We start from the raw sequence: 288,358 nt of genomic DNA, 5'->3' as shown, positions 1-288,358 counted from the left end.
CTCTTTTTTAGGGCACAATTTGGCCACCAACTAAGCCTCATATATGACCAGCTGTAACCCATATTTCTGCTCTCAGAATCTATTATTCACAATCTGCTGAAATGTGCTAGATTCGCATCATTTTCTGGCCACGGGAAGGGTTGAGGTTAGACATGCAGCCTCAAAAACATGTCATCCGGTCTGAGCACCATGGACAGCGGCTCGCACCTTTCATTCCAGCACCTGGACAGCGACTCATGCCCACAGCACAACTGTAACATCATAATGGTGTGGAAACAAAAGCCTGTTGTACTCCAGCGGGCACCACTTTGTACAAGACTGTATGGGACCTGTGTTTCACTCAGGCTGTCAAAAAATGGACGGTTGCAGGTCGAGGGAATCGATTGATACTTTTGGTTAAGCCTGAGCCCCGGTGTGTGCGTGCGCGTGTGTTTATATGCGCGTGCGCGCGCGGTCCGGCTTGCCCGTGTCTCTATAAGTGACACAAACCTGGCAAACCTGTCTGTCAGACTCACGCGCTCTGACAGGGGCGCGCGTCTCTGAAAGCCGCGGGTTCACATCATATTAATTCCCCTAAAAATGTTTTGATTCAAAGTAGTTTGTATTTTATGTTGCCAAGGGCAATCGAAAAGAGCTATTGCCGGTAGTGCAGTCAGTGGAGCGCGCGGGCCCAGAGGCGATAACGGTATTTAAGCAACGGAGAGTAGCCTCGGGCTGCGGCGCGAGCGGCGGGCGGGATCACACGCGGAATCAAGCGCCTTTTACGAGTTTGCCACGAAAATTAAAGAAAAAGAGACAAGGGCCAAATGCCATTCTCCTCATATTTTAACAACAATGTTTATAGCTCCCCCCAAAAAAGCCCGCCAATGTCTTGACAGAAGAGAGGGTTGTGCGTGCACGGGTTGTGGTAGCGGGGGCGCGCGTCTGACAGATCGGCTTGATCTGTGAAGCTGCTGTTAGAACTGAACTGGAAAAGGGATAGCAGGGTGATTAAAAACACAGACGACTCCTCCTAAGTAGGATCCGCATTTCTTGAGTGATTTTCTTTTGAAAAAGGTTATGTGAATATTCATGCCGCCAAAGCCGCAGTCAGAAAGAACAACATTAATATGATCTCGGCTGAATCCGGGGCCCCGCTCGGCATTAGCATATCAAAGCGTCCGCCCGAGGCGAGAGAAGCTATCGATACGGGAGCGGGAGGTAAAGCAAAGATTATTGGTTGTGATGGTTGCAGCGGCTGAGCTCAGGGCCAAATACGGCGCACCATTAACCGAAAGTGATAGCGAAGGGATTCCCGCGTCAATCCGAGAGAAAAGCCCCAACACCTATGCAGAGCTGATGAAAAATTAAACCCGAGACACAGCCTTTCCTCTCAGTGTGGAAAATTGCACACAGTCCCCTCTAAAAAAATTTAAGAAAAATAAAATTAAAAAATGTATTTTCATGGAGCAAAAGATCCACAGCGTGTTTAAACCCACTCGTGAGGAAATTGGCTGGCCTGCTTTGGGTGGATGCAGGCCGGGGAACACATCCACAGCTTCCCCTTGGAAAAGCTAACCTTAGCCGCCACATCTTTGGTTGCTGTGCCAGATTAAACACACAGCTGCTAACACACAAAAACAGCAGCTGCATTACAGACACACAAACCTGACTGCTCTTCTTTGTATCACACAAAAACATTTACTTGTAAATTTAAAAAAAAAAGTCCACAAATGCAGCTGCGAAATTATTAAATACTCGGTTACTTTCTGGCCATTTCAAAAATATTTTTAAATTATTATAAACGTACACATTTGTAAACATTAAGAGGATACAGAATTGTGTTGTTAAATCAAACCCAACTCTTACTCATTTGTAACAATATTTCTCTATTGTAATAATATTGATTATTTAAATCTGCTTTCATATAGACGTCTGCGCCATTTTTCTTTAAAAAAAAAAATCGACACTGAATTTATGATAACTCAACCATGAATATTAAATTAATAGCATATAATATTATTATTACATGAAAACAAACGCAAGCCGTCAGTCTTATAAAATATTACCCACACGTCTGACTTCAAAATAAAAGCTTCTGGCGTAACTTTAGTGTGAGAGGGCATGTGTCAAATGCGCGTTTCAGTACAAGGCTTATAGGTAACTGTATCAGTACACTAGAAATATAAGTCATCACATTAATTCGTGGCATTTTAATCATGTCAGCAACACTCAAAGCCAGGGTTTGGTATGACTGGTGTTTAAAAAAACGTGGGTGTTGAGTGACATGCTGGAAGTGGGGAGCACTGCCTCTGCGCCTGTACAGCGCTGCTGTTTAAATAGGTGACAAATCGGGGCCGTTCCTGCTGCAGCGTGTTGACAGCAGACAAGAGAGGAGTGTTCCGCCTGTTTGTCTGTCTGCTCGCTGTCTTGTCGTGTCGAGCCCGTGAGTGTTCACGGCCTCCGGTACAGCAGCAGCAGCAACAATAACAACAACCGCAGCAGAAAATAAACGGGGGCCTTACCTCTCCGGATGACGCCCCCTTGGCCGTTCAGCACGAGCCCACACTGCGCTTCCACGGAGCCCTGCGGAGACACGCACTCATTAGGACGAGCGGGGAGGTGAAATCACTTTAACCAGATTCTTTTTGTACACCGCTGGAGCTTCCCAGCTGCCAGGCTTCAGATGCAGCAACAATTAGTGCGGTTTGTTTCTTTTTTCTCCGTATGCGGTGAAGTCATTCTTTAGGACATCCAGGACGTGAATCCCCATTTTCCCCTTCTTTTCACTTGCAGCCACACACTAAAAGCCAAACTCATGCAGTCACAGGAGTATATCAGAATAAATAAAACTGTGACAACAAACACTGGGCATGTGTTGCTCGGTTTTATGTATATTCAAGATCCATATACGATGCAAACAAAGAATACAAATCTAAGTGAAATGTCAGGTTTGAAAGTAACACCATAAAGCTTCTCTGTGCCCGTGCAGACATAGATCAGTGCCTCAATCCTATAATGGATAAAAATGATGCATTCTTGTAGTTTTAAATGACTCGCCCCTTTTAAATGAATTTTGAAGGCTTCCAGGTGTCTTTAATTCTTCCATATTAGGGCCCTGCAGATTTATCCTCTGACCTCTTTGGAATGCCGCGACCCACAGGTTGAAAACCACCACATCTATACAATTAAAACTCCTTCAAAGCACCGCAAAGTTCACAGCAGAAAGAGCTTGGGAGGGGAAAAAAGCACCTTACTGAGTCCAAACACTGGCCCCTGTTGCACGCCCTTTGAGCAGTTTTCTAGTGTTGGAAGCCTTTTTGTTAGAAAGTGTACATCACTTAGCAGGCTTTGAGTAAAATTGAGGGCACAGCGAAATAAAGCATGCAGCTCACGGCTCACCCAGAAACGAGCTTAATTTGAAAGGCTTCAGGCTATAACCGAGGACAGCACAACTCACGCAGACTCAAAATGAGCAAAAGGTTTGCAGAATTTACTGCAGCCACCACCAACCTGTTGGGGCATCAGTGTCTGTGTACACATAAGCAACCAGGCTTCAACATATATGTAGGCCTACGTGCACGAAAACCTGTTACCTCCGCCATTTTTTAAGATGCAGATCAGACTCGCGTGCTATCAACAATGTCATCAAGAAAGGAGAACACGCGCTTTTTTATTCAGAAAATGCTTAATCCCCCCGCGTGAGCCTCTAGGCCTGGCCCACGCAGAAGCCCCCGATTAAAATTAACTGGGAAAGAGAGCTTGTTGTTGCTCCTTCTTAACCAGCTCCTGCTCTGTTTCTTTTCTTCTATTCCGAAGCTAAAGTGATTATAAAATCAATATACAAAACGCAGAGGTCTTGCATGAATTAGCTTAGTGACGGTAGAAAGGTGTGGCAGCTGCTTTTGTTGAGCATGAAAATCTCTTTAACCCGCTCAAAGATGCGACCGGGCTGCACGAGACCATAGGCGCATCTGTTCCGTCCATACATCCGCCTCGTGTAAGCTCAGGTTCACGAGCCGTTTCTTTCTTAGCGTAAAAAAATGGTCAAACCTGTTAAGCTTTTAAAAAAAATCTCGAAATAAATCTAATATTTGCATTAACGAGCGTGCATAAAATGAAATAAAATAAATAAAATTAAATATGAAAAATGTTACGCAAAAATATGTTGCAATTATCAGTAAATTAAAATGTATTAAATCATATGTAGAAGTTTTTATTTAAAAAATATTTTTTTAAAAACAGGTTGCACTATAAATTTATATCTATAAGCTCCTAAATGTATTTGAAGACTTAGAATAATCCCTGGGTTATATTGCCACACCCCATATTATTTATTAACAAATATACATTTATACATCTATAAATATATAAAAAAATATATAACATTATATATTTTTATTCCTTAAAATTACATGCTTTATAAATATTGTAGCACTAAAAAAAAAAAACACTGTATGCCTAAATATACCTCGTAATGAAAATGCGTCGATAAAAGCTCGAGTAGAGGTGGTAAATAGTTAACGCGACTGAAATTATGTGCCACTGTGTTAAATTGTGTTTAACTAGAGCCGCGTTTGAAGCAGCTCAGATGTCGCTGCATAAGTAACAAAGTTGATTGACGTTAAGTCGGTAATTGGATAAACTACGGTGCTTTATGGTGCTCGAGCAGGCCATTGTGCCCTGAATCCCGATCCGTTAATCCGCCCTTTACCGGAGAATAGAGCAACCAGCGGCTTTTCTTTGCCTCAACAGACAGCCGGACACACACACACACACACTCGACCTCTCTCTCTCTCTCTCTCTCTCTCTCTCTCACACACACACACACACACACACACACGCTCAAGAACCGTGCGAATCCATTTTCATCTCGACCATTTCTTTACATCGAAAAGAATTATGTAAAATATGGGTCACGTGTGTTTGTGGAAAAATAAAGGGCGGATTTCACAATGGGATTGTATAGACTGCCAGTCAATTAACCTTTAGAAACAGGCTTGCTTTTCAGAGGCACTGTGCCGTGTGGACTTGACATTTACTTAGCCTGTTATAGTCACGTTTGCTTTGGCACCAAAATTATCTCAAGATGATATCCATTATGACTTACAAAAAAAAAAAAAAAAAAAAAACTAGGCCAGAGTCGTTGGATGGGGATAACTACAGACCAGTGCAGCTTTGTGAGTGTCATAGACAACAGACAGATGAGGCAGACAGGCAGACAGACAGACATCTGGCGCTGTCTTTCTGTTCAATATTTTGGGATTGCTGTGCTACAAAAGGGGGGTAAAGTTTTTCAATAGTAGGCCAGTGGGGCAGAGATATGGGGCACTGGGTCTTGTGACAGCTAAGAGGGGCTGTTGCCCTTCTGTATCCTATTGTCGGCTATCCTATATGGAGCAGACTTAATAAACCGGAGAAGAGAAGCCGAAGGAAGGGGGCACAATGACGTGTTCGAGCCGAGTGGAGAAGAGAGTGTAGAAAGAGAGGTGTGGAGGCCACCAGTACCTGCAGGTCGTCCGCCGCAGGCGGAGGGAGGCCCAGGCCGGCGGCGGGCAGCAGCCTCTGGTCCGGGTGGTGCATACCGACGCCGTAGGCCTGTGAGCCGTGTGACGTCATCAGCGACAGGTCATGGCGCCGGTAAGCGTCGAGGCAGCCCAGCTCGCGCCGCTGCTGCTCGTCCAGGCACGAGGACTTGAGGGCCGAGCGCGCGTTGTGCAGATTGATGAAGTCGGCGGGCTCTCCGTGGTGGATCTGCTGGTAGTACTGGCCCGAGTGCAGCGAGTTCAGGCCGTAGGCCTCCGGGGCCACGGCCGGGTGGGAATGCTGGAACTCGTAGTGGAAGGACTGGTGGTGGAGGGGCGTGTACTGGTGGTTGGCCGAGAAATAGGGTGAGGCGAACTCCGTCCCCGCCGGTGCCGGGTAGGTGAGCGGGGAGGAGGAGGAGTAGGCGACCGAGGAGTTGGCCACGGACTCCAGGCAGCCGAGCTGCATGAGCCGGTAGCTGTTTGATCCGTCGTGACGTATCTACAAGATAATAAAGAGACGGGGAAATATATGAGCCGTGTCATTTAGCATCAGCCGGTGTCTCCTCTCTCTGCCTCCCAAACACACTCAAAAACACAACTCACACACTCAAAGCGCTTTTTCCCCCCCACTTTAAACCACCTGAAGGAGATGTCATTTCCACACGCCCGGGAGGGGAACGAACGCGCGGCAACAGGAGCCATCGGTATTTTTTTCTTCCTCCCTTTGGCATGCCTGTCACTCTCCTCGCAGCGTTTTAAAAGGCGTGCTGTTATATATTATTATTATTACCGAGCTGCTGGCAAATTTACTGTCCCAGCTCTCTCGCTCATTGTGGATGGGAGGTAAGCAGAGTGAGACACAGCGGAGTGTTCCGCCCTAAAATGTCCTAATCACACCGTTACCGGCTCACACACACGAGCCCCCTTTGCTTCCACACACTAGTAATAAAAAGCCTCGTTTTTACCGGGAGCTGCACCGATTCATTTCTCCTTCCATGCATACTTTTATCTCTTTAATATCCTTGCGATAAATTATATTCCACTTAGAGACTCCCTGCGAGCAGACGCTATCTCGAAATGCTTCTGTAACTCCCTTCAAACCAAACAGTACTTATTCCACCACACACCTGCTGTAATTTCACAAATTAAAATCTGTAAAGTAAATAAATGAGCCTTACCTCTGCGTCGTGGACAAGTCCGGGGAAGGTCGCTGACATTGTGCTTTCTCCAAAGTAACCCGTATTTTTTTCCTCTCCTTTCTGGCCGGATCGAATAATAATAAAAATGCCTTAAAATCCCCAAAAAGCGAGAGAAATGGAAAAGTCCCCCCTCGCGTGCTCTCGGTAACGGTAGAAAGCTGGCGGAACGCGAGCGTCTCCCCTCTGCACGGACGGGGCTGGCTCACGGATTTTGTACTTGCAGGGTATTTCTCGGCTGATGTCGTAGGTCCCTTGGTAATATAGAAGTTTTGAAAATTAAGCATCAGCACTGAGGAATGGGAGGACAATAGACGGAGCGGAGCATCCCAGGAGACACGGAATAAATATTGTATCTTCGCCTTAATAAGGAACCAAGTGCTTCTTTCAACATTTTCTACGCTTTTTGTGGACATTTTCCTTTTTGACCCGTTTGTGTTTTCACGAGGTCTTCTGCTCGGTTTCGTCGGGTTATTATTATTATTATTATTATTATTATTATTATTATTTTAATATTATTTTTTTTATCCACATCGGCTAAGTCATTTTACAAACAAAAATGTGCGGATTTTTCAACAGAAATGTAAGTTTGCTTTGACATATTTTAAAGCTAATTTTGATTTAAGAACGGAATGGACGTAGAAAAATATATATGAGATTTTCTTCTGTTCCTGCAGCAAACTTGTAATGAATTTAGCGAGCTTTAACAGGGGGGTTAATTATGAAACGGCAGGTTTTCGGCGCTTTCTGCATGCATCAAATGTTTTTAGATGGATTACCATCGTTTGCTGCTCTCATGCTGTTTTTATGGCACAATTTAAATGCGGGTTTCAGTGCAAATTTATTTCATGCACACAGAGAGAAATAAGCTCTCACAGACTTTATGAATGTATACACCAATTTAAAATATTTTCCACTATTGCTAATTATCGCTTTAGTTATTTACTTTCACGTGCTTAAGGACTGGATTAAATTGAATGAGGAGGTCTAGTTATTATTATTATGATTATGATTATTTACATTTATTTTTTTTATGTTTTGTTTTTGCTTTTGCATGAAAAACTGCCTTTGAAGGGTCTCATTCCCATTCCATATCTTTTCTTTTCTTTCTTTAGGGGGAGGGGGGCGTCTGCTTTGTGATAACAAACCAACGTTTTTCATATCTGATATTAGCACTGTATAAATGTTAGGTGTGTGCATGTACATTATTATTATTATTATTATTATTATTATTATTATTATTATTATTATTATTACTATTATTATTATGTCTTTTTCGGTCAGTCGGTCAGCCTCGTGACCCCTCTCTCTCCCCTTCCCCCACCCCCTTTCTCTCTCTCTTTCTGCCTTTCTCCTCGTGCTGTAACTCACCTGAGCAGGCGCCCTCGGGGTGGTCCTGCCCAGCTGCACGGAGCCGTGATGGTGTTGTAAAGTAAGATGGCAGAAGATGTTTTTTTTTTTTTTTTTGAAACAATTATATGAAAAGCTTATTGGGGGGGGGGGGGTTCGACGCTGTAATCAGGTGAAAGCTCTTCTTTGCCTTCTCTAATTTTAAAGCAGGTTGCACCTTTTATAGGATAACAAAGCATAAAACAGTAACAGGTGTACAGAGCCGCATGAATCAAAATCCAAGCTATAATGACTTTAAATATACAGAAAGACGCAATCTATAGCTGTCTTGCCCTTAGGCCAACCGGGAAGTAATAGACGTATAAGACTTTAAAAAAAGGAGAGAGAGAGAGGGAGAGAGAGCAGAAGCCAAAGCTTGTGGCCACTGCCTGAAGAGGAGCAAAGAAGGAAATAAAGGAGAGAGGAGGGGAAAACTAAAGAAGGAGAGGAGAATTATTCTGTCTGTCAGATTTCCTGCCATTCAAAACAAACCAGCCAACACACAGGAAGAGGGGGGCTGCAACCCACAGCAGACATAAGCCCTAATCAGTCTTGTTTTGGATGGGTTTTTTCTACTCAGCTGTAACTGTAACCAAAGCGACTCCCTGATATTATTAAAGTGCAGACAGTGACCGTGCAGACGCTGGGACGCCGAGATTGACTCTGCAGTTTAATTAAGCAACTATTTTCCCTCCCATCTGTTACTACATGCGTCTCCTTCTCTGTCGTAATCGGTAACAGCAGCAGCAGCAGCAACAACAACAACACCAATAATAATAATAATAATAATAATAATAATAATAATAATAATAATAATAATAATAATAATAATAATAATTTTACATTAGTTCTTACAGATTTTTCTTCAAATTGTGTCTTTTCTCATATTGAAAATAGTCATCATATATGGTCACATGGCTAAAAAAAAAGAGGAAAGAAAAGTAAGAAAGGAAAACCTACACACTGACAGAAAAACTAAAATATTCTACAAGAGCTTCCCTTTTTCCTTGATCAAGACTATTCAGCTTATACTCTTGTAGTCAAGTCTGAAAAAGTCCTCATAAGAAACACAAACGGCCCGGGCGCAGAGACGGGCGGTGCAGTGGCCGCCTTAAATAGCTCCTTTAAAAAGTTCTCAAGGCCTTTTATATTTTAATTAACCGATAGCGATTGTTTTGCCTCGAGGCTCGACGTGAAACCTCTGCATGACGAGATCGGTGAAGGCCGGTTGTCGCACGCCAGGTATTAAAAAACGAAAGAGACGGAGAGAGAAAGGGGTGGGGGGGCCGAGGGTGGGAGAGGAGGAGGAGGAGGGGGGATGAATGGGAAGGCCACCGGGCAAAAAGAGATGGAGGGAGCAAGAGAGAGCCGTGGTGTCAATTAAAGTACCTTAAACGATGCTAAATTTGATCATATGATCAGGATTTTCTGACGTTATCTTGTTACGGCCAGAACACAGCAACAAAAACTGACCCGAATTCAGTGACCAAATGCCCCCACGAGGGTACACACTTTTGATTTCATTTTTTTTTAAAGAAAGTGTGGAGGGGCAAGCTTGATCAAACTATGGGAAGCAAATCGTGCTGACACATAGACCTTTACTAGAATGGCAACTTAACCTGTTTCCTCTTACATAGTTAGAAAAACTTGGATGACAAGACATAAATTTACCTGAAGGTGTAGGTCTGTGAATTTCAGTCAGCTGGCCTGATTTGTTTTAGAAATGGCTTTAAGGCCAAACACATTCTTTACATTCAAATGGGAATCAGCTGAAGCGCTTGGCCCTAAATCTCCACACTCCATTGACCAGTATCCTAACAGATGACTGAGCCCATGGATCTGGTTTATTTTTTATTCCTGTCATGGTGAACGCCGTTGCCTGAACAGATATATGTGTATGCAGGTTGTGCAGCCACCGTCGTCTCCAACCCGAGGCACCAGTTGCACGGTAGACGGTCCTAATAGGACTTAATGCCGACGACTGGCCCCGCTTTACCGGGGGCTGGGAGCGCCCCACCAGATGCGCACTGATCTCCGGACAGGAGCCAGTCCATCTGCCGCCTGACGAGGCAGGGAAAGGCCCGAAACCCCGCACAGTACAGCCCAGAGGCGAGAATTTAGATCAGCCCCAAGGTTCCTGGATGGACCGCTGAGAGCAGAGGGCCATGTTGCCATATAAGACAGCATGGAGAGGCAGAAGATTAGGATTGAGCTCACAGGGCCGCTGTGGAAATTTACATTTTTCTAAAAGCAAAAGTCTCATGGCTATTTTTATGTCACTAACTGTTCGGGTGCAGTTTTAGATTTAAAACTAAACAAAAAAAAAATCGAATCAAATAGCTATATCATATTGTATTTAACCTAAAATATAAATGTCATTATCTGCTCGTCCTTTTTTGATTTAGTATCAGATCTGATCGGTTTAAATGGGTTAATAGTAGGCCAACACTTATTCATAATAGATCACTATATAGCCTGCAGTCATTTAGTCCATTGCTGTCAGTGTAAGCAGTAATCCCTTTATAGGCTTTAACACTACTTTAAGTATATTGTGTCAGATTCTAACACTTGCAGCAAGCGATGATACATTTCATGGGGATCCATGCTGACTTTTAAAGGACCTACAGACCACACAAGCTAATGTTTGCACCACTTTTTACAAGCCACGCGTGACAAAAAATAAGTAGTATTTAAACATCTCATGACGGGACACTCGCAAACTCGTGTAAACAGTCTGCTCTTAATTGAAAGACGGACTTTCAAAATTCACAATGCTGTCTGCTTGCAGTCTATGCGCACATGTGCTGGCCCTGTTTGTGAGTCTGCTTGGTTTTTAATCAGCACCGGTTTGACACCGGCTTCATCTGGCTGTGAGCGTCCGTTAACTCGGTCCCTTTAGCTGTGTACATATGTGTGTGTGCGCGCCTGCTTGCACCTTTCCAGCTTAAGATAACCACTAATATAATGAACGCAACAATAACAAACGGCCCAGAAGATGTTTGTCCTCCGTCAACAGCAAAAGCAATTAAGAAAATTGTGTCTGACCTACATAAAGGATGCGCCTCGGAAGGAAGCACAGGTTAATATGCTAATATGGATCTGCTAATTGTGGGGATTTACTTGTCAGTTTGCGGAGGGGAGGGGCCGGGGCGTCACTGCCTTGTTTAAGCTTTTGAGATCTGCAGCAAATTAATTTCTCCCCATGCAGTGCGTGAGGTGAGCAGAGCAGAGGAGGCGAGACGCAGGTGGTCGCTGTCAAAAGGACAGTCCAGGAGAAACAGACCAGTATATAGTCTTGTCCAGCCTGGACGAAATTTACTCTAGATTGCATGTATCTGTCTTAACAGCGATTTAAACAAATGTAATAGATAATAAAATACATCCACACCCTGTCAAGTGCATATATCATAATTATTATCGCCCCAGGGTGACACCCTCAAACTTACCCCACCCACTCACACACATAGAGCCGCAGGACATTTGGGCTACTTTAAGGACACTACAGTTCTTCGGAAAATCCTAAACGCAGGAATTACGTGAGTTCTTCTGCCTACCTGTCATATAGCGATGTAAGCACGGTTTGTGTTGCCAGTTTGCGTGTTTAATTATTGTACTTTGTGACCGTAATTACTCCTGAAGTCAAATTAGAAGTTCAATTCAGGTCAGACACGTGTCAGCTGCTGCGAACAACTAAAGAAAAGGACAATCTGCTGCCAACGGACAGTCACTCACCAACATATTGGATAAATATAATCCTCAGACTTCTCTATTGCAATAATGATTATAAGGGATCACGGGCCGTTTTGTCTGCTGTGGCTAAAATCGAAAAGTGTCGATTTTTCTTTTGATTTGTGGATTCTTTTATGACTTTTTGTTTTTTCAAAGTTACACACACACACACACGCACACACACACACACACGCGCGCGCGCGCGCGCACACACAAAAGCAACTTAACTAGCAAGCGGTTAATGTTGGTCTGTTAAAGCGTCGGTTGAAGGGTTCTTTTTTCCGGCCATCAATTAATGGTCTTATACGGTGAATGATTAACTGTACTTTTAATAAACGATCACAGCTATCACCCGTGTATAACCGAAGCTGTAAAATTGATCTCTCAAACTTAACTTCACCAGCTGTTGGATTAGTAAGCTTGGTGTATATGTGTGTGTGTGTGTTTCTCTGTGTGTTTCAGTGCGCGTCGATCGATGTTCATTAACTTCTCTTTTCAAGAGTTTTCTGAAGTGCTCCTGAAGATCACACGAAAGCTAAAAGTCTTTTCCCATCCGTTTTTTTTTTTGTAATTCACGGATGGGAGGAAGGAGCAAAATGTACTTTCAGATTTTCATCATCTCTTCTTCCCCCGTTCCTCTGTTTTTTCTTTTCTTTTAAGATCCTGCAGCGTTTGAGATGCAACAGGCAAAGAAAAAAAAATCAGACTTTTATGACTTTAAATTAGTAAATGAATCAATTTGTTTTGATAGATGATGCATCTCAATTGTGTCTGCTGGGTTTCAGATTTACTCAACTACACGCCAGTGTTAAAAAGTAGAAGAATGGTAATAAGCATGCGCGGTTATTACTTTAGATATGGCTCGAGGCTCCAACAGAAGCTTTCTTCTGCATGGTGAGTTCAATGCCAAGAGTCAAGTGGGTCTTTGACCTTTTAACTTTATTTCACTGCAATCATTTTCAGTTGATGTCAAACTGAGCAACCATCAGCTGCTACAGTTTGTTGAATTTGGCAGTGGATGCAGCTTCTTGCTTGTTGTGGATCCAAAGTGTTGTTTCAAAAATGATTTGAGGAAAATCTCAGCTGGCAGATGAGATACAAATGCCACATAAATGCACCAAACACAAATCATAGGTCTGCCTTTTTATTCCTATATCTTGCATGCAGATGCAGGTTTTCAGTCCTTTTGATTATGGTATTTATGTTGAGCTTTCTGCAGTTGTTTCCCTTTATACTACCTACTGACTTCATATTATATCAAGAAATTCCTTTTGTTGTTCTCTAAGGCATAAATGACTGACCTTTCTGTCCATTCAGCACTTAAAACAATGTGATGTTTACACCTGGTTAAGTGTACTGGTTGTGAATAGATTTAATAAATCCTCATTTCTTTATTTTATTTGGTGATTTTTAAGCCTGAAGAACAAAAATCACTAAAATTAACACGTTTTCCTGTTACTGCAATTACCCTAACCCCTTTTATCCTTAACCAAAGTAGTATGGTGTGCATTTACTTTTTAAAATATATATCTATACTGCCTTGCCTTTTTCCTTTCCCAGCTTCTGTTCTAGTATTGTTCAATCTTTAGTTATTTCCAATACTTTATTTCTCAGTCCCCATAACCTTTAAACTCAATGTGCTTTTCCGACTCACAAGAACTGACTGTAAGCCAAGTTCCTGTTCTTGTTGGTAGCTCTTACCAGAAACCGTGCTGAAAACAGCACAACATTGGTGCTTTTGGGCAGCTAGGTAACAAAATATTCACTAAGAGTGAATCAGCTCACCAGAATGTATTTACAGCCAGTCTGTGGCATGCATTTTAACAATAATCCCAGGCGTGATGTCAAAGCACGCGTTTTCACAAAGTGTTTTTGTTTTTGTTATTGTGCAACAAGAAGCATGGACGTGTTCCCCTTTTGGCTGTTCATGTCCCAGCCAGCAGAGTGCGCTGCTTTGGCAGTGCAGCCTGAGGGGAGATTAACCTGCAGGACTCTGAGAAAAGAGAGGGCACACACACTGGCTCACTCTTACACACTTATTCATACCCTCACGCATTTTCAAAGCTACTATAAGTGTACACATGCAAGGAGGGGGGGCGATGCAGGTTCAATTACTTTGATCGTGTAATTCCTGTGTAATCTCTGTAATCTTTTTAAAGCAGAGCTGTTTGAATATATGCTGTGTGTGCGTGCGTGTTTGTGTGAGAGACGACATGCTCGATGTACATTGAATTAACAGGATGAAGTGGAGGCCGAGGCTACTTCTAAAAGAAAATCTTTTACGAATCAAATGATCTGGCCACTCACCCTTTCAGTTTTTCCAATCCAGTGCAGTTTGACAGACAAATACAGACAAATATATTTAGTTTTATTCCGTATGTGAATCTGTGAGAAATGAGCAACAGGGCAGCTATTTCATGAGCAGATACATGAATTCGGAAGAGGTCCGCTCAAGGTATTTAAAAGTTCACGGTCAACTGGAGGACAGTGTTTACTGTAAAGTACTGTAAAGGCTTTTGGGCAGCATACTTTGATCGTTGATGTGTTGTATTGTTTATTATTTGACTCATGTTTCACAGCTGGTCACTGTTCCTTGTAATTACTGCAAATTAAAACCAATATATTCTGTATAGGATACACCCAAATAAAGTCTAATCATAAGAACTTCTGCTCTTATTTCATGTGTTGTCTTTCTCTTTGTTATGGGGGAATTTGCATACATCGGGAGCTCAAGAAAGCCCGAACCTGTTGATTCAGGTCATCGTTTAATTGTTTGAGTAAAGGTAATGCTATAGCTAAACCTCTAAGATCTGAACCCTTTTCCAGACCAAGAAGTGGCAGCTACAACTTATTTAGGTGTAAACAAGGTATAGATTGTATAGATTTTTGTGTATGTGACATTTGTTGTTGTTGAGAGATTTGGTCCTGTATGAGACATGGTTGCACTGGTAAACCTATGAGATTTGATTAAAAAAACACTACTTGAAATCTGACTCCTTTGCCTCCTTTGAAGTGTAGAGTAAAAGCAAGAGGAACACAAGGGCAAAGGGAAAGGGGCTCTTGATTTATTTGGTCACTTTTTACAACTTGTGATTGTAACAATGGGATACAAGACTCCAGAAAAGTTGGACTGCAGATAATTCAGAGGGTTTTTTTTGTTCATGTTTATTTCAACAAATAAATCTATCACAGGAGAAAAAAACAAAAAGGTGGTCAGGCACGCAAGAAAATGGGCAGAGAAACGCAATAAGGATGCAATCTTCACAAGCTAACACATGAACAAAAATAATATTAGAAAAATATGACATTAAATAAGTATATTTGGGAACTGAGAAGTTTTAAGTTGACATCTTGATAAGTAGACAAAAATTACATTAGTTAAAGATGACAAACTACAACTGGTAGTGGGCAGCAGTGTTTACAGTCACAGGATGGATAATTATTGTAAGCATTAACATTCTCAGTTATCTACTGCTCCACTGTAAGAAATAGTCCTGCACATACTTCTCTTTTAATGCGCAGATGAACATTTTTACAGTTCAGCCTTGATTCAGATTAAAAACGTGTCATTTATACCAGTTTTCACCAAAATCTGTGCATATACATTATTTTCAGAGGGACGTTTTGTTTGTTTGTTTGTTTGTTTGTTAAGCCACTTAAGACTGGCCTATGAAGCAATCAAGCATAAAAGACACCAAACTCAAATGATGAACTGGTGTTTTCTGCACATAACCGACAACTTAGCAAAGAATCAATTTTAAATTGTATCATTACAAGCAGCCTGTCACAAAACATGGACTTTTCTTCCATTTCTTTAGTTGAATATTTTAAAAATGGCAAATGCAACACATGCACTGTATCCTTAAAAAATGATCAAACTAGACAACTTGCAGACCTGAAAACTATCTACAGCAGATTAGCAGTATCTGAAAGTCATGTCCTTAAGAAATAGGGGGGAAAAAAATCAAGTAAAGACCCCACACAGGACCTGAGAAATGCAGCTGGCGAAAGCCTTATTGGAAATGGTGAAATATTTGTTTTAATTCATCATCAATATGTACAGAGAAGGTTACAACAGTAAGTGTATACAGCTCTGTCATGATTTGTGGCTGCATTTCAGTCAGTGGTGTCTGAGATCTTGTCAACACTGATGGAATTATAAATGCAGAAAAATAGATTGAAAGTGTCTGATTGGAGCTGCCTTCTTTTTCAGCCTAAGAATGATCCCAAACATGCTGCTAATGCACTAAATAAACACCTGGATAGGAAAACACACAGTAGAGCACTCTCAGTCATGGATTGTCTTCCCCAGAGCCCAGACCTCAACATTATTGAAGCAATGTGGGATCATCCTGACAAAGAACATGACACAAGACAGTCAACATCCAATGAAGAACTTTGAATACCCTCCAAGAAGTCTGCAGAACTTTTCCTGAAGAATACTTAAATTACCAGAAAGTTGACTAAGAGAGTTCAGGCTAAAGGTAGTTGTACCAAATATACTTTCAACCTTGTTAGAATTGTTACTTAGAATTGTCATTATCAAACACATGTTTAATAGATAACAAAGATAATCTGAGTAAATAGAAAGTTCAGGTTTAAAATGATTTCATTTATTAAAGGAAAAAAGCAATCCAAACCTACCTGGACCTTTGTGAAAAAGTAATTGCACCTAAACCTACTAACTGGTTGCACCACCTTGGGCACCGCAGAATCTTCTTTTTTATTAGCCATTCAGAGGTGGACTTGCTGGTGTGTTTTGGGTCATTGCCCTGTTGCATGACCTTGAGCTTCATGGCACAAACCGATGGATGGAAATTCTCCTTCAAGAGTTTTTGCTATAGAGCAGAAATCATGCTTCCATCCATTATGGCAAGTCACCTTGGTCCTAAAACAGAAAATCAGCCCCAGATAATGACACTACCATATTATGCAAAGCTATGTTAGTTTTAAACCATATGTAACAGCATTCAAACCTTCCAAAAAGTTCAACTTTTGTCTCATCGGTCCACAAAATATTTTCCCAACAGTCTTGGGGATTGCTAACAAGTTTTTCATCCAAGTCTTTGTGTGGTTTTTGGTCATCAGTCGTTTCACCTTGGAACTCTCCAAAGAGACTTTTTGCCCACTTTCTTTCTTATTGTTGAATCATGAACCCCAACCTTAACTGAGGCAAATGGGGCCTGCACTTCTTTAAATATTATTCTGGGTTCTTTTTATGACCTCCTGGAAGAGTCATCAGTGCAGTCTGGGTAGGCTGGCAACTCCATTTATGAATAATAACTCTCACTGTGGTTCACTGGAGTCCCAAAGCCTGGTTTGCTAACCCATTCAATACTGACAATTATTGTAGGGTTACAACAAAAGCACTTTGAGGCAACTGTTGTTGTGATTTGGTGCTGTGTAAATGCAACTGAATTGATACATTTCAGTGACTCTGGTGTTTCTTCATATCATGGCATGATCTGCTTTTGAGATCTTTCAGCCTACTTCACTTTGTCAAACAGGTGCTATTTGAGTGATTTCTTGATTCAACAGGTGTAATAGTAATCAGGCCTGGCTGTAGTTGGTGAAATTGAACTCTGCTTTCCAAAAATGTATAAAAATCACACTGAGATTACCATAAATACATCATTCATGCTCAAAACAAATAAAACCCTCAAATGTGGTCAAATTAAATTTAGATGCAATTGCCCTTTCACATAGGGCCAGGAAGGTTTGGAAAGCTTTTTTCCCCTAATAAATGAAACCATCACTTAAAAACTATATTTCTTGCATCCTAGTCTAATATAAAAATTCTTTGATTATGTGAAACATGTACACTTAACCGATGTGCAAAAAATACTTTTTCATAGCAGGTATCTACCATTTTCCAAACAAAATACAGTATGCTAGCTTTTTCCAGTAGCAATAATTTCCATAAGTAAGTGGGGTTTTTTGTCCAGTGCAAAGTGAGTTGCATGTAGGCTCCCATCTCCAGTTATTCTTGTTGCTATTATTATTACCCTTTTTTTTATCCAGGTGAAAAGTCTCATTGAGATTTGAGATTTATAACTCTTGGTGTGTTAAGTGTGTTAAGCGTTTCCAACTTTCCCTCATGGTGACCAAATCTGGAAAAAAACATATTATAATTTCAAGTTTTCACTCTTTCATTGCAATCACATTCTACACATCCTAGTGTAAAAAACAAACAAACTTTACACTAAATAGTACAGCAACAAGATTAGTCAATTTTGTGACAAAAATAAACACAATTTAGAGTTTTATGTCTAATAAGAACCTCCTTTCTTGCAACATGACCAACCGCCCTTAGTGATATTGATTCCTTCCCCCCAGTGTCAAATTCAGCTGCTTCTCAGTGTTGTATTTTTTGGCCTGTGATGTTTTTGTTTATCCTTAAATGTAACAGAGGCCGATTTGGAACAAAAAAAAAAAATGGAATAGACAAAACCATACCAGAAGTAAGCAGAGAGGACTGAGAGAGATGGTGGAAAACTTGAAAGCAGAGGTGGTCAATTATAAGACTCTGCCGGCTTTGAGCCTTTTGTCAGCCATAAGCTTTTACGCTGTTTTCTTAAGTCATCGGCTGCCAGGGAAATCCTGTTTACTGTGTAACAACCAGCGTGGATGTCAACCGCAGCATATACAAATGCACCTGAGATCACAGACAAACACCCACATTACACACTCACATGCCGCAATACACAAGAAACACGCCACAACAACTCTGATAGGAGCCTATAAGGGGGAACGAATGCGTGTGCATTTTACTTGACTGCTTCTGTATAATTATCAGGGAAGTCTCCTGATGTGGAACCTTTGCTGTTCTCACAATGAACCCATTTACTGCTGCAAACCATCAAACACCTGCCACACACACACACACAGAGGCTGATGGTTTACATATACCAGCACACGTACACATACACAAAGAGCTAGAGAAACTTATATACACACACACACACAAACCATTTCAAACGAATGCAGGGAAATAAACAGAGACGAGAGCACACAACCCCTTCACCCCTCTGGGAATTTTACTATTCCGCACTTCTCTGTTTCTCTCATCCCTCTCTCTCTTTCTCTCACACACCATCTCTCTCTCTCTCTATTTCTCTCTCTCTCTCTCTCTTCGTCTCTTCCTCTGCTCCTTTGTCTCCCTGATTATGCAGTCGATCCCAGGGTGCTCTACTCACTGAGATCATCCACCTGTCAATCTGGAGCACACACACTTTTGCACACACCATTCCACCAGTGATATTGATACAGAGGAAATATTAATGACTTCACTCACCTGCAATACACTGTTGTATCTTGCACTTCCAACACCGGGCCATGCAATTCATCAAGACGTAGTTCTGGAAACTTCCACTCAAAAAAAGGAAGACTCAGAGAGAGAGAGATGTGGTGAAATAACACTGAATGCTTTGTCCCCGAACACACACACACACACACACACACACACACACACACACACACACACACACACACACACACACACAAACGTACCTACTCATGTCAAAAAGTGTCACATCAAGTGGTAAAAAATGCAAGATGGCGTGTAATTTTAGCATATCTTTAACACATGTCATACTGATTTTGAGCACTTTGACAAATATATATATTTTTATTCGATTTTAGGATTGTGAAATCTCAAATGTGCTGTATGCTTGTGCTCAGGAGGAGGAATTACAGTAAAGTCTACACATGCAATGAAATACAAAGGTGAAGTGTAGCTGAATGGGGATATGGTTAAACATAATGTATAAATATGCGATGGAAATGTGTTTTTAGTCACTGCAATTGATGATCCCATGCATATTTAAACACATTGTTTATTGTAGCATGTCTACACTTAACATGTTGCTTCCTGCCCCACATATAAATTCCTGTGCACTGTCAGTACAAGAGGTATCAGTAATACACTGAGTCCTTACTGAATAAAATGTGTAATAAATGGTGATGGTAGAACAACATGTTTTTTGTTTCATCAATATTTAAACAATGTTTAAAATTAAATATTTTTAAAATACTGGGTTTAGCAGATTAATGGTGTAACTATGCAACTGTCAGCAAATCCCATCATGGCTCTTATGTGTGTTTGTTCCAACTAAAGGTGAATAAACAGGTGCTTAATATTTAACACTTTTTATGGATAAATCTTTTATTTTAAGGGGACCTGTGACGGTTTTCTTTGTTTTATTTTATACACATTCTGTTACAATGGTGGATGCGCATACACAGTATGGCTAAAATGTCAAATATGTAGGTCAGTTTATATGAATGAGCCAAAAGCTCAGCCTTACCATTGCTCTGAACTCTCAGTTCACACAGTTTTTTTCTGTTCTTGGGTCTTTATGATGTCAGCTAAAACAGCCATATTTAAAATACTCATCGTAGACACACAACTCTGGCTGTTAGAACAGAAACTAAACCGCTCTTTGAATATTTTATTTCCAAAGGGCAGTCGGTGAGAAGAAAGTTGGCTTTAAAGCTGCATGGACTCAAAAAAAAGAGGAGCTGAAAAGGTTTGTTTTAGGTAGATGGGGACACCTAGACCCTAAGATGGCTAAGAGTGGTCTTAAATTGTGAATAATCTAAATCTACTTAAGTAAAATCCAAGAAGAAGGAAGGAGATCTGGAAATGAGTGTAATATGTCTCCTTTAAGGCCCACTCTGTGTCTCAGTACAGATCCTTGTATTTCAGTGCAGCAGACTGTGTATATTGTGTATACTTTGGCCAAGTGTGCAAATTTCAATGGGGAAGTTAAAGCAAGTTGTGGCCTTGTTAGAAATGATGACTTCAAAAATTTATGCAAGCTGTAACAATTTGCAAACATTACAACTTGTCAAGCTTCTGACGACTCATCCATAATAAATCCTTTACTCAAGATTAAAAAAAAACCCCAAAACGCATTAACACCAGCTAGCAACAATATTCAATTCAGTTTAGTTTTATTTATATTGCACCAAATCACAACAACAGTTGCCTCAAGGCAGTTTTTACTGTAAGGTAAATATGCTACTATAATAGAGAGAAAACCCCAACAATTATATGGCCCACTAGCAGCAAGCAGTTAGTGACAGTTGGAAGGAAAAACTCCCTTTTAACAGAAAGAAACCTTCGGCACAAACAGGCTCACAGAAGAACAGCCATCTACCACAGTGTGTTGGGGGGAGGGGCTAAAAAAAGAATAAATAAAACGTATAAGTCCTGCAATAACAGCTGCGGGGAAAACTATGAAGTGTTTGTTGTAATGTCGTAAGTCTTTACTAAATAAACTCTGTTTAACCTTGAGAACAAAACGTTAAATCTGTTGGAGGATAGAGTGAAAAACTAAGGGGGAACATGTGACTAAGTCTAAAATATCTTCTATTTTATTGTATGATGATAGTTTACCACATATTCTTCAGTTTCAGCTCCAACATGATTCTGTATTATGTACACTTTCTGCTGTGGCCCTAAAACAACCAGTATTTCAGCAAATATTGCTCAAACTGGAGTAAATTCTCCACTTTCAAAGTTTTGGGCCAACAGCAGAAACACATGACATTAAAAAAAGAAGCTCTGTGAACTGGGAACATGGAACCTACAGATCTGAAGGATAGCACGTCCTTCATATCTGTAGATATTTATTATTATATGCTTTATTTTGCTCAAGAGGTAACCTCATGCCCTCCAGAGTTAAAAAAAAAAATATTGTAGGTCCTCAAAAAGCCACCTGAGACTGGCTCCAAAAGTAAGTCAGTCCCAACAGGCTTCTAGCTAAAATGCCCAACTTTAAAGCAGAAAGAAATGCGTTTAAGGCCCTGAACCAAATATATATATATATATATATATATATATATATATATATATATATATATATATATATATATATATATCTTGGTCTCTGTGGCCAATTTCTCACTGAATGGCAACTGAACAGATGATTAACTTTTTAAACCCATCCATTTAAGTTTTATTAAGCCTTAAAATGAGCCATTAGGTGTTTGGTTGTTGTGAATGACAGGTGAATGCCAACTAGGCTGGTAGCTATCTGTTAGGTTTCACCTCAGCTAATCTGAGTTACCAATTCAGTCTATAGATACCATCTGCCAGAAAGGCTTGCTGTTATACACTCATAATTGTCCATTCCACTCCCCTTCTCATTCAAATATGGTCACTTCTGTCTCCAGAAACATGGATAAGATGCCACGCTGCTAAAACTTGATCAAAACGCTAGTCTATAACTTAAGCGGTAAAGTCACAGTCCATCATTTGGATACAGTCTCTGGTTTTAACATGACCTCAAACGCCAGCATCAACATATATAGATCACCAGAGTACCGATGATCTCCAGTGAATGTTGGAGAAATGAAGCTGTTGGCAGCTTCATAACACAGTCTGTGGTGGGAAGCAGTAAAGGCTCTTTCTTCACCCTCACGCTGGGCTGTTTTCTTCATTAAAGGCAAAGGGCTGCATTGACTGCCTGAAAAAGGCAAATCATGTTTGTGTATACATGATAAAACAGGTATGCATCCTTCCTCATCCTCTCCACGTACAGTCTGTCTCTAATTTAGAGCAACACAGTACACCATGAGACAGGCAGACAGATGCACAGACAGACACATAGCTCATTTCATTTCTCAGTCTCACTCCATCACTCTCTCTGAGATCCCAGGCCTTAGCCTCCTGTGTTCTGATGGTAGAGGTTACCATGGCAACGGAGTGGTCTTGTGGCCCTGGATGTACACACACACACTCATTCACACACAGGCAGACATTCGCTCTTTCTCCCGCCGTCCCTTCATGCATACATATTTGGAGCTACAGGTGCCCCCAAAGTATCACCCTTCCTGATTTTGATTGACACGCTTGAGGGGCGGTGGATCACAATTAGTGATGCGGCTAATTTCCCACAATGCCCTGCAGCCACTGGGCACCCACTGCGCCCGCAGTCAGGCCATCAATATTCATGAGCCATCTGATGAATATGTAAATAGTAAAAGCGACAGTGTCCAGGTGAACAACCAGAGCTCACCAGTCGGAGATGCGTGCACTTGATGTCCAGGGGTGGCAGACTGGCATCTCATGGCATCAAAGGGAACTCGTCATGATTATGAATGCAATTAATGCGTACAATCATAAAGACTGAGATCTAGATTAAGACTAATCTTTACATCACAATTTACACCACTTCCTTGCCTTGACCTTAAAGATTTAAACTATCTGGCAAACCTCATATCAGCATTCTCCATATTTAAGTCTGCTATTTAGTTTAGTTAATCTAATCCCATCAACAGGTGAAAAACAGACATCAAACCATGGATTATAAATAAAAGTTTGACATTAAAACTTCCTACAGGCTTATAAAACTACATTTAAACTTAATCACAGACTGATGAATCATACAATTATGATTACAATAACAATTATAACAACAAACAAACAATGTGCTTTTTTTTTTTTTTACCTTTGACTAAGACAACCAATGCATAAAGTAAAAGCTTGAAAACATGCATGTCTATTAACAAATCTACCTTCAAAACACTGCTATCCTTTATTTACAGATTTTGAACTTTGTTTCAAGACATTAAACTTTAGATGGCCACCTGTCAGTCAGTAAGAGGCTTGGCCTGGTTAAAGATAGATCAGCACTGGTTTAGATTCCACCGTTTGGGTGTCTGATTGATGAAAAGCTATATTACACTGCAGCACAATAAGAAATCCCAACATCCACTGTTAAAGAGTCTTACAGTATTTAGAAGCATGAAGAACAAGGAGTCCTCCATCAGACGCTATAGCCCTAAGAAAGCCCTGATCTCAAACTCACCGAGTCCATGTGGGATTATATTAAGAGACAGAAGACACTTTGCATTCGTTTGAAGTTAAACGATAAGTAAAAAGGTATTTGTGCCATTATTTTGTTAAGAATTCTCATTTAAATATTAAAACATTTGAACACTAAAGCGTTTCCCTTGATAAGCAACCTAAAAATCTCCCCCAAAAACCTCTGTGAGGCATTAGCGACACTTTAAACATGCCTTTCAAATACTGGGCCTTCAGTTTGACTGTTAGCAAATTGGACCTTGCTAAGAAGACTATTTGCAACCAGGATTATAAAAATAATTTTGGATCAAATAAATTGTTATCCATGGCACAGTGAACTAAATTTGATGGTCTGTGTTGTAGGGTTTCCACTCTTAGACAATAAACTATGAAACTAACAGAGATTTTAAGTCCTAAGGGTTTGTTTACAGAGTGAAGAAATCAAACTGACTCTAATGAACTGCAGTGCCAAAGATGACAGCTGTGGGCGTAATATTTATACAGCATTAACTTCAGCCTCTTGTTGGTTTTAACCCTCCTTACATTAATGGAGGATGCGTTAACAGATATTTATGAGTGGATGTCTAAACCTGCAATATCTCGCCTTGCTATTACACTATGATATAAAAGTGTTTTTAGTGTTTTGAATAGTTCAAACACATAATCACACGCACACAGAGCAACACTGGGAGATGCTCATGCTGCAGATGTGGGAGAAAAACCAAAGCGGGCAGATCAGAGCGATGATATATTGAATCCTGAGTTCTGAGGAAAAAGCCTTCCTTCCGTCCTTCCTTTACCTCCTCTCATCTCCATACTATCTTTTACCACCACTGTGCTCTCTTCCATCTGCTCTGTGGAGCTTCACACAGCGGCTGGTGAGGCTGGCACAAACAGACCCGGTTCAAGGTTTGAATAGACAAGCCGGCAGCGGGTGGTGCTCAGGACCCACAGCACAAACTTGGAGATGGGGCTCACGTTGAGGCAGCGCTCCAGTGCAGAGTTCAGCTAAACCAGAAGGTTTATTGCTACGTGAGTGAGTGTGTGTGTGTGTGTGTGTGTGTGTGTGTGTGTGTGTGTGTGTGTGTGTGTGTGTGTGTGTGTGTGTGGAGGTGTTATTGAGAAGCATGGCTTTCCCTTGAGAGATCCTCCATTAATTGTGAAGTGAAGGAGCCTGAGGGCGACACCAGGGACCTCCATTAAACACAGACAGGCAACTGACAACCTCTCTCTTTCTCCCTCTCTCTCCCCACTTTCTTTTTCTCTCACCCCTCATCCCCTCCCTCATTTATCCTCTAAAATTCAAATTCACATTCAAATTTAAACAAGGTTCATTGCCATGAAAGGAGCAACCTAATGTCGGCAAAGCAATAACAACACACAAAAGAAAATAGTTTTGTTGATTCTGGGAAGTTGCAAACAAGGAATACAACACCTAAATGTAGCTTGCATGCATAAAATATTTGATTTTTGCAAATTTCAAGCAGCAATTACCCTTGTTAAACAGCTTTTGTTGTGGAGGAATCTTTCTCTGTTTTTGTCTGATTCAATCAGTTGAGGTCGACTCAGGTTTTTAATTTCCTCTGCCATGCACGCCTCAGACACTTATAATTCCAAATGACCCAATTATACTTTTAAAACATCTCACCATTCTTTAACTGACTTTTTATTTCTCATATTTGACTCATTCCAGATTCCAACACTGCAGTCAGAGGAGACAAACTTCGTCTCCTCAGAAGTGAGTTGAAACTTGCTAATGGGGTTGGTTCTGTCCTTGGAGCCTCCCCTTACTATGGGTGCCTTTTGTAGCTGGGCTGCAAGTCCCTTATGAACTTATTTCCAGGGCAGGGTAATTATGGAAGGTACAGTGCCTCAGGACGAGGACCTGATTCCCAACAGGATCTGTCTGGACTCCTGAATAAGCCCATCCCGAGATCTTCTCCAAACTGGCAGTCAGTGACTATCTCTCCTTTATCTATCATCATCACTACTCTAAGTATGTGTTTGTGTGCGTTTTAAATCGTCACCAATTACCCATCACTATTTTCATTTTTGTCCTCTTTTAGCTCTTTTTTTGCCTTTGTGTGTCAGTTCCCATGTATGTGTATTTTGTGTGTGTGTGCGTGTGTGAGCAGTAAGGGTCACAGTCCACTAGAGGGAGCAGCAGTAGTGTGAAAAACACTCACACATGTCAGGCCTCACTTACTCACTCCTTGACTTTGTCCATTTCACCCACAGCCGCATGCATAGTGTACAGTATATGTGCATACAGCTGTAGGAAAACAACACTGAACTTAATGGAGTCCACCTTAACTCTGATTATCAATTAATTTTTCAAGTGAAATACTGATGTGCATTTATGTGCACAAACACACATATGCACAGACAGACATACACACACACACATACAAATACGCTATAGCAGATGTTAAGGATTAGTGTGTGTGTATGGGTGTGTGCGTGGATAGCCTCAGGCACTGTTCAACAATGCATTATTCCTGAGTGCACCAGTTAAGAGGGGCACTCCGTCTCCATGGTAACCGCTCCGGCTCTCATGTAAACATGGGGGTAGTTGAATGCCAGCCCCAATAAAGTGGAAGATTTGCCCCCCAGATAACAGACAACAAAAAATAAAAAATAACACGTGGAAGTGTAAAAAATCTCACAGTGTCTTTTTGAGAAGTGTGAGAATCCTTCATGTGGCAGTTTGGGTAAAATGCAGGTCAAGTGGGTGTTTTTGTTGTTGTTTTGAGACATTTCTGTATTGATCCCATCACAAGTAAATATGTCTCCTCATTTTCATTCTAACACAAAGCTCTCTGGACACAGATGCCTCAAAATAAATGAGAGGACAATTTCAGGCCAGATAAACTTCTGCTGAAAGATAAACAGAAAAAATATTCCCTCTCTTTTCAATTTGAACTTGGTTAATTGGTGAGTTTGCAAATATCATCCTGTCAGTCCTAATCTTTAATCTCAGATGCAAAAACCCCAACAAAGCCACTTACTTCCTGGTTAACATCTGAGGGAAACCCTGCTTTGTTATACTATATAGAAGCCTGCCAACTTTTGGCAGCCTGTGGAGAGAATGATGGATTTCTGGAGAGATTAGTATAATTACTGAGGTCCCAGTGGGGCTAAATATAGGTCGACCAGAAGTAGAAAATTTAAGCTAAAAGAGCAGTAGGTCCTGGTGGCAGGAACAACATTAGTACCCACCTTGCAAATGTGCAAATGTGAATAATATGTTGCTTTTCATAATACAGTAGTTCTCTTCGTTAGCCGCCACTGCTCAACACTAACCGTATTTGTCCCATATTGTTGCAGTGGTTTACTGCTCTTTGAACAAAGCAAATAAGAAATTTTATCTTCTGGAGAAATAAGATGAAAAACTAGCATATGCTACTTTGCAGTCTATTCCTATTTGATTACTATGAATGGGCAGGTACATATAGAAAGGTTTTCTACACGGTTTTAGCACTCAAAGCGCTTTCTTTCTACAAGCCACTCCACCTCAACATAGTTTTCCTGCACAGTGATAACACACACACACACACACACACACACACACACACACACACACACACACACACACACACACACACACACACACATATAAGCCACATTGCATTGCATTCTATCATCATACTGTATCAAAGCCAGAGCCGGGTAGTAATTAACTACTGAACTCTGTGAAAGGTAATTGCTTTATTAATTAACATAATCAAAATCCTAAAAATAATAAAAAACAAATAGATAAGACTAATTTGTCCAGCATTCATCATATTGTAACACAATGGCATTGCACAGAAATACCTTGCATTTAGTTTGATTATCAGTTGATGTTCAGTGACGACTTGTCCCACATTAAACATAGTACAACAGGAATTCATAACAGGTTATGATGAGATTATTTCAAATAAAAAAACTTGGTCAGTGGTTCCCAAGGAAACAAATAGAAGAATGTAGAATGAAACCAACCAAACCCAGGAAGTCATGTCCACCACCTCATCCAGGCAGACCCTTTATTGTCGGAAAGCCACACAAGCAGAAAAGTAGGGTTGACGGGGCTTATAATGCTCATGAGTGTGTTTATAAGTGTATGTGGATCTTAAACTCTGTCTCCATTGGAATGGGTTCTAGTGTGTACATGTGTATTTCCATGTGTGTGTGTGTGCGTATGTATGTGTGTATCTGACAGCTCAGATGAGGACTGGCTGCAGGCAGCTGCTTTGCTCGAGGCCACATTCATTTCCGTCGCGCTGCATTAGTCCCCAACCAACCTGTCACCCCTAGCAAGAGAGTGATAGCACGCAGCACACACACATACGCCTAAACACAACTACACACATTCATCAGCAGTTTCCCATGTGTTTGTAGGTGCAGAGTGGTACATAACACACTGACACATGCAAAGCAAATGCATTGCAAAGCTCTTGGCTATTTTATTTTGCACTCAATGTACACAGTAGTATAGTCTTCTCTCTGCACACAGATCTGTTTATCAGTTAGGAGACAAGTGTTAATCAGAGCAACTATAGCTAAAATGCTGTGTGTGTGTATTTATGTGTGTGCAGTCCGTCAGTGCTGATATGCTAGTGAGGGGGACTAACCGGAGTTGAGTGGAGTCTTTTGTAGCGCAGGCGAGGCCCTCAGGCACAGCCCCAGACCTAGACCCCCCCACCACCACCACTGTTCACCCACATCTCACACACACACACCACATGCATATGCCCACGGCCGTCGTGCTGTAGATCTGATGTGACAACTACAGTGGGGCAGACTTTCCCACCAACACCCTGCATTTCGACGGGATGTGACCGCGAATACTTGTGCGTTATGAGAGTGAGTGTGTGTGTCAGTGTGTCTGTGTGTGTGTCTGCACAGAAACGCTGGGGTGGGGTTAGTTGAGGGGTGTTCTAATGAGGCTTGGTTTGGTGGGACAGATGTTGGGATTCGGAGGGCATCGGCTGAGACATGGAAGTGATGGTTCATTAGAAAGAGAATCTCTCCCTCTCTCTTTCAGCCTGTCTGCTTCATTGTGTTTTTCTATCTATATCACTGCCTTTCTCTCTCTCTCTCTCTTTCTCTGGTATGATTTCCTGTGCCTGAAGCCACTGACAGAGGCAATTCTTCCCCACTCTGCAATGGTGCATCTCTGATTAACTTTTAATGACTTCACTACAGCAGCCAGACACACATGGAGGCCAACACTGGCTGGAGATGTAGGCTAGTGATGACATGAATCGACCAAGAAGTTTGCACTTTGGTTCAGCTGGGCTAATAGCCTGTAATGGAAGTGATACACTGGAGCAATCAGACAGGATGGAGACTTACAGCCTGGTGAACTGCCTTCAGTTGAGTGGAGGGTTGTTTGGCAACAGTGCTCTCTGAGTTGCCTCAATATAAATGCTGCATTCACAAATAGACATTGGTAAATGTCTAATCTCTAAAAGACTGTTAAGCCTCAATTTATTGCCCATTTCTTGTATTACACACCAAAACGTTACAGTTTAGCACAGCAAAAGACTTCAAACACGACACACTGACTCAAATAAGAAAGGAGTGCATTGTTCTTGATATGTTCAAGTACTGCTCCCCATGCTGTGTAAGAAAGCAAATTATTTGTTATCTTTTGTGAACGCAGCGTTATAAAGCCAGAAAAAGGTCATTTCATCTGCATGAAGTGTCTGGGATGCAGTTTAGAGGTAGCACATATTCAACAAAAATCCAAACTGGCAATATATAGAGTTTGACAGAGATGGATGTTTAAAACAGACTGTATATAGAAGATCACCATTGTGTTGTCACCCATTACTTTGTTAACTATGAAGTCTGAAACCTCCAGTTTAGGTTACATGGATTCAGTATTTTGATTGCTAGACGAAAGGATGAAATATTAAGATGTCAGGTAATATTAACGAGCCCACTTAGCAAGCTGTATCCAGAAACTGTAGGAGCAATAACAAATAAATAGAATTAAAATGCAAACAAAACAAGCCGTTAGAATTTCAACAAAATTAGAGCAAATAACTCTTGGTACTCTTGTGGTACTCTCTGTAGCACACAACAAGCTATATTACTACCCATATAGTTCAGTTAAAATACTCCAAAAAGGCATCAGGTACAGTCAAATAAAGGAATTACAAAAAGCCTTCTAAATTACAATCTGTGCTTTTTCTCTTTGTTGTTGATCGTTTCCTTTTTTTATTTTGAAATTCCTGCTCTGATCTCAGAGCTTCTTTATTTCACCTGCTTGTCTACTCTTTCTGCCTAATATTCAGAAACACATCTGTAAAAAACAAATTAATATGTAAAATTCCTCTATCTTAAAACGATACAGCCTTCCGTATTTTTAATGGAATATCTACACAGTCTTACTGCTGCCTTTGTTTCATTGTAATTACATGATTAGTTTTCAAGTCTTTGCTTTTTGTGTGTAATTTGGTCTGATCAACCAGTATTTAAATCCTTTTTGTTAGTTGGTTAGTTGTGTTTGAGCAGTTACTTCTGTATTGACTTGCCTATTTTAGGTTTACATCACTGTTTGAGTTTTGTTCTGTTCTCTTTGAAGGACCCAGAACTATATATTTTTTTAATTTTGTAAACTAAGACTCATTTGGCTGGAAAACCGATTCCCAACCAGCTTGGTCCTTCAGACATGACAGAAAAATGACTCAGACTTGAATTAGACTTGCAGTCATCACGTTAAGTTTTGCTGCAGCTTGTTTTTGACAGAATATTTCTGACATGGGCTCAGACTTGAATGTGTTTTGAATTTGTAAATTCCTTTGACAAGTGATCACAGTGAACATTTTATAATAACAGTAACTTTGATTAGTCCTAACATTCCTATAACGGAAAGTTTAAAAGAAATACCTTTAAGAAAGGCCATAATATACAAAACAACATCTGAATGAATTGAAGGGAAGAAGTTTCCCTTCCACAAAGTGGAAAAAAAGACATCTGTCTATCAAAATCTCACTGCTGAATTTTACGTTTCATTCAAAATGTTAATCAATAGAGAACTTTGTCTAAAATATAAATACTTAATCGTCTCAAAGAATAAAACACTGAAAATTTTGCTCATCCATAGTAATCATATGAGCTTGCTTTGTATCTGCTCTGGTCTGTTAGTACTTTCTCAGGCTTTCACATGTAGAGAATTCACATCTGTGAAAAGCTTTTTCATTTGTTGTGTTTTCTCCTTAGGGCAGAACATAAAAATATCGTAATGATAAATCCCACATAAAAGAATAAAACAATACAAATAAAACAAATACAACAATATTGCATGGACTGCCATTAAAATAGATGTCCTTATGAAGTTTGGCATTTCTGCCTCCTTTCCCTGAGTATACCTGCTGAATAGGCAGGCGAGTGTTGTCAGTGTATTGATGAGTTCAGCCATTTTGTTTTTTCTCCAGGCAAAACTCTCTCTTTCATGTTTCTGATCAGAAAGAAGGAAAACAGCTATGAATTAAACATGCAGGCATAATACCTCTGCCAGATCCATACCTTGCTGCAAGAATCTGCGGGTGTGTACACTGATCGTTTCCAACAATGCTTTTTGAAGTCAGAGTTTTTATGATTCGCCCATCCGCCTCATTTGGATACGCTTTAGACCGCTACGTCTGCCTCAATAACTTCCCTTTTCTTTTCTACAATTCATCAACCGCTACGACTAACAGGTTGTATAAATATATTAGGCTTGTTTCATGTAACAGGTTGTTTTTTAATCCGCTCTGCTGTGGGACCTGCCTTTTGAAAACATAGCTGGACTCAGGTTATTTGCATTTTTTGGCCATGAATGACAATTTCAGAAATACTGTTTGAAACATCAAGACCCCTGAAAAGTTTCATAATCAAGTTGTTTGATGAAGTTTTCTATGTTTGGCCAAATCCTACTTGCTTGATTATTAACCCTGTTTTCTTTGCAGTGATGTGATTTGTCAGGGTCTGTAGTTTTAAACTAAAACATTTCGTCAGGATGATAGGAAGAATGAGGCATGACTACTAAAGGATGATGTAAGAATGGGGAGAAGAAAGAGGAAAAGATGATTGTAGTAGTTGTGGCGTTGTGCTACTCATCATCCACTGTTGCCTTCTTGAATGATGTCTGGGATTAGCAGATTAACATTTTCTTAAAAAAAAAAGTTATACTATGTTTGACTGTAAAGAAAAGCACCCTATAGGAAAATATCTGAATCTTTTATGCATGCTTCTTTGTCTACATACATGCATGTAGGGAGCAAAGGCTGACCTGAGTGGTCCAATCCAATAGATGAGGTACTCTAGTTCGAATTGCTGAAAATGCTGGTTCTGATAGAACGGTTTCAGAATATACAGCGCATTGCATTTTGTTGTGTATGGGGCTGAACAGCCACAGACCAGTCAGGGTGCCCATGCTGTCCACTGCAGAAAGGGGGTGTTCATAATATCATGCCAGATCAGTTCAAGTCAAGCCAAAAACAAGGCAGATTATTTATCTTTTCACAAGTGGATATGTAATGGTGATTTGGCATTATTAGCAAGAGAGACAAAGACACACCGAGCAGGGAAATGCATGTAAGACAGTATGACATGCAAGCTGAGAACTATTTTCTTTATTTTTCCACTCAGTCTGGTCTTCTGCTGCTGTAGTCCATCTGCTTCAAAGTTCAGTGAGTTTTGCATTCACAGATGCTCTTCTGCAAATCTTGGTTGTAAACAGTAGTTAACTGACTTATTGTTGCCTTCTTATAACCTCGAAGCAGTCTACCCATTCCCCTCTGGTATCAGACAAGACATTTTCATTCAGAGGACTGCCACCCGTTTTCTTTAAACCCTAGAGATGTTTGTGTGAGAAAATCCCAGCAAACCAGCAGATTCTGAAATGTTCATACCAGCAACCTTGGCACTTTTAAAGTCACTTAAATTACAGTTTTTTCCCCATTCCGATGCTTGGTTTGAACTTCATCAGGTCATCTTGAGCATGCCTAAATGCATCGTGTTGCTGCCATGTGATTGGCTGATTAGATACTGGATTATTGGCATGGTGAGATGAGCTATGCTATGAAATGATGCTTTAAAAATAAGTAAACGAACATATATAGGCAGTGAGCTGCATAGCACAAGAGAATCCTCAATCTTTTGTTCTTTTTTTGGATTATGTGCTGTTAGTGGATCCCATCAGTGAATTCTGTATCCAGTGAGTCTGTATCCAGTGCAGCTGTGGCTGAAGTGACACAGAAACTTTACTGAGTAAGACTGCCCCCTTGACTTTTAGGAAAAAGTGACTGACATGTTCAATTAGGATCAGACTAATGGAAAGGAGTGCATGCAAATTTTATTTTGTGCATTTTACAAACTTATTAAAACTGACAATTTCTGAAACATATTCACAACTTGTCAGAGCATGTTTCAACATTCATAACACATGCTGCGGATCTTCATTGTTATAAAAGGACATTATATTCAATAGGTCTCTAGTGTAAAGTGTCGTACTGCATATATTGCTTTTCCTTGTCAGATAAGTCAATCCGTCATTAGTCTGTTTTTTGCCATCACCGCTTTACTTATAAGGATCTCATATACACACACTTGCTATCCTCCAAGGCCATATTGGGTTAAGAGTGTGTTTGTCAGTGTTGAAGGATACTAAAAACCAACAGAGAAACAAGCCTCGCCCTGCTGAGAAAGTGCATGCTTTCAGTGAAGATGTTTATTGTTAAATGATGGCTTGACAGCCGCTTCACAATATATTTTTCCTTATTCTTTATGGGGGGAAAGAATTAGAGTTCAACACGAAATTCTGCAAATTTATTAAAGACACATTAAAGATTTGACTTTATTCTTTTCATAAAGCCAACCTCAGCATATAGAAGTATGTGTATGACCCCTAAAGCACACATTACCAGTGTTGGCACTTAATAATTCAACATTACATGATAGCACTATGGAAACAATGTTGAAGTAAATTCGGCCAAGTTCAAATTTTTTAAGTAGGTCTGTTGGTAATGGTGATGCCTCAAGTTGAAGACAAAATTCAAAGTTTGAATCCACTGCTGGAATATTATTTTTAGATTATTTTTGTAGCGGTTGGTTAGGTTTGGGCCCCAAAAGTATTTTGTTGGGAAAGTAAAGTTGATGAGTGCTTGTAAAATATCAGACCTGAGGTTACAGTAAGAAACTATGTGCTTTAACCACAGAACGCAGTGCTGAGAAGTTATGGTCATTTCACAAATTCCTTCTTGTGAGACCAGGCCAGATTAAACAGAGAAATGAAAAAGTTTTTATAATGTTGAAAAAGCTTCATCAAGTGCTTCATTTCTGTGCATGTGTTTTGTCCGTACTTCAGTGTCGTGTCCAAGTGTTTTTTTGTGTGTGTGTTTGAGTGCTATGCTGTGTTGCATCTCCCCGTGGTGGAGATGGAAGGCGACATGGCGGGCTGCTCTCTGTCAAAGGAAGGCGAGTGTTAATATTTAACCGAGGGAGGCTCTATTTAGAGCCCGCTGCCTCTCCTTCTCCCTGGTGGACAGCACAACGCAGATGACGACCGGTGCCGTTATGGAGGAAAGCTGTAGGAGGCAGCCGCATGTCACTAAGTCTCCCTGACAGAATCAGTTTGCAGATGAGCTTTAAAACGCGTTGCACTGTTTTCCATGCCTACATGTTTGTGTGTGCCAGTTTGTGTCTCCACAATCTCTAATTTAAGAGTTTCTCCTGAGAGAGACTAGCGTAGCATCCCAGCATGCTTTGCACCTGAACTTCCAGGCCCATTGAAGGGCATTCAGGTGCAGCAGTGCCCCCCAAAAGTGAAAAACACCACAGGTTCTGTTTTTTTATTCCTCCACACATTTGATGTTTCATTCTCACTTACTGGGAATTTATGCTTCAGCAGGAAGTGTACACAATGTCTGCTTTTAACCACGAACCCCTACAAAACCCAGTGTAGTCTATGGCATAAACTGGCGTGCACCTTCCTGGAAGTGTAACTACACGTGGCATCGACATCGATTATCAAAATATACATCCTACAAAACATGAGTAAAGTATAAGAAATGTAACGACTACTTCTATAGTCTCCTATAGCTGTGGTGTTTAAATGACGCACAATTAGTACTAAGCCACCCAAGGTGTTCCAAAAAATATCCCCACAGCATTACAGCACCACCAGTGGTGGTGTATAAATGTGACTGAATAAATAACAACATTTTAACTTTATAATGACTCCCAGTTTGTGTAATGATGTTCCAGTCCTAATCTGTCATGTCAGGTCGACAATGTTTATGTTGTCATTGCACAAATCAATTAACCCATAATATAAAAAGGGGGGGGGGGGGGGGGTAGCATAATTAACCATTTTATAGAAATGATATGAAATAAAATGTAACCACAGAACAAAATGAGCTACGATATCCTATAAAGACAAATCTTGAACTGCCTAATGTATATTTGTTATTATGCAAATGTGTAACTCGTGCATGCAAAGTCTCAATGAAGGAAAACAGATTTGGCTGCTTGTATTTGTTATTTTAGTACTTTGGCATTCATGTAGCTTGTGCAAGCTGAAATTGATTGCCTTAACTTGGTATTTTGTGCAGCTAAGGTTTATTTCACTGGGTGATTTTCCACCAAAGGTTTTAGAAAATTAAATTTGTCAAGAACCCCAAGCAGCTTGTAATGAGCAACAGTTTTGCAACAAAGCCCATCCTTATTGTTAGTCCGGTGGTTGTTGTGCTGCTGATTATTGTTAACTAAAAATGTCAAGCAGAATAGCCAACTGTGCCTGATTTTAAAACTGTTGGGTGTAAAGTGGAACATGCTAGCATGCCCTGAAAGCTACACTGTAACAGATCTTTCTAAAGTACGCCCCCATGATCCTTTCTGGTGCATAACCCATTGAAACAGTCATAGCAAAGACCATATGTTTTACAGCAACAGTTACTGTTTATTACTTCGTCTGATATGAGGCCTGCTCAAGCACGTTAAAATGGTTGTCCTAGATAATTTATGTACTTTCATCGTATTGGTTCATTGAACTTTTAATGTGCATAGAAGAGGCATAGACATCAAAGGTATTAATTGATTAACATATATCTACACACTGCATAAATATGAATTGCTGTTTTCTATATTTTTTTTTATAACACAACAAGGCACATTGGATCCATTACAATTTATATAATTAAACAGTTTTTTTTTTTGTTTTTTTTTTAGTATTCTTGCACACATATTTTAAAGTTTTTGTTTGTTTATTTCATCGTTCCCATTATAAGTTTTGTAAGTATCAGTGTTGGGAAGGTTACTTTTAAAATGTATTCCACTACAGATTACAGAATACATGCCCCAAAATGTATTTTGTAACGTATTCCGTTACGTTACTCAATGAGTGTAACGTATTCTGAATACTTTGGATTACTTAATATATTGTAGTGGGTCAGGGCTGTTCGGGGTTCTGTTTGTACAGTTATGTTTTGTTTATGTTGCCATAGTGACAGGTGACGCCCTCTCGCTGCGACGGTGTGTCCTTCCGGGGTCAGAGGGCACCCTGTGTTGTTGTTGTTGTTGCCGCGCTGAGCAGTTAGCTAGCGGCAGTGTTCTTCTGCAAATGTAAATAAACGGCTGTGCTCCCTGGCTAGCTCACGGGAAGCAAGACCAAACGATACCTCCGTCTCCTCCTTGTCTGAGCTCGCCACATTGGTGTCAGAAGTGGGATAGCTCACCCTCGCCGTAATGGAGAGAGACATTCAGAGGCTGGAGCAAGCCGTCGAGGAGAACATTCCCCGCTTGGGAAACTGGCGATGGAAGAGAGAGGATGTGAGCGGCCATGTAAATCCCCCGACGGGTCCCGATGGTGCGAGCGCACCGCGGCGGCGGCCCGTCGCGACAGATGCTAGGGCAATGCTTCATGGGCTACCTCTGTCGACCCACATGCCGAGCCCCCAACCGCGAGCAGTTATGCCTACCACGCCAGTTAAGGTACCGAAATACAACGGGCTAACCCCGTTAGAGCCCTACCTCTCACAAGTGCGGCTAGCCGCCAGACATAGTGGCTGGAGCGAAGAGGAGACTGCTACACACCTAGCACTAGCATTAGAGGGAGATGCACTGCAGATACTCCTTGAGCTAGCCCCGGCAGAGCAGCATGAGCTCCAGGCCCTCACCGCGGCACTCGAGAGGCGATTCGGGCAGCGGCACTCCACTGATCAGAGCAGAGAGCAGCTAACCAACCGGAGCCGTCGACCAGGGGAGAGCCTGGGCACCTTTGCAGCAGAAGTGTTGCTGTATGCTCGTCGTGGCTACCCGGAGTTTCCAGCAGCGGCCCGTGAGGAGCTTAGCCTGCATGCTTTTCTGCGAGGACTTTTCCCAGAGCGACTACGCCAACACGTCCGCCTGGCCATGCCTCAGACCCTCCGTGAGGCGCTCCTCGAGGCTGAAAGGGCCGAGCCGGTGCTCACCTCACGACCTAACCAGCAGGTGCCCCCCCCAAACTACCCCCAAATCAGAGCCGCAGACTGCGACGGGGAGGGGGAGGTCGCCGAGATGTCCCAGCTGCAACCCTCGGTGCCCCGGAGGCGTCCTCGTCGACCAACCGACCGCTGCTACCGGTGCGATGAGCCTGGCCACGTGGCGCGCGACTGCCCAGCACCAGCCCCGAAGACCGGAACTATGCAGCCTCAGGGAAACGAGGAGGGAGCGGTGTAGCGAGGGGACCACCGCTCCAGCTTCCTGCCCCCCTCCAAGGACGATGCACAGTGGTGGGCCGAGTTGGGCACCTCAAGGGACTCCACCTGAGCTGCTGTGTTGAGGACCAGCCATGCCAGGCCCTGGTGGACACGGGGTCTACCATTTCCCTGATATGACCTGGCTTGCTCCCTGAAACATCCGGGCCACTGGTGAAGGGTTGGTTGCCCACAGACACCCAGCTGATGACAGTGACGGGGGAGAAAACTGTTATGCGGGGGAAGAAACCGTTGCGGATCCGAGTGAAGGATCTAGAGCTGGTGCACGACTTCTGGCTCGCCGACATTCAAGACCAGTGCATCATTGGCCTGGATCTGCTGAGCCGCTGGGGGGCCTGCGTCGACACCGCAAAGCTGGCTATCACTCTTGGCGCAGAGACTTTTGCTCTCCAGCGCGGCCAAAAGCAGGGAGCGGGGACCAGACGAGACAGGCGTCGGGCAGCTGCCGCTCAGCAGATTTCGGATGCCGGTGGCTCCGGGTCATCTCCACTCGCCTCAGCCTCAGCCTCTCAGCCTGACAAACCTCCTTCGACCGAGACCATCGAGGCTGTTGATGACCTTTGGCAGCGCAGCAGCGTAGGCCTCAACGTCGACCAGCGCCAGCGGTTGAGGTGCCTCCTGGACGAGAATGTGGACATCTTTGCCGCCAGTGACAAAGACTGCAGGCAGACACCATCGACACCGGCTCTGCTCAGCCCATCCGTCTGCACCCACACCGGCTGCCCCTCTCGAAACGGCAGGTAGCGGAAGAGAAGATCCGTGAGATGGCTGCGGCTGGGGTGATCGAGCCGTCCAATAGCCCATGGGCGGCACCCGTGGTTCTGGTGGGGAAGAAGGATGGCAGCCCGAGGTTCTGCGTGGACTTTCGCCGTCTCAATGCAGTCACCAAGAAGGACTCGTACCCGCTGCCGCGGATCGACGAGGCCCTAGATTACGTTACCGGCTCCAGTTGGTTCAGCTCCCTCGACCTACGCAGCGGTTACTGGCAGGTGGAGCTAGCCCCCGACGCAAGGCCTAAGACTGCATTCACCATTGGACAGGGGCTGTGGCAGTTCAGGGTCATGCCATTTGGGCTCTGCAATGCGCCAGCGACGTTTGAGAGGCTGATGGAGAGGGTGCTCATGGATATCCCTCGTAGCCGCTGCGTTGTGTACCTGGATGACCTGTTGGTGCACGGTGGCGACTTCGACAGTGCACTGTCTCACCTGAGTGAGGTCTTGAGTGCCATCCGACGAGCTGGGCTGCGGCTCAACCCCGCGAAATGCCGCCTGTTGGCGAGAGAGACCACGTTCTTGGGCCATGTGATCAGCGCTCGAGGTGTCGCCACTGACCCCGCAAAAGTGGCTGCGGTCCGGGACTGGCCGACTCCCTCGAACGTCCAAGAACTGCGGAGCTTCCTGGGCCTAGCCTCCTACTACCGTCGGTTCATCAAAGGGTTCGCGACAATGGCCAGCCCCCTCCACCGCCTGACTGACAAGGGACAGCTGTTTGGCTGGGGGGATGCCTGTGCTGCGGCTTTTGAACAGCTGAAGGAGGCCCTCACCAGAGCCCCAGTCCTGGCCTACCCCGATGCCCGGCAACCTTTCATTGTGGACACTGATGCTAGCAATGTAGGGGTCGGGGCGGTCCTTTCCCAGCAGGACGAGGCTGGAGAACGGGTGGTGGCGTACTTCAGTCGTACCTTGGGGCGAGCCGAGAGGAACTACTACGTGACGCAGCGGGAGCTGCTGGCCGTAGTGCTAGCGGTGCGGCACTTCCAGCCATATCTGCACGGCTGCCGGTTCCTCCTGCGCACTGACCATGCATCTCTGACTTGGCTCCTGAACTTCAAACACCCAGAAGGGCAGGTGGCCCGCTGGCTGGAGGTCCTTCAGGGCTATGACTTCGAGATCCAGCATCGGCCAGGTCGACAGCATGGCAACGCTGATGCCCTCTCCAGACGGCCCTGCGTAGCCGTCGAGTGCCGCTACTGCCTGCGACAGGAAGAGCGGGCCCAGGAGGTGCTGGGGGTGGCTACTGCTCAGGCCACAGCTGGCGGAGGGGGGTGGCTCCCATTGACAACGCAGCAGCTGAAGCGGGAGCAGGAGGCCGACGCGACATTGGTTCAGGTGGGGGCCTGGCTGGAGGCGGCGCAACGCCCCGCCTGGACGGGGGTGTCGGGACAGGAGCCCGAGGTGAAGGCCTACTACTCCCAGCACAACAATCTGGAGACCCACGACGGCCTCCTGTACCGGAGATGGCGGGCCCCCGGTCAGGGCAGAGATCTCCTGCAGCTGTTGGTGCCTCGGTCGCTGCGGTCGCAGGTGCTTGAGCTGGTCCATGGCTCGGTGGGGGCAGGACACTATGGGAACGCCAAAACTCTCCGCCGCCTCAGGGGACGGTTCTACTGGCCTGGCTGTCGACGGGATGTGGAACTCCATGTGCACTGCTGTGACACCTGCACGGCACAGAAAGGCCCAACTCAACGCTCCACTGCCCCCCTTCAGCAGTACCTGGTGGGGGCCCCAATGGAAAGAGTGGGAGTGGACGTCCTAGGGCCTTTCCCCGTCACAGAGTCAGGGAACCGGTATGTGTTGGTGGCTATGGACTATTTCACGAAGTGGCCAGAGGCCTACGCGGTGCCGGACCAGAGCGCAACGACGACAGCCGAGAAGCTGGTGGAGGAGATGTTCACCCGTTTTGGGGTCCCGGCTGAGCTCCACAGTGACCAGGGGCGTAACTTTGAATCGAAGGTCTTCGGGGAGATCTGCCGGCGACTGGGGGTGGAGAAGACGAGAACCACACCGCTCCACCCACAAAGCGATGGCTTGGTTGAGTGCTTCAACCGCACGCTGGCCACCCAGCTCGCCATTCTCACCAGCCGCCACCAGCGAGATTGGGACCGACATCTGCCCCTGGTCCTTTGGTCGTATCGGACTGCGGTGCAGGAGTCCAGCCAGTGCACACCTGCCGCTCTGATGTTTGGACGGGAACTCCGGACGCCTGTGGATCTGGTGTTTGGGTCCCCCCCCGAGCCGGAGATTGATGGTGGGCCAGAGATGGACTACTACAGGAGGCTCAGGGAGCGGCTGCAGGTGGTTCATGTCTACACCCGCCAGGCCCAGGCCAGCGCCGGAGTACGACAGAAAAGAGCCTACGACACCAAGTGCCGAGGGGGGGTTTTCATGCCTGGCGACAAGGTTTGGGTGTACTGCCCGGTTCGCAAGAGAGGAGTGTCCCCCAAACTCTGCAGTCACTGGCAAGGGCCGGCAGAGGTCGTGGAGCGGCTAACAGACGTGGTGTACCGTATCCGCATGCCGGGCCCGGGGCGCATGGTGGTGTTGCACCGGGACAGGCTCTCACCGTACCGACCGCTCGCTCCAGCAGACGCCGGAGCAGGGGATGATGGTGGCACCCCATGTTCTGACCCAAGTGACTTTTCCCCCGCCGGTCGTGACCGGCCGGTGCGCCAAAAGAAGGCACCTGGACATTTGCAGGACTTTGTGTGGGGTAATGGGGTCGCCGGGGACGACTGACCCCTTAGGTGGGGGCTATGTAGTGGGTCAGGGCTGTTCGGGGTTCTGTTTGTACAGTTATGTTTTGTTTATGTTGCCATAGTGACAGGTGACGCCCTCTCGCTGCGACGGTGTGTCCTTCCGGGGTCAGAGGGCGCCCTGTGTTGTTGTTGTTGTTGCCGCGCTGAGCAGTTAGCTAGCGGCAGTGTTCTTCTGCAAATGTAAATAAACGGCTGTGCTCCCTGGCTAGCTCACGGGAAGCAAGACCAAACGATACCTCCGTCTCCTCCTTGTCTGAGCTCGCCACAATATTATCATGCTTTTTACAACTACATGAAGGTACTATTGCTGTGTGATTTATTACTATTACTGAAGGTCCACGGCTCCGAACCGTAGTAAAGGGACCTCTGGCTAATACGTCGGGTTCCATGTCGGGCCCAAAAACTAGCTTTACTTTGTTGTCTGAGTCAACTTTGCTAGCGAGAGACAGAGAGAGGCTTTGAAAGGCTGCTCCAACGGAACTTATTGTTTCGGAGGAAAACACGAACACGGTGTACAGTCGAGTCTTAATAGCTTACTTACAACTGGGCTCGTCAGGCACTCTTCTTGGCTGCAGTGGTTATTATTATATTTACATGCTTCCAGCTCCCGTTTCTGCTCGATGACAGCTCGTACTTTTCCACTCTTCTTTTCCTCCCTCCTCGCGCTCACAGACACATAACGGGTATGGCAGTCCATTCTCCCTGCAGCACGGACTACACTGCCCATGAGGCTACATTCTTTAGGGCTATGCCTGTAGCATTCTGCCTATTAGCTTAGCACAACAACAACAAAAAGGCGCTCTCTCACCCAGGAAACAGACAGTCGCAGAGAGCGGCAACCGTAACGCTGCCACCTGGAACAACAGAACATAGCTGTCAAACAAAACCCAAACAGTCCTGACCTGCGACAATATGAAACAGGAAAATACCGCCATGTAATCCATTTATTTCAACAAAGTAACTGTATTCTAAATACCACCTTTTTAAATGGTAACTGTAACAGAATACAGTTACTCATATTTTGTATTTTAAATACATAACAGCGGTACTCTCCAACACTGGTAAGTATTATATCAAGTTGCTATTACTAGTAGTAGTAGTGGCCTTGGCTCAAATGTTTGGATTATATGGTTCGTAAATTAGAGAACAACAGCCAGTTTTAAATTGTTTTGTCACAGAAGGGATGAGATAAAACTCTTCACTGCCAAATCAAGTGTGAAACGCATGAATTTTGTTATGTTTTGGGCAGTTTCCATTCTTTCATTGACCAAAATTCCATTAACTATACAAAGAACATTTTTATTCACATTAATCCAGGTACTGCATATCTTTCACATTTTGGGGTGTAATGGGCGTAAATTGTCTGTGGTAAAACTCCTCTACATTTAGTAATCACATTACAATCGCTAATCAAGTTCTTCCCTTGTCTGAATGATGGCCAGATAGGGTATAAAAGACCCAACGTGCCTTTTGATGTGCAAGTGAGCAAGTTAATAGTATTGCTTTAATCATAAAATGTTATACATTCATCTGAAGTTTGTTGGAAAAACTTTTTTTTAAAACCCAGAAACCTTCTAAGCATATAAGTCTTCAGCTAAAGTTCCATAATGAAAATCACCAGGTTTGGTAATCAGGAGGTTCTTAACAGATCAGCATGTTTTGATATTTTCTTCTTCACATTAATTAATGTCAGGGATTTTTTATATTTATCTATTTATTTTACTTTAAGCAATTTTTATTCGCAGAAAAATAAAATTACAGTTTCCCTACGTGTTAATGGAAATAGACATGGGAAGGATGAATCCTTTATTGCTTGAACTGATCTTCCTGGAGCAATGTCTAAAAATTTATGAAAAAACAAGGAAGCTGGAGGCGGGTTGGACATGGCACCCCTTAACCTTTGACCTGAAATTGAGACTCTTTTCAAGTGCTCAATAAAGTCTGACCCAGTGAGACTCTTTGTTAAAAGCACTTGTGTATGCATGAATGCATGGCTCTAAGATGTCAGCATATGTGCACTTTTTAAACATTTAATTTAAAGTTTCTTTGAGAAAATATCTTTAGACTCCATAACTGCCCAGTTTTTACAGAGGACTTGTGTAAAGGGTCAAATATATCTCAGATAATAGACAGTAATAGCCCACATGTCTGAACAAAGCAGCCGGTGAAAATTAGAGTGGATTTAAAAACAAATCCTCAGCAGGTAACATGTATTTTTAAATTTTCATTTCATAATAACTCCTTGAAGGATTTTTTTCAAAATTTACGTTATTAGGAATCAATAGTTATTAAACAGAGTTTAATAACTATTGATTAGATTTTAGAAAGGGTTCTTGAAACAAAAACCTTAATCAAAGTAAGTATTTATTCACAATTCAAGTCAATTCCAATTTATGGTTCTGAATTTGTTGTTTTGTTATTGTGTTTTATTCAGCCCGTTGTACCACTGCATCCTATTTGCATCCAGATTGTCTAAAGCCTCAAAGCACAGCCCAAAGAATGAGCCGGAGTCTAATTTCCTCTTAGACCACTTGAATTTCAATACATCTATTGGGCACTCAGAGTCTTTTGAAGGATGTGATGCAACTTTTGTTTTTAACTTTTGCACTTTTTCATTGTTATAATACAAATCAGTTTCCCTTACATGGTTACTTACCTTATAAATAGTTAAAGGTTTAGCTATAGATCTGTAGCCATTAACTGCACTTACTTGTATATTACATACAAGTAAGAGCAAGAAAATGATTAGCAGTTTATCCAGTCTTAAAGTCTGACTGTTTCTGGGTCCAAACTCTGCAAAGCACTCTGACTGAGGGATTTCTTGAATATTAAAACGTACAGCTCTGCTTTCACTTCCGACATAAACGAAGACAGAAAACTAAACAGTAGTGACGTCTGAAGTTGGAATAGCTGGTGTATAATGATGTGCTATGTGGTGGCTAGCGACACAGCTATGTTAGCATAACATAAACACAGTGAAGCTGGAGGAATGAACGCTAACTTTTTCCCACTATATAAAAGTTCATGTGAGGGTTCCCGACGGTTAAGGACAAATGCTATTGCATGGCAGGATGCTGTAAACGGACCAAACTTCGGTCAGGAGAACAACTGAGATAATCCAGCCAAAATATGAGGTTAGTCATTAATATACTGCTGCATGGGCTGGGCCATAGTTACAGCATAAGGGTTTAAAAACTGAGCTTTAATACGTGCTGCCGATGAATAGTGGTAATAAAAACTGAGAGAGGTTGACAGTGATCACTGACTTTTTTTAGTGGCTTGTTCAGATTAAATAGACCAAGATACAAAGCATTAAAACACGCTAAAAACACAAAACCGTAATTAACACAGTAGTTTGGACCCGGAAGCAGAGTTCATACATCATCACTTAACAACCGGATAGAGGCATACAGTAAAATAGAAACATTACCTTAAAACCTTACTTTCATAGACTGTTTATAAAAACATGATCCTATCCAATGATTTCTACATTCTGCACCTCAACCTCTTCATCCATAAACATTATGACTGCAATGTAAAGACATGCATAACTGTTAGTAGTGTTAAGTAATGTACTAGTAAACTGTTTCAATCACCAAAACTGGAGTGTGAAACGTTCTTGGACGGTCCTCACTACAGAATAAAAAGGTACCAAGAGCACAAACACCATGTGAGGTCCACGTGTGGCTATAAAGTTAAGCATTTTAAAACATTGAGCCTGTGATGATTTTAGCCAGCCTCAAGTGGCCAATATGGGAACTGCAGACACTGGTTCTGCATGGCTTTGTGTTTCTGCCCCTGAGATTGGGTTTTCTTTTTTTGTATGTATCTTATTTGCTTGTTTGTTTTGGCTGATGCTTATAGTAAGAGCCGGTTGTTCTAGTGAAGGACATGGATATGCTCACAACACCTTAAATTCTTATATTGTAAAATAGATAAAGGAAGATGAAAGAAGAGACACCGCTATTAAAAATATGAACCAATCGCATGGGTTGTACTGTTACCCAAAGATTTTAGTTGCAAATGTGTGATCCATGTTTAGGTGAAGCTGAGGATGTTTATACTATAAAACAACAAATAGAAAAGACAATATTGAAAATAACATCTAAAAGAAAGTGGAGATGATTACATAACTAAATGGAGGAAGTCAAAAATACAGACCTCTCCATAGTTTATTCTTTCTTTGGTTGATGTGTGACAATTTATGGTATACAGGAAAAAATATATATGTTAATAAAACACATAAAAGAGCCTTGCAACTACAAATATGTACATTTTGAAGTTATTAAAAAAACATTAATATTCTCTATACTGAAAGTAACTTCTACATTATGTTTGTGCTAATGTTTACTCTGGTGTGACGTCAGGTTGACCTATAAGTTCTCCTGTAGTCTTGTGGATGCTGAGGAAAACCTGCCAGATACTGGAAAAAGCAAATTAAGAATAAACCTTGCTGAACTTCTGTAATATTCAAGGCTAGCTCTGGCAAATTTAATTAGCAGATACAAATAAAGCATTTCAAGTGTGTGTGTCTGTGTCTGTGGGTGTGCGCGCAAGCGAGTGCGTGCGTGATCTGATGGGATCAATAGTCGTTTGGGAGGCCCAGTTGGCAGCTGCTGAGAGCAGGAAACAGGTGCAGACATGGCTGCTTGATGTACAAGGTGACTGAAATGAGATGAAACCACTTGACCCCCAGAAGAACCAATTAATTACACAAAATCTCCCACAACAGTGAAACTAACAGCTCGACTGTGGCAAATCAGCAAGGAATGCCTGGATCCAGCACAACCCTGCCCCCCCCAAAGTGTTTCCATGTATCTGACTGAATAAAGAGAAAGATGATAAAGTTTACTGAGAAGCACCAGAAGAGTTGAAATGTTTGCTGCCTGGCAATTAGGCGCATTTTCCAACGATGCATGAAATGTTGCACAAGCAGGCAGAGCAAATGAGAGTGAGGAGAAGGGAGGTAGTGGGAGAATGTGTGTGAGACAGAGAGAGTGGGATTGACAGTTACTGGGAGGATTTTCAACAGGGCTCTTCCTGAGAGTATTGTGGAGCAGCAGCTGAGATATTAGGCATGCTAATGCTATTGCTAATTATGCAACTGTGAAACCAGCCAGCAACACACAAACACACACAGCGGCACCTCAGAGACAACAGACTGGCCAAAGCAAACACAGACCATTTCTGCATCATTACCATCTCAAACTCATGTTGGTATATCTTCAGTCGTTTTCTGATACAACACCATGAAAGGTACAGTGGAGATACCATTTTCTGTTGTATGGTAAACAGTGGTTTGCAGTGTTTTAAATTATTCTCACTTAGCTTTTTGCTTTTAGTTTTCTAAATTGCAACCTGTTCAATTAACTTGCTATTTTTGTTTAACTTTAAAGCCTGAACTGGGAAATAATTGCCAGAAAATTAAAATTTTTTGAAAATGGAGTGTTTATCGAACCTTCTGTTAAATGAAAAACAATAATAATGCATAATAATAATGATTAAATATTAACACACTGATGATAATGGAAGAAAACCCTTTTCCAAGCACAAATCGCAGTATGGGCAAGCAAAACATTTTACGTATATCTTACACTGCACTGGAAGCATGCAGCCTTTTCATATATGATTTTAAGGCTTTTAGAGATAGCTGTGGCTCACACGATAGAGACGGTTGTCTATTAAACCAAGTGTTGGCAGTGTCCTCAGGCAAGACACTGAACCCCTACCCTCTGACAGTGTGCAAGTGTGTGTGTGAATGAAAAAGCCACAAAAAGCAGATAAAAAAAGATGGACATTGTCACTGTATAGTTTGTATAGTCCCGTTTAAAGCAGCAGGTTTAGGATTTTGTCCAAAACGGTGTAGTTGCATTATTTAATTTCAAACATTTTGTGTATTTTATTTTACTTAGATTTTGCTTAGTTTTCAATAATGCTGCTTTTAGTAGTAAATTGACTGTTTTCTTTTTCTTTTGTTCCCTCCACCATAGAAAAATCTGATCAGCCATGATGGTTCCTCTTTAATTACATAATTTTGAATATTTTCATAGCCTGATTTGATTTCTTTTAATTTTACGTGACTTGATCGTCTTACTTTATGGAAAAATAAACCATATACTTTCAAAACTGACCCGTCACTCCTCACTGCTTTCCAGCTCGGTTCCAAATAGTGAATTTTTGTTGTTTTTTCAGTAGAAGTGGATTATAAGGTAAGTATGTTGACCTTTATATTATGAATGTAAATTTGTATGTCATCTTAATATTGGGTCTCCTGTTGGTTACATCCTACTGCATGGCTCCCATGGAAAAATACTGAAGGCTGCTGTGTCATGGTGTCAGCTGTATGATATAAAGTCATAAAAAAATATATATATTTCAATACGCTGGGAATGATATCAAATACCAGTCCAGATCCACGAGGAACCTGCTATGTGGCCTTTTTAAAGCTGCTGTATAGATAAACAAATTACATGTCTTACAAGTAAAAATCCCCTCTTTTTCTTGTTTGATCCTTTAATTTCAGCTCTACATCAGCATTTATAAAAATGGAAAAGCGGTTTGCGTACATGAGATGCAGTGTTTGATTTAGTATAAGGTTTAGGTCAGACAGTGATCAGTGCTGAAATATTCCTGGCTGGCAAACATGTTACAGTGTGATCACAAGCAACATTTTCTTCCAGAACAATTACATGCAAAGTCTTATGAAGTCAAAAGAGACAAATGTGTGTGGGGTCAAAATTAAAATATTGCAACTTAATATTGCAAAAAATTTGCTTTTTGCTGTGTTTGGAAATATATAGAATCGCTATAGATTCTCCAGACACCATCAGAAATGGTTGAAGAGCTAATAGTGAGTGACTTGAGTTTATCACTTGAGCAGTGATGAAACACTGCTTTTACATAGAGAAAGAAAAAAGGAGAGGGCTAAGAAAAGTATTCCACTCTCACTTTATTACAAATTTGATTACACTTTGGAGGGAAGTAGTTCTCAGAGTTGACTGTTAGATGGAAATTTGGGGAAAATGGTCCAAATGCACCCCGATGAATATATTCTTATGGATGATATTTGGTCTGAACACATCTTTACAGCTAAACCTCTTCAAATTTATTCTCTTCCTGTTTAGGTAGCTTTCAAATTAGCCCTTTTCATGAGTCTAGTTGACCTTATATCCCATTTAACCATATGCCCAGCCATCAGTGCTGGTGGATAATTATACCGGATGTAGAAGATTTCTTGTTTTATTTTTTCTATACATTTTGTTCTGTGCAGTCACACAACTGAGTGGATTGGTGATATACTGGACTCATGTGACTGATTGTTTAAAGTGTTTCCCTTTATTTTGTTTTCTCTCCAGTCAAACATGTGTGATATTTTAGGTGCTTTCTGGAATGTAGTTCTTGATGACCCTGATGAATGCCACAGGCCGAAACACGATCAAGTAAGAAAGCTGTTCTTTATATTCCAAGTGTTGCCGGAGCTTTGACCTCGAAGCTACAGCTTGTTAGCCAACAGACCTGTGAGAATTTATTACTTCATTGAGTCTTTTTTTTTTGAAAAAAAGACTTTCTGTTGTGACCTTTGCTTTAACCAACACCTTTTTTTCAGTTAGCACATATTGTTACACATTGTTATTACACCATATTTGATTTCATTAAATAAACACTGATATAAACCACTTTCTGGTATTGCATCGCAACTCTTTTTTGTCAAAAATGTCAATTATTCACTAATCATCAGTCGTGATCAAACCTTAATATTTATACACATTTTTTTAAACGATCTTTGAGCGAATAACTTTGTCCATGTATTTTGAACAAAACACTTTGCCATTTAGAATCTAAAGACCGAGTCGATCTAAAGACAAAGTTTTGAATTTGATTCAGGTGACAGTGTTAAATAAAATGTAAGCACCTCTTTTGTGCTTCCAAATAGTTCAAACACTCCAGCATCAATCAGCAGTAGGTGCATTCGGTGGGGTTAAGGGGGTGTAGGAGGATGTTTGAGGTGTATAGGTATCAGGTGGCCTTCTCTTCTGAAGCACAGGGCTAAAATTTTGAATGCTGCCCTAATTGAGTGCCCCTCCCTTGGCCAGCATGGTCCTGGTGTCCCCCTCTCGGGGCCCAAGGGGGCTGGTGTGGCAGTCTGGGGGGGCCTGACCCCAAAACCCTGCCTGAGGCACTGACTGCCACCAGCCTGAACCCTCCCTAACCCCCAACTATCTCACTCCTCTCTCTAGCTTTCTGTCTCTGATGCTCTGCTCCTCTCTGTCCAATTGGCTCTGAGCTACAGACTTCTTTTGTCTGTCCTCATTAGAATACTGATACTACACACACACACGCACACACACACGCGCGCACACACACACACACACACACACACTAATTGCATCGTTAGTTCATCTTTTGGGAGACAGATGTTAAAAAATGAATCTCAACATTAAACTGAAAAAGTGTGAATAATTTCACGTGCTTTTGTTTTTTTAAAAGGGTTCTGTAATTTTGTGTTAACGCACACTTTGTCAGGTTTTTGCCTCCTGTTTGGCAATTCAGTAGTTATTTGTGCTCATTTTACAGTGATTTAAATGCTCCTTTTAAAGCAGAGACAGCCTATTCAGTCTGTCGTGCAAGCCAACCCTTTCATGTTTCATTTGTAACGGGTTTTGGTGTTTGGTGAGTTTTGGCACACAGGAAGAAATTCATTTTGCTTCGCCAGCTTCTCCAGAATAAATAAAAGAAAAACGAGAACACAGAGAGCACTGATGATTACCACGAAAGAACATGTAATTGTACTGGAAGTGTTCTGCAAACAAAGACAATATAAAACTAATAATTTTGGATATTAGGTTTTTATTGTATCTTTTTTCAGTTTGTCATGATCAGGTATTCTGTATCTGAAGCCTCTTTTAATGCCGTTTACCACCTTTATGTGTGTCTAAGTGTGGTCAGTAGAGAATTATAAACACATTTATTCTTTAACGTCCTGTCTTTCTGCTCTCCAGTCCACCTCCTGATTATCATAATCTCACTCAGTACCTGGTCAAAAATCATCATCTTCTCCCAAACACTGTATATAAAAGATAAGTGATTCTTCTTGGTATTAAAAGTGAAGCCAATGCACTCCAAGTGCTTTAAACTTATTTCTAATGACCAGTAGGGGCCAATCATCAGTCTTCAAAAAAGTCAGAGTGTCTGAAAGATTATCAGCAAACACATGTTCGGCTTTGGCCTCAGTAAACACGTTCATGTTGATTTAATGACCTTAGTCGCTAGTTTCAAGTCTAATTTTAATACAATGGAGATTATTTGGGTGCCAATATAGTCAAAAGGGTCAATAAAGCTAGATGCATTTATAAAGTTGCTAGTATATTAATGTGCCCCTTGGTTCCTTAACCCTTTCACATATAGTCGTCACTACAGTGGACAGCTATTCAAAGGCTGTTTTCTTGTATTTGTGCCAGTGTTGATGGTATACTTGCACATAAACCACTACACTGGACACTGATGTGTCACTGCATACCCTGCCACCCCACTGGTCGTTTAATGTTATTATAGATGTATGACTTGTTTCATTGTAATTATTGTTATTTAACCCTGTCGTGCATGCATTATGACAACCTCAATCAGGATTTCTATCTTAAGTATTTTCATTCATCTTTTCATGCCTAAAGAAGAATAAATGTACTTAAGACCAAAATCCTGATTGAGGTTGTCATAATTCATGCATGAAAGGGTTAAACGCATCACACAACCAGTTTGTGATTTCGCACACAAACGGTATAACGTCAGTGTCACGCTACAACAACATCAGGATCATCAGGACTGCCTGATGCATTTGTAGAATTTTTGCAATACTGGTAAAACAACTAGGTAAACAGTTTCCATCTTAGGCTAATTGCTATTCCTTAATTGCATGTAAGTGTAGGTCTTTGCGTTAGACCTGTGATGAAGCTTTCCTCTGGCACAATGTCAAAGTGGATAGGCTCCTGCCCAACCTTAACCTTGATTTGATAAGAAGTTAAGAAAAGGATTCATCGATCTATCTAGAAGAGAATAACTCTACTAGAAGAGCAATTAGTGAATGGGGGTCATGAAAAAGTATATGGCATAAGATTTATAAACAGGCAGACAATAATGGGTGGTTTACTGAATATATTTAATATGATTAAAACATCTTTATGTGTTTTTAAGTAGTTTGATGACGAAAAACACAATAATGATGCAATCATGGTTTATCATGACACCTGTTAAATATGTGATTGCAGAAGTCATGGTTTCAGAGATCATTGTCTCTTTCAGACAAAAACTCAGAGACAACACTGTGCAATCGAGCCAGTTTCAAACCTCTCTCCTCCATCAACTAACAGCTGTCCATCATTTTGACTGGCAGCTCAGAGGAGGGCTCTGACGGGCAGATGAGAGCAAGAAGCCGATCTCTGCCTCAGAGGCAACAGCGGCAGTCCTGTGTTCTCCTGCCCACCTCCCACCACCTGCTCCTGCTCTCCTGCCCGCCTCCCACTGCCGTCTGCAGGCCCTCTTCACTCTTCTGCCTGCAGCCAATAAAACATGGACATCATCTTATAGAGGAACAGTATTGTTTACAGGCCCCAGAATGCTCTGTCTCTGTCTGCGCATTGTAAACAGAAGAAGGGAAGAAAGTGCAACATATACTTGTGATAGGAGCAACAGATGTATTTTAAAATGCCATAAATCTGTGTAACTAAAAAACTGCAGACTTCATGACACCTCCAACTCGACTCTTACTTTCCTCCCATCTACCCGTCAGCTCTTTTTTTCCACTTGCATCATGCTCTCCAGAACTGACCTCCACCTCCAGGACCACCTTCATCATCCTTTTATGGTTCCTCACATCTCTCCTCAGGCTCACTGTACTCTCCAGGACCACCTTCGGTCTCCTTTTATGGACCTGTACCCATCTCCACAGTATGCCATGCTCTGCTCCCCAGGCTCACCTTGTTCTCCAAGCCCACCTTGTTCTCCAGGCCCACCTCGTCCTCTAGACCCAGGCACGTTCTCCTGGCTCCCTGTGGCCACTTGGCTTTCCAGCTGCCTCTGCAGACCCAAGTTAGTCTCCAGGCTCCTCATGCCCACAGCTAGAGTCTCTTTGATGTTGCCCTCCTGGCTGACAACATAGGGGTTGGTGGACGGATTGTTGTGTGAATGTGTATAAGTGTATGTGTAGAGTGCACTCTTGTGCACACGTGCACACGCCAACACCAAAAAGAAAAAGAACATTTCACGTGCACAGCAGCTTTAAGAAGAACATGCCTCATTGGTGTGTGTGTGCGTGAGTGTTCCTGAGTGAGTGTCAGAATACACTTTTTTCTTGTTCCCACACAAACACAGAAAAAAGGGAAACATGAAAAGGACTGAGTGATGAGCAGCTGACAGCAGCTCACCTGGCTCTTCTTGGTCTGGCCAAGGTGGGCGGAGCTTTGAGTGAAGAATGACACATGTCAAAACCAATAAGAGTCCAGCACCATAGCTGTCAAACCGCACCAGACTGCTAACCTCTGGGAACATTACAATGACAAAATTTTAAAGAGAGTCAAACGGTTTCAAGTGGATTGTGCACACAGCAATTGGACAGACTTCAGTGCGAATATTTGAAAATCTCACTGAAACTGAAAAAAAATGAAAAAGTTGATTTCAGTCAAATCCAAAGTATGTTTCTGAAACATGATTCCATCAACTAGATCAGTAAGTAAAAGTTCCGGGCCATCCAGGGTATAAAAATTGTACATTTGAGCCCAAAAACTTTAAAATACAAAACCAGAGTTCATGTGTTGTCTTCATGTTTTATTTTCTAGCTTTATTCAGTCAGATTTAGGCAACAGCACGCTTTGGTAACGTTTAGAAAAGCTGATTTTATACAGACATTAAAACAGCTAATGCCAATAGGATCTAGACCACCTCTTGCCAATGTGTGTACACTGAGCATCGTGTTTCCTGTGAGTAAGTCTCGCTACGTTGCTATAGGTGTCTGTAACAGTTTTATGCCAATTAATAAATACATTATGGTAACAAAATTAATTAATTAATTTCAAAAATACATTGAAATCTGACCTCCAGCTACAATGTCACAAAAGAACAAATACAGCAGGGAAATCTTTTCAGGAAACTTTGTAATCCCTGATTGCTAAATTAAAGAAGTTTTAGCCTTTCAATTAAATTTACAAACGATCTACCTTCTGCATCAACAACACTACTCATTAGAAAAGGGTAACAAAGGTTATCACAGTAAATAAAATAAAGATGTAACAAATAAACTGAACAAATCACCAGTCCAGACGATGATATGTTTTTTCAGCTTTTCTTTTCCATAGATTTAGAAATGTGAATCTGTTCAATTAACTTCCTTTCAAGGTATAATGGGGATTTTCTTAGAATTTCATTAACCTCTGCAAATATTTCTGGAGCACAGATTGCGGTCAAACAGTCATTTTATCGCTCACCTGAACTCCCCAAGTGGATTAGGCTGATAGTGTAAGAACCCGCTGAAACTTTGTAGAACAGTCCTCCTGTGGTGAGATTTCTCTGAGCTAATCTTCTGTACTTCACTGAGAAAATTAGCATTGCAAATGATATTCTGCCCATTATCAGTGGGGAAACTATGGTAGCGGTAAGGTTGCTGGCCATATTTCCTCCCTCTGCTTTTCTCTGTGGTCTCAGCCACCAAATTCGATGATGACTCTCGATGTGATCTCTATGTAAATTACAGCCAAAGTCAGAGCAATTATGCGGCAGTATTCCTCCAGTGTCTTGTGAGACACACATCAGCTCTTAAAAGGAACATTTTGCTCCAGTTATTACTTTTCAAGTGGATTATGCTTTTTGTTGAGCTATAGGAATCCACTTACTTCTCCCTCTAGGGGTATACTTAAGTGTCATTTTTGTCAAGCAGATTATGACAAACTTTAGACTTCTTATTAAATACCACATGTCACAGCCCATCAACTTTGATGCTGAGAGCAACATTAGATGCTCTATAATGATCAAATGTGGTTTTGATTTTAAATGAGACAACAATGAGGCGCCGTCTGAGGAGGATTCACATCCTTTAGCTTGCTGTTGTAGCTGGATGTACGGCCTATGGCTGGCAGGCTGCTGCTAGCGCTCCGCCAGGCAGATGAGAGCCGGGTTAATGTTGGGATTTGTTCCCTAAAGCTCTGACACAGAGGAAATACTGATCAGCTCTGCCGTCAGCCTCAAGACCTGCTAATCGCTAATCAGCACTTACACAGCCTCTGTCTGACTCACATACAGTCTCATAGACATGTACGTAAAGAACTGAATAGTGGCGCAATTCACATAATGATATTATCCATGACTGAGTACACTGGGATGAAAAACATACGTTTATTTTGTATTTAAAATTAAATCAAATAAATAGCTTCAATAACTGGTAAAGTGATCTTAAGTAAAACTTAAATTCTTTTGGACCCAACAGCCGAAAACAAAATAAATCCAGATTTACAGTTCCACCTGCTAATGCTGAAACTTCAAATTATGTAAGTGGAATATATATGTCCAGTATAGATGGTGTAATCATTTTCTCTCACTGTTCAATCTTTATCTCCATGGTGCCAAATCATAGCAGCACTCTTCTCAAGGCATGTTATAGTGTAAGATAAAGATCCTGCAACATTAAAGATAAAACCACAATGTTCCAACAATCCCTTAAGAACAGATACGAGGCTCAGGGAGGTTGTTTCATGTACATTTCTGTGTATTTGCAAAGTTTGGGTTTGTTTTTTTTACAGATGTTTCTTCTTTTAAATTAATTATTTATAAGTAGCATTGTCTTATCAAGTTGTGTTGATATGAAGTGCTTTATTTCAGCTGATTAGATGAAAACATCACCATTGTCTGTCCAACTTTTTTTTGTAAAGGTGCAATAAATGTTTTTTTTTTCTTTTTAATTGTCCCAATTCTGATATTTGTAAAATGATCCTGCAAAATTTTACACTTTTTGTAAACACACTTTGTTTTTTTTTACATATTAAAACAACAGATAAAGAATCCAATAATTAAAATAAATAAATAAATAAATAAAACAGAAAATGTTCTGATATACTAACATGTTTTCATTATTCAAACTAATTATTTAATGTTTAAGAAAAAGCATTACCTCAAAACTGAAAAAAAAAAAAACTGCCACAGAAACTGCCTTCATTCAAAAGACAGTATGTGTAAAAGATATATATTTAAGCATGCATAGGCGGAATTTGATTTAAGCTTTAATTCAGACTGACGTCTTTCCATTGACAACCAGCCAAAAGTAGTACTCATCAGCTGAACAGCTCATATAATGATAATCCAAACTGCATGATATCCATTACCATAGAGACCGGACCACATCCAGGCTCAGTATCAGTCTGTCCATCTGGCAGTTCTCTGTGATTAATTCAACATCTCCATCACATCCAATATCCACAGCTGCTTTCACTTTCCAGCACTCCTCTCCAAATCATTATGATCAAAATCCCACCTCAGCCATCTTAACCTCCTCGACCACGTGCAGGCACTTCCTGTGCCTGTCCCACCAACACCACCACCACCCCCTCCGCTTAGATTGGACCAGTCATATGGAGGGGTAATATGGGTATTGTTCTGGGCTGGGCCGGCCTCTCCACAGGAACATTGGATTCTGTTTGAAGTCGTGATCCGGCACAGCCGACTCACCTGCAAGATCAATACGCTGGGTTCAAAGCTGCCGGCTTCACAGAGAACACACTCTTATTAATTTATAGAAACTTCTAGAAACTTTGTCTGAAGGGAAAAACCTCCAACTCTGTGTGGTGGATAGACAGGGGGAATTATTAATATACCTGGAGAGAGAAACAGGGAGAAAGGGAGAGCTGGAGAGACCGACCAACCGTCTTCTAACACCTTATATGAATATTTAAATGAGGCACTGTTTGATGTAGATTGATCATACAAAAAGTGTGTGTGTGAGTGTGTTTTGTGTGTCGGGAAGAGACAGATGGATAAGGAAGATGGTTAAAAGACTCATTAGATCAAGAACACGTGTGTGTGTGTCTGTAGGCGTGTGTGTGTGTGTGTGCATGTGTGTTTAACTCATTAAGGCAGTCTATTTGAGTTTTCCTTTGTTGTCAGATTTGATGATTTGGGGGAAATTTCCAGCCTTGGATTCAAAGCATTCCTGTTCGACGCTCCGAGCCCGCGGCGTCAGGAATGAAACACTCTGCATTTATATTTAATGATATCAATTTATCAACAGGAACAATCTCAGGATGTTGGCTCAGATTTGATTCCATGTTCCCCTGTTTTTACCTGAGGGACACATGCACACATTTTCTCATCGCTGTGCCATTACCATACTCCTCTCTCTTTTTTCTCACATCTCTGCACTGATAATAACCAACAAGTTCCTGACGGTGCAGTTCAATTTTTGCCAAACGAACTCATTGCGCAAACAGAGAGACTGCAGAAAACACAGCAAGTCGAGTGGAGATTTCACAAACTGCAGTCAAGCCATGATAAAACCGAAAACACACGACACCTTAAGACCAAAAAAGCCTGTTTAAACAAAAAGATGCAAATATGAAGCTTATTACAGGAGAACTCATGTTGATATCAACAAAAGGGAGAAAATAAAGTTGCATTCAAAGAAATGTACAAAATACACCTAAGAACAGAAACAAAGGAGTAATTTAAAAGAAAAAAAAGGGTTAAAGAAACAGAGCAGAGATCATTAACCAATGAGTAATTTGTGATGAAACATGAAGTTAAAACTGCCAAAGATATCAGATTCCTCGATTTATATTACATTTGCAGACTGTCTCAAGTGGCTGGAGCAGGAAACATGAAAGCTTTCTTTTATCTTTGTCCGTAAAGGGCATTAGGGACAGACAGCTGATATGTTTTGTGAACTGATTTTAGTTGTCTTCCAAACTCACTGTACGTACTCTTCTACGTCGGCTTTAAAAGCATCTTTGCAGAAACGTGAAAGAAGTTTGCCATGAATGGCCTTATGAGTAAAAATTAAATGAGGTGAAAGAGGGTCCCATCTAGATGTTGTGTTTGCTGGTTTGAAAGTTGTTGTTTTTTTTAACCGCACAGCAATATACATAAAATAATAAAGTGCAGAAATATCAGAATTAAACTCTTTGATGCCAGAAAAATCTGAAATTCGTTGCAGGTCAAACAGTGGCAGGTATAGTGAGGCATAACATATAGTCAGTTGTTTCTGAATCAAAATCATTCTAAATGATCTGTTTGCTAAGGGTTTGTTGATTTTGCAGCTGATTCCAAACTGAGGGACCATCAAACTTCAGCCTTTTTCCTGAATCAGAACAGGCTGCAGGGAGCGAGAGTGTGAGGACAGTAGCTACGCGCACTTGGTCTGAACGGTGCTGAGCTGTAAGTAGAAAAGAAAAGGTGAAAAGGAACAAAAATCATAATTTTGTCAGCTGTCTGGATGCAGGAGCTTCTAATTTGCATATTAGCTTTACATTTCATTCCAATAGTGTTATTATTATGAGAATATAAAGTATAAACTTGATTTACTTGTACATCACATTTGAAGTAAGTCTCTAGAAGACTTAGCTGCCACGTTATTGGGCGTTTTTGGACTGATCCACGACACACAATGCTGTAAGTCCAGCATTCAGGTTGTGAGTGTTTATATGACACTCGCTTTACTGTGAACTCCTTAACATAAAGAAACATTTTGATTGTACTTCTCATCTAAAAAGAGAAAAATGTGGAGTCAAAGTGATGCTCTATTAATCACTGAGAGTCTGAGATCTCCTCTACATCCTCCTCCTTCTGCCGCTTTAATTTTCTGGTCTGTGTTGGCCGAGAACTTCTAGAAGTTATGTGTGCGTGTGTGTCTAAGCTGCATATAAAGGCTCCTCCATCCTTGCAACCAACTGAACTCACAGAAGCTCAAAGTAACAAAGTTCAAGAGTGCATGGTTCAACTCAAAAGTTGAAAGTGTGTGAGGGAGGCGCTTAAGAGGTAGATATTACATGTGTGTGTGTGTGTGTGTGTGTGTGTGTGTGTGTGTGTGTGTGTGTGTGTGCGCATGTCTGTGTGTGTGTGTGTGTAAAGTCCAGTCTACAGGCCACTGCAGTGAACTGAACTCTGGGGAAGGCAGAGAGAATCCTAAGTCAGTCTGTAGAGAGGGAGAGGGTTTTCCCTTTCAACTAGAGCTCCCCTGGACACGGCACACAAAAACACACTTAGACACACAGGCAAGTACGTAGATTCAAGCACAAATTGGCTATACATGAAAAAGTACACACAGTCGACAAAAAAATCATTGATGGTTGTATTTATACAAAAGCATGAGCACATATGGGATATTGCTAAACTCATGCATGTGCACACACACACACACACACACACACACTTTCTGTCTTTTTGTGTCTCTCAGTAGTTCCTCGGTGTTTCATCTGACAGCTTATTCCCAGTGAGGTTCCACTCTGTATTCACCCCAGATCCCCTCAGCACAGACACCCTGTGAACGCACACTCCCAGGGTGAGGCGGGGGGAAGGTGACCTCAGCGCACACACGCACACACATACACACACACACACACACACACACACACACACACACACTGACTTTTCAATCCAAACAAAAACTCACTCACCAAAATCAAATCGCAAAATTCACCACCATGTGGGAGAAAAAAAAAGCTGAATTTATGGTACTGTTTTATAATTTGCATATACTTAAAATGTTTGACATGTCTACAGTGACGGCGAGACGTCTCCAGCGTATTCAGGATATCTGCAGCTGAAACTCGGTTTCTACTGTAAGATGAGGAATCGGAATGGCTGACTTTGCATGTCAGCGAAACAAACGGTAGAAAATCTGACCTGCAGTCAGTACTGAGAAGGTGAATCAGTGACTCTGCTATATTCTCCTTCTAGTTTATAAACTATACTAAGTTATAGCTTCATAATAATTGATAATGTATAACATGGGAAAAAAAACCTGTTACTTGAAAAGAAATTCCACCTGCTATTTGCTCTACATGGAGATAGATTAAGTAGATCGTCTGTGGATCTGTGAATAGTACATTGCTTCAGAAGTTTGTTTATGCACAGATCTTAGTCACACCACAGCATTTTCATTGGTTTGAGGTCTGGAATCTGGCTGGGTCTTTGCATCAACTTCTTTTCTTTCTCAGTAGATTTTCTGGTGTACGTGGGATCATTGTCACTGTTGCATGGCCCATTTTTGATCAAGCTTTATCTGTCAGCTAGACGGCCTCGTGTTCGACTACAATACTTTGGTATAGAGAGGAGTTTATAGTTGACTCCATGACTGCAAGGTGCCCCGTTGTGTGAGTGCAAAACAAGTCCAAATCATCACAGTTCCACCACCATGCTTGACAGCTGGTATGAGGTGTTTCGCCAAACATCGTGTTATGCATTACGACCAAATACGAAGGATACAAATAATAATACAAAGGATATTTGTTCAGATGCAGCTTTGCAAACTTAAGCCAAGCCAACTCTCCTGGCAACCCTTCCAAACGGGCCATACTTGTTCAGTCTTTTTATAATTGTGCTGTAATTAACTTTAATATTGAACATACTAACTGAGGCCTGTAGAAGCTGAGATGATTTCTTCTGCAGTTTTTCTGAGCATTGCACGGTCTGACCCTCGGGTAAACTTGACTATTTCACTGCTTGACTATTTGACTGCTTTCACATGTTGTTGATCACATTTACTTGCACTTTGTTCCCTTCCTGTATCTTGCAGTATCGTCATAATAAGAGGTATATAGCTGCAAAACTCTTTTTTGAGTTGACTGTTTGCTTTTCCTTTTGTTTCTTTTTTCTTTTCCTGTTGGTCTTTGGCTTCTTGTGTTCATACTTTAGACTTTGCACTTCTAAAAACCAGCTATTAAAGCTTGTTTGAGTTGCAGTACATTTGTGTACTGCATTTGATTTAGTTAACCTGTAAAATGCCGCAACTCAACTAGAACCTTTAATTCATATGTCAAAATGAAATCTATGCTGTAGCCACGTCATGACAGCAAACCCCTCTGAAATTGTATGCTGTAACCTGCTTCCCTACACGCCAGCTCAGCGCAACAACTACTGCGACTGGCCCAACAACCATCCTCACCTTCACACCTTTGCTCCCCACTACACCACTATATATTCACATTGGACCTTCATGTCACACTTCAGGAAAAGAGCTAACATCTCTACTTTTACCAGAACTGTTAACATTTATACTTTATATTGTGGAGATGATCAAATCTCAACCAAACCATTCCTCTCTCTCTCTCTCTCTCTCTCCCTCTCTCTCTCTCTCTCTCTCTCTCTCTCTCTCTCTCTCTCCTTAGGTTTCCCCTGCAGCACTTTGGGAAGAAACCCAACGTCAGGCAAACCACCTTCGTCCCCCGAGAGTGGGTGACATTCACAACCTGTGTGTGTGTGTGTGTGTGTGTGTGTGTGTGTGTGTGTGTGTGTGTGTGCGGTGCATGTTTGAGGAGTATATCTATATAGAGAGGGAGAGAGCTGTGGCTAGCCCTAAACCATCAGCCTAGCGGCACTACAGTAATAACCACAGGACTCAGTCACTACCACAGGCTATATGAGTGTGTGTGTGCGTGTGTGTGTGCGTGTGTTTGAAAGTGTGTTCACGAGTGTATTGATCTTAGTGAATATGCAAATCCCTGCTTCCCGTATGTCATATAGTTTCCACAAAAAGAATGCACATTTTTACCCCGCACACACAAAAGTGCATGCATACTGTGTTTAGATAGGTAGATAGATATGCATGTATGTACAGCATGTATCCAGATTTGTGTGTGTGTGAGTGTACAGTATCTCATTTAGAGACCTGTAGTCCAATCACGACTCAGTGTTTTAGCCTTGTCTGTCAATCCAACCTTGACAGCGATTGGTCGAAAAGCCCAAAGCCACAGGACAAGGATGGATGGATGGAAAGACAGATACATAGATAGATACATAGATACATAGATACATAGATACATAGATAGATAGATAGATAGATACATAGATACATAGATAGATACATAGATACATAGATAGATAGATAGAGTATAAATATGCAGTTCTTCACACATTTCTATACAAAATTATTTGCTGCTAAATATATGCAGAGAATTTGAATTATATCATTTTGAAAACAGAGGAATGCTTAAACGAAGCTGCCCTCTTTTGCCTGTCTTTCTCCCTCTCTGCCCCTCTCTCTTTCTCCCTCTTTCTCTCTCTCTCTTTATCATGATCTCCCTCTCTCTCTTTCTCTCTCTGGTTGCTGCAGGGTTGATTGGAGGTTTTGTCACGCCTGCTTTGACAGGCCGGGCAGAGCTCAGGTCCCAACGGTTTGGCAATTATCCTCTAACCCAGCAGCCTACTACTGCACAAATGTACTCACACACTCTCTCCCCCTCGTTCTCTCTCTCTAACACACAGACACACACACACACACATACATACATGGCCTGCATGTCAATACGTCAGAGATGGGGAGACAGGCTGTCTGTGTTTTCCATCTCGTTCTCTTTCGCCCCCCTCACATCTCTCTCCCTCTCTCATTAGCTGGGTGCGTTTTAGAGGGGAGGAAGGTGTGAAACTCCGGAGACTCTTAACATTCCACTCTAATATACAGTCCATCTTAAGCCATCCAGGGCCTGAACTCGCACACCCTTGCACATGTACACACACCCACACACACAAACACACACACACGAATGGATCGTAATCCTGGGAGATCAGAAGGGCTCCTCTTCCTCTACTCTAAGTAGCATTGGACCCATCCATAGACTCACTGACAGTCTCTCCAGCTTAGCAAATGTACAGCAGCTTGTCAAGCACAGGAAGTAGCTTAGACTCTGGAATTAACTTAAACATGGAGTTTAGAAACATGCTGGAATCTGTAGTGTCCAGCCTCAACACAGTTTGCAACCTTGTAGATCAAAAGAATGGACCATATTTTATATTTTATACTACTTTGTTCCCAGTTAAATATACAGTAACACAGTAAAACTATAGAATAAATATATTTTTCTGACATCTGCTTATTATTCTTATCATTATTATTATTAATAATAATATTAGTTATTAATTTAAAAAACCCTCTTAGGCTTAATTAATAATAAAGATATCCAATGTAAACCTAATAAGGACACAACAGTGGTGCTCAGCTTGTCTGATATTGCATGTTTACGTACACTCCCATTAGGACCTACATAGCAGAAGTAAATAAAGATCCATAATGCACAAACATAAACAAATGTATATAAAATAGCAACAGATGCAATTCTTTGGACCAGACTGAATCTGTGCTCTAACATGAATTTATTATTAAACATAAAAAATGCACTAAATCCCTAACACACCAAAGGATGCTTGTTGATAACGGTGGCCAATCATGTTCCCGATGTGGCTATCTAGGTAAGGCTAGCAGCTGTAAAGTCACAATGAAGGTATGACCAATGTTCCCTCTAAGCTGCGCGCGTGCGCAATTGCGCACTGCTGGCACGGTCTCTGCGCACAGAAAACCTGCGTTGCGCACAAAAAAGAACTAACCTGAATTGAAATTAAAATTAATACTTTGACAATTCTGTTTTGCAGTGTTAGTCAGTAAGTGACTGGCTGCTCCCGTATGGGATTAGAACGATGCCGCCTTATCCCATAGTCCAGCCAATAATGCGATTCACATTCATATATATGCAGCTAATCAACGTCGTTGACAGGCTATGACAGCGTCCTTATGTGCGGCGTGGCTGATGTGGAGTGAAGCCATGTTAATGACGTGTACAACCATTGGAGATGTGAGCAGGACAGACGGAACAATTGACGGAAAAAGTGTGGACTTTATACCAGTTTTTAAATTGTGTTGATAGGCCACGTAAAACCAGAGTTATGATAAAAATATATGCAATGTTTGTTTTTCCTGAATACTATCATTGTTTATATTTACTGCGGTAAGAAATGGTAAAAACGGCGTTTTATAAGGAAAACCCTCGAAAGCGGTCTCGCCTGTGAGCAAAAACAAAACCAAAAAAAACCCACCCTTTCCTATTCGTCGAAAAAAATACCATGTCGACCAATCAAAAAAATTATATGGTAACATGGCATTTAGTTGTTTAGGAAGGGGGGAAGTTTTAGGAGTGACAGCGGTGTGAGAGACTTGCAACGTTTAGCGCATATCTTGTGTAGTTAGTGTGTAGTGTAGTCAGTAGTTTTGTTGTGTGTGTCAGAACAATGAGGCGACTGCTGAATGTTACAGGTGTTACAGCAGTGATACATCTCCTGTTGTCAGGCCTGCAGGTATCAGGCTGTTGTTCTTCTTTATCTCATAGTGGACAGAAATTATTTTTTGGAGTGGCACAAATAATTTGTGTGGCACCAAATTTGATGCAGAACAGCTGATTGTTCTGTAAATAGTGTGAAATATTTATTTTAAAAAAACGCCTTGGCTGCATTTTTCGGTAAACAGCTGCAAAAAACTGTTTGCATAACTCAGTTACTTTATTGAAGAATTAACTATATAATTAATTGTCCAGAATTGGTCATTATATTCTGTATTTTGCAGACAGAGAGTTACAGGATTCTCTCCCAGACCACAGACTCATAATACAAGTCAGAGCTTTATTTTATTTTATTTTTTTAAAAAAAGAAAAAAGTTGTGTTTTCAAAATTGGAGTTCAAGTTATTTTTACTTCCAATAGTGTAACATCCTACACAGGTCATGAACAAGATTTTTTAAAATTGTAATTGTAAGTGGGCTAAAGCAGTTAATTAAAAGTAGTCTAACATAAATGTAAATGCTGTAATTTGATTATTTTAATAAACCATGTAACTTGGATGGATTCGATGCTGGCGTGACCACAGTGCACACTTCTGCTGTTGCTCACAGTGGTCCAAGGGGCCGCTCAGGGAGTTTGTGTGTTCGCTCAGACACATGAAAAATTAGAGGGAACATTTTGTACAACAACAGAGGAAAGCTGCGACAAATGACACAAAGGGCTGAGCAGCACGGCAGAGCTACTGTAGCTTCAGGTCACATGCCAGATGCTTGCCAGGTTGCTGGATTTTCCTCATAGCAAGCTTTTGGTGCTAGTTTATCCCACAGAGTTCATCAGACAGTCCATCAAAATGAGTGACAGCTATAGTGGCGGTGACTGAGGGGATGGATTTACAGCTGGGACAGCAGGCAAATGTTATTAGTTGGCTGATAGGACAGAGCAGTAGCAGAAGTGTCAAACCGAGAGGCCAGGACTGATTTACAGAAAAATACAGAGTATGGCTGAATTCCTGCGTAGTTTCATCCTCTATTTTAAAATGTTATGTGTATGTCATGTGTAGCTATATATTTTGGTTTTTGGTTGTTTCTTATACTATGTAGCTTGTCTTAGCTTGCTTTAATGGCATTTAGGTATTAAGTACACTACTTTAAAAAGCTATAGATATAAGTTATAACTGATAGAAGAGGTTACACAGTTATTTAAAGTCATAAGAGGATTTGCATTTTTAAATTGTTCTTTGGGGAATACTTTTCTCACCTCTTGTGTTCATGTCAAGTTTTAACCTATGCCAACTTGAAACATTTCAAATAGAAATTTTTATTTATAGGGAGAGGACTTCAAAAGAGTCATGAAACAACAAACAAATCAGTGCTTATCAATTAACCCATTTAACTACTGAACAGTAAACATAAACTAAAGTTTCCAGCCATTTCAACTTCCCTCAAGTGTACGGATATTATAATGAGCTGTGGTAGGGAACAGAAAATCCCTTTGAAGAGGTCCCACAACAGCCCATGTCATATTAAGTGAGTACAGAGCTGGGGATGTGTTTTTCAAATTCCCAATATATTATTTGTCATATAGAGCTGGGGAACATAAGACTCTAGAAACATACACATACACTATATGGATAAAAATACTAGGCTACCTCCACATAACACTTACAGGATAGAAACATATGCCAGGAAGCTCCCCAAGCACATTTTTATTTACCTGGTCTGAGACCTCCTGGTTGAGTTGCTCCTAAATGCTTCCAGTTTGATGGTTGATAAAACATGGTTGAGATTCTAGGAGAGAAGACATTTCACAAAGAGATATGCTGCAGCGGTGGCACGCTATTACAGATTCAGTGAGCTGTTTAGAATAACCCCCTCTTTCACAAATCATGGTAAAGGCAGACTTTTTAGATCTGTGGCAATGGGATAGAAAACAACTGAATTCAAAGAATAAGAGAAATTACCCAAAAAGAACATGTGATACATACAATAAGCCAGGCGTATTACATCAAGATGTTTGGCTTGTAAGCTTTCAGTGACCTTTAACCCTTTTAAAACTGTGTTCCGGTTACTGTCATCTCTTCAAGTGGAGAATTCAACTCAGCAGGTGAAGATTTCCTTGATAGGTCACTCCACACCTTTTAGCTTCTTTAATCAGGTTATTCATGTTCCTCTCCCTTTCCTGGTTTACAGCATGACACTATCGGTGTTTCTTGCTCAGCGCCTTGGGCTGCATGATCGTCAAATCCATCAACACACTCAGCTCACATCAGATCAGCACGGCGCTCTTTGAAGGAGATGGACGTTGTAGCTTTATCAAACAGACAAAGCAGTGATCTTCCCTTCCGGCGTAAAACAACTACATACACCTTACAGCAACAAACGCCTGCGTGTGTGCGTGTGTGGTTATGGAAGCAGAACAAGTAGATGGGTGTAATTTCATAGGTGTGTGTGCTTTTGTACGTGTGTGTGTGTGTAGGCGGACCTTGCCTCAAGCTAAAGTCATTGAACAGTTAAGGAGTTCCTGCTACACTCCAGGCTAAAGCTGAAATGCAAACGTCTGACCACGCGTGAAATTACCACCCTTTCATGAGTGCAAAGAGCACACACACTCACGCATAAACATAATTGTACCTGGACATTTCCACATTCACAGTTGTACTGTACTCTGCAGTATAAACACACCAGTAGTAGACAAGAATACACACGTGCACACACACTTGATAAAAGCATGTGCAGAAAGCATGTCATGGCTGTTAGCAGCAACATGGCATGGTGACATGGAAGTGCCTTAGAAGTGCTAATAGCCCTGCCAGTGACTTTCTGTATGTGTGTGTGTGTGTGTCTGTGTTTGAGTGTGTAGTCACTTCAGCTGTATTAACCACTCGTATATCTTTATTGACAGTGTGGGAAATTGTTCAAAAGGAACATGAACAAACTGCTTCTTAGCGGGCACCGAAAAAAGAGAAAAATTTAAAGTAGATAATAAAAGAATATGAAGACAGTTTCAAAGCATCCAAATTTATCAGGCAATAACCTAAAAGGTTCCCGTAATAATTATCACCCGGATGAAATGAAAGAATTAAAGATCGGCGATTTTCACAGCAGCAGCCTACAAAACTGTAACTGTGCCAGTGCTCACAGGGAAACTGGCAGTATGGTGCTGCATCAAACATATTATCATATTATACATGTGTGTGAATGAGAGACAGAGATGGGTGGAAAGGTGAAGATGCAAAGAATAGAGATAGAGGAGTTTAAATACCTGCAGTCAACCATCTGAAGCAACAGTGCACAAGAGATATGAACAAGAGAGAGCACCCAGGGTGGAGTGGGTGGAGACGAGCTTCAGGGCTGATGTGTGACAGAAGGACAGCAGCAAGAGAGAGGGGGAAGGTTTAAAAGGTGGTAGTCACACCTGCTATGATATGTGTTTGTTTTTATAAAAGATTTTCATTGATTAGGATGCTGAATATGGAGACGCCAGGCAGGAGGGAAACAAGTAGACAACAGGGGAGCTTCATGGATGAATTGAAGGACATTCAGAGGGTTGGAGTAACAGAAGAGAATGCTAAGACTGCTGACCGTTTGGGGGTGATGGGAGGAAGACAGGACAAAAAGCACACTGTGGAAGAGAACCAGCAATTAGTAATAACTAATTATTAAATGTGGTGTATAAGCACATAGTGGGTAAAAAAAATAAAGTTCAGTGAAGAAGAAACACTCATCATGGAAAACCCCCAGCAGCCTTTGACCTATCGCAAGGGATTCAGCCCTAACTATATCTAAAAGGAAAAAGAAGAAACACTATTTTTTGATAAACTTAAGTAAAACTCATCAGAGATTTTCTCCCTAAGTTCACTATTTACAGTTTGTTGTTGGCTGAGATCATTTTTTATTTAACATGTGCACACTGAATATAATCGAAGTCACTGCATTACCCCAACTGTACAAATCTCCAGCCAGTAAACTGGGGCTCGGTCTGACTATAGGTTTTCCATTAGTTGAGCTGCTAACTGATTTTGAACGTTCAATAACACTCGTGCTGTCAATTGACACTAAAAACTGCTCAGCTTACTTAGACTGAAAACTCGATACGGAAGCCACTCACAGTTTCTGTACACAACCTGTTTATCTGCCAATCAATCTATCAATCTGTGTGTGACCTTTAACACACACACATACAGTGCACAGCCCTGGGTGCTGGAGAGTAATACTGTCTCAAGTCTTCCACTAGGCAGCGTGTCACAGTGCATTATCCCAATTTCAGATCACAGCCAGCGTCATTTAGACACACACATACAGTTTGTACACTAACACGCACACACTCACACACATATACGCACACACTGAGCCATCACAGCAGTCGTCAGTTAGATTTGGTTCTTTTGAAGCGAAGCAGAAGTGCGGTAATGTCACAGCCTTGGGCGACAGATTGCTAGCACCCTGACACCCATATTACCCCCCCCCCCCTCCTCCTCCTCCTCCTCCTCCACTCTACCAGTTCACTCCACCCTCCCCTCGCCAGCCCGCCCGCCCACTACCGCCATCCTCTTTCTCTTGGTGAACACACTGAAACACACACACTAGTGCAGTCTGTCACAGCATATCTAGCTCCAAACTCCTACTCAGACTCAGTGTTTTTAATATATCCATCTGAAATAATGTGTGCTGTTTCTAGAAGAGCCCGTCCTCTCCCGGTCTAAGAGAAAGAAGAGAGAAAGGAAGATAGATTCAGGAGACTCAGATACAGTTTCCATCTACAAAAAAGTAAAATATCCACAATAAATACAGTTTGGAGCTATTATCCACATATATTTGACCTGATGCATCAGTTTTAATATCTTCACTGTGATGTATTACATTACTCCGGCAAAATAACATGTTTATTGCACAGTATAAACTCCCTGTGTTTATTTACATGTGCATATGATGACAAAATGTCAATGTGAAGCCAGTAAAGTTGTCGGCAAACTATGGATTTATAAATTTCCCTGGCTCAACTTTGTCCAAAAACATAAGGTAGAATCACAAATTCCTATCACTCTACTCTTAATAACCTTTAAAAAAAATAAAAAAAATAATAAAATAAATTTGATTGATCATTTGTTACATTTTTCTTTTTTTTCTTTAATTAACTTTTTAAAGTTAAGTTTGCCACAGACAGTCTGACCTAGGAGAATGAAATTACGGTGCACCGACTTCGCGCTTCGGTACTTCCGACTCTTCGCCTACAAACTGGAATTTGATCTCTGGGTTGCATCTGGGGACACAGATCTCATCTTAACTCCTGATGTTCAACACTAAAGTTAGATCAGTTTAATGCAGAAGTTTATGTTTGGGAAATGACTTTAATAAAGAAAGTGGCCAAATTTAAATTAAGTCTGTTTTTTCTTTTTTTTATGTATAACTTTATGTAACTTATTTTATATTTTCTGTACAGTTACCCAGTTTTACTGAGCAATAATGGATCGCTACAGATATTTAAGGTATTCTCACATTTAATTTTAACTCCCTGTTTCTAATCAGTCTAAATTGTTGGCTTGTTTATGGTTTGTCCGACCGTATGACGTTCATGTTTCTTTCCAAGTTGAAACTCGCTGTTGCAATATTGCAGTCCCAAATCTTAGATGATAGTTGATCAATTTAAGACTCTCAAAGTCATTGGCCCCATTACATGGTAAAGTCACAGCAATCAAGTTTTTGAAGAAGAACGCAAAAAAACCCTCTTCTTTTGCAAGCACTTCACAATAAATAAATAAATAATATAATAAATAAAATAAACCTTCCTTTTTGGGTGGAAAAACCAGAAGCAGACTCGCGGTGGGTGGCTGTCTGCCTCGACCGGTTGGGGTGAGAGAAGAGCAGAGAGAGAAAAGATTAATACCGAGGAAGCAACAAACAATGAACTCTGGGCAGCCCGGTGTAGCCAGTAACTGCAGATCAGAAGGTAGCAAAAGATACCTGCAGAAATGTACACAGAGAGAGAATAAAGCACAAGCTACATGAGCTACAGTTAATCAGATCCAACAGAGGTATTTAAATGCATATAGTGATAGACAGAAGTGTATCACGGGGGGTCTCCCAGCAGTTAGTCCCCAGTGGAAGACTCGTTTCATGTTCTCTAGGGCAGCGGTCCCCAACCCCCGGGCCTCGGACCGGTACCGGTCCGTGAGTCGTTTGGTACCGGGCCGCGAGAGTTGAGGCTCAGGTGTGAAATGTATAGTTTTCAGGGTTTTTATCGGTTTTCAGCGTTATTTTGTTATCGTTTTTATCGTTTACTCGGTTTTCCTGGGTCTTTTCACGTGTGTTATGAATAAATTTTCTTTTTTTCAGTACCGGTACTAGTTTTATTTTGTTGTATTTATCCGCGACACCTTAAAGGCCGGTCCATGAAAATACTGTCGGGCATAAACCGGTCCGTGGCACAAAAAAGGTTGGAGACCGCTGCTCTAGGGTTCCTGATGATTAAAGTCTTGAAATTTAACAGTGAATAAACTTTGTTTTTGTTGTTGTTGTTTTCCTTTTAGCGTTGTGTATCAGAGCTTTTGTATTGAAAGTTGGCTCAATTTGTGGTTATTATGTAATGTTAGCATAGCATAGTGAGAGATGTGTGTTAACAGAAATACAATGAAGCTTAAGTGAGCTCCAGCATAAGCCAAGTATGGAACGCTAAGCTGCTTTTCACTCGTCTCTTTTCACCTCTGCCTCCACAAACGAGGCAATTTGGGAAATGTGATTTTAGCTCTCCAAGAGCCGTCAGAGCAGCAGGAACTGTTGTTGCTCCAAATCTGTGGATGTGACATATCGACTGAGAGATTTATTCACTTCAAACAACCTTGGTGTTTCCAGTGGATTCTCCTCAGGTCTCTGCTCTGTCTAGTCATCGGTCACACTCCAGCTCAAGGACGATGTGCGAAAACATTTGGGAGGAAAAGAAGAAAATAGTTTTTGAAAAATGTGTGTTCCTGCGTGTAAGACGTTGTTTTTATTTAATTTTTTTGTGGGCCAGCACATCTGTGGTTGTGTTTTGTGGGACTTGGTATGCGTGTGCAGGTGTAAAGACAAACAAGAGGATCAGGAGTTCCTATGGAAGGTTGCTTGGTAAGATTTTTGTGTTCATGTGTGTAACATGGGATAGTATATATACTCATTGGCTAACAAGTGCAGCTATGTGTGTGCATGTGTGCGAATGTGTGAGATAGACCATGGCCTGGGGTCATATCTGCGTCAGACGGCTGCTAGAGCTCAGTGCCAGAGCATGATCCCCTACGCCTTTAATTAGACACATTAACATACACACACACATAGAGTACGCACCAAATGAAACACACACACACTTCTTCACTCTCTCGCCTCTGCCTCCCACAATAGGCCTGTTGCATGACCCGAGGCTATGCCGACCACACCACATTAAAACCTGGACTAATCAACCTCATACTCTCATGGACACTTACCCACACACACACACACTCACACAAGCCCACCCGCATGTGAGTTGCACTTTAGCTCTCGCACACGCTCTCAGCTTGTTAATTCTCCAAACAGCGCATGAACCCAGAGTCACGGCGGTTACAGTCTGATTAAATGTGGTGACTGCGGTGAAGAGCAAATTAAACCTTGAATTCGACCAAATAAACAACAGGACCGACTCGATTTGGGAATAAAGAGGAATGCAGAGATGATTTTTATGTGTCCCCTTAAGCTTTTCAGCTGTGAATCATGCATTTGTCAAGAAAAATAATCTATGGCAGTCACCCACTGCTCTTGATCAAATAGTTAAAATGATCAATAGTTAAAATACTACAGGGATGTCAGGCAAGAAACCACTTGTATGTATGCAAATCTTGGAAGGAAGTTAAGTTTAAAGAGGTATTAAAGATCTATTGAATAATGAGCCAAAAGAAAGAACTAAGCCCAAGTTTTTCTACATACAAACAACACAAAGAGTTGTGGTAACTTCAAGTAATTAATTAAGTTAATGGTTCAAGTCATTGATTTGGTAGAAATGTGTATTTGAGGGTAGCACAATCTGAAGTTTGCATTTTCTCCAATGTCCGGATGGGTTTACTTCAGGTAGCCCGACTTCCTCCCACAGTCCAAATACGTTTGTGATTCTAAACCGACTGTAGATGTGAATGGTCGTCTGTCTCTCTGTGTTATCCCTGGTGACCTGTCCTGGTGTTCTATCTTGTACACGTCCCTCACCCTGTGACAGCTGTGCCTGCCCCGCCACGACCCTGAACTGGAAAGGATGAAAATCTGCAATGCAGCTGCACAAAGCTGACAGTTACTCTGACTATTTAATTTCAGCGTGCTCAAACAAACTATTTTATTATTCTTTCCATGTCTATTTGAATTAAAATAAATGACTTAACAACATCAGCAGCTAGCTTCAGATATGTGACTACAGACAACCAGTAGCCAATTATTATGTGGTTGATGGAGTACAGTGTGACCTCTGAAATTCACCTCAGAAACACACAAATGAAAAAACAATCAGTAACCCAAAAAAACCTTATTTCAAATCAACAGAGTTGCCTCAGTTCTTTGAAAATCAGTAGATTTCCACCAGAAAGTTGCTTGAGGTATGGACGTAACAGTAGCCTCGGGGTGCATAGCCAGAAATCCTTGAAGCTGCCATAAGGAAGCATTGTGAGTAATAGAGGCATATACTGGCAACTAACGTGCAGCTAAATACACTGGGAGGTGCACACACACACACACATGCACACACTGTATGGTGTTATAGGATCTTTGATCCATAAACGCAGGCATCCACAGACTCCTGGTAAATCTAGAAATCGACTAAACAATTAAAGAATATCACACTGCACATCACATGCATCTATGATATTTCTTAGAAACAAGTAAGAATACAAACACCTGCTCCACATATATCATCTGTCTTTCACTGTCAGATTTTTGACCTTGAACTCTTTTCTCAAACTCTTAGAAAGTAAGACTTTATTTCCTCCACATGACGCTCTGCAACACTGACACTCTTTTTCATAGCAGCAAAATCGCTGCTTAAACTATTTGAAAATCCTGTAGGGGCTTTAATCCTTGTTGAACCTATTCTAAGCATACATATAGACGCTCAACAGCTTAAAAGAAAGATTCAGATTTTATTTTTTCCTAAAGGGGCAACCACACAGGAAGTGACTGGCAGTGACACAGTGACCAGAGACCATAGAAAGTCAGTTACATTCAGCATCTTCATGTGATGACAGGAGAAATAGCCACTGGTGAGGTGAAGAGGGCAGGTCCAAAGTTAAATTAAAAGCAAAAAGTTAAAAGTGATTAAATCAACTGGCAACAAGGGTGAAAGACGCCGCCGACTGAGAAATGGCAGGGTGGTAAATTCATTGGAGGGTTACCTTGGAAACTGAAGTATCTGCACAACAAGCAAAAGGCCCTCTGCCACTTGAGAGTATCTTTATACAATACCTGAGTGATAATTTTATCCTGGTGATGGCATGCAGTTTTTTATGCAATGGTTCAGCAAAAAAAAAAAAACAGGGAACACCCAAATTTGCTACAATTAAATAAAAATTCAAATAAACAATAATGCAGAATATAAAGGAATTAACATTGTCGTAAAAAGAGAATACCTGTTGAGCAAATTAAACCTTAGCATACCACAGACTGGGAATTCTTGCCATCAGAGGCCTCAAACATTACAGTAGATGTAGGCGCTGACAGTCTCATCACAAGGTTGAATTTACAGTCCAACAACAGGAAGGAGGGAAAAAAACTGTAAAAAAAACACAAGCTGGCTCCTCAACTGCAAATTTGCCTTTGATCTGAGAGTAGAAGCAGGAGACCAGGGTGGAAATCTTCATCATAAATGTTGGGTCAGTTTGACACTGAAGTTGATGTTTGCTCTCTCAAGTAGGTTTGAGGTCCATAGTCAAATTATAGAGAGCAAAGCAGAGAACACGCGTAAGAGATCAGAAGAGTACTTCCTTTTGCAGGCGAGAAAAATCGTCACGCATAAACCAATCAGGGTCAATTTGAGCGAGTTTAACAGGGGCCAAGCCGATGGAGGCAATGTGTTGCTTTGGGCAATGTTCTGCTGGGAAACCATTCATGCCTTCAATGCAGATATTACTTTGACACGTACTGCCTACCTGAGCATTATTGCAGACCACATACACCCTTTCATGGAAACAGTATTCCCTGATGGCCGTGGCTTCTTTTCAGCAGGATAATGTGCACCTGCCACAAAGCAAAAATGGTTCAGGAATGGTTTGAGAAGCACAACAACAAGTTTGAGGTGTTGCCTTGGCTTCCAAATTCTCCAAATCTCAATCGAGTATCTGTGGGATGTTATGGATAAACTAGTCCAATCCATGGAGGCCCCACCTCACAACTTACAGGACTTAAAGGATCTATTGCTAACATCTTGGCCCTAAATACCGCAGCACACCATGCCTCCATAGGGCAGGGTTGTTTGGCAGCAAAAAGGGGGCTAACACAATAATAGCCAGGTTATCATAATGTATACTCCATAGGGCACCCTCTCTCGCTCCTAAAATTTCATACAGACATGTGGTAATCACTCCTTGGCTTCAAACGTTCTTCATGATCTGCTCCTCCTGATAGAAGCAAGGGCCATTCTATCAGTCCGCTTTGTATGGAAAAAAAAAAAAAAATCAAAGTCGACCTATAAAATCAAATTTTACAGGAGTGGTCACAGAGCCTGATGAAGAAAATCTGTGTTATACCCACAGAAGACGGTGATACCCACTATTGGAATACTCATAATCTCTGGTTAGTTTTAAAGTTATGTTAAAAAGGCAAATAAAAAATAAAGCATAGGAATATTAGACATGGCTAATATTTGACGTTGTTTTGCAACTGTCACTATGATGATCTTATATGTCGTTGCAAAGGCATCCACTGTTTTTCTGTGCTGTAGCAATGTTGCACAGATAAAGAAAACAAAAAATATAAATAAATAAGGTGTTGCAAAGGATTTTCGCAGATGCCTTATGTGTGTGTCCTACACATACACATACATGATGAAGCAGTAGGCAATCTGACATGAAGGCACGAAAAAGCTTGATGGTTCACGCTCTCTGGAGCACCTCTCACCTGGAAAACTAATGATTATCGACTTCCCTCCAGCAAGCGCTGGGGACGTTCGCCTCAGGCCCTTGACCAGCTCCCCCAGCCTGCCCGACAGACACACACACATAAGCTACAGAACTGCAGTTGACACCAGACACATGCAGCCTTAGAGGCACAAGTCATCAGCCATTTAGCATCATTCTAACAGAATCTACACACACAAATACTGAGCATAGATGGACAGAGGTTAGCAAGGAGCGGGAGGGTCAGAGGATAGGTAGAGGGAGGTTTGTAGATGTGGGTGTTGTTGTGTGCATCTTTTTCTTCTCTCAAGCAGCAGCAGCAGCTTTGCCTTAGGGACTTCAGCCCTGCCGCTCCCTGCTAGAGGAGAGAGGCTGTCACTATGAGTCTGTGTCACTCTGTGTGTCTCCCAGTGTGTTTATGTGAAAGTGCACTGCATGTGTGTACATGTGTGTGTGTTTTCACTCTTCCATTCATGCGTGTTTGTGTGTGTGTGTCACTCCAGCTCTGTGTCAGTTGCTAAAAGCTGCCAAGCTACATTGTGTCCTCCCGCTCATTCTCTCTCTCTGCTAGTATGCTGTGCCTCACTCGCAGTCCAGGAGCCATGTTATCATCTATGCTCTACAGTGATACACAGAAAAAGATCTGTGGAAGTGTCCAAACCCCGCAATCATCTAGAAAACAGATCATTCTTACATGCGGTGAATGATGTAAAAAACCTAAACCATGATCCTTAACAAACCGTAAGCACTAAACCTGCTTGGTTTCAACACTAACCAAGCAGGTTTAGTGAAGAAACCTCACTAAGCAATCAAAGAAAAATAAATTAAACACTGAGCTAAAATAGAACATCATAGAAGTCTGATTCATACATCCTAATGTCAGATTATGTGTTCTTTTACGACACAAACCCTCTGCACATTATTTTTGTCCAGCAACGTATAAAAGCATCATTAGATGAGTCAATCATAATGTCATTCGGCATCTTCAAGTGACTACAGCGAAATAACACTGGTGATCCAAAGTAGGCGGGCCTCAAGATCAACTTTTCTCTACTTCCAGGCAAGCAACGGAAGCAACTACCAATGAGAGTTTAGAATTCCAGTGATATGACCTGGAATGCCAGTTTGTCAGTCATCAGCTTCAAAGCGATGGAGGCAACTAAACTAGTGATATTCAGAACAGGTGTCAATTTATGTCATCACTGAAGGAGTAGAAAATCTGTTATGGACCATTTGCCCTGATGAAACTGCTCTTGGTACCACTATCAGGAACCTGTTCAAGCAGTTGTCTCAATGCAAGTGCATGTAAAAAAAGAAAGAAAGAAACAAGAAAAAACAGACTAAGCACACTCTTAAAAAAATATTGTCAAATAATACTTCCAGTGGAAACCAAATGGTACCTTTTATCACATATATGTGCTAACCATGGTTTCACCCCAACACATCAGCTGACACTTCTTATTTATAAAGATTTGTGCTGCATCCCCACTGGGTTTAATGCACTGTGATGAGGAAATACATCCTTTTTTTTTTAAAACTGCATGAAAGTTGTACCTCTTTACCTTATTGACAGGATTAAAAAGCTTTAGTAGATCTGCAGAGTAATTGAGAGGAACAAATCTAAGCTATGTTTACACATATTGCCTGTCTGCCTCGAGCTACTGCTTTCTTCCCAAGGTCTACAAATGCAAACTTGGTTCATATATTTCAGAAAACTCAGATGCATGATATCAGCTTTTCCTCCATTTTCCCTGTTGTGCTTGCTATTTCCTGGTTCTACTGGTCATGCAGGCATTCCACATCAGAAAGCACAACTGCGTCCTGTCTAGGAGGCCCGATCCAAATTTTTGGACCTAATGAGTGTTCTGTGGTTGTCCTTGAAGGTTTTGCTGCCTTATGCCACCGTTTGATGATCTTTATTTAAAATGTTTTTGTAACTCCCCACACGAGGTGTCTTTTTCTGACAAAATAATTTTAAATGGGTGTGGTCTGAGTATTTATTCTCATTTACCTGGTGTGATCCAACTGCTGGATGTCTCTAATGTTTATCTATTCTTTAAATAATTGCCTTTTTATAAACTCAGACCATCTTGGTGTAAACAGATTTTTTTTTTCAGCTCAAAAGGCACTGCAGAAAGTTTCAGATTTTAAAAAACATAGGATAATACGACTAATACCAAACCATGTACAGCACTGCCACTTAAATATATCATAAATAATAAATGGCATATAAATGGATCTTTGGGACACAATAAAATCGCAAATTCAGACTCTTTGGACTCATATGTGTTTATTTGTTTATTTGAGAATTTGTGACTGGAAAACATAAGAGAGCTGCTCCTCCGTTTGGACAGCTTGAATTAAAAATATCACCAGACTGACAGACAATGGCCTGTTTTTATTGTCAGTAAAAGTATCAGATGACTGATGTGAGGTTGCTGTTCTGTGTCTGCTGCCGTCTGTCTGGGATGTCTGGCTGGATTCAGCACGTCAAAGCAGCGCGAGGAGGTTTCCCACAACTGACAGATGTGTTAAAGCCGAAACGGCCCTCGAAACCCAGCCTTGTCACCTCCGACACGCCGCTGTCAGTTTCCCCCTGACAAGCTCTGGAAGTGAAATGTCTCCAAAGGAAGCTTCAGTGTCTTAAGCATTTTTAAATGTTTTTGTTGTTAAAGTAATTAAGAATTTTTGTACTGAAATTTCAAGAGCTCATTTGGTTTTCAGCCAGAAGAATAATATTGGATATGTTGTGTTATCAAAGTGCAAAATCATTTGAGTGATTTAACGATAATGTTAATTACCTCAGATATCCATGATATAATTTTAGATACTTGCAGATTTGACTTGAAGCCTTCATGGATACTTGCAAGTGCAAACAAACAAACAAAAAAATGTCTTCAAGCTTTAAATTCATACATACCACACATCAGGCTGTAAATCATATAGATTATTTAGTGCATACAGTCCAATAAATCAAATTAAATTTTAATGGACTATTACTTTAATGATAAAAGTGACAGGGGAGATACATCATACGTTTCAGACAGGAAAGGCAACTATGTGATGCTTTAAAGAATACTAATGTTGTCTGTCAGTATTGTACATCACCTGCTGTGCATTTATAATCATGTGCAAACTGTTTCAGCGTTTCCCAGATCTTCACTGCATGTATATATGTATATATATATGTATATAAACATGTATATATGATGATTTTATTCTTGCCTAAAAGATATTAGATGTTGTACTGGATCGCTGTTACTCTAAATCACTCTTACGTCTGTTTATCTTGCCACATATTTCTTTAGTGTTTACTTTGAAGTCTTGTGTATTTTTTTGAAGCAGTACAAGCATGTATGCTACACAACCTAAATTACACTCACCCTATGCAGCAGCTTTTCTTTAGGATGTACAGTGGGTTGTCTACTAATCAGAGGTCGATAGTTCGATCCCCAGCTTGTGAAAGTTTTCTCAGGGAATGCAAGTTGCATTTTTTGGAATGTGGGTGTGTGCATGGAATACAAGGTACTTAAATGGGTGAAAGAGGCCTGTACTAAAAACTGCTTTGAGTGCCTGATTTAGAGTACGTAAGTGTTAGATCATTTACATTTCTTTTTTTATTCAAATGTTAATAATTAATCAAAATGCTAATACTGATATTTGTCATTGCAAATCTCCGAGGGATTTTATTTTCACCAAAATTACCAATCCCACAGGACAAGATCCACTCATGGAGGCAAGTGAAGTATTGAGCTTTTCTTACATTTAGTCACTAGCAGGAGACTTTTTCAGACTTGCTGCACTTGAGAAGCAGAGAAAAGTTCACACCCCACACCATGCAATTTTTATCAATTATTAACTATAAAAAGGCATCCGTGGTGAATGTTAGTGAAGTAATGGTCAGAATGATGCTATCATCCTGACCGTTCTTACAAAAATCCTAGTAATTTAACTAAGGGTTACAATAATTTTCACCTGGTGCCCCCGGTGCAGTGATGCTATGACCCACCCCACAGTTTGAGATCCACTGGTTTAAGGAAAGATCGTGATTTTGATTTAACACAGAAAGAGTCCACAGCAACCTGAATCATAAAACACATTTATCAAATGTAGCTACAGTAAAACCACAATCTGTCTCTAAACCTGGAAGCAGTCTCACCTAAATCACCTCAGTGACTTCCAGGGCACAGGGTCAACACAAAATCAAAATGTAAAATACATTTCCTGCTAAAATCTAGATGGCCTGCAAAAGATAATAATGGAAGACAAATATTTTACATCATCATATGTATTCTGCTCTTGACTTTGCATCGCGGTTACCCTCATCACTGATTTACAATCAAACCTTATAGCCTGAGAGAGGAAAGGGGGTAAGAATAAAGGGATGTGTGGAAAGACAGGGCAGACTTTTAACTCTTTTAATTCTGCTGGAGGAAGCTGGTTAACCCTAAAGTGTTTTGCCCTGAGGACATCAATGAAAACTTAATCATCCCCACCTGGGACAGGCAACTCCATAACAATGACTGCTCATGTGTGTGTATGTGTGTGAAATGTGCATGCATGGAGAGGCTATGAACTGTGGTCAGTGAGGTATGCAGGTCTATGTCTTATTGATGAGCGGCTGGCAGCGGATGGGTGGAGTCTGTGGTTTGGTGGCAGCACCACAGACGGAGAAGAAGAAGAACAGAGCGGTATAGGAGATGAAGGCATCCTGAGGACCATATGCACTTGTTCAGATCGGTTAGCATGCCCAAAGGCATGAGAGCTTTCATCTGAATATGCCAACTTTGTACTTCATGCAAACCCCCACAGTAGCTGCAGGTCAGTGCGGTCTGTTCTGTCTGTGTGTGTGTATGTTTGTGTGTGTGAGTCCTTAGACAATAATAATCTGAGTACCTGCAGAAATCGATAAATTCTGTGTCTGATGGTCTGCTGCTCATCAATAGCATTGATCACATGGTACCGTATCGATTCTGTATGGTAATGTATTGAAGCTAATTAGATTTCACACACACACCACACAACCCAGCTCATCCCACCTGAGAGGTAATTTCTTTCTCTTGCTGAGAGGCACCAGAACAAAACATTCATTTATTATTCAAAAATATATTATTCATCTATTCAATTAGCTACTATTCTCCTCATCGAACCTAAAGAATCAATGTGGGCAATGGATATGATATGCACAGTCCGTCGTCTGACACACACACGGGGAGAGGTCAGTTAGACTGTGATCAGAATTCATAATGGAAACTCCAGCCTGGAGAAAAGTAACAGGCAAGCAGCAACAACACAGATGTTTAGGCACATACACTTACACTCCAGACAAAATGCATACCAGACACATGGGGGGGAGAAGGTCTGGCCAAAAACAGATAATACAATATAACAATAATGATATTTCAGGGACTTATAGAAGGTGCAATGGTATCTTATGTAGTCCTGCAATTCCAGGAGATTTACACATTGCTAATATTTAACAAATACTTGTAATTTATTTCCCTTTGGGCCTCTAACATGCATGTACACCCCTGAGTGCATCACCTGTTTTCTGATAGAATACATATAGATATCCTAATCTTAGCCAGTTTGCGTGGTTTGAAATGACTTAAAAATAGAAGAAAAGTAGGAAATGTTTAGACATACAAAATGTGACTGATGCGGTCTCCAATTTTGAACTATGTTATTACACATAAATAAGTGCATGACCATAATGTCGGAATGATGATGAGTTAGATTAGGTTTAGCAAACATATACATTTGTGTACATTTTTCTTAACTTTTTCTTAACATGTTCTGGATTTGTGACATTGCTGAAATTTCTCTGTTTCAACCCATAATATTTCCTTCTTGTTTTACTTCTTGGTCAGAAAATTCTTAAAGCCACCCTTTCAGTGAAGTTGTTTGTTAAATTGCAGAGCATTACACTGGCAAGGTTTGGGTCCACTTGTCCACTTAGAATGGGGCTGGGCAATTCATTTTTACACATGAGAAATTAGGACTTTTGTGGAGGGCTTCACAACAATTCCGGTTCTTCATATGACCCCTTTGGAAAATTAATTGCCCACCCCTGACTTAGAGGAATTGATCAGTGCAAACGAATTGATGCGAGGGGTCCCTTACAAGACAACGATGACCCTGTCCATGGGCCAGGAGGTCATGGAATCTTTTGATGAGGATAAACAGGATTGAAATCACTTGCTATGATTTTTATAATCACCAGATTTCAACCCAACTAAACACCTGTGGGAATAAATTTCAGAATATTGGAATTAAACCCTCATTGTGAAGTTTCACTGACTTGACATTGACATTGTTCTGGCACAATGTGTTGAACCAGCACCTAAGTAAGATATGATTTGGCCTTTACTTGTTCAGCTGTCTGTATGGCTGATCAATAAATTGCTCCAAAAAACGATCAAATATTAACTTATAACATTTTTGTATGTCAGAGAACAAACCTAACAACAGAGCAACTGTTTTAAAACTTGCTGTTTTCAATAAAATTCCAAAGTTTATTTTTTAAAATCTCACGTGGCTTTTTAACCAACAACTTTAGAGCAAAAACTGTTTATCAAAGACACGCAAAACACTGTGACACTGACCTGTGTGTCAGTGTGTAACAGATGTCAGCCTCCGCATCACTTTCGGGATGAAGTCTTGACAAAACAGAGCCGTTTCCAATAGGAATTAGCCAGAGGTTATATCCTCATTCGTCACATTCACAAAAAGTAAAAGACTCATCTATTTAATATTGTGCATTGCTTAGAGCCACCCACCATCAGACTCCATCATGTAGAGAAGATAAAGAAAAAGAGATAGAGAGTGACAGACAGAAAGAAAGCAAATAGAGCTGGTAAGGGAGTAAAGAGACAAAGTAGTGTGTGTGTGAATGCATGTTGGTAAGAGAGCTTCAGATAGAGACATTGGGCCATTTTTTTGTCCCTCCTCGGAGGGGATAATTATCTTTTGCATATTCATATATGCAAACGCGACATGAATAATTTCCCTCTCCACCTTCCTCTCCCACTCTCCAAAGGTTAGCTCATTAATTACAGCCCAACAATTAGCAGGAAGTATTTTTATAATTAATTATTTGCTGTTTCTTTGGTGCCAGTGTTCGTGCATAACTTACAGCAGGGTCAGAGCCCAGTACAGCTGTTAGGAGTGTTTTCAGCAAACACCGTGCCGATGCTAATGCAACGCTATACGTTTGTGCCGTGCATGTCCGTGTGAGGATATGGAGTAAAAAGATTTCAAAATAAAAGGGCATCAGGATATGCACCTTCTAGGCAAAACCACACACGCTCACAGAAATACAAGCAAATCAAACACACATGTCAGGACAAAAACATGCACACAGACTAAACACACTCTCTATCCATTACACACACGCGTGCGCACACACAGACATGCACGCAGTGGTCTCAGTGTTGGTTGTTGCCTGTGGGCCTGTGGTCTTTGAACTGCCTCTCAGACTCCAGTCTGTCCAAATTCACTATGAGAGATCCAGCTCTCTGCCTGCCTAAACTACTGCAACTCAAACACACACACATGCGCGCACAAAAAAGAAACACATGCACACACATAGACGGACAGAAAACCACGTGGACGTGTAACACGCACACACAGACACTCAGATGGAAACACTTCAAATCACTGCATCTTAGCTTCTTAGTAGAAGTTCTTGGAAAGTAAGTCTCGGTTTCTACCTGGAGTCAAACTAAAACTTTGGACAGGAAATGATTATGTTGATCATTTATGAGGCAAAAATGTATTCAGGTTAAAAACAGATTCCACTGTACATCTTGAGAAAGATTTATCTGCAGAATACAGAAATTCTATTCTAAAACAAAAATAACGACACCAGTACTAATCTGTTTAAAACCATGCAGCCCTAAACATACAGGCAAAGATATTAAAGCCATAATAATTCCAGCTCTGCATTGTACTCTTTGTTATTTTTGATACCAAGCGTCTATATTTACAGGATCAACCGCAGTATCATTTTTTCCTAAACAGTTTTGGACAGATGCAGGCAGCTTTTGATCTGTCAAACTGGATAGAAGCAGCACTTTCTTTTTGAAGTCTTTAAAACAAATTTAATTGGAAATTGTGTATGATCGCTTCATAACTTGCAGACCTGTGGGATACTTTGAGGTTGTGCAATGGCTGCAACTGGCAGTAGCTACTTTTCTTTGTGGTAAAATAAGATGCTGAGAAGGAGAGAGTTTGATTTTTCAGAGCAGGGTTATATAAACCAGATGGTGCAACATAGTGAATATGTTTATTGCGTCCATTTATTTTGTTTGGGGCTCTAATACTCAAGGTTAAAGCAACTTTATTAAGTGAATCTACTCCAGTTTCAATAAATTTGGATTCTTTTTTCTGAGCATTTGAACTGTTAAAATGTTTACAGTGATAAAGTCCCTTGATTTGATTTGTTCCTAACGTCTGACATGAACTTGAACCTGATGTGAAACAGCACAGGGGAGCATTTAAAGGACTACAAGTCTCATGCAGGAGGCAGGCGGATGTTGTAAAGTCCATGCAAATATTTCTTGCATTAAAAATAATTTTCGGACTCCCCTCCTTGTAATGCAGCTGTTCACCAGTCACGTAATTTTGCTGGATGAATTTGTGCCATTTATTTTTGCAAACTAGGGCGGTTTAAGTGGCCGCTGCCAACCTAAGCCAGTTAGTGAGTTGTTGCTAGAGATTGTTTGCTGTTGGTGAAACTGGTTGCGACTGCTTTGGTTGCAAGCAGATTGCCACAGATGCCTGTTGTTTGTGACTGAGGCCTAAACATAAGTAGTTCCCAGTAGACAGTAAAGATTAATACAGGGAACATATTAGTCATTCAAAATTCTTTAATCCTCAATCCAACCACGCAAACTACATGCAGACATCTCACAGGTTTACTGTAGGTGAGTCAACAGGCACTTAGGATTACAAAAAAACTGCTCCAAGCATGTAATGCAAAGTGAATGATACAAGAAGATTGAAACAGATTCCTTTGGTCAATATACCAAAGGCTTTACTGTCACTGCGTTGTGCTGTAGATAATTTCCCTCCCCTTGCATGAAGGCCTGGCATCTTCTCACTTTGATCCAGACTCTTCCCTCACGCTGTGAAATGAGAGGTGATGTGACTGCATCAGCGCACAGAGCGTGTGTAGTTTGTCTCTGAGCTTTAAAGAAGTGTTGCGCATAGCAACCTGCCCCGTTCACTTTCTCCTGAAAGCTAATTTACCCATGCTGCCTCTCATGTCAGTGCCACTCTAACACCACAGCAAAGGAGCTGTTGACTTCGACACAGACAGAAAGGTGTGCATATGCACTCATCAGTGAGCGTGTGTATTTGCGCGTGTGTGTTTGAGAGGGAGAGAGAAATGACGCGTGGGCGTTTGAAGAGTGAAAGGAAACATTCACCCGCTCTCTCCTCCCATTAAACATATTTGTACATTTCATCGCCAATAAAAACAGCAAATCAATCTCATCCAGCACTCTTCCAAGGGCTCTTTGAAGTCTTCTTAGTAAATGACCTCCCACTTTCCCTATCAACTGCAACCCCCCACGCCCTGTGAAAAAAAAAAAGACTAGTGCAATATTTATCTCACTTCACAAAATTTTTAAGTTTTTCCTTTTTTTCTTTTTCCTTTTTTTGGGGGGGAAAATCCTTGAAATTTTTATCAAAAGCATTCTAATCAGGCACTCCTCAGGTCAGCTAATGAGTTGGCAGGAGTGGAGCCCTCGCCGGGCGGTTCTCTTCAAAGAGCTAGCTCATTAGCGTTAGCGGTTCTGATTATGATACTTTCACATGCTCCCCTCACACACACATCTTGCTTGCTCACTGGCGCTGTCTCTCTTTTGCTTTCACACAGAGACACGTACATTGAGCTGTCATTAGCCCAGTTAGCATCATTAGCATCATTAGTAGCCAAGGTCAGTGTTTGAAGCTAGAGAGACAGACAAGCGACCTCCATCTTCCTTCAACCAGCTTTTTAACATGTCTCTTGGCTACTTTAACAGCTCCAAAGTTACAGCACCACAATTAGACCCGAGGAAAGAGAGACAAGAGGAAAGAAGGAATGAAAACAGATATGAAGGTGAAGACAAAAAAGAAAGGGGTAAAAAAAAAAAGGGGGGGGGGGGGGGGATAAGAAAAGTGTAAACCAAAAAAAGCTCAGTGAAATTACAAAAAAAGAATAGACTTTGCCCTTTTTGCCCTTTAGCTTTCCAGGTTTTAAGAAGCCAGCATTTCCCACCATCTTTTTTGGCTGATAAAGAGAGATAAGAGTTCACATGTGATTTGCCACCACTCCGCTGAGAATTAATTAAAAAAGATGAAAAAAAAGATGTCACCCCTTCATGGATTATTCAGCCTCCCGTTTACCTCCTGATAACATCACGTCCTCGGTGACTCTTTGTGGGAGTTTTTCATGTTTGCTGACATTCACTGGACCATCATAGTGAAACCAGGGTTAATTATTATTACCATACCATATTTATGAAATAATTTCTTTTTTTTTTATTAATTAAACACACTCATAATATGGGGTAAATCATTAAAAGCCCCAAATTATCATGGCATTCATCATGGGCATGTGTAAACTTTTGGCCACATCAGTGCTGCTGAGTTGTGAATCAATTTCCATAAAAATAGCAAAATATCTTCAGTATGTTTTCGGCTCTCTATCAACCGTCAGTCTGTCAGCTGTCTCACATTACAGAAATCTCCAATTTAGACCATTTATTGGTAGAAGTTGACACTGTTCTGTAGGTAGTAATCAGATTTGGACCAACAGAAGAGATATCTAAAATGTTTCCACAATAATAGGTGCTGCTAAAGGCTCAGTAAAGAAAAAAACATAGTAGCAATAATGGGAAGCCTTGTTAAGTGAACGCATCTTTGTAGCTATAATGGTTTAGTTACAGATGTTGGAGAGTTGTCTGATGTTTTCTGTGGGTGAAAGAGAACTCCAGGTAGTTCAGAGGAATGAAGAACAAATCTATGCTATGCAATAGCTTTTCAGCCTTAAGAGAAGCTATTATTTTAATCAGGGTTTCTGGTTTTTATAGTGTTACATCAGAAGGACTCTTTTTTTTTAAACAATTTTTTCTGTGTGCATCACCGACGCAAGGGCAGATTTAAATCTAAGTGATAATGCGTTGCCCTTAATTTTAATGACAGCGTTAAACAGTAACAGAAAATATCTTTACCAGATTTTACAAATAATGTTATATTAGCAATTATGTACAAAGGAATGTTTCTATTTCTTTTTTACACATCAGCAATTCATTTATAGAAAAGAGATAATAAAAAGGGGGGCTTTCTTATTAAACTTTGCTGGATAACAATCTGCTCTGGATAATCTATTGCTCTGAATGGTTCTGGGAGGGGAGAGGGGTTCCTCTGTGTGCTTTAACTGGGCATCTCCTTCCCTCCTTTTGTCAGTTACTACTGTTTTTCCAGTCTTTGTTATTTTTTCAAAATGAGATTCAAGCATGCTATGTACTTATATAGTTTTGCAACAGAACCCATGAATATCAAATAAGGAGATTATCAGTGGTGTGTCTCGAACTGCTACTGAGTCTTAAACTTGTGTATGAGGTGAGGAGCGTGACCGGGAGCAACATTTTTTGTTTTGTTTTGATTTTTGTTACCCTCACACAGTTATGTAGTGAGAATCCTGCAAAAATGCTTTCTGCTTCATCCTCTACATCTTGCTACTCCAGCTGTAAAATTAATGTGTTGGTGGGGGCAGAGGTTATAATATGTTGAAGACCTTGGTAAACTTGGTGTAACCACAGAAAGAATTAAATACTTGCGTTCATCCAACACACGTGCTTGCATTCAATTCAATTCAATTTTATTTATATAGCGCCAAATCACAACAACAGTCGCCTCAAGGCGCATCATCAGTCGTGTACTTCCAGCATCGTAACACAAACACCTTAATATGTGATGTTCTACATGAAGAACCAACATTTTCTCACTCATGATATAAACTAACCTGCTGAAGCAGGCCCGAGTGTAGCACAGCAAGACCGTAAAGCATCTAATTCCAATTTATTCCAACGTTAACAATGCCTAAAAGCACCTGACCAGTCATGTGACCTTCCATGTGTCTACATGGACACTATCCAGATAAGCTGCTTCAGCTGCTGCCTTTATGAGTTGACACAGTGTCTCATGTTCCTTCATTTCACCCAATACCTAGCGTCCTTCACTGTCACACCAACCTTCAGCATGTCCTCCTTCACTACATCCATGAGTCATTTCTGTAATTTTCATCATTTGCCTTTGATATATTCATTTCTAATCTTGGTCATCCTATTCGCTCCCCTATGAAAATCTTAGCATCTTCTACTCTTCTTATTAAATCATTTCTGATTCACGCACAGAATCTTCTTTGGGTGCAATTGAACAACCCATTCTTTAGCAAATTTTTGTAAAGGCAGACTGTATAACTAGGTGTTTGATTTTATACACTTGTGTCCTTAAAGTACAGGGGTGGATAATTCATTTTTTGAAGAGGCCACATAAAGAACTGGGACTGTTGTGGAGTGCCTCAACCATTAATGTCCACAATAGTCCCAGTTTCCTATGTGACATCTTGGGAAAAATTAATTGCCCAACCAGATATAGAGGAATTAATTGTAGAATGCTCCACAGACGCTTGAGAAAATTGGAGAGATTAAGGACAGAGAAAGATATAAAGATATAAAAGATATTTTTAATGAAAAAAATACAATCCACATATTTACGCAAGGTCTAGACAAAGACTATTCTGTGCATGTTCACATGGTGATGATGAGACTTGGAATGTAAACAATGTTTTAAATTGGAAATGGAGTACACTTAGATTTTCCAGGTGTTAGTCATCACTCAGAGTGCTTCGTCAGCCACATCCAGCTGCACTTTTCTATTTTTCCCCACAGAACTTTCAATATCGCTCAAACAAAGTACAGTTATTTGCATTTGTACATGTGTACTTTTAGCCAAGCATGTTTGTACTACAGGAATACATTTTGTTATGTTGTTATTATGCTGCCAATGTGTAAAAAGCAGAATTTAACCAATCTGTTTTCACCTGAAAAAAGAAGAAAAAGAAGAACAGAAAGACAAAGTGACACCTGTCATTACTAACTTTCAAAAGCCCAAAGAGGGCGCCACAATTGCAGGTCAAAAACAGTGATGTGGGTAGTGATTTGCCCAGAGGGGGAAGGGCATCCCTCAAGGGAAACCCCTTGATTATTCTTTTCTGTTATCCAATTTTCTAAAAAATTAATTGAAAAGTAGAAATGTAGATGTATTTTTCCAGTGCACATCTCAAAATGAAATGAAACAGCACTTTAGAGTGCTTTCAGTCACAGCATCAGCAGTGTTAAACCCGTCTCAGCTGCACTAAAACACGGTATCCCCTGGCTTAGTAACATTAAAGATATCACAATGAGGTGATGGCTTGTGTCTAAATAACCTAAAACCAAGTCAAATTACAGTGACTTGAGGCTTTTCTTTCTCTCCAGCAGCATCCCCTCTGACTAATGGCTGTGGGTGAGATGTCTGTGAGATGGATCTGCCCCTCTAATTCACTGGCAGTGGACACACTGGATTTAACCTAGACCGACTGTGACTGTGTTTGAAACGGCTGCTTGTGTGTAAATGTGTTTGAAAGCTGAAGAGAGAGAATCTGTGTCGCTGTGTGCACGCATACGTGTGTGTGTGTGTTCCCAGAGAAAGCCCACTGAAAAGCCTCTCTACACTCTATCAGATTAGCTCCATTAGTGGATTAGCCGGATTAGCCGGATTAGCGGGTTAATTGCAGTCTGCTGCTGCGTTGGTGCGCAGAGGCTAATGACGGCTAACGCTGGTTAATCGCACACACAGCCGTGTTAGCCAGCTACTGCTACGTCTGGCAACATGGCACACACATCAGGGAAACCAGCGTGCACCAGCTTCCCATGAGGATTAGGGGCAAGACATGTTTGGACCACACATCTCTGCCAGCTAAGAACATATTTCTATTTGTCATGCACTCTTGTCTTTTCCTGGAATAAGAAATAATTTAAAGCATTTTGGATTAAATCCTCATAACAATGTTTCCACAAGTATGGTTATAAGGTGAGTTTAAGACATTAAATCAGTGCCAACAGGTGAGTGTTTACATATTAAAGAAACGGCTGAACAGAATCCAGGGTGAGGATAATTTACTGCACAAATACACACAAAGAAGATTCTTCCTCTCTCCAGCAGCTATGATATGTCATTCTTTGTACCCAGAACACATACACTAAGAATCAAATCTTATAATAAGTTTATGTGACTATTTCAGTTCTGTGTGTGTCAGCATAATCTAAGTCTTCATGTTCTCTTAATCCACTTTCACCGAAGCACACTCCAGTTCCATGGCCTAAACAGTAGGGACTGCATGAGTATACAGCAATATTTCAGGAGCATATGCTGAAGCATGCTATTATTATTAAAGCCACAGGCACATTTTTAAATTATTTCCTTAACAAGACAAACACAGGCCCCCATCATCCTGCTGCACACGACCACCTGCTCCTTGTTTATTTTATAATGGAAGACAAATCGAAAGCAAATATGAATGCATGAACAGTATGATTCTAAGGGAAGAGGAAAATTGTATTAAAACCTATTCTCATTCATTAGGAAATATTTTGTTACATTATTATCATTTTAATGTGCATGAAGAATGACAAAAAAATAAAGCTGGTTTCATTCACTGTTGACACGACCGACAATGTTTTCACCACAGATGGTCTTCCTCAGGTGTTCTTTAAAACATATTTCCATAAGTACTGGCTAATCCAAGACAATGAGTAACATTTTAATCGTAATTCATTGGAAAAGTTCTCCACATGTGCACTACAGTGCAGCGCTGTGCCCTCGTGAATCAAGACCTGGGGCAGATGTGTAAACAAAACCCGAATCAACCCCAATCACCTCGGCTGCAGAAATGAAAAGAAAGAGACGAGCGGTCAAATTGGTGGTACGTGATGTGATGCCAGTAGGACGTGGTGTTGGGAGCTGAGTGAGTGCAGTGTTATTGATGCGGTAGCCAATGAGGTCTGACACATGGCTTCAGGACAGGAAATGCCAGGGGTTACGGGTAAAATGGGTGTTAGCGAGAGTGTGCAGAAAACTAGAAGCGCACCCACACCTATGCGCATTGCTTGCATGCAAAGAAATAAGGAGAAGCAAGGATGCGAGCGGGCATGAATACACACATACTGTACACGCACACCTTCCATATATTCTGTGGGCACCTCGGCCTCATTAAAGGGAAGTGAAGGGCTCCCTGCTCATCTTTTAAAGATAAAACAAAGTGCTGTGATGTCATACCTCATCAGCCTTCGCCAAGGAGACGAGAAGCACTTTAGCAGAAAGAGCAGAGTGTGTGATCGCCTGAACGCACAGACCTCCCTCTGACATTCTCTTTCTCTTGCTTTCTTTCTCACACACACACACACACACAAACTCTCAATTGTGGCGGCAGTAGATGGTGGATGAGGGATGCATGTTGGTTTGGGGCTAAACATGATATCTCCCTTCCCCAGGGCCAGCCAATCAGAACAGCCTGCCAGGGAAAAATAGCAAAAGCACTCAAGACCGGCCAGAGGAAAACACACACACACACACATACACATAAACATAGACAAACACTAACAGGCACGTAGAGCTACAAAACACACACTCAGTGTACTTCTGCATGCATTAAAACTCCCTCCAAGCTAGCATCCACTCAGATAAAGAATTGCTTTGGCAGGAGCACACACGAGGAGCTGGTGGAATTCTACAATATAAAGTCACCATAATTATGACATTCATCAATAGCCAAAATATTAGCACCTATTAGCTGTGCAGACACTAGACCAGCTACAAGCAGTGACTACAAAGCCAAAACTCGTCTTTGCCACTGATCTTCTTAGAATTGCACCAGTGCCTGCAGGGGGTGGGACCTTAGGGTGGGAGCTACAGGGTATAGGGCACAGGAAGTAAGCACCTTGGGGGTAGCAGTCAGGGGAAATGCCTAGAGGTCCAGCGCAAAACACATTCACTGCTATCGGCTCCGTTAAAGGGTAAGAATCGGGGCTAAGTGTTTCCAGAGGAAGTGTAAGAGCAGAAGAAATGTTGTTAGGAGGATGAAACCATGGAAATTAGACAGTGAACACAAATCAGTGTAAGAATTACACATTTTTCAAGCCTTTTCTTGTCACCTTGATTTGATGTTTAGGAGCCTTTTTGTTGCCAGGTTAACTAAAACATATCAAATGGGATGTATGTCTGTTATGGAGTTATGGAGCCTTACAAGAGACCATGGTAAAAAGAAAAAATAGGTTAGCTAAATTTTTGATTATTTTTTTTAAAATTTTATTTCAAATTTTGCATTGGAAAGAACTTTAAGACAACTTTAAGACATCCACAGTCTAAAACCTAAACGTTCAATAGTTACAACAACAGAGCAGACCTCGATACTTCAGAGGTAAGGAGAACTGAACATTTTTTGTTTTTGCTTTGATAAATCACAGTAATACATAATTCATCTATAAAGTTATCACCAAACACTCACTCATTTTTTTGCAGGTTTTTAAAGAAAAGCTTAATTCTTTGTCAATAAATCTAATGATTAGTCATTTTCTGTCAGTCAGCTGAACTGATTAAAATGCTAATAATTTCCTCACTTCAGCATATTTCTGTAACCGTTCCACTCTCGTTATGCCAAAAGTACCAACTGTAGGTACTTGAGAAAAATGGCATGTCTTCCATCTTCATACTTCTTCAATTCGATGTAAACATTGTGCATGAAATGAATGTTAAGCTGCACAACATTTTTTTAAATTGATTTCTGTATGACACTTCGAGGCTTACAATGATTTTATGTCCATTAATGAAAACAATTCTGGTTGTCTAGTCAAACAGATATAAAGATACTTCAGCATCAGGTTAGTGATGTAATCAATGCATTGGTGTCGGCTCCTTGTTTGGTTACGAGAAAAAACTGCTACATATCATGTTGTAAGCTGTACTTATTTCGATCCTACATGCTGATGATGTACATCCACCCACCTGGTCAGTGTGATATGATAAATTACTGTTAATTCTATCCCCATTAAAGCAAAGCGTAAAAGCAATAATCAGCATTAGAGCAGACTAAGCTTTGCCCTGTTTTTGTTGTGTTGTTTGTTGTCCATGCTGGAACAGCATGAGAAATGGGAATATTTCATTTGACAATATGAGTTTTGTTGTTTTACATAATAAAGACACTAGGGGAAAAAATGATGCAGTAATAAAGTACGTGATCATAAAACACTAACCAGGGGGAATTCTGCTACATTTCGACACCACATTTACCTGATGCACATGTGTACACCATCTGTTTTCATACTTTGCGCAATGCGTCCACAGAAGAAGGCAAGTTATTACAATGGAAGCCCAGCATAAAAAGGTTTAAAGCATATAAAGTTTGATGGTAACAAGTCAAAGCACAAACTTCTGCTTTTTTTTGTGACTTTTATTTGAACCCTGCTGCCTGTAAACTCAAAGACGCCCTCAAAACTGCCCTGTGATGAAACGCCGCCTGTCACACACAGCAGTGAGGAGGCTCTTTCTTTCCTATACAGCCTAATTATGCAATGCCGGGGCCAAAACTACAGTATGGAGCTCAAGCTGCTTGCTGGGAAAATTATCAAATTGTAACCGCATCAGTCTGGGAAACTGCAGATTTGTGAATCTATGAGTGCTATCCGAGTCAAATCATCAAACTGCCGCTCAGGTGTATCTCACTGACAGAGGATTAGAGAGAAGAGACTCTCGGGCTTGTTTGAAAAGTCGACTCCATCGCTTTTCGATTTGCCTGTGGGTCTCACTTGGTTGTTGACCCCTTGTAGATCCTGACAAGAGTTTTCTCTCACTTTCTATTACATCATGTCAGCGTACGAAGACGGCAACAAGTAAATAAATAAATTGAAGTTTCAGAGCAGCTCAGAGAAAAAATGTTGGAAGGATTTTTCTGTCTATCTATGATATATATATATATATATATATATATATATATATATATATATATATATAGATAGATAGATAGATAGATAGATAGATAGATAGATAGATAGATATTCTTTTTTTCCTGCATAGGATATTTTCATGACAATTAATGATAATTAGCTCCCACATCAAAAATAAAATTAATGAAATATGCAGTAACCCGGGAGAACACAGGGATGGGGTGAGGAATAGGGGAGGGAGGGGAGGTGAGCCGGGGTATTTGGTGATAGCGGGGTCATTATAGGGTGTAGAATAGTGTGGAAGAGGGGGCGTCAGGCCGGTGGGAGGGGGGGGTGGCGGGGGTGACGGTTGAGGGGATTTGCGTGGGGTGAAGGCTGGGTGTGATGCAAGGGGGGAGGGGGAGGGGAGTGCAGCTTGGAGGCTGGTGTGCGGTGGGGTGGGGAGGGGGGGTATCAGTGGGGAATGGTGTCAGCTGCAGAGGCAGCAGGGAAAGCCGACATCTTAATAAAACAGCCTCAGGCTAAATCCCATTAAAGGCCTCAGAGCCTGTTACCACTGCTGGCCAGGTATCGTGCACACATGTAACACACATAACACACCCCACTCACACACACACACACACATCATATATTTGTGCCTGCACGCACGCACACACACACACGAATATATTATATATGGATCCATGTGTCCGTCTCTCTGTCTGTTCCTGTCTGTCCATGTGTGGGGGCCTTTCTTTGTGTTCGTTTTTGTGTGTGGTTTTGCCATCTGACCGTCGTGCACTCATACACTCTGAATTGCACAGAGCTCCACATACAAACCAACAAACACACCTTCTACCTCCTATTGTTGTGGAAGATGCACGGTTTGGCCCACAAAACAGCCGAATGCCATCGTCAGCTTCGATTTAACCCATCAGTCCACCTCCATTTTTGGCCTCCAAATATCTCCTTTGATTCGAAAGAGCTAGGAAGAGGTGGAACTGTCAGCCCTGAACGTTTCGAGTAATAGACATCCTTATCACGGCTGCCGTTAGCTGAGGTTTCTAGGCTGCGTTCCTGTATAGGTGAAGTCGATATACGTGTTCTGAGAGAGACTGGAAAATGAGAAATGTGGAATTTAACATGACAGGTACTGGCCTTGGATTTGAGGGACACAAGCTGATATGTTAACACTGTAACATAGTCAGATACATCTGGTCCTAAGCAGCAGTAGTAGCAGCGGGGAAAGGACCTAGCAAGTATAACACCAGAAAACCTTTTCTTTGAAACTATAGGCTGAAATATAGAATAAATAAAGGCTTTTTTATTACCCCTAATTAACATCTAAATGTACTTTTGGCTGTGGACCATCAAGGGGTCATTCTCTTTTTGTCCTATTTTCCTGTCTCAAAAAGGCTGAGGTCTGTTTACCAGAGTGCTTCCGCTCATCTGCACCCCGTTCTACAGCAGCCCCTAGTGGCTACAACCAGATCTGTCTGGATTTATGGGACACACAGGCAACTTTCTGAAAAGTTTCACAGGGGAAGGCTGCAGATGACCTATCAGTGAAAGAAATAAACTTAGGAACTCCATCCTGTAAAAAGTTGCTTCAAGGCATTTATATCACGTCTTTTAATCTTTCCTTAATGGAAGATATTATTAGGTAAAATCAGTGAGTTAAAAATGATTGTCAGAAGAAAGGAAAGAAAGAGAAGATCGGTTGTTTGTGGAGATAATGTGACTTTACTCTAGTCGAGGCACTTCCAACCTGAGGGCTGGTATCTGCCATGAGTTCACAAGATAAACCTGAAGGGCTGCAAGATGATTAACATGCAGGAATAAAGACAAACTTTTTCAAACTGCTGCGCATTACTACAAACAAAGAATGCTATGAGGTGGTAAAAAAAAATAAAAAAATCTTCAGTTTTATTATCTAAGCGTTTGGTCACAAAGGCCCTCATTAGAGCAAAAAAGAAGAGAGACAAAACATATTTGGTTTACAAAACAAAATGCATTTGTTCCACACATTACTTTTACAGTGTTTATTTGCCCAATTTTGTTTTTTTTTCTTTGCTGTGAGATGTTGAATACTTTTGGATCACTAATCTCATATTTGACAAGAGGTTAAGAAGTTAGATAAGCTGAAAAGGGTTTGGGAACCACTACTCTTTTCCACTCCCCTGCATACAGCTACACTACTGGGTATAATACAGGAATGGAAAGTCATATTTTTAAAAGTGAGACAGGAAATAGCAGAGAAATCTTCGCCAGTGCAGTTGAGCTCTGGAGGAGATTTGTCAACGATGGCAATTCCTCCCCGGAGCACTACAGACGCTTGTATGATGAACAGTATCTAAACTGTCCTCTGAGTTTTTATCTACACATACACTCTCTGATTCTGGGCTGGGATCCAAAGAGACTGGCCCAAATGGAACACACGTTCACAAACACACATACAAATACTCAAACACATGTGCGCACACCCAAAGTGGGGGGAGATCAATATGAAAGAGGAATCTATATGTCCCAAAGTTGAAGTTCAGCCTGTGTCTGACAGAACACACAAGTTCCTGTTGTAGTAAACTATTGTTTTGACAGGATGTCACTTCAGTTCTGCCGAGTGTGTGTGAAAGCGCCGAGTGCCGCGCCTCCTCTTTATCTCAGGCCTAAGGCTACTGTCACTGAGCCGGGGGGAGAGTGGGAGACCGAGGCAGACAGACAGAGGGAGAGAGAGAGAGAGAGAGGTAGCGAGGGAGAGAGAAAAAGGCAGGGAAATAGGGAGGAAAAAGGGAGGGATAATTCACTTGTCAGCTGCCTGATGAAATGCCATTTTAACTGAAGCTGCTAATAGGTAGCTTTACGGGGGTTCAGCAAGCCAGAGACAAGTTGCTGGTAGTGAAGTCTGTGCCAGTGTGTGTGTGTGTGTGTGCGTCTAGGTAATGCCAATACCAGCATGATTTTCTTGCCTTTATATAAGATCTCTTGCTGTGAAACAGCCAACAGATCCTATCTGACTCCATGCTGACTGGGTCAATGTAGATTCTGGTTTTCCTCCTACACACAAACCTGCAGCATCAATCAGTGTTATTAATCACTCCACAAGATCCTGACTAGTCTCAGTTCACATGAAATGAAAGGACAAAGAAACTTTGTAATCCTCGTTAAACTACTAAATGTCGGCATTCGAAATAATGTTGGTAATATTTTACATTCTTAAAGTTTAATGCTGTTTTTTAAGCAGGATAACTTTTTTTTAAAACTCATAAAAGTACATTTAACTTCATAGTCATCGCAAACAAATATTGCAACAAACCACAGGAGCAAAGTTCACAAATATAAAGTCACATCAAAATAAGATACTGTACTTTATAGAATGTAAAAAAAAAAGTTTAAAAAATCGAAATAAAGTTGTACAAATGATGGGGAAAATGATGATAAAGCCAGCGAGAATCTGAACTGCATGCTGTCAAAATGAGCCAGTTTCTAAAGACAAAGACAGAAGTAAATGAGAATTTTTTTCTGTATAAAAAAGTAAGTTAAAGGTAATTTTATAAGTCACAAAGAGCAATTACAATACCGTTAGAGTGTTTCCCAAAGAGCTGCTTTGCACTAAAGAATGGCACGAATGGAATTGCTGTCAAACACAGCAGAGTGAAGGAAGTCCAACAAACTAATTTCAATTCATGTGAAAGGAGGATTGATATAGGAAAATTTCTCTAACATTAAACGCAATCGTGAAAACCGAAATGCAGAACGCCGTTACAGGTGAATGTTTTCAAGAAGAGTTGCGGCAGATAATAGAATGTGTATCAGACAGCTGTTAAATACAACCAAACCTAAAATAAAAAAACAAATAAAAAACACTCTGACATTTATCAGGAAAGCGTATGGGGATATTTAAAGAATGTGTATTTCATAAAGGTTTGCAGTAGTTCAGAGGAAAACAGTAACACGAGGGTGAGACTTGCACGCTGTCACCTAAAAAATATTCCTTATTTATCTATATATTTAACATCAGTGAGATTAAACTTTTTATTCTTAAAACTTTACAAAGTTTGCTTTTAGCTGTTAGCCGATTTTATAAATCCAACTCCTTTTGACGCTTTGTTCTGGATCCTTTGAGTTTGTAATTTGCTTCAGAAAAAGCGTCTGTCAAGCCGAGAAGAAAAGAGAATAAAGTTGATGAGTTTAAGTTGAAAGCATCTCGGTGTACTTATAGTTGTAGTTTAATATAAAAAATGTTTTAGCATAAGTACAAAATGAACATTTATTAACCTTTCTTCTGAGATGAATTTTAATATTATTTTAAATTAGAATATATTTTTCTTTTCTTGGCTAAATACGTATGAACTGTCAAAACCTTTACAAAAATATTAGATCTTCAGTGTTATCATGGTGCACCAAGTTTCCTCTGATCTTTTGCCTTAATAGTTCTAATGGTGCATTAGAATTTAATGCACATTCAGTAGATGCTCACATTCAGCATCATCACAGCAGAGAGTAAGACTGTCCACCGGCATTACTCTTTTCAAAGGGACATCTAAGTCACACCCGCACACCGCCACACAACCACACACTCACTCACACAGAGAAAGGGTTAAGAGAGCCCTGAGGCCAAGTGATTTACGCAAGAATGGGCTGAATAGTTTCTGTCTCTTTCTGCATGAGTGTGTGCAAATGCATGCGCATGTATGTGTGTGTGTGTGTGGGCACTCCATTTAAATAGCATACTCCAATACAGCGGCAGTGTCCTCTCCCAGCCATAGACAATAACAGATAGATTGATGTCTTCTTGTCCTTTCTTTTTTTATTAATTTAGTCTTTATAATACACAAATGACAAAAGCCGCACACATTAAAACCAACTGAACACTGGCAGCGTCCTCCTTTAACCCGTCCTTTGATGCTTATAAATAACAAAATCCATTTTACTGTCTGCAGTCTACCAGTGTATTTAGGTGTTTTAAAGAAATGTACCGTTGTTAGTGTTTCTTTATCATATGTAGTGTGACTGCATGTGTGTATTTTTGTGTGTTTTTAAATTTTCTATTGCTGTTTTTTTTTTCATTCTGTCATTTTATTTTTATTCTTCATTATTGACCTTTGTCTTCTTTTAAACTGTAGTCCAAGTTCCTTTCAATTCCATTGCTTGAAATTCTAGTTGATGATGCTGTGTACTTGATATTTGTAATGCTATTAGTGACTGTAAGTTAAAATAGCTTTTGCGACTTCTTGCTTATATAGCAGGCACATTCTTTGCTCTGTGTTGTTTTGATTGTAGGGCATTACAAACACAATCGTGCACAAAACCTCAAATATTCTTCACACTACTTATTTTAATTTTGTCCTAATTAGACCTTCCTTTCTGCAACCCACAGCTGAGTGTATCAGACCACGACTTGCAATGCTGAACAATCAAAATTTACTTCCCGAGACTGAAACCTTAAGGTGGACCCGTCTGAGGTTTGTATAAACTGAGGCCACAGCTACATCTGACAAATTTAACCCAGAATCCAAAGGAGACAGACAGAGAAGCTGCTTCAGTCTGTGAAGAGCCTGAATGCCATCTAGTGGATGAAGCTGGAGGCCATGCTGAAATACTGCTTCAGCAACAGTATCAGAGGTCACAAATGCAGCGACTTTCATGTCAACAGCACCCCCTGCAGGGGGAAGCTAAAAGTCCTTGAAACATAGAGATTGGATCAGAGCATTATCTTTAAAACTGTGTTGGCTACGTCTTGGCAGTGATGACTGACATTTAAACTCATGCACTCTTGTGAGAGGCATACGAGGCTCCACTCAGCTTTACCTCGGTTTAATTTATACCCTTTGTGCGTCAAATGCGAGATGAGATATACAACAGCTGAAATGACGCACTGAAGGTCATCGACTAAAATAAGTTCTGTTGCTTAACTTGTTTGATTTAAATATATTTGCTGTTCAACTTCTAACTATTTTAATAGCATGTACATTAAAAGAGTTCAGGAAGCAAGTGACCTGCATTATTGCATAGATGTTAGGCAAACACAACTTTAAACACAGAACAAAAACACACCTATTTCTATATTCACAGTGTGAATATAGAAATAAGATGAGAAAAGTTTCAAACATACTGTTAGAAAAAATATAGATTTTTAAAGGAAATTTGTACAGCAAAACGGTCGTGTGGTTTGCGGTTTCTTCTTTCTGCCTGATCAGCACTTGTTTACTGTTTGTATGGAAAAATACGCCTGTCTGCAATCCAGTAAAGAGGAGAAAATCTCCATGGTTTAAAGGGCTTGGGAAAGATACAGCAAAGTGGCTACCTGTGTATTCTTGTTTGTGCCACTTGTTTGTCTCCACCTTTAATTCCTGACGTTTTTATGTTCCTGTCGCATGAGTTTGGGGATTTTTATTTGCGTGTTCACGTTCTCAAAGCATTTGCTTCTGCAGACAGGAATCCATTTTTTCCTGTTTGCATTCAGACATAAACAGGAAGCATGAAAGCTGTGAAACTAGTGTGTGAACATAGACATTTTTGCACATTTTCCCAAGAAAGGTGCAAATATTTGAATGCAATACCAAAATACAACAAGCCCAAATATATATTGTGATGTGTAGCTCAGCTCACTGTGCAATATAGTTTATTTATAGGTCATGCATTGTGATTATAATGGTAGATCCCTTAAATATACAGTATAACAGAGTAATAGATAAGAAAACGGCACATAGTGCTGTGTATGCCATGTGCCGCATCTCCCACCATTTTAATGTCCCAGTGGCCATCAGCATTCAGCTGGTGAGAGCAAAACATGGACATTGGATAGGCCCATGGAGACTGACGTGACAGGGACACTCACACAAAACATACACACAACTGCATGCACCTCGCAAAACTATGAGTTTGTGTGAATGTACATTCACTCAAGGTGTGCTTGTCTGTCAGTGGGTGCACGCAGATGTGTGTGTATGTGTGTGTGGAGATGTGGATCTCCTAATTTAGCCTCTAGAGAGCTGAGACGTCGGGGTGTCAATCTCACAGCGCCGCTTTTTTCCCCACTTAACTTTTTAACCGAGTTTCCTCCTCTTTGCAATCCTCTGTATTTATAGCTGCCAAGCCTGGAGCAGCCACGTATGTCTCAGTGTGTGTGCATGCGCGTGCGTGCACGTGCGTGCGTGTGTGTCTGCGGTATTTACCAACATTAAGCTCTTTGTGTTGCATGTGTGTGTAGATGCACAGCTGTTGATATTGTGGGGTTAGGGGTTTGGTATTTCAGTCAATTTCCACAGAGATAAAGATGAAGCACAACGCACGAGAGACAGAGGAAGTGTGGAAATCGCTGGAGGAAATAGAGAGAGCATAGGAAGAAAGACATGGAGGTGAAAGGGATGAGGCGGGAGGAGGGATGGTGGCGCAGGGTTTTAAAGGGGGTAGAGGGATGGATGGAGTGATGAGGCAGAGTTCTGGCCAGGCGAGCTGCTCTGAGACTAATTAAGGTGAGGGCACTGGCAGAGACGAGGTAATGATGAAGAAAAGGATTTACTCCCTCCATCCCTTCGTATAAGACACACACCACCGCCTCTCTACTCAGCTCACCCTCACCTCCTCCTCTTCTCCACCTTCATCACTTTCCATCGCTCACTCGTTCCTCCCGATGTCTTCCAGTCCTCGTCATACTTCTCTGAACCAGTTGAACGCTCCTCGTCTGCACAGAAGCAGAGTACACATAATTGTGACAAAAGGAAATGTTGGTCAGTGGTTTGATGTATAAAACCTGCAATGTGGGAGTTATTGTCATTGTAGGATCGGCGCAAAAAGATTTGTGTGTGATTTTGTTTTTACTTCCCATTAGTATTATTTTGTTTTTTCAACTTCCCTGAAAGTATTGAAAAATATAGAACATTTCAGTAGTTTCTACCTTTTGTTCAAATGGCTGGTTCCACTAAATATTTTAATTACCTTTTAGGTTGTGAAAATAAGTAGTAAGGAGTATCTACATTAAGATTACACAATCTTCTGGTCACCTGTAACAATTAGGACGCATAGTGTGTACTGTAAGTACAAGATCCTGTAAATTAAATGCAGAAGAGCCAAAAAGGGGGAAAACAAATTTTGGGAAAACACAAACATAAGAAAATAAGAAATCAGTAAATGTATTTGAACCTAATGACTGGTGAGTTTTGTTAAACAAAGAACTATTTAAATGATGTCTTAGAAGTATTGAGTTTGAAGTGCTTCAAAATAATTTTTTAACATTGGGGAAAAAGCTAATAAAAACTAATAAAAAGAGTGACAGACAACACCAATCAGTTTTTAGGGTTAATTTAAGGATTTAGTGGGAAAATACCTAAACGCCAAACAACACTAAAATGCATGAACACTAAAGCGCTTGTGTTACATTTGTTTCTGTATTTTAGAAAAAGAAAAAAAGTCACCACCGCTGTAGGTTTTATTTACAGTATGTCTTTCTTTTGCACCTTTAGGCCTTTCAAGAATTATAATAAAGAGACACCTTCTTGGCATTTGCACGTCACAACAGGATTCTTAAGAGATCATTTCCACTGTAGCACAGTCACTTTTCAAAGTTTCAATTTCTTTGCTTTGGACAGTTTCTCATTTTTGTCAAAAATGAATGCAGCAGATAATTGGTGGGCACTCTGAGTGACCTTGCTTATCTGCACTTCTCTTTAAAACAGTGCAAGACTTTATTGAATCACATGTGCATATAGTACACTGAATAATACAAATGAGCAAAAAATTTCAGCTTGTTATTTTGTTATTATTTTGTAGTGTCTTTACTTTACGATATAAATTGCCTTGAGGTGAATGTCGCTGTGATTATATGACCTCATAATAACATAGTTAATGTTTTATTACTTCATCACCTTATTGTTTAATAGAAATTGTTCCTGTTTAAAATATATCTTTTAATCAAATATGTTGGTTCTTTTTATATAAAATATTATAAGCTCATGCCAGCTTTTAAATATCCCTGTCACACCACAGCACTCCTTAAATCAATATTCAGACTTTCTGTGCAGATTACCTCTTCATAGCTGAAGAAGTCTATGTATTAATTAGGATTAATTTACTTTTCATTTCCTTTTCCAACACTAATTTTCCTCTCTTGCTCTCTCTTCTATTCACTGTCAAGCATGTGTCTGCTCGCTTGCTCCAGCTGTGACTCTTCCACCAGTTTTCTCCACCCTCCGTCTTCCCCCTCTTGCTCCTCGGGCATCTTTCCGTGGGCCAACAGGAAGCAACAGCAGCTTGTCATGAGGCCTCCTGTTCCAGCCCCGCCAACTGCGTTCCTGTCAACCACCGGCGATACATCCCTTTTCCAAATGTTCACTTCCACCCACACGTATCCTACATCTGCTACTCACTGTGTTTTGGTGTCTTCTGGTTACAAATTTGCATACAGTTTACAGAAACAGACTCATATCCTCTCCTGTTGTCTGCGCCTGTCACTGCTTGACTGGAATTGTAACGCTGAGGTGAAACGTCTCCTCACTTTAGTTTGAGCAAATGTTCAGCAAAATGCCTCTCATCAGACATTCAAACACAACATTTGGCCCCATGTGTGCAATTTGTGCAATGAGCTGTATTTAAAATGACAAGAAGATAAAATCAAAGGAAGTCTCCTACCACTTTTACACTTTAAGGTCAGTTTTTGTGTGATGATCAACAGGTGTTTAATGCCATCTGTGGCTCATTTTGACATGATCAAGTCATTTTCTCATTCCTAAATTTGGCTTTTATAATAGAACAGTTTCATTGTTTACAGTAACTCGGTGTATATTTGGGGGTTTGCCTTAGACCACCACGCTGGATTTTAAATCCAGAAGTTCAAAATGCATTGGAAAAGTAACTGACAAGGTCACATGATGCCTGTTCCTCTGTTATTTCATGAGAAATAACACAGACGTGATATCTGAAGTAGATTCAACTAAAGTCAATGATGACAGAATTATTTCCATGGATAAGAAAAGCGACCTTTAAACACCTAACAAAGTGAGGAACACTCTCGAGAAGGCAGGTGTATCATTTTTTGCCTTAATGAAAGCAAATGTGGAGGGTTTAAAGCAAGTTTAAAACCACTGGTTACACTCATGAACTAGAAGACAAGAAGAGGTGTTTCTACAAAAAATGCAGACAGATCAAATCAAGAGTAACTTGTTCTAGAATCATGGGATGATAAAGGAATGGAAACAAAGAGAAACAACTCATCTGAAGCACACGCATCTTCTTTCCCCATCACAAAACCAAAGGAAGAAAGACCCAAAAACAAGCAGCAACTGAAGGCAGCTGCAGTAAAGCCTTCGCAGAACATCTCAAGTGCACAAACAGCCTTTGGTGATGTGGCTTCGAGACTTCAGGTAGTCACGGACTGTAAAGTATTTTCATGCAAGTATCAAAAACAATCCTTATTTTTAAAATTATGTTAGTTTTACCAGTCAGTTGTCAGCCTGTGAAAATCCGAGAATCACATTTGTGCACTGTGTGAGTAAGACATGTTTCTCACTACAGAAAACACTTTGTTTATCTTAGGCGAGAGTTTTTTCTGAGTAAGGAGTCAGGACACATGAAGCTCACTTTGCGCTATTTTTGACAAGGGACAGTTGGGCATTATATAGAACTTGTACTGAAGAGCTGAGAGGGTAAAGTCAGGGAGTGTTGGACATTTTTATTCTCCCAGAAAACTCCACTGGATAATGTAAAGAATAGTCCAGTGCTGCTGTGAACTACAGGACCTAAAAAGTTATATTGACTAAGTATAAAAAAGCAGCTCACAGATCTTGATTAAGGAAGAAGTGCAGAAAGTAAATAGTTGGAGCAAATATAACAGTGCCAAGCATCATTATCAAACTTTCATAAACTTTTCAATAACTTTTTAGTCTTAGGAGCTTAAGAAGAACTGAAGGACACCCGAGTGTGATTACTGTGTTCAAACCTGCATAAAAAAAAACACACTAATGGGATACGCAGGTGCTTTGAGTCAGGTAATAAACCATCTTCGGTTTTTAAAAACCAGACTTTTCACAAACAAGGGGTGAATCTGACTGAACAGCCATATCCTGGTTTATTATCTATTTCACTCCAAATGGTACCCTAATTTACAAAATGACCATTATGATTGGTAGTAAACTGAAAAAATAAAATGAAATGTTCTAGAGTAACATAATAATCCAGTCAGTCCTTGAGTAAAAACATATAAAACCACGCTACTGTACATTTTTACAGTATAATACAATAATACCATGTTGCATGAGGTAATGAATCAAGTGACCTCTTGTGCAACCAGTGCAGTCACCCTAAGTTTTAGGTTTACAAATCATAAAGGAGATTATGACAGTTACATTTCTTCTCCATTCACTTTTACTGTTATGATATACCCAGGAAATTCATGACTGGCTTCATTTGCAGCCACAGCATTTTCACATCAGTTTGCAATGCCTAAGGTATCTGACACTCCTTCATTCCTTCAGATAGTCTTTGAATTTATTCCTTTATCTCTTCATTGATTTTCACTTGTAGACTCTTGTGACCGGCAAAAGCGGACAGATGGTGAAACTGTATCTCAGAGTTTGTATTCCTAAAAAAGGAAAGGAAAAGCAAATGTTTCTCCCTTTATATTTGGATCAGAATAAACAGACCTCTGCCTGAGGTCTTAGAGCAGGTCTTAATTATTAAATTACAAATAAGTGTCTTTCTTTGCATGCGTGTTTAGTGATGCTGTATTTCTATTTTTGGAAATTTGACTTTGATCTGGTTCCTGTTTTTACCATTCGTTTGATTTAAGGTGTCACTTTTACTCATTTCTTATCAGCCTTTTCCTTTATGCATGATGACTTAAAGAGCACCAGAACAGGTGTCATGTTGGCTATCAGTGTAGCAGAACAAGAGCGAGGAGCCAGCTGTTGTGCAATAGCTTTAATTCCACCGTTAATTATTAAGATATGTTGTCACACTGTCATTATGACACTGTTAAGAGTTCAGATTTATGTTAGAGCGTCTCTTAGAGTTAGTCACTGTGTAAATATCCTAACCTTAGAGAAAATCAGGAGTGGCAACTTCAGTTTTTAATGAAGCCAGAAGGAGAACATATAGAGTAAGAACAGTACATTCGAAAAACAGCTTACCCTTTATTTGCATTTGTGCCCCTATACAAATTCTGATAGATCAATTTTCAAATCTGACGTATCTTTCTGTAATATTACAGCTGAGTACAGTGCTCTGCAATTTTGTGGGGGAACACATTATTGCAGAGCACTGTGTGGAATTCATGCATCACTAATGGTTAGCTTTTAATTCCTCTGGTTTCAATGGAAACACAAGTTCTCTGCTTTGCTGCACGTCATTGTACACTGCCAGCGCTTCTTTAGTTTTTTTTTTTTCCAAAGAAAGTCAGTAAAATGACTAGAGAGGGGAGAAATCCTTCTAGAAGTGCACACTGTGTACTTTCACATGCAATGATGGGAGGAAGCAGCATGAAGATAGCATGTTTGATCACAGCACACATCAGAAAAAAGAAGAAAACCACTTTGCTGGTGGAACTTTGGTGTCAGGTTTTCTAACAGACTCCCTCTGAGAAATGACTACACTGCACCACCAAAGCCAGTGTAAATACGTGAAAGAATGCAGAAAATAATTCACTGTGCTTAGACATAAAACAAGACAGTGATACTAGGAAACGGTGGCAAGCTTCAATTTCCAGTATATATAGCCCAACTATGTCTTACTTTAACATAAAGCCGTGCGCTGATGACACAAAAGCATTTAAAAAAATAAATATAGCATGTAATTCCCTTGTGTTGAATGTCGTACCCTTGTTTAGATCGTATCAGATGTACAAATAATAGAAACCATAAAAAGTAGCACTGTTCAATGTTTCAAAGAAGAAATTATTTACAGTAGGATTCTTCCTCTTTTTCACTCTTTTTCATTTTTTTAGCATCTGGACCAGCAGGACAGGCCTTACAAACCAATTTTCAGACTCTTAGGGCTATGTTTAAAAGCCCATTTGATAGCGCAAGTTCTGAAAGAGTTCAGATCTGGCAGGATAATAATAATAATAATAATAATAAAGAAATATTTCCATCTGCATCCTTAAAAACATTGTCTTTAGTCTAAATATCAATTTGCGTTAACAAAGGAGTTGATACAGGCCCAAACAGAAAATTGTTTATAATAATAATAATAATAATAATAATAATAATAATAATAATAATGGTTAAATATTGGATCGAATTTTTCTAGGTGGTGTGGGGAGATTCTTGTGAACTTCTCTAGTGAGGAACAAGTCCACTTTTGATACAAGTCCCTGTTAATGTGTGGATGTACCAGCTTTTTTCACCGCTTGTATTCTGTGCTATGGATGGTATGTACAGGTTTATAGTTGGTTCTAACAGGCTTTATCATATTTAACCAAATTTCAACATGAGGTGGCATACATAGGTGGATGCCTGGTTTAATAGATTTTCGTGGTGTAAATTAATAAGTTAATCTGTTAAAGACCTTAAACAGAACTGATTTAATTCACCTAAACTGACACTGACTAACAGTTGTTTTATATTAACTGACCTTACAAACTGCTTCTATATGCCTAGTTTTTAACAAAACGTAATCAAAATGGTCCAAAATGGGAATAAGCTGAACCCAACTGGATTCAAAGACTGAACTGGAGAATAACTAGAGCGTTGTTTTCATTTTTTTTACAAAGTTTTACATTCAGCATATATAGAGCGACAAATTACATAGTCAGTGAAGCCTCAAAGGGAAGTGCCACTGAAGGGTTCAGCAAAGGGATATGTAATTTTAACTTCTCACAGATGATACAGCCTAAAGTTCACGGTAATAGTTTGTTTAGTGCCCAATGAGGTCTAACGCTAAGCCATAAACTGTACATAAAAGATGGAGGTATATTACAGTCTGGATTCACCCTAAACATGAGGGTTTTTTCGGTGCCGGTTTAGTTCAATGCTTTGAGTGGGTGACCACATGCTGAGCTGCGGCGCTTTGCCACATCTTCCCCTTTGTCTCTCTGCCCCCACTTTCCTGTCCTCTCTTCACTGTGTCTATCAAATAAAGCAGAAAAAAATATATATATGAGGTTTTCTCATGGCGACTCCCCTATTTACAAATTTAAGTCTGATTGCATGAAAGTATGCACATCTTTTATCCTGTCTTCCTTCTCTCTCCCCAACAGGTGGCTGCCCCTCCCTGAGCCTGGTTCTCCTGGAGGTTTCTTCCTGTTCAAAGGGAGTTTTTCCTTCCCACTGTCGCCAAAGTGCTTGCTTACAGGGGGTCATATGATTGTGGGGTTTTTCTCTGTATGTATTATTGTAGGGTCTACCTTACAATATAAAGCGCCTAAAGGCAACTGTTGTTGAGATTTGGCGCTGTATAAATACTTTGAAAAGTAGAGACAGTGCTACAACCCAGAGGATCTATGGGCCGAGGGGTTAACATATGTATATATTAGTGCTGTCAGCGTTAATCTCATTAAAATGATGTTAATGCCATAACCACATTAACATGGCAAATCTCCATTAGCGAGTTAGCGCGGATCGCCCCGTGCGTGGGGATGCAAGGTGTCAACACTTTAGCGCGGTTAGCTCATTAACGCGTTAGCGCTGGACACAATGACAAGTGGTCCTGCTCTTGCATCCACACACAGTCAGTGTTGGGGAGTAACGGAATACATGTACCGCCGTTACGTATTTGAAATACAAAATATGAGTAACTGTAGAATACAGTTACTTTGCTGAAAATAAATGGATTACACAGCAGTATTTTCAGAGTTCAAGTTAGAAAATAATTTTCTGCATAGATTTCTATTACACAGGACCTTTTTGCAACCATAGCTATCGCCATCTGGTGGCCTTCCTTAACAGGTACATTTTTCTGACCTGGAAGCTGATCATGTTTTACACTGTCTATTAAAAAAATTACTCAAGTTTTCAATCACCTAACATTTTCTTAATAGTAGGAAGCCTTCATACTCAAGCAAGCAACTCAAGCTGCACCATGTCATACACACTTCACTCCTCTCATTATATGCAAAATACACCCTCTCAATGTAATGCTTTATTTAAGCTGTTGAATTTCCCCATCACTCTCATGTCAGCGCTGCTGCCAAACAGAATCGCTGCCTGCTGTTTCAATCCCTTCACCTCCCCAGAATCCACCTGTAACCTCCAGAGGGATGATTACTCACCACTTCTTAAATTTCTGTGTATCATATTTCATCACAGTCTCATGCCAATTTGTGCAAAAATCACAGTCTTTAATCTACAGATTTAGATTTGTGGACACAACTTTTCAGCATTGTTGTCATGTGTACAGATTCTTCCATGTACACAAAATGAATGTTCCACTTTAAAAAGCAATTGAAAGGAAGTCATAGGGACCGGTGGTGGAGTGAATCATTTCACTTACTGCGGGCGTCACAGACTTCTGACTTCATTTGTATATTTTTTAACCCTCTCAAGGCAGGCGTTGCCGATTTGCAACAGTTAAAAACTAACAACCTGATTACCCCACATACATATTTAGACGGACTTTTGCGAGGTCTTGCAAAAGTCCGTCTTTTGCGAGATCTTTTGCGAGATCTCGCAAAACAAACTCGGGATCTCGCAAAAGTTTTAGCCGCATTCTTCAGAGGCCGCCAGCTCGAAGCCGACCGGGAGGTCGAGGCACGATGTGCCGGGAAAGCGGTGTTCCTCCCGGCTGTAGTAGGTCTCGACCTCCCGTTAGCTTCGAGATGGTGGGTGTCAGATCTCCGAAAACGTCGGAGCACTTTTGCAAATATGTGATGTCTTGTAAACCGAGCAGATATCTGACGTTAACACAACTACATTCATGCCTCAAAATATCTTAAAAGTTTATTTTGTGACCCAGAAAGAGTAATATTACAACTAAGTAGCTGCCGCCATTGTTGGAATTCAACTTTTGCGAGATCCCGAGTTAGTTTTGCGAGATCTCGCAAAAGTCCGTCTTAATTTTTTTTTCTCCCATGTCCCCTGCGGGGCTCCGTAGATTTTTCCTGTAACTAAAACTTAATTTGAGCCTGAGAGGGTTAAATATTCTATTAGTTAACTATATGTGGCTTGGTGAAAAACAACTGGGATGGGTTAAGGGACTAAAATGGGCTTGAGTAGATTTTGAAAATGATCTTGGTTTGGCTTGAAGTACAACAGATGCCCACTTCCTCTGCACCATAATAGATGAGTGCCCATCAACATGATTGCTTTCATGTTTTGCTACGAGACTGGCCTGCATATTTGCAGGGAGTTATATGGGCTTGAAGCCCAGATGCCAAACACAACCCATATTCTGTAATAAACCAATCATTTCCGACCTCAGCTGTGAGGTTAAACTGAGTTCATGTACTTAATTGCTAAATTCAAAGAGTAATTAGTGTAGTTATTATTATTATTATTATTATTGATGATACTGATAGAGTAATAATAGATAATAATGACTGGCATTCTTTAGGGTCTCACTGCCATATGCGTCATTCGTGTCTGTCCAGTTGGATCGACTCCTTGCACATGATGGTGATGGCCAGACTCAAGGATATAAAATTGTACTCCATAAACCAGTGGTGATGTCACTACGTCTATGGCTATCTTATCTACCAGATTTCTGGTAATTTTGGTAAATTGCATTATTTCTACCAGTTTGTGTTCTGGTACGGTAGTTTTGTATTACAGTTTGCACAAACTCAAAATGGGATTCTTCATAAAACTGCAAAAACTTTCTCAGAGAACTTTGATTAGTGCATGGTCAGCAATCTGTCACGTCAACACCTTCCTGCCACCATTTTCTGCAGTACTGACTGGAAATGAGTTTTTGAGCAATACAGAGATTTTATTAATTATATTTCCGTATGTTCAGTCTAGTTATAGTGTTTAAATTTCTGCCTAATCAAATTAGCCTAAACCACCCATCCCATTCATTCAAGATTTAAAGGAGGATGAGTAGTAATCTACACATCCCGTGATGACTGGAAACATCTTGAACAACACATTGCACTGATGGCATGAAAAAACTTAAACTGAACCTACAATGAGGTTCATACAGCAGCTCCAAAAAGGTGTGAGGTAGAGTCCAAAATAGCTCAACTGGCAAAAAAACTCAAAGAAGAAAATCAGCAGCGTCATCGCTATTTCTGTAATGTCAAAATCGATTTAACGCAAGGTGAGGCAAGAATATCCATTACATATCAGTGTTTATTCAGTTATTGTTGTTGTTGTTGTTGTTTTTTCATTTTTTTTACGCCACTTTCATTAAATCCCACAAACAAGCTAAACAGACTCAAAAGAAAAGTCCACGAGTGAGTCGAGGGGTTGCGTGCAGTTCATGTATGTCTGTAGGACAAGGAGGAATAGTCTGTGGAAGTTGTCAGACATCAAAAAGAAAATCAGAAGAAAGCTTTGTCATGTTCTATTGACATGTGTGAAGCCACATTGGGATTTTCTAAGTAGCTGGGTTGTTGTGTTTGTAGATTCTTGTTGTAAGCTGTAGATTTTTGTTTCCAGATGAATTAATCATTATTTATCCTTGTTAAAATGACTAGGATTAATTTTGTTATGATAACTTTTACAGTAGAGGGTAATTTGTTGCAGACTATAGAACATAATCCCCAAGAACATATTTCATTTGATCATAAAGATCTACAAAGATTTATTTAAAAATAAATAAATTAGAGATTGCACTGAGATGCAATGTCACAACTTCAGCTCTCAGTTTATGTCTGCAGAACGGTGGGAGTGATGGCCTTTGACCCTCTTTAGAGTTCAACACCTAAGAGGCGGGACCCGCAGCACTGTGGGTGCGCTCATTGGGCAAGGTCATTGGACATCGGAGCGCGGCAGGGGGACGTGATTGGACCGTGAGCTCTGTGCAGAGCACAGGATGCAGGTAAAAACAAGAGACACCCACACAGCATGAACAGATATAGAGAGAGGAGCAGGCTGAGACGAGAGACATGGATGGATGGAAAGAAGGAAGGAGAGACGGGGAGAAAGGTGTTTGCGTGCGTGTGTGTCTGTGTGTGTGCGCAACAGAAAAGCCCAGATAGCAGTGTGTCAAGAGCGCTGTCAGTCACTCATCCATCCAGCTGGCTAATTGGCTCCTTACCCTGGTTCTCCCTCTTGCTCTCACCCCCTCTTTCCCTCACTCTCTCCCTCTACCTGCCTCCCACCATCCTTCTCTCCTTCCCTCGGTTGCCCTCTCTCTCTCCCTCCATCAGGCGTTGCTCCTAACTGCGTGCCGGAGGCCAAAATGCAGATGAGCTCTGCCTCGCGTCAGGGGGAGCTTCTGCTCTGCTTAATTATCCGTGTGTGTGTGTGTGTGTGTGTGTGTGTGTGTGTGTGTGTGTGTGAGAGAGAGAGAGAGAGAGAGAGAGATAGCTTATCAGCTTACCGGCCCACACACACAATGTTCATGCTGCTGCTGCTGTTACTGCTATGCTAAACAGCAAGGCATCCTGGGAATTGCAGTGACAGCTCATTTTGGTTTTTTTCATGGTCTATGTATGAAAGCTGCTGAGAGACAGCCCTTCCCTCCCTCCTGCCTCCCAACTTTCCCTCCTCCCTTTACACAAACACATACGCACACTCTCACAGTCATATACACACACATACACATTCGCACACAGACACACAAAACCTTCTCTCTTTCCCCGGTGCTCATGGGAACGGGTCCGGGGCCTGTCACTAACCCTCCCCCACTCCCTCTACCCCGTTTCTCCCCACCACCTCACCCTCCCCTCATCGCGGCGGTGACAGGGCTTGTTGACAAACGCCAGCAGTCATCAGGGCACCATGGGAAATCTTCTGCCACCATTTTGTCAGCAGAATGACAGAAGTTGTTAATGTCTTGCCTCTCGCCCTGACACGAGATGCTGGGGCTGACAGACTCCGACATGCACCCCACACACACACACACACACACACACACACACACTCAGACACACACACATTCGGAAGCACACTGCTGCGCATAGCCATAGACTAACACAAATGTCATGCTCACGATACAGACACACATGACCATGCACACTCACACAGGCTGACATGCTGCACACACACCATTCATGTCCACATTTTGTGCCCCCATCCATAACTCTTCCTCATCTCACTGAACAAAACCAGTCTGTGTGTGCACGAGTGTGTGTGTGCTGTCTGACAACTAGATGTGTATGGATGTTTAGTGTGTGTGACTAGGGAGTGTTAATGAGGATTTGTCTATGAGTGTGTACGGCTTCTAATGAGTTGTACGCCTGTGTGTGTGTGTGTGTGTGTGTGTGTGTGTGTGTGTGTGTGTGTGTGTGTGTGAGAGAGAGAGAGAGAGAGAGAGACAGCGAAAACAGTGTCTCAGCTCTTGTTATGGATGCGGTGTATGCGTCTGATCAATAACATTTACAATCCCAACAGGAGATCGAGCCTGGCGGACAACCCTAACTGACCGTTATGAGAACATGATGAACTCCAGACAGAGCACACGCACACACACACACAAACACATACAGATGCGTATGGGCAGCTTCTCTGGACAGCCAATTACCGTTCCTCATAATCCACTTGCTCCACACACAGCCTCTACCATCCACCTGTGTACAGCTGGTGTACAACCGACAGACGTCGAGATGTATTTGAGTGTGAGATTGTGTATATGAGGGTGCGGGTTGCTGAAGATGGAAGTTCCCACCAGAATCCGCAAAGATACAATGTTTTTAAGCACAACAGGCCCCTGATCAGATCAGCATCACTGGTTTACCTCAGTTCAGTGGGTTTGGCTGCAACTGTACTCTGTTTAATGTCTCAGGGTGTTATTAAATCAAACACTGCAGAATCCGTTGAAGATGGAGAGAAAGGTGCCAGGCTTACATTTTCCATCAAAGTGAGAATTAGGATCCGCTTGGTTGGTGTGACTTGTGAGATTTTGTGTCTTGGCACGTGAACGTGTCAGGAGGTTTTTGATCAATGTGGTGAATAAAATGAAACATTGCAGAACTAAGGGTTGAATTCTCACACATTACTGCAAACAGTCATTGTCTTGTCCGTGTGCAGTAATGCTCAGCACTTCATAATTCTTTGAAACAGCAAACAAAGATTCCGTATGGAGGAAACGCTACTCACTACACATAACACTACAACTTTGAATTACATTAATAAAGGTTACATGCTAATTGTGTAGTTATGCAGTGGGGTTAGCAATTTCAGAAACTTTTTCCAAAGATCGTTTTGTCAATTTATTATTGTGCTAGTCTGGCTTAATGTCACAATTGTTCTCCTCTTGCGTTCACAGGGGCAACTAAATAGTGCAACATACAAACAAAGTCTTTCTCTTTAAATGTTTCATGACTGCAATACAGAGTCAACAATAATGAGTTTATGGACAGCTGCAAATCTTGTATTATTATTATTATTATTATTATTATTATTATTATTATTATTATTATTATTATTATTATTATTATGACTTGTCTACAGGGTTTCTAACTAACAGACTAACCAACTGGGCTTCATTTCATCCACCTGCTCAGAACATTTCTATCACTGGAGAGGATATTGCATTGACATACATTTATTTCTTGGAGAATTACAGCGCAACACAGTCTCACAGCAGTCTGTGAAATACTCTTGTTCATATAAAAACATATGTACATGAACATGTTGTGCTTCAAAGTCTTTGTTTAGAGTTAGAAGGCTGGAGGGCTTACAAATCTGCAAGAGAGGAGAATTCTAATATAAAATATTTTTTCTGTTTTCTTTTTGTCCTTAGTTTTAGATTTTTAATGTCATTTTCAGTTTTGTGTTGTAGTTTGATGTTTGGTCAGGTTTTTTGAAATAAAACTATTCAATTGGGTTTAGTAAAACATCATGCTTTAGGTTAAAATACAATGTTTACCACTTGCTTCACATCTCTTTTCAATAAGTTGAATGGGTGAAACGTCCCTCCAGAGTCGCTCTGACTTCTGTGATGAAATATTTTTTGTGTCCATGTACACAAATAAAGAGGTGGTATTTCTTTCATGCTTCGTAATTTGCCATGAGACTTGGCTCTACTGTAATTTTAAACCATGACTTCACGCTAAAACTCATGCATTACTGATCAAGATGTTGCTGATCATAATTATGGTCAAACCAACATACTATGAGGACACAGATGCAATTTAATCATTAGTCATAAAAGAAACTCATTTTTGTTCTTGTCTTCAAATATATTGTGCATTAGGAAATATATTCTGGCTAGTAGTGAAATAGAGGCAAGAGATCACTGAAGAGATTGTAAAATAATGTACATCTTATGAAAGGTCAGATATTATTACACCCCAAATCTTGGCGAGGCGAAGGAGAGGTAGATCCTGATTTAATGGCACTCAGAGCCAGACAGGGGCCCTGGAGCATGTTTACACTCTGAGAGTTGTTGTTAAGATGTAGCCAGGAGGCCCAAAGTTTTCTGCCCCACTCTGTGTTTAAGTCATTCTGACATTACACCATGTAATCATTATAAATATCACCTTAACTCTATTATGTGCAGTGGTTAGCACTGTTGCCTCACAGCGAGAAGATCTGAGGTTCAAGTCACCTTCAGGTTGGGGACTCTCTGTGGGTTTTTTCTGGGTACACCAGTTCCTCCCACAGTCCAAAGACACACATGGGCTTCGATTATCTAAAAATTTTAAACTTGGCAAAGATCTGAATGGGAATATTATCATTATCAAAATCAGCTCACATTCATAAAATAACTGACGGATCTTTTAACACATCAGGCAAAAAAAACTAGAAACACGAGCTGACCAAATAAATAAATAAATAAATGAAATAAAATAATGGTAATAATAATTTGAAGCTATGGCTTTATGCTTAAAACGCCCAGTCAAATAATTTTCTTATGCTCACTGTACGTTTGGATCACTCCATGACTATTTTAACTTCTTATTAGATGATTGTGAACAAGGACAGATTAATCTGAAGAGGTCAACTATGAGTTGTTATGCTTACTATTTACCAGCAGTTGGTGTCCTGCTTTCATCATGAATAAGGTTGTTGTTTAGCTCATCTGCTAGCTGAGCAAAAAAAATGACAATGGTGGTTTCAGTCTAATTAGTGGATAACACGTGTTTTTAATAATAGTTGTTTGCTACTCATGGGCCAATTGTTTCATATTTAATTGTTTTATGCTTGATGTGTATCTTGTAACACATTTGTACAAAAAAAAAAAACACACACACAAAAAACAAATCCACACTTTAATTTCTGAGGTTTCGAGGCATTGATTTGAATGCTCTGTTAAATCTGTCTTTGGACAGGTTACTTAATGCAAATGATTTCACATTAGTTGTATGAGAGTGGTAATAATTTTCTCATATAAATCTTGACATTACATTTTAATGTTTTTTAATTGGCAGTGCGTGCGGGATTGTGATACCCTCCTGTTTTGCTTGTTTGGGTTTGTGGGGGGATGTCAAGGCCTTTCTGCTATGAGTGGATATAACACTTCCCCAAACACGAGCCCACTGTAGCTGCAAATGATCATCAATTACAAGTACCAAACAAATTAAGGAAGCACTTATAAATCAGACATCATTTCTGGAAAAAAAAAAAAAACACTTATCAATGGTGGATCTGAACCAGGGGCAGTAAGACTTGTTTGTTGGAATGACTTCTTATAAAGTGGTGGGGGCAAACTACTACATAACACTTATATAAATAAATAAAAATTATAATAAAAGTATGTTTTAGAATCTTGGCTTTTCTTTAAGATTTGTCTTGGAAACAAAATGTCTGATATATCCACATGTCTTTTTGCATCCAGAGGAGTCGCCCCCTGCTGCCCATTACACTCAGCGCAGGTTTAAAGCACCTCCCACTGGCGAAGCTGCGTTTAACGTTTATATACAGAATATGTTTAAGTACACACGTTCACCAATATTTAATACTTTTTTAAGATACTGGCTGACAGGCAGCAATATTTTTTTATTTCCAAAAAGAAAAGAAAAAATATTTTAAAAAGGGCTACATACTGAACTTTGAAGCTGGAAACAAAGTATCGATCTTAAGCGTTAGTGTTGATGAATTTGCGATAAGATCGATATTTGGATCAATCCGTCTATCTGTAGTAGGTAGTGTCATAACAGCAGTGGCTGCGGTGAGTAGTTTTGCTTTTTGTAAATGTATAACTTTAAATTCAACCATGTATTTTAAAATTAACCGCAAGCTTCTATGCCCATGACTTACAAAAAAAAGCATTATATATTGAGCATTAAACACAAATACATATATTATATTAATATTTAGTGGCTTCGGTCGTCTTCTGTGCCACAATCACTGCTTTCTTCCCCGGTGCAGTGCTACAGTACAGCGCACTGACACTTGTTTCACGACACACGCGTGCACGCGCACACACTGAGCGCACGGGAGCAGGTGAGTCAAGCGCAGCTTTCAGCAGGTGCCGCCCCGCGTGTGAGCCGGCTAGGACGAGATGAAAGACACCGCTGCAACTCCCGATCTCTCCCCGGCTCCCTCCCCTCCCTGCACCGCGCGAACACGCCGACTCCCCCCTTTCTCCCCGCACCCTCCATCCATCCATCCCCACACACACCCTCCCCGCTTCCCCGCGCGCTCCGTGAGGTAGATTTGTAGTGACAGCAGCGGGTGCATTCGCCAGTCATTCTCCATAAAAGGTTCCGTCTGATCAAAGCCCCGCTGTGGCAGGGAGGCGGCCCGCTATATCGGTGAGTGTCTGCGTGTCTCCGGTGTCTCGCAGGGTTGAGGCGGTTTTGAAGCTCTATAAACACAAAACCCCTCTCTGTCTATCTCCCTGCTATTTACATTTGAGCTCCGTTTTGCCTTGGCAATAAAACATTGGTTTTATTCCCTCTGCCTGTAGCCCGTGTGACAGGCTCGGCTGCATTAATCAGCTCCTCCCGCTCAGAGTCAAGGATTCCTTAAACTGGAAGAATTAAATCTTTAAATACATTTTAAACGGAAATGTCTGACTGAAGTTATGTTAACAAGCCCCCAACCTGAGAGGTGTGTGTATTGAGCACAGTGAGCGCTGAGGGGATCGCACACATACACACACAAAAGGCAGAAACGAGGCAATGTGTTGTTATACCTTTACCCATCCCGCTGTCAATTAGACAAACACTAAAAGTTCAGCTTTTCCCCACAATTTGAACATCCGAATATCAGGATGATACCACTGCAACCTGAACTTTTTAAGTCACCTGCCAGTCATATTCCCAATTTTCCATATTCATGTTGTTTTAAATCACCAGGAAGCCTGAGCAATCCCTCTTTAGCTCCTCATTAACATCAGTCGTCTCGTCAGAAGCAGACAGCATTATTCACCATCAATTAAGTGCAGCTGCATCCGAAGACAGTCTACTGCTGACACATCTTGGAACAAGGCCGGGATGCAAATGCAAATAAAAAAAAAAAGAAAAGAAAAGAAAGAAATTTGGCAATGCAAATTTAGGAAGCTGTTAAGACTTTAAGAGTAGACTCTGCACCCCCTGTACCAAAATTCTGTTATCTGCAGCACAAAGCTTTCTATACATTGATCTTTTTTCCCTCCTCACAACAGTTTCAGTCCCTGCTGAATAAAACATAGATCATCAACACATTGCTTGAAGTTGTTGTCCGTGCATCGAGGCCTTCTATCAGCAGAAAAAATGCAAATCTCACCAAGAAGGGAGACAAAATGTTAGGAACAAAGACCAATGTTGTTAATATATGAAATTCTACACGATTAAAAGATAGACTGTTTCATTTTCTGTTTGCATCTGTACCTATATTGCAGAGTTCAACTCAACTGTTTCTTCAAAATTGATACATACATTCTTGTTACAAAATATTAAATGGTTATACAATGAAAACAACATTTTTCAGTCACTTTCCCATCCTGAGTATTGGGCTCCCAGCCGTAATGCTCAGAACACATAAACTATATTTGTGTTTAAACAAAAATGCACTTTTAGCATCATCCTTTCTCACCACATACATTATAAAAATGCCAGTATCTCTGGACAATCATCCTCTCTGACCTTTAATGGACTTCCTGTTTGATTAAATTCAACCTGAAACTATGAAAGTTGTCAGCATTCTACCAATCAGAGGATTTGCCAGCTGCTGGCCATTAGAAATTGATCAGATCCACAGTTTTCTATTCTTTTACTAGTTACAACTTGTTTCTTACCGCTAGCCAAAATCAGATGCATTTAATACAAAAGTTAAGCAGGAACAACTGAAACAGAAATGAGTCCCAGTGTAATTAACACACCGTTTAATTCCAACAGTCAGTAAGAAAAAAAAAATTATTACAGCGTATTAGAAACATTACATTAGGATCACTGTTGCTCTTCTTAGAGCTAAACCTTTGCTATGTTATGTTGGACTCGCTGATAATGCTCTCGAGACACTGCTCGAGTCCACAAAACAAAAAAAACATTCCTCATCGACAATCTGCTTAAATTCAAAAGCCCCTAAGCAAAGTTACATTTACAAGAGATCCTTCAGAGACACTCATACTGTATCTGACTGTTCTCCCATACAGGCAAAGTGGTGGCCATATGTACACTCTATTTTATCGATGTGTGTGTGTGTGTGTGTGTGTGTGTGTGTGTGTGTGTGTGTGTGTGTGTGTGTGTGTGTGTGTGTGAGAGAGTGTGAGTGTGAGTGAGAGAGAGAGAGAGAATGTATGTGTAGTTGTCTGTCCCAATGGTTTTTAACTGTGTTACTGGGGGTAAGCCTCGATCACCATGGCATGACCCTGGAATAGACAAGAAAAGAAGAAATTATACTACAAAATAGCGACTATGTTAGTTTTAATACAAATATATTACTCTGAGGTCTATAAATGTTAATCTCTCAGTCACAACAAATCTTATCACCTTGGGAGTTTTGAATTTCAAAATGTCAAATCAGAGTGTGTTACCTGTCCTCCAGCAGCACAGGCTGCTATGAGTCCATACTGTCCTCCCTCCTTCTTCAGTCTGTTTGCTACTGTGGTTGCCAGTCTGCAGCCAGTGGCACCGAATGGGTGACCCAAAGACAGAGAACCGCCCCACAGATTGAACTTCTCCATGGCAGGAGTCCCAACCTGCACACATAGCAACCATCAGGTCATGAGTGATGTAAACACCAGTGAAAACTCAACAGGACATCAGCTCAGGTGAATGGATTTCAGCTGAGGATGTCCACTTGACCTCAACAAAAAAAAAAAAATTGTTGATGCTGTTAACAAAAAATGAAGGCCCAGACATTATCCACATATCCACCAATCTGCAATCTTTGGGGCTATAAAATAAAGGAAGGGCCACAGTGCCAAAAACTCCAGCTCCTTCAGTGGTCGTTTCAGCTCCCCTTTTAAAATGTTTCAAGGCTGTATTAAGATTGCCATCTTTGGATGCAGTGCGCTAACCAAGCTAGGTAAGAGTAGCCCATAACTTAATAATCGGTCTATGACAGCTTGATCAGAAGCCTTATAACACTGGCAGTTTTCCCAAGAAGCTAAATCATCAGGCAGCTACCTGCTTTCAGATGAACTTTTATATGACCCCAGTGCAGTTAAAGTGAGAAAGGCATTACAATACTTGATGCGATTGTGTAAAAATAATTGTTATCCAAGCATATTCAATTCTTTGTGGCTGTTCATGTTTTGTAGTGTGCTACAAGCATCAAGGTGAGCTGCATGGATCTAGTTTTTGAGAAAAAGCAAACAGATGACCAACGGCCATCTTTACCTTCGATTTCCTGCCCATGTACGTCTGAGCAAACCAATCCGAGTCCATAGCCTTCAAATTTGCCATGATCTGACCCTGAAAAACACACACAAATATATATCCACCGAGTTACCATGGAAACCAGCCTGGAAATTGATCTGTATTGATCCAACTGTGTTGAGTGTGAAGCAGACACGTCAAATTTTACTCCAGCACGTGGACAACATTTATACTGTACATGACAACATGCTGAAACTCGATTAGAGGCAAACACAGAAATGTTGGTGGAGACAGACAGAATATTGATGGATCACATAGACTCACATACTTTTTCCCCCCCTGAAATATATTGTAATAACTTACTGCGAATGCCTCGTGAAACTCAAAGACGTCAATATCACTCATGGACAAGCCGGCACGTTCCAGGACTTTAGGTGAAGCGTACGTTGGCCTGAAATAATCAAACAGAGAAAGCGTGGAGGTAGAATAAGTCTTCTTTTTTTTTTAAAATAGTCCTCAAGACAATTAAGAAACCACCATCTAATCAAATCTACTGAGTAAGAAGTAGTAACTCACCCCAAAAGCAGCTGATCTTTGGGGTCCTGAGACACATAGACAAAGTCTCTGCAGGATAAAATATTTAAATAAGCATATTGTGCAATCTAGCATTATTATAGAAGTTATTGTTAATCTACCAAGAAGACAGGGTTTAGATACCTGAGGTAGGCTTTAGGCTTGTAACCCATAGCCAAAGCTTTCTCTTCAGACATGACGAGCACAGCAGAGGCACCATCGGTCTGAGGACACACAAACAAGAATCTCAACTTCATGATCCAAGAACAGTTTCCAAAGCTGAAAATTTGGAAGAACTAGTTTGAGCATGGTGACACAAGTGAACAAGAGGGTTTAGGATAAAAGTGTTTCCCATATATATATATAATATTGACTTTGGGCCACCTAAGTCAAGTATAGGAAACTTAAAAAAATCTATTTTGTTCCCCATTTTTTATCAGACAAAATGACAGAGTTGGACAATCCCTTCGCTTTTATTTTGAAGTTTGATCACTGCTAACCAATGAGAGCTGTGCCTGCTCATCATCATCATCTGTGCAGTTAGGTCTTTTGTGGCAGTCTCCAGAGTTTCTCCACCACGATGGACTGCAGCTGGTGATGTTAGTCCCCTTTATGATCTGAGGGTCCAATGTGAGCTGGCGGACCACTCTAATCAGAACTTGCACCAAGTGGAGAACTGGTTCAGGTGTTTGCTCAACTGAGATGAAAGAGTCTGCAGAGCATAAGGACTACTATCGCCAGCTGCTAGGATGGTGGAATTGGTGTTCAACCACAGGATGAGGAACTTGCAGAAGAAGCTGCTTTATTCACACAAAGTATATGTAATGATTGTTTTTTAATGAATTTCCTGAATAAAGTGTGGGTGCACCTGATTAAAGATTTTTAAGTTATTTCCTAATAAAGAATAAGATTTTGTCAAAACCAAACATATCTTTAACCCAGATACACAAAAGAAACCATTAGCACCGTTTCTGTGTCTTTACCAGGAAAGAAGAGTTCGCAGCAGTGACTGTTCCATGAGGTTTAACGAAGGCAGGCTTTAGTTTGGCCATTTGCTCCATGGATGATGGCCGTATGCCGTTGTCCTTTGACACAATATCACGACCTGAGGAGACATGAATGCCACTCTATTGTAAACATTTTTTTTTTAAAAGAGGAAAGCCTAAAGTCTAGCCCATTCCTGTCATATTTTGTTCGATAATAACTAATATTTTCAATTTGAACCCTAACTCTACTTTCTAAATTGACTGAAAGCGATTTTTTTCAAAAGTGATAGATGTCCAAGCGCAGTCAGATTATTTTTAGCTTCTGCTAATTAATTATATTTATTTCAGATAGAATTAGTCCATATCATGCAAAAAATATAACAAAAAATCAAAATGTATAATTCAAAATTTCTCAAAGCCAATATGAAGTCTTTATATATTCTAAATGAGTCAATGTATAACATAATCTACAGTAAAGCTGGGTTTACCTGGCACTTTAAAGGAGATGACATCCTGCAGCAGCCCTTCGTCCTGGGCTTTTTTAGCCAGTGTGTGTGATCGCAGTGCAAACTCATCCTGCTCCACTCTGGAGACCCCAAATGCAGCAGCCAGACGATCAGCACTGTGGCCCATTGTTTCTGCTGTGGAGAACTCCGCAACAGCAGGAAGCTAGTACGGCACAACGGACAATTTGAGGGTTAAATACTATATGGTGTGAACAGAAGTAAGCAACTCTGAAATCAACTAAAACTGAAAGTTGTTAAATTATATATACCTCCGGGGAGAGGTGTGCAAGCCGGATGCTGCCAATCAGACTGAGCCTCTGGCCGAGTGTCTTTGCCTTGTTTAGGGACAACATGGTTTTCCTCATCTTACGGCTGTGACGAATGGGAACGTCTGACATGAATTCCACTCCGCCTGCTACAACAGCATCACACTGACCGGCAGCAATCAGACCAACACCTGGAGAGATGGATAAAGAAGATGAAGATTAAAGATTAAAACAACCATTAAAAACCGAAAGTAAAATCTAAGAATTGCATGAAAATAGGTCAAGATCCATAGGCTTTACCTACTTTTCCTAATATAATGAATGTGATTTGGTTTAACACAAGAGGACACATCTGATCAGTATACTACTCCCCCTGTCATTTTTACAGACTTCACCTCCAACCTGCCAAATGTTGGTGTATGACAGTTTATTTTGATGCTTAAATATTAAGACCGGATGCCTTTTTTCATTTAGGATTAAATTTTATTCATCTTGCTCCTTGCCCATAGGAGCTGTAAACAACTAAAAAGCGCATATAGCACTTTATCACTGTTGCAGTGTACACCACTGTTTTGCAACTGCAATGCAGGACTACACTGAATACCAATAATAATAATAATAATAATGATATTTAGAACAAATTATACAGAGTCTCAGTGAAGAGGCTTCTTTTCCGGACATACTTGAGGTCATTGCCTGGTTGGAGGAGATGCAGGCCATGGTGACTGTGTGAGCTGGGATTTTGTCAGAGAAGCCTGCACCCAGTGCTGCCTGAAATCAAAGTAAACACAGAGCCGCATTATACACAAATGTAATTGTATTATGCATTTACAGACAATAAATGCACCACAATTATATTTTAGAACGCAATAACAAAGTTAAAGTTAACATTTACAATATGTGATATGTGTGTGGGAGAGTGCTTATGTCTGCATACCTCTCTTGCTACGTTGCTGGTTTTAACCTCTTGAATGACTGTTCCATATATGATGTAGTCTACAGCATCTTTTGGTATACCTGTCCGTTTTAGCAGGCCCCTATATAAAAGAAAAAAAGAAAAAAAAAGAAGATATAAACAAACACACAGAATGAGTAATTTTATTTTTTTAATTTTTTTTGCTAACGAGGGACAAACATAAATATTTGTTCATAAAGACCTTGTACAATGATCTGTCAGATCATTGTTCTGGCCTTCCTCCATCTCTTTCTTGTGTAAACTGATATACTTCATTTATCTCCATTGCACTTTGCCCTCACATTACTTTTAAAGCTTACAATGTTTACTGCTTCATAATGACTAGAAGAGTCTAAGAGATATTTTAACAGATCAGCAGCAGTGCAGAGTGACACAGTACAACATATAAATGAAAAGTTGTTTTTAAAAATCATTCATTCAAATCATGGTAGCCTTGTCTAAAAAGTGTCCAAATATACAATTATTTTTGCAGGGTTTCTTTGTGGAGCAAAAAACACTGCAAGCATTTACCCATTTAAACCTCGGATTCAGTTAGAACAAGTTCAAAACCAGATCTGCAAACTATTATTTAATTTGCAGATAAACATTTGACATTGACTTTGCTGGTCTCAACAGACAGTCATCAGAAAAACAATGCAACCATAGACTTACTGCAGAGCTGCTCTGGCCAGGTCATGTGGCATTAGGTCAGCATACCTGTAGAGACCAACCAAAAAGTTTTTTTCTTTTGTTTAAATCACATAAATTATTTTCCACTACAAAATGTTCTTGACTGTTTTTTAAGTGTTCAGTACTCCGTGTAGCACAATACAATAAACGTAAAGTGAGAACACAAAGAAAAGAGCCGAGACATACGTGGTTCCAGACAACAGGAAAGGGGTTCGAACTCCTTCCACCAGCACTATGTTCTTTACACCAGGACGAGCCAGCGTCTTCTTGCTCTTTGTCTGAACTGAAAGAAAATAATTAAAAATAAGACTTACAGCAAGGGCATCTCAGGGCAGGGGTGGGCAATTCCAGGCCCCGAGGGCCAGTGTCCTGCAGGTTTTAGATCTCACCTTGGGTCAACACACCCGAATCACATGATTAGTTCGTTACCAGGCCTCTGGAGAACTTCAGGACATGTTGAGGAGCTAATTTAGCCATTTAAATCAGCTGTGTTGGTTCAAGGACACATCTAAAACCTGCAGGGACACCGGCCCTCAAGGCCTGGAGTTGCCCACCCCTGTGCTAGGGGAAGTAGGTTTATACACATTATGTCCAGGCAAATAAATAAGTGATTAAAGGCTTTGGTTACCATTCTACTTTCAAAAAAAAAACAAAACTATAATACACATAGCCATAATCTGGATAAAAATTATCATTATAGTAAAAACTTACCTTGAGCCTGAAGTTGGGCTGTTGTACTGAGAGATCGTGCACCTTAGACAAAGAAAAATAAAGAAATTATCATTAGAACCCTAAAAGTACCAGATTTTAAATGCCAATATTGAACTGGAAGCAGCTGTACTGCATCTTTAATTTCTGACTCTTAGTCATGTATTTCCTTAATTACTTATGGATATTTGAAATATATTAAACTGTTATGGGAACAAATGACAACTTACCAAATCGCACTGCCCAGGAAGAGCTGACTGAGCAGCTCCGAATTGGGTTCATCAACATGGAAGCCATTCTGTTCTATGTGGCAAGAAATGTTACTGCAAAGTTTATGGAAATGTTTAACATTTCAGATTCAAAACATTTTAAATTAACTTGGATATTTTAGGACTTCTTTGTGTTTTTCTTAGAATTCCTTACTTTTTTTGTGTGAATTCACAACGACTTAAAAAAAAATATTCCTGAAACCACACAATCCATGGAGGATATATTTATTACTATTATATTGTAGCCTTATTGCATGGGCAGGAGTGTTAAACAACCACAACCTCTCAGATCATACTCAGCTCTACTTTCATGTCTGAGTCCTGGTTGTGTTTGACTAAAATCACTTTGCCATATATCTTAAACAACACCTCTTTAGAATTTGCTCCTATCAATTCTTATTTTTATCTTTTTTAGTATACAGGGATTTTTATATTTTATTATGTGGTTCCATGAATAAAACTGAAAAATTACTTAATCACCAAGCATCACCAAAACCGTTTCAATGTGCCTAGACTTTGAGTCTGCTAATCTGTGGAAGGCTATAGGAAAGGATGCACACATTCTTCCAAAATATATTTGGCAGAGAGCACTGCTGATCATTTTCACAATTATGAAAACATTCAGTTACCCCTGGAAACTCTATGGATAGGGGCACTGTCATCCTGAAAAGGTAGGTGAATAAAGGTGATCAGTCAGCACTCATGACCTCTTGATTTCTGTCACTGTTCCTTCTCAGAGCATAAGTCGATCCAAACTACGCCAAAAATAAAAAATAAAAAAAAAATACTAATAAATGCCCCTTATAGCACATAAGAACCACCACTTCCACTAATTTCGGGGCTCAGGAGTTTACTACTTTCCTTTAATTTGTCATACAACAACGGTCACCCTGCCCAACCCCCTCTACCCTAGCTTTGACCCTTCCCCTAGATTCCTCTCCTGGAGAATGACAGAGCCCTATGTGCAGAATCACAAGACTAATACTGACTGCGTATCGGCAAATTATATAAGTCCAAATAAAGCAACAAAATATAACCTTATAGTATCGACGAAATCTAAAATAAAAACAGCGATTTAGCTGGAAGCTGCATGCAAGACTAGCTCAACTAGCTAGCTACTTGTGAGCTAAAATTTAATCAGCAAAAATTCCTGCCGCTGTGTTTGAGATGAAAAAATCAGTTTGCAGAACCCGTATAACAGCTTTTAACTTTCTAACCTCACCAGATACGTTTAAGCTCACCTGTTTTTATGGTTTATATCCCAGCACACTGCTTCCCTGTCTAATGACCGGCCAGACCTAGCAGGACTACAAAAACTGCTTTAAAGGACCCACCCAGTGACTAAGCCGGCCAACGGTGTGCCTGAAGCAAAACAATAAAGCACACATTAATATTACTAAATTACACTGCTGTTCACATTCATTATAACCTGCATCACAACTAGGTCCTTCTCTAAAACTAAAAAATAATGACTTGAAATATTAATCTTTTAAACTAAGACACCTTTCAAGCCCCACTGGCGGCCTATATTAAACGGTACTCTTGCGCCCTCACCGGTCAGTCATCGTAATAGATTTTGTTGATTGCACTTGTATGTATGTTGCGGTTGACGCTTTATTAAAGCTTCAGGTGGAAATGGCAGTCACTCGTGCAGCAGGTGTTTTCTCCAAGTTTGCAACAGGCAAATACCCTTTATTGTCAGGTATATTTAAAATCACTCATCTTTTGTTGTTTTTGTTGAAGGTAATTTAATTAAAATTTTGTCGTTTTAATTTACTGTTTGTCGAATTTGTACTCGATGGTAGCATTTGACTTCAAGCTGTTAGTGGATAACTGAAAATATAATAACTCAGAATTTGCTTTTTTTTTCTTGAAAAATTACTCAAGTGGTTAAAAAAAACGTTGTAAAGGGAGATATTTTTCACATGGAACTGTGGGTAAAACATTTTTAATTACATTAATTATTAATTATTGGCATATAATTAGATAATCTGCACTGACGTTAGTAACGCCTGTGTTTACTGTCTGTTGCAGTAAAAGGTTTAATGTTAGAGTTTTTAGTTTTTTGGTGATAACAGCATACAGGGCTGCAATGCTAAGTTACTGTCTTAATTTCTGTTTTTCTGCTCAGTCACGACTAACTTTAGCAGAATTGTATTAACTTGTTCTTTTCCTTATGTTAGGGGAAACTTGTCCTAGAGGAAAGTCAAGGGCCTCTCCTTTTTATGCAGGAGCACTCAAAATTCTTATTGCCTCTTTCTGCTCTTAGGTCATGCCAGACGGGTTTTCTCTGTATCATCACATTTGGCAGGTAAAGAAGGTTTTGATAATGATCGGTGCACCAAATACCCAAGAGTACACTCACATCACAAATCGGTGGTTTACTAAAGAACCATCAATTCTTTAGTAAAGGTTCAGCTGTATTAATTTAGTGTGGTCTGTGTTCCCCCAACATCCAGGTGCTATCTTAAACAAAAGTAATATTCATATAGTGTTGACTCATTTAGATGAACTGTTTGCATACTTTAGTTCTTGTTAAAGATTAGCAAAACAGGTTTTTGCACAGCTGTTCTGCATACATTTATCTTTAAAATCTGCATTGTACTTTCTTTCCTATCTTATTATAGCTTGACTTGTTACTGCTCGTTATAGTTTAAGAGAATAATGTGAAACCATTGGTAACAATGTTGCTCCATTATGTTTCATTAGCATATGCATGCACAGTACAAGCAAAACAAGGCTGGAGTGTTAAACCAAAGTCTTTCTACAAGCAAGTCCCATTCCTAAGAGGTCATATCAAAGTGTCTCTCAGTAATTATTTGGGCAGTTAATTTAGATAATACTTCAAAATAAACTTTAAATTCAGTGCTTAAGAACATGAAACTGTATGCATGGAATTGCCTGAATCTAATAAAACTGATTAAAAGTTTAATGACTTGCCGGGAAGTAAAGTTTTATAAAAAGAAACTTAAGCGTTACAAAATTCTCACTTTTTTTGAGTAAAATATCTGCTTATACAAGAAAATATTACTGTAATCTCATTCTTTAATTGCTGTTTTCTCTATTTTAGCTCATAAACATATCAGCTTCGAGTACAAGGACGATGTGGCTGTTATACGATTCAATGATCCAACATCGAAGGTGTGTGCGTCTGTTTGTGGATATGAAACAGTACACGTCTTAGAGAGAGATTAAGTTTGTAACAGTCCCGACTACATGTTTCACTCTTGAAATGACATAATTTTGTTGTTTTGTGTGTGTAGGTGAACAAACAGTCTCTGCAGTTGCATGAGTTGGCTGACGTGTTGGGAGACATCTGGCTTTATAGATCTTCAAAAAGTGTTGTCCTCATTTCAGGCAAACCCGGCTGTTTCCTTGCTGGAGCAGATAGCAAGTAGGCTTTTGAGGGCTTTCACAGTCTCTGATGTGTGTGGTGTATTCTGTGTTGCTTTTTGTTTTGTTTGTTTGTTTTGTAAGTGTAAAAGTGCAAGTAAACCAGGACGTATTTCACGAAAAAAGTCAATAAATGGATCAAATTTAATATGCTTAATTGAAAAGTGAGTAATTTATCTTGATTTTTTTTTCTTTGCTCTCAGTGTGCTCCAGTCCTGTGCATCTAGTGAGGAGGTCACCAGTCTCTGTGAGGAAGCTCAGAAGTTGTTTAGGAGAATTGAGCAGTCTCGTGTCCCCATTGTCGCCGCTATCCATGGCTCATGCCTGAGTCGAGGCCTTGAGGTACAACAGTTTGTGTCAAAATGCCAATTTGGCTTAAAATATGGGCAGTAACTCTCAGTTTTGTAACTTTTCTGTAGCTTGCAACAGCCTGCCACTACAGAATTGCCACGAAGAGTAAAGAAACAGTCCTGGGGACTCCGGAGGTCATGTTGGGACTGCTGCCGGGAGCAGGTGGCACTCAGAGACTACCTAAAATGGTATAAATGCACACACTCATATTAATCAGTTCCTCAGTGAAAGTCTTGAAAGCATTGCTGCAGTCTTGTGCTAGTGGCTACTGCAGTACACAGGAGTATATAATAAGGTCAAGACTCTCACTTGGGCCAATACCAGCTCACTGTCTTCAATTCTGCTTGTTGCACATGTTTAGGTGGGTCTCCTGGGAGCTTTTGATATGCTGCTGTCAGGCAAGAACATCACAGCAGACGAAGCCAAGAAGATGGGTCTAGTGGACCAGCTTGTGGACCCTCTGGGTATGTTATACATGTGGCATTTCTTCAATGAATGTACTGTTTTTCTGTTGTAATCTTAAGGGAGAGGGTGGTGGGGAATTAAACTTTTTAGCAGCTCAAGACTGAGCATTCAATTAGTGACATGTTTCATTTTTCTCTGTGCTTCTTTTATATTTATATTTCAGGTCCTGGTCTGAAGTCTCCAGCGGAACGAACGATGGAATACCTTGAGGAAGTTGCAGTGGGTGTTGCCAATGACTTGGCCAACAAAAAGATTCCCCTTACTAGGGAAAAAAGCTTTAGACTGAGTGAGTGAACTCTTGTTCAGCCCAGTTGTCTTTATACCGCCAAGGATTTGTTCCATGAAATCATTTCCAACTGGCTTGTTTTTTCAGCCCCAGCGGTTGGGGCCACCAACTGCAGTTTCTTGAATGGCCACTTGAGGCCGACTCCAAAAGCAAGTCAATTCCCAAAGACTAAATTTCAAAATGTTCGGCCATACAGCAGGGAAAAAAATGCCCACAGGTAGTATTAAAAAAAATGTCTTTGGTCTCTTCAAAAAAAAAAAAAAAAAAATTACTAAAACAGTTCAAACCGGTGATTAACTCTTTCCCTCTTCAGAAGTTTCTGTCATATTTCAGGCCTGAACAAAATGAATGGGTGTGCATCAGAAGGTAGTGATAAGCTCCCATGTACCCTTAATGGCGAGTACGCTGCCTTACTAGTTCCCTTAGAACAGGGGTGCCCAATCCCAGTCCTCGAGAGCTACCGTCCTGCAGCTTTTAGATGCATCCCTACTCCAACACAGCTGAATCAAATAGTTTGATTACCTCTTCAGCATGCCATCAAGTTTGGCAAAGGCCTGATAACAAGCCATTCATTTGATTCAGGTTTGTTGGAACAAGGATGCATCTAAAAGCTGCAGGACGGTAGCTCTCGAGGACTGGGATTGGGCACCCCTGCCTTAGAAAAACCTGCAACCCATTTTAGTGGTCGTCAAACCACGTCTTTATTGATTTTACATTAAGGTGTCAAAACACACCATTGAGAATAGAGGAAGTTGTCAAATTTCAGTTTTATCATTTAAAATTTTAACTGATAAACTGTCTATGGTATCTTCTAATTGGCAAATACCAGCTGAACACATTTACACAACAAACAATGAAACCCTGTCACTGTAAACGTGTGTGTGCAGAGCTGTGGGACGCAGTCACGGGCCTGGGTCCAGTGAGGAAGATCATCTACAGCACTGTCACTAAAAGAGTCCAGAAACAAACTAAAAACCTCTACCCTGCTCCGTTCCAGATTATTGAGGTAAAGAGTACACTTATGGGTGAAGATAAACACATTAGTGCATGATGTTGCTGCTGAGTGTCTCATGCTGTCTTATTTTAATGTGCAGTGTGTTAAAACTGGCATAGAGCACGGCAGTGAGACAGGTTATTTGGCTGAAGCTCAGGTGAGTTGGACTAACAGAATTATTTTTTTTTTTCTCAGTCAGATGGATTTTTTTTTTTTTTTTTTTTTTTAAATCCTCCTGGCCTTTTGGTAGATGTCATACATGTGCTGCATTTTGACCATTGTGACCTTTGTGTTTTGCTGGGTGTTTTTTCTGTTTTGTTTTTTCACTCTGTAGTTAGTGTTGGGAAAAGAGCAGAGTTTGGGTTACAACAGGAACCTTACTCATTCATCAAATGATGAATGTGGAGTGACAGACTCCTCTCACTAATGCCATAAGTATGTGCATAAAGCCCCATCACCAATGAACACCTTAGGCCTAAACGAGTCATGCCAAGAGCTTTGACAAAATGGCATTAATTGATGTCCCGGGAATGAGAATGGGCTGCTTAACAGTTTAAGCTTGTGGGTTTCATTGATGACTCTATAATCAAGTTTTTGGATTTGTTGTTGTTGTTGTTGTTGTTGTTGTTAAAGAGACTTGTATTTGTTAAATTCTTGTTCCTTTTAACCCTTCACAGAGCTTTGGTAAGCTGGTGATGACTTCTGAATCCAAAGCTTTGATTGGACTTCACAATGGCTGTTTGTTGTGTAAGAAGAACCGATTTGGTCCCCCAGAAAAGGAAGTAAAGTAAGAACTGTAAACAGGGGTGATTTATGTTGCCATATACATTTGCTGTCTATATACAGTTGCCTCAGCGATAGCAGTAAGACACCTGTACAAAATGTTTGCAACAGAAAGCTGGCCATTCTGGGTGCAGGGCTAATGGGAGCAGGTATAGCACAGGTATCCGTAGATAAAGGCCTCACCAGCATCCTAAAGGACACCACGGAGGATGCCATCAGCAAAGGATATGAAAAGGTTTATAAAAGGTAATATACACGCATTCTATATTATTTATTTATTTATTTATTTATTTAAAAATAAAAGTGGCTCTGCAGTTTGAAGTATTTTTGTTTGTTTGGGTTTTTTTCTCCTCAAAATGTTCTTGATCTTCAGTTTCGACACCAAGGTGAAGAAGAAAGCCATGACATCATTTGAGCGTGACGCCATTATGTCTAATCTGTCGATTCAGACGGATTACTCTGGTTTTGAGTCTGCTGACATGGTGATAGAGGCTGTGTTTGAAGACCTCAACATTAAACATAAAGTCCTCAAGGAGGTGGAGGCAGTGAGTGCAGTTTTGCTGGAACTACTCTGTCTTTAACTGTTTTAGTTAGAGGTGGTTAAATTTGCATTGAAAATGTATTACAATAAATGGGCATCTAAGAACTTCTAAATTACTTTGAGCAAGAACCGGTGAAGAACTAACCTGTTTGGAGAAATCTCGCCTTAATTTAGGTTTTAACTTGAGAAAATTCTCAGGCCAACCCAAAGTAACTGTTAAAGAACTTAGTGGGATTGATGTAGATGAAGCTTTCCTTTTCTTGTTTGGAGTTTCAATCATTTTTGAGAAGCTTTTGGTTGCATGCAGGTAGTGTTATGTCATTATTACTCTAGCATAGCTATATTAGCTGTTTAACAGTTATTAATGCAAATAAGTCTTAGACAGAAAATAAGTAATCACTGGCATGTGGAACATGAATTGACTAGCTGACTATGGCTATCTTGGCTGCTACTGCCAACAAAAGTCAAGTCAGCAGGCTGCTTGGTGGTTTCCAGAATAATGTCCAGATAGCTAAAGTTATAAGGAAATGTACTCTTCCCCCTCCCCCCCAGGTTACCCCACCACACTGCATATTTGCGACCAACACCTCAGCTCTACCTGTCAGAGACATCGCTGCTGCCAGCAAACGCCCTGAAAAAGTCAGAAATGCTCCAAACTTTTACTTTCAACATATCTTCAGTGTGTTACAACAGAACTGAGCACAATATAAATTATCCTGTTTGCTCAGTAATTTAAAAAAAAAAAAAAAAAAATGTAATGTTGATTCATGCTTGCACAGTTGAGTTCTACCTTAATTTTCACTTGACTTTCTTGGTGATTATTATCGTGGCTTTAAAATAATGGCTTCTCAACATATTATTGAGAATCTTTATTTCCTGTGTGATGTTGTTTGACCAATTTGCATATGTGCAGGTGATTGGCATACACCATTTCTCCCCAGTGGACAAGATGCAACTGGTGGAGATTATCACCACAGAGAAGACATCTAAGGACACGCTGGCTGCTGCTGTCAGCGTGGCCCTGAAACAGGGAAAGATTGTCGTCACTGTCAAGGTGATGGCAACTCTGAAAGTGTTCTTCAGTCAGTATTTCAGCCTATGTGAATCTTATTTTCATCTTAGTCATTTTGCTCATTATTCTATTATATTTTGGTGCATGTCTCCTTCTTGTGTTGCTCTCTTTCTGCCTCGAAACCCACTGAACTACAGGATGGTCCGGGCTTTTACACCACGCGCTGCATGGGTTGCTTGCTTATGGAGTCTCTGAGACTTCTTCAGGTAATCAAAGACTTGGAGAAATAATAGTGTTGCCAATTTTTCCCTGCTAAAGAAATGGTTGAGCATCAGGTCCCAGTAATTATTTAAAGCATTTATTTTTATCTTTTTATATTTGCTTTAAAATAACCCACATTTTGTTCCACAGGAAGGTGTGACCGCAACAAAAAGCGATTTCCTGGCAACAAGCTTTGGTTTTAATGTCGGACCTTTCGCAGTCACTGATGAAGTCGGTGTTGACATAGGATTACATATTTCAGAGGTAATCTTTCACTTACTTTGAAGACAGCACATGTTGATTTCGATTTTTGGGACAGATGGGATTTTGTATTCTGTGTTTATTGTTGGATTTAGATGCTGTGCAAAGCCTTCGGTTCCCGTTATGAAGGAGGAAACCTGGAGATTGTCAAGACCATGTTGGAAAAAGGCCTCAAAGGTTAAAACATTTCACATTAAAATAGGGGCATTATCACTCACTACTAATTTGTCATGCACTCATGCCTAAGTATTGGATTGATGAGAATTTAGCGATTCCGATTGCATGAACGATATTACTGATTTTTACTATTTGATTTGATTCTTTTATGGATTTTCATTCTGTTCTCTATGACTCCGCTTTGAGAGTCATCACCGCCTCAAAGCAGGATATCAAAGACATTAAGTTTGTTTAAATGAATTGCATTTTGAGTGGTCAAATGTAAAATCTCTATGATGACACACCCTGACTCTGAAGTCAGACATCGTCTACCTACATCAGTTTTACATTCAGAAAAGTCAAATGGACTCTACCATGAACTGCTGAGAAGAAAGAGAGGTTACAATGGACACATTTGTTGACTGCTGATAAAAGTGATGTTTGTGTTCTGCCTTAGCTAAGGAGATGATGCTGAAGTGTGTTCCAATGAACGATGACTTCTTGGGCTGGAGCCTATACCAGCTGTCTTAGGGCAGACTTATTCTTAACCCTTAATATTTAAAATATCATTGAGATGAATTTTTCTGTAACAGGAACTGTTACCCTAAAATGGTGACTTTAATATAATCAAAAATGGATTTATCTTGCTACCTGATTTCTAAAATCTAACCCTGTAAGGGCACAGGTTTCTAAGACTGAGGAACACGTTTGAGGATCAGCTTACCATTCACACAAACACTATTCTAATGCTTTATTTTTAAATTATAGGTTGTAAATCTGGAAAAGGATTCTTTCTCTATGGAAAGACTACGAGTGTGAATCCTGAAGTAGAAGAAATTCTCAAGAACCATCAAGTGACTGCTCCCTCTGCAATGTAAGAAAACAGCCTCTCGTCAGATCTACTAATTGCCCTGTTCTGATCTGTCTCTCTGAAGTTATGTGTTTGCTGCAGTTCTTCAGAATACGACATGCAGTACCGGCTGCTGTCACGCTGCATAAACGAGTCGTTAATGTGTCTCCAGGAGGGAATAATACAAAGCCCTCTAGAAGGAGACATTGGAGCAGTGTTTGGATATGGGTTTCCTCCCATGCACGGTGGTATGTCTCCGACATTTGTATACTTTTGAACTAGATATTTATATTAGTTAACTGTTGGTTATCTATTGTGTTGGTGCTAATCGACCTTTTGTTATTCCTACATTTATCAGGTCCGTTCAGATTTGTTGACACATTTGGTGCAGAGCGCCTTGTGAGCCTCATGAAACGTTTTGAGGATGTTTATGGAAACCAGTTTACACCTTGCCAGCTTCTACTAGACCACACCAAAGACCCCAGCAAAAAGTTTTACCAATCATCCCCCTCCCTGCTTCAATACTAAAAACAGCTTAGCGTTTTGAGAGAGGGACTAGTAGTCCCCCTTTGGTATGTCTGAACTGTTAGGGCAGCAAATATGCCAGTTTGTTTTGTCTAAGTTCAAATAAGTGAACGTTAAGGGATTGCACTGATATGTCTTCTAATATCAAACTAAAGTAATCAACCTAAAATAATCCAAGGAAAGATTTCAGAATAAGGTAACAGCTCATTTATGCAAATGAGCTGCTATTATATAATCAGAAAGTGATACTTTCATGTATTATGTGTTATGGCTCAACTGGGTGTGACCACACAAACTGTTTCTTTTTCTTTTCATCTTTTTGGGGTGTTTTTTTATTTTATTTTATTTATTTATTTTATACAAATTGTGGTAATGTGTCCAACCTCACCTGACCTATGCTACATTAGCCATAACCCATTTCGGCCCGCAACATGACCAAATGAAGCCCAGATGTTGCGGCTATCTGGATTCTATCTGGCACCAGTGCTAACTCAAACTCCCAACAACCAAAATAAAAAGTGAAGGTTGCATTAAAACATCAGGTGTCATTCAGTTTATTTTTTGATCTCTCCTTTATTTCTTCAGTGGCTTTGTAGTTACAAGATTGCAGAGTAGATCAGTATTACATGAGTGTAGTAGATCAGAGTGAAACTTGACTTCAGCTTTTGCCCTGGCTGAAACCCATCTAATCTGGGGATAATAGTAAAAAAAATTACAGGTAGTGATTCACAACAACATAAATTGCATTGTCAGTCATTTGGATGATCTTGCTTTGTGATTGCCCTCAGTGTAGCCAGTTATATTACAATACTGTCATCAGGATACTCCCCTAAAATAGAACACACAGGTAAGAGCAGAGATCTAGTTTGGGGCCGGGGGGCATCTATCTTTTTAAAAAGGGAAAATATCTACTAAGCAGCAGTTGCCTTGTTTGGTGGCAGAGGTCCGAGAACAACCAGAATGCTTCAAGCTGACAGGAAACCAACAGTAACTCATTACAACCAAAGTACACAGAAGAAAACCCCTCAATGCACAACAAGTCGAACATTTAAGCAGATGGGCTACAGCAGTAGGTGTCAGCTAAAATGAAACTCAGGCTACAGTTCATATGGGCTCACCAAAATTGGATAACCACAGACTGAAAAAACTCTGCCTGACTCTCAATTTCCGCTGTGACATTCAGATGGCAGGGTCAGAATTTGCATAAACATGAAAGCATGAATCTATCCTGGCTCATAACAACTTCTCAGGCTCCTGCTGGTGGTATAATGGTGTAGGGGATAACCTTAATACCAACATTGCTGACCATGTCTATGCCTTTATGGGCACAGTGTATTTAGCTGATGGCTAATTCCAACAGGATAAAAATTTCAAACTGTGGTTTTTGAACACACCAATGAGTTTGCTGTACTCAGATGGCATTTTTGGCATGTGGTGAAAAAGGAGATTCACATCACAGATGTGTAGTCAACAAATCATGTCAATGTAAGCCAAATTTTCCAGCACCTTGTTGAATCTCTGCTACAAAGAATTAATACTTCTGAATACCAAGGTGTAAAAACATCTCATTTTTAATGCTCTAAGAAGAGAAACTGAAGTGTTGTGCTTATTCTCATTTTTCTGACTCAGTGATTTTAGGTAGAATTTTTTTTTTTGTTTATTTATTATACATTTCTTTGTGAGTTTCTTTTTAATTCATTGAACAAACTTCACAGCTGTTCCGTCCAAGACTTAATAACTTGGGCTTTTTTATGGTATGTAGAATAGCAAAGAGTAGCTGTGTTAACTTATTACAAAATTTGACTACATTCATTATCAGTGTCTAATGTCTGCTATCTGAAGATGAGGTTTGTGCTGATAACCTCATGCTCGGCCAGGTGGAACAAGTTCAGTGAAGAATTCTCCCCTGTCTCTCTCTCTGTTGCTTTTCTGTCTTTATTTTAGGTCATCTGCAGATGTTACAAGAGATTATAACAGAAACAAAGCACTCACAGATGGATCTAAAACAGCGGGTGAAAAAGGCAGCAAAGGTAGTGGCAGAAATATTAGCTTTCCAAGAAAACTGAGTGGTGACAATTCCTGATATTGTAGGACTCTGATCAATCTATGTGGATGAGAAATCTGAGGTACACTTACAACTCCATTTCTGAGTTTTACTATAACACTCATTGTTACCTTTAAAGGGACTGTTAATAAAAATATCATCCCCCCCGAAGCATAGACTGACCTGTACCCCAAAAAAATCAGTACCAAAACCTCAGTAATTTTGTCAATGACTGCTCAGAGGTCTGATATTTTTCATATTTTCCTCATTCTTCTTTTGAAGGTAGTTTTAATTTACAACAACCTCCCACTTTATCTGTGCCAATTACATTCCACTGAAACTCAGTGAATATAGAAAGATGTTTAAATGACCTGTATAGGGTCAAAATGTTACAATTCCTTAAATTACCTTGTCTTGAAATTAATTTAACACCTATTGACTAAATAAAGTGTCTAAAAAGTGCTGAAATTCTGTTCATTCATCAAATCTCATTTAAGATAAAATGATAGAAATTTCCCCTGCATATCAAATTCTAAGTTGAACGGTGTGAACGCCACACATTGTTTAAATCAGACTTTAAGTTCCAACGAGGGCACTTTTATCCTGGAGCTCTCTGTTGTAGCCATTTGTTAGTAAACTAGTGCCAGACTGATTCAGACAGGAAACATGTCAGTCTGACTTTAAGCATTAGAGCCAGTCAAGTGTCAATTCTACAGTTTGACCACAGTGTGGCGTAGTTTCCTTCAGTTTCATTCATTGGGCTCAGAAGCCAGTTGGTCACAGTGGAAGGCACATTCAGGGAGGCTCAGCAGCCAACAGGCACATTCTCAGGACAGTGTGTATATTAGATTTTGGGCCTCCAGCCCTGTATGAATTGTGTGATCTTGGTCACATGGAGTCGGCTCAGGTGGAAGTCATGTGACAAGATATCTTCAGTCAGCTGCACCAGCAGGCTGCCATCGATTCGCTCCCTTTGGAACACAGACACCGCTGCCTCTGATAGGCCAATAAACCGCAGGCAAGCTGAGACTTCCTCCAATGACAGAGCAGACAGGTCAGCGGGAGGTCGCCAGGTAGGGTCAGGGAGCGGGGACAACCCCTCAGTGACTCCTGTTGATGTCCCACCACCCTCTGCACCTCTGGAAGAATCTGTTGTGGAATTGGGAGCAGGCTCAGGCGAGGGGCAAGGGGACTGGCGGTTGAAGGGGTTCAACGCCCCAAAGGGAGCGAATCGACTCTGTGGGGGTGGCGGCCTGAGTCGAAGTCCAGAGGAAGTGAAGGAATCCACCCATGGCTCTGCCCAGGTGGCTTGTGCAGGCTGAGGATTGGCTGTGTTGTCTGTAGGGATGCCAGAGACAGGCTCAGGACTAGTAGGATTAGGGGCAGAGCAGTCACCCCAAGAGCACGGGTAACAGTAGAGGGAGGCATCGGGAGAGGGGGAGCAACTGGGACAAGACAGAGAAAATGGAAATGTTACATATCAGCTACATATCATATTTACAAAAGTATTTAAATGACCATATTTCAAGTTCCAGCAGCTACATGCTGAAAAATTCTCCTTAGCTTGCTGTCAATTCATAAAAAATGTATCATTCCTTATAGCGTCTATTTATAGAACAAGCAAACAATCAATATGGAGCTTCATATTGTAAAATGGCATTGCTTTCTGTGCTTCTGTCAGTTTAGATTAGATAACCTTCCCATACTTTCTTTCCATATACCTTATAATCTTCTTTAAAGGGCAAGAACGGGAAATCTGTAAGCAGTAACCTTTCAGAGCTGAAAAATGCAGCCAAAAAAAAAGACTTCCCCGCATGCTGGTGACTTATCAGACAAATATTATTGCTTGTCAGGTGGGTTGCACTAAGGAAAAAACAATCTAAACTTGAGACTTGAAAATAGAAGTCCACAAACTAATGGGTGTCTACATCCATATCTTTTGGACATTTTTCATTGCAGTTTATTTGGAAACAGCCATTGCAGTAGCTCCAGTATTTAGACTCTTGCAGTAGTTTGGAGCTGGAGGAACTTCATTCTCTCCCTTTTCGTGTAATCAATCATGTCAAGCAGTGAAACCAGAAAAGGCTTTCAATCCTCTCTAAAATGATACTAGTATGTCAAAATAAGGATTTACGCATTACGTGTTTTATACTGTACCTGTCCTGTAGTCCAGAGGAGTAAAAGGAGATGTTTGGTCTCGGGGAGGTGGAAGTTTTGGGGAAGCGAGGTGGAACAGGAGGGCTGGGAGCTGGACTGGAGATGGAGCCTCCTTTGGAGCAACGAGGGGGAACTGGAGGGGCGATCAAATAGCGACACTCCTCTCTCACCTGCAAGCACAAACCACACACACAGAAACATAAGCATAACAATAACACACACAACAGCCAAAAAAAAAAAAGGTTAATCTTAAAAATAGACTTCTCAGGAGGCTTTGTGCAAGTGTGTGAGAGTGTGTGTGTGTGTGTGCAACACATAGTAAATGTCAAACTTTGTGACCTTTACAACTCAAACAAACTCCTTACACACAGTAGCAGCATCTAGACACACACACACAGTGTCTTGGCAGGCTAAATATCAGGAGAACGCTATGTGTGACAGGGTATAATCCAGTTGCAGAGGAGACGTCAACACCCACACAAACCTTTCTGTTCCGCTGGCCTCACTTTAAAAGGAAAAAAAAGTTAATTAAACAAAACAAAAGCATGAAAATGTGCGCTTTACAAACAACATACACGGTTACACATGGACACCATTGCCTGGGAAGACTCTTAGACATGTGAAACAGCTCAGTAGGTAAAACAACATCGTTTTCAATATGACAACATTTCCTTTTTAAAAAGACAAGAAAAAAAGAGATGATTTAATTTATGGAAGTGCTGGTCGACCCCCAGCTTTAAGGTCAACACTAGAGCTGTACAGAAAATACATTACGATATTAAAAAAGAACCTTTATAGTCTACATAAAGCCTGACTTGCACCAATTTGAGTGTTAAAATTAATCTAGTAAATTTAATTATACATCATGTAATGCACATTATACATTTCATTATGTGCTACAAAAGGAATATTTTAAGGAAACTGCATTTATGCTGTACAGCAGCATTTAGGGGAAAACAGTGGAGGTGATTAATTCATTTATAATCAGTAGAACAACAGTTAGTTGGTCTCAGCAAAAGCAAAAGTAAAAAATACCACAAATTCACAAAAATGTACAAAGAAAGCTAACAATATATCACCTGCAATGCTTATTTTCTGAAAAAAAAATTCCTAGGTATGACCTTCTCAGACTTTTCTGTAACTCAATGTCAAGCCAAACCCTGGGAACTCTGACGGAGCCAGTCAATGAGACTTTAATGGGAGATTTCCTGGCTCCAAATGGGAACTTGAAGGGGTGACTATGCATGGAAGCATGATCAGTCCATTTACAGTAAAGGTAATGAATCTGTCTTACTTGTGTTAGTCACACATCTTTGAATTTCTATGTTATTTAAAGACAGTGACAATGACACATGCTAGCTTAGGAAAGAGTAGGGCTTGGCTGCTGAATAACCACTCTGGTATTGAAGTTAGGACTTTGCTGCATATGATATTAAAAAGAGCAAACTAAAACAACCATGCCAATCAAGTCTGTGGAAATGAATTTCCTTTGGTTATTTTCAGACTTGTGATTTTTTCCCATTTTTTTCTTCTGGTCTCAGCAAGTTAATTCACACAATAATCCATAATCCAAGTAATCCTTATAATATTAAAAAACTGAAATGCTATATATGTTTAAGAAATCTCTCCTAGGAGTTGTAGTGCTGATTTATAGCAATCACATTAAAAAGCTTCAGCAGTCTTAATAGCTTTAGCTTTCGGTTCAATTCATTAGAAATAATCAGCCACAACCTAAAAACCACTAATGAGTGAAGTGAACGACAGCACTGATTCTCTCTAGTTCTGCTTGGAAATCCTGGGTCCTTACATTGATGGAGATAAGTAGACACGTACGACCAACCCAGGTCAATAACAGCTCCCATGGCAATGTGGAACTGATGATAGTGGTTTCTCCTAAAAGAACAATCCTCCCCGAAACACTGCAAAAACTCCTCGAGAACATGGAAAAAATACAAAGACACTGACTGGTTATCCAGACATGACAGATCCCAATCTGAGCTGTGGAATGTGCCAGAACATTCCCAGAGGATCCACTACCTTTGTTCTAGGACACCTTAAGGGATCCCATGTCTATGGAGAAACAGGTTAGAGCCATTTTGGCAGCACAAATAGGCTTACACAACACTGTGTACGTGGTTTTTATGTTGAGGCTGACCAGCTTATGTATCTCTATCTATCTATGTATATCTGTATGTGCTATAAGAGTAAGGGTGGTGTATTGCAGCATTTCCAGTCAGTGTGCATTACAGTCAGTGTGCGCTTGTATTTGCGTTGAGTGTATCAGTGGGGTTTAAAAGCTGTTGTGTATGAATAATTCAAGGCAGCCATCCTGACTTTTAACAGCCGGATGCTACTGTGGACAGATAAGAAGGATGACAGACTGAAGAACGAGAGGATGGATGGGAGGCAAGGACTGCAACTCACAGCATCAGATTTTGGAGGTACAGGTGGCGGGGTAGACACTCTTGTCACCACGGTACCAAGAGAACCATCCAGTGAGGAAGATGAATGGAAGGATATGAGGTTTGGCTCCTTTCCTAAGCCCTCTGCATTTTGATTGGTCCAGAGTTCCTCATAAGGGATTTCCTCAGCGGTCCTCATTTCACCCTCAGTCCACTCAGGAGTCACATACTCCCTCTCCTCACCTGGCCCCTCCCCTAGCCGCTCTCCAAGGGAGTCCCTGCAGCGCTGAGATACGCTGTCTGAGACTCCACCAACATACCCGCACATTGAGAGACGCTGCAGTGCCGGTGCCAATGAGTCCTGGCTCGACACACACACGCGAGAGCGCCGTGGGCTCACACACTCCTCAGTCATACACTCCAATTCTGGCCGAGTTTCTCTAACAGCACGAGAGTAGGCATCTGGGTCAAACGCATGTCGCAGAAGAAGGCTCTCCAATGCTGCTTTGTGCACGGAGGCCTCGGCCACATTAAACCGGGGCATGCAACGCAGCAACAAAAAGTGGGAGGGGGAGACTTCCTGATGGCGGAGAACCATGCAGAGCACCACCGTCTTGCTGACTATGTTGAGCAGCTTGTAGCGGTGGCCCTCTCGTACTGCGTGACGGTCGTAGGGGTTTCGTGGCGGCCTCGACGGCACAGACACGTTGACGGGGAGGCGGACTCTCTCGATGATGCTGCGCACCGTGTGCTCCCCCCCCAGCATGCCTTGCTCCAGTGGAGAGCGTGTGCAGAAGCGTCCACGGCAGCCAAAGGGCAAACTGACACTTTGATTGGTGCGATGGTTCATGCAGACCAGGCAGGGCGTTTTACCTGAAGAGACAAAGAAGATATTTAGGAGTTCACGGGTGGATCAGTCCTAACACAACAATAATACAATTTTAACTTTTTCAAAAATTTCTATGTTTGAACCACAAATCCACAGATTTCAATGTGAAGTGAATACCTTTGATCTTCTTGTTACAGTGCAATGTTCTGCTGGGAAACTTTGGGTTCTGAAAGTTATTTTCACATGCACCAAATACCACCCCCTCCCACCCACCAATAGCAACAGGATATCTTCAACACAAGTGACCTCCACTAGCAGGACAATGTGCCCAGCCACGCTGTAAAAAATGCTCGAGAATGGCTCTAGGACCACACAAAGAGTCCAATGTGTTCGCTGCCGGGTCTGGACTCCCAATCCGCAGGACTCATCGAGGCCCTACCCTGCAATCCACAGGACCCATAAGATCTTCTGCCAACGAACAGCCCCAGGGAACCTGTGTCCATGCTGCGACAGGTCAAAGCTGTCTTTTGCGGCATGAAGGACACCTAAACAATATTAGGCAGGAGGCTTAAATGTTGCGGCTGACTGGTATTCTTCAAAAAAAAAAAAAAAGGAATGAACTTCAGCAACCTTCAGTTCTGCCAGTGCTTTTGTTTTCCTCGTTCTCGTGTGCATGTGCTACAACTGAAACGGGACTTCATAACTTTACAGCTCAATAGTTCAGCCTGACTTACTTCTGGGAGTCTTTCCTAGTCGTCTAAGAAGCGCGCTCAGTCCCGTCTTTTCCTTTGAGGGAGTGGCACAGAGAAGCTCTGCTTTCCCCATGAGCGACAGCTCATCTCCAGCCTGCAGAGTGAAACTGTAGGGCTCACTGTCTTCACTAAATTCGCCTGAAACAACCTGCAACACAGACATGGATGTATATGTGTATAAGATATTGCATGACTCAGGGATTAATTACTATAAAAATACTGTTGTGGTTAGTTAACTACCTGTAGTTAAAAGCCACTCCCCATCCATGGACCTTTTTTTTGGACCAAATTCTCGTCAGCCAATCATGGCCTCGACAAAAGAAGTCTATATCTAAATTTGGTTAAACAAAAGTGAAAAGTCCTCTTTTGAGGCTATTATGGAAAACTTCAATGCAACTAGATTTCACCCACCATTTCATGTTTTACACCTAGTTTTTGTTTCAGTAATACAAACATCCTTGCCTTTGTTTTTTCATTTGTTATAACATATTTGGATATGAAATGACTGTGATCAGACAGCCACACTTCAAGTATCCACTTCGAGTGCACAGTCTGAGGAGGTTGCAGAAATGTTGAGAAGGAAGAGTGTCCCTTCACTTTTCAAACACCTTAGAAGAAGGCTTTTCACCTTTCAGTTTTGACCAAATCTTAATGCTGTTTAGATTTCATTAAAGCTGTTTTTATTGTCTATTCAGTGTCTGTTCGCTTTCTTTCAAACAGGTTTTTGCTGTGGTGGTAAATAGGGCAAAGCTGAAGTGGAAATTCATTATAGGCGTGCCTTACTTTGACACTGAAAGTGATCGTCTCCATGACAAAAACTCGGTCTGGAAAGGCACCAGCAACCTCCTCCACACTAGAGAAATACTGGACTGGATCCCTGACGTCCCGGTCTTCATCCAGCAACTTGAATTTGCCTATAGAGAAGATCGGTGTGATACAGGAGGAAAGAAAGGGGTGAAGAGTGGCAAAGGAAGTGAGAGAGAGGACAGAAGAAGATTATGTTGAGAGATGGAAGAAGAGAAAAAGTGAAAAGAGGTAGGAAGAGAAGAGTGGAAGGGAAGAGCGAGTTAGGAAAAAGCCAGAGGCGGGGAAAAAGAGCGGGTGAAAAGTTCCTTTTCGGCTGCCTATAGCTTCACTATAAAAGCACACATACATCTGCAGCAGAGGAATATAAAGACACCTCGGTGACCTATGACCTGGCACCAGCTCTTTCCCAATCGACAGCCGACTGGGTTGCCACGGTAACGAATAAAGGACCCCCATTCTCACGCAGAGCAGAGACACATCACCATGGAGACACTTACACATACACTGTCACGCACACACACAAACTCATCCCTCTCTCTCTTTGACTCTTTCTGTCCCTTGCTCATCCCCTCGTCTGTAAATCTTTCACCCTCCTGAACTTAAGTTTTGTGCTGTTGAAGCTGTAAATATTGTTTTTTTTTGCCTTTTTGCCTCTTTTCAACATTGAAAAGAGTCATTTAACAGCCCGCAAACCAAACCGACATTGTTCAAAGGACATTTTAAATGCTTTGCTCCTGTTGGCCAGTTTATCAGACTGCAATTGAACGACTACATCCTTTCGAGGATCCTCCTTCTTTTCACAGAGTCAGAGTTTGAATGAACAAGAGAAGTTTTTTTGCTTTGGTTTTTTTTTTTTGTCTGGTAGACAGAGTAGAATACCAAACTCCACCATCATCTACGCCAGAAGCTCTCTCATTCTCTTTTTCTTCCACCCCCCGCTTTCCAATTCAAAATGAGCCCCTAGGATAAGGAGCTTCCACCCACCTAACAATACCAGCAAAATCCCACTTTTCAACACAACCCACCACCCCCTCAAAGAGTAGGAGTTGGAAATGAACCAAGGTTTACCACCAACCTAAACAAAGCCCTGCTCAATTCTGGAAATGTATATTTAGTCAAAAGTGAGATTCCAAACGTCGCTGATAGGCAACAGAACACAGATGTGACGTCATATTAAAAAGCTGCTCTTGCTATATGATAAAGCAGGCTGGTACTTGTAAAGGCTTCCACATAAGGCTTTTGGCCACTGGGTCCACCTTACAAGAGTGGTTGCAGCCCCAGTTGCTTCCCTTAATCCCATTCATGATAAGTGATCATTCAGCTTTTCTGTCCTCTGTCATCCCAGCCTCTCAGTGATGGGTAGACGAGGATGCAGACAGGCAGGGAGGAGAAGAAGGAGGGAGGCATCCTGTTGTCTATCCCCACGGGGAAACCTATATTGCACTCATCCTACGCTTATTTAGACTTCCTGTATGAAGTCATCACACAGACATTAGCTCATCACAGACGACGGCCTGTGATTCCAAAGCAACTCATCTAACATATTTAAAGGGACACAAAAGTAGTGCTAAAAGGATGCGTTCATGTAAATGCGTCTTTTTCGGATCTATTGGAATGCATCATTAAGTAAAGAGGATGTCAGGCTGATGATTTGCTTCAGGGTCTCCTATTTGATTTCATCACATAAAAAAAACACTCTTCGATTACGAACACACTTTTTCACGATTGCAAACTGATTAGACACAAATAAGAAACAACTATATTTATTGCAAACAAACAAACAAACAAAACAAGTAAAGTCAAGGATTACAGCCAGAAAAGGTCACTAAAAGAATTATGGAGCTGCAGCCTTCTATCTTTAAAGCTGGACAGATACTCCTTTTTAATTAAATCTTGGAAGCACACAGCATGTTTTAATCAGCTTTTCTCCGTGGCCAGAACTTTTATGTTCGAACTGCACCGATGACCTGACTGGCCACAACAAGGGCTCTAAACCCACTGAATGTAAGCATGGGACCTTTGGTTGAGTTTGTCCATTGTTGCTGTGTTTAGTGTAGTGAAGATGAGAGAGGGGCAACATTACTTTGCGCAATTCTTGCAAGAGGAAATGAGAAAAATAGAGGGTCACAGATGGCTGGGAGAAGCAGACAATACAGTCTGTTTGTTGTGTGTTGATTTTTGTCAGAGCTCTGCCTAAGACTACAGTGTAAAAGTCAAGTCATATAAAAGACTGTCTGCTGATTATTCAAGCAATTAATTGAGGGCCGTTACCCGCTGGGAGTGAGAACATAAAAGAACAACTCACTTTCCCAGATCCTGAAATTAGGCATTAATATTAACCACATTTTGAGCTTACAAGAGGCTATACAGATCTTTCCTGTTTATACTGATAACACCCCAAAAGTTCTACATGAAAACAGATATAAACAGAAACGTTGGAAAAAATAACCAATGCTAATGAACAATGCCATTAAGTTGAAAAAATCTGCATATCTCCGACTCCGACTCTGCATAGATTTATTTATTTATACATCTAGGAGTTTACTAGAGCAACTTTAAACAGTCAGTCCAAAGTAATTCCCATTTATCCTTTAATGAGCCTTGCACCTCCTTAGTTATGACTGTAGGAAGGATATCCCCTCTCCATGACATCATGCAGAGCCAAGAGTGAAAAGAAAAAGCCTGAGCTGAGTCTGAAGCCGGAGCTCTTTGGCTCACAGGACTTGTACATAAACTGACCTTATTAATTAAAATATTTCACCATCTTTAATAAGCATTCATGAATATAAGAATAAAACAAAAGCTTGCCCAATCTCAACACTAAACCAATAAAATAAGTTGAAAAAAAAAGAAACTGAACAAACTAGTGAATCGTTGTTACCTTTATTGGGCACTCTTTATTTACTATTCTACTTGGTAGTATATATATTTGCTATTTTATTACTTTCTGTGTTTTTAATCTCTGGGAAATACTAGCTGTCACGTGTTTCAGATATGAAATGCTGAATGATCTCAACATACTCCCCCCTCCCAGCCAAATGTTCTCTCTCTCTTCCGAAAAGGAGCCTGAGAGGTGGTGGTAGCGTGAGGTGACATCAGCACTCCATCAGTGGAGGAAGCAATGGAGAGAAGGCATTAAGATCCAGTTACACCGAGAATAATGTGACTGGGTTGAGAGTTGGAACAATGGGATGGTGGGGATGAGCTCCGGTGAGGTCATGCTGGCTAGACTCATTCAGCAGGAAGACGCGAGTCAATGGACAACTGGAGTCAGACAAGGTCACATGGTACACGAGTGAATGTGTGAATGAAGGTGGTAGTAGAAGATGTGCTCATCCATACATTAAGAGTTTAAAGTACGCAACTCCTCCGTAAAGGGATTCTATTATGCTTTTATTCACTTCCTGTCTATTACAATGGCAGATGATCATATTAAGGATAGGAAAAGATTTATACTGCATAATGAGGGACAAAAGCTCAGGTTTAAGTAAACTTGTTTAGAGTTTTTCAACTTTTGGATGTGTATAATATCAGAGTGCGTGGATGTCCATAATAAGGCCACCTCAGGCACAAGGCTCTGAATGTCAAAAGATGACCCCCACACAGCTCTCTTTTAAACATTCTGTTTGTGAGGGACAACCAATCAGATAAAAGTTGTTTTGAAATGGGGAGGAGCTAAGAATAGCTTGACTACACCAAGACCCAGTATAAATTAAATAACTGATTATTTTAGTTTGTAATTCGTTTAGAGGTACTCTGATAGATTTGAAGAATAAAAGTTAAATTAATGGCTCCAGATTATTGTGTTATTTTTTTATTACTTAGCAGAAAACTGACAGAATTACTGGAATAGATTGGAAAGTGTAGGATGTCCGCTAACATTTCTACTGGTACTAACAGGGTCAGGGGAAGGTTTGTGTGTTTCAAGGTGTTTTCATTTTCTTGAACAAGAGTGTGAATTGTCCTGAATGAACTGGAGCATCAGCAATTCTATTATTAATTATGAATTACCTCACATTAATGAGGAGTGTTTTTTACTGACATAACACACAAAGAAGGGAAGTTTCCAATCAACCCTGGAGGGAGGAGTTGGGGAGGGTCGTTATTAATATAAATTCAGTTCGTTTATGACAATTATGTGAAACTTTTTTATTTCTTGATAGATGTAGGAAAAAAACTACTGAGCACTGTGCTTGACGCTGTTCTTAAGTAGAAATACAGCTGCACAATTTATCCCTAGAGCATGCTGGCAAACTGTGTTGTGTCAAACACAGGATGCAGTCATAGTGAGTATTGCGCACAAGTCTTGAGACATCGGTCTTTTTTTAAAAAAAATACAGGTATGTTTTTACTTGGTTGGCAATAATGTGTTTGTAATTACTATCATGCTGAAAAATGAAGCTGTTGCCAATCGGATGCTTTGCAGATGGTATTGCATGGTGGCTCAAAAACTGATTGTGCTTTTCTGCATTCATGATTCCGTCAATTTTGACAAGATGCTGAACAACACCAGGACAGAGACATCATGTTTTACAGATGGTTCTAGACAATTTTTGTTGCTTGCTCCTGACCTCCTCCACTCTCCACAAGTTTGGATTCGTCACTCCATAAGATCTGTTGTCCACTTTTTAGTCCAGTTCTTTAACCTTTTCTCCCTGTTTCCCTTCTAAGAATGGCTTCTTGACCGCCACCCTTCCACCGAGACCATTTCTGATGAGGCCTCAGCAAACAGTAGACTGTCCAGGTGCACATCTCAGGTCCCAAGTCAGGTGTTTGCTAGATATTTTTCCTGTTTCTCATGGACATGACTTTCAGGTGTGGTTCATCTGCTATCATTTTTCTTGCCTGTACACACCATGCTATGATATGCCAAATTTTCAGCTAGCAGTACTTTGATAATAACCTTGTTAGTGCAAAATTACTATTTTATATCTCTCAAAATGTGTTATCTGTAGAATTTTGCATAGATATAACTGAAGAAACTGTAACAAATAATGCATTTTGGTGAAAGGCTGCTTTGGTTCTTTGCTAAGTTGTCCGTTATGTGTAGACACAACACTGGTCCATTCGTGGAGTTGAGGTGCCTTTTGATGTTTGAATGATTCATAGGTCAGTGTTAAGTGGCTTAACAAACAAAAGAATTCTCAGGAAATAGCCAGTTACAAGGAAGAGACTGACAATGAGTGAAAAACAGCCAATTTCCAAAGAAAAGCTTTGAAAAATCTTCAGACAGCCTGAAGAACTACTGCTCAAGACAACTTTAAAAGATGAGAAGAAAGTTAAAATAGGACTCGAGACTCAAGACTTTTGCACAGTACTGTATATTGAACAGCTTAATATACAGTACTGTATATTAAGCTTAATTAAATCTTAACACTTTAATTAAATGGTATTATAAGATTTGAAGGAACAACACAAAGAAAATAACACACCGAACTTTCAGCTTATCGATCCACAGCTATTTTGTTTGTAGATGCTTTCAGAGAAAAAGAATCCTTCTGTAGAAATTCTTGACCTGTTTTTTACTCCTGCAGCAAATGAACATTTTAGGGAAAATCTATATATTTAGGACAAAGGTTTTCTCCCCGCTGATGTATAAAAGCAAAGTGTATGTGCAGATGCATGCTCACCCTGATACTGCAGAGGGATGTCAATTTTGGGACCAATTACATAGTGACCCTCCTCTAAGCTGTGGGCCGTCACTGTGGTCCACTGACGGCAGGAGTGTAAGAGCACCACATCGTCCTCTGACAGACCCTCCACACATTCACCTGCAGCAAACAAACACACACTCAGAAAGGAATAGGCAAATAGTGTGCAAGTCTCAGGTTTCTCAATTCTAAGGTCACACTTAGCAACTCAGCAGTGGAAAACATTAAAACACCCTCGTAAAAAGCACACATAATTACCACAATCAGTGATGGATCACCCCCCGCTAACCTACTCATCAGGACCCTGCTATGCAACTGGCAACCTACAATTACACAGCCCCCATACACATACACACAAACACACAAACAGGGCAATCCGGCTTTCACAAGAGCTGTGTAGCACAGTGGCATTGATTTCTGCTGATAGCACAGCAGTACAATTCAATCACGCAACACAATGTTACTCCCAAGCCTTTGAGTCAAACAATCATGTTGATAGATGGCTGACTATAAACACAGAAAAGGATACTTGGAAGAAATAAAGCACATTATCTACTGAAACAATGTTAGCTTTCTTCAGGAAGTTTTGCTCATTCCAATGCAATGCTTCATACTAAACTGTGATGTTAGTATGTCTTATATCGCTCTTGCCTGAGGATGTAGTAATTCTCTGTGATCTTAACATTTCTCCCTGTTCAAAACCTCAATGTCTGGGCCACTGTTTTGTTTTTAACTTTGATTTTTGCACCTAGGTATTTCTTTAGTTGGGAGGGAGCTTTGAAAGGGTCTGTGATAAATGCCTTTTTGAAGTTTTCTGGAAAGATTTTTTTAAACAAAAATTCACATCCTTTCAATTTAGGAGAAGTGTTATACCCATTTATTTTTTTTCTAGGTTCTGAGACAAACCCCACAAACACTTCCACTACTAACCACTCTGATATATTCTAAGGGGGTCAGACAGGTTGAAAATTTTCCTTGTGTAGCCTCAATGCAGTCAGTTGGGCGGCTATTTAATTTGCAGTCTGCAGCGTTCATATTGCAGCCCATCACACTCAATTACATCTTTACCCATTCTTGCCGGAGAACACACACACACACACACACACACACACACACACACACACACACACACACACACACACACCATATGGATAAACACTGTAGTTGTTTGTTGACTCTGCCCTGAAAAGGAGCTGTCATCATGCCCTGCTGTAAATAACTAACTACCATCTGGGTTGGCTGGATATATACAAAAAAGGAGGCATCACGAGTGGGGTAACTACAGTGCAGTTAATAAACACCTACGGGAGGTCTCTCTATGCGATGTTCAGGCGCGCTGCCGGGAGTAAGGTGCGTAATTTTTCCGGGACTGTGTCACGGCTTCGGGTGCGCGCTTTTGTGCAGCAGGGAAACTTGGAGGGGTTTTTTTCTTCTCCAGAGTTGCTTCTCGTTAGTATTCACTACATTCGCCGACAGATTACAGCATTTGCATATGAATAGAATTGAGCAGCACTTCAACAGCACAACAGATACTTTGTTGCTTTCCGGGCCTCGCTGAGACTGGAACAACTTTGGCCACGACACCCGTCGCCCGTTTCCAAATTAAAGACACCGAATCTGGTGAAGGTGAACGTGAAGGATCACGCTGGCAGCGAAAAACATGAGAAATTAATAGAAAACTTGACACTAACGTTAGAACGCGTCTTGCTCGTGTCAGTGAACTGGTGCGGCACGGGTGCAGCGGGTGTATCAAGGTGGCCAGTCTGAACTAAAATATTAACGGAAATACCATCAGATTGGTTTCAAAGTAAGAGCAAGAACCTGGCACTGGCGACTGGGGTCAACGATAAAAACCTATTAACTCTTAATCCCGTATTACCATTGATGTATGTACTTATTTATTTATTTTTGTGACAGGGACATGAGCTACGTAACAAAGATATAATATACTGGACATGTAAATGAAAGCGTATGTTGAGCATGTAATATATCCTGTAATTTGTAGTGCCTTAAGTTTCGAGAGGTTTACTGTAATCGCATTTTAATATTATCAGACCAGTAAAACACATTTTTTTATTTATCCTGTTTTTATTTAAAAGCCAATGTTTTTCTTTTCATTTCATTTATTTTAATCTGCTCTATTGCACTCATCTATAAAAAACATCTGCCTAAATCAAAGAGTAATTTCTGCTCATAGATTTGTTGGTTTTGCTCAAGTTAGCTGCTTATAGTTTTTTGTATTTCAAGTTTTCCCTGTTACTAAACGCGCTGACAAATGTGAACATTTATTTTGAAAGTTAAAACCGGAAAAGGTATTTTTTCTGCCGACCTTGATGCCGTTAAAGCACTTCACACGTTCTCCATTAAATTTGGACACTAGTTTTAAACCCCACCGAACGTTATACTCCAAAGCTTCCCACAAACACACTTTATTTATATTTTCACCCTTTTCTTCATTACTCATCATCATTTTTCTTCACTAGTGTCACGGTTACGATAATTGTAGTGATAAGGAGCCTCAGCGTTAACAGTTGGCAAAAGAATTCAACAACAAAAAAGAAAGTTAAAAAAAAAAGTGTAAAAAGTTTCTTATGGTCGTGTCGGAGGTAAAATCACCCAGTGAAGCAGGTTTCTGTCTCTTACCGTGGGCCAGGCGGACCAGAGTGGGCAGACGGAACTTGCTGACCACCGCGTCCAGCGGCAGCGCCAACGGGCTCCAAGTGATCTCCGACAGGCTCGCCGACAACTTCTCCATCCTCGCGGGTCATCACGCTACCGGAGATAACGGTGATGATGGTGGCGAAGATGGTGATGGCGTTGGTGGTGATGACAGCGATGGACTGGAGAAAGGTGAGGGTGACGGTGGTGGTATAATGGCAAAGAGTTTCGCCATGTTTGAATGTAGGAGAGAGGGAGCGGAGTCACAGTCGGTGCGCTCGAGAGGAGAGAGGGGGAGGGAGGGAGCGCGAGCCCTCTCTCGTTCACTCTCCCCCTCTATCAGCCACTGTTTGTCCACCACCACCCTCAGACATATACAAGTGAATCCGAAACCCAGTCAAACTAGTAGTAGGACTCAAAATGATCAGAAAGGAGGTGAAATGATGCGCCGATGTCCACTCTGACTGTCCTGGTTTGTAACTTGCTCGTGTTTTCCCACTTTATTTATTACATCACTTTGTCCGCTGAGGTTAAACTGTGTAGGTGGTACATGATGTTAGAAGCAGGGACCTTTGGCAAGCATTAGGTCTGGTTTTCGTCAGCTGCAGATTCATTTTCAATACCCAAAAGCCGTTGGCCACAGATAGACCTCATCCACAGCCTGTCATTTACTGTAATGATATACACTCCCTTGGCATCTCGTTGGGCACATCTGTCTTAAAATAATATAGTCTAATTCAGCAGCACTGCAGTAAGTACTGCCATCATCAAGGCTGTGGGGTTCAGTATTGCTGTAATAGTCTCCTAATTTGCTTGTATGTTAACTGCAGCACAAACCTCCAAAATGATCATAACGTTGAGTCAACTTTTTTTTTAAACACCTGTATGCATTAATTTCATCACCAGCCAAAAAGACGCCACACTTCCTCACACAGCACTTAATTTGTGGCCCGAGGCAGGACTCGTCAACTCATTCAGTTCACTGAACATAACTGTACACACAAACCTATTTATTTCCTATTGATTTTTTGTCAACACATCAGTCATGATGCTACAATCCACTGTGCAGCTGAACAGATGAGTGTGGACTTCACAAGAATTATGTAACCAATGCTGGATATACAATTGTAAGTTATTAGCTTTATCAAGTGACCTCAGCACATCAAAAACCGAGATTCCTGGTTTCCAAGAATGACTGACCACTCTTAACACCCACTCATTGCCAAATATGGTAGTGCTGCAACTTATTCCCAATTCAGTTAGTTAAAATGCAAACCCAAACTGCGATTCACTGGCTATAAATAGCTCACTTATTCCCAGCTTTTCCCTTCCTCCTTCCAAAAGGAAACACTAAAGTGCAAAAGGATACAACTGTCCAAAACAGTACAGGCCTGACTAAATAATGAAAACCCGAATTGGGATGTGACAGTTCATAGTAGTTCATTTTGAATTTAGAGTCTAACCATAAAGCAATGCAAGCTCAATATAGTTGGTGGACTTGCAATATTTGTATTACAAAGCATCAACAACAATGTGAATAAACTAGTCCCGCTTGTATACTTTTAAGAATGTATTGACCTCAATGTAATCATCAAGAGGCATTTTTATTTTAAAAACAGTGCAGACACTTAAGTCTTCTCATGGTTTTGTTCAGAGAAGAGCTTAAGGATCATTTATATACCCTTCTCTTGATTGCAATCTTATTTTGGTTAGGCTTTGTGTGTCTACAGTCACCACAGGAAAAAGAAAATCTAGTGTTGTTGCGTTATGATGCTTTATGAAAAAAGAGAGAAAGAGAGAGAGAGAGAGAACGCCAACAAATTAACCAAAGTTGAGGAAAACAACTTTATTTGTTCCATATTAACAAAAATTCTCATATGAAGCTGAGCCTCTGGATTGGGGGGTATTATTTCACAACAGGTGGAGGGTTGGTCTGCATGGTGGAAAGCTCAATGGTGGGGCTCTGGGAAAAAAAATAAAGAGAGGAAAATGTTTAATCAGTAAAAGTCAGTAAGTCCTGTCCAACCATGCAAGATGAGATTACAGTCAATATATTGCAGCAACAAATATCACCAAGAAATAACAAGATTGTCCAAGTAACCCGCTAGTGACATCTGGAGGTAAACACATGAAACAGCACACCATCTAACAGACTGACTTGACTTTTTCCAGAGTGGTACAGATCATGTTCACTGCTCTACCACTCAATCTCAGATCAAGTCTAAATCAGATTTTTCATTACATTTACACATTCACGAATATTTCCTCTATACTAAACATGACAGCGGTCACCAACAGCAACTTTAAGCCATTTTCTTATATACAGCTCATTCTGAGTAAGTCTGAATCTGCGTTTTTGCACCACTTTATGGTACAGATGTTCTTGGTTACAGCTGTAATTGTGTGCTTTTCACAAACTAACCAGCTTAACTATTTTACAGCTTCATTATAAATATATGTATGGTGGCCCGTAAATGGGAATATTCATTTTAATAACTCATCTTTGTCACAAAGATTTTTAGTGACTGTCATGGTATATTTTATGTTGTATTATGTGTCTTAAGATGGAAATATCAAGATAATCTGGCAATTAAAATAGCCAATACATTTAATATTCTTGTTCAGCATTACTGAATAAAAATAAATGCCACATAGTGCTTACAAAGCTCAGTGGCCATTTGGTATAGCTCCCAGCACTGCAGACAAACTTATGTCACCACACTTAAAGTCACATTTCTTGAACTTGAATTATAGTATTGGTAAAATAAGTTAGTACTTACTGTCCTTCACAGCCTTCTTCTTGCCTGAGATGACAGAAAACAAAAGAGATTTGTTTAACAAATACAATGAAACAACCCATCTAGATTGTCAGTAATACTTTAATGATTTTTTACTAACAGCTTTTCAATAAAGGACCAAAGCATTCACATAGCAGTAAAATACAAATTGCAATTAAGAGACTGTATGAAAGCACCTAACAAATCACACAAAAGCAAATATTAATTTGAAGATTTTGGCATAGACACTGCAGACTGATGCCTAACAGGTTGTTTCAATCGGTCTGTTTACTAAAAAAAAAAGGCAGTTACAATACAGGTTCAAAGGGTCATTTTAAGTTTGCATGTCATATTTTATCTGCACTTCTAGCAGATGACATCTAATATACTGTTATAAATAATAATAATGAAGTTTTGAACTCACCTCCATAGGAAACTTTGTAGTACAGGTATGTCATGATGCCAACACCGGCCCACATCTCTTGGTATGCCTTAGTGTAGTAAGGGCTCATCAGGGACCACCAGCTTGCAAACGCACGTCCAGCCATCTGAAGGAGGAAGCAGCAGCAAAGTATGAAATTACAGGTAATCTCCTCTGTTAAAATCCTCAAAAAACAAACAAACAAACCAAAAAAAACCCACCCTGCATAATCTGAATATCTAACCCGAAGCTGCATGAACACTAAACTTTTGGTGCTGACTGAAACTAACATTCAGTCAGCACCAATTTCGACTATAGCTAACTCTTAGTTAATCAGAAATTCATTCACACAGAGTGACACATTGACCCTCAACACGGAGGTCTATCTGATGACTATGGCCACCAAAGAAACAATAATGAAAAGATGCGTTAAAGACACATTTTTCTAAACTTTATAATACTACCGATTAACTGACTTCTTGGGTTGACACTCGTTATTAATGACGCTTAGCTAAGGTTAATGTCCCTGCTGATACCGACCAGCCTGCTAGCAAGCTTTTAGTTACCCATTACGTGTAACAATAAATACATACATGTCGCTAATACGAGAAAAAAGAGAAAGTTTACACGTAAATAAATAACAGCTTAGCGCGAGAAGCTAACTATTTCATTCAATAAAACGGCCCGTGACGGACAGATTAGCGTCTTTTCTGTAGAACTACAAAGAACGCCAACTAGCCTTAGCAAGACGCTAGCTAGCAAGAAACACCTGGAAAGGCAGCATATATGTCCACAGTTAGTCATCCAGCTTTATTTTAAATACCTATCGTGATGCACTGAGTGTTGTTATGTTATCGTTAAAGTAACTTTGCTAAATAAAAATGAAATCCACCCTTACATTTTAGTTTGTCACGCTGCAGAAGGAAGGTCAAGACAGCGCTGCTGCTAAACGTCAAAGTCGTGGGGGAAAGCTTCTTCTACTTTCAACAGCGTAGTACTTCCGGTACGTTTTTGCTCCGTAGTGCCACCGACTGGAGGGACCAGTTTGAGACGAACTAAGCTTTGTGACACGGTGCATTTTCCTGCTGAAAGCAGCCACGGGTACACTGTGATCATAAAGGGGTGGACATGGTCAGCATTGATACTCAGGTAGACTGTGACGTGTAAAAGATCTATAATATATATATCTAGTTATACAGTATCTATAGTAATAGTTTATCTATATGTTATTGTATATTTTTTTCTAGTAGATTTATCTTTTTAAGGTCTGCAGTAATGTGTAACTAAATATTTAAAATAAGTGGTATGGACTGCAAAGTGTACTTTTTGCATTGCAATTGCAAGCCTAGCCTCATATTGACTATTTCTTGCATTCACTATTTCCTCTTCAGTCACCTTTCTCACTCACTATGTGTAATTAGACCTCTCTGCACTGAATCATACTTGTTATTAATCTCTAGCTTTCTTCTACAGCATGCCTTTTATCCCGTCTTCCTTCTCTCAGCCCAACTGGTCGCAGCAGATGGCTGTCCCTTCCCGAGCCTGGTTCTGCCGCAGGTTTCTTCCTGTTAAAAGGGAGTTTTTCCTTCCCACTGTCGCCAAAGTACTTGCTCATAGGGGATCATATGATTGTTGGGTTTTTCTCTGTATGTATTATTGTAGGGTCTACCTTACAATATAAAGTGCCTTGAGGCGACTATTGTTGTGATTTGGTGCTGTCTAAATAAAACAGAATGGAATTGAACTGAATTGAATATTCATAATCAGTTGACTATTGCTTGGTAAGCCAGAAGTATGTTTTAAGATAAGATCAAATGCTAACAGATGGCCCGGTTTCTTTGCGTTTGAGTTCTTGACAACCCATGCGTTTAAGTAGACAGCAACTTATAAGTGTTACAAGTCAGCGTACTGAGCTGGAAGACTAACTTCCTAACTTTAAATTTTAACTCTCAAAGTGTACCTTGTCTGCGTTTAGCTAAAGAATAGCAGATAAACCTTAAAGCCTGCTCCACTTTCAAACATTACCTTTTTCTGCCACAGCCATAACAGGTGGGAATTTGAGGTAAGGGTGCAGCTGCCGGGGCACAAAGACTTTCCACTGCTCACCATAGTGAAATAACAAATAAAACACTGGCACCTCTCTCAAGGGTAAAAATGGCATTGTGTATCATGTTCTCCCGTTCAAAGCTCCTACCTTCTCTTTAGGTGAGACAAGTAAATAACAAGCAATGAGACATTTTAGCTCACGATATGGTGATTATTCTTTTCAGGTCAGAAATTTTGTAACTGTGCTTCTCCCGGTTATCCATGTGTTTTACACTCAATATGAAACCTGATGAGAAAGATTATTCACTGCTCACTGTTGGAATGACACTACTTTCCTAGTGATTCCCAGCTGTCCTATAAAAAATATTTAAGTAGAAGCACTTTTGATTCCTGAAATACAGTTATTTGCTTTAATAAATAGAGCTGAACACTAAAGAAGCTCACCTTACGATTTTACAGTGTTTGATTGTTTTGTAGCCAAAGGCTGCTGGGTTTGTCTGAGAGTCTGCGTAAATGATTTGCTTATACAGCCAGAGAGGGCGGGACTTTCCACTCTTTGCTGTTCTCTCCCACCAACAAGCAAAGCACCTTGTTTCATTTATGAGCACTAAAGGCCATATCCTATTTGAAGACACTCAATACTGTTTTGCCATATTCAAAGGACACAGCTGAGGAGATTTATTGTACACTCTTAACTCTCATCTGGGTTCTTCACTGCCATGCCCTGCAGTAGCTGTCTGCAGTGACTACAGCCCTGCTTACAGGTATGTTAAAGATTTGTGACCAGGTCATCTATTTTTGTATGTCCACACTATGGCAGTGTGTTGGTAGCTCATTATGGACACCAGAGTTTTTACTTTTTTCAGCTCAGAGAGGTTGTGCCTGAGCCTGTCTGCCTGCAGAAAAGCAAGGGTGTGGATAGGTGTGTTCCTAACATGACTAACCAGTGAGTAGAAAAATGTTTTAGAAGAAAAACCTCAGTGTTGCTGTCTTCCCCCCGAGCAGATGATTTACTAATATTTTTCTCCTAGACTTTCCTGAAGTCAATTCTGGGCTCTACTGTGGAGACTGCATGGCTTCAGGTGAAGCAGAAGAAGGCGATGGAGGGATTCCACTGGACATCGACAATGTGCACATGCTTCTCCAAGGTCGGGCTATTTTTGCACTTACATAGATGTTGTGACATGTGATGTGCTGTCGCAGGGAGTCACTGTGGTGGTGAACAACTCTCTGAGATCAGCTACTCATTAAAGACCAAGAATTTTGGAGAAACATTACAAAATTGCATAGATAAAAAAAATTCTGCTTCACTTTATTTTCCATCACAGTTACTTATGAAGTTAGCATTCCAGTTCTAAACTACAGAACTGGAAGTGTAATGAAAGTGAAAGTGTGAAAAGCACAACTCCAGCCCGAAGACTGAATCGTGCTTAGAAAGTGTTTAATGTTGCGCTCACGTTTTTCTAGTGTGGGCGTATTTTTTTAAAGCTGTATAATAAAACACACGCAGACCACAGCACTTTCACTACCCCAGTTCAGCAGATAATGTGCAGTTAAAAAGAGGGTTTGGCACTTTGTTGCGTCTTAGTCTTTTACTTTGAAGATTCATGACAAATAACCTTTCAATAAAAGCAATCTATCTGCTCGGCTTCATTTGATTCACACCATCAAGTCTGCATTAAACTTCACCTTTTATCAAGAGAACTCCAATTATTATTGACTCTGTTTTAATTTCCCAAATAAATTGTATGTGACTCATGCCCATTTTAAAAAGGAAGAAACACTATGCTTTTTTTATCTGTTTTGTCTCCATTTATTTGCATCTAGGAATTTGATATCAGCTATGTACCAAAACACGCATATAAGCAGTGTGTGAGCATCATGGCAAATAGTACATCATAGAGTCACTCATCATTGATACTAAAAATATCACCAAAATCTTACACATCATTTACCAAAGGTTGCATGGCCTTGATAGCTGATCCCACAAGGGGTATAACTGCAGAAAACAGTTCTGTTTTCAAGTAAAATTGTAGTTAAAGTTATTCTATGAGTAGACTGGCAACAATTGAAAAACAAGACTCTTCATCAGGGTCTACATCAGGATCGCTTAGTCTTTGTAATTGTGTCTCAGTTGAAGAAAAAACTAATATGACTCCATTCATGAATCTGATCAAAAGCCAACATCTATAAATAAGCAAGTATTGTTTTCAGATTCGAAGTTTAACTACTGGATACAAGATTTCTCCCATTTCCTATGTATGTGCAATGGAAACCTCAAGTTTCTACATGTGTAAACCGCATATTATACCAGATTAGTTGTGATGTAATCAGTGCTGCTCATATGCCCACGCCTTAAACTCAGACTCAGGCTGATTAAAAATATAAAAGCTGCATTCTAGTACCAAACATATGTCTTTCTGCAGAGTAAAGGTCAAACAACTAAGAAAAGTAATAACTGAAACAAATTTTAGTCATGCCTGTTTTGTGATTACATTTGCCTCAATCACTGTGATTTGACCTGGAAAAGCATATTTAGCTAATGCCTACTCAAAAATGAACTGAGAACAGGAAGTTTTGATTTGGTGAAAGTGAAAACCTCACTGTTGTCTTGTGATAAGAAAATTACATACAGGGGAATTACTGTATTTTAAAATTCTCGCAAGTTTCGCTTTCTGTAGAGTCCAAGGTGGTTCATTTAGGCCTTAGAGTTCCAGAGCTGTAACCAACTAAATCCAGGGATTTAAAAAAGGAAAAAAATCCAGTGAGGGCTTCAGGCGTTAATGTGGTGACGCCTTTATGCCGCCAATGCCAGGTGAGGTGGGTGGAGTTCAGTGTTTCAAATGCTCGGGAGTGGCCTGTTTTGGCAAGCTCTTAAACAAACAGAAGCATTAGTTGCTCAGATTCTTGGTCAAAATTGATACCAGGAAATGAGTCCAAAACAAGTGTCTGTGGGCTTTTTTGTTTCTGTCAGACAAAATATCAATATATTATATTTCTTTAAGGCTACTGTCAACAGCTTGCTTTTGGGTCTCGTTGACTGTTATGTAACTTATTGTGGTTAGACTTGAGATGGAAACAGGCAACTACTCCCTGATATTTTCATGCTTTCCATCATTTTCTGATTACTGTAGGAAAGCAGTCTGATGTTATTTACAGTAAAAAGTGCAAAGGTTTGGCAGTGGGAGTTTAGGATGTGTTCTTGTGCGCATCAAGCATCATTTGATCCAAAATATCTCACTCTGTGTGTGCATGCATGTGTCAGTCTGGGCATTTGTTGTTTCTGTGAATGTGCCTGTGTGTATATTTGCTCTGCGTGTGTGTGTGTGTGTGTGTGTGCGCATGCCCCAGTATCTATGACTGTGACTGTGACTTGGAAGCTGTCCCATCTGTTAGGGAGATCCTAGCATTTAGCATGTCTTTAGCTTAAAGAAGAAGCTTTTGACACCAGGATTATCCGGTGGCCAAGGCAGAAGCTTTATGTTGTGGACACCTAAAATCATTATTCATGGGTTTGTTAATTATTCATTATAAGAATGGAGGGTCAAAAATGTTTCTCTTTTTCTGATGTCGGTGAGTAGTTTATGACCTCCTCGTGATTATAACTCACAACAAAGGTCCCTTTGCAGTTATAAACTACAGCTTTGTTATGGACGTTACATCAGCATGATCCTGATATGGACAGTAAAGGAATAATAATAATGGTGCTTTGGGGAATACACCGTAATGTATTTGTTGATATTGTGCATTTAGTGCATTAGGAGTTAAAACTGATGGTTCACACAGACCTAGAGACAAGAACAGAACTAGACACTTTTGAGGCTTTTGCTGCGTTTGAGTGAAGCTTTTGCATAAATCAGCCAGCTTGACTGTGTTTTCATTTCTTTTTAGCATAACAGTATCTCTTTTTAGTGTCTAATACTTAAGTACTGTTCTAATAATAGAAATCTATACATTCTATCAACAATTTCTATCTATATTTCCCTAACAGTGGAGCATGAACAGATTCAGAAAAGGACATTCACCAACTGGATAAATGCTCAACTTGCTAAGGTATGTTAAGGTGTTATATCTGTGTAAGCTGCACAATGAATTTAACTATATTTATTTGTTTGGCAAAGGGAATGGCAAACTGCAGGCAGACTATGCAGCTGTAAATTCAAATTTGAGATATTTCATGCTTGAGGTAGTGCCAAATAACTGACAAATCCTTGCTTTTAAAGTAATTCCTGGTGCTTTATTAACAGTTTGGTTGGGAATATGGATGTTTAAAGACTATAGTAGTTAGGAAATTGGTGAAAATGGTATATATACTTCTAGGCATGCCATCTGCATAATACATGTACAAAGAAAACAGCAAATTGCATTGCTTGTCCTCAATGCACTTTTTTATGCGACATAAACAGTCAAAAAGTAAATGTTGCAGATGCTTTATCAGCAATACAGATTAACATGACTTCATGCTGTGGTTGAAAGGTTAGCTGCATGTTAGCTGGAGAGCGTAACATGCTGACTCACTGGTGAGAGCAGGGAAGCAACTCATGGATCTCATGGGAAAGAGACCTTGAGCTGCTGACACCAGTCTGGGGTATAAATAGTGCTGAACAACATGTAACATGAACCAAGGCAGCTCATGTCCACATGACTGTGCTCCAAGCCGAAATCAAAACTAGCAAACCCGAGGTACTTCCTTTATACGTAGAGGTCAGTGTTTGCCACTGTGAACAAGAAAATGCTTTTATATAAACACATTGCAGCTTCAAAACATTAAAATGGGGATCAGCTTGGCTTGTGCTGTATATTTTGTGTGTAGCATGTAAATTTTCAAGTTACTGTGCAATAAAAAGTGGCATACACACTTTGGACTTTGCCCAATGAAGAAGACAACTTCTATTAACCTTTGTGCTTCTTGTTGCACTTGATGTCAGTTAAGGTCAGAAATTATATTTTCATCAGCTTCTTTGACACATGGAAGCACTAAAAAAACTCTCTTTTCTATAATTATCATTCAGTTTAACACCCAGTGTGACCAAGAGTTGTTTAGATCAAAGATTTTATTATAATTGCAAAATTATATAAAATAATATACGTAATTCAACTTTAGGTGTCACTGTCAGCTTAAACTCACTGCGTATTTCTGTGGTTCTAAAAACTGGAAATAGCTTTTATACAAACACACCTGCTTGTTTACTTTGCTATATTGTGAAGATACAATCAGTAAAACTATATTTTGTGCATTGCTACAGGGAAGCCCGCCCTCATTTGTGTCAGACCTATTTTGTGATCTCAGAGATGGGTCAAAGCTGCTCGACCTGCTGGAGGTGATGAGTGGCCAGATGATGGTGAGTTTTAACATCAGTGAAATGAATAAATTCTAATTTTCTCCTTATGTGAAGACAACTATTGGGAAGATAAAATGCCATAACTGATATTGAGAATTGTCTGCCACTGTCATTATAGAAAAGACAAAAAGGTCGTGGGGTTTTCCAGCAGAGGGCCAATATTGAGATGGCATTAAAATTTCTCAAGAAAAAAAATGTACGTTTGCACACTGAAAAACATTACAATATAATATATGTGTGTCTGTAGTGTGTTTAATGCTTTTGCTGCTGTTGTTCGGTGTACTTCAGGTCAAACTGGTGAACATTAACATCCCAGATATCATAGATGGGCGGCCGTCCATCATCCTAGGCCTCGTATGGACCGTCATACTCCACTGTCATGTGAGTACAGTGGAATGAAGCATTAGTCAGATACTAATGGCAGGACATCTTAACAAAACATGTTAAGATTTATCACAGTTGTTTAAAAATCCTTGCACTGATTCTAAGTTTAACTTTATGAAGGTATTGATCAGTTAATGCACAATATGTTTACCATCTCTGTTTGTTTTAGATTGAGGAGCTGGCCAGTGCGCTCTCCTTCAGCTCGCGTCATTCCTCCCTTGACTCTCTCTCCAGCCTGGACTCCTGGTCCGGCAGCCCTGTTCCAGCTAGTCCAGTCCCCGCAGGTCGGACATCACCGCTCCACAGACGTTTCCGTGTATCTGCCAAGAAGGCCCTGCTCATGTGGGTCAGGGACCAATGCAAAAAGTGAGGGTTTTTCTTTATATTGTATAAATTTTAATATTTACAATGTTTATGCTGTAACCATTTTTTTTACACTGGTATCTTGAGTTTTTAATGATTAATAATATTCTTTTTTGTCATTTTTTAATCTTCTCAATGCGACCCATCTAAGTGATCAGCGTTAGTCATCTAAAGGTTGTGGACCTTGTCTTCCTCTTTCTAGAGTTCATTGCTCTGTTAATGTGAAGGACTTTAAGTCAAGCTGGAGAAGTGGAGAGGTCTTCCTGGCCATCCTGTCTTCTCTCAGGCCTCAGTTGGTTGATCTCTCACTGGTCCAATCCAGAAGCAACCAGGAGAACCTGGAAGAAGCATTTCACCTTGCTGAGCAAGAGCTGCATATACCCCGCCTGCTGGAACCTCAGGGTGAGACTGATAAAATGTTAGGGGGCATTTCACAGTGATATTTGTTGTAATTCTGGATAATATGATGACCTTTTCTCAGGAATGACTCCAAAAGGTTTAGATTGATTAAAAAAAAACAACAACCCCCCCCCCCCCCCCCCCCCCCCCAAACTAAGCTTTGATTCTCTAATAGGCAAACTTGAAAACGTGAGTATTATACAAAAAAGAAAACAAAAGCAAACTAATCAAATTTTTCTCATTGCCTTTCACCTCAGATGTTGATGTTAGCAGTCCTGATGAAAAGTCTATCATGACCTATGTGGCCCAATTTCTGCAATACTCCAGCGACATGCCAGCACCTGATGACCACCTCCAGGTTAGCGATGAGATCATATTTCTCATTTTTTCAGCACATCCTGCTGTCTTTTGGTCTTCTACAAGAACCTTCATGAATGTAAGGGTGGTCAACCATCTTTCTGTCCTCCTCCTTTCAATACTGTTTTTCATGGTTTGATCTGGTGGTGGTGCTATAGCTGTTTCCTTTGGCCCAGCCCTCCTTTTGCTCACCTGAGACTCTGCCTGCACACTTTACTCCAGCAATTGCTGTCTCACCAGTACACGAGGTACACAATGAATCCTTTAACACTCTGTCACTTTTGTTACGGAAGTCTTTCTTTTCTCTATTAAATAATGGTAATTATTAATGTTCATAACTGTCTAACTCTCGTGTAATGGCATGAACTGCTTGATCGCGTGGCCCTGACAACTTATTCTAACACTGCAATGGTCGTTACTGACAGCTTTGGTTATGAACATTTAGGTTTCTCCAAGTGAACGAGCACAGCAAGTGACATGCTGGCTGGAACAAGCCTATCAGGAACTGTCAGATTCATGGAAGGCTGCAGAGAACTCAAGTTATGCTGAAAAATATCAGGTAATGCAGTATTAAGGATTAAATTACATGTTCAGCGTGTGTAGGTTGTAAAGTTAAAGAGTTATCATGTTTGATTTATCAGGTGCTTCAGAGCCTCGCTGGCTCCTTCACTGAGCAACGGAGACCAGTGATGACCCTCCTGGCTGCCCTAAGACGCTGCCCTGAGCTGAGTCAGCAGCAGTGTTTTCTCAGGACAGCGTGGGATCAACTGGAGGAAGAGGTCAGGAAATGTATTTTTGCATAATAAAAAGCAAGGTTACATTCAGGGTTTTAGTTTTTAACCTGTTGGGGATATTTGTGGGGACATTATTTTAAAATATTGTGGTGAGCTGAGGAATCTTTACAACAAAGGCTCCACACAGAGGTTGAGCCTGCTGTTCTACCCCAAGCAGAAAGGGGCTTTTTATTGAACAGTTTTGCTGTACTACATTGTGCTTCACAGGGTCAATAACCCCGCACATGAACTCACTCATGGTATAACATCTCTTTCCATCAAACAACAACTGTCAGTAATTTTACACTGTAGCATTAACAGGAACAGTGAAGAGTCACGTAACAATAACGCCACATTATTTTAATATTTACGGAAAGTCGTCAGTATAGAAAACTGCTCGTTTTAGTGAAGCAGATTGCTCATATCAAGTTGTTTGTATATGTGTGTCGTTCTGCAGCTGCAGAGGTGTAAAGCAGACTTGGACCTGAGTCTTCCTCCTCCTCTGGACTCTGTTGTTGCATGGCTGCAGCGTGCAGAGGCAGGGCTTGCAGAAGACGCAGGGAAAGTGAAAGACCATTCAGATGTCGCTAAAGAAGCAAGAGCTCAGCAGGATAGCCTAAAGGTTCATTTGCGTTGAAGCTACATACAAAGAAAGAAAATGTGATCTTGTGACAAAACTTGATAACAGTGTCCTGAAACTCTGAAGAGCAACATTATTTAGATTAAAGCTTAAAAATCTAGTTTTTTCTATGTTTTTTTCACTTTTCAGAATATAAATAAAGAAATGGGCCATTATGTCAATATTCTTGAGACTTATCACAACATGGACGACTCGGGGAACATAGTGGTCCCCCTTGAAAAGTTTGATGAGATAAGAAAACGGTATGTGACCCAATTGTTAAAATCCTATAATTTCTGAATGTATTATGATTTTTTTTTTATGACTATATGCAGGTTTAAAGGCACAAATCTCCAAGTCTTGTGTTTGAAAAGAAAAAAGCAGTTTGTTTGCATCTTAATTTTCAAACAGTTTAACCAGCATTCGGGTCTCAACCAAGTATCGAGGGATCAAGTTGGAATACCAAGAGTCCCGTCACACCATCCTGGACCTCCTGAGCCAGATCGGTGCCAAGGTCCAGTCCTGGAAAACACCCTACAGGTCTCAGGAGACCATACATGTTCTTCTGCAGGACTGGCATGTGAGTGTATATCTGAGAGAGTAATATGTAAAAGCTTCTATTACTAATTCCAATGATGACTAACAGTGAATGGCATATATTCTATTACATGTTACTTCAAGGTCAGGCCCTTACAATATAAATAAGCTACATCCAGTGAGTCATTTGGGATCAAATTCTTCCTGAAAGACAAAAAGAACAGGAAAAAAATGATTATTTTCTGTGATTTGTTTTCTAGGAAACAATTGAGCATCAAGACCTGCTTTTCACTCTGACAAGCGCTCTGCACACCCTGAAGGAGAAGGCGAATGTTTATACCAGCAAAGCAGCGCTAAGTATGGAGTAAACATAAAATCATATTGTCATGAACTCAATAGAAATGTAATCAAGTAATTAGTTTTTTTTAAGACGAGATTTGACTTTCACACACTTTTCACACCCCAGGCGAAAATTTCCAGCTTGTTGCTCGTCAGGTGAAGGAAGCAGAGAGTGAAGTTGAAATGGTCAAACAGGCTGTGACTGCTACTAGGGGTACCATGGAGAGAGTTTTGTGTGCATGGGAGACGTACAACAAAAACCTTGCTTCTCTACAGGCGTGGCTGGCGCAGGAGAAACGAATTCAGTCCCCAGCTGCAACACAGGTAACTTTACCCTGTTTGTCCTGTAGTAACTGTTGTGTAACTTAAAAATCTCCTTTCTCCTTCTATCATCATCATTTAAAAAAATGATTTCAAAATATCCTCATTGTTGCTGGTTTTTCTTTGCTTTTTAAAATACTTGGATACTGTAGGATATTAGTGAGTGGACTTCACGTCAAGCTCAATTAAATGAGGCAGGGAACTATCTCATAGAAGTGACGGAAACGTCAATCAGTCTCAGTCTGGTCGAACAATTGAGCAAAGTCAACATTCAGTGGGCTGAATACATGAAGAAGGCTATGTTTGTAAGTATTCATCTATTAACAATATGTCTTTTATGCAGGTCTAGTTCTGTTTGTTATTTTGTATTTGACATAAGGAGACATTAAAAATAAAGGAGCGTGTTAGACATAAAGATTTTGTCTTTTAGGAGGTATCATCAGAGCCCTGTACTGGTGCATCATGTCTTCAAATGGTGCATTCAATGACCCAGGAGGCCAGCCTGCTCCTCAGACAGCCACTTGAGGTGGCCTCAGTGCCACTAAAGGCTATCAGACAGAAATTACAGGTTAGTAAAATTTCAAAAGGCTGAATTGATCAGTAAATAATAAATAAACAAACAAATCTTTTTGTTATTTGAGCTACTGTCTCATACTTTATAATATTTCAGTTACTGAGTAAAAAGATGGCAGAAGTGAACGTGTCATCTCTTAGCTCTTCTCCCGACTTTCAAACAAGCTACTTTGAAAAGATCCAGAAAACTCTCCCACAGGTAGGATGCTCACTGAGATGCAGGGAAATTCTCTTTAATATTCCTAGAATATTAAATCAGCGCACAGGCAAACATTGTGCAAATTTACTAGAGTCCAGTTCTCCTATGTTGAATTATAGCAAACAAAGAACAGTCTGACTGTTTATTTGTACTGTAGATGCTTGTTGAAGCAGAGGGGGCCTGTGGGGAGCTGCAGCAGGCTGCATCCAGGCTGGAAGGTGGTCTGGCTGAGCTGGATCGTTGGAGCACTGATGCGATGGACTGTTACAATCACCTAAAGGAAAAAAGTCACAGAGGACACCCTACAATGGAGCCTACAGCAAAAGTCAGCAAACCAAAGCTTCATGTTGTTTCTAATTAGGCGTTTTGTTAGAGAGGGAAAATATAAAGCATATATGAAGCTGTTAAATTCAATACACACTTTAACACTTCCAGGGGCTAATCTCTCGAGGCTTCCAGCTGGCAAACCAGGTTAAAACTGAGGAACAGGATCTTCAGGGTCTTGTTGGAATACTACAGAAAACCTCTCCTCTGCAGCACCTCAGCACCTCTAGCCTGAAGGACAGGGTCACAGAAGCAGTCTCCTACTGCCAGGTAAAGTAAAACAATAGATGTAATAACTTTTTTTCAGTCCCATAATAGTCCCTCTTATTCATTTGTATGCTTTGCATTTTTTAGGACATTCTGGGGATGTTTAGTTCTCTTGGGTATAAGCAGGAAGTTGGTGAATTTCCTATGAATCAACCAGCCGTTGAAACAATCTTTCAGACAAAGAAACAGCCTGAGATTGGGTTATTAGTTGTGGCCAGAAGCAAACATGTAGAGAACATTGGGAACATCATGCTCCAATCTCAGCACTCAAATCAGCTTTCAGCTTCCACTCCTCAACAAAGGACAAGAGATCTCCAGGGAAAATTACATGATGAAAAAGATATTATTACACCCAAAATAGTCACCAGTTACCCACCTGTAACTTATATTCAATCTCATTTTCTTCAATCTGCAAAAGAAGCTGAATCTGAGCTTTTGATCCAGCCACAGTCATTTTCTAAATCACATCCCCTAGCTTCAAGTTTCAGTGAAAATGATCAGCCGCTACCTGCTACGACTCAAACTCCTATTAAGGGAAAGTTTTCAGAGAGTCCAGTTCCCGCTAAATATGGAGGAAGTTTACCTTGCCAATTTCAAACCAAGCACAAGAACACAGGACCGAGCTCTATACAGAGCAGTAAACCTCCACAACCACTAGTTATGGTCCACAGGGAAGTCCATTCAAGAGCCCAGTCAATGGCGAGAAGCAGGCTGGAGAAGGCCCGGTTTCGTCTGCAAGGACGCATCCAGCAAGCGATGAAGTTATTTGGTGGCAAAGAGATTTCAGAGTCGGAAGCCAAGAAGAAACAGGTACGCTACCAAACATCACAGAACAAATTAAGAAGGCCGTCACTATCTTTAACAGATGTTTTCAACTGTCACTTCAGTTTTTTGACTCAAATCAACAATTGTAATTGAATTACTAGTGGTCACACAGCTGATTTGCTTATTATTTTCTCGATTTATTACTTTGACAACATTTCAAGGTGAGTTTAAAGGCAGACATCCACCCAATTGTTGCTTATTAAATGTTTAAAACAGAGGCTTTAATATAATTTAGATGCTTTCAGTGCTGAAACACCAAGGCCTTGAAACGTGCCTGAATATTCATAATTCAAACACTTTCTTTCAAGGTCTCTGGTATTTTGATTTGTGTTGCTACCAGTATCGTTTGTGCATCTCTTTACAGCTATATGTCTTTCTGTGCAGAAAGCTTTAAAAATTCTGCAGCCTGCCATGCTCGAAGAGTTCCTTTGTGCAGTGGACGGTTTTGGGGCTTTCTGCTCTGGATCCCAGCTCCAGGACTTGATGCTCCTCTCTGACTCAGTGAGAAATCAGTGGGAGGTATGACAGGAACTGCACACATAGTCTGTAATTGACTGACTGATCCAGTCATTTTTATTCAGAGTTAAATCTAATGTAAAGACCTGAACCAAATACCTAAATCATTCACAAGCACATGTAGATCTTTCTTACTTTGCATTATAACCAGTATCACTACCTAAAAGGGGATTATATTTATTCTAGTGTTAAAAGAAACAGACTACATCTCAGTTATAATGAAGTCATTCTGTGATATTCTTTTGCTTTGCTTTTTGGTCATAGGCATAAAACAGTGAATGTTTTATATAGTGGAAAATAACACGTAATAATAGGTCAAATACGATCCAGTCATACAGGATTTGTTTTGGACTTTTCAAGAATCTTTTTATGTGTGAGCGTCTTCACAAATTAATCCGATAAACTTGATATATTCTATTTTTTTCCTAAAAACTTTGGTTAAAATTTTTTCTGCTTGCTTTTGTCATGCACAGGATGCACGCAGAGAAATGGCTGCTTTTATTCCGATCTTGTGGTCAAAGATCAGAGAAGGGAAGCAGTCATTTTCTGTCGTGCAGTGTGAAACGCATACTAACACTGTCCACACTGACCAGACTGACGATGATTCTTTGCAGCAGCAGCAGGTACTTGTCTCTAACATAGTATTAACATGGGACTGTGCTGTGTTTGTATCTGCCTGGCAGATGGTCAAATTACTGTAGAAAGAAAGATTTGCCTTCAGCTTCTCAGGAGCTCATATTTCTCCCAGGCTGTCACTGAGGGAGCCGCATCTATTGAGGAACGTGTTGAATCCCTCAGAGAGCTGTGCGAAACACTGACGCCAAAGAAATCCTCCTGCCTCGCTACAGACCAGCTGAGCGAGTCAGATGAAGTAGAGGAAACACAACCCAGGGATGCTGCAGTCCCAGCTAACAGGTCTGAAAACGCTAACGTTAAGAAAGAAACAGAAATCAGAAAAGTTCTTCAATGTGACCTTTTGTTAGATTTGCCTTTTTCTTTAATGGAAACTGTTTTAATCATTATTGTCAGACTTTTATTTCCTACATCTAGAAATAATTTTCAGTTTGATGCTCTGTTTGATTTGAAAACTACAAAGGCGAGGCCCTATTTTGCAGTTTCAAAGAAAGTGGCGCCATTTCTCCAACAATGTTCATGCCTGTCGGCTCGGTAGTTTTCTTTGTAAGTTTGCTGAAAGTTAGACACGGGCAACACTGATGAAATTCCTCTGGGTTTCACAAAGGAAGCTCAGACTCAAAAGGAAGTTAAAATTGCAGGAAGAAGGTCTAATTTAGATTGTGAAAACTCTATTTGCCTAAATTAGACAGAACTTGATTAGAATCTTGTTGCGTTTGAACTTACCCTTAAATCATTTTTCAAGTTATTAGAATTGTGACTTGAATTCAAAGTGATTTACTTGAAGAAGACCGTTTTTTATTTACAATTGTCACTCTGTAATCCTTCCGGTCTATTAATCTTAATCAGATGTCTGTTTGAATGAGCGGTTCGAACTGGCTGCCCCTGACATCCCCCCGATAAACATTTCTTATCTCAGCAGGGGACGGCAGCCTGGGGGAGACGCCCCACTGAGCGCGACTGACGTGTCGGCCAACACACAGCCGAGCAACAATCTCCCACAGAAACAAAGCGATGACAGCCCACATGAAGACCTCGCGCCCGTTTCTCATGTTGTGTCAGTGCAGCCTCATGGTGATATCCTCAAACTGAAAGTTCAGGAAGTCCCAACAGAGAGTGAGGTCCACCTGACAAAAAACAGAGACGGCAGGTCAGAACAAAATCCAAAACCTTCACTTCAAGCCAAAGAGCAGCTGCTGAAAGCCCGTCTACTGCACTACGCAGAGAGCAGTCAGCAAATCCAAACTCATGCACAGGTATGCTCAGATTACATCACTGATCTGCTTCAATTTTGTTTTTCTTCAGTTTCTCAATTCTATGTTTTGGTACTTTGTGAGCTCTGAGAATAAAACTAGTAATATGGAGTTATTGTTTTTTTTATGCAATCAAGTCAAGATATTTAAATTCAAAAATTAAATCTAGGAACACAAAGATAAATGTTGAATTGCAAGAAAATTAGATTTGTTATTAAAATGTTTATTCAAAAGTTTTGTTTAGGATGCTAATCAGAGTGGAATCTGAACTGAAAGATGTGAAAATTGGCCAGACTTGGTGGTGGGTCTATGGATAAGACAGCAGGAATGAAAAAACACTGCAAATCTATGTCCACTTTTTGTGTACAGATATCTTTTGTCATAGCAATAGCAAGACTGTATTTTAAATGATGACTATCTCCTTTTATTTGATCAGCCGCTAGCTTTAAATTGCGACTTTATAACTAATTCTAATATTCTATACGATTTACAACCACAAACCTCCCAAACTCGGGACTCTGTTATACAAAGAATGAACGAAAAAGCCATAGTATATGAACATGATCTAGAACAGCAAGAGAAAAAGGATGGATGGGTATTTCAGTCATTCTGTGCTTTGTCCAGACTCTGACTAAGAAGAAACTGTGATGTGGTGTCCAGTGTTTTTGAACGTGGACAGTGCTAGCAGTGTGCCACCATGACTCAGACTCAGCTGGTGTATTTTTTTCTCCATGATTTTTCATAATTTGAAAACACCAAGAAAGAGAATCTTTGTATATAATGCTATATTTCATAGTGACAAAATGTTTATGCAGCAAATAGTACTGTATTATAAAATCTATTGTATACCAATCCCAGCTCCAGGACTATGAACCTAGATTACATACTTATATTTTACAGTCACAAAATTGCTCTAAATTACAGTAGGCACTATAAATGAACAGTTTCATTCTGGAAGAGCTTGCAGACATTAATATTTGAATATCTGACAGTGCATAAAAAATGCAGCAGACTACACAGGTAAAACGTTAATAACTCTATTAAATGTCATTTACTTTGTTCATTTAAAGAAACCTTCCTAGTCAGAAACCAATTCAGCAGTTTTATTGGCTGTACAAGGAAAAGCACCGGCTGCAGAGTGCTAATCCTTGGTAATTGGATAGGCTCACTGCTCCATCTTTTCCTCTTTTCTTTACTGGACTGTTACTATGCAGCTCTCTCACCTCGCAGGCAGTTGTTAGGAGCAACACAGTGGAGACCAAGCAGGAAGCACAGTGGACCATCATCCCAGAGCCAGCTGCTCCATCTCAAAAAGAACATCCCTCTGAACAGGAAGTGCAGGAGAGGTATGCGTCACTATCCCAGTTAGACTTTATTGCACATTGGTGTTGTTTTTAGAACTGACAGCTTGTAAAATACTAATATGCTAGTAAGATTTACTAGACGTCACTGATTTTGCATCATATTTGCTTCCCAGTCAGTCTCAGAAATTTTAGTAATGAAACAATGTGTAAATCTCTCTCTAGTTATAGAAAGCTCTGCTCAGCATTTAAATCTCAGCTTCAGGGGAACAAGCTACTTTTGGAGTCATTTATCCCAGATCCAGTCTCTATCCTTGCCCTGCAGAACCAAAAGAAACATCTACAGGCAAGTTTGAGCACTTACTTTTACCAGAATTCTCATTTTAAAGTCCTACTCTTACATATGTGTTCATTATTATGTCTTAACTGTGGTCTTCTACATACTAGAATGTTTTTACAATTGTTAAGCATGAATTTGTTTGTAAGCTCTAACTTTTGGCTTAAAATATTATTGCTGTGATTGTTTCATAAACATGTTTCACCTCAACAGACCTTGAAACAAGAGACAGAAGCACTTTGGTTTGATGTTGAGCTCCAGTATGCCCAGTTTCCCCAGTTTGCCCAGCCGATGACCAGGGAGGAGGGTTGGAGTGAAGTGGAACGAGAGCAGGGGCAGCTGACTCAGCAGTGGAGAGAACAACAAGTGTGCCTAGAGACCAGGTGCAGCTACCCTCTTAAAAAAAAGAATTAGCAATTTTAATGTGCATTTCATACAGTTAGTGCTTTCCTTGCAAATATTAGACAATTTTAAATTAAAGTAGCTACTTCCTTGCCCATTTAAAGACTTACTTTAAGTTTATTTTACAGTAACAACACAGAGCATATGTAGAAATCGGGTGTTAATGTTGAAGCTGAAGATATAAAGTGACTACTACATGAAAACAGATATTATATGCATGTGTTTATATGTGCATGCACTCTACTAGGCTGCATGAACTGACATATGGTCTGTGGGACATATGGTTTGTCTGTGGAAGTATGCAGTTAGTGATAAGTTGCTCCATTTAGTTTAGTTTGTTCAGTGTTTACAGCGTTCTTGTTGAAAGACTGTTAAATACTAACAGATTTACAGCAGTATAAGCATGTTTGACACAACGTTCTTAAGGTAGCCCTAATGGCAAGTTAGTGCAAACACAGTGGCTATACTACCCAGTACTACAACCACAACTATCACAAATTCCTTGGACTATTTCACAAAGGGCAACATTTTTCAGTTTTGCTTCTGCTTTGTGTTTGGGTCAGAATGGCATCTCTGGAGAACATTGCTGACCTGATGAAGTCTGCAGATGACCAGAAGAAGCTGATCACACAACAACTGAACCAGATCACCGGACAGCCTGTGGATATCTCTTCTCTGACTTTGGCTGATTCAACAATATTACATGATTTAAAGGTATAGGTTTAAAACCATGTGTTCAAACAATTAGCGCTTATGATATGAAGAGTATAATATTATTTTGAATCCCTGGTCTCTTGAATAGGAGATGGACAACAGGCTGCAGGCTGGAATGAGGATGCTAACAGAAAAAAGCACCAAAGAGGAAAGTCAGGGGCCAGAAGCCACATCCGCCTCATCCCTCTGCAGGGGCCTCCACAGTAGCATCCATCATTTCAAGCAGCTCAGACAGCAACTGGAGAAAGTTCAGTCAGCTGTTTGTGCTCTGGATCGCTTCCTGACCACAGTGAGAGAAGTTGAGGCTGAGATCCAAACTGTGCTGGCAAACCAAGACCTGAGCAAGCAGAAACACGAGGCAGACTGGGAGCAGGAGAAACCTTCTTTGGATGCAACAATGCAGAGGTTGCAGGCTGCTACTGAGCAATCTGATTCTGTGGACAGTAATTTAAAGGCAGTGGGGATTAGTCTGACCATGGATGGTGCACTTGCAACATGTCAGGATGTGGTGAAATGCATCACAGTACATGTTGTGGAGATGGAAAAATGGGGAGCAAAAGCCATAATTCTCCCAGAAAAACGGAACATACAGGACGACGAGAAATCTAAAACTGTGGAGACATGTCAGACAAAGTCTGGTAATGCTCCCCTACAGCAACAGGACATGCAAGAAGATCCCACTTCAAGTGAGCCAGATGAGGAGTCAGGTTTGGACGCCAAAAGGCGTAAGCTGGAAGGAGAGACTCAAGTGGAGGAAGAGCACAAGACTCAAGCATGGAGACCTCGAGAAGATCTCCTAGAAACTAAAGACCAGAGACAAATGGGAAGAACCACCCAGGTTAAGAAAGACGGAGAAAAAATGGAGAATTTGGTTCAGAAGAGAGCAAACCTGTTAGCAACACTGAGGGAGACGAAGAAGGCAGCTGAGCAGCTGAGCCTGCAGGAGCCCACTCTGCCTGCTCTGCAACACAGGTACAACACCGAGCTGGTACAACTACATACTTTTATTTTCTTTAATTTAAGTGGAGTATCAAAAATATCCAACATAATCCACACTACCAGAAAAACATCTAAACACTCATCAAAACAAACGTATCATCCCAAAGGTTTCCAATAATCTTAAAGTTATAATAATATCAGATTTTATGGTACACTAATGGGCAGATTAATATTAACTAACTTTTATACAAAGGTCAGCTTTTTGCTATTTGTATAAGTAGCTGGAGGCTCCATACAATAATAACTCCTAAATTCTTTCAGAATGTCAGTAGCTTCTTCTCTCCATATCCTGTTTTGTTATCTGCAGGACACGTACCTTGACAGAGTTGGAAAGTCACCTCGCTGACCTCCTCTGTGAAGTGCAGTACGTACAAGGTGCATCATCACGGTCAGAAATCCCTGATGAGAGTCAAAACAGAGAGGTGGAGGATCTCTGGGAGGAGGCAACAAAAGCTGTAACTCAAAAGTAAAATCCAGCGTAGTGTGTGGTTATTAACGTTTGTAACTTTGATTGTTTCTGCAGCTCTTCCGTAGTTGTGTTACTCTGCTGAGCTTTTCTGTGTTGTGTTATGGGTCACATACAGACTGGAGCAGTGTTGTGTCCTAACAGAGCTGCTGAAGAGGTTTCAGAGCATTCGTGGTAAGCTGAGCGCGACACTGCAGCGAGCAGAAAGCGCTGTGAGTGAAAAAACCTCCTACATGGGGAAAGAAAAACTGCAGAGACTACACACTAAGGTAAGTCACACTGTTAAGCTTGACTAATGAACACAAAGATATCACAGCATTGACTTTTCTCTTTGTGCTGAAAACTTATCATTTAGGCATAATCCATATTGTTATGTGTCTGTGGTTTTAAAGGTCCAGGAAACAAAAGCAGAGCTGAACAGCCTTGGAGATGGTATAGAGGAGGTCCGCAGTGTCTGCAGACAGCTTCACACTCACCTACGGCAGATACCAGAATGCACATGCATCCCATTTGAGAGCGAAGCTGATGCTGTCATGGATCACTGGCTGGATGTAAGCTTATCCACTTTACACTGTTAACTTTGTCTTTTTTAAAAAAATTAGTTTTGTCTTTTTTTTTGCATGTTTTGTTTTAAAAAGATTTATTTTCCATAACTTTGGAGATTTGACTCATTCTTTTTGTGATATGAAAGTTATTTTTTAACTCCAGTGATATCACATTCAGTCTGTTGCATTCTCCAAGAAGAGCTGGTGATGTGAGGATGTAACTGTAAAAGCAATCTAAGGGAAAAAAAAGGATACTAAGAGGCAGAACCTGGTGCAAAATGATCGCTTTTCAGAAATGAGAGGGCAGCTGTTTCTAACAAGATAAAAAATAGCAAAGCTACAGCAAAACATAAACGCACCTGTTTAACCTTTGTGCTTGATTATTCGACGTTGTAATTGAAATAATAGGTTTTTGTAACAATATATTTTTTCAGCTGACTTCTTTGTTGTTAGGTTTACAGATTGTTACATTGGCATTAACCTAACTACACCCAATTTCCTATTATTTTCGAATGTTGCTGATCTTAAATGAGATAGATAAAGATGCATATTATTGTAGGTGTAGGTTGTTAACATTGCTGATATTTAACTTATTTGCAGTTATCAGAAAGAACAGAGTCCTGCCTTGAAAACCTACATCTAGCCTTGACTCTGTGGGACGGGGTCCTTCAGCAGGGGTCAGAAGTGGAGCGCTGGACCAGCGATAAAGTAGCTGTGTTTGCTCAGTGCCCGTCCTTTCAGTGTGAGGATGACATCAAGGCACTGCAGGTAAAACGGAGCTCTTGTGTATCATTCAGTTATGTTATGATCTCAAAGTTAAACTATAATAATGTTTACCTCACTCGCACTGTTACCAGAATGAGATTGTGCTTCAAGAGGAAAGTATACAGCATTTCCACCGTAGAGCCACTGAGATTCAGACACTGCTTCAGAGCGCAGAGTCCCCTCCGGAGCTTCAGGTAGGCATTGTTCCTCTGGTGTTATTTTCTTTATTTAGACGGAAATAAAGACAAACACAGTAGTTTTGGTTTTTTGTTTCACTTCCAGAAATATTTGACTGTATAAAATGTAGACAAAATGCAACACCTTATTTTTTTTCACACAAAAAAAACACATCAAATGTTTAAATAAGGAACACATCTAAAAAGAAGTTGTGATGGGGCAAAAGAAGGTTGGAAAAGTTAAAGAAGAGGGGATCCTACACAATGGTGAACATGGCCCTGTCACAACTTTTTTTCAGATGTGGTTTGATGACCATTAGAATAAGACCTGATTTTTCCAAGCGTAGCCTTAGAACGTTGTATAGACAGAGGTAACCCTCACTAATCTCTGATGCACACCCAGTCTCTTTACTGTGGAGGCAGGCCTGAAATATGACAGAAAACTCTCAGTTTCAAAAAGAGAAACAAGGGTTACCCCCCAGTAGGCATCCAGGCAGGAAAGAGTTAAACATTTGATGTGTTTTCTATGTTTTCATATGATCTACTTTGAATAAAATATGAGTCCCAAGTTTTGTTTGAAATTGTGAACTTATTTCCTGCTTGAATCTAGTTTACATTTTCAGTTGTTTTGTCATTTTCACTATTACAAAGGGTTTTTTGCTCATCAGTTCTTATGATTCATTTTGATTTGTCAAGGTGGTAGGAACCCAGATGAGGAAGAAGATAGAGCAGTTGAAGGAGCTCGTTTCTGAAGCTGAGGATGTTTACAAGCAGATGGTGATTACTAAAGGGCAAATCACTGGGAGGATGGAAGAGTGTTTCAACTCCCTGCAGAAGATTGAAAACTCCCTCCTTACTCTTTGTGGTCCTGATGTTGCAGACGTTCTTGCAAAACTTAAGGTGAGGGCTTAAATAAGACATATGAAATAATGAAAACACATAAAACACACCAATAGATACAAGATAATATCAAATTAGCATTGTCTTTTATCTGTCTGCAGGAGTTGTGTCAGCAGCTCCAGTCCCAGGATGAGCAGGCAGAGAGCTTGTTGGAGGACGTGCATGTCTTGGCCTCTATTACAGGTCCAGATAGCTTACAGAGTCTATCTGTGGAAGGGATCCAGCTACAGGAAAAAGTCAGAAAGACCCATCAGCTCTTCTCTGAAGTAGAAGAACAGACTGAGAGGAATATGCGTGATCTGGACAGGTAATAGACATCACATACAGAACAGTGTTGCGGTGCATCTGTGTTGTGTAATGTGTACAGATACATGCATCTACAATGAAAAGGAAATTGAAGCCTCCACTCATTAATGTGGCATGTAAGCAAACTTAAGAGAGCTGCTGGGCAGGAATTTTTGTTAACACGTGCTTGGTGACTTGACAATTTGTCATCATGGAATTGTCATAAAGAAAACAGGAAATAAATTATATTAGGAAGTTTGTTTAAGAGTAATATTGTTGTGCCAAAGATTTTGAAAACAGTGCATGCTTGTGCAGTGTTGTGCAATAATCTTGAGTCACTTTTCAAGACTTTCAAAGTTTTACTTTAGACATAGGCTGCTTTTCAATCCTTGTGCCTGAAAATTTCCAGAGGAAGTTTTTTATTGCTATTATTATGCCAACAATGACCTATGTCTCAGACCAGAAGATAAAATGATCATCATTTGGTCTCAGTTTGTTTTCCTATTATTATTAAGGTTTGATCTTTTGGGGGATTTAGTAACAAAACAAAAAAAATTAATCGCTCATCAGAGTCATCCTTGAAACTTACCATCCAGTCAAATTTGCTCTTACTCTGTACGTAAAACAGCTGTAAGCAGAAAAAGTCTTACAGAGTCACAGTGCTTAAACCAAAGAGAAGAAAGACATCAAAACAGGTTTGTCTGGTTTCCTGAGTCAGTCATGAATTATGTGGCAGAACCATTTTTTCACTGTAATGTCGTTTGAACGTATAGCATTGAGCATTGAGCAAATTAATGTGTTTGTGGTATGCACATGGGACGTATTTATGCTGTTTGTGTGTTTCAGGCTGCAAATAGAGAGGGACCATCTGGAGCAGTGGCTTCATGCTGCTGAGGAAAAAACAGCAAAGGAAGAGGATCAAAGTCTTCTGGAAGAAGAAGCGCTTCAACAAAGGTAAACCTTTCTCCTGAAGGTGTGTCACTCTCCATGTAGATTTGCAACAACTTGTATGTGTTCATGGCCCGTATATACTGCCTGATAACATATAGTATATGTATACTTTGCAGTATAATTGAAAATATGCTTTAAACATTTACCTGACTGTTTTATTTTTTTATTTACAACAATACATACAAGCAGTATTGATATTATTGTTGAAGTATTCCCATGTATTTTAAATTCACATATATTTTAATATGTTGGGGGTTCCTGATTACAAATAAAGATATGGAGGCTGATGTGTTTACTTTAGACTTTTGAAGGATGGAAAGTGACAGTGCTGCCAGTGCTACATATCAGATAGAAATGTGAAAACGTGAGAATAGCAGAGTGACAGTAAAGACAAACAAACCTAAAAAAAACATGCAAGTGTTCAGTGCTGTGATTTTGACTAATGCTCACCAAAGTGTCAGGAATCTTGGAAACTGTGTATTGTTTTGTCAGGTGACTCATTCTTTACTCCATGTGTGTTTTAATTACGCAAAGGTCTGTTATATTGTAGATAAAAAGCACTTGTTTTACATATATTTTATATTAGAGCTGGAGTAAATATTTTAATTTAAAAAATGCAATCATGTAATGCTGATGAACTACTATCACTTTTATTTTTTATCAGCTTAATATCACACACAGAAGTCCACACAGTAGTATCTACCACTTCAGTGTGCTTTGACTCTAGACATTAGATTTGACCCCATTATTAGCATTACAGCTTTGATTTCTCTGCAGGGTGAGGACAGAGCTCCTCAGTCAGCTCGTGTCATCTTTACAAAGAAGCAACCTTCAGCAGCTGGCGGTGGTGGAGAACAGTAAAAAGCTGTTGGAACGATACAACAACTCACACATTAAAATACAAGGTGACTGTAAGGAGACGCATTGCTCTCTGAGGGAGGACATCGAGGTGTTTCAGGCTTTATTCAAGTCCACACAATCATGGATCAGTGATCTGAGACAAGCTGCAGACTCTCCACTTGCTGAAAGCCCCCGGATTCAGACTCCGTTAGAGCAAAAACTTCACTGTGCTCAAGTAAGAAAATGTTGCCTGCACATACTAAGATACTCAGTTTCACTATATGTCATTTAGATCACAGATTTTATTTAGCGCATTTTATAAGAAAGAATGCTCCTTAAGTCTGTATCATACATACATGCATGTGCTAAGTACCTGTGTGGAGAGGTGACAGAAAGGCTTGATTGCTTGTGGAATATTGAACAACAAATCTTCTTACTCTCATATAAGTGATTGTGACGTGGGTGTGCCTACAGTTGTGTGTAATGTCACATGAGGGTGTGGTGTAGGTGCTTTCTTTTTCTCTACATTTGTTCCAACTTGTTCAAAACTAAGGAGTGTACATTTGCTGTGCAGAGCTGATGTTAGATTCAGGGAACTTTCTGGAATCTATATGTGTGTCTCAAAGCTGACAGTATCTGTCATACAGGCAGAATCCTGGAGATTTTTTATAACCGCTTTTTTGTTTTACTAAGGTTATATACTGACTTGTAAACCCTACAAAATCCATTGCAGGCAGTGTTGAGTGCCGAGTTAGAGGGGGAGGCTCGCCTGGAAGAGCTCAGAGTTACTGGAGATGGTCTGTGCCACAGGGTGTTGAATGAAGATGACCTGAAGAGGGAAGTTCAGGACACTGTTCAGAGAGCAGAGGAGCAGTGGCGGGAGACTTTGCAGTCAGTTGAACCGTATTACAGGTGAGTGAGGTAGAGCGGGTCATCTACTGATCAGAAGGTTGGTGGTTCGATCCTCCAATCTGCATGCCAAATATCCTTGGGAAAGATGCTAACCCCAAGTTGCTCTCTGATGCATCTATTAGAATATGAATGCGTATGAATGTTAGCTAGAAAGCACCTAAAAGCATAGAAGAAAGTGCTTGTGTGAATGGGTCATGTGGCATGTTGTATAAAGTGCTTCGAGTGCTGCGGGAGAGTAGAAAAGCACTATAATAGACTCAGTCCGTTTAAAACAGGTGTACTGTTCCTGAATTTAATAACTAATTAAACTAAGCAGTAAAATTATTACACATTACATAATAACAGCTATAAATCCTGGGATTTAATTAAATAATTTTCATGGTCCAGTTTAAGTCAGAAATGGTTCTAATCTCTTGTTCTTATTGTTCTTAAGCGCTCTAAAAGCTGATCCAGAGGTCACTTGTTTTTACCTGGACCAAAGGAGGGAGCTTTGCCACAAAGTGGAAGTGCTGCAGCGCCAAAAAGATCAGCTTCCCACTTTATTTCCCTGTCCTGGCACAGCCGAGCGTAAACAAGGATGCCGTCTTGCCCTTCAACTGCAGGAGGAAACTGAATCCTTGCAGTTAATGCTTAGCAGCCTGTCTAAGAGGAGAAATGAGCTGATTGAGCAAACCAGAGACAGCATCTGGAAAGATTCTTCCTGGGATGAGCTTTACACCCACTGGTCAACACTGATGGTGGAACTAAAGGTAAAATTACACTTATAATAGTTAACTGATGTCTATTCAACAATGTCTCTGAGCTAACACTATTTGCACATTGTTAGGTGGTAAGGATGTGGTAAGATCATTAATTTTTTGTCACAGTGTTTGTAGTTTTGCCACTGCAGTGGATTTTAAATAAAAAAAAAAATCATAAAAACAATCAATGAGTTTCAACTTTAAAATCAAAAGTTCAGGGGGAAAAATCATATTATTTGGGATTTGCAGCCAATTTTATATACAGTGCTCTATGTGTTAGAGGCTGAAGAATAATTAGAAAAACAAACAGAAGCGCCTGAAGTCTAGAACTCACCAAATGCTGTTTCCTCCAATAAAATGCTGTTCCTGTTTACTGCTGCCACTCTCAGCTGTTGCTTGTTTGTGGGTCTTTCTGCCTTCTGTCTTATCAGGTGGCTGACTTGGCCATTGAAGAATATGCAATTCCTTGCCCTTGAGAAACTCTTTTGTTGCTTTTGCTGTATGCTTTGGATCAGTGTCAATTTGCGCTGTGAAACTGTCTGATCAGTTTTGCAGCATTTGTCTGAATCTGAGCAGAGAGTATACTCATGTACAGTTCACAATCCATCCTAATGCTTCTATCAGCAGTCACATCATCAATAAACACTAGTGCCCTGGTTCCACTGCCAGCCCATGCTATAACGCCCCCTTCACCATCAGACCAGAGATAATGTGGTATGCTTCAGATCACGAGCTGTTTCTCTCCTCCATGCTTTCCTCTTTGTGTCACTCTGGTACAACTTAATCTTGCATTCATCTGTTCAAAAAAAAAAAAAATCATTTTCAGGACTGTTCTGTCTCTTTTAGATGATTTCTGGCAAAGTCTAATCTGGTCTTCCTACTATTGATGTTCTTCAGTGTAACCAGTCATTTGCCCTTTGCTGTAAACCCTCTGCATTTCCATTCATGCAGGCAGGTTTTACTGGTTGACAATGATATATCTTTCTTCTTGATTGTGTTCTTGACTTGATTTGAAGATGTTGACAGTAATTCTGTCATCGTGTACTTGAGTTTTCTTACGTGGTGTTTCAGGACTTTTGGCGTGGCTGAGCTGGTCAGTGCATTCATTCTTTTAAGAATTTACCAGCTTGCTAATTTGTCCGCTCCTACAGTTTTTGCTGTCTCTCTAATAGGTTTATTTTGGTTTTTCTGCATAATAATGACCTCCTTCACTTGTGCTGACATCTCTTTGGAGATGAAAGAAAAGAAAGCTATAAAACTGAAAGTCAATATTTTGAATGTATTTCAGATATTACGTCTGCTGCTACAGCTGAAAGTCTGAATAAAATCTCGGCTGTTTGATTAAAAATCCACTGTGGCGGTGCACAGAGGCAAACCTACAAGAACTGTCTTTGTGCAGCAAATTATGGACCTAACTTGGTTTCTCAGAGTTCAGAGTAAAGAGTTTTATTTGTTTACTTCTTTTTTCTTTTTTAAAATTCTATGCTCTTGTAGTATAATATGACATGATCTAGGGATAAATTAAATGTACATTAGCATCATTCATTCATTTCTTATTTTCCTTGTGTGATAGACACAGTGTTACCAGGGGTTGCTCATTTCCTTTGGGCCAGGACTCTGGCATTAAAGTCACAATACATACAGCAGCAGGTTGTGTTTCATCCACTTTATCATAATTTGATATGAACACTTTTGGAGCATGAAGTGTGGTCAGTTAATGGGTTGTGTTTCAGTCTATTTGTGTGTAAGCCTTCTGAGTGTGGCTTGTTTTACCTGTATCATCCACAGGGAGTGTGTTCCCGCCTTGAGGAAGGTGCGAGTAACGAGGAACAATTTGGCCACTTGCTGCAGCGCTGTTGCCACAAATTGATGTCCCTACAGGAAAGGATATCAGCCTGTCAAGGCCAGAAAGAAAACTCAGCAGGAACAAACACTGACATAGCAGCTCTGGAGGTGAGATGCATTAAGTAAACAGACCAGATGAGCTGTGTACAAGCTCTTACATTAAAAAAAAAATCATTGTTTAACAATATTAAAAAAAAATTTACACTGAAAAAAATGTTGGATATGCAAAAATGTAACCATCTATAGGGGGTTTCTCCTATAGTCACTGTTTTTTTTTTTTTGTCACTTTTTTAGGTTTTGCTACAAGAAGTAACTGGCACTGAAAAAGGTCTTTTTCAGCTTGTAACTCTCAAGGACTCCATCACAGTTAGTTTAACAGCTGAGGCCCAAATAAGTCTGACCCAACAAGTCAGCAACCTTCAAAACCACAAGAGGGGACTAGAGAGTAAAATCAGAGAGACTCTGGCACAGCTTCAAGTGAACAGTGATGAAAGCATTCAGCGAGTTAAAAAAGAAGCCTTGTATGTGCAGACAGCTCTTAAAGACCTGGCTGAAGGTGTCTGCAATCTTTCCAATACCCATGAAGCTTTGCCTGATATCAGCCAGCTGAAACAACAGTGGTGTATGATACAGGTAACATGAACATATACTTTGAAATGTTGATATATATCTGAAAAATAAAAATTGGAAAAAGACAGCTCACAATATTTAAACAGAAGGACTTGTGTGTCTCTCAGAGCTGTGATAGCAGCCTGACAGAGCTGGCAGCAAGAGCTGAAGACCTGCAGAGGGCCAGAGAGTCGACCAGCACACAGGAAGCCCTTCCTGCAGATATCATTTTGACTGTCAGTGCCATTTCTGAAGACCTTGGCAGGTGCTTTACCTCATTATAAAATGGAATAATTAACCATTCCTGCATTTATTCATCTTATCAACTGAATATGCAGTGCTAATTGTGAGAAATGATTTGTTAACTTTGACTTTTAGAAATTTCTGGGGATTTTAAGACTGCTCTCAAAGTAAAATGAAGATGAAAATATTAATTTAGTATCAAGAAAACAATTAAAGTGGCCTACCAACAGATAACAAGAAAAGACTTGTGCGAAACTTGCACTATTTGAAGCAGAACGTAACTTGGGTTGATGGTGAACATGACTTAGTTCATCATCAGTATTGTTGCAGTGAAGATATATGAGGGTTTACACATCCTCTGAATATGTGAGGGAATATGAGGGTTATTTTGAAAATGCACTCGTTCTAAATACTGTACGGCTCATTCACTGCTTGTGGTCTCGCTCCAGCCTCAGGTCTGTTTTTTTGCAAAAGAAGCAGGATTTTGCAGAAAACACTGCAAACAGAGTGAGAGAGCTCACCAACCAGATGCAAGAGTGGTGCCAAAGAGTACAAGCTGAACCATCAACGCATAGCCAGGTAAAGCTCAGCGTGTTCAGTATTTTTTTCTGATACGTGGAATAAATAAATAAATAAATAAATTAATTAATTAATAAACAAAAGTTTCAAAACAAATGTAAGCTTTGGTTCATATGCACAGGTAAACCTTTTGTTGTCTGCCTTTTGTTTTTTAAAATCTGCAAATGAATGCCTGAGTGAATTGCCAAAAGTATTCACTCACCCATCCAAATCATTGAATTCAGGTGTTCCATTCACTTCTAAAGGTATATAAAATCAAGCACCAAGGCATGCAGATTGCTTCTACAAACATTTGTAAAAGAATGGTTTGCTCTCAGGAGCTCAGTGAATTTCAGCGTGGTGCTGTGATAGAATGCAACATGTATAGTCTTGAAATTTCCACAATACTAAATATTCCAGTTATCTGTTCATGGTGTAACAAAGAGGAAGTGATTGGGAATGACAGCAACTCATCCACAAAGTAGTAGGACACGTAATATCCTCGAGCGAAATTAGCAGATGCTGCATAGTGCGCAGAGATCGCTAGCTTTCTGCAGAGTCAATCCTAAAGACCTTTAAACTTCATGTGGCCTTTGGATTAGCTCAAGAACATCCGAGCCTTACATCACCAAGCACAATGCAAAGGGTCAGATGCAGTGGTGTAAAGCATGCCGCAACTGGGCTCTAGAGCAGTGGAGACATGGAGAGAGTGATTGGTGGACGGAGGATTGTGGTGTGGAGTTGTTTTTCAGAAGTTGGGCTCGGCTTCTTAGTTCCAATGAAAGGAACTCTTACTACTTAGGAATACCAAGATATTTTGGGCAATTTAATGCTCCTAACCTTGTAGGAACAGTTTGGGGATGGGCCCTTCCTGTTCCAACATGTCTACATGGTCCATAAAGACATGGATGAGCAAGTCTGACATGGAAGAACTGGCCTGTACAGAATCATGGCTTCAACCCGATAGAACATGTTTGCGATGAATTAGAGCAGAGACGGCAAGCCAGGGCTTCTCATCCAACATCAGTGTTGACCATCACCTTGGTCAAAAATGTATATTTATATGTATAGAACCTATATGTGTTAACACGCCTTCTTTGCCACATATGCACCCTCTTGTATTCAGAGAGTCATGCATGGTGAAGAATGTGAAAAACACTTGAATATTTCTGTATAAATGTTATCTTTGTCTAAACGAACAGTTTGTCTGCACTCTCCATCTCAGCAAATCTCCCTGCAATATCTCCCCACAATACAGACACTTTATTACAGCTGTAATATAACAGGACATGGTTGGGCTGTTTGAGCACTGTATTGAAGCTGCTGTATTCTCCCTGCTGTGTATTTACAGTGCACCTGTCATAATTGATATTTCATGTCATCTTTCGTTTCTCTAGCATCAGTAAAGTGTCTCCTTAAATGATAGAGTATTATAACTGAACTGGATCAGTACATCTTCTGTCATATGGATTAGGGGATAAGCATATTGGGAAATACAAAAGTAATTCAGGTGGAAAAAACACCTTGACTTGTCGCTTGTTGTTGACACAGAAGCAAAATTACAGTGAGTGAGATCTCCCGTGGTGAGGTTAAGCAGTCTTAAAAGGCACACTGTGACCTCAAACCAAAACAATCGGGATCAATAAGCGTTTACAGTTAGATAAGATACGAATCTTGATTAAACCAGATGTTTTTGCAGTGCGTGGTTTCTGTTTTACCCTTTTTTTAGTCTTTTTTTTTAGCTTGTGTATCTGTCTGTGCTGTCACAGGGAGCTCTGGATGAAGGTTTGCAGATTCAACAAGCACTTTATAATGTGCTCTCAGAGCAAGATTTTCTACTTAATTGCCTGGGAACAAATGTGGCACAGGAATTGGAGAAAAATGCTTCAGGTGCACTCACTGAAAGCCAGTCTGCACTTGAAACCCAATCTAAACACCTGGTGAGTGTCTCCCTTGTCATAGAAATGTACAGTTTGGTGAATTTATGGCCATAACATTATTATTGTTTTTAATATTGTTTATTTCAAAGGTCATTCGTGTTCATGGCAATGTGCAACTGGAAAACAAAGATTTGCCAAGCAGAAGTGAACAAGACAGTCTAAGAAATGAAAGTGGAGCACCTCATTTGGCATCAAGTGATAAAACTACAGCAGTGGGTCTTACAGCTTCACCACACAGCCAGGAAAACTCTGAAACTAATCAGAATGACAACAAAATTCAAACCAAAGGCACCAAACTTCATACAGAAGTATCAGGAGGTTCAAATGTGGAAGCCGATGCCACAAAACAAGAACAAGCAGGCGTGGTAAAAACCGAAGATGATGCCTTAGCCACATGTTCAGAAACTCCCAATGTTTTAAAGACCCAGCTAGAATCTCGCCACTTAACACCACAAGAATTACACTTGAAGTCTTATCTTGGGTCAAAAGATAATAGCGCACTCAGGGCACTTTCTGGAAATGACACAGGGCCATTAGTGCCAGACTCACATCCTACGCTTAACAAAAGCTTAATAGCTCAGGAAGAAAACACACCATTGCAGAGTGACACCACCTTCACCTCTGTCTCAGAATTCTCAGCTGTAGGTGCAGACAACACTAAAGCAATCGATTCAGCACACTGTGTCACATCCTTGATAGAATTACCACCAACAAAGCCAGACAACTTCCCCACTACTGCCTCTGAACATACTGTGTCCAATCATCTAGAAGCACAATTGGAGACATTCAAGGCAAATACAAATGCTCAGGGAAAACACTGTAAGGACGATGGTGTCGCCACAAAGAAAGTGTTCACTGTTGTATTGGACATGGACCCACAGGACATACAGCAAAGGGACAATTCTGGTTTATGCTCCCAGGAAGCGGGGTTCTCGGATGAAAAAAACACACAATATTCAGGTACAGGATTCCCAGAGATGAAAACTGAAGTCTTTATGACGTCAAACAGTCAGGAATCAGACAAAGGATTGCAACAGTGCACATTTGAAGCACAATCAGAGACTTGTGAGGCAGTCGCCGATGTGCAAGAAAAGGAGAATTTCTCTAAATGTGTCAAAAGTAGCCCGGCAAAGGTATTTACCATAGTGTTAGACATTGAGCCGCAGCCATTCGACACGCAGGAACGTGAAAAAGCCAACAGCCCTGATTTACTCGGATATTCACAGGAAACACAGTTTTCTAATGCTAGGCCTACAGAGGTTTCCAGCAGAGCATTTCCTCAGAATAAGTCAGGGCACTTTACCACATTAATTAGTGCTGGATCAGATGAGGTTGCCTTCTCAAACTCTTGTGCAAGTCCTGAATCAAACCCCTCTGTGTTAGTGAATACAGTTTTGGAAGAAGCAAACTGTTCAAGTGCCAAATTACCACGTAGAGAAAACCACAAAACCCATGGTTTAAAGCTTAACGAGGTGTCGAAATCCTCTAAATCATGTTGCCCTGTTGCTGAATGTCAGCATGCTGGTGCACAGACAGCAGAAACAACATTTCCAGATGTCAAATTGGAGGAGACAACAGATTTCTGTGACTCTGGGGAGCAAACAGAGAGCACAGTGGATGATTCTGTGGAAAGTGGGGAGGCCTTAAATGGCACACATATATCTGCTTCTGGCAAGAAACAAGTGACACCTGATAGCACTGTATGTAACACAGAAGCAGCATATGAGGAGGTGCCAAAGGGAGAAAACACAGAGGAAGCAAATGAATTTGAAAGCACAGAATGTAAAGTTTCAGAATTGCCAGTAAAACGAGACATTGCTTCGCTGCCAAAAGACAAAAATGAGGGGAAGTTGCCTGCAGCACTAGAGGACATGGGAGTAACACAGGAACAGGTAGGTGCCATTTGAAAATTTTACTGACTGGATTTTTCCTCACAGTTCTGCTCTTTCCGGACTTAATATGTCTAAGAAGCTAGGAAATCGACATATATATATATATATATATATATATATATATATATATATATATATATATATTCTAACAGACAGGCATTAAAAGCCATTATGTTTTTCTAATTTTTTTTCACTTATCATCATCAGTGGTAATTTGGTTAGATGCTGTAATTCTGGCATAGCAGGTGGTAAACCAGCAGGTGGCTGGAAAGACCGGAACGCCCCCTGTTTGCAGTTAGAAGGCGTCAGTGACTGCAAATACCTGTAAATAAATTCAGAGCTGCTTAATGCTGTGATCTGTAAGCTGACAGTCTCTGGAACTTTCCATAAAAAGTGTTAATTTGCATTTGAACTTCCTGATGATGAATAACCCAGACTTTCTAGGTGATTCATCTGTACCTTTTTTCTAAAATTACATGAAGCTTGTTTGACATTTAAAAACCATTGTTATTTCCCTATGTTACCTTAAAGCTAGAGAATATGTGTATGGGAGAGAGAAGCTGTGTTTCTGACATTTTGCAACTGTGAAGTTATCAAAAAATTTTGTCCTAAATTTAGTGGGAATTTGTGTTCTTTAAATACATTTTTTCTTTTCACACTTTCCATTCAAATGCCACCATTTTGCTCAAATCCCTTCAAACTTCTTTATGGGAAATTCACAGTGAAACGAATAAACTGGCTGTCACTGTGTTTTACACAAACTAATGTTATACAGAATGCAAGTACACACATTTGCAAGCCTCCACAAGATTTTTGGGATTTTCTTGTGATATCAGCTGCATGCCTGTGCCCTGCTTGCAGCAGCTCCAAAAGAAGATAAGACATTAGATACGACAGACAAGAGGGTGAAAAAAGGTGTAAATGAAACTGACACCAGGCTCGGAATCATATTTTCAAGACAACTCGATGTTTTCATTATCGGCATAATTAAAGCATTTTTAATAGAACAGTCAGTTACAAAGTTCCCAGATTATTACACAAGCACATTGACCATCTGACCTTGTCATAACTTTCACAGGACTGCAATTCTGTGAAAAACTCAGCACACACGTAATGTTTTCACATGAATTAAAAGGACAAATAAAAGCCACGTTGTTTATTTATAATTGGATGCACTTGATTAACTGGTCACCAGCAAGTGTGACCTCTGCTATAAAAGCAGACGTTTTGGGCACTTTGCTCATCTGGAGCATTCAGGTGTGTGTTAACACAATGTACTGTAGCAACTGTAGCAACAACTTCTCAAGAGTGGACCAGCAAATTCAATCAAAGGTCACACCATGTAATACTTAATACTTACTTAACAGTTGGTGGATTAATCCCTGACTTCTCCAGTTTGCATGGCTAACATCCTAGGGCAAGACACTAAATCCAGGTTGTTCTCTGATGCATTCGTTGGAGTTTAAATATCAGGCAGAGACTTAAGCATAGAAAAAAGTGCTTGTGTGAATGAGACATGTTGTGTAAAGTGCTCAGGTAGAATAGAAAAGCGCTACATAGGAACCAGTCTATTTACCATGTTACATTTCATCACATAACATTAGAAAGATGACTAAACAAGTATGGCCTGTTTGGAAATGATGCCAGGAGAAATGGCTTTGCTTAAGTTTATAAAGCTGCATGTGAACAAACCACAAGACTTCTGGAACAATGTCCTTTGGATTAATGAGACCAAAAGATGTTTGGCTATAATGCAAAGCACCACATACCAGTTATTTGTCAAATAACTCATATCATTTGTCAAGCACAACATTGGAGGGCTGATGATTTGGGTTTGTCTCACAGCCAAAGGACCCGGGCACCTTGCATTCTTTCACTCAACTGTGAAATCTTTGGTAAATAAAAGTATTCTAGAGCCAAATATGAGGCCATCTGCCTAACAGCTAAAGCTTGGCCACAACTGCCCTATGCAACGGGACAGTGATCCCAAGCACAGCAGCCAATCTACAACAAAAAGACCTAAAGAGAACTGTGCATAAATGAATGGCTGGAAACCTCAATGAAATTGAGGCAGCGCTGTAAAGGAGAGTGGAGTAGAATTCCTCTGAAATGATACAAGAGACTGATAAAGTCATACAGAAAACATTTACAACCACTCATTGTCGGTTGTGCACCATTTCATTGAAGAACATTAATGTTATTATAAAATTTTGCCATTCAGGCAAGCTTGTGTTTGAGTGTAAAAAAATTATCTTTTGTATTGTGCTAGAAACATAAAACGTGCAGCATGTTTTCATATCATCGTTCAACTCCACCCTCCTGGTGGTATACACCTTAGTCATGTCCAAGATATTTTAAAAAAGCACCTCCCTGTTTGTAACCTAGCATCCCATGCCTTGTTTTAGTGTTTGTTTCTTGTCTAGGCAAGCTATAACAAATCATTTATTTCCTAAAAGAAGTTAGCAGGAGAGCATAAAAGGAGCCCTTGTCCCCCAGGGCAGACTGCTTATTTCTCAGGCACATTCTTGTGTTAACTGTACTGACTCGCCGGGCTACCGTCAAACGTAATAATATTTAGCACTGGTGGAGCAGGGAGAGAACAGGAAGTTCTGTCATTATGCACAGACAAACATGTGGGAAGAAGAAAGCTAAAATGTGACACCACCCCTGTCTTCTGTGTCTTCAGCGTCAGATCCCAGAGAGCATGGAGCCTGAGAGGACGGCCCCGGGTTCACCAGCTGATCTGGGTTCTAAAGAGACACCAAGTGGACCGGCAAACTCCGGCAAAGAAAAGCACACCATGCAGGATATTTTTTCTGATATGCAGAATGTGGCGGAAAGAAGTAACATAATAAATGTGAGTATCAACCAGTTTTAATTATAATAATATACTGCATTACTGTAGGCTTGCTGTGCTGAACATTTAATAAATGCTACTTGTAAAAGTCAGAACAAAACATTCAGACTGAGGGAATTAAAGTTAAGTGAGCTTTACTGTTTATGTTTATGTCATAAATCTCATAAATCTGCATTAGCAAATAATACATAGCAAGATAGCATGGAAATATAACATGCATCTATATATTTTTTACTTTTTCTGTTTGATTTTCAGTACAGATGCATGTGTCTAAAAATAGCAAGTGCATGGGACAGTGAGCAGATAAGAAAGGCAGTGTTTTGATTGATGCCTGTGGGTTCCCTTGATGCTACTGACAGGAAGTATCTATGAGATACAATGCTTTCCTGTTTGTAGTTAGGAAGTCTAATTGCACACAATATACAGCTGTTGGATTTTTTTTTAGCTTCCATCGTCCTAGTTTGAGTGTTTGTTCACGGAAAGCTGAAATAGTTTATAAATTGACAATGATAATTAATCACAAAGATCCCTGGTAAAAGTTATAAATGTTATAATAGTGTAAACCAACCAGACTAAACTAGATCTCTATGATAATTTATACTGAATGTTTGTATTTGCTGTCTTTACAATATATACACATAGTTAATTGGTTTTCTTGGTTTCACTGCCCTATTTGTTATTACCACTATGTCCTTTCAGTACATGTTTTTTAAACATAATTCTTCAGTCCATTTTTCCTAGCTGTATTATGTGGTAAACAATTCTGGATTACTTAAATGTAGCTATTTTATATTATTTTTTCACTTATATTACTTTCTGTTAGGGCTGTTCGATATAACGATATATATTGGATGACGATATCGCGTGTCCGCTTGTTTATGTTCCACATAAACCTTTCACAATAAAGCTCAAGATCCTGTTGAGATTTTTCAAAATAAACTGCATCGCGTGAAAGAGCAGATTATTTACGGATGAGAAGTAAAAAAGAGCCGCCAGGTGCTAAAAAAAATAAACCTTAGACTCAAACGTTAGAACAGGCTTTTCCCCGCAGCACGCCGTGTAATAAATACTCACAAAGAAAAAGGCGGCCTTTACAACTTATGTCTAAAAATGTATAGTTTCATGCATTGGTTAAAACACTCGACTCCAGCTACATGACGCGCAGCTGGAAACACTTCCTGCAAGACGAGCTGAGATTCACAGAATTTACAGAAAATGTTACATTTTTGTGATTTATATCGTTATCAGGACGATAGAATTCTTATATCGGGATATGAGATTTTGGTCATATCGCACAGCCCTACTTTCTGTAACATAATGTTTTTTTGTGTCTTTTAACACTTGTATTGCTCTTTTTTTTTTTTAGAGAACACCACATATAGATTTAAACTGGTATCTGAAGTCTTCTCCTGGTGAACAACAGATTCAGTTGGTAGGAACTGTTCAAAAGATTCTCGCATGTCGATATCAACCAGCCCAACTCAGTGTCATAGCTATGACCAAACAACTGGAGGAAGCAAAGGTATACACTCTAGTTGTATTTACGTCTTTCTTGCAAGAATATGCAGATTTGTTAAAATTGAAAAATGCACAAATATCTATAAATGTCTCATCTGTGTACTGCAGGAGTACCAGCGCACTGTGCAGGAACAAGTTGCTACTTTAAAAAACTCAGGTGCCTCTAAGGCTTGTGAACCAAGTGCCTTAAACAGTGCTGCAGGCCAATGGAGCGCAGCACTGCTAGATGCTTCTGCCACAGTGCAGGTCAAAGCAGCACAACTGGAGCAGGTCAAACAGTACCACAAGCAGATGAAGCTCACCAGAGCTTTTCTGGAGGTTATAGCCGCTGAGAAGGAAAAAACGAGCTTGTGAGTAAACTTGTGAGCTGGATTTTGTGCACTTGGCGTTTGATACTGTTAACTAATTGCTGTTTTTTTGTTCTGGATTTCATTAGACACTCTTTGGGAAGCAGTGCACTACAGGCTGAAAAGCTTCATGTGCTCCTGCAAACAATGGAACAAAAGAAAGCTATGATGGAAGGTTTGCTACGCTTAAGTAGCCAGTTGTCAGTGCACTTGAGTGACGCTGAAAGTTCAGGTGCTCTTCTTGGTCAGCTTGGAAATGTTCAGGAAGAATGGCGGCTTCTAAAAGGAAGTATCAAAATAGCTCTGCGGCATGCCTCCAACTCCACCTGTCAATCCTCCCTTCTTTTGAAAGAAGCCGAACAGCTAAAAGCCAAACTCGAAGCTCTCCAGAAATCCGACTGTCAAAACCTTGACAGCAAAAGTGCCTTGGAATGTGTTTGTCTGACCACAGACCTAAAACTGTATAACCAGCTTTACATACATTTACAGTCCCAGTCAGATGCTCTCAACAATTTTTGTCTAGGTCAGAAGGAGAAAGATGAAATCGAGCATAGTCTTCAGGAATTGGCTTCCTTGCTCGGGGTCACCAAAAAGAAACTTGATTCTGTCACACTTAGCTGTGGTGACAGTTCTCCAACTAAGATCAACAAACAGCTACGAGACTTGATTGTATGGGCTAAGCAGGCAGAAAATCATATCTCTATTGGGAAAAAGTTAGCTCTTTTCCCAGAGGAGGCTCGTATTCAGATTGTCGAAATGAGGAAATTTCAGGCTGATATTTTATCTAGACAGTCCAAGATGAGAGTACAAGTTGACGAGATGAAAGAGTTGGCCTCTAATATGGAAAATGAAGAAAGTGACCAAGTGTTGAGGACAGTAGAAGACCTTTATGAAGCTATTGCTGACAGTTTGGATCTTGTTCTTGACACCATGGAAAAAGATCTTAAACAGAGAGAGAAACTGTTATGCGAGCTTGCTAGCATGGATGCCTGGTTAGCAGAAACGCATGCTAAAAGAAACCCCTGCACTCACATTGAGAATATTTCAAAAGCGGACCTCAAAAAGCTAGAGAACGACCTGAAAACTCATGAATTAGCCACAGTGGATATAGAGAGCCAGCTAGAACTGGTGGAAGTGATGTCAGAAAGTTGCAGGAAAATAGCCATAGGGTTGAGTCCAGCAGAGAGCCGCTATCTTGTCAACAGACTTTCAGGCCTTTGGACAGAATTAGATGGATTGCTAGCTCATGAGAAAGCCACCAGCTGGGAATTAAAGGAGCTGATTCATGAGTGCACTACTTCAGATGAAGAGTTATCTTCCATTCAGGCTAGTTTAAAGAAAATTTCTGCTGATCTAGAGCAGCTGAAGATCCCTTTGACCCAAGAAACCCTTTCAATGATTGCACAATGGAAACACATGCTAATGGAGCATCAATGTCAAATCCAGGAGCTTCAGCATTGCCTGGAGGCCAAGCGAAGCTCTGTTCTGTGTTTTATCGGGGAACTGGAAGACCGGTTCAAAGCTCTTAGCATAAGTGCCTTTGAACAAGAAAGGTTTCTGCACCTAAAGACACAAATGGAGGAATCTAAAGATATTGTCAAAGAGCAAATCCAGAATGCCAAAAACAAAGCACTCGGTGTGGATGAGAGGTTTAAACTATGCCAAACAGTCCTCGTTGAGATTCCTTTAGTCAAAACACAAAGTCAAGAAGCAACAGATCAATTGGAGGTTATAGCTCAGGAGTTGCACCCATCTGTTCTTCATTTAGAGAGGGAAAGGATTCATCATATAATTGATACTTTGGAGTCTTGGGAGACTCTTGGCACAGATGATATCAAAAACCTAGAAGCTCAGCTCCTGCTAGGTTTACAGTTTGACTCAGAGCTTCCTGCTTATATAGAACTCTTAGAAAGCATAAGAGTCGAGCTGGAAGGAACTGAACTGTTAAGTCCAGAAGTAACAGCCATAGATATTGCACTACAACGATACTGGGTCATTTGGCGAAGTATGGAGTCTGGGATGCGAGTTTTGGAAAATCTGGGACAGAAAGAAAAAACTGACCTGAGGAACTACAAGGAACTATATTCACTTCGAGATTCAGTCATGCAAGAATGTCACTCGCAGATGGTAAGCTTAAATTATTTATATATTTCATATATAGTTCATATTTTGGGTTCATGTTTGGGTGTTTTCAAAAACTCTTCTTTATTGTGTAACATCTGTTCAACAGGTCATGCTATCACAAGCTAGAGAATCCTTGAAAGATTATCACTGGGCTGCTCAAGGAGCAATAGTATTCCTACACAATGCTGAGGCAACATTCTTGTCAGCTCCTGGAGGGTTTTTGGATTGTGCTGAGGAACAAAGACAGACCCAAGAGGCTTTAGAAACTCTTGAAAAAGGTTTTCACGCTCATATTTGCCACCTTGTTGAACGGGTACCTCGTGAACCCTGCCTTTCCTTCCCAAAGACCGAGCAGCTCCACATCAACATCCTCAGCCAGCTAATGGTTGGAAGAGCCATACTGGAGGCCCAGGCGCAGCTCAGGCTTGAGTCCTTGCAAAGGTACTTGGCTGTTCTCAATTTCTAAATGTAAATCTCTGTACCTTTGCGTCTTATGTATTTTCTTCACATTTCTTGTTCTCATAGGTGTGAATTGAGACAGCAAAGTCACCAAAAGTGCCACAAAGACATTTGTCAACATCTTTCACAGTTTGAGGAAAGGCTTTCAGAATGTGCTGCAGAACATGTGACATCATATGACAAATGTGTTGCCCAACAAAGAAGAGCTCAGGTAGGTTAGATTCAGCTTTATGTCATTATCTCTACGTATTGTATCTGTTTGAACCTGGCATTTAATCACTTTGACAGCATAGAATTGTTAACTGTTTAGCCATACTTGCAAAAATGCTTTAAGAAAGACAGTGCTAGTCTAGCTGACTTTGGCTGCTTAAAATATTTCATTATCTGTTTGACTTTCATGATTTTAAATTTTAACTTTCATTACATTTTCAAGCTTCTGATGGAAGATCTTCATGGTCTTGCTGGGAGGATAGACGACCTGAGAGCTGTTTGTCCAATGCAGGGTTGTGGGGTTGGAAAGGATGGTGAGGTTGGTGCCCTCTGGAGGCACTGGTTGTCATTACTTCGTGATGTTGGCCTCCTGATGGTACGCACAGAGCAGAGAGGAGAGGAGTGGAAAGACATTACTGCAAGCGTAAGTTTAAATCTCAATAAAGCCTTTCGTACATTTAAAAACAAACAAATAAATGGCAAATTAAAACTGAATTAATATTTTTTACCTCTTTTGAAACTTTTGCTTTTCACTAACCAGAACTTAGTATGTCAAATGACTTTTACTGTTTTCTGATTAAAAAGACAGAGAAGTGATCCATAGATATTGATGCTTCAATTTGATTTTCTTAGATGGAGCAGTGCTGCAGCTTTTTAGCCAGACTTCAGGCGGAGGTTCGAGACCCCACCACTGTGAACTTCACTGGAGAGGATCCACAGGAGCTTCTCGCCCTGGCTGAGATCCTTCAGACAGGTTTGGAGCAGGAGCAGCAGGACCTGGCCTCCCTGGAGCATCGACTGGAGCACGCCCTGAGCTTATCAAGTTCCCCGGGGCCTATTGGCAAAACGCTGGTGAAGATCCAAGATAATGTCAGGAGGTGGGACTTCTTTAATATACATTTAGAAAGTGATTATTTATTTATGTCGAGTATGCTGAGAAGATACTTTTTTGCCCACAGCTTAAAAGAACGAAACCTGCTGGTTGTAGCTGCAGCCCAGGCCGAGGAGAGAGAAAGACGACAAGTTCAAGAAGAGATGGGACAGATTCAGAAACACGTGTTTCTCATTCTTCCGGCACTGGAAGCATGTTTGAATCCAAGCGAAAGACAGGTGGGCTTCGTCTTTTAATGTTTGAAACTTGGTATTTGAGATTTTATAGAGAGTGATATTAAAAAACAACAATAATATGGCTTCTTGTATGCATGTAATAACAAGTAATCACCTTTAAGTGTTTAACATGTCCAACTTTATTATTGTCATTATTCATAAATGATGAAATATTACTTTCTTATGAGTGTTAGATTTGAAGTTGTTCACATTATAGTGAGAAATACAAGCTATATAACAGTCAAGTTACAAATTGCACAATTTAAACTGTTTTTTTAGGTACTCTTCTGTCCAGCTGCTCTCATTTGTAAAAAATCAGGGGTGCAGTAGAGTAGAGGGAGTAGAGTATTAAATGTCTGACCCACACTCCCAGTCTTTGTCTGATTCCTGTATTTTTTGTCCTTTCCACACTGACAGGAGCTTAGAAAGGAGTTGTCTTCCCAGAAGACCAAGCTTAAGTGCATCACAGACAGTGTGCAGAGCCGATACACAGAGGTTCCTGTGGATATAGGCAAGCAAATACAGGATCTCCAGATGTCTCTGCAGAGAGCAGAAGAGAAGGTGACAAGAAAATTGATTTCAAACTGTTGAGATCTGTTACTGACAGATAAATGATCTTAAGCTAAAGTCCATTGGTGCAAATGTGCTTGTGTATGTGTCACACAGCTCATAGAGAACAGCCTCGTTAAGAAACTGGCTAGCAGAGTGCTGGAGTTGGGTTCTGGCATGGAGAAGGTGAACGCATTACTGGAGCAGAGAAGTCCAACAGTCAGTGAAGCTCAGAATGTCCTGAAGGTGTGTGTATTCCTTGTTTTCTGTTTGCTTGTGTGTCCACGTATGAAAAATAAATAAACCCACTGTTTAATTATGTCTTGTTAACAACTTTTTAAACTTTCTGTATTTTCAGTGCTGACTGTTTGTGTGTCCATCTGTCAGTGAGATTATGCAAAAGCTTCTCAGCTGAAATTATTCAAATTAGTGCAGAGGCAAAGAAAGAAGAGAAAGTGATCTCGCTCACTTTCATTTATAGTATTTTTGTAGGTTCTCAGTCATCCAGATCAGTAGTAGCAGTCTGAAAAAAAGCCAACCAGACTTCTTTAAATTTATAAAGATGCATCACCTCTCACTCACAAAAATGTGGATCATTACCACTGTGAGACCTTCCCCCACCTTTTTTGTGACCTGTTGTGAGTGGGTGGGGAAGCATCTGGGAAGGGATCTAAGGATTGCATTGCATCTCTGTTCAGTGATAGTCGTTCCTTTACTCCTCTTTCAAGCTATCTGTCTTTGGGATCCTCGAAAAAGTGACCTTTACCCATTAAGTGTAGTTGTAGAGCTGAGTCTTGTCTTTTTGAAGTGCCTCTTCTGTGTTGTGCCATATATTTGTGCAGTAGCTGTTTTGGTTTCTCCTATATAAAGTTACAGGCACACCTCACTGTACTGCACAGCATACACTATGTTGTTTAGTTTGCGTTTGGGAGTTTTGTTGTTGCAATGAACCTGATGAACCAGTCTTTTACTGTGAAATTCAACTTTGAATTCACAGCTCTTTACTTATTATCATTATTATCTTTACTTATAAAGTATGCTATAATTTGAATAACTATTTAACTTCAGATCTCATTTGAAAAGTTGCAAGTTGTATAGCTGACTAAGATAAAGTCAGATTTTCTTCAACTTCCAGCCACTTTGAGTGACCTCCACAAGCTGTTTGTCAATTTTATTCAAGCCAAATGAAACAGCTACAGATTCCTAAGAACTAATGCTAATCCACATTACCATCTTGTTCTTCAGCATGTGTGGGATGAGCTGGATGCCTGGCACAGCAGCTTGATGCTCCTGGAGAGCGAGGTGCAGGATCTTGCAGAAGAGCAGCCGGATCAAGCCCAGCTTCTTATTGACCAGCTCACACAACCCCAGCAGCTCTACCAAGATGCAGCACAGATGGTTGAGCAGCGTACAACCTTTCTCAGCAAGGTCTAGTGCCACTACTATTGCTGCTCACCAATATAGATATATTAAATACAAATCATTTGTAGGCTACATATGCTTAATTTATTTTAGCTTACCACTCCATTTGACTGAATGCTTCATTTTCCATATATCGTCTTTTATGTTAGATCCCAAAGTGTCTTCAGGAGTTAGAAGATATTCTGCACAGCGCCACCCGCTGGTTAGGTGAGGCCCAGTCATGGCTCAGTGCTCCCTGCTCATTCACAACAGCAAAAAGCCTCCACAATCATGCAAAGTCCCTGCAGGTCAGTGAAGAAGCATGCTAACTTAATTCTTTTGTTTATATCTGTTTTATGTAATCTTCATGTCTTTATAGTTTCATTTTTTCCTACATGTATCCATAGATTGTATCCTCCAGTAAACCTCTGTATTTAACGCCTGTATTAAAATGCATTGCCATTCCATGGTCACAAACAATATTATAGTGTAGTATAAGTACTATAATAGTATAATAATATAGTATATATTTCTTATATGTCTCAAAATTAACTTTACAAATTGCCTCACAATGGCAATGAAACAGCATATACAAGTCATAAAATATCAACATAACATTAAAATCAAATAAAAGTAAAGTAAGTAAAGTAAATCAGAAAACTATACCAGCGGTCCCCAACCCCCGGGCCTTGGACCGGTACCGGTCCGTGAGTCGTTTGGTACCGGGCCGCGAGAGTTGAGGCTCAGGTGTGAAATGTGTGGTTTTCAGGGTTTTTATCGGTTTTCAGCGTTATTTTGTTATCGTTTTTATCGTTAACTCGGTTTTCCTGGGTCTTTTCACGTGTGTTATGAATAAATCTTCTTTTTTTCGGTACCGGTACTAGTTTTATTTTGTTGTATTTATCCGTGACACCTTAAAGGCCGGTCCGTGAAAATATTGTCGGGCATAAACCGGTCCGTGGCGCAAAAAAGGTTGGGGACCGCTGAACTATACAATCTACTATGTTTATTATGTTAAAGGTGTGGGAAACAACTTTAATTTGACTTTGACATTGGATAAACTGAGGTACTGTACCAAGGTGAAGTTTAGGATAATAAAGATCATTTTTGAATTGTGACTCATGCCAAGCTACCCGAGTACAGTCCAAGAATAAACATTTTGATCTAAAAAACAAACCTAAGGGGTTCCCTTTAACAAATTTTTCTTGTTAAATTTAAATGAGATTTAAATTTCTGATCTACAGCTGGTCCTGGATGACTCTGAGATGATCAGGGGGAACCTGCAGGATTTCAGGTTGGTGCTGGGTGAAATCTCTGCGGTGTGTGACATCAGTGCCCAGGAGGAGAGGCTGGAGCAAAACGACCAACAAGTCCTCAAAATGCAAGGCAGCATCCTCGGGCCACTGGAGCAGCTCCTGCAGGCTGTTGTAGTAAGAATGTTAACACTTCAGACTTTTGGGTTGTTAGCGATATCAAGTGTTCCAGTTTGGGGCACATTGAGTGGAATTTCTGTACTTGCATTGTAGCCGGATTTTTGAAGATTGCAAGCATTTACAGTACAGACAGCAGAAAGTGTCATAAACATTAGTTATAATGGTGGGCATATACAACAGTTTTCATACAAAGCTAAACGTCTAAGACAATTTTCATTTCAGGTGGTAGAGGACATGGAAGCTGAACTTAAGACTGTGGAGAAAAATGTGCTGAAAATCAGAACGATTTTATCCTCCATGGACGACTCCAATATGTCCCTGACAGAACATTTGCACAACAGACAGGTACAGCAATGCGATTAGATAGTGATTTATTTATTTTTTAAATAGTTTAGTGTGGTCGCAGTAGTACCGGTATAATAATAGTAATATTACTGTTATTACTAAACTGAATGGCACTGAGAGCAATTTACAAGGAAGTAAATTGAATGAAATACAACATAAAAGATGACATCGGTGTAATTAAAACACTTGTATTTACACTGCTCAGTGTTCCTGGATCAACTCATTTAAAGGGTGTGTCTGATTTTACCATCTTGGTTCATTTGTATGAAGCACAGTTAATAAAAGCAGTTTGTCCACTTTGATGATTTTTGAAGACAAAATAGACCTACTGGAGTATAAATTGATCTGTGGTTATAAAAACACGTAGGACAACCAGAAGATTTCTCAATAAGAAGTTTAGAAACAAATGCAGCGCATTTCTTTCAACCTTTACAAGAAACATGTAAATATGTATACAGTGAAATATAAAGCAGTTTAAGCTACAAATGTTTGTAAATGTAAAGAAGTGGCAGTGGCATAGATGAATGCTTAAACCTATCTGCTATCTCTCTCTCTCTGTCTCTCTCTCATATATATGGGGGGAAATGTCAAACTAACAGTTTACACGTGTTTCAGGTGATCCAAGATAATTTGTGCTCAATGCAGAGGATGTTAGAAGATCTAGAAAAATGCAAAGGAGAGCTTCACATCCCACAAAGAGCAGAAGAAGGCCTTCAAGTCTACTCCAAAGCCAGGCTGCTCCTGCAGTCACTCGAGGAGCTGGAACATCTCACACAGCAACAAGCCTCTCTGCTCGAGGTACAGCATGTCTGAATCCTAGCACACAGGCAAAAATAAAGATTTTGTTCTGTTATAAAAGAAAAAAATGGTCCAACAAAAGGTGCTTATGATGCTGTCCTTACTTTGCTGATATACTTTAATGTTGCACTACTGTATGAAGCAACACTCATTCTTGTCGCCAACTGGATCCTTGTTTCAACACAGTGGATTTGTTTTTTTATGAGCCTCTGTCACCTCTTCCATTCTTTCTTAAATGTTCTCGTCTCTTTGACTAACCTAGAACAAGATCAGAGAAGAGGAAGAAACAAGTGCGATTCTTGCAATCACAACAGGCTCTCATACTCCTGGACAGATGCAACAGCTGGACACACATCTAGTCCAGGTAACATTTAGCTAAATAACTAAACCAGCTAAACAAATCAAATAACACTTGTGTGGTCTTTGCTCTTTGCTGTCGTGATTGATTTGGGAGAGGAAAAACAAATCACAACGTACAAGATTTCTTCTTATTGCCAAAATTTAAAAGTGTTCTTTGAGCTCAGAAATCCGGTAGAACTGGTGAATCATTCAAGTGCAGTGACTATCCCCCATTCACTCGCTTCACTCTATTATCTGGGATTAGATGAACCTTGCTGTTAGAATCCTGTGTGAGAAAAAAAATAATTATACTGAGCTGTTCATCAGGCTCAAGGAAGTCCAAAAATCTTTGTTTTAGGGGGGAATTTCACTACTGTACTACGGTATTAAAGAGCTGTATAACTGTGTTTTGAGATTAAAGAGGTCTAACCTTATCCAAAAAGAAAATTATATTTGTAAAATTGCAGATAAAACTCAAAAAATAGAATGAAAGTGCAGGAGGAATGAAATGGTGACTGCTGCTAATAAAAACTTTAACTTCAATATTTACTGATATTGTTGTTAGATAAAGAAGAGTGATGAGAGTCGATAGAAAAGCAGTTTTTTCTTCCAGTTTTCCTTTAAATCACAAATTTGATCATATATCCACCCTTATCACTGAAAGCAGGGGGCTTTTGAGGTGTCTAACTCAGAGGAAGAGGAGGATGAGGATGACGAGAGTTGTCACTCGTCATCCTCTGACACACTAACAAGCAGTATTCCAGAGGTAAATCAGATGTAATTACATCACATGAGAGCATGTCTCTGGGTACCTCTGTCTTTTTGGTTTCATTCCACAATTTCACATTCATTATTTAAGCTCACTGACAGAATTTCAAGTAACACACCCACAGCAGCAGAACGTGTAAGACTTAGCAAATATTTTCTAAAAATGCACAGGATTTTAGGTCCTTTGGAATGAAACTCTGAATGTCTTGGGCTTCCTCTACTCTAATTATTCCTTCTTTATTTGTTCCTTGTGGTCAATCCATCATATCATATCATCAAATTAGTGACCATCAAAGATTTTCCTGAAAAAAATTACATAATGATTCTTAATTTCTTTTTATATAACATCCACATCCTTGCTGTACTTAGTTCTCTGAAAAGAAAATAGTTCAAGGGATGAAGATAAGAAAACTACTTGAGCTAGGTCCAAATTTTTTAAAGCAATTATAAGATGCTATGGCTGTATGAATATGGATCATTAAGGGTGTAGCTACTTTCTCCCATATTCTGATATCTAGTTTGAGGTCATCTTAATCACATTTACATGCTCATATTCATTAAGTTTCTGCCAAGTGACTATCTGATTAGATATTTGTGTTAAAGAGCTGTTGGAGTGGTGTGTCTAATTAACTGGCCAGTGAGTGAATGTATTGCAGTGGCACCCAGTGCAGATACTTTTTTCTTGCTCAGCTGTCAGGGTAAAACATCAAACAGTCTTTGCCTGGTGTACATAAATATGAGTATTACAAAAACTCATATTGAGAGAGAACATCGTCACAAAAGAGAAACATGTTCTTTCTAAAAACATTAACTGGAATATTACACTGACAATGGATGCTAATGTTTCTTTTCTCATATTCATGCATCAGTATCGGTGAAAACATTGGCTTCGATTTGGACTCTTTTAAAGGATATTATATGTGTTGTATATTAAATTGTGGTTTCCACAGGTCTCCACATCTGTTGTCAGAGATCATTCATCTAAATAGTGATTTCAGGCATCCATCCTTCTACAGTATGTAAACCTGAGCTCCACTCCTGTGAGCCATACAGCCAGATTCTTTTAGCCTGAATAAATTGAAGGATGTAGCTCAAGCAGTTTTCTACATAATAGAATTTTAAGATGGACCCTCAGAGATGATGCTAAAAAACATCTAAAAACACTCCCACCATCTCTCTTTCAATTGCTTCATTTTGACAAAAGAAATAATGACAGCAGGGACCTGAAATTTTGCAGAATTCCTATTAAAAAGTATATTTTTTTCCCTGAAATTTGTTCAGGTGAATCTGAGATGATCAGGTGGTAGGTATTTGGTGAACTGACATGGAATGACCCCTCGATGTAATTCTGTTCACAATTTCTAGCACTAATACTTTATCTTTTTCCTGTGCTGTGGAAGAAACCAGGAGATTTTTGCATGCTCTTAATGAGCTGTGTGAGGCAGGTCATTGTGTTTGCTGATAACCCCACTCTGTCGCTGTCAGAAGCAACTGCTCCTCAGAAACCTTTCCTTTCATACACACACCCAGGATGAGAATAGCATGAGTAATTTATATGTGTTTGTGCAAGGATTTGGTTTGCATTTGTATATTCATACAACCAATATGTTAGGACCCTGAGGACACGCTCAAGCTTTCAGAAGTGCAAAGGGAGGATATGGCAGAACATAAGCCACATATGAAGGTAAATAATCAGTTTCATATTGGATATATATTTAAGAGTATTTATTGCCTTTTCTTTCAATAATATGCTCTTTTTATAAACATTTTCATAAGATTTTTTTAAACTAATCTTAATATACCTACCATAAGTTGTAGTTATTTCTAGTATCATCTTTCATTTGTCTTTCAGGACCTGGAGGGTATGCTTCATCAGTCTTCTGAATGTGCAGAAAAGCCTGAGTTAGACATCAACTTTGAAGCCAAACAAGCTCAGGCTGGAATAATAACACCTGACGCTAAAGCTGATTTCGACGTAGCACTTAGTCCTGAATCTGTGACCGCTCAGTCACTAAACACTGCAGCCGTCCCTGCAGCAGAAGGCCAGCTTAAAGCTGCTGCTGTGCACCAGCATGATTTACCGAAACACGAAGCCTTTGATGCTGACCCTCGCACAAACACCCCTCAGGCAGCAGCTGGAGCGGAAGATACAAGGCTGATTCCTTCAAGACCGATAACTCCATTTGCTGCTGGAAGAGCATCAGATGAGCTGATAGAGGAGGAGAAGCTGTCGCTGTCCACAGCTCCCAATTCAAATCTGGTAATTGTCTGAAGATTCAAAGAGATGTCGATCAAAGTTATTTAAGCCTAAGTAAATGGTTTCATGGACATTTAATTTAAAAATAAATAGACATATATATCTTACTTGGAGTAATAACTCAAAGTCAACATTGACATTGGGTGCTAATTCCTGTCCCTCAAGATCCATTGTTGTGAAGTTTCGAGGCTTTCTATAAAAATTGCGGATAATAAAAAGTTTTTACTTTTACATTTGGTGTGACCTTGACCAACACACAACATTTGAAAGGATCTCTTGCAAACTGTGGACACTAGACTGCTTACAAATAGACAGGCAAACAAACAAAGGGGGGCGATTACATACTTTCTCCCTTTTGGAGGGGAGGGGAGTGATAACTACGTTTGCAGAATTAGTATTTAAAGTACCAGATGAATAACTTTTTTGTTTGTTATAACAGGATGTTTTTGATAGACTGAGGGAGCAAACTGAAGTCAGCACCAGTTGTTTTTTGGGAGGATCCCAGCAGTTTTCTGTTGAGCCAATCAGGTAAAATTTCCAGTCGTAGTATTTTAGTTTTGGACCTCCTCTTTACACAGCATATCAAAGGCTCATAAACTTTTTGTGGTCCCTAGTTTGCCTGGACATGAAAATGTTAACCCCAAGCGCCAAAGGTGGAGTCACCTTCATTCCCAGATTTCTGAAAAAATAACCACTTTGAAAAAAGTTAAGGAGAACCATCAAAGCCAGAACAGAGAAGATGCAGAGAACAGACAAAAGGTAAGAAAACAGGAAAATAACCATACAGTGCTTGAATCTGTAGTATTCAGTCAGACTGCATGATGTACGTGAGGTGTGAGGTGATAGAAGTAAAATTATTTCTAAAATGTGGATGTCACCAACATAGCCATTACATCTGTTACCAGAGCAACCAGGTTACAAGGTTCGCCAATCCTTTCATCCTGTCCTCCGTGCCGAAGCTCATTTTGTTTTCATATTTGTGAAGCTGCTTGTCTTCCACAATGAAAAAGGACCCACGACGAGCAAAAGAATATCATTATGAGCGTTCCCTCTGCTACTAAAATACCTGATTTTGTTTTACTGGAAGCAAAATTATGGATCCGATATTACTGAATATGAAAGGATGAAGCAGGGGATGTAACTCCTGCCCCTGCTCAGTTACACCCTTGTTGCATTCTGTCTTTTTCCTTCACCTGCTGTTAAACCTTAAGTTCAGTTTTCTCTTTGTGTTTAGGTTCCAGATGAGGCGTCGAGGTCAATTGGATGTACTTGTGCAGCTCTTCAGCACACACAGGAGGCCATCACTATGCTAAGAAAAATAGTATGTATAATAGAAAGAGACTTTTTAAGTGCGTTCCTGCTGAAAGTATATTGACCTAGATACACAGGTAGTACGCTCTCTCACAAATAACTGACTAACATGGATGACTGAGGCTCAATGAAATAATCAGATGTATTTCTGAAAAGTACTTCAAGCACATGAAGGCACAAAGATGGATTTTTTTTTTTCAAATAGGGCTACAAAATAAGCAAGTGCCAAAAGGCTTGACTGGCTATTTCCTGGCAGCTTTGTCTTTATAATCATAAAACACCATTTTTAAGGACAGTTCTTTTCATATAAATGTATTTAAAGTTTTTCATGTCATTCAAGTCAAAATCAAATCAGATAACATGCTAGACACAATTTGTCCAGTTTTTCATCTCAGTACGGAATATAAGATCTACTAACTCTGTTTATACATTAAGAAGGAGACAAAATATTCATAGAATCTGACCTTTAAAAACCTGTGGTAAGTTAAATTGATGATTGTGCTTTTTCCCAGGTGAGCTCCACCGATGGTTCTCATCCAGGTGTGAAAGAGGAGTTTTACGAGGCTATACAGCAGGTCCTCCTCTGCCTCGATTCTTTGACTGACCTTCTGTTGACTTGTGGTGGCATGGGTGAAGATGAACCTCAGCTGAGGCTGCTGCAGCACGAGGTGACTGAGTCAGTTAGTTCCCTTTTGCCTTCAGAGCTGCCTTTATTCTTCACATATCTGCTCACATAGCTGCTGCACACGTACTTCACATCCACAATGTATGATCCCACATGGATTCAGAGCTAATGACTGTGACATTTGAGGGCAGCGAGCTCATAGTCATGTTCAAGAAACTAGTCTGGGATGATTTGAGCTTTGCCGCATGGCACGTTATCCTGCTGGTATCTACCATCATAGATAGGTATATTGCAGTCATAAAGGGATGGACATGGTCAGCAACAAAATCTGCATACCTTGGCTGTAACAAGTGGTTATGTGAGCTACTGTTGCTTTCCTATCTATTAAAGCAGTCTAGCCATTCTCCTCTGTTGTCTTGCATCAACAAGGCATTTTCATCCACAGAACTGCTGTTCACTGGATATTTTCTTTTTTCCTGACTGTTCTCTTTAAACCCTAAAGATGGTTGTGTGGGAAAAACCCAGTAGATTAGCGGTTTCTGAAATTTTTAGATCAGCCTGTCTGCCACCACAACCATGCCACATTCTTCCCATTTCTGATGGCCTACATGGCTAAGTGCATTGAATCACTGTTATGTTATTGGCTGTTATTTCCATAAAGCCCCTCAATAAACTACAAAGATGGTTAGTTGAACATTATGTCAAGTTGTATTGTTTCATGAACAGGCAGCAGTAGGACAGGACTCTCCAGTTTACACTCAGAATTAATTTAAACTAAAAGCTGACAGCAACCATCGATCTATTTAGGATTTTATATCTCAGTTAGTACTGCATATTTCACCACAGACTAATGACTAAAGTGATAGCTGTGTACCATAGTCAACTGATCAGTTGGACTCGTGTCCAAGTACGAAACCTGAATGCTGACTCAGCATCAGCTGCCTCTGTGCGTCATGACTCGAAATCACTGTGATGAAAATACATCCCCAAATAAATTAAACAGAAACCGAATAATGAGCTTCTTTAGAATTTGTGAGAGCTCTTTTCTTCGCTGCAGTCACATCGTAATGAGTAATGTGTGTATGTGACACAGAGTGAGGAGTCAAGGTACTTGAGTCAATCTGGGATAAAGGAACGAATGGTGCTAAAATACTGGTGGGAAAATGGGAAAATAGAAGCTAATGGTGACAGTAATAAAGAGTGAACTGATTTGATATTTGCTTTCCGGAGCATTTGAATAGACGTTGCAGTGGCCAATGAATCTATCCATTACTATTATATCTTTTTTTGTCTCTCTGTAAAATTGAATGTCAGGGTTGAATTTTTTTCTTTCGGTTTGTCCTTTGTGTTTTTGTGTGCAGTGTATATCAGCTGAGCTGGGGACCCTCTCTGAACTGATGAGTAAAGTAGTGTCAGAAACCAGGCCTCAACTTTCAAAGGAAGAACCAGATGCTTACAGCTGTTTGACCTGCCTTCAGGATTGTCTTCATACAGCCCAGCTGGTCTTGACCTCCTCCCACAATCAGCTTATTGAAGATCCAGGCCTTAAGGACCCTTGCAAGGTTTGAAATAAATTAGAGCTCACTGTCGACCCCTTTCCCAGGACTAGATCAAATATGCAATTTTTACTTGCAGCAAAACCCAAATTCTACAGTAACACTCAGAAACAACAGACTCTGTGAATAGTACATGTTTTACATGTCTGTGGTTGTGCAGAAACTGTGTCACTAAAACTGCAAGGCTTTGACATGTTTTAGTAAGCTCAGTGTAACTGAATATTCAGAATATTTTCAAGTATTTTAAATGTCAGTAAAATCACTCCTACTCTAAGTACTATAATCATCATATAGTTTTTGAGGTTGTTACGACCCGGCTCAAAAGCCGCAACATAAAAACGGAGATGAATAACAGAGTGTGGGTGAGAAGAGGTTTCATCTTAAGATGGAAAACCAGGTTGGCTAAAATGGTTGCTGCCACCAAGGCAAAGACAAGTGAGCTCCCTGGGAAGCTTGCCTCAGGTATGCTTTTATCCACACCTGACTAGGTGTGGCCAATTAGCACCAGCTGAACACACTGAGCAGATTAGAGGCTGCAGAGGGACGTAACACCTCCCTTAAAAGGGTTCCTCTAGGACCTCTAAATTTATTAAAAGCCCCTCTGAAGCCTTCAGGTCCTTGACCCACAAACCTGGAATAAAAGTTAAAGCTAACAGAAGCACAGTGTTCACATTATAGTTGGCATCTCTAAGCATGGATGGGCATGAGGATTTGAAGTTGCCACACTGAACACACAAAAAGTAACATGTGACCAACACAAAGGAGCACAACAGTCAAACCCAAAATGATTACCTGATCTGCTACAACACAAAACCAAAAGTAGCAACAAATAATCACAAGTGATCTGTTGTCTCCACCACACAAACAGTCACATACAAGTGACCCTATACCACAACAAGTTACTTTAATCCAAAAAGTTCAGTAAATCAAGCACACTAGTGACCAACCACAAAATGGAGAGCTATGGCCACACAATGATCACATCAAGGGTGGCTCAGCACCCCATAGTGTTATTGCCATCACCTGACCAACAACACTCACAAGTGATCCAACAAAATAGCCATATTCCCCACAACACTAACGGTCACAGCACAAAACACTCACCTCACAAGGATCTCATTAGCATCCATCAACACTGACATGCACACACATGGTGTACACGCAATGCCAACTTAAAAACAGCCTACCTGCCTCAGCTACAGACCATAATCATGAATAGTCTCAAACCTCCTACCAAGTTTGGTGCCACTGATTTACTATGTGCAACTCCCAGCCTAAAACACTAAAAACAACAAAACCCTAACTTTATCTACCCTAGTCTTCAGTGGTGTACCAGGCTCGAGGCAACTTTAAACGCAAACTCGAGAGCAGGCAGCAGACCAGAGATATAGTCTCCTACCAAGCTCTGAAGCGTACCCCCACCCAGGATAGCCACCAAACACAACAAATTAAAACAACAAAGCAAAACAACAAACGAGTGCTTCGCTGGAAGGGCAGCACAGCCACCCAGCTGAAACACTTACTAAAGGGACGTTGCTCAATCACAGTGAACACCTTCACTCACCCACTTAAAAGCAATACAAAAAACTGATATTCAATCTCCACTAAAATGTCCAAATCTCCCGGATGAGCCCCCACTTATGTTACGACCCGGCTCAAAAGCCGCAACATAAAAACGGAGATGAATAACAGAGCGTGGGTGAGAAGAGGTTTCATCTTAAGATGGAAAACCAGGTTGGCTAAAATGGTTGCTGCCACCAAGGCAAAGACAAGTGCGCTCCCTGGGAAGCTTGCCTCAGGTATGCTTTTATCCACACCTGACTAGGTGTGGCCAATTAGCACCAGCTGAACACACTGAGCAGATTAGAGGCTGCAGAGGGACGTAACAGAGGTACTTTCTATTTTGTGGTGCTTTATTCTTGTAATTTGATTAATTTCCACCATACAGGCTTAGATTTTACACACCAAGCATTCATTACTAACAGCAAGCTTTGAGCGTCAAGCTGTTTGCATGTAAAGTATGTGATGCAGTCATTTTGAGTTGGTGAAGAACCTCAATACTTCTTCCAGCACTTAAGCTAACATATTATTTGTGTCTTTCAATAGGAGATCTCCACCAATCAGCTGTGTCTTCTGGACGAGTTTGAACTTGGACAGAGTCAAATCTTTCCAAATCTAAAGGATGGTCCCAGTTTGGAGGTAACCACTGCTGCACAGCTTTGCTGCGTATGTGTGCATGATTAATAGCACTAGTGTTACAATACTAGAGAAGGCCTAATTAAAATGCTAGTAATATAACAGCAAAGCATCCATTACAGGCAGTTGTTATGATTAGGGCTGGGTATCGTCACTGATTTCTAGAATCGATTTGATTCTGATTCACAAGGTCCCGAATCGATTCGATCTACGATTCAATTAAATTCGATTCGATTCAATTCGATTTGAATATGGGAAATTTTGACAGTCAGAAATATTATAATTCAGATCAGTAAATTTACATATTTTTGTATCTATAAAAAGGAAGCTGACACACGCAAGACTTTATCAAAGGTGTGAGCATCACAGCAGATGCCTTTGTGTCAAAGTAGCTGAAGATAAAACACAGAAAAACATGAAGGTGATTTTCCTGGCATGGGATTTTATAAAAAATATTCTGCAGTACATCAAAAACAAAAGAAAACCATTAATCAAAATATGAACGTTACCTCTGACGTTACAGCGGTTTTATTAGAGACACGGCTAAGCGTTTTGCATTTTGCATAATTTTAAAAAGTTTAAATTTGTTCAGTATTGAACGGCAGAAATTAGGTTTTCTTTTCAGAAGTATGTGAACGGAAAAAAAAAACAGCGGCCGACAGCGCTGTAAACAATGGTAGACTTGTGCGTAACAAGCAAGCGAATAATGCAGAAAACAGTACAGAGAGAGAGAGAGAGAAACAGAGAGAGAGAGCTGTGCATGAAGTGTGATTTTATCGTGGTGGAAGCAAAACAGTAAAAGTCAGAGGGAATTCATGACGATGTTTATGTGAAGCGTAGTTTGGATCTTCTTTTGCTGCTGGTTCAGTCAGTTTTATTTTTATTGTTTGGAGAGAGATAAAATTAACAGCTTTAGAATCGGTGCAAAAAGGGCGTGAACACAAAGTGCGGACCCGCCGACAGATCAGAATCGGCGAGCTGTCGGCTTTCAGCCCCGACCGTGTCCGTGCCGTCAGGTGAGAAAGGCGACATCTCACTGATTCTGATCCGCGGGTCCTGCTGTGTGTTTACGTCTTTGTGCAGAATCCGTGTACCTGCTCGCATTTACTGTCTTAGCTGTTTGGTGGTTGTTGAAATTTTGTGAGATTTCACCTGAGATTCTGTCATTTCGGGCAAAATAAATTTATATTAAAAAATCGATTCAGGATTTTAATGAATCGATTTCACGTTATCCAAGCCAGAATCGATTTTAATCGATAAATCGATTATAAAAACCCACCCCTAGTTATGATATCAGACAAATGATGAGTTGGCTGACAATTATTCAGACATATTAGTGCTTACTGAGTTTATATGGATGCCACAGTTAACTGATTACATTTCACTGCCTTAGTAGTTGCTACTGATGTAGGATCTGTATTTTAAAAGTTAGTGGTATTCTCCTTAAATTCTGCTGCTCATCTGTATCTCTGCAGTGTGTGCTGGCCAGACATCTGAGGGAAAGTCCAGGGGAAAAGGCCAAGATGCAACACAGTTCTAGGTCCTTGCTTCAGGGGATAACTCGGCTCCTGGAACTGGGTGAAGAATGCATAAGAGAGAGAAAGATGAGCCAGGTTCACAGCTGCAGCAAACTTCAAGCTGTTCTCTGCACACACAAGGTATCTCACTTTCAGGAAGTTCTTCAAAACACAGACAAAGAGCAGATTTAAGTTTGGTACATTACTTCAAGAGTATGAATCAAACTCCTGGTTTTTAAAGAGCCCCATGTTGCAAGCACAACCTCCACTAATTAATCATTAGACACCCGAGTATTTAGACCTCAATCACATCCAGTTTGTTGTCACATTTATTTAATTGATCATCGCTTTGCTCGTCTCTTGGTGATATAGAAGCTTCTGCAGGTCCTCAGGTCCCAGATGGCTTTTGTTCAGTATCTATCCCAACATGAGCCAGAAGCACTCAAGTGTCAAGAGAATGAACGGGTACACCTGGAAGCCAGGGCCAAATCACTGCAGCAACAGGCTCTGGAACAGGAAGTGGCTTCTCAAAGGAGACTTCAGGTTTGTAGCCCATATTTGCTGAAGGCCATATAAATTTATACATTCACAAATGTGCACTTTTGTTTCATTTTTCATGGAAAAACATGCATTCATAGATTCAATTTCAAAGTAGGGGTTTGGAATTATATTTGGCTCTGCTCTAGGAGTGGACCCGTTGGGAGGATAATTGTGGTCGATTGGGGAGAGTGCTGGATGAGTCTGAAGCCTTCATCAGCAGATGGGAGCCAGAGGGAGATGATGATGATGAGGGGTTAGTGCAGCACAGACTAGATGCCTGCCAGGTACATCCTGTCACACTTCACATAATTTGTTCTCACTTCTCTAAGTCAGAGTTGTTTTGTTACTTTTTTTCTTTCTCCTTAGCTTAATCTGTTAAACATGATTTAAACACAGGTCCTCTCAAGTTTGTCACTAGGAGCTAGTTTTCTCATTTTAGTGTGATAGGTTTATTTTCATTATTCGTACAGAAATCAGTTCATATTAACATAAAAGGTTTCTTTTTTATAATGTTTTAAAGACAGAAAGAGAAGAAAGTGCTTCTTTTAATAAGAATCCTGGGCTCTAGTCTCCTGTATTTTCCAGAAAGCCCCTCAATAAACTACAAAGATGGTTAGTTGGTTAGATGGTTAGTACAAAAGATTGTACAACTCTTCCTCGCTCTGTAGGTGATTTTCCTGAGGATTTATAACAAAGCTATTCTGTTCCCATTCAGACCGTGCAATATCACCCAACAGTTTTTCATTGAATGTTTGTTTCATCTCCCCATCATATGCTGCTACTCTTTTATTCATTTGCACAATATTATGTCACTTTTAGAATCACCTGCACTGATAGCTAAGCTATTTATTTTTCAGGATATAGTTATATTGTTACTTGTTACAGTTATTTGATATTATATTTTGCACTATCCTACTGTATATTACTATATACTTGTATTCTATTATACATATTGTATATCGTATTCCTCTGCTCCTCTGTCTCGCTTGCTGCATTGAGCATGTGTATGACAAAAGAATTTCACTCGGGATAAATAAAGTACTTCTTATCTTATCTCATCTTAGTTGAACATTATGTCAAGTTGTATTGTTTCATGAACAGGCAGCAGTAGGACAGGACTCTCCAGTTTACACTCAGAATTAATTTAAACTAAAAGCTGACAGCAACCATCGATCTATTTAGGATTTTATATCTCAGTTAGTACTGCATATTTCACCACAGACTAATGACTAAAGTGATAGTTTTGTACCATCAGCTGCCTCTGTGCGTCATGACTTGAAATCACTGTGATGAAAATACATCCCCCAATAAATTAAATGGAAACAGAATAATGAGCTTCTTTAGGATTTGTGAGAGCTCTTTTCTTCACTGCAGTCACATCATAATGAGTAATATGTGTATGTGACACAGAGTGAGGAGCCAAGGTACTTGAGTCAATTTAGGACAAAGGAACGAATGGTGCTAAAATACTGGTGGGAAAATGGGAAAATAGAAGCTAACAGTGACAGTAATAAAGAGTGAACTGTGAAATAAAGAGAGCTGCAACCATAGTGAAGGCTTAAGTGGTATTTTGCTTTATTGGCACTGAGAATGAGGGATGATTTTCTTTCCTGCATTCTTCTAAGTTTTTCCTTTCCCCCCTTTTGTTTTTTTTTTTTTTGCATCTGCTATTAACTTGTTGATTTTCTGTCCTCCACCTCTTTCACGTGTCATTTTTGCACATCAGACTTTTAAAGTGTCTCTTTGAGCATTAGATTGAGTTTCCAGATATTCTAAGTATAAGCACTGATAAGTCTCCTTGTCACTTAGCAAACACTGGTCCAGCTGGATGACAACAAAGCCACTTTAGGAGCGATTCTGGATCAGGGTAAGGTGCTGCAGGCAGAGCCCCTGCTTGCTGCATCAACCCATCAGACAGGCGGCGCTCTGGAGCTGCGATGGAGGAATGCCTACAGGCGAACAGAGAAAGAGATTCAGCGCTGCAGAGACATCCAGGACACCCAAATCAGGTGATCCAGGCTCACTGGGATCTTTATTATCTACCGGCTAAAGTTTAAACTGTTGCCTGCACAGAATGAAAAATGTTACTGATTTTTTTTTTCTTCATTTGTTCTTTGTTCAAATATCTGCCAAAAGTCTCTTTCTACCCAGCATGAGCTTTTTAAAAGGTTGTTAAAACGAACTTAGACCTCCCTAACAAGATGTTCTTTCACAACCTTTCAGTTTTACTATGTGAAAAAGTGTCTCACAACCAGCTGTGTTTAGTCTTCTATTGATTTGTGTGTAAGCTAAAGTACAATGAAGCCTGGTATAACCTGATGGCCTTGTGTAAAATGTTTAGAGTATAGGTATTGTGTGTGTTTCTTTGGTCTTTCCACAGTGATTCATTGTTCCATCATTTGATTGTGAAGTTAACCACTAATTATTGTTAGTCAAATGTTTGTCAGTGGATTCACAAAAGTTGCCATGGCGATTTTTGATGATCTGGAATATATAAACAAATAACTTTGTAGCATACTTTATAGGAGCATCCTGAAATCCATGCAGGGTGTGAAACTCTAAAAAGATGAATATCTGAGTGACTTATGTTCTTTCCACAGACTGAATAGAACATTTTGTGGATTCATGTTGTTAGGTTTTTTTAATTATGCTCAGAAATGTTGCCTGGGATCTTAGTCAGTAAAAAGTGAAGCACGGACCACACAAAACGTGCCAAATGAAAAACAGACATAAGCAAAGAATTACTACACGAGTTCCTACAGCAACAATTCAACAATCTGTTGTACAGAAAGTTCCTTATATTCTCGTTAAATGTATTCTACAGTCCAGACATCAGAAAAAAACCCACTCATTTACAAGCCCTATTTATCACTAGTGGACCCAAGCCCAAGTCCTTACCTCACTCTGTATGAAGGTACAGTCATGTTCTGCCCCACTGGTTGAGCTATGTGCTTTTTCATCCTCCCCACAGATTCCACACCAACTTTGACTTGGTCAGTGAATGGCTGGCTGGTGCCAACAAACACCTGAAGACTTTGTCAGGTCTGGTAAATCTCTCTGACCTGAGTCAGGAGTGTGTTCAAAGCAATCTCATCAAGCTGCTGGTAAGGCTTTTCTGTGTTCTCATCAAATAGCCTTTGACCTAAAGAAGATTAATAACAGCCCAGTTAAAGAATCGCTGCAGTCTACCCCTAACATCCTAACACAGCGGTCCCCAACCTTTTTTGCGCAACGGACCGGTTTATGCCTGACATTATTTTCACGGACCGGCCTTTAAGGTGTCGCGGATAAATACAACAAAATAAAACTAGTACCGGTACCGAAAAAAAGAAGATTTATTCATAACACACGTGAAAAGACCCAGGAAAACTGAGTTAACGATAAAAACGATAACAAAATAACGCTGAAAACCGATAAAAACCCTGAAAACCATACATTTCACACCTGAGCCTCAACTCTCGCGGCCCGGTACCAAACGACTCACGGACCGGTACCGGTCCGAGGCCCGGGGGTTGGGGACCGCTGTCCTAACATCTATCTTTTTCTTACTAGTTTGCTTTTTAATGAAATGATTCCTCATCGTTCCTGTGGTTTAAGTCTTTTTCAAGCACTTCGTAGCATGCATTTGTAAAATGTTACACAACGCTACAATCTTTGGTATACAAGGTTGATATAAGCAGATACCATAACCCTAACCCTTTATTGCATTCTATGACATGATCATGAAGAAATTAATAAAAATGTGCTTCCTTACATGACATAATATTTAATCCTGTCCCCAGCTTTAGTTAGAAAGGGCAAACACCACCTACAAAAAGTCCAAATAAATTAACACAAATTTGTAATGGATGGACATATGGGTCTAAACTGGCTGCTGGACAATATTGATCTGTTTTCTAATATTAATTAACCTCAACATGTCCCCAGGACTTTTCCATGGAAGTGGAACGTATGTCTGTACTGAAGACGTCAGCATCCAAGGATGCTGCTCAGCTCCTCCAGCTGAGGGAGGCTGACTGCCCTGGACTGAGAACTCAGCTTACCCAACTGGAGAACAGCTGGAACCAGCTGACCTCTGACATGTCAAAAACCCAAGACCAGCTGCAACAGGTGCAGAATGTTTTCAAAAGACCCTAACTGTTAGATGAATAGCCCCTTTCTAGTGGTTTCTATAGTGGCCCAGTTTCCAATTTATTGAAGTACTGTTGGTTTTCAAAAATAATTGGGCACTGAAAACTCCTCTCCAGTTAGGGGAGTGCAACCTTAAACCCTGCTGAAATCTATATGAGGGTGAGCGAGGATAGGGAGGACCATGAATCTAGAAGACAGCCACGATTCAATTTCTCCTGAGCATTTATCACCAGAGAGTGGAACCAGATATTTGGCTTTATAATCATTCTGATGTTTAAAGATTTGGCAATCACAGAGAAGATAAAAAAAGATTTAATAATGCGGATGTGCACAAAGGTCAGATAGTAATGGAGCAGATGTTTAAAAATATAATTACATTGTTAGATAAATCATATGAAGTAATCTAAAAAACTAACTAAAGTTAGGAATATATGTCATGTAAAGTTAACCTCCCTGCTTTCTTTATTATCTTTTCCCCTTTTAGTGTCTCCTGGCAGCACAGCCATCGATGGAGCTTCTCTCTGATCTGGAGGACTGGCTCAAACAGATGAAGAGCTGCATGAACCAGGAGAAAGAAAAAGTCCTCAAGGCCAGCAGCGCAGCTCAGGTCACTGAAATCCTGCAGAATTTCCAGGTACTTAAACCGCCTCTGTTTTCACTTTTTCCTCTGCATCTATTTCAATTGGTTATATTTGAAAGGTTATTTCAGTGCCAGTCTTTACTTTGAATTGACGCAACCCATCCATCAATTTGCTTGACAATCAACAAGCAAGTATCTGAAATTTATACGTTGCTTTTTTCTTGAAAGGGTGCATTTCACTGTACTCTCCTCGATATGGCTCTTATTTTTTCTGCTGTTATGTCAGTGACATCTATGAATCACATCCTGCAGTAAAAGCACTATAATTTAAACCACTAAAACAGTACTGATTTAATTCTTCAAAGACTGAAAGGTATGAAAAATGTAAGTTAAAAAAAGTGGCATAACAGAGGCATCTACATTAAATCAGATTTGTTGGTCTATTCAAGCAGGGGAGAATCTAGCATGGTTTTCGGTTCGGTTTGCATAGTTTTATTCATTTTTTATGTTGTTTTTTTAGGTATTCAAAGCTGCTGTGACCAATGGGCAGCTCCTCCTTCATTTCCTGTGTCAGCCCAGGCCTCAGATGGCAGACATCCAGGCAGTCCGCTCTGAGCGTACAACGTTCGCAGAGGAACTCGGTGCCTCCAGGCTGCAGTGGCTGCACTTTCAGAGAGAGCTAGAGAGTCAGGTCTCTATCTCAGCAACTAATAAAACAGGCAGATTACTACTAATCTGATGCAACTGTAACCTCTATGTTTATCCATCTATCATATTTTTATTGATGCAAACAGATTTTTCAAGTTGGACATTGATAAAAGGCTATTAAGTAAAAAATATGTGTGTGAGTTCATAGTGTGCTGCATCAGTGATATATATCGGCACTGGAACCCCAAAGAGGCCATAAATCTATATTACTTTACAGCAACAGGAACAAGAAAATACATTTTTTAACACCAACTCGGCTATAAAGACATAACTTTTCATGACTTTTATGCTTGTCATGATTCATCCACCGTTTGGCTTTTTCTCATCAGATTTGTGGCGCTGAGCAGATCCATCGCACTTGTGCAGAAAGGGAGAGGCGTTTGCAGTGTCTCCACGGCTGGATAGAGCAGCAGAAGAAGCAGCTGAATCAGTGGAAACAGCCCACCAGCCAAACTCTGGCTCATAAGGCTCTGCTGGAGTGGGAGGTAAAGTAACAGGAGCAAAGAGATGAGGGCCTTTTGTAGAGTATCATCCCCTCCACTCTGGTCTGATCTGAGAATGTGGGGTTTTTTTTCAGGCTCTTGAGGGTAGAGTGAAGGAAGTGGCTGCAGCTCTACAAGAGTTAAAAACCACACAAGTGTACGATAAAAGGGAACAGGAGCGCCCATGTGATGTTGCCTTTTCTAATGAGGCAGAGGGCGTCAGTCATGCTTGCCGGGATCTTAGTCAAGAGGTAAAAGTCAGTCTTACTATAATTCAGTGCTAGATTACAGCATATTAAAACACAAGCTTTATAAGCTGTAAATCCTGTCCTGAGCAGATGATGAGAAGTATTTCGGCCTGAAACACCTTGGACAACATGTAAAGTTATTGCTTTATGCTTGAGTAACACTTCCATACACAAAGGGCTCACTTATCGTGATAGACCCACAGTGACTCACCACTCAGTTTTGCATTTTCCCTCTGCAAAGTGTTTTCAAGTTTATTGTTTTGGCTTCATGTCCTTCCACTCTTTCACTTGGTTTATTCTTTTTTCTGTCCCTTTTTCCAGATGTAGCAAACAAAGCTCTGATAAACTCACCCTGATCAGCACCATATGCCAAACATGGTGCTTACTGCAGTCATATGTCTTACAAGTTGCTCAATAACTGCACAGAATGCATGAAGTACTCAAAAAATCATTCCAAATGTCAGATGAACTGAGCTACAGTATAAATGATCTTTATAAATGGTCTTGTTTCTGGCGGCCTTTCTAGATGAAAGCTCTGAGACCTGCACTTCAACAGGTTGTGGAAAAGTGGAGTTGTTTCCACAGAGATCTGAGGGATGTGACTCTGCACACCACCAGGATGCGCTGCGCCTTTCAGCATCAACAAGCTCCTCTCTTCTTGCTGAAGCAGGCAGAGGGATATGTGGACTTCCTCCTGGTAAGCCTTGTTGGTGAACCTTTATATCCAACTGTGTGCGTACAAAGCTACAAGAAAAATAATCACATGTTGTATTTCATTATCATATTAATTAGTTTGACATGTCAGTTCCTGAAAGCCTTATATATTTGCCAGTGTTAAAGCAACAGTTTAGAAAAACAATGTTTTTGACCAACCAGCTGTAGCTGTATGAAGTTAAAAGCCCCTCATTCTAGTTGTGACAGATTTAGAATAGATGTAGGCACTCACAGATGTCAAGCCGTCAGTGCTTTTCAGTCTCTCAGCTTTAGTTTAGAGTAAGAAGGAATATAAAAGAAATGTGTTTTATGTCCCACAGCAACTCCAGGAGGAGGCTGGAAAAGGAGAAGCACTTTGGGCAGCTGTGAACAAATCCTGTCAGAGTCTTTTAGGGTCTCTCCATCATGGAGCGGCACAGGCACTACGTGATGAAGTGGAAGGAGAACAAAAACGGTCAGAGGCCTGTGTCGCAGTGCACGCAGCAATATTTCAATTAACAACTAAACATGTTTCAGTTGCACACATCGTCAACTAAATCAGGCAACTATGGTCTTACTTTGTGCATGTTAGCGCTATACAGCCACAAAGTAATCAAGCGTTGCATCCTTCTCAGGTGGCAGAACACGGTGCAGGAGATAAAGGAGGAAAACATAAAGACAGAAGAGACGCTTTTGGTCTGGCAGGAATACACTCGTCTCTCTTGTAGCTACTCTGCACAGCAGAAACACCTGCAGCATGAGTGGGAGGAGCTATCAAGGTCATCACTTTCAGCTGGACACAACACTCAAGCCATAGATGGCTCAGTAAAGGTGAGTTTAGGGCTGTTACTAGACTGTCTATACAGAACAGCTTGTTAGCAGAAATCAGCTGCCTCATACGCTTATGTAATGCTTCAGTATGCATGTGTGAAGTTCTAGCACTAAACCCACTGTGTTATCCACAATGTGATTTATGTCATAATAATAAAAAAATTCAAGTTATTGGATTTGTTTCATAAGGTTTTAAAGTAGCTTAAGACTGAGTAGATCAAATATCTGAAAGCATGAATAAATTTAAGTGGTTGAATTGAAACTATTTCTGGGATTATTAAAGGTTATCTTGAGCAAGCAAATAAGCTTATTAGGATTTAATAGATCTTATTTTTCATATCTGCCATTCTCAGTATTTAGAGTCATCAAATTCCCCCTTTGACTCATCCTGTACCTGGCATTGGTTCAGAGAGTACACGAATCACATTCACAATTTAATTAAATGTTTTTCTCAATGACTGATCCTCTATTCTTGGAACTGAACAGGCAGCATGCATTTACTGGCAGAAATATCCAAGGTGGTCTGTTCAGTTTTCATACATCTGATGTCAACTCTTCGTGCGTAATTCTGATGCAGTATTACGTGTTTAATTTGGAAATTCTTTCTTTTTCTTTTTTTTTTTTAACAAAAAGCTTTTGCGGTGCTATTAATATTGGGGTTTTTCTTCTTCAAAATACACAGAAAAGTGTATTTTGTTAGAAAAAGAAGCTCTGATCTTCTGCTTTATTTAAAAAAAAATCCTCAAATAAATTAGATGAAAACAATTTGAAAGGTTAAAAAGTTTTTCTGTTAAAGCTGCTGCTTAAAATTAAACACACTACATGGATATATATGAATATGAAAAATCAAAATTTGGTGTTTTGTTTTTTGTTCTTTTATCCAGAAGTTGCAGGGTGCTGCTGAAGAGCTGCAAAGCATCATGGGAGATGTCTTAGCAGCATCCAAGCCTCTTATTGGTCGGCTAGAACCACTACCTGCAAATTTAATAGGATCAGAAACCAGACTGCTGTCGCGTGGCATCCTGTTGCTAAACGAGGCAATTGCAGGGAAAAAGAGGAGTGTTGAGGTGAGAGAAGTTATGTGAAATATTTTACCTGTGCAGTTTTCTTTCCCACTGTATGAGAATTTATTATCGTCACATTGAGTGCGGAGAGACACTTTCTCAAACTCAAACTGGTATATATACTCAGTTACATTTCTTTGAATGTGCAGGAGGATTTAGAGCAACGTAAACTATTTCACGCCCAACTGGAGGTGCTCAAAAAGCAGATGCAGGACTTACAGCAGAAACTAAAGGCCGGCAAAGATAACACAGACTCTGTAAAGGTTCGTCGGACTCACTATTGTCTACATCCCTGTACACTTTATTAACAAATGCTCTTAAACTGCAGTTGTTTCAAATACTTCCTGGGTTTGCAGCAGGTACTCCAGGAGCTCTGTGGTCTGTTTCCATCATTGCTGGATATCAGAGACATGAGTGGCCACGTGAACCTTAACAAACAGGAGTCAGAGAGACTGCACATACTTATCAGGGAGTGGGTCGAAGTCATGACTCGTTCATCAGACAGGTGAGGAAGTTCAATTCACGAGAAAGCAAAGATAGTAATCTTTGTGTAGCTGTCTGCACATTTAACAGTTTTTCAGGCAAATTCAGATATTTATGTATCACATAGCAGTGTACAATCATCATAAACAGAAAGTATACCCTCTATTCTTAGGTTTTACATATTATAACACAGTAAATATAATTCTTACCAGGGTAAAGGTTAGCTAAATACAATCTCTTTTATCTTTTATCAATTTTAACTCACTTTTAAAAAGAAATAAAATTAAAATTACTTAATTTTAATTTTGACTGTGAAAGTGAGAATTGCACGTCAGTTTCGTTGTTCAGTGTTTGATTGCTACAATGGCAATAAAAGATTCTGATTTGAAGTACAACAAGAGATGTTACACTGCGTCTGTTGGGAAGCACTAATGCAGCAATTCATTACATTTTTGTTAAATGAGTAATATATGGTGTATGCCATGTATGTTATATGTTATATATGTTATATATTAATTTGAGCTTATAGTTACTTAATTTTAATTTCTGCAATGGACCAGATTATTTTTATTGTGTCCTGATACATAAAGCCTCATAACTGAAGGTGGGGGTGATTTTTTTGTAGTGTTGTTGTCTATTGCCAAATTCTTCTGAGCAATAACTTATTGTGTCATTTTCTGGAGACAATGGATGCACTGAGTGTTCTTTTTCTGAGCTGTAGTAAAAGAAAGCTTTGCATGTTGATGTGTGTTACATTTCTTTCCTAGAGAGCTGCAGGATGAGTGCCAGCATTCCCTGAGCTTTCAGGAAAAGAGTGGAAGATTGACACACATCAAGGAGAAACTGGAGCAGGAAGCAGTGTGCAGAAAAAATCCGAGTTATCCAAGCCTTCAAGAGATGCTGATTGTCCATCAGGTAGAATATGTTTTATTCATTTTTAGTTAGAACAACTTTTAGTTATAAAAACTATGTAAAAACTGCTCTATTAGCTCGTTTTAATCAGCAAAGTTGATAATCATCTTTATACCTCCTGTGAGTAACTATTTGAAAAAATTGATAATTCACTTTGAAGCCAAACTAATGACCTCCTCGACCCAGTAATTTAATTTATCGCTGAGACTGAGAGCATTGCAGCACTGGAGCAATTTTCATGTTATTTTGAAGAAAAGTTGTAATGCTGCAAGAAATGTAATTACAATTTTATTACACTTTTGAAATGTTTAATCGTAAACAGTGTTTATTTAAAAAAAGATAAAGAGTGATGTAAGAATCACATTGTGCCCTCTTTTCTGCTCCCACAGAGACTTCAGGCTGACATAATTGTTGGACATCAGCTTCTGCAGCATCTTCTCTGTGATGCAATCAAATCCATGGAAAAAGAAACAGGAGAGAAAAGGTAAATGATGGATAAGTCAAGAAAAGGCTTAGAAGTAAATACTTTGCATATAATTATTTTACATAAAATGCTTATTTGTTGTTGCTAGTGTAATAAAATAACAACTGTATCAGTAGTATTTTCTTTAAATACATGAGACATTAAATGGTCAAAGTATAATCATAAAAGAAAATATTTGTAGAGTGCATACCCTTTTGATTTGTGTGGAAAACAATACAGCTGCAAGGATCCATTGCAAAAGACAAATGGGGGTGGTGATTTGACTAATGAGAGGTGGTTGTTATGAGGTCTTAAACTGACTGAAAATAAATTAGTGTGTGTGTGTGCATGGCAGACAACTGCTGTATTTTTCCTCGATGTCCTTGAATCCATCTTTGAATTCTTTGAGAAGCTGGGAACGGTTTCAGAATTTTGAAAGAATCCAGAGGGAATTTTCCCTCGCTGCTGGAACCGCTGCTCACACCTGGAAGACATTTTTAAGATCCCACTTATTTTGCAGTTGGTAATTTATAGATTGCAGATAAATCAGCTGTGACAGAGATGTCCTTATGCTGCATTAGTTGTAAAATTTTGTGCTTTTTGTTTTTATGTGTGTATGTATGTGGACACACTGTAACACAGTTTTTATCGCCTCCATTTTATTTTATTTGTTTATGTGGTTTTAGTTTTAGTTGATTGTTTTGGACCCAATGACACACAAAAACTGAAATTGTATTTTGTTGGTTTGTACAGATCTGAGCTCACAGCACAAGTGGTCAGTTTAAAGAATGGCTGGTTCAGCTCCGTGGCTCTGGCTGGTCAAAGCCGGACCTTAACAAAGGAACAGCTGCACCAATGGAGAATCTACAAGAATGGTTTGAAACATCTGTGGAAGTTGTTGAGGGACGCTGACTCTTTGCTGTCCCCAACTGGACGCTTTCTCTGTGCAGTGGATCAGCTGCAGAACTGTGTCGATGATTACCAGGTCAGTATAAAAATGTATTTTACAATGCAGTGAAAAAAAATATTGTTTTTTCTGTATAAAGTCTGACCATGAAGTTTAAGTAATCCACCCATAAAAATGTGGGGGAGTTGCTGCGTTCATGAAGATTTCACAGTTCTCAAACCCACAGACACTGATTGTGCACTAGAAATTCCTCCTATGGCTGCGGGAGTACATCAGCAAAAGACATGTCTGAATGGCAATCCATACCATTGTGTGCCAGCATGCAAAAGTTGTTGTTGTTTGCCTAAACCAACACAATCTTTGCTAATGAACCAGCCGTACTCACCAGGCTTAGCTCATTTGTCTATGTGTCCAAAACCAGAATCAACAGAGACAATTCAATTCAGTTAACCTCAGTGTTATTTTATATAGTTGCCTCAAGGCGCTTTGTATTGTAAAGTAAAGACCCTGCAATGATACAGAGAAAACCCCAACAATCAAATGACCCCCTGTAAGCAAGCACTTTGGCAACAGTGGGAAGAAAAAATGATCTTTTAACAGGAAGAAACCTCCAGCAAAACTAGGCTCAGAGAGGGGCGGCCGTCTGCTGTGACCAGTTGGGGGTCACAGCAGACGTGACAGCCATGCTGTGGAAGAGAGGAACGAAGGAAAAGGGGACAGAAAGGGACTTCAATCTAGAGCAGCTGAAGTCCCAGAGATGCATGAGAAGAGGGCTTTGAAAGGGAGATCAGTCATATTGACTTAACGTTTTAGGTTTTTAATGTTTTTACTCAAAATTTTCACCCTAAAGACTATTTCTCCCCACATTTTTTCAAAGTGTATCACAGAGTCTCTGGATCAGCACTCCACTGTGTACACCCAGACACTGAAGGCTGGAAAACATCTGTGTGAAACAATGAAGGACTCAGAGTGTCACAGTCGACTGCAGTCAGAGTTTCAGGCCATAGATGAAGCCTGGCAACGAACCACATCACTACTGAGGGAACGAAGAGACATGTTTTACACCACTGTTAAGGTAACATGCCTGTGTTTAATTTTTAGCATTTTTATGCTATATCTGAATCATCAGTTATTTAAAAGTGTACGAGTAAAATCCATATCCGAATCTCACTTTTTTGATTAATAGTCAAAAGTCTTTATACAGTTCAGAAAGACCCAAGAAATCCAAAGCTGAAAATTCAGAAAACATAGTGGTCAATTTGCCATAATTTCCTGGGAATTCACTACCATCAGGGAACTGCAGGAGACAGATTCATGTGTCACTTTTAACTAAAAAAAGCCCACCCCCACCTGCCTGAAAGGTTATATATCAATCATTAACAATAAAGAATAAGTTGAACTTTGGTGAAATAAAGGTCAGCACAGCAAACTCCTTCCCATTGGTTTTCACTGCATGAATCATATTCATTCAGCTTAGTTTTACTCCATAGCCTCACCAGGAGGGCCCAACCCACAGATTTATAACCGCTGACAGAGCAAGTCGTTCTCATTCACTTGGATCATTTCTCGCTGTTCTGTCAAAGACATTCGCCAGGCTGTTTTATGCACAAGGTGTCCTTTGGTGGCTGAGCTTGATATACTGGATTGTGGCACCCAACACATCATACCCAACATGTTAATACAGCATGAACTGCTGTATTTGATTTAAACTAATCAAGCCTAACCCAAAGGATCAAATGAAAGTATCAGGAAGTAAAATTAAAAAAAATAAATAACAAACAACAAAAATGAGTGCGTTTTCTTACCACACTCCTAACATACACTTGTAGCTCTCTAAAATAGGACAAGTATTGCCTCAACTGTTGTATCAAGGCTCCAACACCAAAGGAAACATTTTGCATAACATGGAAAGATGTAGGTGAGAAAGAAAATCTACACATATAAAAGGCAAGATAAACATTTACCATCCACTCTCGAGCTTAATCAAGAGACAGTATATTAGGTTTTACCTTAAAACTGCATTTATATCACTGCCTGATATATTTTGAGTATTTAGAAAACTGCACCTTCAGGAAAATCAAGAAAAAGAGTGTGTCTGTGCACTAACAAAGGAGTAGGAGGTGTCTGCTTTGCATGACCCATATCTAGGACCTGATCCCAACCAACCCATACATACACACACACACTCAAGCTGGTGTGTTGCCCTGGCACTGAGCTCCTGCCAAGAGGGATCAAAGAGCGACTCAAATCTCTCCATGATCCACATCCAGAGACAGCTGGTTGCCAGTGTCTGCCCCTTTCATTCCTTCAGTGCTTTACTGTAAGACCTAGACAGACCAGACATCGAACAAAATACCACCCTAATCTTATATTACAAGTAATACCTTTAAAAATACCTTTAAAAATACAGATACATGAGCACACCCTTTCATTACTTTTCGTCAAGTCCTGCTAAGCGTGCTTGCTCTCTGACTATTAGAATATTCAGACCCTAACATTTGTGCTGGGTGAGCTGTGTTAATTATGACATCTGACTGGTTTCGTGACCAGAGAGAGGTCAGGCAAAGTTGTGTTAACCCCTTTAAGCTCAACAGGATCCAACCCGGACAAGGGAAATCCCTCTGAACAGCGTTTTAAAGGTCAGATCACACATAGATTAATAGAAAAACAGAACTGACTACTGCAGACATCATATAGAATAATATATTACATTTTTAAGGACCCAAAGAGCTATGGTTTTGTAACATTTAAAAAACAAATTTCACTCAGGATTTATCACAGCATCTGAAAGCTTGACTGTTGAAAAACTAAGAACACTGATGACATTCTGAGTTTTTTCCTTTTATGGGGTTCATTAAATTTATTTTTGGAAGGCACATTTGGTGTCTGATAATTTAGCATGTTAAAGTTGTCCCTGTCTTCTCTGAGGCATTTTATTGATGTGTTTTCAAGCACACTCCAGAGATCTCTGACCGCTCTGTGTCACGCTGCTTGTCTAGATGTGGTCTCGGTGTCAGGATGGAATAAGCAACATCGTGTCTGAAATGCACGAGTTAAAGATGAAACAACAGACGTGTGAAAGACCGGAGGACTCCGCTCTTATCCTGGTGATTTAATATAATATTGTAAAGGATGTGTTTTCATGTGTTTGTGAATGTATGAAAAGTAGAGGGATATAAATTGTAGAAAACTGCTGTGGGTATTTCAGAGCTCCACTTTTCTAACAGTGGGGTGAAAATACATTTCATAACATACTGTTTAAGAAATGAAGGCAATTTTTGATAATAAAATGAGCTGCTATGCTGTATGATTTCCAGACAGAATAGAACCTTTTGTACTCAGTTGTGCATATGAAATCTACCTCTATTCATCAAAGCAGTTAAAGAGCTTTTAAGCTTTATTATAGTTTTATTGCAATCAGCCTGCACAAAGTTTCAACAGTAATGCAACTCCGTATATAATAAATGTGCATGTTTGCTACTTTTCTAAAGCATTAAATTATCTAGAAAACACACAATCTGTAATTTACAAGTGTATCAAGATCAAATATGTAGAAATATGGCCTTTGGTTCTGTCAGTGCAGAGAAGATTAACTCTGTTTAGATTCAATTTAGATTTTAATGCATGAAAATACATTTAAATTTGTGCCTTAATATATCAAGGACTATCAAGGCTTTCAGACACTTGCATTCCTGATAATAGGGTTTTCACATTTTAGTACTGCGGCTTCTTTCGCCAAGGACAGTCACCTTCTCTGCTTCGGAAACAGTCTTTGAAAAACTCTTTGTATTAACAGAGTAGGACCTCGTTCTCTGCAAATTAATTCTCAGAATCAGATCCACATGCTGCAGAAAAACAGGTACTGAGGGTTGCCAGCAGTGGACATTGTGTAATTTACTGAAATAATATACTTACTGAAAAGAAACAGAAGAACAGAAACTGTTTTGTCATTGCTGTAACACTGAAAATTTGATATCTCTCTATGTATGCCATTGGCACCTATATGACAGTAACCTATCATTTAAATCCCAATAAATCATTTGCAGTTTTCTGGACTGGTCTGAAAACTAGCCAGTTTCTGAACACTTCAATTTCATCAGTAGCTACCCCCATCCCACCAGAGAACCTCTGAGTTTACCCCCACCCCTCCTTTATTTAATATCCCCATGCTTTCACTCCCCTCCCCCTTTCTACCCCTTCTACCCTCCCCCTGTCCCGTCCACAGCCTTTTAATGTGGACGGTCAGAGCGAAAAGAGAGAAGCGTGTTCACACACAACTTGTACATGGCTATCTGACCGGGTGCTCAAGTGTGCATGCTTGTGTGTGTTATGCAGGAGACTGAGCTCTCTTTGCAGCATTTGGCCATCGGATTGAAGGAACTGGCCAACATGAAGACGGACCTGTCCCAGTATGTCACGGCCAGTGACTCGGCTCTGCTGGAGAAGCAGCTGGAGCAACTCCACAGTCAGTGGGAAGAGCTGTGTATGAAGGTGAGAACTGACAGAAAAGTTTATATGTAAACAGTGAGCGGGGGGACTGTGTGTCTTAGGGACTGCAGATGAAACAGGTAAGAGAGAGAAAGAGAGGTTGGGGAGAGAAGGAGGGAAAAGTTGCTACCAGCTGTGTTTTGGCGGTGACCAGCAGCACAAAGCCTTACACCACACACAGAGACACGCACACAAACACACACAGACACTTACACTCATTTGTGTGAGAAAAGAGCCAGCGTGCGCAGGTTCATGGAGGGAAAACTGCATCTGTCTCCTTTTCAGCAATTTGCCTCCCTGCAAGCCAAATGACTTGCTTGTTAATATTTCCTTTGCAGTTTGGTGAATCTCACAGGTTGTTTTTATATTGTATCCAGCAGAGCTTGTTCTGCTCATATCAGCCAAGTAAAGAGAAGTCTTTTTAAAGTGAGAGCTTGAAAAAGTCAGGCTACCACAGCAGTCACATGAAGCTGTCTAAAACAACAGGGGGTTAATTCTGTAACTACATTATTGCAGAAAGTAGCTCTGCTGTATACACACAGGCTCAAATTCCTGCGACTAAGTCTTTCGGCTTACGCACAAAATCACTCTTTTTCTTGAGAAACACACAGTTATGACAAGCTCTATACATTTTTGTCAGGGATTATGGTTTAATTTATGCTCATGCTAATAGACTCCCCAATTATAGTCCACCTGCCCCTGTCTTGGCAGGAGTTACTGGGTTTCACGGTTATAGCAACAGCAGCCAGGAATGCATTGTGTGTGTGTAGTGCTCTTGTTTTCTGTATGCAAACTGAAGTAGTTAACCTTAACTTTGCACAATACCATCATGTAATTGCCTGAAAGCTGTCTGATTTCTTCCAGTAAAGACCACTCACTCACAGTTAGGTGTGTGTGATTTTTGTACTGAATCGTTTTTGTTAGTTTGATATAGAAAAGTCTAGACAGTAGTCTTAAAACGAATTTTTGTTAGTTTCAGCTGATAGATCACACCAAACATTTTTAATCCGTATTCATCCCTGACATGGCCGGGGGGCGTGGATCTGAGCCACTGCAGTTTCCTCTGCATAGTTAACAGGTGGTAGGTGGGGGAAGCCACCGGAATGGGTCTGATGAGCAGATGGCTCGGCTGGGCTAAGGGGGATTCAAGGGACTGGATCTATTGTTCCAGGGAAGCACTAAGTCCTCACAGGGTGACCGCGGCTCACAATGCACCCTAAATTCTCCTCCATTCCGATGCCAGTTCATTAAAACCAAAGCGGGGCTCATTTTAAAATAAAAGTGTCACTGAACAATAAACTATGGCTGATGTAACATGCCCCATGGGCATGCTAAGCCCTTTAGCTTCAAAAAGATTATCACCCCCCGCAGCAATGAAATGGGGTGTTTTCATGGTATTAAGCTGTCATTAGGTAAATGGACCTTGTTAATTTCATCAAATATCAAGACTCTCCTGGGGATTTTATTCAATTCAGTTGATTACTGATTCTGTTGGAGATGAAATGCTATTTAACTGTAGCAAGAGAACATTTTTACCATGTTTTAATCTTTAATACCATGTAATCACACATTTTTATGCTTTGGGGCTTTTGAAGTGCCCTACAAATTTCATCAGTTATACACCCAGTTGCACCAAGTTCAACCACACAAATGCTTTTTTGTGCACTATATTTGGGTCAGACTGTTTCTTGGATGCATCCCAGGGGGAGTCAAAACAATTAACCCTGTTTCAGACTGGACTGACAGTCATAAAGAGGTTCGTCACCACTCTTTTTGTTGTTTCCTGCAAGTCGACAGTAAATTTGCCAAAGAAAGTACCACGTTTACAACTATAGATGATTTTTCTCTCCATGATCTGCTTGTTAATTGTAACAAAACATTGTAAAAGATCTTGGAAAGTTTTAGTTAGAGAATCAGTAGATGTGCTCTGCACCATAGCACTTTGTAACTGCCAGCACTAAAGATTTATTAGAGTGAATTATTTTAGCGGGGCTTTATATTGTAGCAGTATACCCAATGTGCAAACATAGCATGGTGATTATCTGAGAATAGGTAGTTCACACTTGTAATCTTTAACTTACAGCACTGCTTAAACACCACTTTTATTGCTTTGACTCTTCCCAGGTGTCATCGCGCAAGCAGGAAATCGCAGATCGTCTCAATGCGTGGACCATCTTCAATGACAAAAACAAGGAGTTCTGTGATTGGCTGACTCAGATGGAGCACAAAGTGTGCCACCGGGGAGAGCTGAGCATCAAAGAAATGGTGGAGAAACTAAAGAAGGTACGAGGCATTGCCCAACACTGGAGTTTCACAGACAATAATCACTCCAATCAACGAAGGGATTGTTTATGGGTATTATTTTGACATTACTTTGAGGAAGTGTGTGTTCCAAGAACTAGTTCATGAACTAAGGCATTCATATAAGCTCTATTTTAAGTCCATATATGAACAACATGTGCTGTGTTTATAACAGATGGTGGCCTGGAATTGAAGATCTATAGGCCTTTTGTTTTTTCACAACAGTTGTCCTTCCTGTCTCAAGATGAAGTATGATTTCAGTTTTTTTAGAGGTTGCTTTTGTTGCTTGTAGATGACCGGAGAAAATTGGAGACCCTTGTCAGTACTTTTTATTAAGATAGTAGCTAAAGAAAATACTTTCTGGTAAAAAACCCAGTGCTTAAAGGAATGGAAATGGGCAGGTTGAATGAATATAACTCATCCATTTTATGCCTTTGCACTAAAACTTGATTAGGTGTGAACTTTTTCCCGATAAAGAAAAAACAGACAACATTTGGCTGCCCTGTATCGTTAATCATGAGTTTTGATGTGGTTTGAGAACCACTGGAATAGTTTCCAGGTTTTTCCAAGGTTACTTGCTGTTTTAAGGACTAAATGTTCACAAAGGATATAATGTTCATATATCAGCATTGTTTCATGTTTCCTTACAGGACTGTATGGAAGAAATTAACTTGTTTAGTGAGAATAAAAGCCATCTGAAACAGCTGGGAGAGCAACTGCTCTTAGCCAGCGACGAGGCCAAGCAGGCACAGGTCCACGAGTCGCTGCAGGAAGTCAACCAGCGCTGGCACAACCTCTTCCACCAAATCGAAGCCAGGTGAGAGCAACCACAGCCGCCACAGAAGCTGCATGGTGTGACCTGCTAACAAAAGTGTTTATTTATGCCAGATAAACACTTTGAAAAAGGCACTTAAGAAAGCAAATTGTGTATATTCAGTGTGGCTCCCCATTCAGGAAGCACCTTTCAAAGACTAAAGGTAAAGTTATGGTAAGAATAAAAGATGAAGTGTGTATTTGTGCATGTGGCCAATGGTTTATAGTAGATTCAGGTTTACTGTGTACAGAACCAGCAATTCACATCATTATCCCCCCACCGAGCACTTTTCACATCAAACCTGCTCAGCAGTAAAAGGCATAATTAAGGACCAAAAAGGCTGTAATTAAACAGCAGCTCTTCTGGGTATCCATCCACCTGCTGCTGCGTTAGCTATGCTCTGCAGCTGTCAGGAATACATGGCCTCGAATGTTCAGACTGCAGAGGTTAAGCCTCTGTGTTTGTAAACTGTTACTGCCCCCCCTGACCCCTTAAAAACAGATGGACAGTCCTGTGGAAGAGCAGGAGATACAGACTCCTCTTTTTGCACTGCTGTTTAGCCCCTCCACCTCTACCATGAAAAAAATTGCCTGCGCCTAGCCTCAGACGGGAGCATATGTCCACTCTGAACCCCCCCCTCCCTCTCTGTAGCCTGTCACTGGGATAACTATTGAAGGTGGGTGGGTGGGAGGGAGGCATATGTCGGTATGTATTAATTGCTGATTTTCAAATTGAGGCCCTCTCAAAAGACCCAGTGAGCAGATTTAAGCTGGCTTGACCACATGTAGACAAGATGGGAGCCAAGAATTCTTGATGGAGAAGAGTTTCTCTGCCATCCTGTAGTCTGCCAATAGACGAACTACACTATCTCTGTTTTTTTAACTGTCTGCCTCTGCTAGAAACATGGCATGCACTTTTTAACCCAGAACAGTCAGCCAGCGTGTGCTAGTGAACTTAACTGAGCAAAGTCCTGGAGCCTAAATTAATTTAGATGCTTCTAATGGAAATAAAGTGTGAAACTATGAGGTTTCTTTATATACTTCTGTATGTATGTTGCAGAAGTGAAAATTTTGCACGAATGAGGAGCATTCATGCTCCTTATCTATGTTTTATTTTCAATAGCTAGTAGGCATGATTTAAATAGTCATGTTTGTAGCTAAATCTTTAGTTCAGGGAATAATTATCTAAAACACATCATACTGGATTAAACAAGTACTGTAAGAACAGTAAATGCCTTTTGGAGGTCAGTGTCTGGCTAACTTTGAGCCCTCCTGTGGTCAGCTGTACTTTATAGCCATGCATCCTCTCTTATCCTCCAGCTCCTTTCTGCTTCATTTTCTCTATCCATTCTCTTCGTGTCCTTTTCCTGAGCGAGTGCCTCTGACCGGGTTTTGTTTCTTTGTTTGGCCTCGGCGTGAAGCTGCTGGCCTTTGTTAGCCTGTCAGAGGTGCAGGAGGAGTGAATGGGAGTACGAGACTGGTTAGTGGACCGAGTTGGTTGCATCTGCAAAGTGGAAGAATGTTTTTCTGAACAGAATTTATACTGACTGTATTAAGCCCCAGTAGTTTCTCATATAAATGATCAAAATATACATTAATGTTTTGTTTTCTTTTTCTTTTTAAAATCCATTCAGTAAGTGTGTCTATTTAATAATGTGCTTTAGTCTTTTGTCTGCTTTTTTATAAAACGGTAAATTTGACATCACTAATTATATTTTAGCATTGAAAATATTATTTTGATTAACCTTAACCTTTGCATTAACGTTTAGAGAAACTAGAGAAAATATGAAATTATTTAATATTTGGCTTAAACGTTACGTTGGTTGGTCCAATAATATCCATGTATTCCTCTTACTCCTTCATTAATTGACCAAACAAACTTGGCATAGAAGTACTAACGAAGGTTCTCACCCATGTCCAATGACAACATCATATTACCTAGCAACCACCTACAATGGGTTTCTATGACCCATTTGTAGGTCACTTTAATTTCTACTACTATTTTGATGTATTTCCAAATACTTAAAAAAAAAAAACTGTTTTTTAAAAAAGAGACAGTTTGTAAAATGTAAATAAAAATGAATTCATTGATTTGCAAACCTGATAATTTGTGGATTAGTGAACCTCTGCTCTTTTTTTTACCCAATCGTGTTACTGATCTGTCAGCAATTTAACTAATTAGTAAAAAAATTTTCCTCCAGGTGTTTCTTTTTGGCTCCACTTACATTTCCAGCCTTTTGTTGGCCACTTCCCAACTTTTTTGAGGCCTGTTGCTGCCATAACATTCTCTCATCAAATGTTAAAATGTTTTATTTCAATATTTAGGATGTTTTCTACGGTCTATTGTGAATACAATTTGGGTTTGACACAGCATCCCAACTTTTTCTTAACTAGGTTTTCAAAATATACCGCTCGTTTACATTCTCACTTCTCCGTTATCTGTTGGGACCCTTTCATACATTCTTGAGGCAGACAATTACACTTGCAGCTGGTTTTTTAGTGCTTATTATTTCGGTGGAGAGCGTCTCCACTCTCACCCTTGACAGGCTCTGCTGGACCTCGTCAGCAGAGGAGGAAGGATCAAATGGGTAAATTAACTCAAACTCCCAAATGGGGCACACTTCAGGCTTTTAATGCTCAGAAGAGAGCTTTTATTGTTCCATACGTTGCTATGACACCAGTTACTGTGGCGCTCTGTGTGTGTGTGTGTGTGTGTGTGTGTGTGTGTGTGAGTGTGAGTGTGAGTGTGTTCTTTCATACGGGTGTTAGTTGCCATGGTTACTTTAGAAGTTCTAGTAAGGATACCTGAGGAGGTTGAAGGCTAGTGAACTCTTTCTTTTTCTTCTTCATGCCTTCCTTCTTTGCTTCCTTCCTTCCTTCCTTCCTTCTTTACACTGTTAATGCTTAAACGTTGAAAAGCAGGACCATAAAATAATTGCCAGAAAAATTCTAGAAATTCACAATGGGAATGTTGAAGCTCCTGATGAAATTTATAAATAAACAAATAAATACATAAATATAAATGTGCATATATTAATTTTAGTTTCTATCATATTTGCTACATCAGGCATTTTTTAAATGTAATTTATTTCCTAAAATGTATTGTGCAATTTATTTAAGATTTTTGGGGAAAAATAGTCCTGATGATGTAGAAGTCTCAAAAACTCTTAATAACTATGATACACTTAGCTTTAAAGGGTTAGCAATCATCAGTTTAGTACTTTGATTGCTTTAACCTTCTAAGACCCGAACTCTTCCACAGCATGCATTTTTAATTTCTCTTTGATATTTGGGCTGATTGGGACCCGATGAATGTAAAAACAAAGGATTACCAGATTTTTTTTTACCTAATTTTTGTTTCTAAGAAAAATGAGAGCCACATGTGAGGATATTCGTTTAAAATTTCGATAGAACAATAGCAGTATAATGTCCTCGTAAGTGGATATCAGGCCCTTGTAGAGTAAAATTGAGTATTTTGGTCTAAATCAGCGGTCCCCAACCCCCGGGCCTCGGACCGGTACCGGTCCGTGAGTCGTTTGGCACCGGGCCGCGAGAGTTGAGGCTCAGGTGTGAAATGTATGGTTTTCAGGGTTTTTATCGGTTTTCTGCGTTATTTTGTTATCGTTTTTATCGTTAACTCGGTTTTCCTAGGTCTTTTCACGTGTGTTATGAATAAATCTTTTTTTCGGTACCGGTACTAGTTTTATTTTGTTGTATTTATCCGCGATACCTTAAAGGCCGGTCCGTGAAAATATTGTCGGGCATAAACCGGTCCGTGGCGCAAAAAAGGTTGGAGACCGCTGGTCTAAATAACCCTAAATTTGATGTCCACATATGTGGACGGCAGGTCCTAGGAGGTTAATTATTCACGTTTCTTTTATTTTGTAATTAGTTTGTTTACTGTAAAGTTTATTGTATTATATATCATTTTTTCTTCCTCTTTCTCTCATTCACTAGTTTTCTTTACCCTTATTTTCTCGTTCATATCCTTTTTTCTTTCACTATTCTCTGTTGTCTTCTGTACTTTTTGTATTCCCATCTTTTTATTCAATTTTATTTCTATTGATTTTTGTTTTTTAAACTCAGGTGATTGTTCAGCAGTTTCATCACTTAATTTTAAACCTTAATACGGGTTGAAACCCCCAGATTGTTATTTGTTAATATCAAATGAAGGAGTTCAAAGAGATTTTTTATCTTTTTTTTTTTTTTTTACATTGATGTGGTTGTGTCCTTTCAGGGTGAAGAAGCTGAAGGAAACTCTGGTGACGATGCAGCAGTTGGATAAAAACATGAGTAACCTCCGCTCATGGCTTTCTCGCATCGAGGCCGAGCTGTCGAGACCCATCACCTACAGCGTCTGTCACGAACAGGAGATCCAAAGGAGGCTGGCAGAGCAGCAGGTGGACTTATGCACCTTCACAACACATTATGACCTCATTATTATTATTATTATTAATGTCAAATGAGCAATTTTGCATCACATGATTGTTATTGCAGCACATCATCTCCTTTTTAATTTTTTTCCCTTTTTTTGTAAACGCTTTTTCTCTCTTTTTTGTTTGTTTTAAAGGTTCTTTTCCACTCCTTGCAACTCTTTGTCTGTTTATGATTAATAATTCATATCTGTCCTTTGTTTAATTTGGGGAGAGGTGGTCACATGCAGTGCCTCACTGTCCTCTGTCTGTGGACTGATGTTTAATAAATGAGGTTTGTAGCACAGTATGGACCGATGTGATACCTGTCCTTATGTCTGTCCAGGAGCTGCAGAGGGACATTGAGAAGCACACGGAGGGCGTGGCATCCGTGCTCAGTCTGTGCGATGTGTTGCTGCGGGATGAAGATGCTACCGGTGGCACTGAGGCGGAGAGCGACTCCCTGCAGGAGACAAGCCGCAGCCTGGACCAGCGCTGGAGGACCATCTGTGCTATGGCTGTGAATCGAAAGCTCAGGTACTGTAGGAGCTAAAGAACATACTGATGTTTAAACCTCTATGTCTGTTACTGTAATTTTCTGTACTGTCACAAATATAATAAATGATATATGACAAAATATTAAACAAACTGGACCCAAATGTCAATTTGAAGCTCATGATTTTTATCACGGGCTCTTCTTTATGTTACTGTTCAGCTGATGTCATGACACAGATTCTTTTCTAAATAATAATTCATGTTGATTAAAAGTTTTAGGTTAATGCTTTAGACGTACGCAGAGTCTGAACATTACAGAAACAAATATTCCATCGTGATGTCTGCTCGCAGGATTGAGGAGACGTGGACACTCTGGTGTAAGTTTCTCAATGACTACTCCCGATTTGAGGATTGGCTCAAGATGGCTGAGCGAACCGCTGCCAACCCCAACTCAGCTGATGTCCTTTTTACTGTCGCCAAAGAGGAGCTCAAGAAGTTTGAGGTCAGTTGTTGTGAGGTTAGCTTGATGAAGATTTGTTTCTGTTTGATCATCAGTAATCTTTATCAGTTTGAAGTCGGAAGTTGCAACTCAAGGGATGAACCAGTGTTGTGTTTATGCATAACAAAGTACCAATTTTAAATTGTATCTTTATCCAAAAAGCGATTATTAAGGAAGGTGGACAAGGAGAAAAGGCTGAGGTATGCCAAATTACACAAGAACTGGAGTGAAAAACGGTGGCAACGCATTTGATGGAGTGATGAATCCAAATTTTAAATGTATCAGTTCAAATCGTCATGAGTATGAGCTGCCAATGCAGTAAAAGTAGACTTGGATAGAACACATAATAGAACCCTATCAGTCATAGATTGTCTTTGAGACACTGCAAGAATAGTTCAGGCTATAAAGGTGGTCATCCCAAATATTGAATTTCAAGGTCATTAGAAGAATATAAACTCTGTCTTTGCCCTATATATTGTATTTCCATTGATGTTTGCACGTGTTTCAATAGATCACTGAACCCGTTTTTCATTTTCTTAGAAAAATATATAATAAAGAAATCGAGGATGTTTCAATTCTTCACACTAAGGAAATAAAGACACTGAATTGTCCATGCTTCCTCTCTCTTCTTCAGGGTTTCCAAAGGCAGGTTCATGAGCGACTGACCCAGCTGGAGCTGGTCAACAATCAGTACCGCCGGCTGGCCAGGGAAAACCGCACCGACCGAGCCAGCCAGCTCAAAGCAATGGTCCATGAAGGCAACCGGCGGTGGGATACACTGCACCGAAGAGTGGCCGCCATCCTCCGCAGGCTCAAGGTACAGAAACTTTTATTTTTGAAATCTCATTTTAGATTTGTTTTCAATTTATTTTAATTTCAGTCAGTTTTCAGAGTACATTTTCAGTTTTAGTTTAATTTTTGGTCGTAATATGGAGCTGGTATTTGTCAGATTCACATAAAGGCCACTGACTCATTGAGTGTATTTTTGTTTTATTCTAATTTCAAAATCACAACATGATGCACGCAAACAATGTTACTTTCTTTGTTTCACATTTAATTATTAGGCAAATTAGTTTGTGTGTTCTTACTGAAATTACAGTAACGCGACTGCTCAGTTGCAGCATTGTTCAGAACAGTTTGAAATAATAATTGTGTAATCGGTAAAGCTGTAAAAAGGCCCCCTGCTAATGTGTTGATCTATGAAACGGGCTGTTTCTCTTAATAAATGTCATAAATACATTTAATTCTGACGCCATGTGATTTCTACTCGTTTTAAAAGTCAAATGTTTCCAGTTGTTTTTATAAAAGCTGAAATTGTCTTGTGTTGCACATTTTACTGTAAATCTCCGGCTTATTATTTTAAATTGACGAGTTGGCATTAATGTCAAGCTTTCACTAGAGGATGTAATGAACTGCTTTGCTTTCTTCTCTCACAGTATTTCACCAGTCAGAGGGAGGAATTTGAAGGGACCAGGGAAAGTTTGCTGGTGTGGCTGACCAACCTCGATCTGCAGCTCACCAACGTTGAGCACTTTTCAGAGAGCGATGTCCATCAGAAGATACAGCAGCTCAATGTGAGGCACAGCTCATGTACTGTACACACACAAAACCATGTCTCCTAGTGATTATAAGAATTGCATGTCAAGATGCTTAAGGTCTTGGCTTTAGCTATGGCAGTATTTTGGAAAGAATTATTTGTTGAATGCTTTTACAGATATTATCAGAAGCTGCGTTTTGTTCCTTTGGGTTTAAAGGCTCAATCTCTGTCCACCCATTCATCCTTTCCTCTTCCTGCAGAGTTTCCAGAAGGAGATCACCCTGAACACTGAGCGCATTGATGGACTGATTGTGTTTGGAGAGGGCCTGATCCAGAAGAGCTCACCGCAGGATGCGGCGAAGATAGAGGAGGAGCTGGAGGAACTGCACTCCTACTGCCAGGAAGTTTTCAGGAGACTGGTCCGCTTCCATCAGCGCCTCAGCCAACCCCCTGTAAGCCTAGGCGCACAAATTTTTCAGATTCCAGTCTAATTCATGCAGATATAACAAAATGTCTAACATATTATAAATAAGAAAATATCCCTTATCATTTTATAGATTTTCCTTTTTATGACTTTTATACATGCATGCAGTTTTTTTCCATGTTTTTAAACCTATTTTAAATATCCAGCACAATATTTTCCAGATATGTTCGTAGTTTTTGGCACCGATCCATACACACGTTTATTGCTTGATTCTATGCAATTTTTTCAAATTATGCATAACATGTGAGAGTCAGTTCTAAAACTAACAAGGACTTGGTGTGTGTTACCAGTGTAAGGACAGGTATGTATCATTCACACTTGGCTTGGTTTCTCTGTCCTAGATCACAGAAGAACTAGAGATCCCCTCTACCACCTTTTCCCTGGAATCAAGCTTGGAGCTGATTGGCCGACCGTGGCTTGGGCGTAGCTTTGGAAGCCTTCCAGCCACACCCACTCTCCTGCTGTCCTCACCCCTGGTGCGTTCAGGACGGGAGACACCGGATTCACTGGCTTTGGAGTGGGACCACACCGTAGACGTAGGAGGGTCATCATCACATGAGGATGATGAGGAAGAGGAAGAGGGAGCTTACTTCAGTGCGCTGTCAGGTATCTTTAAAGTCTGCCTCCAAGGGTGTCAAACATAAGGCCCGGGGGGCAGAATTGGCCCACCACAGGCTCCAATATTGGCCACTGGGAGGCAGCTGTTCTGATCACAGATAAAGACAACCCCATTTATACCAAAGCACCAAATATAAATAAGTAGATAAATAACAGTGTTACAGTGTTATTTCTAACAATTTAACCCCAAAGAGTCGTGCTGACAGACTTCCTGACTTCCAGACCTGTAAAATAAAAGTTAAAAAGGAGTTAATAAGAGGTACAAAACATACAACTAACAAGTAACTCCTGCTGTCATTCTGCATAATCACAAAGAGTCAAATCAAGTTCTAGAGACTGAGAGCATCTCAGCATTTAACTTGCATCGTTTTTGTGATGAGTCACTGTGTGAAACTTGCTTGACTAACTGCCAATGAAGACAAAGACGAAAGCCCAGCGCACATTTTTTAAACACAGGGAAAATCTGCAGATGTCCTGAATAAATTAGAGAGGATAAATATGTACATTTCTGCCTTGACAGTTCAAACTCGGTAGTTTAGGCTGTGAGTTAAAAATCAGTAATCAGTATTATTATAAAAATGTCAGGTTGCTGAGATGTAAAGTTTTCAAAAATCCTTTTGTTTGGTTGTTTAGTTTTCACACCAGCTGAAAATGAATGTTATTCACTACCAAAAAACAACTGACTCATAAGCCACAGCTCAGTCATAAGCATGGAGACAGCATCATCCATCGGAGCCCTAAAAAACAGACCAATGTTCAATGTTGCAAAAAAGGAGGCAAGCAGACAAAGAAAGAAATCCAAAAGACTAAAAGACTTGGACAAGTTTGAGCCTTTTCCTCTCATTTTTCAGTTTTTAGTTTCTTGGATTCTGGAAGAAAGGATGTCTTATTTTAAAGAGATTTCTAGTCTGACCCCTCTCTCCTCGCAGAGGTGGAGTTGACTGACACCCAGGAGGAATTTATCGAAGCCTCAGAGGCCCCGCTCGCCTCGTCACTGGGTAGGCTCAAGAGCATCTTCAGCACTCACAGCTCTGCTCTTCATGGTGAAATATTTCCAGAGAATAGCTTCCTGCTGCTCATGTATCACTTGGCATCTAATTGCTTGTTGTGCTGTCTCTTCCACTTGGATACTTTACTGGTTTAAGGAAAAAACACCTTCAGTGTCCTTTTCTTGTATATTTGTAATATAAATGTCCAAAGTCTCTACACTTCAAAGTCCTGGTCTGCTTATGATTGATTTATTTGAGGTCTTAATATTTTTTTGCACTTTCAATGGGTTTATTTTTTTCTTCAGGAGATTTTGTCTTCCCTTTTTCTCTTTTACATCTTACTTTCAGCGGTCCAAACTTTCTTGTGTTAATTTCAGCCTCTTTCATTTCATCCTTTCATCCTTTTCCAACATCCTCTTTTATCTTTGTCTTTTTTTATATTGCAATTCTCCAACACACTCACATTTGCCCACCTCACTGTCCTCCACTAGTTTCTAGAACTTTACAGTGCATGTAACACCAGGAGGTAGGAAATGTTGTGCTGTGTCATCCATAACATTATTGTTATTTATCCATTTCCTTTGAAACACCAGTCTAAGCAGGTGTTTTCCAGTTGTGGCCTTGCCTACTTGGCTCTTTGTGCTGTAATCCCTCTTTTTACTGCTCAAACATGTGAAATAAGCACTGAGTAAACACCACCATACAGATCTTTGGTTTGTTGTTTGCAGGGTTATTTGTTTGTTTTTGCTCGAGTTGAGTTCCAGATGTACTTAATTTAGTAGATCTGAATGCATCTGATTCACTGTAGTTGAACCTCGAATGTTTGCTTGATCACACCAGACACATCAGCTAAAGAGACAGTAGTAAATGCCAGATGCAGATCTTGCAGTGAATCAATCCAAAAACTCCCACAAAGGAAAGTTAAGACCAAATGATTTCTTAGCAGAAAGCTGGTGTCCTGCAGTTAAAAGGAGACCTAATGCTTATTTCCAGCTCCCTTTTTTTATTCTGCAGTTCCATTAAAACAGCATGTTTCCACTTTTTTTTTATTCCAAAGAGAAGTCTGAGAAAGACCTGAGCATTTTTGTGTGTGCATATTTGCAAATGAGCATCTAAAACTGTGAACATCCAACACTGAAAAATATGTCAAAATAGGTAAAAGAATAATATTATAATAATATTTAGAATACAGTATATCTAAATGTAACATTACTGGAAAATACTGACAAAGACTCATTTTTTATTCTTTTTGCGTCTCAGCATCAAGCAGGTCTGTGGCTGTACAAGACTCTCCGACATGGCGGGCACTGGGAGACAGAGAAACTGAGTCTGGCACAGAGGGACACACTGAGGCCACACCCACTCTGACCAGTACCCCTCTAAAGCCGGGATATGTACGCTTCAACAACTTCTCTCTAGTAGTTAAACTAACAATAGCTCACTCTTGGGAATGCATTTGAGACAACATATGCAGACCGTGTGCTCCTCCAGATGTAATAACTTAAAGTGTGTTTGTTTTGTTTCCAGCTGAGTCTCATGTCTGAGTGCAGCAGGAGCATAGAGAGCATCAACAGAGTGTCACTGATCCTGGATGACGTGGAGCAGCCGGAGGAGTTCGGTCTCACGGGGCTGAGTGCCTCAGACAAACAGTCAGGTGAGCCTCAAAGATGCTGAACACTTTGCAAAAATCAGCAACATCAGGTAAACTATAAACTGTATGTAAATGATGGACATAGTAGGCCATAGTAACCGTGACATCACACTGTTTTCAAAAGCAGGTTTGCATTTTTGTTTGTTTTTTTTAAACGGGAATACTATTATTAGCACTCTTTGATGGCTGAGGGCTCATTCTGGGCTGTGCTAACTACATATTGTTGTACCATCCTGGAGGAGTTAAACTACCTGTGTAACCTGTGTAGGGTCCAGGTATCACTTCATGTTACCGGTAGTGCAAAACTAGTGAAAAAACAGTCAAAAAAGTCAGAAAAATGTCAGTGGCTTCCACCTGTAAAACCATTCCTGTTTTTGAAGGTTGCCTCATTGTTGCCCCTTCAGTGCAACAGAGGGTAATTTCATTAACACCGAAGCAGCGGAAACTGATCAGTATCCCAGAAGTTTAATTGACTTGATACTATTTTCTTATTAAAAAGGGTTACTCAAATTTTTTTGAGCAGTGTGTTTACTACCATTTCTTAAGTGAGTCAGCAGTATCTTGTGGTCTCATTTCTTGTCGCTTCAATACTTGCCGTGTATTTTTCTGCTTCTAGTCACTTGAAGTTGCCAAATATCACTAAACGCTCTGTGGTGTCGGGTCATCACTTCATTGTCAATCACTTTCTGTGTAGACGCAGCATCAGTAAGCAATTGGACTAGAGCCACGCCCTATATTGTATGCTGCTTCTTCTGCTATTTTATCCAGAAGTGTCCATAATTTATAAATAAGCTTGGTACTGTCTTCAGTAAGACCAAAATAGTGACATCATAAACCAAACACAGAAGCATTAGCACATAAATCAAGTGAGCAGAAGGTTCATTTTCTCATGGAATACTATCGCTTCATTTTGAAACTGGATAGGTTGCCCCCTACTGGCCATTAGAAATAGTACTTCTTTTGCACTTTCACATCAGCTTTCCTTTTCAGCTACATCGATCTTTTTTATAAAGTCTCTAACTTGAAGAAATGCCTGAAAGTAGTTTAAAAAGAGAGGGAGGGGTTGGACAAGAGTCACTGTGTGGTGTTTAGTGCTTTAATATCAGTGCATGAACATTAGCTTAGACTGCAGAGCTTGATGAATAAAAATTGGCAGGAAACAATTCTAAACATTGCAGCAGTTTAGCCAGTGAAAGCATTTTAAACCCAGACGTGCATCCAGAAATAAGCAATGCAAGTTTGGCCTCTGTTTCCTCTGTTAACTGGCCCCTTTGCTGCTGTTTATTTCTGTGAGCTTGAGCATCTTCAGCATATGTTTACATTCAAAGATGTTCGTGTACTCTTAGGTGTGATTGAACGCTGGGAGTTGCTCAAGGCACGGTCCAGATGCAGTGAGCGTGACGGCTCTGAGGAGCCTCAGCAGCTCAGGTGTGATCTCGACAACATTACTTCCTGGTTAAAAAATGTGATCCCGGAGCTGGACCGCCTTCAGGAGTCTGACCCAGCGGCCTGTATTGAGGAGATGGAGGCCAGAGCTAAAGAACTAAAGGTAAGATTTAATACTAAACATAAAAAAGGCATTTGATCATTAAAAAAAGCAAAAATAAAAAATGGATGATTGCTTTTTTTTTCTTTTCTTTTTTTGCAGGAGATGCAGAAAGCGTTTACTCACTACAAGTCTATCATGCTGTCAGTCAACCTGCGAAGTGAGGAAGCTCCAGAAGCACAGGAGAAACTGACGAGTATGAACAGAGACTGGAGCAGAGCGTGTACTGGCCTCCAGCAGTGGGACCTCAGCCTGAGGAAGAAGCTCATGCAGTGCCAGGTAACAGGATATACCACAACAGACTATTAAAAAAACTCGAGACTTGTTTTAAGACTTGAAAAATATTTTATTCACATCTTAAAACCTTTCTAAACTTAAGGATAACAGCAGTATTAACACTTTGATGAATGTTCACTGTTCAAACAAGCTTTCACAAGTAAAGTAACTGATTTTTGTGAAGTTGCAGAATCTTTGACAAGTGACAAGAAAAAAGTGACAAAACTATTTTCAACTTGAATTTTATTGATAACATTATTATTTCCCAATTTTCATTAATAATACTTAATTAAGATTGTTGTTATTGTGAATTATGCAGTGATAATTGTGTAATGACTTTCATGCAAATGCTGGTGCAAATAAAGTCACTGGCCACTTCATTAGTTACAGCTTGTTAGCACTGGGTTGGACCCTCTTTTGCCTCCAGAACCGCCCTGATTCATCATGACATAAATTCATCAAGGTGCTGGAAACATTCATCAGAGGTTTTTCTCCATATTGACATGATGGCTTCACACATTTGCTGTAGATTTGTCGGCTTCACATCCCAAAGGTGCTCTCTTAGATTGAAATCTGGTGACTGTGGAGGTCAGTTTTGTACAGTAAACTCATTGACATGTTCACAAAAGCAGACTGAGATAATCTGAGCTTTGTGGCATGCTGGGTTATTGCTGAAAGCATAAATAAGTGAACATGGTCAGCAACAAAACTGAGGTTTCAAGACTCAAGAAACCAGCGTGTCTGGCACCGACAACCATGCAACATCACCATTCTTCCCCTTTCTGATGCTCTTTGAAATTTAGCAGGTCGTCTTGCTGCCATGTGATTGGCTCATTAGATTCTTGCGTTAATAATCAGTTGTACCTAATATAGTGGCTGGTGAGGTCTGAATGGACGTGTACGTAAACTGCAATTTGAGAAGTCGGTGCATGTAAAGCATACAGTGTGCAAAGTATTAACCTCCTAGGACTTGGTGTCCACATATGTGGACATCACATTTTGGGTTGTTTAGACCAAAATACTCAATTTTGCTCTACAAGGGCCTGATATCCACTTACGAGGACATTATACTGCTACTGTTCTATCAACTGTTCTTATTTTTCTTAAAAACAAAAATGAGGTAAACAAAAATCTGGTAATTCTTTGTTTTTACATTCATCGGGCCCCAATCAGCCCAAATATCAAAGAGAAATTAAAAATGCATGCCGTGGAAGAGTTCGGGTCTTAGGAGGTCAAAGAGGAAAAATATTTTTGAAAAGCAGATGGCAAAAATGTTTTTTTCCTACCATAATTTGGAAGGGAAAAAAATCTAGTAAGTAGAAATGAAAATGTCAAAAATGACATGAGCTGAGGTTTCAGCTGAACTGCTCCACTGTAACAAATGACCTTTAACTTTTTCCCATACAGGACTTTCATGAAAGCCTCCACTCGCTGCTGCTGTGGCTCGCTCACGCAGAGAGCAGACGCTACGCAGTGGACATCGGCCACCCAGACACGACTCTCACAGCGCTGCAACAGCACAGCAACACCCTCACTGTAAGCAGAGAGGCATGTTTGGTTAACCAACAAATTGAAAAAAAGTACTGTCCTCACAGATCTGCTCCTGACACTGAAACACAGTGTCAGCAGCAATATCTTTACACTGAGCATGTGAAGTCAAAAAGTTTTATCCAGTCATTTATTCAGCTTGACGCTAGAAATAGTTACTATTTTTGTTGTTTGTGGTCTGCAGGTTCTGCAAAAGGAGCTGCAGGACAGGCAGGCTCATCAGGCGTCCCTTCAGACTCTGTGGTCTCAGCTCCAGCCTGAAGACGGCACAGAGGAGAGCAACGAGGCTCGGGAGAAACTCCACGTGACGGGGAGCAAGCTGAAGCTGCTCCTGAAGCAGGTGGACGGCGACCTCAGCAACCTGCGGCAACGTCTGGTAAAAGCTCAAAATATTTTCTTTCTGCACATCCAAGAGCTGTCATGAATGTTTTTTTACAGCATATTAATGTAGACATTTTATTTACCTCAGGACTGTGAATCTGCTACAGCCGCCCAGTGTCAAAGTGTTTCTCAGGAGGCTGCAAATTCAAAGAAAGGCTCGTCCACTCAAAGGTAAGTAGCAGCGCAAATAACGTTGTTTGCATTTCATGTCTTCTTGCACTAAACATGATGTGTTTTGCAGAGAGAAGCGGGAATCGTCTCCCCCTCGATCCTTCTTCTACCGGGCCCTGCGTGCCGCCTTCCCTCTTCAGCTCCTGCTGCTGCTCCTCCTGCTCCTGCCCTGCCTGATTCCAGTGTCGGAAAGTGACTCCAGCTGCACCCTTACCAATAACTTCGCCCGGTCCTTCTACCCCATGTTGCATTACACCAACGGCCCACCGCCCACTTGATTGTAATATTCATGCGATAATAGAAACTTTCTAAAGGAAACTGATGAACGTATGTCACCATGCTGTCATGTTCAGTTTCCCAAAGTCTGAAAACTGTAAAGATTTGCCAGCAGCTCTTTTGTCTTTCCATCAAGAAAAAACTCACCATGCCAAAAAAAAAACCCCAGGTTTTAACATCATTCAGGAAGTCAATCACTTTTGCCACTCGGAGACCACCGACCATCCTCCAACACGAGGATTATCATCTAGTGAGGTACAGTAATTATCCTATTAATTGGGTAAGAACACATAAATCACAGCATTAAAAAAAAAAGAAACGCTATGTATAATAAATAATGATTCATTCGACAGATTTTCAAACTCGGTCTGAAAAGTGAAGCCAGTGCACAAGTGCCTTAAACCTGAATCCTTTCTAATGATGGCAAAAAAAAGTCAGGTTATATAGAAGTGCATGAGAAAACGTCCCTACGTCTTATTGAGTGCGATCTCAGTAAACACTTTTCTGAGTTTCATTTGTTAGTCTTTTTTAATAGAGCATGATGCTCATTTTGTATAGAAAGGCCCAACTAAAGTACAGATTAGGGCAGTGTAGCTGACAAGTGGCTACCATATGACGATTCATCATCCTCCACTTCAAAACACCAAGAAAAAGTAAGCAATAAGGTGGCTACAGCCATCATTTACATACAGTTTGATTTTTCACCGACTAAACTGTTTTTTTGTTTGTTTTTTAATCCAGCCAGACACTGAACTCTTGTGTTTTTAAGATTTGCATGTTTATATTTCATTTACTTCATGAACTCTTCACATTTCATTTAATGTTTTCCTGCCTGCTCGACTGAACTCTGCAGAACAGCGCTGATTAAATTTGAATGTATTTGATAAAAAGCCAGCTGAAGTCTTTTTTTTTTAAAAAAAAAAAGAAAAAACACATTCTTGTATACTGAGTGTTTTTTTTAGATGTGATTTTGTCTTGACTAGATTGTGAGTGGACATTTCCACGCCTCCTCTTGCACTGTTGAAACACTGTAGATTCAGCATGATGTTTATGTACAGAATGCAATAATATATTGCTTATTTATAACTTGAAAAGGTGGATTTATAATCATTTTTTTTGTTCTTCTAGTAAATGTTGACTGGTTTAAACAGACTGGCTTATCCTTTATTTTTTTTTGAGGTATCCTTGCTACCAAACAGGAGAAATGCCAAACCTTGGCTAGAAACACTACAGAAAAATGACACGTTTTTTTTTTTTTTTTTTATAAGAGCATCTTGTCTGTCAGCTTTTTGCAATCTAAATCAGGATCTGAATGCACTTTTGTGCCAAACATATTTGCTTTTCTAAAAATCTCTATAGACTCTATAGGCTCCTCTTGTTTGTGTTCCCAGTGCATGTGTACTATGGCAGTGCCAAGCTAACAAGCAGAAAGAGTACGGGAAAAGGAGAAAATGGATAAAAAGATAAGAATAGAGTGGACAGAGCACAAGTGGAAGAACACAACAGTGTCTTCAACTACCAAAGCTGTAAGAAAAACCAAATGAACGAACATGGATACACAAACTAACAATCTTGCTGTGTTGTCTACTGTAGGTGTGAGTATGTGTGTGTTTATGTCACAAAATGTACTTTTGTAATGAGGGTGAGAAGCTGCAAACAAGGAGCCAGAGGCAGGCCATCAGATGAGGTCAAAGTTTTATTAGAATTCATTCAAACCGCCTGCACACTTGCAAATCCTACCTAAAACAAAACATACTTGGCAGAAGTAATACGTGGCTGTTTTTTAAAAAAAAAACAAAAAAAAAACCCACCAGCATCTTAGACGGCCACTTCACTTATTTTTGTTTTATTTACTATTTTCATCATTGGGCGCATTCTCTGTTCTTACTTCTACATCTGAGGCCTCTGCCGGTGTTCAAGCAGTGCTGATCAGATGCTGGATTTAAAGAGGGGTCCCTGAAAAGGAACCGTTTTCATTTATCAAGCCAAGCCCACAGTAGTCTGCTGCACTAACAAAACCCTCAGGGATAACATCATTCAAGGTCTTAAGTTAATCGCAGTTAGAGATTAGGACTGGAAGTTCTGGAAAGACTACTCGAGGGACCTTTTTTAAAAGATTTTATTTGATTCAGAGAACACTTGTTAATGTGCTACACACGACCCGCTCCATCCGAGTGGCACCGCCATCTGTTTTCTGTGACTTGCACTACCCTTTGTATAGGATTCGTTTTGTTTGCCCCAAAATCACCAATCATTTTTGGATAAAGAAAATGAATTGGTGCTTTTCTTTCTCGAGTTTGTAAATTTTATATATACTTTTTTTTTTTTTAAATTTCCAAATTAAAATTTACCTAGTTATAGTATCTCTGTTTTATCAAAAAATAATTTTGTAGTCTAGACTCATGATAGTGTTCAAAATTAAATAGTCAGTCATTAACATTTACTTCTGCTGATCATTTGCAAGCTGGCCAAACACGGCGTTTGATAAATAACAAATAAGACAAAGGCTCCTCTTTCGTATTGTTTTACTGATTTACACATTCATCAAACATTTTCCCCAGAATTGAACAAGAAGTACCTGTGCACAGTGCTAAAACAGTTTGGTGACAAAGGCTGATGAGAGTAAAAGCACAGGCTGTACAGAAGGTCCAGAGTCCAGAGGGTCCGGAGGCCTCTGTTTGATGAACCTTGCAGTGATCCTGATTGTTGAAGCTGCATCATGTCACAAAGAGCAACTGTAGCAAGTTCAAAACTACAAAAATAGAAATTTTTTTGAAGTGCTACGTTGGCATAAGAGCAACAGTAAGGCATCTTTGACAATAAAGCACAGACATTGAGAGCAAGTGAAGGCACCAGCTCAACACAGCTGGATATTTTTCTTTTTCAAATAACTGTATTTAACAACAACAACAACAACAACAACAACAAAAAAAAAACAATCAGCATTCAGTTGAGGAATTGTTTTCATGTCTGTTTTTTAAGCTAAAGAAGAAAATCAGAGTTGCCACATTCACTGCCAATTAGCTTAAGTTCTGCTAGAAATCACCTTCTTAGTTGGTGTTCTCTCGTTAATTTTAACCCAGATCAAACAACTCTGTGAGCGATTCAACAAATACATGAGATGCTAACAAAGTAACTGCTTTGTGCAAATACTGCCTTTAATGATCATATACACTACTCAAAAAATAAATGAGGGTAACGCTCAATAATCACAACATAAGAGATAGTCAAGTAAACTTCAGGGACATCAATCTGTTCAGTCAGGAAGTAGAATCCATCATGAATCTATTTCACCTGCTTTGGTGTAAATGGCAACCCCTGCAAGAGGGAATGGTTTTGCAGGCGGTGGCACGAGCCTTATCAACCATCTGACAGTTTGGCCAGGAACATGCTCTCGAATAGTCCAGTGGAGGTCATTTTATAGGGCTCCTCCTGTTCTTCCTCACAATAATAAGAAGACGATATCAGTTCAGCTGCTGCATTGATACCCCTTTTACTGTCCTGTCCAGCTCTCCTTGGGTAATTGCCCATCTCCTAGTAGTCATATCCTCCTCTATATTCTTGAGACCGTGCCTGGAGACACGACAAACCTTCTTGTAACAGCGAGTATGAATGTGCCATCCTGGAGGAGTTAGACTGCCTGTGCAGCAGGCGCTGCGTTGTGTCACTAGCAGTGACACAAGTGAAAAAAGTGACACCAGAGAAAGATCTGTAAGGAGGCATAAGGAGAGAGAAGTGGTCTAAGGCCACCACGTGCCAAACCAGTTCATGTTGGGGGGTTGCATCGTTGCAGACAGCGCAACTGGTTGCACCAAAGCAAGTGGATGATGTTCATAATGGCTTATGCTTCTTAAGTGGACAGATTGATATCCCGGAAGTTTAACAATCTTTGTGTTATAAGGTGATGATTAGGGATGGGTATCGTTTAGGTTTTATCCGATACCGGTGCTTAAACGGTGCTCAAACCGGTGCTTAAAGAATGGAGAACACAAAATTGGTCCAAAAACCTCGCATGTTCAGCTGTTTTTTTGTAAAAAGATAACAATGTTAGCCTTTTCTGCAGCTATGGGCCATATATGGTATCATTCTTGGCTGGCAGCAGTGCTTAAACAATGGAAAAAAACACAAACTTTGTCCAAAAACCTCTCATGTTTAGCTGTTTTCCACTTTTTCTTTGGTCATTTTAGCCTTTTTGGCCAGGGTGAAGGGAGTATCTGCCATCAAACAAGAAGATAGCTGCATGTAACTACGACGGTGTTTGCTAGTTCACCTTACATGCATTAATGTAATAACGTGGTTAGCCTACTCAACGTAAATTACACACGAACAACATTAAGCTACTCACGCAGAGAAGAACGGCTGCTGCTGCATCATCATCCTCATCATTTCTGCTGCACTGGCAGGGCTACGGGCCAGGACTCTACTCTTCGGGTTTTTGGGGGATGTTGCAAACTCCGGGTCCGATAACAGGCAGCACACCCGCAGTAGATGTGCACGGTGTGAGGTCTCGCAGCAAGCTATCAAATACGGCGCATTTCTCGGCTTTTAAAAAAAAACAAAACGCTATGCGTCGCCAGGTGTTTCATCGGATTTGAGGTGTTACCTCCTTTGACAATATCACAGTATCAGCTTAAAGCACTTGTTGCAGGCTGCTGAGTTTGCATCTTTTGCTGTGAAGTACAGCCAGACTTTTGACCGCTTCGCCTTGGGCATTTTTAATCTGTAGCTCTGCTCTAAAAGACCTACTATCCTCGGAAACGTAAAATGATTGGCTAGAATCTAAAGTGTATCACAGCTCAGGAAAAAAAAAAAAAAGCACCGAAATAAAGCACCGAAATGTGCGCTGCTTTTCGGTCTGGTTACTACCGTTTATGACAGAACCGGTGCCATCATGGCACCAGATACCGGTACCCATCCCTAGTGATGATATACTGCAGTCTTGATGAAATTTGAATCCCTTACACGAGGATATAAAGTATTATCTTATGTATGTGTCATAATTCATAATTGTCTAAACATGGGTACAAACTGCATTTTTATTATTATTCATGCATCTACATGTTCAAAATAAATATAAGAATAAAAATCAATGGATTTTTGAAATTCATCGATTAAATAAATTTTCATTTGCAACTGTGGGATGGACAAAACTTAGCAGATGAAGGCGTGACCCTGGTCTGTGGGGAAATCGTAAGTGTTTTACTGCATAGACCCAACAATAAACTGATTAAGTAATCAGCAATAATCAGTAACGACAGTCTTTTGTTGCAGCCTCGACATTAAAGTCTATGTGTATAGAAAAGACACTTAAGCATTAAAACATCCACACACACAAAGTTGAAACACAAACTGAGATTTGTTGAAGAAAACACATTTTCATTGGTTGACTGACTGATTTAATGGTCCTGTCACATATCCGAGTACAGCTGAGTGACCAGGTTTGACAGTTTGTTCCTGTTTCGCTTTAGTCTTTTGCCAATATAGTGGCAAAGCAAAGAATCCTGGAAGCGTGATCTGTGCTCCATGCGGTTAACTTTGAAGATATTGAAAGTTCACCAGAAACTGTGCGCAGCGTGTCAAAGATTCACCAGTGACAGATCAGAGAATCCAGCTCTCATTCCTGTGAAGATACTCATCATTCCCGTGAACTAGTTTTGTGCAAAGCAGTGAAAATTCTTTTGCATCGGAATTCTGATCTGACTACTGGGGTTCACCTCCAGGAGTCCAGGTATTTGAAGGTCCGCTTGCAGAGCTGTGCGGCGGGGCAGGAGCCTCACTCTGATCCTCCTCCTGCTGAGGAGGCTGGTGAGGCAGACGAGAGCTGTGCATGATGTGGGCATCCAACATCTCCAGCAACAGGTCGTAGAGAGGCACTATGTTCTTCACTTTCATGCAGTGGAGGTGGTCCATGCCTTTGTTACTGCACATTGAAAACAAAGTTGGGCGAGAGGTTAACGTAATGACTTTTGATGGGAACAATCTAGTCAGATGAATGTGTTTCATAACACTGCAGGGCTTTGAATAAATCTGAGCTGTAAAATAAATTCATTTACAGATCTGTCTCCCTTTTTTTTTTTTTTTTTTTTTTTTTTTTTTTAAATATCCAGGTTTTAATAGCATGATGTTGGGTCCTGTTACCTGACATGACGGATATGTGAAAGCAGCATGAGCAGGTGAGCCAGGCGGGTGTACTGCTGCCGGAAGGTGAGGCCGGTTTTGCTGATGGCAAACACCAGAGCGTCCGTCACAGCGTCCAGGAGGCGCAGCAGCTTGGGCCGGCTCTGCAGGTCCTCGCTGCCGTCTGAGGAACTGAGGCACATGTCTGGCAAAGAAAATGGGAAGAAATACACTTTAAGTGTGTCTACACAGTAAAGACTATATTACAGATATCAATATAGGAGTTTAATGTTTGAAGCTAAAGTAAATAAAACATTTTGAGATCTTTCTTAAAGAAGTAGTTGTAAAGAAAGAGTTTATTCATCAGAAGTGCCTTTATAAACTGTGTAAAAGCATAACTGGATTTTTCATGCAGACATCTTGATTCGGTCACAGCAGGAAAAGGACAGATGACCCAGAGAACCAGCGTGTGCAACACCACCAGTAACATCAGACTGAACCAGCTAAATGGAATTCATCCACAATTTATTTAAAATGCATACAAAAGATTTAACACCCCCGAAAACAACCACTGGCCTTCCCTCAAAGGAGAGTAACCAGGTGTTATAAATACAAATATTTTTTAAGTGTTTTTTTTTTTTTTTTTTAATTTACTTTGGCATAAAATACAAAGGACAGAAGCAAAAGACTTCTGGTAAGGTAACATCGACTCTTTGCTTCAACTATAAATGGATCAAAAGGTGCTTACGCATGTAGTCTGCGCCCAGAGGTGCATTATGAGCCAGGGGGAAAAAAATGATTTTATTTTGCACCCCTTTTCCTACTGTGAAACTTTCTGGTAGCAGAAGAAGAAGAAAAATCCCCATGTTTTGTTCAACACTAAATAAACACTTGTTGTGCTTGCAAATGCAGCTTGAAAAGGCCTGACATGCTCAAACATTTAGAAACATCCTGCCAAAGCATCGACCGTACAGTTTGTTCAAATATTTGTAGAGTACAGAACAGTGTCTAACAGATGGTGCCATGTCTGTACACACTGGACTGCCCCACGTGCCCTGTCTCCTTCTTTAAGGAGTAGTTTTCATTTTGAGGGTCATTAAAATCTCGTCTAAACATTTGCTTGGTTAGAATCTCTCTGCTTTTTATCTCTGGCAGCAGAACTTTAAATCTGTTTTTGGAACATTCTGATCTACTTTGGTTTTAGTTTTTTCCAGTACTACAAAAAGATTATCCACAAAACATCACCATGGGGTTTTCCACTGTTTGAGAGTTAATAAGTGACACAGGGGCTCTGGTCTGGGCCAGGGGCTTTCATGGTATTGAATTAGCAGATGTCAGAGGGACTGGCTTTAAATTGACTAAAAAAAGGTAGTATGATCTTCAACTCCATGCATTTGTTGATCTCTCTCTGTCTGTCTGTCAGTGCAAAGATCTGGATGACACACCTCAGTTTTACTGCATACAAAAAAACGTGACAGTACTCACAGGTGTTTCTTAGTGGTAGGGTATGTGGTTTAACTGGTTGCTCTCCCAAACCACTGACTAATCAAGTAAACTCCTTTTTTTCCTTTTAAACTATGCCAGACGTTGAACTTCTTAACAACAACTTAACATAATGCCTTTACTATAGTTTGCAAACACCTACTCATTCCTTTTACAAAACAAATGTTGAGCTCCAAAAGCAGCGTGCTCTTGTATGGATGCACAACTACCAACCCCCCCCCCAAAAAAAAACAAATAAAATGAATGAGTGGACACATACATAGCATGCATTATAAATTCATTTTAAAGGTCACAAATAGTTCTTTTTAAACTATATGTGAACACTAAACATCATCTCTCCTCTCCTCTGTCACCTAATCCTCTTCCTACTCACCTCAAGCCTCATCTCCTGAACTAAAGTCAGGGTGCTAAAACACAAAAACGTGCATAAACATGCTCTTTTATTCCTGATATTGTCACAATTACTTACAGTCAACAGATTATACATGTCAGGGCTCTGTGTGCGGGCAGGCGGAGAGGAGGATCCAAGCGCAGGACTCGAACACAGAATTGTAAATCAAAACCTCAGCTTTATTGCTGACATGAAAACCAAACGTGAAGTGAATACAGAAACCAAAAAACACACAGGCATAATCTGAGGGTACGACGCGACACTGAGCACGGGAAAACACAGGGCTTATATACACAGGGTAGTAATGAGGGAATGGGCAACAGAAGGGAGACACAGCTGGGAGAGATCAGGGCTAACGAGACGGGGGGAACCAAGCTGCACACACTAACATAAGACAAAGACTTTCACAATAAAACAGGAAACATGAATTACTAAACAAGAACGCAGACTCGACACTGAGAGACAAAATAACATGGAATACATACATGGAACTCAAACAATACATGAAGCAGAATAAAACCAAAATATAATAAACTCAAAATACTGGGTCCAACGGACCCAGAACCGTGACAGTACCCCCCCCCTCCAAGGGCTGGCTCCCGACAGCCCTAAACAAAAAAAAAAAAAAAAGCACAACAAAACAAAGCACCAGGCCAGGGCGGGCGGAGGGACAGAAACCAAACAAAAAACAAGGAGCAAGAGTCCAGATACACAAAACAAAACTAGACCAGGTCAAACCATGAGTCCACGAAAAGTCCAGGGGGCCGACCGTGCACACGGCAACGGCAGCGACGGGCAAACAGTTCTGGAGGCCGACCGTGCACACGGCAACGCCGGCAAAACCAATCAGGAGGCCGACCGCTTGGAAGGCAGTGGCGGCCACTGAGCAGGTCTGGAGGTCGGCCGCAATGCCAGCGGCGGCGACGAACTCTTTCCGGAGGCCGTCCCCGACGGCCATGATGCCAACTTAGAGGCCTGGAAAACGGCCGGCAGAGGCGAGGCGGAACAGGTCGAGCTGGCTCTGACGGCGGTGTGGCAGGCGAGGCAGGACCAGACGAAGACGAAGGCGAGGCTGGACCAGACGAAGGCAAGGCTGGACCAGACGAAGGCGAGGCTGGACCAGACGAAGACGAAGGCGGAGCTGGACCAGACGAAGGCGAGGCTGGACCAGACGAAGACGAAGGCGGAGCTGGACCAGACGAAGACGAAGGCGGGGCTGGACCAGACGAAGGCGGCGTCACGGGGGCTGGACATACATGTAAGCTAAGACTCTCTAAAGAAACAGCATTGTTGTTGTTCGGCTTTTCATTTCGCCATTTGTTGATTCACTCGAAGAGCAAGTAACGTAATATGGGTCAAGTGATCAGTTTGATATCAATCTCTCGTGATACACCGTCATATTTACATTATTTGTACAGTACGAATGATTTGCTTTGGTACCTGGTCAAACTTCAGTTCTCCTCTGTCTGTCTGGCTGCGCTTCTCTAACAGCGCACTCACAGGCTGCAGCTCCCCCCGCCCCCTCGCTCAGTCGCTTAGTACCATACCAATATTAGGGGGGATTTACGCACAGTCATAAATTCCCACAGTGTGCACTATGTGCTTTGAATATTGTGTGTAGTTTTTCTTTTATACAGTTGTCAGCCAGGCATCTAACTATGAAAAAAATTACACTCCAAAAAACCCCGGGCTTCTGAAAAAACAACCCGGGCTTAAGGCCAGTAAGCCACCCCCACGCTCCGCCACTGCTTCTTACACAAAAACACACCATGCCTCACATTTAGTTTGTTGGGATCTGATCATCTTAAATGTATTTAGGGTGACTAGGTCCCACAAGTAATCATGTGGTTTTCTTCTATGTGACAGTAAATGCTCTTACTTGAATCTAAACCATATTCTGTAGTCTTGGCCATTTTAGTCAGCTCTGATTTAATAAAAACAAACTTTTAATAACATTCGTTTTTGATTTTTTATATTCTGGGGCTGAAGGTGAAACGGCTCTGTAGTCGGCAAAGTCAGACAAAAGTCTGACTTCGCTTGTGGAGGCAATTAAAAAGAAAACATTAATGATCTCACCAGAGAGGCCTTGACCGTGTTCATCTTCACTTATGTACCACCTGCTACTCTAGCTACTTTAGCAGAACCTCTGAGTCCTCATAGCACAGACTGAAACTACACAGTGTTCCCAACAGGGGTCTTCAATGCTAGTTATTGGGTTTATGGACATGCTTACCATGTGTAGGCTCACAAGATTACATGCTGAGATACCAATCTAACACCCCATTGTGGGTTCATGTTCTGGAGACAAACAAACAGTCTCAGTCTCACTTATGCACATGCAGCACATGACACTGAGAGAGGACCTCATGTCCGCCCACACAAACATGCTCACTCACTGGAGTTGAGGAGGATCATGACCTTGAGGCAGATGTACTCCTCCCTCTGCAGCTTGAGCTCTCTCACCCTGGTTGTGGCAGCTATCAGCATGTCAAAGATCTCCACAAAGCCCTGGACGCAGTTTCCTTCTTCTCTAAAAAGACAAAAATGTTGTTTAATTGCATCGCACTCTTGATTTTTACCTCCACAAATTAGCTAGACATAACACAGATGTAACTCCCACCAAGAAGTAAAAGATGATCTGCTGTTTTAACTCTGAAGAAGAGCAAGAAAGCACTTTACACAAGAGGAAGGAGAGTAACATTAGTGATGTCTCTCACCTGGCAGAAAAGATCACCAAAAAAACCCCCAGAATAGGTGTTTTGGGTTCTTAAATGCTAAAAATGGGTTGTTGTAGCCTATTGCTAGGTGGTTGCTAGGCAACATGTTGCCATCGTAATATGCGATGTAGCTAAGAACCTTTAGGAGCCTGAGGAGCCAGATTTGGTTGCTCAAGCCCTGATGGTCTAGGAGGAGTTGACAGACACAGAAACAAACATACAGAGGTTTGGTGTATTATCATAAGATATTGTGTGTAAGTACACTGGGAACCACTAATAACTCTTTTTAGAAGCAAGTGCCTCTAATCAGGCGAGTGAAACAAGGTTTAGGAGGTGGTACCTGCTCAGGCTGAGGTCAGGGCAGAAGATGAGTTTTCCTGGATGGTCCACTGACCTCCACATCAGTCCAATCATCAACACCTCCAGCCAGCAGCACTCCAACAGATGGACCTGGTCTACGAGACTAAGCTCCACAAACCCTGAGAAAAGGATGTAATCATAAAGTACATAGCTGTGAGCAGATGAAGCATATCACAGAAACCTGAATATCGGTCTTTAACGAGTCTAATGAGCAACTAGGCAGCAGCATGAAGAAAAACAGGAGGTAAACAACTTGGTTGGAAGCATTTTTCCATCTCATTGTCTATAAAGACAGAATGCTGACCTAAAAATATCCAAAACAAAAAAACAAACAAAAAAAAACAACAACAATAAAATAAAATCTAAAACAAGCAAAAAAGACCACCTTTTTACAGGCAGTGCCATTAAGAGCAATGTGAGACTTGATACTGATTAACGAACCAACAAAGTAAAACAAAAACACGGCACCGTCTCAGCAAACAGTTTTCAGGGTGGATAAAAATGGAATTATGATGAGCAATTATTTGTCAATTTACAAATATATAATTGCAGATAATTTTAATAATCACAACATAATTACAAAATGTTGCTTTTTCATTTTTTGTCTCAATTGTAAGAACTGACCGATACTCAAAGCTAACATGTCAGTAGCTTGTTGTAGACACTCTGTGTAAACAAAAAACAATAGACAAAGAGAGCTATTAAATTTACTAAGAGTTAGATAAATGAAAAAGACCCAAAAAACAGGAACCAGTGTCCTGGAGACAGGCCTTGACTGTGTCTCAGTCTGGAGTAGCCCTTGCTGAAAGGCGGTGGGTTGGGGTCGGTATCTTAGTATCCCCTCGGCTTGTTGCCTGTACACTGGAGTTTTTCCCGATGGACAAACAGTGCCAGGGCCTGCCAGGGCTGCCCTTTGTCACTAATTACCGATCCAGGAGGGGCTCAGAGTAGAGTTGCTACACCTCCACATCAAAAGGAGCCAGCGGAGGTGTTTCAGGCATCTGACAAGGACACTTCCTGGGTTCCTCCTGGTTGAGGCGTTCCAGCCATGTCCCACAAGGAGAAGGCCCCGGGGCAGACCTGGGATACGCTGAAGAAATTAGATCTCTCAGCTGGCCTGGGAATGCTGCCTTTGTGTTCCCCCAGAAAAAGCTGGAGGAGGTGGCCAGGGAGGAAGGTCAGGGCTCATCTGCTTAGGCTGCTGCCCCTGCGACCCTGCCTCAGATAAGCAGTAGAAAATGGATGGATAGATGGAGGTTCCCTCCCACTGGGTGACCACCGATGTGATCACCTAGCGAATGAAAGTTGTCTTCTGATGGTGTAAAGCAAGGGTCAGCAACCCTAGGCACGCGTGCCACAGTTGGCACGCGAAGGATTAACTGATGGCACGACCATAGCTGGACTGGCCATCGGGCATACTGGGCATTTGCTCGGTGGCCCGGTGACTTTTTTTTTCTTTGTAACGGTATAAACAATGAAAGGTGGTGGATTGGCCAGATGCTGGTCGGTGTATAAAAATAACTCAGTTGTTTGGTGGTGGCTGTGGTGGTGCTTCCTCAGATTCAGTAACATTAGCAAGTGGTGGAGGCCAGCAGGTGGATGAGAGAAAGGGGAGGCAGGAGGGGAGACCCGAGGCACACATATGGCACACTGACTTCTGAGGAAATTTTAAATGGCACTCGTCATCAGAAAGGTTGCCTACCCCTGGTGTAAAGTTACCGTAAGCTTTCTGTGAGCTTTGACAAGATCTGTCACTCTTTAAATTACTTTTTGCAAAACGCCAAGTAAACTAAATAAGATAAGATAAGATAAGATAACCTTTATTAGTCCCACACGTGGGAAATTTGTTTTGTCACAGCAGGAAGTGGACAGTGCAAAAGTTATGAAGCAAAAATTAGAATACAATAAGAATAAATACAGTACACAACTGTACAGAATAGAATAAAATAAAATACTATATACAGTAGAATAAAATATACAATAAGATAAAAATAGAATACAAATGTTATATACAACTGAGTAAAAAATACAACGATGCCAGAAAAGATTATTGTACTTAGTGTTATTGCACATGTGTGGATGTGTGTGTTTGATCAGTTAAAGTCTTTATTGTGGAGTCTGACAGCAGTGGGGAGGAAAGACCTGCGAAATCTCTCCGTCCCACACCGTGGGTGCCGCAGTCTCCCACTGAAGGAGCTGCTCAGTGCTGTCACAGTCTGCTGCATGGGGTGGGAGATGTTGTCCAACAGTGATGACAGCTTAGCCACCATTCTCCTGTCACTCACCACCTCCACTGGGTCCAGAGGGCATCCTACAACAGAGCTGGCCCTTCGGATCAGCCTGTTCAGTCTCTTCCTGTCCCCGGCAGAGATGCTGCCGCCCCAGCAGACCACACCATAAAAGATAGCAGAAGCCACCACAGAGTCATAGACTTGCACCAACAATCATGTCAGAATCAAAGTTACAAAGATTATTTTACTGCTACTCTCACGTTCAATATGATCATTTGTGCATACATATGAACACACATTCCTAATAAAGTGCTCAGTGCTAAATCCTGAACAGGCAACAGAAAAACCACAGACTTGTATGGTCTGTACCGCTGTCACAGGCTACGACAACAATGAGCATCCAGACAATTCCCTTTAGCTTGAAATTAAATGGTTCTTTGCTGTAATGATTTACTTCACTTTTTCAGGCTTAAATTGGTTAAATTCACCACATGCCACAAGCAGTCAGAATTAATTAACAAGGCCAATAAAGATACAGAAATCCACCCTTTGTGATACATTGTTATGTCACAGCTCGCTGCCAGACTCCAGGGGTCCGTTCTTCGTACCTCGCTAAGTAAGTTAGCTGGATTTGATTGTTGACGATTTCGCGTGATCTTGGATCGTTCGGTTCTCCGAAGCTCATCCGGGACTTGCTGTCATAGCAACAGATCCGTAAGCCTAAACCTGCTTGGGAGCAGGCTTACTTTATGTAAACAGGATTAGATAGCGGCCACTCAGGTATGTCCGCTTCATTTATACGAAAGCAACAGCGATATTTTTCCACTGTTTTTCCATAAATAAATATTATCAATGTAACTAAAGATAATGCAGTATTTGATTCTTTTATTGATTTCATACAGATACATACAGGTCATTTCCTAAAAAAAGGGAAATGTACTATTAATCATTCTATTTCATGTATTTGATTATTTCAGATGTAATTCATATTTTACAGTAGTAATAGTAAATTACTTCGTGTAATCAAGATGAGAGACCACGGCTATAAAAGCGAAGGTGGATTTGGGAAGTCTGTCGCAGTCATGTCCTGTCCGTTTGTACGCGAGCAACCCATTGCGGAAGGTGCAAGATTGATAAGGAGAGTTTTCAGAATTCAGCGTATATTGCGGGATAGACAGGATCCTTTAGCTCAGCACGACAGTGTGCTCATAGAGAGATATCGATTTTCCCGTGAGGGTATTATTTACTTAACCAACTTGTTGACGAGGGGGTGCAGGACCACCACCTGTCTTTTTTTGCTCTGCCCTTTTCTTGGTTGCTGTTATAAACAAACAGATTATTTCAGGGTCTCTTTTCAAGAGACTAAAAGCAATATAAGTGATAAATATTACCATTCTGTAGAATATTCTTATATTTCACTTTTACTTGTTCCCATGTTCTAGTGGGTCCTGTTGTGGCTCTAATGTGAAAGAGGATATAATGTAATATAATATGATATAATATAATATAATATGATATAATGTACTATAATATAATATAATAAATTTACCCTACCGCCTGCTGGTGTTGGCCAGAGGGGCCGATGGCGCGACATGGCAGCCTCGCTTCTGTCAGTCTGCCCCAGGGCAGCTGTGGCTACAACCGTAGCTTGCCTCCACCAGTGTATGAATGTGAGAGTGAATGAATAGTGGCATTGTAAAGCGCTTTGGGTGCCTTGAAAAGTGCTATATAAATCCAATCCATTATTATTATTATTATTATTATTATTATTATTATTATTATTATTATTATTATTATTAAATTACTTACGAGTTTAATTTGTCAGCAACTTTCTGCCAGCCCCCTCTCCTTGCTTTGCAGCCTTTGCAGTGTTCCCTTGCGTTTTAATTAAACTCTGAAACTCCTGAAATCCCTCAATCAAGAGTTCTTGCTCTGCTGCCGAAAAATACTGAGCGCGCTCCTTCAACATTTTCGCCGACCAATCAAAGGGCTGCCGATCAATGTTTCTACTATCGATGCGTAGCCCCTTTTAAGCCACCCAGTGATCTCACATTACTTCATCCAGCTGTACTAATCGTCAACAACAGGTGTGTTCGGAGAACCGGAATAGCGAGCTCAAAGTTGGCGCGATAATTTGATCTTGGATGTGTCATTTGATCTTGGATGTAGTAAGCGAGGTACGAAGAACGGACCCCAGTTCCATCACTGCTGCTGTGTTTTACAGGCTCAAACGCTAAATAAAGCAGAGACAAATGTGCCAAGCCACAAACACATCATTAGCTGTCTTGAGACAGTGAACTGCTCAGCGAGAAGAATAAAATACCTAGATCTGTTATCATTAAAGCAATTTTTACTGATGTTGTAGAAAGACTCTTTGTATAATCTCAAACTAATTGCATTTCTCAACTCAAGCAAACATGAAAACTAGACATAATAACAGCTGCTTCAGGAGCACTTTGAAATGCCCTTGTTTTATATAGAAAAGCTTTCATCTAATACAAGATTCAACTAATCAAAATGTTGTAAATGAGAACTAACGATTAATGATTTTGTGGCAACTTTGTTACTGTGTGTGTTGTGCTATATACTCACCAGCTATTTTGTCAAGTGCAAATATTGACTCTTATCAGCTTTCAAATGGTAGCAACTCAGTGCTTTTAAGAAAGTATGGAAGTCAACTTGCGAGAGTTCAAACCAAAAATCAGAATGGGGAAAAAAGGTTATGTAAGTGATTGAACATGGCATGGTTGTTGGTGCCAGACTAGTCTAGTCTAAATAGTCTGAAAGAGAGAAAATACATTGTGATCTGACAAGACGTCAGCAGCAACTGTTACAATCACACATGTTACAATCAAGATATGTAAAAGAGCATCTCTGAATCCGCAATATGTCCCTGAAGCAGATGGACTACAGCAGCTCACTGTGTTCCACTCTTGTCAGCTAAAAACAGGAGGCCAAGATTAAAGTTCGCACAAGATAACGGACAAGAAAAGACCGGAAAAACTTTTCCTGGTCAAAGCTTTAGATGCCAGAGCCAGAATTTGGTGTAAACAACATGAACGTACGGATCCATCCTGCCTTCTATCAAAGGTTCAGGTTGGTGTAATGGTACAAGTTTGGGCTTCTTAGTACCAACTGAGCACTGTTTAAATGCCACCACCTACCCGAGTCTTGTGGCTGACCATTTATATTCCTTCATAACCGAAACTATAATGTACTAACTACAACGTCATCTCATGGCTGCTTGCAGCAAGCAAACACACCATCACAAAGCTCAAATCATCTCAAACTGGTTTCTTGATCATGACGATGACCTCACTGTACTCATATGGCCTCCTCAGTCACCAGATCTTAAGCCAACAGAACATCTTTGGGATTTGGTTGAATAGGAGACTCACAATCAATCACAATGATGTCACCTAAAAATTACAAAAAGAAGTGTATATTTTCTTCATCAGTGTATACTACACTTTATTTATTCATGACATGAATTGCTCTGTTGGCGAAACACTTATTTGTGTCAGCACTCTGGCTTGAACCATTAATTAAGTGGTGTTGCCACATTGCTATGTAACTTTCATTTAGATTTTTTTGTTGACCTGAATAACCTGAAGAAGATAAATATTTTTTTTTAATTATATAAATTCATCTAATTTTTTTAGAAATATCACAAAAACAAATACCTGGAATCTTCTTGGCCCAGCTAATCATGTGAACCAGCTCTTTATCTGCCAGGTTAGTGAGCAACATCATGACGCTTGCTTCGGTCAGCGGCCTCTTTGCGTCCTTCATGAGGTAGATCTCTGGCGGCTCCGCCTCCAATATCCGCTCAATTAGCTGCTCTGGGGTCAGTGCAGGTTTTTTGGGCTCATTTAATGAACCTTCAGCTGGTCCAGTTATGCCCTTTGATTCAGCTGTTTTGCCCTGTGAGGATTGACGGGTTAGCCGCCTTGCCTGCGAGTTCCTGCAGTTTCCACGCTCCTTTCGAATACCTGTGAGTAACAAGGCAAGCATTAAATTATAGCCAATTTTTACCCATGTTCCAGACTGTCCATATCTGTTCAATTTTGCTGTTGTTTTCTATATATGCTTGCAATTTTGGGGGGGTTAAGAAGGGTAAAGCAAAAGGCAAAAATGGCAAGCAGCAAGTCCATCAGTTACAGACAAAAAATTACTGAACAGGCTACAAGATCTGGCACCATGTAGTTCCTACTTGGAAAAACAAAATGTCGGAATAAACTGAAATCCAAATTTAGGTTATGGGAATCCTATTTACTGCAAACAGATGTTGAAAAGATTTGTTTTATGTGGAAATGATTAACAGAGCCACTGGTGGCTTTTAGAGTCAGATCACATTTCTCATATGTAGAAAAAAAGCTAAAGTAAAAGTGCTGGAACCATATTAATATGTGAATTAAATTAGCTGTTTTTGCTGTGGACTGTTCATATTTGACATATTCATGTGCTGTAATAAAACGCTACATCATTATCTTCCAAGCACGTTCTTTCCAAGTGTGCGAAATTATTTGATGAGTCCCAAAATCAATATCCTCCCCTTTGATCCTGGGTTCACTTTCAATCAAACATTCCAACTCATACTGCCAGCCTAGCAGGTCCAAATTGTCTTTTTTTGTTTCTTTTTTAAATTTCAGATAAAATAAATCAAACATTATCACATGACCAAGTTATTTAGGTAATAATCAGAACATCAAGCTACTGTTGGCTGGATTCAGAAAAACAAAATGCAAAAACTTCTATCGGAACTAGTAGAAATATGAAACAATGTATACATATAATCATACTAACCACATTTGGTCATGCCAACTTCATAGCATTTGCGAAGGCGACATGCCTGGCAGCTCTTGCGGCGGTTCTTGTCAATAGTGCACTGATTGGTTGCCGGGCAGATATAGTCATTGTGTCCTAAAACAAAAAAAGAGGGAGACATTGAGACAAAAATAAAAAGTTGGATAGAAAAAATGAAAAATGAGTTGTATGAAGAAAAAGACAATGCAAAGTTGCATCCCTGCACAACAGACAGGCAGACTGAGAATTTCCAGCTTGTGCAACTTCCAGCAAAAATCATTGATGACAAGCAGTCTTTTGTGGTCAGTTCAAGCCCTCTCTCTGTACCCTGGCCATTTTGCTCAAAGACTTAATTTGCATAGGCAGACATAATGTTTGAACAGTGGTATTTTCAGAAAAATGTCAACTGTGATCCAAAATTACCATCTAAATCCAGTTTAGCATGCTATACGCATACTGGTTTGCCTTAATGTATAACAATGGTTAAATGGTCTAGTTTTGAATATATTTGTTCAAAAGCTCAAAGTGCTGTGTAATACAAGATAATGTCAAAACAGCTGTAAAATAAAGCTTAAATTGGCAACATACAAGTTTTTAGCTTCAAATTATCATTATGAAATAAATTTTGATTATAATGGGAAGTTAATGACTTGACACCACAGGATATGGATTTGTTCCAGGCAAGCCTCTGACTAGGCAATCTGTCAGGCAGCGAGTACAAAAAGCTCTGGGAAACTGGACGTTTAAGTGCACAAAGTTTTCCCTAATAAGCATCAGTAGCATCCTCCAGGTGACAACCAGAAAAGCTTCGTACTGAAGTGATAATAGCTCCAGCGTGTCTCCCCCAAATAGAGATGGGAGCAATTATACCATGTAGGACACAGCTATGAGCCAAAGAAGGCTGTTTGGGAAAATGACGTTTTGGATGGGTAGATAAAACCATCACAAAACACATGAAAGTCAGGGAAACTACTCTTTGTCCAGCTGTTTTGTGGCCTGTGTGAGAACAGTGTGGATGTCACAAATTCCTACTTGAACGTGGAATATTATCAACTTTATTAAGCATGGGAATAAAAGAGCAGAACTAGTACTGAAATATTATAGATATAAAGATGGGAATTATAGTGACCACTATCCACAAAACATCCACTAACAGAGCCACGAGGTCCAGCAGGGATGAGTCAAAGCCATTAGACAAAGGTCAGCAGGAGGACATCAGATCATTTACGCATGTGGAGCTCTGCGCAGACTTGCTAATACTGCACAAAAAGTGCGCTGTAGTGACTCAGTGTCAGCGCTACCAACTATTAAAACAGGAGCATCCAAAAACCACCAAGATCTAGGGTGTAAGGTTATATCCTAGAGGACTTATTAGTTTATTCTTTACTAATAAGTCAGTAAGGCATAAACATAACATTTGGATGGGTACGCGCAAAGGAGTTACGTCGACATTAATATGAAACTGGTGAAGAAAAGCGCAGAAAAGCACAAAAAAGTACAAAATAAAACAGAAGTGGTGTGAAACACCAACCAACGAGAGCAAAGTTGTACATCTTTAAACTTGAGAGAAGCAATCAGGACTTTGCAACAGTGACACAGTTTTAAGTAGTGCATGAATATCTGCTCTACCAATCAATCTGCAGTAATATTTACACCTCTGATGACGTCTCACAAGTGTTAGCTTTATTTTTTTACCAAGATTGTTTACACAGACTTTGTAATTGCAGAGAAATACTCCATTTATTTTGGTCATTTCATTTTCAAGCAGAAAGCCCCTGGGGGCCTAACAGGTTAAAAGTTAATTCCCAATAAAACCAACTGTAAGTTGTTTAATAACATTGCTGTCTGTATTATTGTTAAAGTCATAAATTATCACCTTTAAAGTGTTTGTGCTAATAACACCATGTACGAGACAGGCATGGAGAGCAGCACTGACTGGGAGAGGCTTTAAACAGATGACATACTCAGTTCAATTCAACATATAAGACTTTCAGAATGCACAAGCATCTACTTAAAATCTATTTATTTAATCTATCATCTGTGATATTATTAGGTACAATTATAATGTATTATTCATCTCCCTTAAATAAACAGGCATCCAACTGAGAAAATTTGCTTTTCAACTTTGCGACTCATTTTATTTCTCTATCTGATAAGAAAACCATTCGGTCAGACAGTTATTTGTTGTGAATGAAATACAATTTCAAGCACTTTTAAGCACCACATTTGAAATTCAAGCACTTTTCAAACCTTGAAAAGTCAATATTAAAATTCAAGCATTTTCAAGGATTTCAAGCAATTGTTCGAACCGTACGTATGTTTTGTCTCACCTTGGATGCTCCTCTTGAAGAAGGCCTTACACCCCTCACACGACCAGACTCCATAGTGGTAGCCTGAAGCATAGTCATGACACACAGCACAGTAGTGGAGATCTGCCTTCCCACCTGAAGACGCCATGCTCTCCTCGCTCTCCTGGGAGTGCCTCCTCACACTCTTGCTAACAGACAGTTTTGAGTCATGATTTCTTCCCAAGACAAAAACATGTAGATTAAGTATGCAAAACAGTTGATTAAAAGTAATACACAGTAATAAATCACTGAATCAGTAATGTGATTACAGATGATTATTTTTAGCTTGCTGTAGCTTTAGTTGAAAAAGAAAAAAATGGAAAAAAAGGTTACTAAAAACAGCTGTTCAATAAATAACAGGTTAAGTACTTATTGAATAATCGTTAGCTGGCCAACTACTAATTAAAGAGCACAGCGTAGTCAAGGTGTTGCGCCCAGTCCTACCTGGTTGTTATAACACTGTCCCACGGAGTCTGGGCTGACTGGCCTTGCTGGGATCGACCCTGGGGGCAGTGCAGCGTAATGGGCGTCCCCACACGGCTGTGGCTGGGCCAAAATAAAGAGGCGCTCAGAGACTGATGGACAGAGGAGCATTCGGAAATGCTCGGACCACCATAGCTGAAGATAGTTGGACTGTAAAAAGGTATGGTGGTGAAGTCATGGCCGAGGTCGGTATATGGTGAGCGGATACAGATGGGCTGGCTTGTTTCATGGGACAGACCAGGAGAAGAAGAGCCGAGGATCGGGGAGAGAATGCAGCTACCAGCTCGGCTGGAGTCGATCTCCTGGAGCTGCAGAAGCTTCTCAGGCGAGGAGGCAGCGGCCATCATGACACCAAACGCTTCTAATATCACTTGAATTACTACATTACCGGCAACTGGAAAGCGTCGCCAAAAAACAACAGAGCTAGGAGAGCTACCTCAGAGCTCACATGGTCAAAGCTGAGAAATGGATTTTACTTTGCTTTCTGCTCGGCATAACTGAATATCCTCGTGAAACAGTCCAGAAGATGGAGGTTACAGGAGAGGAGTGTAAGACAGGGTAGGAGGGATGTTCACTATTCCTTCTCAGTCCTGCCATGGGTTTTTCATCAGTAAAAAGCAGCAGAGCTTTCCACCTGGACAAGAAAGAAGAAGGGACAGGTTGATATACTGAAATACACGGCATGACCTGCGATTGTAGATGAAATAAATATATTTCATTTACAATCTCTTCTTTTAAACTTTGGTAAAACTTCATACTTAGCTCCCCTGATAATATCTGAGTACAATCAGTTTACAGAAAAAAGGAAAAAAGTAGAATCAAAAAGAACGAAAAGAGTGGGAGCAGTAGTCCCAGCTAAGCCTACCACTCCCACTCCACAAAGAGAGAAAGAGAAGCTACAGTGTGTATAGATTTCTCCAAAACACTGCACATACGTGGCATGTACATAGGAGGAATTCTAGTAAAATTCCTGAATCACTGGAACTGGTGCAAAATTGAACCCTTCTTAACTGTGTGAGCCCCTCGCCCCATCTCTAGGAGTGAGCCCACACACTCTTCAGCGGAAGCTTACTTTTGCACAGTGTAGTGGTTTATAGGGCTGTGCGATATGACCAAAATCTCATATCCCGATATAAGAATTCTATCATCCCGATAACGATATAAATCACAAAAATTTAACATTTTCTGTAAATTCTGTGAATCTCGGGCAGCTCGACTTGCGTGAAGTGTTTCCAGCTGCGCGTCCTTTACCCGGATTCGAGTGTTTTAACCGATGCATGAAACTATACATTTTTAGACATAAGTTGTAACAGCCGCCGTTTTCTTTGTGAGTATTTATTACACGGCGTGCTGCGGGGAAAAGCCTGTTCTAACGTTTGAGTCAAAGGCCTATTTTTTTTAGCACCTGCCGGCTCTTTTTTAATTCTCATCCGTAAATAATCTGCTCTTTCACGTGATTCAGTTTATTTTGAAAAGTCTCAACAGGATCTTGAGCTTTATTGTGAAAGGTTTATGTGGAACATAAATAAGCGGACACGCGAAGGTGTTACCGTCGCTGTTGCTAATGACAACGCATAAAAACAGGCGCTTGTCCGTCAGTAGTGTGGTTATATTACATATAAGAGAAAGAGAGAACTTTAAGAAATTAATATAGCCACTACAGTGACCATCAGAACAATGAAAAAATATTGTCGTAAACAGTTTATTTTGCGACACCACGAAACAAACGATAGCGTAAAATGAAACGATAGATGTTTTTATATCGCCATCCGATATATATCGTTATATCGAACAGCCCTAGTGGTTTACACTTTTACCTAACAGTTGAAAGATCGCCATGTGTTCAATCAGGAGGGGACGTAAATCCTTTGGGTTGCATCAGGAAGGGAATCAAGTGTAAAAACTTACAGCTAACTGCTGCAGTGATCCTTCCTAAATAAAGGAGCAGCCAGAAGTAGCTTTCTTTTAGAGGCATTACTAGAGATTTTGCATTTTTGAGTCACTAAATTCCTTACAGCATCAGTAAAACCTTTAGAAAACAGATTGTGTCTCCGTATTTTGACAGAACTCTCTTTTTGCACCCCCATTGATGATATGTGCACATGCAACATGAGCCGCTACAAGTCAAACTGCATGCTGTCAGCTCTAACGATCAGTAGACGCTACAATTTCACTTACTTCTTCAAAACACCTGCAGTATCTACCAAAAATGGTGAAAGGAAAAAGAAATTGTGATTTATGATGCCCTGTGGACAGAAACACCTGAAAGATCAATAAATGCAGTGCGAGTGCACAGTAACGCACCACAGTGCAGCCCAAGGACACGTTGGTTTACTCTTACGACATCTGATGAATCAAATCCAGCAGTTAATCATTCCTGAATGGCAGGAGTCTGTCTTCAGTCGCTGGTACACAGTGTCTCTACCTTTGTGGCATAAAGCCCACACCTGTAAGTCATTACTTATCCAGGAAAAACGCCTCCATTAATCTCAGTAAATATCAGAGAAGAGTAACAAACTCGATAGTTGGAGGCTTCTGCTGCAAGTAAAATGAGCACTGCTAAAGAAATGGCAGTAAATGGACTGTCATAAGTGCCCATTAATTATTTGGGACAGTTTGAAAGAAACCAAGGTGAATTCTCCTTTTTATGACATGAAATTCAACCATGCCTGCAAATGCTGTTCTTACAGCTGTGAAAACATAATGAAAAATGAAGGCAGGGAAACACAAAATAATATTTTCATCAGTAGAGCAGGGCGATATGACCAAAAATATTTATCACGATATACATTTGAAAATTTGCGATAATGATATAACTGACGATATAATTGACACTAGACAAAATACTTTACAACTCCACAACTTTATTTGTGCAAAAAACCCCATCAATGTATTTTCACTTAAACAAGCAGCTGTTTGTTATGTGCATTAAAGTTATATAAAAATGTAACAGTGGAAATGCAAACTCCTTGCTGACAGTTTAACCAAAAGGCATTTCCAGTGGAAATTGGCCGACATATCCTCAGCATAACCATGTATAATATCCACAAAACTTAAAAAGAGGTTATACTCACACAATATGGTAATATTACCATATTGCACATGGACTCTTCACCCTCCTGCCCTCTGGGAGGCGCTACAGGAGCCTCCGGACTAAGACCACCAGGTACCGGAACAGCTTCTTCCCCACAGCTGTCAGACTCCTGAACTCTGCTTCCTGACATCTGACTCACATTAAACACATGGACTGGAGATACAAACACCCACAACCACCTACACACACACTGGACAACTGTACCCTCATACACACAATAATAACATGGACTGAACCACCACTCACAACCACTAGCACTTTATATAGCCCCTGTAGAAATTATCCACATATCTCACTTATCTTAACTGCACTACTGTATAATTCTGTGTAAATAATCATTCTGTACAATACAATAATTTTTAATTCTACAACTGTTTATAACTTGCATATCTCATATTTCTGTATAGTTTTTCATATTTATATCCTGTACATACTTATAGTTATAGCATATTCATAACATACTTCATACCGTGTACATTATAACATACTAGAGCAGGGCGATATGGACAAAAATATTTATCACGATATACATTTAAAAATTTGCGATAACAATATAATTGACACTAGACAAAATACTTTACAACTCCACAACTTTATTTGTGCAAAAAACCCCATCAATGTATTTTCACTTAAACAAGCAGCTGTTTTTTATGTGCATTAAAGTTATATAAAAATTTAACAGTGCAAATGCAAATTCCTTGCTGACAGTTTAACCAAAAGGCATTTCCAGTGGAAACTGGCCGACATATCCTCAGCATAACCATGTATAATATCCGCAAAACTTAAAAAGAGGTTATACACACAATACGGTAATATTATGTTGAAGCACAGTACATATCACTCCGCGAGGCGCCTGACTACGGTAGCCATAATGCTCCGACAATCCATCAAGCGGTTCGGCTTTGTAGCTTAGCAAAGTCGTACTAAAACATTTGACAGATTTTCAAGCGCCGTGTACATAAAATCGTTTCGAGGTCAGTAAACACAACCAGAATTCATACATAAGGCACACGGGATTATAAGGGCCACTGTCGATTTTCAGAAAAATCAAAGGATTGATTTTAAGTGTGCCGTATTTTCCAAACAACGCGGTAATGACGACGGCCCGCTAGCATGCTCTACCAAAAATAGTGCTTTGTTGCGTATATGATGGACGAAAGCTAAACCAGTTCCACACCACTGAAGTTGCAGCATTTTTACAAACCAGTTCTGGTTCATCCGTTTCATTTAACGATCCGCTTTCGCTCTTCTCATTCTGCGTCACCGCCATGTGCGTATGTAAACATAGGCACTGCGCACGCACGTTTTACCCATATTCTATCGCGATATTTCATTTTCCTATCGTTGCCCAAAATTACACCGGTATTACCGTGAACGGTATGATATAGCCCAGCCCTATAACATACCATAATAGACCCATTTCTGTAATATACTCACATATCTATATTATTGCTAATATATATTTGTAATATATCTATATCGTGGCTAAAGCACTTCTGGATGGATGCAAACTGCATTTCGTTGCCTTGTACATGCGACATGTGCAATGACAATAAAGTTGAATTCTATTCTATTCTATTTTTTAAAACAGGAAGATTACCGTAATTGTCGGGCTATAAGCCGCTACTTTTTGCACAAGCTTTGAACCCTGCGGCTTTTAGTCAGGTGCGGCTTTTCTATGGATTGTCCATGATTTTTGTGATATCGTAAGACGATTTGTTTTGTTTGTTCCGCTGTTGTACGGCACTACGTTGCCTGGCAGAAGGGCATGTGATCAGACACACAGTATTGGGGTTCAAGAGTGGTATGTTGGTCACATGTCCGTCCGCCAGGCAACGTAGTGCCGTACGAAGTAGCACGAAAAACAAACTTCAAAGTAGCGCTACGCGTTCAGAGGGAGGCGTGGATGATGAGCGGCGATAAACTTGCAAAAAGCAAGTTATGCCCAACTCCACCAGTGGATTCTGACAGCGTGGAAAAGTGTGAAAACATCCACTATCACCAACGGATTTCGAAGGGCTGGACTGCTGCATGATGGAGAGGAGGACACCGCCACGGCCCTTCTGAGGGTGTTGGACTCTGACACTGACAACGAGGATTTCTTTGGTTTTGAAAGTGACAACGAAGGAGAGAAGCGGAGAGTGGATGACGAAGCCACCCTGAGCCTGTTCGTATCCGACCCTGGAGAAGAGGACTTTGGTGGTTTTAGTGCGCAGGAAGAAGAGAAAGATGGTGGTGAATGACTGACTTTTCTTCTTGTTAAAGCCGTGTCGCTGCACCTGAGCCTAAAAGGTAGGCCGAATCTATTTTTCTGGTGTGCTGTAGGTTATTGTTATGTACTACATTTGTTACTCATTTATGAAGCACAGTACATGTTTCGTACTTGTAATTACCGCTACTTGTACATATACCTAAAAAGTTATGCAAATATGTACCCATAACTTGTTTTTCAAAATATTAATAAAAGTGATGTGTCTCCAAACAGCCATCTCTTTCCTGACAATTCGCTTTGTGCATATTCTCTTACATATGATAAGTCAACATTGAAACACCTGCGGCTTTTAGTCAGGTGCGGCTAATAGATGTACAAAACAGGATTTTCCCCTGATTTTAGCTTGTGCGGCTAATATTCGGGTGCGCTTTGTAGTCCGGAAAATACGGTACTTAATAGGACTAGATTTTGCAATCCCAAGTGATTCAGCTCAGTACTTGCTCCGAGTGGATTTTGAGGCATCAGTTCAGTTGGCTCCAAACAAACAGATAAATTACAATATATGATGAATAGAGCAAATACCGAAAGCGAAACTAAACAACAAAAATAGACAAAAGATAAAATCATGTTGCTCAAATAAATCCAAACTTTTTCCTTCTGCAGAGAACGTGTAAATAAGCAACTGTTTAACAGAACATATCAGTATATTTGTTGTTCCCACCCATATGGAAAAGATATATATAAATCTTATAAAGTTTGTATCTGTCTTGTGTGAAACTTGTATGAAAAGCATACAAGAGTGAAAACAGATATAAGATCCCTTGAAAAATTATATAATGAAACTTGTATGTTTTGGATACTTACTAAAACAATATATGAAAGTAATGAGAAAGTGGCCACTTTCATGAGTAAATCATGTAAGCCTTATATGATTTACTCATGAAAGTGGCCACTTTCATGAGTAATCACATATAAGTTTTTACTATTTCTTTTCCATATGGGCACAGCTTGTTTTCGCTGCCCTTGGGTGTCTAAAAAACATCAGTTACTGCAACGGATTCGAAGGTGAATTTGCCTTAAAACCAATTTGCATTTTCATAAAAACTAAATGCAAAAATGTGCCATATGTACTTTGAGTATATTTGGAGATGTTTACAATAACTGAGGCAAACACTTGCTCCCAAATTAGCCTCGACACACAACGAACTGAATGTTTTTTTATAAACATATCTGGTTTGATAAATGATCCACTCCTTAGCTGATGACAGATAATTGATTCTTCTATGGGTTTATAATCCTTTCCTTTCCTGAATGACCGAAAATCAAAGCCTATGAGCCAATGTCTGAGGTTTAAATGCACTGGTTGCCAGCTCATCTGTTTCTCCTTAATACTTGGGGAATGATATATGATTAAAAGTAGACCAATGGATCACAAAAACCTATAAATCAATAACGAGTGAGTCGGCATCTGATTACCTGTAATTTGAGGAATGTGTGCTGGTGAAAGCATTAAAGAAGAACAGAGCAGGAGAAGGAGGACTAGTTGTCTTCTTCAACTAGTCTCACAGTGATTCTTGTGACCTTGTGTCTGTAGATGGTGAATGTTCCTCCCAAAACAGATGAGTCACATTAAAAGAGATTGCGGCAAGGTTTTTCTTCTTTAATTACCAATTCTGGCTAAAAGCAGATGTGGAAGAGTTTTTGTTTCCTTTGAAGCTTTGACCTTGCCTTCAGACTTCCTCACTGTTACACTCTCTAGAAGCTGGCAACTTATTGTGGGAGAAAACCTCCCTGCGCATCTTGCTGCCCCTACTATCAGCTCACATGGTTATAAGGCTTTAAATTTCAAGTCAAGCAGTTGGGAAATCTTACTAAAGGATTCTTAGTACCATTTCTGCGTCTCCAGCTAATTCTGTTACAAAGTGACAGTGACGCCAGGACAAAAACCCGTTGCATCATGAAAACAAAGGGTTTCAAATTTTAAAGATCTTTGTCGAATGATGAAGCAGATTTATGGCCATCTCTAAAACCTCACTTTCATGTCTTTGTGGGTTTAAAAACCAATTTGATGGGGTGCTGTTTGCTTTAGTCCTCTAAATGTCAGAGAAAAAACATCCTCAAATGAAAAGCACTTGTGTCCAACTGAAGCAAGTATTTATTAAGCAATGGATGTTGTTTTAATCTAAAGGTATCTTAACCAAATAATTCCACAGCACCCATAGTGAGTGACTGAGGGAGCGGTTACCGCTGCATTACTAATCTTGACTAGTTTGGAACTTATTCTACTTCTTTTCTCTATTTTTACAACAAAAACAATTAAAGAAGTGTGAATGCTGGCCCTCTTGGTCAGGTCTCTCTTTCATCTTGATAAATAAAAGATTAATATAAAGAATATAAATATTTTTCATTTGCAGTGCATTAGGACAGCTAAGGATATCTCACCAAAAATGACGTCGTGTGGTGGATTATACAGACAGAAACCTCAGAGACTATGCATCATGTGGAAAAGAAAGCATACCTTCTTTCAATTTTAACGTGTAATCGATCAGGACATTAAGAAAACTTACTTATTAGTGTATTTATTTAACAACAATTAAACCAAAAATGCAGAAACAGTGTGTGAAAACACTAAATGCAGCCCATGATTCAATATCTTATACGTAACTGTTTTCTGCATGACATGAGAAACTGATGAAGTCTGATAAATGATGGTGATCATTGTCCCGTTGTCTGATCCAATTTGGGTAAAGCTTTAGTGGACAGACAGATGGTCTCACACTTGACTGTAGAATACTTTGGTATACTTAGAGCCCAGGCCCTTTGGCTGTGAAACAAGCCCAAATCATCACCCATCCATTACCATACTTTTTCTGCTTACATGCCGTGTTTCGTTTTCTCCAACCGTGGTGCAGTGAATTATAGCCAAACATCTCCACTTTCTCTACAAGTCTTTGCAAGTATTGTGGTTTGTTCAGATGCAACTCAGGAAACCTAAGTTGTGCTGTTATTCAGAAAGGTAAGAGGCTTTTTCCTGTCAATATTTACTGACATCTAGAGTAACCCTTTCCAGATTGATGGGCAACAACAGTTGTTTCTTCAGGCTCATGGCTGTTGTCTTTCCTGTTTGGCGTTGTTCTAATGCACACCTGAAAAATCCAGACCAGCAAACTGCCAAAAGTTTTGCTTTTATAGGAGGTGCTTACGCCTGCCCTGCTTGTTGATCAGGTAATCCCGGGCATTTGAATCAAGTGCATCTGGCTGCTACTTACTACTTGTATTCTGGCTTAATTTTTGTATCATAAAAAAAGACACTGTGTAGTATGTCATATGTTGTTGTACAGCTGAGACGGATTTACCCGTCTTTTGCTGAGGACGAGATTATTTTTATTATATTCTTGCACATAAAACGTTACAGTTACACACAGAAGGTGTACTTTTTCCCCACATGACTCAAGATTACATAGTTATAAATCCTCATAGAAATACACGTGCGTTAAAAAAGTCAAATCAATCTAAACTAGCAACAACACTATCCGTTCCCAATTATTAGCCAGAATAAACAAAATCTCAAGGCCGTGTCGTTCCCTTATCCTAAAACCTTACAGCCTCCCTAAAAATCAGGCAAAAATGGCCTTTGCAAAAACAGTCCTGCCTTACTGCACACGGCAAATATGTGGGGATGTTGGTGTAGGATAGTGCCAGAGAACGTGCAAAATATTTCACTGAAATGCACCAGGGAAGTGTTCTGTCTCAGACGATATGCAAATACCTTTCAGAAGAAAATTAAACACTTCAGTCGGCAACAATTAGAATGCATAATTTGAGGCTTCTTTGCACCACTTGCTCAGTTAAACATTAATTAACTCAATTACTTAGTCTCCCTGTACACTTTAAATTAATCCAGAATGCAATACATTTGAATCTTCCAGGCTTATTTGTACAACATAATCAGCAATTATTCAACATGGATTTAATAGATACAAAGGGAGACCTCTGAATTTAGTGTAATCCAAGACAAAAGCAGTACTAACTTTACCTGCCTGACAATTCCAGAAAGATCAACAACAAAAAAGTAGAAATATACCTGAAGATCTGTTCCAATAGAAGTAATAAGTGATACATTTCCTGAGTGGCTGTAGTTATTTCCTTCAACTAATTTGAAGGAACTGCACTGTAATAGTCGGTATTAGCTGTATTGTTATATCCTATTGGCATTTTAGGGTCCGTAATGAAATGGAAATAGGAAATACTAATCTGTACTCTAATTATTAGGCATTAAGACAATTGTATGAGCAGATAATAGCATTACTGACTGAAATAAGCATTCCCACAAATGTGTCATCTACCTGTGTTAGTGGTCAGTACTTCTCTGTTTATGCTGATTTGTTTTCCTGGCACAAAACGTTAATATTCAAGGGAAAAATAGACAGGAAAAAAAGGTATTGTTCTGCTTCAGTTATCTACCAAATTGCTGTTTTAAGCATCAGTATTCCACCCAGAAATTCACAACTGATGCATCCTTAATTTTAAACCTATGCTTCCCTCATGCTAAACAGCAAAAACAGAGTCACATTTGTTTGTATAGCTCTATTCAGACACAAGGAACATGGAGTACTTCAGAGACATTTAAATCGTGGCTACAGGTGATACAGGATGCACAATCAATCATGACAGAAACAGAATAACAACAATTAGAATCCAAGGACAAACAAGACTAGAGTTGTTCCTGTGGTCACAGATCTCTACTTATATAAATCTGGCATGTTAATTCCTGTCGTAGAAGTGATCATCACTGCAAATAAGTGTTGCTTCTTCAAAAAAGTCTCATAAAGTGTGAGAGGAGAGCTCTGATCATCTCCCCTGAACAACTTCTGTAACTCAAAAAGTCGATAATAAAACACCACTTCTCTCTAGGTCGAGTCAGTGCACACTGGCCTCATATTAATTTAATTGCTAATATTTCATAGTCTACATCTTGAGACAAGTCAGGGCCACAACTAATGACTGCACTTATTATCATATTATCTGAAATTGTGTGCTGAAGTAAAATTTCCTCATTTTCCTCACCCAGGCTGGAGTCAAAGTAAAGCTGTTCAGCTGTCAAAATTGAAAGATTAAATACTAGAGATAAAAGCTTGTTATATTTGCCAGACCAAAGCTAAAATAAATGAATTTAAAAAAAAGCTTAAGGGAAGAAAAATGACACCAAATCATCTGTAAAAATAAGATCACACAATCTTAAGCTTCACTTCTTACCTGCTGTGCCATGGACCAGATAAGTATAACTGACCTATTAGCACCAGAGCTAACTGTTTAAATAGACGACCCTGGAAATAACTACATATCTTGTATGATGTGCACAAAGGAAAGGAAATTCTTCCTGTGAGCTTGACCCTAGCAGAGCAGACAGCTGGCCGATAGCAGCCTCTTGTTTACACAGTGATAAGTGCTTCTTGAAGTGGCCTTGTGTTCACATTAGACTTGTTTAAATGGAAAACACTGATTCTCCACAAAAGTGCACGCAAAATACAGAAACGAGAGACCCTACAGCCCTAATGATCCAAGAATACACTGGAGGCTAACAGACCTTAAACGATAAAGGAACTAGTAAGATAGTTTGCGTATTAATAGCCTCCTTGCAGTTAAATCATATCCATACGACCTTAAACTTTTAAAGAAGCTTTTCAAAGATCGATTACATCCAGTTAAGATCTATGAATGGTTATTTTTAAAATACACTGGTCAGCTAAAGTCCTTAAAAGCCTATGTAGTGATTTCTTGCTGGAGTTTATTCTGGCCACCTGTTATTTATGTTATCTGTATTTTATGCGCTTTCTACTACAGGCGCACTACTTGTTGCATTGATATTTGACCCCGCAACAATAAATCTGAGGGACAGCGGGGAGTCTGTGAGCAGTCCTGGACGTCCTCTGCTTCAAAACGTATGTAAACACGTGAAAAATAGTATTACCTGTTCCTTCAGAAACACCAATGGCAGGGGAAAGTTTTCAGGCCGACCCCACCGAGTCCCCTCGTGGCGTCATGCGTGGGTAAAAGTGTAAAGTCAAGTGTTAAATAGGGCTGTCACGAACCGCTTAAAGTCCAAGCTCCGAGTTCACAGACAGCCCTGTTGCGCTGATATGAACCGCGGCTTTCAGCTCAGAGGCTAACGACCAGCAGCGTTTAGGGAAATGACTGCAAGCGACAGCGAGTTAGGTGCGGAAGTTCCGGCTGGCGCCTTCAAAATAAAAGAGATAACCACTATGAAGTAAAAACTGAAAAACAAACTGTGGAAAATGACTTATTATATATTTGTAGTAGTTAATAACTGCTGGATGTCTTTTGATTTCTAGTTCTATCAGCTACTTTTAGCCATAAATATGAAAAGAAATGTCAAGTTTGCTGTTTGTTTGGTTAGAATTGTTGTGCACTTGTACACTGCAGTATGTCTCTAATTGCTTTATTCTCCCATTGCATATAATGAGTCCAAACATTTGGTTTTGAATAGTGTCACTGCTATATGAATGGTTCTCAAGGTCCATCATGGATGAGCAAAACAAAAAGAAAGAGTACTGAAATACTGAACGTGACTTTATTTTCAGCCCTGAAGCAATGTGCCATTTGGGTGACCGAGTAACAATTGAATAAAAGCTGAAGCAAAGAACACGTTTGTACTGGACAATGTAAGAGACACCTGGCTGAATGGTAGTCTCGAATTTGACTCTTTGTAGCCTAATAGATACAGACACACTAATTATACAGGTTGAAGATTTGGAATCAATCATATAAAAAGAATAAATGTTAATTTTCCCACATTTTCCTTCTTAACTTCAGTGAATTATATATTTATGTACATTTTTATTGACTCTAGTATTTAACACTGCACGACTGACACGTTTACAGTTTTGTGCTGCTTGAACAGTGTTCAACAATAAAGCAGTAGCAAAAACATAAAAAATACTTGCACGTTGCGTGTCTCATATTTTATAGACGGAGTGCAAAAATGATAGAAAAACAGTATATTGATCAATCTGGCCATTAGCTGCTACTTTTATTTTTTCCGGATCACCTTTATAAAGAATATTATTTTTAAAGACTTTTATGCTTTTATTATGAAGGAAATCCCATTTCCTTTAGTTTTTAATTTCATGGCGTAAACTTGGCACTGCCCAGGGAAACACACACAGACGTCAAAATAAACCACACCTTAAGTGGTTATTGTTTTTACCACCAACCAGTGAAAGTGAATGTAAATGGTTTTAAATCTAGTCAGTTTTAACCATGCAGTAGAGCTTAAACCAAAAACTAAATCTACGTTTGGCAGCTTCGAACCTCACCTTGCCATAGATAGATAGATAGATAGATTTATATTTATACTGGGATCATATTGTAACTGATTGCAACCTTAAATTCTTTCTGGATCTAATTAAATGTAATTATTCACAGATCGCTTGTTAATTCCCAACATTTCTCTCATGTTATATTCAGTTCCTGAAAGCTTAAATTTGTTGCAGCTGAAAAAAAAAAGTCTTTATGTCTTTTAGCTGTGCTGCATTCTGATCTACTGAGACTATTCCTGCCAGAGGCTGTTATCTACTTTAGGTCAGCTCTGAGGAGAAACGGGAGACACGCTTTAATTCTTCATTCATTAAGTGCCTGTTTATGGTGTTGTTCCCCTGCAACACTGACTAGTGTCAGTGCATGTGTTATCCATCAGAGCATATTTGGGCTCACACACTTCTCAGCTAGTTCTGTGTTAGATGCCTGCACTCTCAGTGCAGTTAGTTCTGAGCTCATTAGACCATTAGACAGTTCAGAAAGGAAATTGCTTATGAATCTGCAGCCAGGGGTGAAAGAAAGAAAACAAACAATGCTGTGCACAATTCATTGTTTCAAGAGAAATCATGCATTAGCAAAAGATTTAGTTAGCGTTAGTGGATAAGACAATAGAAATATTCCCATAAAATGAAGTCAAATGAATAACAGAATATTAACTAAATCTGAGGTATAATATTTTACATTGAGAAATGTAATATTTGTTTATGTGTACTGAACATTACACGTTGTAGGATATTTGTCTGGCTTTGTGTGGATTTTTTTTAACCTTCAGGTTTGTTTGTTTTTTCATATATCTCTTGACCTCCTGAGCAATTTTATATTTTTAGAAATTATTATTTAGTAGTTGGGCTTTTTTTCAAATCTTGTGTATAACGACTGGGAGTATAAGAAATGCTTTTTCCTAATAAATGTTGGTATTTGTTTTCAAATGGCAGCTATTGTTGTAATAAATAGGTTTTGCAGGACTTTTTTTCACAGGACAGCACAGACTCAATGAAAACGTCTTTTTAACCCGCTGATTTAATAGCATTTATAACCAACATTAGCAGCAACAACTTGATGTAATTGCTTTCTGTATGACTTTTTTGATTCGTATCAGGAACCTTGAGGTATTTGGTATGCGGAGGACTTCATGGTGGCTACGAAGCAAGCCCAAATCGTCACCCCTCCACTACTGTCTGTGGCAGTTAGCATGAGGTGCTTTTAATGACATGACATTTGAATTATGGCAAAGCATAACTACTTTGGTCTCACTTACCTAAAGGGCATTGCTCCAGAAGTCTTGTGATATATTCAGATTCAGCTTTGCAAACATGAGCCATGCCGCCATGTTATTTTTTAGAAAGAAGAGGCTTTCTCTGGCAACTCTTCCAAACAAGCCATTCTTGTTCAGTCTTCATCTAGTTGAACTATTCTGAACTTCAACATTTAACATGGTAACTGAGGCCTGAATGGTTGAGACCAAAAAATTGCCCAAACTTTGGCTGTTATAGGGGTGCTTGCACTTGCTGATCAGTTAATCGAGAGATTTTTATTAGCAGCACCTGGCTACAAATTAACCTCCTATTACATATGAAAGTGGTAAGGGTGTAGTTAGTTGGCACAGGACGGTGAGAGTTTTCTTTTTCAGATGACTGTTGGCTCTATTGGTGTAAAGGTTATAAACGATCATTTGTTGTCAAAACTCCACAATTTACTTCCAGTTACTCAGGATATCAATAACAAACAGACAACTATATTTTACTGCATCTACCATCCCACTTATTCTGTTAATGTAAGAGTAGCCTGCAAAGGCTGCAAAAGCACAAGTGGCTTTCAGAAAAGATCTTAGTTTTTGTTTTACCAGCACAAGAGTGCGAGTTCCTCTCTGTACACTTTCGTGCAGATTTTCGAGGTATTTGGGAAATAGGCTGTTCCAGGATCTCAGGGAACTTGCCAGTTCTTCTGTGGATTTATGTCTCAATTTCTTTTGCCTCTTCTTGCAGTGACGGGCCAACGCAGAGATGTTAAGATCAGGGCTCATTGAAAGTCTTATATAATGTAACCAAAACAACCGGTGTGACACACAATTTTTGTTTTTTAAACTGTCGGAAATAACAAAAAGCAAATACAGCATTGTGCAAAACTTATGAGGCACCTGTCATTTCCTTATATTTTGCTATAATGTTTTTTAATTGGTCTTGAGTAACAGTTCTCCAGTCTAACTGAAGGACTATAAAAAGTTTTTTTTATAGCAAAATATAAAGAAATGTAAAGTAAAGTAAAGTGTGCGTGTTAGTCCCCATAGGGAAATAGCTCCTCTGCATTTAACCCATTCACCCAGTGAAGCAGTGGGCAGCCGCCAATGCAGTGCCCGGGGAGCAGTGTGTAAGGACGGTACCTTGCTCAGGGGTACCTCAGGGTAGCCGTTCAGTGGAGTCGAACCCCCGACCTTCTGATCATGGGGCCGCCACTCTACCTACTGAACTATCCCTGCCTCGAGGGGTGCCTCGAGAATTTTGCACAGTATTGTGTCTCAGTCAAGTTATGCAACACAGACTCATTCCATTTACTTCCTTATGTAGCTGTCCATGACATTACAATGCCTGTATGGAGATAAAGCAAAGGTTGGATAGCAGTGTAAAGGTACCTAAAACTCTTCATAGTATAGTTCCAGTAAGTTCATCAGTTCTACTGATCAGGCAATACAGAAAAAATGACGTAAGAAAAGCAAAAAGGCGCTCTGCTACGATTATAAAAATGCAGTTCTTGTACCTGAAATACTTTTTTTCGTTCCTCCATCTGCACGTGCTCTTCCAAAAATCTGAGGGGCAGAGTATGTGTTTCTAAAAGAGCATTATCACTCTTGCAATTTTCTCTGAAGGTTAAAAAAAAATAAAACCTTTTCCCAGTCATCGACCACCACCACACCTGCCGGGATAATCATTCAGAATTATGATGTGCCCATTTCGCACCTCTCAAAATCCAATTTTGGTGATTACATTTTGTGGCTGTGCACTCTATCAGTGGTTCAGAAGCTCATTTGACATTACCAGGTAATGGACTACAGTCTTTACAGTCTGACCAAACCTACCTGAGTGCACCGTGGGTTACAAGGTGCAAATTGTGCAAGACGACGTAATTTGGTTCATTGGGATCTGAAGGAGCAATTTGCCCTCAAAATTGAGCTTTTAACCCTCAGTTATCACTAAAGGCACATGACTAACGAGGGCTGGGATTTGGTTCTAGTTGAGTCATGAGATCACCACTTCACATATGTCCTTCATGAAAACCTGTCGCACAAAAGGAAAAAAAAAAGAAAAAGTTTTTGAACTTTTATGTTCCAGTTGTATTTTTTTTCTGCACGGTCTGAGACTATTTCATCTGGAAATCAATTAGTTGGTAAACTGAATAGATTCTGGGGGCAGTGGCCAGTTTTTTCAGGGCTTCCATTTTGGCTGTTTACACATGCTGAAAGTTTGCTCAAACATCATGGGTCAATACTACTTGGAGCACAGTCTGACTGCAAAAGTAAACCAGAAAGCTTCCAGTACCAAAACAGTTGTCCATCGAACACAGATATCTCCATATACAGAGCTACCAACTCCAAACCTGACACGGAGTATAAGAATTTTTCACGGCTAAGAACAAACTGTGGAGACATAATTTATATGAAAACTACATTTTATTTAAGAATACAAATATTGTATGTGCAGTTTATCAGCAATCTGCCCACTGGTGGACATGTTCTGTGTAAGTAAACCATGAAATAAAGTCATACATGTCCAAACAAATCCAAATGAATTACATAGTAAACATATGCAAATTTAATTTTACTTAGATGAATAAGTTAAAAACAATACAGAGACATATTTTTCCAAGTGTGCCAACAATCCAGAATAGCCCTGAGACCAAACCTTCAAATGAATTTCTAAAAAGAGGCAAAACTGTCATGATTTTTTTTTTAAATCAAATAGGCGTAATTTACAGCAAAGAAGCAGCAATATGAAAAATAAAAACAATGCCTTTTTTTCTCAGCGTAAACTTGGAGTTTAAAGGTTAACTGAACTGTGTGAATGTCTTTATTACACAAATATGCAGTCGACTACGCAAACTGTAGTTCAACCATCAGTCCTACTATCTCCCGACAAGTAACGAGGACTTTGGATGATGTGATGTTTTTACGGAGCCACAAAATCTGCAGAAGTAGGAGGTGAGAGTGGCTGGGTGGAACAAAAGAGACGTTTACTTGGTATTTACCATTCATTCAACACTTGTTTTAACTACAGCTGCTGCCCAGCCTTGGGCCTATTGCTTAGTTATGCTATTGCTTGCATGGGGTTGTTTAAATGAGATGACAGAGAAAATCAAAATCTTTTAAACGGGAAAGTCAAAGAGGAGTTCATATATACACTTGCATGCTTTTTTGTATTATTCCTATATTAGATTCTGGCAGTTTTTTCTACTTTAAATGAGAAACTGATTCTTTTTTAAATTCTCTTTTAATTAATAATATGAATATTTGTGTGTGAGTTCTAAGACTGTGTATAAATAGCATGTTCATGTGTAAAATAATGGTGGGAGGACAGTTTTTTCTTTGTTTTTTAAGATTGCATTTTTGTCCGGAAACAGCTGGCACAGAGAAAGGAGAAGTCCACTCTGCCCTGGGAGAGATGGATGCATCAGTAAGAGGAACACACAGGGTTATGCTGCCTTCAAAACTCACAACCCCAAAGATCTGCCCTCTAATTCCCTGGGTCTGTTTATGGCCAAGATGTTACATAAACTTATAAAACTAGCTTGTACATGACACTGCAGCTTCCAAAGATGTACTCGGGTCACATGCTCCTCCCTATATGTAATTAAAGACCTCTCTGTAAACTAAACATTAAAGGCCTGACAGCATCTCAATGTTGAGTTTAAAAAAATAAATAAAATGCTTCATAAATTTAAAAAAGTCAATCAACATATTCCCAGATGTTTAACACCAAAACAAGGAATCAAAACTGCCCGACCTCCAGGCTGGCAGGGTCTTGTCAAGGTTAGAGGTTCATGTTGACCTCTGAAGCCATGGGACAGGGCATGTATCACATGCTGGCAGCTTTATAGAAGTGAGAGTGGGAAGTTGTTGCTCTTATTGTGGCAACCTGGCACATGAGGTGACACTGAGTGCACTGCTGGGCATTTCTGGCAGCTGGCTTCACACACTGGGTATCAGCAAAAAAGAAAAAGGAAAGATTATGACCAAATGATGACAAAAAATAGCATTTAGGGTTTACAACACTGAAGAAGGCACAGATGGATATTGGTTGATTTATTTTATAATATCTTCAATCTTCTAAAATAAAGGCCTGTTATTACTGGTTGAAACTTGAGCCGAGATCTCTCTCACTGTTCTTGTCACTGAGAGATGCTGATCACACTTTTTACCTCAAATATATCAGGGGAACTTTAATCATCTTTATAAGTACATCTACACTTTTTCAAATCTATTTTGCTTTATTCCATTTACATTCTCTGTCTTGTTTGCTGTCTATTCAGCTGACTTAATCAAATAGCAGGACATTTTTTAACCATTGTTTTACATTGTTTTGATTAGAATTATTGTGCTTAATGACCAAATAATATTTGTTGCATTACAATGTGTAATCTGGAGGCTGAATTAGTTGCAGGAAGATTTGCACAACACAATACATCAGATAGTTTGATGATGGTGATTATGGAGACTGAAAGAAGGGACTGTCTGCATAAGTCATTACAGAAACTAAGGAGGGAAAGTCTGGATGATAAAACATACAGCCTGGTGGTCTGTTCTTTGAAATGCCAAAAGAGCAACAATAATTCATTCCTTCAGTGAATTCATGAATAATCGATCCCTATACTGCCACTTTCCGTTACTCCTTTATTACAAGGGAATTCTGCATGTTTTTTGGGAGTTTTACACCAGGGGCTTTTCCTGTCACAACCCCAAAGGGAACTGAGTCTCCAGCTGAAATCAAGTGTGTAGCAGCCTCTTTTCTTTGAACAATGTATAAACATCATAAGTTTTTCAGCTGGTGAAAGGCCTGGACTGGAGGCAGATCAGTTCAGCACACGCAGTTGTAATACTGTAGCTGCAGTATGTGGTTTAGCATTGTCTTGCTGAAATACACTATATTGTCAAAATTATTCACTTGTTTGCCTTCAAACAAGAATGTGAGACATTCTTTCACAAAAGTTTGTAGAAGCAGTCTGCATGCTTAGGTGCTTGATTCTTTTTCACATCCAGATAATGTGGCATTAATGTTTTACAAAAAGAATTTAAAATTTAATTTGTCTCACCAGAAAATAGTTTCCCACTTTCTCCAGTTCCTTCTAAATAAGCTTTAGCTCAGAAGACAGCGATGTTTCTGGATCATGTCCACATGTGGCTTTTTTTTTTTTTTTTTTTTACACATGGACAGATTTATTTAATCTCACACTAGGGAAATTCACTTGTTACAGCAAGGAACAGGAGGGACAGGAGGAAAAAGTGAATTAGAGATATAGTAGGTAAAAAAAATATGAAAAATACAGAATTATGAGAATAGTGTAACAAATAAGCCAAAATAATATACCATGTTCAGATTGTTAGAATAGAGTAGAATAGAATAGAATAGATAGCAAACAGGAAAAATATATACAAAACAAGAGAAATATACACAAAAATAAGACAAATGCACTTTACTATATACAGTATAGGTACATATAAAAAAGAAAAATCTATTAAAGTGCAGTGGGAGTGATTATAATACATGTATATTTTTCAACAGTCTGAATGCTGTTGGGATGAAGGAGCTGCCATAGTGCTCAGTCCTACACCGTGGCTGTAACAGTGTACAAAAGAAGGAGCTGCTCAGGGCCTCGATGTGCCCATGGAAGGGCTGAGCGGTGTTGTTCATAATGGACATTAGCTTGGCTAATGTCCTCCTCTCACTCACGGTCTAGCAGACTGGTCAGGACAGAGCTGGTCCTCTTTACCAATCTATTAATCCGTTTCCTGCTACCTTCACAGCAGACAACTGCATAAAAGACTGCAGAGGCTATCTCTGTGTCATAAAAAGTCCTCAGTAAAGTCCTACAGACCCCCAAAAACCTCAGCCTACCCAGCACATGGAGCTGACTTGAACAAAGCATGAGAGTTGTGTGACCGGTCCAGTTTATTGCTAAAAAGAACAGCCAGGAATTTGTACATGTCTATCACCTCAAACAAATCCAATATTGGCTTGCACACACAGATTTCTCTTTTCTGAGACATTTTGCTGCTATCAAATAACAATATTTTTGTTAAAATACAACATTTTCTAATTTCTTTTTAAAATATATGTTATATGAGATTTGCAAATCATTGCATTCTGCTCTTATTTAGATTTTACAAACTTTTTCAACACTTTTTTTTAAAAAAAAAATTTGGTCATTAGAACTCAAACATATGTCAGGTCTCTTTTTGGAAACTGAAAACAAATATGCCACCTGATATTAGTGAAAAGTTGTAAAATTTACCAGAATAACATTATGTAAATCTAAAACTATCACCATGTTAGAGCCATCTTGTGCAAGCAAAAATAAGTGAGGCTACTGGTAAGTTTGAAAATCATTACCATTGGTGACAAAGAAGTTAATGACTGGCACTGGCAAAAGTTCAAGTACTTTTAATGAAGACTTTTGAATTCAGCACAGGTAAGTAAACAAGCCTGAAGCACCTCTATTTGTTTTCTTAGGGTTCAATTTTTTACCACCAGGTAGGTTGATAGGTTGATTGATTTCACCGGTTGCTGTGACAGGCTGTTTTTCCTAGTGATGGCCAGCACCTGGTAAATTCATAAAGTTGGACTCGGGTGAGAATGTCTGGAAAATAGAGAGCAAGACAGGCAGGCTTCTTTAGTAAGTGGGCAGGCAGGCACACCAAGGTGGAATCTGTTTCAAACTAAGAGGGCTGAATAATTAAACTGCCACAGTGAAAGCTTAACAATTCATGTATGGGAGGAGATGCCAAGGTAAATACTGCTGGAGAAGAGAATCAGGTGGAGACTGGGGCAGTGACACCTATTTCTGAGAGGAATAAACAGAGTTAATGTTCATACACACACACTGTTACCCCCTGCCAGGGCCTCCAGTGAAACACACACACACACACACACACACACACACACACACACACACACACAGAGAGAGGACAAATTACTTTACAAAAACAGATCTTGGAAAGACATTTTTAATATGCACTCACTTGTCACGTTGTTGTTGGGCTGGTCTGAATATTTCACAAACTGCTGATCTGCACGCAGTCATCTCCAGGTTTTACGTAGAGTGGTGCAAAAAAAGAGAAACCAGCTAAGAAAATGCAACTGAAGCTACAAATCTCATTCAAACTGGACAATAGAAGATCGTAAAAACATCGCCTGGTCTAATGCATCTTCATTTTCGTTGCAACGGTAGGATCAGAATTTGACATGAACAACATTAAATCCGTCTTGCCTCAAACTGGTTTTGTGAGCATGACAATGAGTTCACTGTGCTCAAATGGCTTCCATGGTCACAAGATTTCCAATTATGGGATGTGGTGTAAAAGCAGATTCCCACTGTGTATGTGCAGCTGACAAATGCTGCAACGACAGTAGTGACAGAGACTACAGAGAGAGAGCATATTTCTAATTTTATATATTCCTGTAGATTCCTCCTC

The 288,358-nt window shown here is 40.2% G+C and overlaps 7 protein-coding genes across 20 annotated transcripts in view; 2 read left to right on the top strand and 5 right to left on the bottom strand.

Annotated features, from left to right (window-relative positions):
- tfap2d (transcription factor AP-2 delta (activating enhancer binding protein 2 delta)) overlaps window positions 1–6,942 on the bottom strand; it is a 14,326-nt gene extending 7,384 nt beyond the window's left edge. Inside the window, exons 1-3 of the mRNA XM_084953776.1 lie at window positions 6,686–6,942; window positions 5,488–6,006; window positions 2,505–2,565 (exon numbers count right to left, since the gene is read on the bottom strand). Coding sequence (XP_084809902.1) covers window positions 2,505–2,565; window positions 5,488–6,006; window positions 6,686–6,724 — 619 coding nt within the window. The 5' untranslated portion in view covers window positions 6,725–6,942. The remainder of the gene's footprint in view (window positions 1–2,504; window positions 2,566–5,487; window positions 6,007–6,685) is intronic.
- A 110,618-nt stretch (window positions 6,943–117,560) lies between these two features.
- On the bottom strand, window positions 117,561–125,340 carry hadhb (hydroxyacyl-CoA dehydrogenase trifunctional multienzyme complex subunit beta). 3 transcript variants are annotated; one of them, XM_084953716.1, is made up of 16 exons: window positions 125,210–125,340; window positions 123,930–124,022; window positions 123,703–123,744; window positions 123,178–123,274; window positions 122,974–123,018; window positions 122,284–122,383; window positions 122,030–122,117; window positions 121,350–121,537; window positions 121,063–121,243; window positions 120,572–120,693; window positions 119,733–119,812; window positions 119,592–119,639; window positions 119,379–119,466; window positions 119,037–119,111; window positions 118,229–118,393; window positions 117,561–118,063 (listed from the first exon to the last, which is right to left on the bottom strand). In XM_084953716.1, exons 2-16 carry the CDS (start codon window positions 123,994–123,996, stop codon window positions 118,028–118,030), a joined length of 1,422 nt encoding a protein of 473 aa, XP_084809842.1. In that variant the 5' UTR covers window positions 123,997–124,022; window positions 125,210–125,340; the 3' UTR covers window positions 117,561–118,027. The 3 variants fall into 3 exon arrangements, with proteins under 3 accessions (XP_084809842.1, XP_084809841.1, XP_084809843.1); XM_084953715.1 differs by having other exon boundaries at window positions 123,930–124,002; window positions 125,210–125,318; XM_084953717.1 differs by having other exon boundaries at window positions 123,930–123,997; window positions 125,210–125,309.
- A 207-nt stretch (window positions 125,341–125,547) lies between these two features.
- On the top strand, window positions 125,548–134,378 carry hadhaa (hydroxyacyl-CoA dehydrogenase trifunctional multienzyme complex subunit alpha a). The gene is made up of 21 exons (XM_084953143.1): window positions 125,548–125,670; window positions 126,238–126,279; window positions 127,039–127,109; window positions 127,232–127,362; window positions 127,565–127,703; window positions 127,781–127,900; window positions 128,074–128,176; window positions 128,341–128,463; window positions 129,351–129,469; window positions 129,558–129,614; window positions 130,135–130,244; window positions 130,352–130,486; window positions 130,614–130,785; window positions 131,334–131,420; window positions 131,695–131,835; window positions 131,991–132,059; window positions 132,205–132,318; window positions 132,411–132,492; window positions 133,240–133,345; window positions 133,424–133,569; window positions 133,680–134,378. The coding sequence occupies exons 1-21, from the start codon at window positions 125,562–125,564 to the stop codon at window positions 133,847–133,849; spliced, it is 2,346 nt and encodes a 781-aa protein (XP_084809269.1). The 5' UTR covers window positions 125,548–125,561; the 3' UTR covers window positions 133,850–134,378.
- A 21-nt stretch (window positions 134,379–134,399) lies between these two features.
- Window positions 134,400–151,791, bottom strand: garem2 (GRB2 associated regulator of MAPK1 subtype 2). Of its 2 annotated transcripts, XM_084953144.1 has the most exons (7): window positions 151,132–151,790; window positions 148,468–148,608; window positions 142,814–142,944; window positions 142,013–142,178; window positions 140,472–141,322; window positions 138,048–138,217; window positions 134,400–137,335 (listed from the first exon to the last, which is right to left on the bottom strand). In XM_084953144.1, exons 1-7 carry the CDS (start codon window positions 151,241–151,243, stop codon window positions 136,735–136,737), a joined length of 2,172 nt encoding a protein of 723 aa, XP_084809270.1. In that variant the 5' UTR covers window positions 151,244–151,790; the 3' UTR covers window positions 134,400–136,734. The 2 variants fall into 2 exon arrangements, with proteins under 2 accessions (XP_084809270.1, XP_084809271.1); XM_084953145.1 differs by lacking the exon at window positions 148,468–148,608 and having other exon boundaries at window positions 151,132–151,791.
- Window positions 151,792–152,972: 1,181 nt separating this feature from the next.
- On the bottom strand, window positions 152,973–155,374 carry atp5mj (ATP synthase membrane subunit j). The gene is made up of 4 exons (XM_084953146.1): window positions 155,243–155,374; window positions 154,348–154,471; window positions 153,927–153,950; window positions 152,973–153,109 (listed from the first exon to the last, which is right to left on the bottom strand). Exons 2-4 carry the CDS (start codon window positions 154,469–154,471, stop codon window positions 153,096–153,098), a joined length of 162 nt encoding a protein of 53 aa, XP_084809272.1. The 5' UTR covers window positions 155,243–155,374; the 3' UTR covers window positions 152,973–153,095.
- Window positions 155,375–156,962: 1,588 nt separating this feature from the next.
- On the top strand, window positions 156,963–247,226 carry syne2a (spectrin repeat containing, nuclear envelope 2a). 10 transcript variants are annotated; one of them, XM_084952545.1, is made up of 116 exons: window positions 156,963–157,154; window positions 157,257–157,336; window positions 157,422–157,538; window positions 160,382–160,443; window positions 161,637–161,732; window positions 161,851–161,928; window positions 162,021–162,113; window positions 162,286–162,482; window positions 162,682–162,881; window positions 163,136–163,236; window positions 163,394–163,483; window positions 163,681–163,794; window positions 163,877–164,014; window positions 164,466–164,630; window positions 164,778–164,890; window positions 165,039–165,207; window positions 165,425–165,521; window positions 165,631–165,827; window positions 165,977–166,129; window positions 166,255–166,392; window positions 166,495–166,596; window positions 166,754–166,921; window positions 167,032–167,190; window positions 167,275–167,997; window positions 168,397–168,531; window positions 169,002–169,151; window positions 169,277–169,443; window positions 170,084–170,417; window positions 171,645–171,760; window positions 171,941–172,061; window positions 172,266–172,435; window positions 173,018–173,168; window positions 173,257–174,140; window positions 174,475–174,633; window positions 174,752–174,902; window positions 175,026–175,184; window positions 175,779–175,946; window positions 176,036–176,137; window positions 176,816–177,019; window positions 177,121–177,326; window positions 178,151–178,258; window positions 179,033–179,330; window positions 179,829–180,007; window positions 180,441–180,756; window positions 182,536–182,700; window positions 182,887–183,225; window positions 183,330–183,466; window positions 183,894–184,023; window positions 185,772–185,942; window positions 186,032–187,834; window positions 190,521–190,691; window positions 192,058–192,213; window positions 192,318–192,559; window positions 192,646–194,683; window positions 194,787–195,121; window positions 195,206–195,350; window positions 195,573–195,773; window positions 195,983–196,227; window positions 196,309–196,459; window positions 196,874–197,017; window positions 197,123–197,251; window positions 198,251–198,433; window positions 198,577–198,714; window positions 199,651–199,836; window positions 200,062–200,184; window positions 200,800–200,982; window positions 201,245–201,346; window positions 201,986–202,087; window positions 203,702–203,773; window positions 203,942–204,349; window positions 204,786–204,874; window positions 204,961–205,105; window positions 205,581–205,667; window positions 206,170–206,325; window positions 207,644–207,844; window positions 209,945–210,037; window positions 211,510–211,692; window positions 211,924–212,094; window positions 212,238–212,375; window positions 213,901–214,100; window positions 215,063–215,195; window positions 216,019–216,201; window positions 216,707–216,856; window positions 217,323–217,493; window positions 217,840–217,995; window positions 218,088–218,243; window positions 218,767–218,937; window positions 219,275–219,408; window positions 219,569–219,764; window positions 220,649–220,831; window positions 220,978–221,091; window positions 221,185–221,333; window positions 222,079–222,226; window positions 222,613–222,707; window positions 223,440–223,671; window positions 224,471–224,668; window positions 226,593–226,700; window positions 227,929–228,084; window positions 230,206–230,364; window positions 231,033–231,199; window positions 235,433–235,595; window positions 235,954–236,144; window positions 236,454–236,604; window positions 237,236–237,418; window positions 238,038–238,175; window positions 238,399–238,590; window positions 238,964–239,228; window positions 240,170–240,238; window positions 241,490–241,623; window positions 241,757–241,883; window positions 243,227–243,429; window positions 243,529–243,705; window positions 245,110–245,238; window positions 245,435–245,626; window positions 245,720–245,802; window positions 245,873–247,226. In XM_084952545.1, exons 3-116 carry the CDS (start codon window positions 157,463–157,465, stop codon window positions 246,078–246,080), a joined length of 23,133 nt encoding a protein of 7,710 aa, XP_084808671.1. In that variant the 5' UTR covers window positions 156,963–157,154; window positions 157,257–157,336; window positions 157,422–157,462; the 3' UTR covers window positions 246,081–247,226. The 10 variants fall into 10 exon arrangements, with proteins under 10 accessions (XP_084808671.1, XP_084808670.1, XP_084808672.1 ...); XM_084952544.1 differs by having other exon boundaries at window positions 170,081–170,417; window positions 201,989–202,087; XM_084952546.1 differs by having other exon boundaries at window positions 170,081–170,417; window positions 221,188–221,333.
- A 3,874-nt stretch (window positions 247,227–251,100) lies between these two features.
- Window positions 251,101–278,543, bottom strand: esr2a (estrogen receptor 2a). Of its 2 annotated transcripts, none has more exons than XM_084952136.1 (9): window positions 278,312–278,543; window positions 266,996–267,668; window positions 266,534–266,700; window positions 264,204–264,320; window positions 263,081–263,389; window positions 257,147–257,285; window positions 256,486–256,619; window positions 252,217–252,400; window positions 251,101–251,998 (listed from the first exon to the last, which is right to left on the bottom strand). In XM_084952136.1, the coding sequence occupies exons 2-9, from the start codon at window positions 267,379–267,381 to the stop codon at window positions 251,779–251,781; spliced, it is 1,656 nt and encodes a 551-aa protein (XP_084808262.1). In that variant the 5' UTR covers window positions 267,382–267,668; window positions 278,312–278,543; the 3' UTR covers window positions 251,101–251,778. The 2 variants fall into 2 exon arrangements, with proteins under 2 accessions (XP_084808262.1, XP_084808261.1); XM_084952135.1 differs by having other exon boundaries at window positions 266,534–266,727; window positions 278,312–278,542.
- Between the last annotated feature and the right edge of the window lie 9,815 nt (window positions 278,544–288,358).

Source organism: Perissodus microlepis, chromosome 15, assembly GCF_051167445.1.
Source record: "Perissodus microlepis isolate ML-2025 ecotype Zambia chromosome 15, ASM5116744v1, whole genome shotgun sequence".
In the NCBI taxonomy this organism is placed as follows: Eukaryota; Metazoa; Chordata; class Actinopteri; order Cichliformes; family Cichlidae; genus Perissodus; species Perissodus microlepis.
The sequence above is the reverse complement of the archived record's forward strand: the minus strand, read 5'-3'. Positions and strand labels throughout refer to the sequence as shown.

Coding starts and splice junctions, on each gene's coding strand:
- hadhb (XM_084953716.1), bottom strand. CDS start 123,996: ATGGCTTCCATGTTGATGAACCCAATTCGGAGCTGCTCAGTCAGCTCT. Junction 120,694..121,062: donor CATCTCCTTTAAAGTGCCAG/GTAAACCCAGCT, acceptor ATGTCTCCTCAG/GTCGTGATATTGTGTCAAAG. Junction 118,064..118,228: donor CCTGTGCTGCTGGAGGACAG/GTAACACACTCT, acceptor TGTCTATTCCAG/GGTCATGCCATGGTGATCGA.
- hadhaa (XM_084953143.1), top strand. CDS start 125,562: ATGTATGTTGCGGTTGACGCTTTATTAAAGCTTCAGGTGGAAATGGCA. Junction 130,245..130,351: donor CCCCCAGAAAAGGAAGTAAA/GTAAGAACTGTA, acceptor TGTTTGCAACAG/AAAGCTGGCCATTCTGGGTG. Junction 133,346..133,423: donor GTGACTGCTCCCTCTGCAAT/GTAAGAAAACAG, acceptor TGTTTGCTGCAG/TTCTTCAGAATACGACATGC.
- garem2 (XM_084953144.1), bottom strand. CDS start 151,243: ATGGAGAAGTTGTCGGCGAGCCTGTCGGAGATCACTTGGAGCCCGTTG. Junction 142,945..148,467: donor CATCCCTCTGCAGTATCAGG/GTGAGCATGCAT, acceptor TCTTCTCTATAG/GCAAATTCAAGTTGCTGGAT. Junction 141,323..142,012: donor ACTAGGAAAGACTCCCAGAA/GTAAGTCAGGCT, acceptor TTGTCTCTTCAG/GTAAAACGCCCTGCCTGGTC.
- atp5mj (XM_084953146.1), bottom strand. CDS start 154,471: ATGGCTGGACGTGCGTTTGCAAGCTGGTGGTCCCTGATGAGCCCTTAC. Junction 153,951..154,347: donor CTACAAAGTTTCCTATGGAG/GTGAGTTCAAAA, acceptor CTGTCATCTCAG/GCAAGAAGAAGGCTGTGAAG.
- syne2a (XM_084952542.1), top strand. CDS start 157,463: ATGGCTTCAGGTGAAGCAGAAGAAGGCGATGGAGGGATTCCACTGGAC. Junction 173,169..173,256: donor CAATATTACATGATTTAAAG/GTATAGGTTTAA, acceptor TCTCTTGAATAG/GAGATGGACAACAGGCTGCA. Junction 240,239..241,489: donor CCCGCTCGCCTCGTCACTGG/GTAGGCTCAAGA, acceptor TTTGCGTCTCAG/CATCAAGCAGGTCTGTGGCT.
- esr2a (XM_084952135.1), bottom strand. CDS start 267,381: ATGATGGCCGCTGCCTCCTCGCCTGAGAAGCTTCTGCAGCTCCAGGAG. Junction 264,321..266,533: donor CTTCAAGAGGAGCATCCAAG/GTGAGACAAAAC, acceptor TTTTTGTTTTAG/GACACAATGACTATATCTGC. Junction 256,620..257,146: donor CCTGACCTCAGCCTGAGCAG/GTACCACCTCCT, acceptor TTGTCTTTTTAG/AGAAGAAGGAAACTGCGTCC.